Source organism: Scyliorhinus torazame, chromosome 17 (genome assembly GCF_047496885.1).
Source record: "Scyliorhinus torazame isolate Kashiwa2021f chromosome 17, sScyTor2.1, whole genome shotgun sequence".
Taxonomy (NCBI): Eukaryota; Metazoa; Chordata; class Chondrichthyes; order Carcharhiniformes; family Scyliorhinidae; genus Scyliorhinus; species Scyliorhinus torazame.
The window spans coordinates 62,539,620-62,827,977 of NC_092723.1; the positions used below are offsets into that span (position 1 = coordinate 62,539,620).

Consider the following 288,358-nt stretch of genomic DNA (forward strand, 5'->3'; position numbering starts at 1 on the left):
GCCCCCGCCCGGGTCCCTTTCCCCCTTGCCCGGCCCTAGGAATGCCCAGAAATTCCCTTTTAGCACACATACCCCGCATATCCACCTACACCCCAAAGAGCCCTCATTTCGAGTGAAAGTCACATCACTTCCCTTGTCCAAATATATATAACATTGGCTCCTTTAGCCCATACACCCGCACGCAGTGAAACAAAAAAGAAGAAAATATAGTCAGGAGGTTCCATCGGCACATGGCATTTCTCAATTTCTCAGTTCTGCCACAGTCCTTCTGCCTTTGCAAACTCCTCCGCTGCTTCCGCCGTTCCAAAATAAAAGTCCCTGAGCTTGTAAATCACCCTCAGCTTCGCTGGATATACAATGCCGCACTGCACCTTGCTAATGTACAGTGCCCTCTTCACCCGGTTGAAGGCAGCCCGCCTCCTCGCCAGCTCCACGGTAAAGTCCTGGTATACACTTATACCAGCTCCAGCCCACTGCACCACCCGCTTCTGCTTGGCCCAGCTCAGGACCTTCTCCTTCACACTGTACCTACGGAAGCACAGAGTCACTACCCTTGCTGGCTCACTCGCTTTTGGAACAGGCCTCCACGACCGATGAGTCCGATCCAGTTCATATTGGGAGGGATCCTCCCCCTCCCCCAATAGTTTCGCCAGCATCGCGGCAAAATACTCAGTCGGCCTCGGTCCTTCAACTCCTTCGGGCGGCCACACAATCCTCAAATTCTGTCGCCTGGATCTGTTTTCCAGGTCTTCCATTTTTCCTCGCAGATCCTTGTTAATGTCCATCACTTTCCGCATCTCCTTCCCCATCGAGGCAAGTTGATCACCGTGCTGCAATAACATCTCCTCCACTTCCTTCAGCGCCTCCCCTTGCTCTCGCACCTCCGCCACTTCGCTCGCCACCGCCTTCGTCACCGGGGAAATCGCCTCCTCCACCAGCACACTCAAAACCTCTCTCATCTCCTTCCTCATTGTCTCCATGTATTTTGTAAACTGCCTTTCGAATTCCGCAGCCATCACCTTGGTTATTTCTTCAGCCGTAAGCGATGCAGCCTCCCCTGGTTCTCCAGCCTCCATTTTCCTTGGTGACCCCGCGGTGACCTTTCCACTCCCCGGCGGACCTTCAGCTGTTTTCCTTATGGACGTTCCTTTGCTCACCCTCAACATTTTTCTTCACTGTGCCTTCACTCTGCCGCCTCTGTGCCTTCTACCTGGTTTTGGCGCCTCCGTGGACCCTGGGACCGGGCTAAGCCCCGAAAATGCCGTTCCCGAACGGGAGCCCTCCATTGTGCTGCCGCCTCCTGCCCGCCATCACCGGAAGTCCCCGTCAACTCAAGTGTTATCTCACTTTCTTATCATATGTGATCGCCTGTTCCTTCTAAGTATAAACCCAGGCAGTACATCAGAAGTGGAGGCGTCCTGCTGCATGTCTTGCATTCTGACCTGTGATGCCCTTGGCTGCTGCTCTCAGGAGGGCCTGGGCCTGGATGACTTTTGGGTTTCGCAGGTGATGATGTGTCTGCCTGTTCTTCCCAGAGATTATGGGAATTGCTTGCAATTCATGTGGCAGAGTGCCATCCATTTATGTGTCCTGAATCTCAGAACAAACAGCGTCCCCAAAGGGAACGCGTATGGCATTCGATTCAGTTCCAGTGGGATCACCTTTTTCCCACCCCGTTGAACCTGGCGCCAATCCAATTGTGTCGGGAGAGGCCCAGAACAGGCAAATATGGTGAATACAGGTCTGAATCTCACCCAAAAAGCCGGCGGGGAACACGCCCCCCAAATTTGTTTTTTTTATTAAGTTTAGAGTACCCAATTATTTTTTCAAATTATGGAGCAATTTAGCATGACCAATCCATCTAGCTGGCACATCTTTGTATTGTGGGGGCGAGACCCACGCAGATACGGGGAAAATGTGCAAACTCCACATGGACAGTGACTCGGGCCAGGCCCGAATTTGGATCCTTTGCGCCATGAGGCAGCAGTGCTAACCACTGCATCACCGTGATGCCCTCATCCTGCCCAAAAATGACACTAAGGCCGAGATTCAACGAATAGTTACAAAGTCCCTTAGCGAGCATGTTTAGCTGTGTGTGTCCTGACGTTTGCAGTGCCGAGAAACACACGGCTATTCAATACCACTCGTCTTAAATAATGGGGCCTCAACAGGGAATGCCACACTGAGAAGCTCAGCTCACCGGAACTACTCAGTGTATCGCGAGATAGGATGCCATTTTTACATGGCACAGGGCCCCCCCGGCTCCGAACAGCAGCACACAAAAAAGTCAGCTTGGCACCTTGGCAGTGCCAACATGGCAGTGCCCCTGCTTGCTAGCAATGCCATCTGGGCAATGCCAGGCTGACACCCAGGTGGCACTGCCAGGATGCCAATATGGCAGTGACAGGGTGGCACTAGCAGTGACAGGGTACCACCCTGCCCAAAGGGCATACACCTGGGAGCCTCCGAGCCCCTGGGAGACGCCCACATTTGGGAACCAGTGCTGAATGGTGCTTGCCCGAGGGATAGATCCCAACGCCCCGGGTATCTACACATTAAAGTGAGACTAGCTGTCTCGCTTTAATATGCAGATTTGCTAAAGGGTGATCCTGCCCACAATGGGCAGGATTTACATCGCAACGTCTCGTGATCGTATTAGATCTTACAAGGCGTTGCGAACTGGGTAGATCCGCGAGCGGGGTCTCCCGGCTTACTGCTTTTCGGGTGCAGCATGGCCAAATTCATTTTTTGGGTTGCGCCCTTAGTCTCCAAAACAGAGAATTCAGCCCATCATTCCTAAATGGGTTGTGTTGTGTTTTTGTGTATTCTTTATTGAATGTTTATGTGAATTGTTACTTCTGTGATGATACAAGCATACAAAGAAGGAGCTGGAGTAGGACATTGAGCCCCTCGAACCTGGTCCGCCATTCAATAAGATCATGGAGATCTGATCGTCCTGTGGAACATGGTTTAAAAGGCAGGCACAGCCCCCACTCTGTGCATTCTCGAGATATTGGCCCACTTTACTCTCAGCGGGTATAAATGAGGCAGGTGCAGTTGCAATCAAAGCACTTTAAAGATGGTGCTGGCACAGAATAATTGGGCAAGGCAGGCTGTTACTTGGATGTCCACGTACCCCAAGATGTCTTTTGCACTTGCATTCACGAGTGACTGTGTGTGACAAAGAGGAGGTGGTGGCATAGTGGTATGGCCACTGGACAAGTAATCCAGAGTAATGTCCTGGGGACCCAGGTTCTAATCCCACCATTGCAGATAATTAAATTAGAATTCAGTAAAAATCTGGAATTAGAAGTTTAATGATTACCATGAAACTATTGTCGACTGTTGTAAAAACTCTTCTGGTTCACTAATGCCCCTTCGGGAAGGAAATCTGCCATCCTTACCTGGTCTGGCTTACATGTAAGTCCCGATCCACAGTGATGTGGTTGACCGTTAACAGCCCTCTCGGGGCGGCACGGTGGCACAGTGGTTAGCACTGCTGCCTCATGGCCCTGGGTCACTGTCACATTCTCCCCGTGTCTGTGTGGGTCTCACACCCACAACCCAAAGATGTGCAGGGTAGGTGGATTGGCCACGCTAAATTGCCAATTAATTGGGAAAAAATAATTGGACACTCTAAATTTTAAAAAACCCTGCCTTCTCAAGGGCAATTAGGGATGGACAATAAATGCTGGCCCAACCAGTGATGCCCACAGCCTGTGAATAAATTTTAAAACTTCATGTTGACTTTTCACTGCTGTGACTGGCGCATTCCACTGAGCACGACCAGTGCTGCTGGCTGCCTGCACATTCTAAAGTGGGCCCAGCAGGGCTTCTAGGTGTTCCAGCTAGCCTGTCCCTCTTGAAGAGGAGCTGCACTGACACAAGGAAATTGCCGCTGACTATCTCTGTAGGTATTGGTTGCAAAATGTAGTACCTGAAATGGAGCAACAGGGAAGAAAGTTGATGTTGAGGTTTTCAAAGGCAGTGCCAAGCTGCTGACAAGAGTGGGGGCCATGTTTGCACACCTCAAACATCAATCTCAGAAGGGAACAAGAATAGGTGGCAGGGGTCTTTGAATGAATCCTCACATGCCATCTCCACTCTTTTCATGCTGCTCAATGCAGGAAAATACCACTGAGATGTTTGATGCATTGTCAGGCCTGCCAGGCAGCCTCTAATTACTCTCAAGCGGTATGCAGGAGTCTGGCTCTTCACCGCATTACACAGAATCCTAGAGTCCATCCTTTCCATCAATGAAGTGGTGCCCAATTTGTATTATAATTTGTAGACCCAGCCATGATGCAATGTCTGATGACCAGCATCTCAGCTCCCACTGCAGCACAGGCAAAAGCCATCCAATTTAGTGCAGTAGCACTGAAAGCTCAGATGGTGGCCAGATCTATACTTGCCGCCATGCAGGCTCAGGCTGCTGCCATCATGACTGCAATTCTCAGTACTCAATACTCTGGCAATTGGTTCTCCAAAGGATCACTGGATTGCTGAGGTGCTGTCCCAGAGGAGTGGCAGTGCCTTCCCGGAATGTGAACCTGCCATCCTTTATTAGGATGACAAAATGTTCACTCCAGTATCCCTGTTATTACCATTCAGAGAACCAGTCCAGACTTTGCCTCCCTGCCTTAAAGGCCTAGAATTGCTTAAGAGCATTCTGCAGGTCTTCTGCTGTCTGTCCCAGCTTTTTACCATCCACGCTACAATTTCTGTGATAGCACTGCATATAAACACTAGGCAAAGTCATCTGCAAGATAGGCAAGAAGCATGTGCACAAATGTGAATATGTGAATAGTTCATTTTTGTTTGTATTGTTGGATAAAGTTGTTAGAGAAAGGTTTGTTGTTGGTGGCTTTTATTGCATAGTTTTGACCACGAGGATGCTCTGATGATATGCTGCAGATGGACTGGAAACTGGCGAATTGTGGCGCAATGGTGGTCATGCGATTAATTCCCATGGGAACCTGAGTCTAAATAGCTACTCGTGGGAGGGGTCTGAGAATTCTCCTCTTCTTCCCCAAGGTGACTTGCATCTGCATGGGACGGCACGGTGGCACAGTGGTTAGCACTGCTGCCTCACAGCTCGAGGGACCCGGGTTCAATTCCGGCTTCGGATGACTGTGTGGAATTTGCACTTTCTCCCCAGGCCTGCGTGGATTTCCTCCAGGTGCTCACTCCCAAAGTCCAAAGATGCGCAGGTTAGGTGGATTGGCCATGCTAAATTGCCCCTCAGTGTCCAAACATTCAGGTGGTGTTACTGGGTTACGGGGTTAGGGTGGAGGCGCGGGCTTAAGTTGGATGCTCTTTCCAAGGGCCAGTACAGGATCGATGGGTCACATGGCCTCCTTCGGCACTGTAAATTCTATGGCTGAATGCTAATAAAAGCAAGGTTGTGGAGAACACAGCAGACCCTTTCCAATAAGTATAAGTCGGGCATCCCTTAAGTAGTCTAAGCAGTGGAACTGTTACTTGAGAAAACTGATGGTCTGCTCCATAATGGTCTTTGTGTCAGATTAACACTCATTGACCTGTTGTCCTTGTGCAATTGGATGGCAGGGGTCATGTCAGCAATGTCATAATATCCACTCATGTATATAATGAGATGCAGACAGGCAGTGATTGACACACAGGATAACCAATGAACACACACGACACAGAACAACCAATCACCAGACAGGACACTACCACTATAAAACACACAAGGCATTAGGACTCTCCCTCTTCTCACAGGATACAGCTACAGAGATAGTTAGAGTGCACAAGGACGTGAGCACTGTCCCCATGTGACAGAGAGCTAGGCTGGTCAAGCCAGTCGGAGGTTATCAGTTTAGATTAATAGAGTGTCAACCCACAGCAGATTATGTACAGCAACCAACAGGTTCAATAAAACAGTGTTGGACCATCTCCTGTGTCGGAATCCTGTTTCTAGTCTCACTGCATCCAGTTGCAATCAATTTTAAACCAACTCAGATAACACATCATGGTATCAGAGAACTATTAACTCTAACGAACCTACCTCGAGTGAATCTGCAACGACCAGCAAGCAACCATCCAGCGGCATGGAAAAGATCCAGCCTCCTCCGCAACTCCGGATCTCCGGCAACCTCGGCGTCAACTCAAAGGTCTTCAAACAGAAGTTCCTCCTGTATATCGAGGCCTCCGACCTCGAGACAGCATCGGATGCCAGGAAGATCGCGCTGTACCTGTCGACTGCGGGGGTTCACGCCATCCACATCTTTAACTCGCACACGTTTGCCGATGGCGAAGACAAGACGAAGTTCAAGACAGTTCTGCTGAAATTCGACAGCCACTGCGAAGTCGAGGTGAATGAGAGCTTTGAACGGTACATCTTCCAACAGAGGCTTCAGGGTAAGGATGAACCTTTTCAGTCCTTCTTGACACATCTCCACATCCTAGCGCAGTCATGTAATTATGACTCGATGGCTGATTCCATGATCCGGGATCAGATCGTTTTCGGGGTCCAGTCCAACTCCCTTTGGGAGCAGCTACTCAAAATCAAACAGTTGACCCTCTCCATCGCCATCGAAATGTGCGTTGTCCATGAGCATGCCAGAAATCGTTACTCCCGCATCAGGACGGCAGAAACTGCAAAACTGGCCTCCCACGAGGCAGAAAGGGTGCAGGTTATCGCAAAAATGCAAGACCTGAGCATCGAGAAGAGTGGCCGTTTCGCGCACTTTTCCCGGGTCACTACGTGTGGTAGTCTGTGTAGAGGTATTACGGTACCTGGTAATGCTGGAACACCATTGGTAGATATTGTATGCTTCCTATTGGTCAAGCTCTATGGTAGCTCCGCCCTGCTAGGTGGGGTATAAGAGCCCGTGCCGCCCCAGCAGCCTTCATTCTGTACCTGAGCTGCTGGGGGAAACATCTAGCTTATTAAGGCCTTCAGTTGGACTACAACCTCGCTTTAGTGGTCATTGATCATGCATCACTACGCATGTGCGCCACGACCGGGAGGACGATGAGGCCGAAGACCCTACTGCGCCTGTGCGAACATTGGCCAACCCCGCACTGCGCATGCACGACGGCGCACAGAATGCGTTGACGTCAGCGTCATGACGTGTCGAAATTGTGGCTCCGCCCATTTAAAGCGGCAATGTCCAGCCAAAGGCAGGCGATGTCTACAGTGTGGAAAGCCTGGCCACTATGCGGCCTTCTGCAGGTCCGCTCCACTGAGCAACAGCCAGCGATCCCAGCTGCAGCACAGACATGTCCGCTGCGTACAAGGCATGCAGGATTGTGGTCCCGAAATCCCGACGGACCCCGATGCTGACTGCCTCGAGTCTCCATATCGGGTGGGCATCATCACCACACACAAGCTGGTCTCTACCGCGCCAGCAAACGGCCTTTCAATCCTGAGTGTGGATCCTGACGACGAGTGGTGTGCTGTCATCACGGTCAACCAGTGTCGCATCCGATTCAAATTTGACACTGGCGCGTCTGCGAATCTCATATCCCAGTCAGACCTCAAGAGCATCCGAAACCAACCTAGCATTCTTCCAGCCTGCCAGCTCCTTGACTACAATGGCAATGCCATAGCTGCCAGTGGATCGTGTCAGCTAGGTGGATCTTACAAGGCAATCAAGGGGACGTTAAGATTCGAGATCGTCCGGCCTGACAAAACATCCCTGCTCGGTGCTCGCGCATGCAAACTCCTAAATCTGGTCCAGCGAGTCCATGCCATGTCCTCTATGCCTGTAACTGCCTCGCCCAATGCGAACTTACAGGCTGAGATAGATGACATTCTCACGCAATACCACAATGTGTTTGATGGAATGGGCATGCACCCATATCGCTACAAGGTACTACTCAAGCCAAATGCCACCCCAGTCATCCATGCACCACGCCGGGTGCCGGCTCCTCTCAAGGATCGTCTGAAAATGCAGCTACGAGAGCTTCAAGACCAGGGCATCATTTCAAAGGTCACGGAACCAACAGACTGGGTCGGCTCCATGCGCTGTGTTAAGAAACCCTCTGGTGAACTCCGCATTTGCATAGATCTCAAAGACCTGAATCACAACATCATGCGAGAGCACTACCCCATCCCGAAGCGAGAAGAATTAACCTGTAAATGGCTCATGCCAAATTCTTCACCAAGCTGGACGCCTCACGTGGTTTCTGGCAGATACAGCTGGACGAGTCCAGTTGGAAGCTGTGCACGTTTAACACTCCGTTCGGCAGGTATTGCTACAACCGCATGCCTTTCGGTATCATTTCAGCTTCCGAATTCTTTCATCGAATAATGGAGCAAATGATGGAGGGCATCGAGGGGTGCGAGTCTATGTGGATGACGTGATCATCTGGTCCACGACGCCCGAGGATCACATCGCTCGGCTTAGACAGGTTTTCCAGAGGATCCATGAAAATGGCCTCCAGCTCACCAGGGCCAAATGCTTATTTGGTCGGTCCGCTATCAAGTTTCTGGGTGACCACATTTCACAGCAGGGTGTGCAACCTGATGCTGACAAGGTACTGGCAATCAATGCCATGAAGACCCCAGAGGACAAAAAGGCGGTCCTATGTTTCCTTGGGATGGTAAATATTCTCAGAAAATTCATTCCTAACATGGCATCCCACACCACGGCCCTCCGACGTCTCGTAAAAAAGTCCACAGTGTTCCAGTGACTTCCCGCACATCAAGCGGAGTGGCTTGAGCTGAAGGCGAAGCTCACCACACCCCCAGTACTGGCGTTCTTTGACCTGACCAAGGATACCAAGATATCCACAGACGCAAGCCAAGACGGCATTGGTGCGGTGCTCCTCCAGAGAGATGACTCTTCGTCCTGGGCTCCAGTGGCATATGCATCCAGGGCCATGACTCCGACCGAACAACGGTGTGCCCAGATCGAAAAAGTGTGCTTGGGTCTCCTGACAGGAATAGTCAAGTTTCATGACTACTGTGGTAGTATGTATTAGGGGTCATGTGGGACTGTGAAGCCGTGATGCTATTGGCTGACAGATCCCGGGTCCTGGTTGGCTGTTGACTCCTGGCTCCGCCCTGAAGGCGGAGTATAAGAACCCGAGCTTCTCCCCGCCGCTCCATTCTGTTGCTGAACTGCTGGGGACAAGTCTCGCTTAATAAAGCCTCATCGACTTCATCTCTACTCGTCTCTCTCGTAAGTCATTGTGCGCTACAATTTATTAAGTGAGCTTAAAGGACTATGGAGCTCCGGATCGCCCCGGAATGCCTGCGGATCAGCCCCCACGCAGCGAACTCGGCAGCAGTTTTTAAACACTGGCAAGCTTGTTTTGAAGGCTACCTCCGAACGGCCCCCGGCCGGATCACAGAAGACCAGAAAATGCAGGTCCTGCATTCGAGGGTAAGCCCGGAAATTTACCCTCTCATAGAAGACGCAGAGGATTTCCCAACGGCGCTCGCAGCACTGAAGAGCATCTACGTTCGCCCCGTGAACCAGGTCTACGCACGCTACCAACTCGCAACGAGACGGCAAAGTCCCAGAGAATCGTTAGAGGAATTCTACGCCGCGTTGCTAATTTTGGGACGGGGCTGCAGCGGCCCGCTGGTGAACGCGATTGAACACACGGACATGCTAATTTGCGATGCGTTTGTGGCAGGTATGAACTCTCCCCAAATCCGCCAAAGACTTTTAGAAAAAGAGTCGCTAGGACTCTCAGAGGCACGGGCCATTGCAGCTTCCCTAGATGTGGCCTCGCAAAACGCCCGCGCCTACGGCCCCGACCGCGCGGCAGCCCCTTGGGCTCCGTGGACCCCCGTCGCGACAGACCCCCCCCCCCTCCCTCACAGGCTTGCGCGGTTAAAGCGCCAGATCATCCCGGGGGGGCCCGCTGCTATTTCTTCGGGCAAGCGAAACACCCCCGGCAGCGCTGCCCGGCCCGCGCAGCTATTTGCAAAAGCTGCGGCAAGAAGGGCCATTACGCGGCTGTGTGCCGGTCCCGGGGGGCCGCCGCAATCCCCGGAGAAGAACGAGCCCAGCGCATCACAAACGCTCCCCAACCCCCCCAGCGCCCCATGTGCGACCCGCTGGCGCCGCCATTTTGGGTCTCGGCCACCACGAGGGGAGGATGGGCGCCGCCATCTTGTGACTCCCCAGCCACGTGCGATTCATGGGGGCGGCCATTTTGTCCACCCCCGACCACGTGCGATCCATGGGGGCGGCCATTTTGTCCACCCCCGGCCGCGTGCGATTCATGGACGCCGCCATCTTGGATGACAACAAAGGACCCCAGCATCGACGGCTCCACAGGGTCCGAAGAAGACGCCGACACACTACGACCACGACTGGCTTTGGTGACGCTGGATCAATCACGGCCCCGGACGCTCCAGACGACGACAACAACGGTGCTGATCAACGGACACGAGACATCATGCCTGATCGACTCCGGGAGCACCGAAAGTTTCATTCACCCCGACACGGTGAGACGCTGTTTTCTGACCATCCATCCAAGTACGCAAAAGATTTCCCTAGCTGCAGGATCCCACTCCGTAGAGATCAAAGGGTTTTGCATCGCGAACCTAACGGTGCAAGGGAGGGAGTTTAAAAACTACAGGCTCTACGTCCTTCCCCAACTCTGCGCGCCCACATTACTGGGATTAGATTTCCAGTGTAACCTGCAGAGCCTAACATTTCAATTCGGCGGCCCAATACCCCCACTCACTATCTGCGGCCTCGCAACTCTCAAGGTTGAACCGCCGTCCTTGTTTGCAAACCTCACCCCGGATTGCAAACCCCCGGATGGACCGAATGGTTGACCAGCACGGGTTGCAGGCCACGTTCCCGTATCTCGACAACGTAACCATCTGCGGCCACAATCAGCAGGACCACGACGCCAACCTCCAAAAATTCCTCCAGACCGCTAACGCCTTGAACCTCACATACAACGAGGAAAAGTGCGTTTTTAGCACAAACCGGCTGGCCATCCTGGGCTACGTAGTGCGCAATGGGATAATAGGCCCCGACCCCGAACGCATGCGCCCCGTTATGGAATTTCCCCTCCCCCACTGCTCCAAAGCCCTGAAACGTTGCCCGTGGTTCTTTTCATATTACGCCCAGTGGGTCCCCCAGTATGCAGACAAGGCCCGCCCGCTTATACAGACCACTACCTTCCCCCTGTCGACAGAGGCTCGCCAGGCCTTCAGCCGCATCAAAGCGGATATCGCAAAGGCCACGATGCGCGCCATCGACGAATCCCTCCCCTTCCAGGTCGAGAGCGACGCCTCAGACGTAGCTCTGGCGGCCACCCTTAACCAAGTGGGCAGACCCGTGGCCTTTTTCTCCCGAACCCTCCACGCCTCAGAAATCCGCCACTCCTCAGTGGAAAAGGAAGCCCAAGCCATAGTGGAAGCTGTGCGACATTGGAGGCATTACCTGGCCGGCAGGAGATTCACTCTCCTCACCGACCAACGGTCGGTAGCCTTCATGTTCGTTAATGCACAGCGGGGCAAAATTAAAAATGACAAGATCTTAAAGTGGAGGATCGAGCTCTCCACCTTCAACTACGAGATCTTGTACCGTCCCGGAAAGCTGAACGAGCCGTCCGATGCCCTATCCCGCGGCACATGGGCCAACGCACAAATAGACCGTCTCCAAGCCCTCCACGAGGACCTCTGCCACCCGGGGGTCACTCGGTTCTACCATTTTATAAAGTCCCGCAACCTCCCCTACTCTGTGGAGGAGGTCCGTACAGTCACCAGGAACTGCCACATCTGCGCGGAGTGCAAACCGCACTTTTTCAGGCCGGATAGAGCGCACCTGATCAAGGCTTCCCGCCCCTTTGAACGCCTCAGTCTGGATTTCAAAGGGCCCCTCCCCTCCACCGACCGCAACACATACTTCCTGAACGTGGTGGACGACTACTTCCGTTTCCCCTTCGCCATCCCCTGCCCCGACATGACAGCGGCCACAGTCATTAAAGCCCTTGGCACCATATTCACACTGTTCGGTTGCCCCGCATATATCCATAGCGACAGGGGATCCTCCTTCATGAGTGACGAGCTGCGCCAGTTCCTGCTCAGCAAGGGCATAGCCTCGAGCAGGACGACCAGCTACAACCCCCGGGGGAACGGGCAAGTAGAGAGGGAGAACGGCACGGTGTGGAAGACCGTCCTACTGGCCCTACGGTCCAGGGATCTCCCAGTTTCCCGGTGGCAGGAGGTCCTCCCGGACGCTCTCCACTCCATCCGGTCGCTGCTGTGTACCACCACTAACCAAACGCCTCATGAGTGCCTCCTTGTCTTCCCCAGGAAGTCCTCCTCTGGAACGTCACTGCCAACCTGGCTGGCGGCCCCAGGACCCATCTTGCTCCGGAAACATGTGTGGGCGCACAAGTCGGACCCATTGGTCGAGAGGGTTTACAACCTCCACGCGAACCCGCAGTATGGCGTACCCCGACGGCCGACAGGACACGGTCTCCCTGCGAGACCTGGCGCCCGCCGGCAACACACACACCCCCCCGACACCGATCATCCCCTCCCTGCCACCGGCGCACCCCGCGACCGCCCCCTTCCCGGGAGGATCGGTCCTCCTCCCGTGTCCGCCCAGGAGTGAAACAGGAACAAACACCGAAATGCTCCCGGAGACGACAACGCCGGAACAAGCACCTGCACCACCACCGGGGCTGAGGCGATCGACGTGGAAGACCAGACCGCCCGCTCGACTCGTGGCATCGGCGTGACACCAAGAATGTTGTTGGACTGTAACAAAAAAATTTTCTCTTACTAATATTGTAAATAGTTTCACAAACCTTGTACATAGCCCAGTGTAGGGCTAAAACTGTAATGACATGCCCGAAATTTTCCTCCCAGGACCAGCCTTGTAAACCCCTACCACCATGCGAACCACCACCCCGCCGGGTTCATTTTTTAACAAGGGGTGAATGTGGTAGTATGTATTAGGGGTCATGTGGGACTGTGAAGCCGTGATGCTATTGGCTGACAGATCCCGGGTCCTGGTTGGCTGTTGACTCCTGGCTCCGCCCTGAAGGCGGAGTATAAGAACCCGAGCTTCTCCCCGCCGCTCCATTCTGTTGCTGAACTGCTGGGGACAAGGCTCGCTTAATAAAGCCTCATCGACTTCATCTCTACTCGTCTCTCTCGTAAGTCATTGTGCGCTACAACTACGTATACGGTCTGCCAAAGTTCACGGTGGAAACAGACCACAGGCCTTTAGTCCACATAATTCAGAAGGATTTAAATTATATGACACCTCGGCTGCAGCGAATTCTCATTCGTCTCTGCCAATATGACTTTGAACTCGTCTACACATCGGGTAAGGAGCTGCTCATCGCGGATGCCCTGTCCCGATCCATCGCCATGCCGTGTGAACAGGGCGACTTCATTCACCACATTGAGGCACAGGTACAGTTGTGTGCCAGCAACCTCCCAGCCACTGATGAACGAGTTGTCCAAATACGCAAAAAAACTGCCAAAGATCCTCTACTGCAGCGTGTGATGCAACACCTCGACCATGGCTGGCAAAAGGTGCAGTGCCCCCAGTTCTTCAACATTAAGGACGAGTTAACGGTTGTTGAGGGGATCCTTCTTAAAATCGTCATTCCCCAAAGCATGCAAACCATGGTGCTCAGACAGATCCATGAGGGTCACCTTGGTGTCGAGAAATGTTGACGCAGAGCTTGGCAAGCAGTTTACTGGCCTGGCATTAGGCAGAACATTGCCAACACGGTCCTCAACTGCACAACATGCCAGAAATTACAACCATCCCAGCCCAAGGAAACACTGCAACGGCATAAGATCATGACCTTTCCGTGGTCCAAGGTGGGGATAGACCTCTTTCACGTAAATGGGCGCGATTACGTGCTTTAAGTTGACTACTTCTCAAGCTACCCGGAAGTGGTGAAACTGTCAGACCTCACGTCCAAGTCAGTCATCAAAGCCTGCAAAGAGACGTTTGCCAGGCACGGGATACCACTCACAGTAATGAGTGGCAATGGTGTCCGACTTTGCACGAGCCTACCACTTCAGGCATATCACATCCAGTCCCCATTACCCGCAATCAAACGGGAAGGCCGAGAAGGGGGTCCATATTGTCAAGCGGCTGCTGATTTTAACCTGGCGCTGTTGGCATACAGGGCAATCCCTCTGTCGACTGGTTTGTCTCCGGCGCAGCTGCTCATCAACCGCAACCTGCGGACGACTGTTCCAGCCATCCATGTTCCAGACCTTGACCACCTCACGGTGCTGCAGAAAGTGTAGCGATCCAGGGACCAGCAGAAGATCACGTATGATGCTCATGCCATTGAACTGCCTGCGCTGGCTCCAGAAGATGTTGTTCGCGTCCAGTTGCCTGAGGGAGGCTGGTCAGCCCCAGCTGTTGTCATCAGACAGGCCGCCCCCGGGTCTTTCGTTGTTCAAATGGCTGATTCTACGGCGCAACAGAAGAGCGCTGCACCAAATTGCCTGCCCACCACCTGACCGCACTTCTCCGCATGTCATCATGCCGCCTCAGGACAACTCGGACCACGTGGCCACCGATCTGGCAACAATCCCGCCTGTCCACCGATCTGGCAGCAATCCCGCCTGTCCAGGTGCGGGCGTCCCCCCCTCCACCTCTGAGGCGATCGACAATAATTTGTCGCCCACCATAAAGACTGAATCTATAGACTTGAATCCTGTAAATTTTGTTCAGTTCGCTCTGTATCTGCACGATAGACACCTTCCCATGTACATATATTCATTCACTCACCACTTGTACATAGTCATTAATGTATATACAGCCACATTCCAAAATTTATTTCAAAAAGGGGAGATGTCATAATATCCACTCATGTATATAATGAGATGCAGACAGGCAGGGATTGACACACAGGATAACCAATGAACACACACGACACAGAACAACCAATCACCAGACAGGACACTACCACTATAAAACACACAAGGCATTAAGACTCTCCCTCTTCTCACAGGATACAGCTACAGAGATAGTTAGAGTGCACAAGGTCGTGAGCAGCATCTCCATGTGGTAGAGAGCTAGTCTGGTCAAGCCAGTAGGAGGTTATCAGTTATATTAATAGAGTGTTAACCCACAGCAGATTATGTACAGCAACCAGCAGGTTCAATAAAACAGTGTTGGACCATCTCCTGTGTCGGAAGCCTGTTTCTAGTCTCACTGCATCCAGTTGCAGTCAGTGTTAAACCAACTCAGATAACACATCAAGCAATAGGTACAGGGGATATCCCTCATTTCCAAGCACCCAGTCTCCAGTTCCTCATGGTGGGCCCAGGACAGTAAGAACAATAGATTGCCTTCGCATAAAAATATTGTGGCTGTTGCCAGAATCGTATTATGATATGGACAATGTAGCAATTTGCACATTTGGAACCGCTTGTGGTTTTTGTACATTTCTCTGTTGACATATGGGGCCCGCAGATGACTCCCTGCACCATCGGGAATCCAGCTCCGAAAAAGCCCTGTTTCCGCTCATCCCGCTTCTCTGCAGTTAGAGAGAAAACAATAAACTCTCAGGTCCTCACATACAGGATTTCCATCATCTCAGTGCAGTGATGGATGACAAACCCCAACATGTTCACCATGCCGTTTACTCCCGTCTGGAAGGATCAGTCATGTTGGCAATGCCATCCTCATCCTGCTGTGAGGTTACTTTGAAGGATGTGGCAGTTTTTGAAGGATGTTGCACAGTTCAGGGAATAAGACCACAATATGGAGCATGCTGTTTGTGGAAGGAGTAAGAAAGTGGTTCAATATAATTTTTAAAAACTTTTCTGTTTGTATTTTTAAATTTTTATCTTGGAAGATTTTATTTTACTGTATATTCTGTGGTGATCGATGAACGGTCATAGTGGTTTTATGTCTCAGAAATCATTTTGGTGGAATGCGATTAGTTCAGTCACAAAACAAACAATTACAAATAAGACCAGATCGATTAATTTCTGAACTGATCCATTCTGTTAGTCATGGTTCTGAAATGTGATTGAGTTAATAAAGTGCTTTGTGGAATGTGCTTGAATAAATTTGTATTGCGGTACAACACAACATTTTTAAATAAACAGGAGGCATAATTCAAACAATGGCTCTGGAAATAAGATCTTGGTTTATAATTAAATATCTATGGATCTTTACAACATAATTTCTCTTCTATCCAATCTGGGCGTAGTAAACTCTGCTCTGATACTGTCAAAAATATGCAAAGAGGTTCCCAATGTAGTTGTATCCAAAACAGCTCATGCTGTTTTTGTAGAAACACAGAGATTAAGAACTCTAAGAAAATGAGGGCTTCCAACAAAATGAAGATGTTGCTGCAGCTTTAAATAAAAGATAGTAAAAGTCAAAGAATGTGCTGCTTTATATCATCTTCCCCGTAGGAGCCACCTCCTTTTTAAGCAGAAATGGTGTGATAGGAGACAGCTGTCCTGTCCTCTGTGAAAGGCGTTTGAAGGGCAGGACTGCAGATGAAAGATGAACACAGCAACACAGACCTGCAGGTGAAAAAGCAAGCTTTACGTCATTTCAAAATATTCTCCTTGCTTTCTGGATTGTAAAGCTCTGCTTTCTAAATAGTCTACAGCAAGTTAATAGATGTACTTGAAATTGTGCAGCAGTCAAGCACTCACGTACACAGTCCTACTGTCAGTGATCTTTAATAGGATACAGAATGACACATTTTTAAAAATATTGCATTAAATCGATCCATTCTAAATATAATGATCAAATAACTCATGTCATTCGCATACTCAGAACATTGACACTTGCTTTTTTGTGCAAACAGGCGACTATTTCAAAATATATTTAAAATATATGCATGGCTTTATGCTTTACACCTTTGGCTTTGAATTTTTGACTATTTTTGCAGTAGAAAATTCCTGGTGTCATTAATATCAAAATGTTATCAAGGTGAATGTTGCACTCAAGGGGTGGTGGTGATTGGAGGGCGGGGGGGGAAAGCAAAAAACTGCTAACTTTCTGTCCAGGACAGGGACACGAGGAAGAGGATACATAGTCCAGGTTGTACAGTCCAGTGAGAGAAGGGAACTGGTCTACTGAGAAAAAGCACACTTGTATTTAAGCTCCTAAGCCAGCCGAATCATACAAAGGCTGACGAGAAGAAGTTACAATTTCTCCTCCTCGGTCTACAAAAAAACACTGGCTAACTGCCAGGCCATTCAAAGAATTTCTCCTCAACACAGTAAGTAACAGGTTCACATCAATAACAGGCTCAAATCAAGTTCCCAATGATTCAGAGAGGAAGGTCTGGGATCCGCTCACTTATCTGCCCTTCAAACAGGATGTAGGAAAACAGGGAGAAAGGGAAGCCCATCACTATGATTAGACCAAGAGTAAGCACTGAATATATTTGCATTGCCATCAGATCATCAGGTTGTGCGTAGCTCTATTTCTAAATTTGTGGCTCTCCATGCTACGTCGGTGGCTAATCAGAAATGGTATTATAAATCAATGTCAGTGAGATGTTTGAGAGCAATCCAATGAAAGCATTGCAATGACACCATATCCTGCACACTGAAGCTTCAGCACATTATTATTGTCAACAATATTCTTATGGTGGAGTAAATAAATTGATTAGGTAAACAGCATTGGTAGCAGTCAGTTGGTGTGATCATGCATGTGTCTTTATAAAAGATGTGCTAGAAAACAGAATGTCACAGGATATTAGACTATTATACTGGTGAACGATACAAACTTTGTTATCAGTAGTGTCACCAGGTTATGGTGAATGCATAAGACAATTTTTATTTTCACCACATGGGATTCTGGGGTTTTGCCCATTGCTTTGGGGATCACATGAACAACAACTGCATTTATCCAGCACCAGTTAACAAGAAAAAAGTTCCAAGATGCTTCACAGTGCCATGAGGAAAACTTGACATTTTTCTCTCTAACCAATGGCTTTGGTTATCAGGTTATGTGGGTGAAATGTAGAATCATTGTTCTATTAATACAGCACTGCGTGCAAATTAATTTGAACTCTACAACTGTTAACTACAAAGAACTTAAAACAATTTGTTCAGAAATATTAAATCTATATCTGTTGCTTTTAATTTTTCACTGCCTTTAGTAGTTATCAGGGCCTAGCAATTCAATCATGCAAGAATACAAATATAAAGGGACAAGATGCTCAGGGTAGGGCATGTGTCACATGTCATGATCTGCAAACATGCAACCAATGAACACTCAGAATAGGACACAACCACTGGGCAGTCAGGACACTCAGAGGTGGCATCACCACAAGGGGGCATGACATAAACACTATAAAAGGGATGAGGCACTCACACATCTATGATGATGGATGAGACAGACATCTAGAGAGTTAGGGTTGATCAGCAGCATCACACCCCAGCACGGCTTAGAGCAAGCTGTACAGTTAGACTGAGTTACTACAGTTAGATTAGCAGAGAGTCAAACTCATTTAGGAACTGTGTTAATTGTCCAATAAACACGTTGAACTCATTTCAGAGTCTGGAGCATCCTTTAGTTAAGACGGCATCAAGTAGCAGCCTGTGTTAACCGAAGCAGCATAACACAACATGATACCAGGAGTAACTGTTCAATCTATTTAGTTCAACTCAGCAACATACGGGACAACCAGCTACTGAATACAGGCACAATGGACAAGATTCAGGCTCCTCATCAGCTCAGGACCACCGGCAATCTTAGTGCCAACGGGCGATCATTCAAGCAGAAATTTCAACTATACGTGGAAGCATCCGACCTCAATGGCGCGACCGATGCTTGGAAGATAGCTCTTCTACTCACCACTGCGGGTGACCATGCGATAGAGATCTTAAGATCCTTTCACTTTTCCGAAGGACAGGACAAAACGAAGTACCAATCCATCCTGGACAAATTCGACAGCCACTTCGAGGTGGACACCAACAAAATCTTCGAGCGCTACATCTTCAAGCAGAGGATGCAAGGTAAAGACAAATCCTTCAACTTATATCTAACTAACCTTAGACTGCTAGCGCAATCCTGCAATTTCGGTGATATCACTGACTCCATGATCAGAGACCAAATTGTTTTTGGAGTCCACTCTGATCCTCTGCGAGAGCAATTGTTGAAAATCAAGCACATGACCCTGCCAGTCGCGATTGAAACGTGTACTGTGCATGAGCACTCTAAAAATCGCTATTCACAGTATAAAACGGCAGAAAGTGAAAAACAAGCCTCCCACGAGGTGGAAAATGTTCAGGCCATCTCCCGGATGCAGCGCCTCCACATTGACGAAAGCGGCCATTTTGCACGCTCTTCCCGGGGCCCGACGCATGTGCAATGCGATCGGGACCACGAAGCGGCCGAAAACCGCACTGCGCAGGTGCAGACGTCCGAGAACCACACCGCGCATGTGCAATGATGCACTGAGCGTCATGACGCTGACGTCATGACGTGTGCGAACTGCGGCACTGCCCATTTTTAAAAAAACTGCCCTGCGACTTCCGGTTGCGGCAGGGATGAGCTAGCCGCACGTTTCGGCGGCTCCAGCTCCGACGGAACTTCGGGCTCTTTTAAGACGACCGTAAAACCCGGTGCGAGGCGCGAGGGAAGGGAGCCCCCCCCGAAAGACGGAGAGAAAAATCGGCGCCGGCGGCTGCAGCCCGAAGAATCTGCAGCCAGAAGATCAGAGAGAGAGAGAGAGGGAGTGAAACAAAATGGCGGCGGAGAAACCACAGGTGACATGGGGGCCTGAGCAGGACGAGGTGGTGAGACGGTGCGTGGACCTGCTGAAGAAGGAGGTAATGACCCTGTTGTTACAGGCAATTGAGGGGCTTAAGGAGACTTTAAAGACCCAGGAGACGGAACTTTGCGTGGTGGAGCAGAAGGTGTCAGGTATTGAGGACGAGGTCCTGGGCCTGGCGGTCAAGACTCAGACGCACGAGGCACTTCATAAAAAGTGTGCTGACAGGATTGAGGCATTTGAAAATGGAGCGTGAAGGAAGAACCTTAGGGTACTAGGTCTCCCGGAGGGTGTGGAAGGAGTGGACTGTGGAGCGTACGCAAGTAAGATGCTGAGCTCATTGATGGGTGCTGAGGCCCCTGCGGGCTCCATGGAGGTGGAGTGGGCAAATCGGATCCCGGCGAGAAGACCAAAAGCGGGAGAACCACCGAGGGCGATAATCGTGCGATTCTACCGCCTTAAGGACAGAGAAGAGGTCCTGAGATGGGCCAAAAAGGTGCGGAGTAGCAGATGGGAGAATGCGGTGGTAAGGATCTACCAGGATTGGAGTGCGGAGGTGGCGAGAAGGAGGGCGAGCTTCAACCGAGCCAAAGAGGTTTTGCACAAAAGGAAGGTGAAGTTTGGGATGCTGCAGCCGGCAAGACTATGGGTCACGCATCAGGAGAGACATTATTATTTCGAGACGGCGGAGGAAGCATGGTCCTTCATCAATGAAGAGAAACTGGACCGGAACTGAGGGACTGATGCTGCAGGGAACTGTTATTGTTGTTATTATTGTTTTTGTTAATGGGATGGTGAAAGTTAAGCGAGAAGTAAACAGGGAAGGGGGGGACACTGGGGAAATGTGGGCGCCGGTGAGGGGGGAGAGGCGGGACATAGTCAGAGAATGGGGAAGGAGAGGGGGAGGGGAAAGGGAGCTGCGCCATAAGAGGCGGGACAGGTAAAGGGATGTTCCCATGCCAGAAAGAATAAGGCGGGAAAACAGGCGCAAGGCGGATGAGAGTTCCCTCACACCGGGGGGGCCGAGGAGCGAGCAGGAGTAGCCGGGGTCAGTTGAAGTCAGCTGACTTACGGAAGTGATATGGGGGGAGCAATCAAGCTAGATAGGGATCTAGCGGGGGGGGGGGGGGGGGGGGGGGGAGGGGACAACTGGGTTGCTGCTGCGGAAATCCAAAAGGAAATGGCTAAAGAGGTGGTCGGGGGCGGAATGCGACGCTGGGAAAACGAGCGGGAGCGCGGAGGCGGGATATGAGACTGGCCTAGAGAAGGTCATGGCTAGTCGACACGGGAGGGGGGCAGGTAGCCCCCCAGTGAGGCTGATCACGTGGAACGTGAGAGGCCTGAATGGGCCGATAAAAAGGGCCCGAGCGCTCGCGCACTTGAAAGGACTAAGGGCAGACGTGGTTATGCTCCAAGAGACGCACCTAAAGGTGGCGGACCAAGTTAGGCTAAGGAAAGGATGGGTGGGACAGGTGTTCCACTCAGGACTGGACGCAAAGAACAGAGGGGTGGCCATTTTGGTGGGGAAACGGGTAGCATTTGAAGCAAAGAACATCGTAGCAGATAGTGGAGGTAGATATGTAATGGTGAGTGGTAGGCTGGAGGGAATGGAGGTCGTGTTGGTTAATGTGTATGCCCCAAATTGGGACGATGCGGGGTTCATGAGACGGATGCTGGGGCGTATTCCGGACCTGGAGGCAGGAAATTTGATTTTAGGAGGGGACTTCAATACGGTGCTGGACCCGGGGCTAGATAGATCCAGCTCAAGGACTGGAAGAAGGCCGGCAGCGGCCAAGGTACTTAAGGGGTTTATGGACCAAATGGGGGGAGTGGATCCATGGCGATTTCTTAGACCCAGGACTAGGGAGTATTCCTTCTTCTCCCACGTCCATAAAGTGTACTCCCGGATAGATTTTTTTGTTCTAGGAAGGTCGTTGATCTCTAGGGTGGAAGAAGTGGGTGGACCTGGAAGTAGGAGAGGACAGGGAGCAGAGAACACTCTGGCGATTAGATGTGGGACTGATGGCGGATGAGGGAGTGTGTGCAAGAGTGAGGGGGTGTATCGAGAGATACCTGGAGGTCAATGACGACGGCGAGGTCCCTGTGGGAGTGGTCTGGGAAGCACTAAAAGCGGTGGTCAGAGGAGAGCTGATTTCTATTGGGGCCCACAAAAGGAAAACAGAGGCCAAGGAAAGGGATAGATTACTGGGGGAGATTTTAAGGGTGGACAGGGAATTTGCAGAGACCCCTGAGGAGGAGCTGTACAGGGAGAGGAGACGACTCCAGACCGAGTTTGACCTTCTGACCACCAGAAAGGCGGAGGTACTGTGGAGGAAGGCACAGGGGAGGAGGTATGAATATGGGGAAAAGGCTAGTCGCCTGTTGGCGCACCAACTGCGAAAGAGGGCAGCAGCGAGGGAGATAGGAGGAATTAGGGATGAAAGGGGAGACACCGTGCGAAGGGCAGGAAAGATAAATGAGGTGTTTAAGACCTTTTATGAAGAACTGTATAGGTCTCAGCCCCCAGAGGGAGAGGAGGGGATGCGGCGGTTCCTGGACCAGTTGAGGTTCCCGAAAGTGGAGGAGCAGGCGGTGGCAGGCCTGGGGGCGCCGATTGAGGTGGACGAGGTTATTAAGGGACTGGGAAGCATGCAAGCAGGGAAGGCCCCGGGGCCAGACGGGTTCCCGGTGGAATTCTACAGAAAATATGTGGACTTGTTGGCCCCGTTGTTGGCGAGGACGTTCAATGAGGCCAGGGAAGGGGGGACACTACCCCCGACAATGTCGGAGGCGACGATATCGCTAATTTTGAAGAGGGACAAAGATCCGATGCAGTGTGGGTCCTATAGACCTATTTCACTATTGAACGTGGACGCCAAACTGCTAGCAAAGGTGCTGGCATCGAGGATAGAGGACTGTGTCCCAGGGGTGGTGCACGAAGACCAGACAGGATTCGTAAAAGGGAGACAATTGAATGTTAACGTGCGACGGCTATTAGGGGTGATAATGATGCCCTCAGTGGAGGGGGAGGCAGAGATAGTGGCGGCAATGGACGCAGAAAAGGCATTTGATAGGGTGGAGTGGGAGTATTTATGGGAAGTGTTAAGGAGGTTTGGGTTTGGGAACGGATTTATTCGCTGGGTTAGACTACTTTATGGGGCACCAACGGCAAGCGTAGTTACAGGTCGACATAGATCGGAGTATTTCCGATTATATAGGAGAACAAGACAGGGATGCCCGCTGTCTCCATTGTTGTTTGCGCTGGCAATTGAACCTCTGGCCATGGCGCTGAGAGACTCCAGGAAATGGAGAGGGGTGACTAGAGGGGGAGAAGAACACCGAGTCTCGTTATACGCGGATGACCTATTGCTATACGTGTCGGACCCAGCGGGGGGGGATGATAGAGGTTATGCGAATCTTGAGGAGGTTCGGCGAATTTTCGGGGTATAGGTTAAACATGGGGAAGAGTGAATTATATGTGATACATCCAGGGGACCAGAGTAGAGAGATAGCAGGCTTACCGCTAAGGAAAGTGGAAAGAAACTTCCGATACTTGGGGATTCAGATCGCTAGGAGCTGGGGAACCTTGCACAGACTTAATCTGACACGGCTGGTAGAACAAATGGAGGAGGACTTTAGGAGGTGGGACATGCAGCCTTTATCGCTGGCGGGCAGGGTGCAGGCAATTAAGATGATGGTCCTCCCGAGGTTCTTATTTGTATTTCAATGTCTCCCTATTTTAATCACCAGGACCTTTTTTAATAAAATAGATAGGAGCATTACGAGCTTTGTGTGGGCAGGGAAAGTTCCGAGAGTAAGGAGGGGGTTCCTGCAGCGCAGTAGGGACAGAGGAGGACTGGCACTACCGAACTTGGGAGATTATTATTGGGCCGCCAATGTGGCAATGATACGTAGATGGATGATGGAGGGTGAGGGAGCGGCGTGGAAAAGGCTGGAGAGAAGGTCCTGTAAAGGGACGAGTCTAGAGGCGCTGGTGACGGCGCCGCTACCGTTCTCACCGAAAAAGTACACCACGAACCCGGTGGTGGCGGCAACACTGAACATATGGGGACAGTGGAGGCGACAGAGAGGGGTGCGGGGAGCCCTGGTGGGGTCCCCTATCAGGAACAACCATAGGTTCGCCCCAGGAAGAATGGATGGAGGATTTCAGAGCTGGTACCAGTTGGGAATTAGGAAGGTGGGAGATTTATTCATAGATGGGACTTTCGCGAGCTTGGGAGCACTGGAGGAAAAGTATAAGATACCCCGGGGGAATTTCTTGAGATATATGCAGGTGAGGGCGTTTACTAGACAACAGGTGAGGGAATTTCCGCGGCTCCCGACACAGGGGATACAGGACAGGGTGCTTTCAGGGGTGTGGGTCGGAGAGGGTAAGGTGTCAGAGATTTATAGAGAGATGAGGGAAGAGGAGGAGGAGTCGGTGGGCGAACTAAAAGGAAAGTGGGAAGAAGAACTAGGGGAGGAGATAGAGGAGGGTATGTGGGCTGATGCCCTAAGCAGGGTAAATTCCTCTTCCTCATGCGCCAGGCTTAGCCTGATTCAATTTAAGGTGCTACATAGAGCACACATAACGGGGGCAAGATTGAGCAGGTTCTTTGGAGTGGAGGACAAATGTGGGATGTGTGGCGGGAGCCCGGCAAACCATGCACGTATGGTTTGGGCGTCCCTGGCACTGGAAGGGTATTGGAAGGGAGTGACGGGAGTGATTTCGCAGGTGGTGAAGGCCCGGGTCAAACCAGGCTGGGGGTTAGCTCTATTTGGAGTTGCGGAAGAGCCGGGAGTGCAGGAGGCGAAAGAGGCCGATGTCATGGCCTTTGCGTCCCTCGTAGCCCGGCGCAGGATCCTACTCATGTGGAAGGAGGCGAAACCCCCCGGACTGGAGGCCTGGGTAAACGATATGGCGGGGTTTATTAAACTGGAGCAGATAAAGTTTGCCCTGAGAGGATCGGCTCAAGGGTTCACCAGGCGGTGGCAGCCATTTCTCGACTATCTAGAGGAATGTTAGAGGGAAGACGGATGACCAGCAGCAGCAACCCAGGGGGGAGGGGGGGGGGGGGGGGGGGGGAGGAGAGGCAGTTGAGTATAGGGCAATAGAGTACGAGGTTTTGTTACTTGTATATTATTACTACTATTATTACTATTGTTAAAAAGTTTAAAAATTTCTGTTTTGTTACTGTTACCGTTTCGCTTGTTTTGTAAGCGGGAAAAATGTTGCTCAGGGAAAAAAATTTCAATAAAATATATATTTTTTTAAAAACTGCCCTGCAAGAGGCAAATGCAGTTGAAACAGTGGGAAACCAAACCACAGTGCAGTCCTGTGCAGATCTGCACCACCAGTCAGGAGCCAGCGCTCCCAATTCCGACAGCGGAGCATCAGAAGTGTGCAACACCGAATGCATGACTCTGATCCAGGCAGTGCGACGGATCTAGATGATGAATACCTGGACAACACTTACCAAGTGGGCATTATTATGAAGTGCAAATACGCCACACCGGACACATCGCGAGTCCAATCAATCCTGGCCGTGGATTCCGAGGACGAATGGCATGCAGTGATGAAGGTCAACCACTGCCCCATCAAACTGGACACAGGAACCTCCGCCAACCTGATTTTGCAGATGGACTTCAAGAGAATCAAGAAGCCCCCCACAATCCTTCCAGCTGCCTGCAAACTCCTGGACTACAATGGAAATACAATCAAGGCACTGGGGTCCTGCCATCTGCAGGTGTCCAGCCGACACACACAAGCAAGCTTACGCTTCAAGATTGTTAAACCAGACAGGGTGTCCCTGCTGGGTGCGCACGCCTTCAAGCAACTGAACCTCATTCAAAGGGTCTACACCATGATGCCGTCCCATTCGGATCTTCAAGCCAGCATCGACGACATCCTAACCCAGTACCCAGATGTATTTAGCGGGACGGGCACGCTGCCGTACGAGTACAAGATTCTACTGCGGCCTGATGCCAAGCCAATGGTCCACGCACCATGACGTGTCCCTGCTCCACTAAGAGAGCGCCTGAAGGCAGAGCTCACGAGTCTACAACAAAAAGGCATCATCTCCAAGGTCACTGAACCAATCGACTGGGTCAGCTCGATGGTGTGCGTAAAGAAGCTTCCGGGAGACCTAAGCATTTGCATTGACCCCAAGGATCTAAACAAAAACATTATGTGGGAATATTACCCCATCCCGAAGAGGGAGGAAATCACAAGTGAGATGGCACACGCGTGCTTCTTCACAAAATTGGGCGCATCCCAAGGATTTTGGCAAATCCAACTTGGAGAATCCAGCAGAAGGCTCTGCACCTCCAACACGCCTTTTGGAAGATTCTGCTACAACCGAATGCCATTTGGCATCATCTTGGCATCAGAGATTTTCCACGGCATCATGGAACAGATGATGGAGGGAATAGAAGAGGTTCGTGTCTGCGTTGACGATATCATAATCTGGTCCACAACGCCAGAGGAACATGACGTCTCCCCGTGTGTGCGTGGGTTTCCTCCGGGTGCTCCGGTTTCCTCCCACAGTCCAAAGACGTGCAGGTTAGGTGGATTGGCCATGCTGAATTGCCCTTAGTGTCCAAAAAGGTTGGGTGGGGCTACTGGGTTACAGGGATAGGGTGGAGGTGTGGGCTTCGGTCGGGTGCTCTTTCCAAGAGCCGATGCAGACTCGATGGGCCGAATGGCCTCCTTCTGCACTGTAAATTCTATGTGTCGCGACTCAAGAAAGTATTCCGACACATCCATGAACATGGCCTCCAAGTGCTGTTTTGGGACATCCACGCTGATGTTCCTGGGCGATCAGATTTCGCAACACGGTGTGCACCCGGACACAGACAAAATTAAAGCCATCGAGGCAATGAAAGTCCCTGAGGACAAGAAGGCAGTACTGCGCTTCCTGGGAATGGTTAATTTCCTTGGCAAGTTCATCCCGAATTTGGCCACACACACAGCCCTACGCAACCTGGTGAAAAAAATCAACCGCCTTTGAGTGGAAGGCGGAACACCGAACAGAGTGGCTGGAGCTGAAGGCCAAGCTCACCACTGCACCCGTCCTTGCATTCTTTGACCCAGACCGAGAGACCAAGATATCCACAGATGCAAAACCTGTCAGAGGTTCCAACCAGCGCAGAGCAAGGAGACGCTCCAACCACATGACCTAGAGACCTCTCCGTGGTCCAAGGTTGGCATTGACCTATTCCACGTGAATGGTTGCGACTATATCTTAATCATCGATTACTTTTCGAACTGTCCTGAGGTGCTGAAGCTGCCAGACCTCACCTCACGGATCGTCATCAAAGTGTGTAAAGAGACATTCTCACGGCATGGCATCCCGAACACCGTCATGAGCGACAATGGCCCGTGTTTCCACAGTGGAGAATGGTCCACGTTTGCCAAGAGCTACAATTTCAGGCATGTCACCTCCAGTCCGCACTATCCGCAGTCCAATGGCAAAGTCGAAAAAGGGGTGCACATCGTTAAGCAGCTCATCCGCAAGGCCTCGGACTCCGCTTCCGACATACACCTGCACTACTTGCGTTGCGGGCGACTCCCTTGTCCACTGGCATGTCGCCAGCTCAACTGCTGATGAACAGGGACCTGCGGATGACGCTTCCAGTCATACACCTGCCCAACCTTGATCACCTCCCGGTGCTGCAGAAGATGCAGCAGCTTCATGACAGCCAGAAGCAGGGCTATGACGCACATGCCACCGATCTGGACGTGCTATCCCCGGCAGACATGGTCAGGATCAAGATACCGGATGGTGGGTGGTCTGTTCTGGCTGTCGTTGTTCGACAGGCCGCGCCCAGATCCTATGTCATACGTATGGCTGATGGCTCCATTGTGCGAAGGAATCGAAGGGCACTGCGAAAGGTTGCTTGCCCACAACCACTTTCCCCTCCATTTCCACATGTCGAATTGCCACCTCCAGACACCGCGAACCACTAGGCGACCAGTCGAGCCTCCCACTCGCCTGCCAAGACAGTCATCCCCTCCATCACCTCTCCGGCGGTCGACGAGGATCAGACGCAAGCCTCCGAGACTGGATTTATAAGCATTTGTTTTGTTTGTTCTGTTCTGTATTCCTCAGTCAGTCACATTAGTCAGACACATTCACATGTATATACATCGAAAAAAAACACACAAAAAAGGGGGGAGATATCATGATATGCAAACATGCAACCAATGAACACTCAGAATAGGACACAACCAATGGGCACTCAGGACACTCAGAGGTGGCATCACCACAAGGGGGCATGACATAAACATTATAAAAGGGATGAGGGACTCACACCCTGCCTCTTTCAACAGACAGACATCTAGAGAGTTAGACAGGATTGATCAGCAGCATCACACCCCAGCATGTGGCTTAGAGCAAGCTGGTACAGTTAGACTGAGTTACTCCAGTTAGATTAGCAGAGAGTCGAACTAATTTGAGAACTGTGATGTACCGTCAATTACCACGAGACGAGAATGGTGAAACAATCGAGGCTTTATTGCACAAGATGTTGTGCGTCCTGCAGCTGGAACTAGAATGGGAGCAGCGCAGGAGAGCATACACATTTATACGCCGCCTGCTGGGAGGAGCCAGCAGGCTGGGATTTACTGTGGTACCTGTAATACAGTGGCAGTACCGTAATACATGCAATGTGTTACTAGTGGTGTTTACCACATTCACCCCGTTTAAAAAAAGAGTCCGGCGGGGGTGAAGAAAACATTACAGATTGAGTCTGTCGGAGGCTTTGAACCTCTGCTGCGAAAGCCTCAGTCCTGGTGGTAATGTGGGTGCCGACGTGGTCACCTGCGACTCTGGGAGCGTGTTGTTATCTACTTCATCACCCCCTTAGTGGATCCAGTGAGGAGACGGATCCTGCTGGGGTGGGGGCTGCGGTGAGGTTCGCTAGTGGGAGGGTGGGTCGCGCAGGGGTGAATGAAGCAACCGGGGGGGGCGTGGGGGGGGGGGGGGGAGGAGTGGTATCAGGTCGGCGGTTGTGGGTGGGGACCCAGCGGGTGCCAGGTCCCGAAGGGAGACTGTGACTGTGTCCTGTTGCCCGTCGGGGTGTGCCGTGTAGACGTACTGCGGGTTTGCATGGAGGAGGTGGACTTTCTCAATCAAGGGATCCAGGGCATGGGATGGCGAAAGGGAACCGGGAGTGCTCATCAATTACGTTGAGGAAGTACACGTTGCGGTCGGTGGAGAGGAGGGGCCCTTTGAAGTCCATGCTGAGGCGCTCAATGGGGTGGGAGGCCTTCACCAGGTGCGCTCTAACTGGCTGGTAGAAGTGCGGCTTGCACTCTGCGCAGACTTGGCAGTCTCTGGTTACGGTCCTGACCTCCTCAATGGAGTAGGGCATGTTGCGGGCCTTGACAAAATGGAAGAACCGGGTGACCCCCCGGGTGGCAGAGGTCATAGTGGAGAGCCCGGAGTCGGTCACTTGTGCGCTGGCACATGCACCGCGGGATAGGGCATCAGGGGGCTCATTGAGCTTCCCCTCGCGATACAAGATCTCATAGTTATAGGTGGAGAGCTCGATCCCCCACCTCAAGATCTTGTCATTTTTGATCTTGCCCCGCTGCGTATTGTTAAACATGAAGGCAACCGACCGTTGGTCAGTGAGGAGAGTGAATCTCCTGCCGGCCAGGTAATGCCGCCAATGTCGCACAGCTTCCACAATGGCTTGGGCCTCCTTTTCGACAGAGGAGTGCCGACTTTCGGAGGCATGAAGGGTGCGGGAAAAGAAAGCCACAGGTCTGCCCGCCTGGTTGAGGGTGGCGGCCAGAGCTACGTCTGATGCATCGCTCTCCACCTGAAAGGGGAGAGTCTCGTCAACTGCGTGCATCGTGGCCTTGGCGATGTCCGCCTTGATGTGGTTGAAGGCCTGGCGGGCCTCAGCCGTCAGGGGAAAAACTGTGGACTTGATGAGTGGGCGGGCCTTGTCCGCATAATTAGGGGCCCACTGGGCGTAATACGAGAAAAATCCCAGGCATTGTATCAGGGCCTAGGGGCAATGGGGGAGAGGGAGTTCCAGGAGGGGACGCATGCGGTTGGGGTCGGGCCCTAGGACTCCATTTTCCACTACGTAGCCAAGGATGGCTAAGCGGTTTGTGCGGAACACGCATTTCTCCTTATTGTAGGTGAGGTTAAGGAGTTTGGCGGTATGGATGAATTTTTGGAGGTTTGCGTCGTGGTCCTGCTGATCGTGGCCGCAAGTATGGGAAGGTGGCCCGCAGCCCCTACTGGTCAACCATTTGGTCCATCTCTCGCTGGAAGACCGAGACCCCCATTGGTGACGCCGAAGGGGACTCTTAAGGAAATGATAGAGGCGGCCACCTGCTTCGAAGGCAGTGTATTGGCTGTCCTCCGGGCGGATGGGGAGATGGTGGTAGGCGGACCTCAAGTCTACTGTGGAGAAGACTCGATACTGCGCAATCTGATTGACCATGTCAGATATGCGTGGGAGGGGGTATGCGTCGAGCTGCGTGTACCGGTTGATGGTCTGACTGTAGTCAATGACCATCCTGTGCTTCTCCTCAGTCTTTACTACCACCACTTGAGCTCTCCAGGGGCTGTTACTGGCCTCAATGATCCCCTCCCGCAGAAGCAGTTGGACCTCCGACTTGATAAAGGCCCTGTCCTGCGCACTGTACTGTCTGCTCCTAGTGGCGACGGGTTTGCAGTCTGGGGTGATGTTTGCAAACAGTGAAGGTGGTTCGACCTTAAGGGTCGTAAGGCCGCAGACGGTGAGGGGGGGCAGGTGTCTGCCGAATTTCAAAGTAAGGCTTTGGAGGTGGCATTGAAAATCAAGACCTAGTAACAGGGCAGCGCAGAGATGGGGGAGGACGTAGAGCTTGAAGTTGCTGATCTCTACGCCCTGAACGGTGAGGGCCATGACACAGTACCCCCGGAATGAGATCCGGAGGCCAGAGAGATTTTCTGGGTGACTGGGAGTACCGGGAGGGAGCAGCACCTTACCGTAGCAGGGTGGATGAAACTCTCTGTGCTCCCGGAGTCAAAGAGGCAGGTCGTCTCGTGCCCGATGATCTTTACCGTCGTCGTAGCGGTCGCGAGGTTGCGGGGCCGAGACTGATCCAGGGTGATGGAGGCGAGCTGCGGAAAATGTTGGAAGGTCCCAGGCTGATCAGCGGTGGCGGAGGTATCAGCGGGCAGCGAACGGCCGGACGAGCAGGGGTCCTGAGGTGTGGTCCAAGATGGCGGCGCCCACGAACCGCACGTGACTTGTGGTGGAGAAGATGGCGGTGCCCACGTGCCACACGTGGCTTGTGGTGAAGAAGATGGCGGCGCCCCTGGATCACACGTGGGGGGTGTAGCAATGCCGGGCCTAGAAACAGTGGCAACCGACCGGGCCTGGCAAACGGAAACAAAGTGGCCCTTCTTCCCGCACCCGTTGCAGGTCGTGCTCCGCGCCGGGCAGCGCTGCCTGGGATGTTTACTCTGGCCGCAAAAATAACATTTAGGCCCTCCAGAGTTGGCTGGCTGCCGCACGGCGCAGGCTTGTGGTGTACTCGAGTCGGCAGCTGGTGGAGCCCACAATGCCCATGATTGTGCCGCCCGGTCGGAGGTGTAGGCCTCCAAATTACGGGAGGCCACTTCCAGGGAATTGGCAAGCTGCACAGTCTCTGCAAGATCGAGCGTACCCCTTTCCAATAGCCGCTGGCAAACTTTCGTAGGCTTCATGCCCGTGACATAAGCGTCTCTGATTAGTAGTTTGGTGTGTTGGACTGCCGAAACTGCCTGGCAGTCACAGTTCCTACCGACAATCTGTAGAGCCCACAAGAAATCGTCCAGAGTTTCTCCCGGGAGTTGCCGTCTCGTGGTCAGGAGGTGCCTGGTGTACACTTGATTCACCGACTTAATATACTGTCCCTTTAGTAGCATAATCGCTTCTGTGTAGGTGGCTGCATCCCAGATGAAGGGAAAAATTTGATGGCTCACACGTGAGTAGAGAACTTGGAGCTTCTGTGGGTCCGAGAGTTATCATAGAATCATAGAATTTACAGTGCCGAAGGAGGCCATTCGGCCCATCAAGTCTGCACCGGCTCTTTGAAAGAGCACCCTACCCAAGCCCACACCTCCACCCTATCCCCGTAACCCCACCCAACACTAAGGGCAATTTTGGCAGTTCTTCAGTGGCTGCTCTGAGGTAGCCTTCAAAGCAGGCTAGCTAGTGCTCAAAGGCGCACTTGGCATTGGCTGCATAAGGGCTCAGCTCCAGGCGATCAGGCTTGATTTGGAAGTCCATCTTTAAAATCTTGTGCAATAAATTGATGTACCGTCAATTACCATGAGACGAGAATGGTGAAACAATCGAGGCTTTATTGCACAAGATGTTGTGCCTCCTGCAGCTGGAACCAGAATGGGAGCAGTGCAGGAGAGCATACACCTTTATACGCCACCTGCTGGGAGGAGCCAGCAGGCTGGGATTTACTGTGGTACCTGTAATACATGGGCAGTATCGTAATACATGCAATATGTTACTAGTGGTGTTTACCACACTGTGTTAATAGTTCAATAAACACGTCGAACTAATTTCAGAGTCTGGAGCATCCTTTAGTTAAGACTGCATCAAGTAGCAGCCTGTGTTATCCGAAGCAGCATAACTCATCATCACAGGCAGTGCATGATAGTCATTCAACAGCAAATGCTTTCACTGTGCTGACCTCTCGATCTGCTCTCCCTACACACTAAAAAATACTTTCCTTTACTTTCATCTCAGGTGCTGATGATACAGACACCAGCTGAGAACGAGTAGCCAAATATTCCTGAAGATACTGTCACTTGATTTAATCTTTCCAAGCACTGGCTCAGACATCGATACCAAACATATTTTATATTTTAGACAAGAGGAAGGTCTTCACATGTTGAATCACTGGCCAGTGTGCAGAATGCCAAGGGAGCAAGCTTGCCAGAGGGAGAGATTGCATATTAGCTCAGCAATAGCGGACTCGGAGTGAAGCCCCAGCCAACAAAGAATGCCGGTGGGTTTATTCCAGGAAATTCTAGATGTGCTGTAAAATCTGCCAGTGAGCTGACATGTCACAGAGCATGGAGGAGTCAAGCTCCGTATGCAGAATGATGATCATTCTATCCAACATGGACCAAGTTTATCAGTACAACAGTGAGTGGTGCCTGCCATCATGGATCTGCTCCTGTCAGCTCTTACATCTGTAATGAAAGCTCACTTATTGTTATGGAGTATGCAGCAGGCAACCCACTTGGGATTGTACTACACAGCTCCTTCTGAATGGTCCAGGTAGTGGAAGCTTTACCTGAACATGTTTGATTGCTTGTTTGATAGCACATTGAGGGAGTAGAATCACTTAGGATTGATACAGCTGCTAAGCTGGTACAGGGGTGCCACAATGCTAGCAAAACCTAGTGCTCCTTCTGCTGATCAGAAAGGAAATGTGAGTGACCCCCCCGGTGTGGAGGTCTCGGTTACCTCCTTCATACAACATGTGGACTGAAAACGTCGGGTACGCCGCTTACATAATCTACTGTAATCTGAAAGGAGTCCATTATATAAAAAGGACCACAGTAACCTTGGTAGTCATAGGCAATGTTACATATTTAAGGACAGCAGTTCCTCTTCAGTGATTTTTCATTGAGACTTTATTGAACTGCCCGTATCATGGCTGCTCCTAGACACTCCCTCATGGTATAAATCACATGACTTAGTAATACACTTAGCAATGATTGCATTTTGAAACCTAAAACGGCAATGCTGGTCATGCTCGGTCTCAAGTTGTGACTGCAGCAAATGTCAACATTTTATGATAACCTCTTCTGTTAAGGAACAGCACCTCACACAATTATTGCTGTTCAAGTTGAGGAAGAAGTGTTCCCTGAATACCCACAGTGCACAGTCCCTCCTCTCTCTTGTGGCATCTGCTCCTGGCCACCAGTCAGCCAAATTAATTGTAAGGTAACAAATGTTGCAATGCTAGCAAATGCTTCTCCTGTGCAAACAAGTGGAACATTCTGGAGTAATAAAATGGACCATAAAACACCCAAAATTTAACCAGCTGCCTGAAATGATCAACCAACAGCTAACCCGATACTGCATGTTCTCTTTTAATATAGCTGGTGCAAAGTCCTTCCTGCCAGTTAGTCCACTTTTTGCTGAAGCATTTCTGCGGAGTGAGTCAGGCACTAGGCCAGTTCAAAATTGTACAGTGTCTTGAAATAAACACAAGACCCTATATTAAACAACTTATTTGGTGTTTTCCATAGTCTCGTGTGCACCTGATGTTAGAGAAACTAAGGCCGTACGGCCAGTTGAAAATGTGTGCACACTTTTTACCCATCAGGTTGGAGGTTTAGGGATCCAAAAAATGTGCACAGCAGCATTGAATTTTGAGACCAAAGAATTGATTCTGAGCACTCCAGCACATTAGCTTAAGTAACGCTAAGTCAAAGCGACCAAAATGCCATGGCTTTGACTGTCTTCCTTGAGTTAGCTAATCTCAGCCAGGCCAGTAATATGAGCTTTACAATTTGCCTCATCACCTTTGGGCTTTAGTGCCGTCCTCACTGCTACACACTGACACGAGCACAAATGTATGCCTCAGGTACAAACAGGATTGGGTAAAGCTCTCCCTGGTCAAACAGCCTACCCACATTCACTTTCTAAGCACTCACATGATGATTTAAAAAAAATAAATTTAGAGTACCCAATTATTTCTTTTTCCAATTAAGGGACAATTTTTAGCATGGCTAATCCACCTACCTTGCACATGTTTGGGTTGTGGAGGCGAAACGCACGCAGACACGGGGAGAATGTGCAAACTCCATACGGACAGTGACCGAGGGCCGGGATTCGAACCCGGGTCCTCAGCGTCATAGGCAGCAATGCTAACTACTGTGCCACCGTGCTGCCCACTCACATGATGATTTGTCACTCACAGAACAATTGAAGCCCCAAAAAGCCAGAAAGAAATGCGGCAAAATAACTTTAAAAATTTGGTTTTAAAAATCTTGTTAAAACCTACTGATATTGGTAAACACTGGTCCAGAGTCCCTCAAAAACAGAATTCATACATTTATGCAGGAAGCCTTCCTCTGACCCTCGGATGGTGTACTTAATCTTCTCCAGGTGGAGAAATTCCGAGAGGTCAGCGAGCCAGTCTGCAGCTTTGGGTGGTGCTGCCGATCGCCAGCCGAGCAGGATTCTCCTGCCTGCGATTATGGAAGCGAAAGCAAGGGCGATGGCGCCCTTCCCCATGTGTAGCTCTCGCTGCTCCGATACCCCGAAGATTGCCACTATTGGGCATGGTTTCACCTTCACCCCCACAACCTTGGACATTGCCTCGGAGAAGGCTGTCCAGAACCCAGCAAAATTGAGGCAAGCACAAAATATGTGGGTGTGGTTGGCCTGGCCCCTCTGGCACCGCTCGCATTTGTCCTCCACCCCGGGAAGAACCTGCTCATTTGGGCTCTGGTCAGGTGCGCTCTGAGCTGCATTAGGCTTAGCCTTGCGCAGGAGGAGGTGGAGTTCGCCCTACTCAGTGCTTCGCTCCAGAGTCCCGATCCCACCTCTGTCCCCAGTTCGTCCTCCCATTTTTGGCTGGTCTCGTCCAGTGGTGTTCGAGCTCTGTCGAGTAGCTGTCCGTATATTTTCCCACATAGCCCCCCGCTTCTCGTTGCTTGTGCCTATCAGGTCCTCTAGTAGTGTGCTTTCTGGGGCCCCGGGGTACCCTACTGTCTCTTAGAACATAGAACATTACAGCGCAGTACAGGCCCTTCGGCCCTCGATGTTGCGCCAACCTGTGAAACCACTCTAAAGCCCATCTGCACTATTCCCTTATCGTCCATATGTCTATCCAATGACCATTTGAATGCCCTTAGTGTTGGCGAGTCCACTACTGTTGCAGGCAGGGCATTCCACGCCCTTACTACTCTCTGAGTAAAGAACCTACCTCTGACATCTGTCTTCTATCTATCTCCCCTCAATTTAAAACTATGTCCCCTCGTGCTAGACATCACCATCCGAGGAAAAAGGCTCTCACTTAGCGGAGGAAGTGTTTTATTTGGAGGTGTCTCAATTCCTGTCCTTTGCTAGTTTCCACTTCCTTGTCAGTTCATCCAGTGTCGCCAGACTGCGCCCTACATAGAAGTCCCCGACCGTCAATGAGCCCCCGTCCCGCCTCCATCTTTTGAAGGTGGTATCCAACATGGCTGGGGGGAATCTGTGATTGCCGGAGATGGGGGCCATGGGTGACATTTTGGTTATCCCGAAGTGCGGTGTCAACTGGGTCCACGTTTTCAGTGTGGCCGCTACCACTAGGCTTGTTGTGTATCTTGTTGAGGAGGACGGGAGTGCTGCCATAGCCAGGGCCCGGAGGGTCGTTCCTTTACAGGATGCCTCCTCCATTTATACCCAATCTGTGTCAGGTTCTTATACCCACCCCTCACTCTTTCTGCCGTTGCTGCCCCGTATTGGCTGCTTAATGTAAGGCATAGGACATAATAAATCCCAGATTGCCCATGGAGGTTTCTATTCATGTTCAAACACTAAACAATGATAACATCTGATAAACAAATGCCAATATGAATGTCACTACACTGTTTCTGAAGCTGCAGACTTATAAAAAAAAAAAATGAATATATAGTTGGCAGGTTCCACTAGACCATATAATGATGTAAAAATGTTCAAAACAACTTGAGAAATGTCTGGTGTACCATTTTCTAAACAAGATTAGCAACAGGCAAATGCCAGCATACTGAGCGAAGGATGATGGTTTAAACCACAAATGCTCAGCTGAGAAATCTGCTACCAGCATGATGAGTAGCTGAGGGGTGATAATGGATTTTCTGCCAAAACAATTCTCAGGATATTAAAAAAAATATATGCAAAGAGACTCGATAGGGTAGGCATACAGGCCACAACAGCAAAGTACTGTCGATGCTGGAAATCTGATAGAAAAACAGAAAATGCTGGAAATACTCAGCAGGTCTGGCAACATCTGTGAAGGCAAACAGAGTTAATGTTACCGGTCAGTGACCCTTCAGCAGAACATTTCTTCTGGTGGGCAAATCCATAATGAAGAAACATTTTCCATATAAAGGACTATGAAAAGCTAAAATTCTCTCCTCCAAAAGGTTGAGGAACCAGATCAATCAAAGCTTTTTAGGGTGAGGTTCAGACATTTTATTAGAAAAGAGAATGAAGGGATTTGGAACAAAGTTGCATAAATAGAGTTGAGGTACAGATAAACTATGATCTGACTGAATGGCAGTAGGGGTTCATGGGACTGAATTGCCTACTCTTGTTCCTTATGTATGTGAAAAATACCCACACAAGTGTGCTAACAGGCAGGAAGCAGACCCTTCACCAGACCCACTAAGAAACATTATGGCCGGGATTCTCCAATCCTGCGGCCAAGTTCTGACGGCGGCGTGAAAAGTGGCGCGAGCCACACCGGCGACAACGGGCTTCAACTGACAGCTATCCACCCCTTCCTAGGGGGCTAGTACGGCAGTGGAGTGGTGTCCACAGCTCTGGTACCCGAAAGCCGGCGCGAGTCCGTGCATGCGCACCACGGGTGGCACGAGTTCACGCATAAGCGTGGGTTCTCTTCTCTGCGGAGCCCTACACGGGCCCGGCGCGGAGGAACATAGGCCCCTACAGAACTAGCCCGCCCGCCGATCGGTAGGCCCCGATCGCAGGCCAAGCCACCGTGGAGGCCTCCCCCGGGGTGGGATCCCCTGCCCCCCCACCAGGACGGCCTCCGCAGACAGAACTCTTGAGGTCCCGCCGGCGGGACTCGGCCGAACTTGGCGGACACTCGGCCCGTCGAATCGCCAGTGGGCCGCTTTCAACGGCTCCCGACCGGCACGGTGGCGATCCCGCGGGCGCCCGAAAATCGGCGCCGGAGAATCGGCGAGCCGGCGTCGGGGCGCGTGTGTGCAATTCTCGCGCCCACCCGCCGATTCTCTGACCCATATATGTCACCTGGTGGACAATTAAAGAACAGCATGGGCAGGAACCCATAGCATGGTATCCATCATAGCACTGCTCCCTGGAGGTGGAAGGGTGGGGTGTATTTATATGGAGGAAGTAATTTACAATAGCAAGTGATATTCCATTGCACTGTTCACAAAGAAAATGACCTGTGTAGTATTGTGGGCTGAAACATATTCATCAATACTTACCCTGTGAACCTCTTCCTCTACCAGGTAACATTGTATCTTTGACGTGTTAACCAGACTGACCTCTCTATTTCCTACTTGACATTATTGTTGAAGTCTCTGCCCAGACCTACAAAATGAAGGAGAGAATCATAATTTTTTAAAAATAAATTTAGAATACTCAATTTTTCAATTAAGGGGCAATTCAGCGTGGCCAGTCCACCTAGCCTGCACATCTTTGGGTTGTGGGGGTGAAACGCACGCAGATCCTGGGAGAATGTGTAAACTCCCAGTGACCTGGGGCCTGGATTGAACCCGGGTCCTCAGCGGCGTAGGCCGCAGTGCTAACCACTGCACCACTGTGCTGCCCGGAGAATCATCATGATCCCAATAGCCAGTGTACAGGAAGTATGGCACAGTTAAACTACAGATTAATCAATTCAGGAGAATAGGAATTCCAAAATTGTCCTCTCTCTTCCCCTAAAAGTGGTATTTCTCCCTCTCTCTCAGCCCTTTTAAAAAGGATCTCGCTCTCTCTCTACCCTTCCTTTCTCCCTAGCCAAAGTAGCTTTCAGTTGGCATTTTCCAACATAATCAAGCTCTCCGCCCTCTCAAAAGATTCTCTCAATTCCTAACCAGAAAGTATTTCTGTCTCTCTTTTCCCCACGACCGCATACATGAATATTATCAGATGGCTTCAATATCCAAGTGTAAAAGAGGCAACATGATCAGAGGACATAGGAACTGGTATAGGTCATTCAACTTTTCAAGCCTGTTTTGCCATTCAGTGAGATAATAGCTAATATGCATCTCACCTCCATTTATACATTTGACCAAAGTCCTTTGATTTCCTTACTGAGCAATAATGTATTGACCTTAATCTTGAAAATTTCAATTGACCCAGCATCTATACCCTTTTGAAATCTTTTATTTACACTGTAGAAGGGCCAATACATCCTTCCTGATGTGTGATGTCCAAATTGAACAAAGAACTCCAAGTGGAGTCTAACCAAGGCTTTGAAACTGAAATAAAAGTTATTCCCCTTTTTATTGCAGTCCCGGTGAAATAAATGGCAACAATTCCGGAGTCTTGTTGATTATTTGTTTGGACAGGGAAATCCAACTCCTCGACTGTTCCTAGTCTCTCACCATTTGGAAACTATTTTGATTTGACTTTCTTGGATTCAAAGTGGACAACTTCACATTCCCCCAGATCGAGATTTTCATCCCAGAGGCTGGGAGCGCTAGTGTGGACAATTCTTGGCTAGGCCCACCCACCTTGGGTACAGTACACATTTCAAAAGGATGTAATTCAAATTTCAATTGAAATTTTCCAAATTTTTGTTCAGTAAGGGAATCAAGGGACATGGATCAAATGTGTAAATGGAGGCGAGGTACATATTAAATAATCCACAAATGCAAGACCTTTATTGAGGGATGAGTGCAAACTGGAGAAGATCGGAGGCAGCCACTGGGGCTGCCAGGCAGGCTGTTTCAAAGGCCCACCCCCTCAGTGTTTTGGTACTTCATCCCAGTTAAAATAAAAACACAAAGACCATCCCTCAAACTCTCCATATACCTTCCATGCCACCTAATGCCTCCACGTCAGGCTATGCCCCCCACCCATCTCCACATGGCTCCTCTGTCCGCTACACCAAGGTAACAATGCCCCCCCCCCCCCACTCCTTATGGTCCCTTATGCCTCCGTTGTATGGAACCAAGAAGTATAGAAATGCCATTGTTTTGCAGAGTTAGTGAGTCAATGAGCCTGATAATGACATTAGGATGCATGAAAAAACACTTTAGAAAAAGTCATTCATTCATTACTTTCCACTATGTTTAAACAAAGTCAGGGTCACATGACGTGAGCATGGGAGCAGTTGCATTTTTGCACGCTCTGACTTCTCGGCCAGGATTCTCTGAGCCCGCTCTGGCTCGGAGATGACGCGTGACAGCCCGCGATACCGGTCCAACGCCGGGACGCGATTCTCCGGCGACCGGAGAATCAGTGCCAGCCGCGCGCAGTCGACGTGACGCCGGTCGGGAGCCGATGAAAGAGGCCCCCGCAGCAATTCTCCGTGGTCGACCGGCCGAGTTCCCGCCGGCGTGGTTCGAACATGGTTCCACCCGGCGGGAGCTTGGACCCGCGGTCGCGATGGCCGTCCTGATGAGGGGGGGGGGGCGGGCGGGGGAATCAGACTCCGGGGGGGGGGGGCTACGACAGCCAGGCCCGCAATCGGGGGCCACTGATCGGCGGGCGGGCGCGATCTGGCGGGGGCTACCTTCTTCCGCGCCGGCCTGCTGTGTGGCTCCGCCATGTTGCACGGGCCTGGCATTGAAGCGGCCGTTGCGCACATGCATGGACCCACGGCCAGCAGTGCAGGGCTGCGGCCGGCAGTGCAGGGCCGTGTATCAGCGCTGGCGCTGCGTGCAGCACTCCGATGCCATGCTAGCCCCTTGTGGGCCACGGAATCGCTGGGCCAGGAGGCCCATTACCGGCGTGAACACTTAGCTGCGAATTTAGAGAATCCCAGCCCTCATCTTTCAAAAAGAAAATGCTGGAAAATCTCAGCAGGTCTGGCAGCATCTGTAGGGAGAGAAAAGAGCTAATGTTTCGAGTCCAGGTGACCTTTGTCAAAGCTTTGAAATTTTCCAGCATTCTCTTTTTGGTTTCAGATTCCAGCATCCGCAGTAATTTGCTTTTCTCATCTTTCAATCTTTGTATTTATCCTTGTGCACATCTCTAAGTCTTTTTGCAGTTTACATGGCTTTTACTATGTGTCGAGATTTGTTGGTCAATGATTCAGCACTTTTGAGTCGAGACAATATGTTATAATCCTCGTTGATCTGTTGCAACTGGAGGGGGTTGGGTTCGGGCCTAGCCTTTGGTAGCACAGCTGCCTTTGAGAGGTTTCCTATCCTGGCGATATGGTACACACCGACAGATGATGGCTATTTGCGATGAAGGAGATCCGGCTGATAGGCTTGGCTTTGCGGTGCAGGACGTCAAGACCCAATTTCAAGAGCTGCAAGGCACGAGAAGGTTCTGGTTGCAGAGAGAGCACAGTCTCTGGTGGCAGCCTGCTTCCACGTGGTTGAGTTCCTGATGCATGGCCTATCGTCCATCCTGAGGAATTTGGGTGAGGACAAAGGGGAGCCGGTGAGGAGCCCGGTTGTGTCCACTGTCTCCAGTAGATGGTGATATTCCCAGCCAAGTTTGGAAACTCGCTGCCACATCTTGGCAGTCCCAATCTGGAGAATGGGCAGCTTGGATTTAATAGAGCTCATTTCATCCCGTCTCCGAAGCCTGGGGTTGGATTGGCCTTCCAGCCCTGGTTCTGTGTGGTACTGTTCCTGTAGTCGGTGGAGCTGCTTGAGCCGGCCAGGCCCTCCCTCCACTGCTTTAGACGAGGTAGTTAATTCTTGTTCTCGATTGAGTTGGCATGTTGGAACTAATAAGATTTGTAATCCGTTTGTTGGGATCATTGCAAGATCCTGAAGAATGCTCTCCGGTTCAGATCCTCCTTTATCCTGGATACCTACTTTCTATGTGTGCCAGTGGAGTGTTCTTTATCCTGACAACTGCTTCATTTCTCAGTTGTCATCCTGGACTTTACTGCCTGATAATTGTGTGGTTGTCGGTCAAAGTTATCAATTTATTAATTTGCAGGGAAGTAAATGTTTCGTGTGTGATGTCCTGTACTGTTTTATTTTCATGGTTTGGATGTCCCTTGAACACTCGACTGTCTTCAAGCTTTAATTTCTCACTTAACAATGCACTGTGACAAAGTTCCTGTACTATCCAAGGTTTCTCTTTGTCTCAACTGCATAACCGTTTCCAAATCTCTCAGGTTCTTGGACTTCATTCCATTCAGAGCATTCTCATTTTCTTCCCTCCAAGTTCTATCTCATGCTTGATTTAATAAGGTTTTATGTTCGGCTGAATATTGAGTTTGGGATTTGTGCACAGCTGCTTTATCCTAACATATCCTTGGTGGGAGGATGAGCAGAGCTGAAATGGGTGGAGATGTGGAAGGTATGGGTGGTAAGGTTACATTTGTTCTTGCTATGTTAGAGGAAGGTCCTCCATAGTTAGGGTTTAATTTTATTTTGGGCTGCACTTTTTCTTCTTCAGGCCCAGGTGCACCTGTTGAGCACTGGGGTATTGTCTTGTTGAGGACTGTGTTTTTTTTGGACTCCCCTTTAGGGGGGAGTCAGTCATTTCTCTTGACCTAGGTTTCCCTGTTTACTGCTGTCAGAGCTCTTGTGAATGAGGCAGTCTGAATATCCTTTATCTGATAGTAGGTGGTGTGTTTTGTGCGGTAGTCTCTCCAAAGAGGGTTTCTTTTATCTCTTCTCTTTTCTTATAATCTTTATTATTATTGTCACAAATAGGCTTACATTAACACTGCAATGAAGTTACTGTGAAAATCCCCTAGTCGCCACACTCCAGCGCCTGTTCGGGTACACCGAGGGAGAATTCAGAATGTCCAATTCACCTAACAGCACAGCTTTCGGGACTTTCCTGTTGGGAGTGTTGGTATGTGTGTTTGATGGTTTGAGGGGGAGGAGAGATGCCTTGTTTCGTATGGGACTGAATTGGCTTGGCTTCGGAGGGCTGTAAGGATTGGGGTGTCAAGGGAGTCCTTGGAACCCAGTACTCCGATTATTTGGTGGGGGCATGTGGCGCAGTGTTTAGCACTGGGACTGCGGCGTTGAGGGCCCGGGTTCAAATCTCGGCCCTGGGTCACTGTCCGTGTGGACTTTGCACATTCTCCCCATGTCTGCATGGGTTTCACCCCCACAACCCAAAGATGTGCAGGTTAGGTGGATTGGCCACGCTAAATTGCCCCTTAATTGGAAAAGAAATTGTGCACTCGAAAAAAAAAAATTTAATTCTCCGATTCTTCTTTTTTCCTTGTGGCGGTGTTGACCAGGCCACGCTCAGCATCGCGGTTAGTGTCCTGTTGTCCCTTGGACAGAGGTTCCTCCCTTGGGGGGTGTAGTGGGCGAGTCTTATGTGGGTAGGTCCACATCCGGAGAGGTGAAGGTTGGGCAGGGTTCAAAGGCTGTGTCCAGTAATTATCCTTATTCATCTGGGGAATTGTATAGAATCCACTAGGCAGTTAATTGGCCAGTTCTTGTCTAATAATAACATCCCAAGAGGTGGTTTGTGGATCCGAGTTTACAGTATTATTTTTCCTTCAGTTTTCCTCTGACTTTGAGAGCTTTTGGGGACGTTGCTTCTACCTCTCCCTTTGTACGGGTGCCTATGATGGCTGATCATGGTGGTGTTGGTTATTGAGCTTTGCTGACTTGGACACTCACCTACGGATCTATGTTTGCCTTGGGGTGGCCTAGTCTTTTCCCCTTTTGACCCGTTCCGGCAAGCAAGAGGGTGGGGGGGGGGATTTTGCGATTCTGGTCAGCACTCCCTTCAAGGTCGCTCCCCAGTTTGGGGGTCGCTCTGACAGCCCTCCGGCCTTTCCTGCTCTCTGGCATTAATCGGGAACACCTCACTCTTTCCCATGTTCAATTTATATCCCGAAAACCGTCCGTATTCCCTCAAAATCTCCATAATACCTCCAATACTGACCACCGGGTCCAAAATATACAATAACAGGCTGTTCGGTTACACAGTGAGACCCCATGCGTGGCAACCCCCCCCCCCCCCCCCCCCCCCCACACACACCGCTCAATCCCTCTCCAATCCCTCAATGCCCTAAGCGCCATTGTCAATGGCTCTATTGCCAAGATGAAAAGCAACGGCAAGAGTAGGCACCCCTGCCTCGTTCCCCAGTGTAGCCCAAAGTACCCTGAACTCACTCGGTTCATCCGCATGCACCTTATATAGCAAATAAACAACAAAAGAATACAAACAAAAAACAAATACAATACCAATCCCCCAAACACCACCACATTCAGGAGACAAATCAAAACATGAAGATAAAGATCCTTTGCTGTCACAAGTAGGCTTACATTAACACTGCAATGAAGTTACTGTGAAAAGCCCCTAGTCGCCATATTCCGGCACCTGTTCGGATACACAGAGAGAATTCAGAATTCTCAGCTGGTAGGGGAACTGAACCCGCGCTGCTGGCCTTGTTCTGCATCAAAAGCCAGCTGTCTAGCCCACTGTGTTAAACCAGTCCAGAGCTAAACATCACCCGTACATTCCAAGTAAAAAGGAAAATTAACAATCAATCAGTGAACAGTATAATCAAGAACAATAATAATCCCCTCTCCCCCTACAATGTTCGATGGCAAACAATTCTCAAAAGTGCATAATAAACAGGATCTCTTTAATTTGTCTGTAGGCTGCCCTCCTTCTGGCCACCTCCTGGCTCAGATCCCGATAGATGCGCAAGACACTGTTGTTCCATAAGCAGCTCTTTGTGTTCTTGGCCCACTGTAGGACCCGCTCTTTGTCCACGAACCTATGGAACCTGCCCACCATCGCCCCGGCCCCTCCCCCCCTCGCGGCTGCCTCGCCTGAACTCTGTGCGCCCTGTCCAGCTCCAACGGACGCGGGAAGAAATCCTCCCCCACCAGCTTCTGCAGCATGTCTGCCACATACGCCGTGGCATCCACTCCCTCGGCCCCCTCCGGGAGCCCAATGATTCTCAGATTCTGCCGGCGAGACCTATTTTCCAGGTCCTCCAGCCTGTCCATCAGCCTTGATTGTTGCTCCTTCAACTTTCTAATTTCCACGTCCGCTATCGTTTGGAAATCCGCCTGCTCCTCCACTGTCTCCTCCAATTCCTGGACCTTCTTATCCTGGGCGTCCAGCCTTTGGTCCAGTCACTCCACCGCTTTCTGAAGCGGTTCCAAATTATCCCGCTTCAGTGCTGCAAAGCTCTCCTTCATGACCTTCAGCATGTTGTCCAGTGCTGTCTGGACCGTCCGTTCCGTGGTCCGTTCGTCGGCCATCTTTCCTCCCACTTGAACTTCCACACCACCTTTGTTCAGGCCCTTCCTTGCCCGTTTTCACTCCCTTCTACTCCTTAAGTCCATACAACTCTATATGGATCCAGATCTACAGTGCTGTTGTTTTCCCCTCCAGTGCTCAAAAGTTCGAAAAAGTCGGGGGAAAAGGTCTAAAAGTCTGACCGGAGCGAGAGCCACCAAATGCGCGACTTACTCCCTCATAGCCGCTACCGGACATCCCACTCAAAAGTGCATTATAAACAGTTCCCATGAATTGTAGAACCCTTCCTTCATCCCCCTCAGCTCAAACATCAATTCAAACTTCATCTTCTCGAGAGTCAAAAATTCCAGAACATCCCCCGCCAAGCCATGGCACAGGGTTGAGATGCTCACCTCCACCCCAACAGGACCCGCCTCCAGGCAATCAGCAAGGCAAAGGCTAAAACAGCTGCCCCCGCACCCGCCTGCAGCCCTGGCCAGTCTGACACCCTAAAAATGGCTTCTAGGGTCCCTGGTTCCAGGTTCACATGCACTATCCCCGAGATAACACTGAAAACCTCCGTCCAATATTTCTCCAGCTTGGGACAGGACCAAAATATATGTACATGGTTTGCGGGGTTCCTCCCACAATGCTCACATACGTCCTCCACTCCCTCAAAGAAGGAGCTCATCCACGCCCTCGTGAGGTGCGCCCTATACACAACCTTCAGCTGTGTCAGCCCCAACCTCGTGCATGAGGTTGAGGTGTTTACCCTCCGGAGCACCTCACACCACAAACCGTCTTCCATAAACTCCCCCAACTTCACCTCCCACTTGGCTTTGATCTCCTCCATGGACTCCCCGTCCTCCCGGAGATCACTGACACCAACACCCTCCCCATGTCATCAACACCTCTTCCAACAATGAGGGGGCCGGCGCTATGGGAAGCTCTGAACCTCCTTCCTAGCAAAGTCTCTGAGCTGCAGGTACCTAAACCTTTCCCTTGCCCCAGTCCATATTTCTTCCCCAACTCTTCCAACCTCGCAAAACAGCCCCCAGGAACAGGTCTTTTAATACCCTGACCCCCCTCTCCTCCCATCTCCGAAACTTCCTGTCCAGCTTCCCTGGTTCAAACCTATGGTTCCACCTAATTGGCATCTCCCCAGACCCAGCCCCCAGCTTAAATTGCTGCCTCAACTGCCTCCAAATCTTCAGCCCTGCCACCACCTTCGGACTCCCAGACTATCTACCCGGGGCCATCGGGTGCATCGCTGTTACCAATGCCCTCAAACCCAACCCCCCTGCACAGATCCATTCTAACCCACTCCCCCCCCCCCCCCCCCCCCCCCCCCCCCCCGCCCAACCTCCTCACCTTTTTGGCATTCGCTGCCCAATAGTAAAATAATAAATTCGGGAGGCCCAACCCCCCTGCCTGCCGCCCTCTCTGCAGGCCCACCTTCCTAACTGTGGTGAATGTATTCACCAGAATAAGTTGTCTGTAGGGTACTGTAATATGATCCCTTTCCCATGTAGTGTACTGGAACCCTGGTGGGCTCCGCCTCTGGCCCCCCCCCCAGGTATATAGACCGGCCGCCTGGGGGCGGCGCTCAGTTGTTACAGAGATCTCAGGCAGGCAAGTTCTTGTGTAATAAAGCTTATGTTCTCTTGCTCTCATCGTCTAGCAGTGGATTAATGGTACATCAATTTATTACACAAAGACATCACTATGGAAGCCGCTCTGAAGCCAAATAAATAGGAACTCGACGCACGAGCAGCAGAAGCTAAGGAAATCTTCTCCCACTGGCTCTGCTGATTTGAGGCCTATCTCGACTACTCTGCAACGCCTCCCTCCGATGCCCTCAAGCTGCGCTTCCTCCACGCCTGGGTGAGCCACCGAATCTCGGGTACGATTCAGGACGCAGCCATGTATGACGCGGCAGTTGCAATTCTAAAGAGACAGTTCGTGAAGCCCGTGAACGAAGTGTTCGCGCGGCACCACCTCACTACCCGCTGACAACGTGCCGGGGAATCGCTGGACGAGTATCTGGAGAGCCTGACCCTACTCGCCGGCAATTGCAACTACAGGGATTGAAGGCCGACGAGCATATGAAGCTGATGATCCGGGACACCTACGTGGCTGGGGTCCGGTCTAACTATGTCTGGCAGCGACTGCTTGAAAACGGGGCCACTGACCTACAGGACACGGTAAAGCTAGCCTCCTTGTTAGAGGTGGCCTACCAGAGCCTCAGCGCGTTCCCGGCAGACCCAGCAAACCCCTCGTGGGCACAACAGATGCGGCCTTCACCAGACCCGACTGCGTCCCAGGCCTGTGCCGCGCGGCTGCCCATTTAGCCTGGGGGACCGCCTTGCTACTTCTGCGGTCAGGGCCAACACCCCCGGCAGCGTTGCCCAGCCCGCACCGCGACATGCAGCGACTGCGGCAAAAAGGGACATTTCGCCAGAGTCTGTCTGGCCCGATCCAAAGCCCCGAAGTCGAAAGCGTACCAGGCACGACCCACGGACTCACAGGCCTGCAGACCCCACAATGTGGCTGCGTTCCTGCCAGTACCTCCCCCTTCAGACGCAACATCTGCCTCGTGCAGCTCGTGAGGGCCGCCGTCTTTAACCCAGCCCGACACGTGCGACTCGTGGGGGCGGCCATATTGGCCGCCATCTTCAGCACCAACCGACACGTGCGATCGATGGGGGCGGCCATCTTGGTCGCCATCGCCGACCCAGTCTGACACGTGCGACCCATGGGGACCACCATCTTACGACCCCGATACCTCCGACCACGCAGACTACCCGCAGCTCGGTGCAGTCACCGTCGACCAGTCGCAGCCAAAATACCTGAAGAACTCGATGATGACCGTCCGGGTCAATGGGCATGCGACCCCCTGTCTTTTTGACTCCGGGAGCACAGAAAGCTTCATCCACCCCGACACTGTAAGGCGCTGCTCCCGCCACATCTACCCCGCGTCCCAGACAATCTCCCTTGCTTCCGGATCACATTCAGTGCATATCCGGGGGTAGTGTGGCGAACCTCGCGATACAGGGCGCTCAGTACGCCCGTTTTAAACTGTCTGTCCTCCCTCACCTGTACGCCCCCCTACTGCTTGGACTCGACTTCCAATGCAGTCACCGAAGCCTGACCCTAAAATTCGGCGGACCCCTACCCCCCCTCACTGTATGTAGCCTCGCAACCCTTAAGGTCACCCCCTCTTTGCTCTTCGCAAACCTCAACTTGATGCGTACCCCCTCCCCTGCATAGCGGAAATGGTCAACCAGACCGCACAGTTCCGGGTGTTCTCCATGTCTCGATATGACCTCGGCCACTGTTATAAAGGCACTGCACAGCATTTTCACCCTGTTCGGTTTCCCTGCATACGTCCACAGTGACCGAGGCACTTCCTTCATGAGCGATGATCTGCGTCAGTACCTGCTCAGCAAGGGCATCGCCTCGAGCAGGACTACGAGCTACAACCCGCAGGGAAACGGGCAGGTGGAGAGGGAGAACGCGACGGTACGGAAGGTCGTCCTTCTTGCCCTTCGGTCTAGAAGTCTCCCGATTCCCCGCTGGCAGGAGGTCCTCCCCGACGCGCTCCACTCCATTAGATCGCTCCTCTGCACAGCCACGAACGAGACCCCTCACGACCGTTTGTTTGTCTTCCCTAGGAAGTCCATCTCCGGGGTCTCGCTTCCATCCTGGCTGACAACTCCGGGACCTGTCCTTTTCCAGAAGCATACGAGCCAGCTCAGGTTGGCTAGTGAATGGAGGTGTGGTGGGGGGAGGGGCTGCGGCCATTGGAGCCTTGTCGAAGAGGTTTCAATGGGCCTAGGAGGTGTGAAAGGTAGGGGAGGGGACCGATACTGGGTGAGGTGTTTTCGCGAGGACGTGGATGGGGGGATACCGGGAGTAGGGGTTTGATGGCAACAATGGGACGTGGCGGGCCCAGAGGGCAGGGCCCAGAGTTATGATGATGGCGAATAGGAGGGGGGAGGGGAGGTGAGAGATCCCCGTTCAGGATAGTTACGTGGAACGTGAAATGTTTGGGGAGGCTAGTGAAGAAGTTGAGGGTGTTTGCGCACCTTAAAGGCGATGTGGTTATGCTACAGGAGACTAATCTAAGGGTGAATGTTCAGGTGAGGCTCGGGATTGGCTGGGTGCCCCGACAAGAGGCCTCCTCCACCGCCTCCCACACCGACTCCTCCCCCACTACCTGACCATTGCTATATTCGCCGTCCAATAGTAGTTTATAAAATTTGGTAGGGCCAGCCGCCCCCCCCCCGCCCAACCCCGCTCCAGCAGCACCTTTCAATTCCCCCTTTTAACGGTTCCACCGCCTTGGCTAGGTCCTCCTGGGCTTCCCTCCTCTGTCGGCCAAACTTTTCATTTAAAAAGTCCACCAGTTGCTCCGTCGACCATTGGGCAGGCAAGGCAGACCCTTTACCCTCCGCCATCTTGAACTGTGGTGCACAAGGATTTTCCTGCTCCAACTGCTCGCTTCTTCTCGACCCACTTCTGGTCCGTGGATCCATCCACCAGCCCCACCAGTGGACTCAAACCTTTCTCCAGGCCGCACTACATCTTTATTCTGCAAAACATCCACCCCACAAATGGGGAAAAGGTCCAAAAAACAGCCTTGAGCGGGAGCTGCCAATTGTGCGACCACTCACACCATGGCCGCCACCGGAAGTCAATGATTAATTATTGTTTTGTGCTGTACCTGCTTTACATTGATACCTAAAGCTATCTTTCTGCTTTGTTTGTAAGTTTGTTACGAGTTCCTTGTAAAAAGTGAAAACCTTAATAAACAGACTTAAAATAAGTAATTTCACTATGAGGCAATAAAAGAGTCAATCACCCAGACCATTTAAGGTATCAATAACAGAAACCACAATGCCTTGAAACCATTTAACCTTATGTAAATAAACATTGTGAAATTGACCGCAGATAAGAGAGCCAAAGCTGTCAATCAGGCAATATTTTCTCAGGGTATAGCTGTTTCAACCAAAATAATGTGTACCTGGGCTCTCATAATGCGGTTTGGCAAGTGAATAGGCATAGTCGTGTTATAGTTTGGCATAAGGGCAATGGTGGGTGGGTGGAATGCCATAGATTGGCATAGGGGCATAAAGGCCAATGAGATGTGGGGGAAAGTGCCATAGCTTGACATAGGGAACATGAGGGGCCATAATAATCCCGTCACATCCAGCTGTGAATGGTGGTGGACAATTAAACAACTCACTGGAGGAGGAGGCTGCACAAATATCCCCATCCTCAATGATGGAGGGGCCCAGCACACCTGTGCAAAAGACAGCTGAGGCATTCGCAAAATCTTCAGCCAAAAGTGCCGAGTGGAACTTCTGGTGACGGTGATGTGCTGAGCGGACGCACATCAGGTGGCTCTCCTCCTAACCAGAACCAAATAGGCACATTTAGGTGAATTTTGTCCAAAAATTTGAAGGCCAATTAACCTCAGCGGAGAAAAGAAAACAACCACAAAAGAAATGCCAGCAAATGGGAGGTCGAGGGGTCAAAGGGATGACAGAAGTGGTGGAAAAGGCCACGGGCAGCAGGTGGACGAGCCGGCGGACCCACGAGGCGAGGGGGCCCCAGCCGCCCAGGAGAGACAGAGACCATCGACCTGAGCATCAGCCGCCCCACCACCATCTGAAGACGGATGGAAGACCTTCCTCATGAAGGAGCTGACTGCCATGAAAGAAGCGATCAAGACCGAAATCCAGGTGGTGGTCAGGGTGGTGGAGGCGATGGTCATCATGCAAAAGACAATTGACGGGTTGGGGAAGAAGGTGGAGTTGCAGGCGAGGATAATCCACGACCTGGACAGAGCTTCGACGGACTGGAGCGACGGGATCATCGCTCTGGAAGCTGAAGTTAAAAGGTTAGTGGCGGCCCAAGGGAGCTGAAAGGGGAAAGTCGATGACCAGAACAGGTCCCGATGACAAAATATTCATCTGCCAGAAGACATCGAGTGTAGAGACCCGATGGGCTACGTCACCCAAATGCGGGGGAGCAGCTGAAAGCGATCATCGCGAAGCTGCACCGATATCAGGACAGACTAGAGCGAGCACATGGGGAGGGCATAAAATCCATGTTTTCCAAGACATTGGGGCAGATCTGGCAAAACTCAGGGCTGAGTTTAACTAGGCAAAGTTTGCCCTATGCAAAAATGGGATGCGATTTGGCATGCTGTTCCCAGCCAGGCTCTGGGTCACGTACCAGAACAAAGAGCACTACTTCAATACTCGGGCGGAGGCAAACAAATCTGTGCAGACCAACGGCCTGGATAAGGGACAGGCAAGGCAGCGATGACGGCTGATCAGTGGAGGATTGCTAAAGAAATAGAGACTCATTGGACAGTTATCATGTTTGTCTCGTACTGATCAAAAGAAACAGGTCACAGGGGAGTGCGAGTACAGGGAAATGCAGATGAGGGTTGTGGTAAACGACTGTTGCACCTATATTAGGTGATGTATGGTAGGACCTGTACTACAGGTACGACGGTAGTCCCAGCCTGCTGGCTCCGCCCAGTAGGCGGAGTATAAATATGTGTGTCCTCCGTGCAGCAGCCATTTCGCCAGCTGCTGTGGGAGGCCACACATCTTAGAGCATTAAAGCCTCAGTTATATTCAACTCTCGTCTTTGTGCAATTAATCGTGCATCAATTTATTGCTCTATGATTTTCAGAAGATGGACCTCCGTATCAAGCCGGATCGCCTGCAGCTGGATCCGCAATCAAGCGACGCCAAAAATTCAGCACTGGCTAGCTTGTTTCGAGGTGTACATCAACTCGGCGCCAAGCCCTGTTAGAAGATCTAGATACTGTAGTTGAGGTTGAGCTCCAATGTCTTTCCGCTGATCCAGGACGCGGCAACCTACGCCGAAGTCATGATGCTACTCAAAGAAAATTACGCCTAGAAGACGAATATGCTCTTCGCCAGGCACGTACTCGCCACTCGCTCTCAACTCCCTGGTGAGTCCATAGAAGACTTCTGGCGGGCCCTAATCCCACTAATCCAGGACTGTGACTATCAGGCCGTTACGGCCACGGAACATTCAAACCTCCTTATGCGGGACGCTTTTGTTACGGGGATTGGGTCGGACCTCACACGCCAGCGACTTCTACAGGGTGCCACGCTCGATCTCACAGAGACAAAGAAGCTAGCGCTCTCTATGACAGTCGCCTCGCGCAATATCCAGGCCTACACCCCCAGCTGCGCGGCCCACCCCTCCGACGAATCATGGACCCCACAGACGGCCGCTCCAGTGGGGGCCTTACCCAACCAATACGCCTGCACCACGCGCCAGCCAGTGAGGCCCCGGGGGTCCCCGATGTTACTTTTGCGGCCAGCAGAAACACCCCCGCCAACGCTGCCTGGACCGCACTGCCCTTTGTAAGGCTTGCGGTAAGAGGGGGCACTTTGCCACGGTGTGCCAGGCCCGCGCAGTCGCCGCTATCGCACCCACCCCCCTCGTTTGCGGTCAATGGGCAACGCCATCTTCACCTCCCCGGACCACGTGCGGCCAGTGGGCACCGCCATCTTCTCTCCCTCAGACCATGCGCGGCCAGAGGGCCGGGGAGGTGACGATGGCGGCGTCAACGCTGCCCGGCCCGCGCTGCCCTTTGTAAGGCTTGCGGTTAGAAGGGGCACTTCGCCACGGTGTGCCAAGCCCGCACAGTCGCCGCTATCGCCCCCACCCCCCTCGTTTACGGACAATGGGCGGCGCCATCTGCACCTCCCCGGACCACGCGCGGCCAGTGGGATCTTCCGCTCCGCGCAACACGTGTGGCCCATGGGTGCCGCCCTCTTTTTCAACCCCCGCCACGTGCGGCCCATGGGCGCCGCCATTTTGTCCTCCCCAAGATCTTCAGGCGCCGCCATCTTGTCTCCCCCACGGCACATGGGCACCGCCAGCGTTCCAGGACCCATGCCCCCCGGGCACCCCATCATCCGACACCAACGACGACCAACCACGACTCGCCTCAGTGACATCGACCAGTCTCGTCCGCACAACCTGGCTACCGCATCGACCAGCGTTAAAATCGATGGACACTTGAACTCTTGCCTGCTGGACTCTGGGAGCCCCGAAAGCTTCATCCACCCAGATACGGTAAGGTGCTGCTCCCTCGCGGTACACCCTGCCAATCAAAGAATCTCCCTGGCCTCTGGATCCCATTGGTGGCGATCCGGGGGTACTGTACGGTCACACTCACGGTCCAGGGCGTAGAATTCAGCGGCTTCTGCCTCTACGTCCTCCCTAACCTCTGCGCTGCCCTACTGCACGGCCTGGACTTCCAGTGTAACCTCCAGAGCCTAACCCTGAAATTCGGTGGGCCCCTACCACTCCTTACTGTGCGCGGCCTCGCGACCCTAAAGGTCAATCCACCTTCCCTCCTCTCAAATCTAACCCCGGATTGCAAACCCGTCGCACCAGGAGCAGACGGTACAGCACCTTCATCAGCTCTAAGGTCCAGCGGCCTCTTTGGGAAGGCATCATTGAGGCCAAGTGGTAGTAGTTAAAACTGGGGAGAAACACAGAATGGACGGTACAGCCAGACCATCAATCGGTACAAGCAGCTCGACGCGTACCCCTTCCCACGCATATCTGATTTGGTCAATCAGATTACACAGTACCGGGTCTTCTCAACGGTAGACCTCAAATCCGCCTACCACCAGCTCCCCCTCCGTAAAGCGGACCGTCCATACACTGCCTTCGAGGCAGACGGTCGCCTCTATCACCTCCTCAGGTTTCCCTTTGGCATCACCAACGGGATCTCGGTCTTCCAAAGGGAGATGACCGAATGGTCGACCGGTACGGTTTGCGGGCCACTTTTCCGTACCTAGACAACGTCACCATCTGCGGCCATGATCAGCAAGACCACGATGCCAACCTTGCCAAATTTCTCCACACCGCCACTCTCCTAAACCTCACCTACAACAAGGAGAAGTGCGTGTTCAGCACAAACCGCTTAGCCATCCTCGGCTATGTGGTCCAGAACGGAGTTCTGGGGCCCGATCCCGCCCGCATGCGCCCCCTCATGGAGCTCCCCCTCCCCCACTGCCCCAAGGCCCTCAAACGCTGCCTGGGGTTCTTTTCGTACTACACTCAGTGGGTCCCAAACTATGCGGACAAGGCCCGCCCATTCATACAGTCAACCCATTTTCCCCTGACGGCTGAGGCTCAACAGGCCTACACCCGTATCAGAGCCGAAAACGCCAAGGCCGGGATGCACGCAGTAGACGAGACACTGCCCTTTCAAGTGGAGAGCGACGCATCAGACGTCGCCCTAGCCGCCACCCTCAATCAGGCAGGCAGACCCGTGGCATTCTTTTCCCATACCCTTTGTGCCTCAGAAATTCGGCACTCAACCGTCGAAAAAGAGACCCAAGCTATCGTTGAAGCTGTGCGGCATTGGAGGGATTACCTGGCCGACAGGAGATTCACTCTCCTCACTGACCAACGGTCGGTAGCCTTCATGTTCAATAACACACAGTGGGGCAAGATCAAGAATGATAAGATCTTGAGGTGGAGGATCAAGCTCTCCACCTACAATTACGCGATTTTGTATCGCCCCGGCAAGCTCAACGAGCCCCCAGACACCCTATCCCGAGGTACATGTGCCAGCGCACAAGTCGACCGACTCTGGGCCCTGCACGACAGCCTTTGTCACCCGGGAGTCACACGGTTGTACCATTTTATAAAGGCCCGCAATCTGCCCTACTCCATCGAGGAAGTGCAGACAATCACCAGGGACTGCCAGGTCTGTGCGGAGTGCAAACCGCACTTCTACCAGCCGGACTGCGCACGCCTGGTGAAGGCCTCCCGTCCCTTTGAGCGCCTCAGCATGGATTTCAAAGGGCCCCTCCCCTCCAACGACCGTAACACGTATTTTCTCAGTGTGGTCGATGAGTACTCCAGATTCCCCTTCGCCATCCCATGCCCCGACATGACGTCTGCCACCGTCATCAAAGCCCTCAACACAATCTTTGCTCTGTTCAGTTTCCCTGCCTACATCCAGTGACAGGGGATCCTCATTCATGAGTGATGAGCTGCGTCAGTTCCTGCTCAGCAGGGGTATTGCCTCCAGCAGGACGACATGCTATAACCCCCGGGGAGACTGACAGGTAGAGAGGGACAACGGGACGGTACGGAGGGCCATCGAACTGGTCCTACGGTCCAGGAACCACCCAGCCTCCCGCTGGCAGGAGGTCCTCCCTGATGCACTACACTCCATTCGGTCACTACTGTGCACCGCCACTAACCACACCCCATGAACGTCTCTTTGCTTTCCCCAGGAAGTCCACATCCGGGGTGTCGCTCCCGACTTGACTCGCAGCTCCAGGACGCGTCCTTCTCCGTAGGCACGTCCGACTCCACAAGGCGGACCCGTTGGTGGAGAGGGTGCAGTTGCTCCATGCGAACCCCCAGTATGCCTACGTGGCGTACCCCGATGGCCGCCAGGATACTGTCTCCCTCAGGGACCTGGCACCAGCAGGTTCCCCACGCACACACCCCTCCGGCCCGGAGCCACCCTCCCCTCCCCCGGCGCTCCCAGCAGCAACCCCCACAGGACCATCCGTCCTCCCACTGCCCACGCCCGAGGATGAAGAGGATTTTGGCACGCTCCCGGAGTCACCGAAGACCAGACCAGCATCGGCATCGCCGCCACCAATGCGCCGCTCCCAGCGGCACATCAAGGCCCCAACCAGTTGAATCTCTAACTGGTCCAATGGACTTCAGAAGACATTTTTTTTCTCACAAAAATTGTACATGTAAAATTCAGTTGTTGTATCTAATTCTCCATCACCCCCACCGGACTCAATTTTAACAGGGGGTGAATGTGGTAAACCTCTATTAGGTGATGTATGGTAGGACCTGTACTGCAGGTACGATGGTAGCCCCTGCCTGCTGGCTCCGCCCAGTAAGCGGAGTATAAATATGTGTGTCCTCCGTGCAGCAGCTATTTTGCCAGCTGCTGTGGGAGGCCACATATCTTAGAGCAATAAAGCCTCAGTTGTATTCAACTCTCGTCTTTGTGCAATTGATCGTGCATCAAGGGTACAGACAGGGAAAGTGGACAGTCAGCGGGCATAAGTTAGGGGCTAGATCAGCCCTGGGAGGGGAGCCACCACACCAGCAGGGATAGCTAGCACGGGAAGACAGACTGCAAGGGGGGCGGCGGTGCACCTCTCGGCAGGGAGGGAGCGACTGGCCAGAGGGGGAGGAGGGGGAGCGGGTGCGACGACGCAGTGAGGGGGGGGTGGGGGGGGGGGCGGGCAGGGGGTAAAAGGAACACGTAGGGAACAGGACGGGAAACAAGAGTTGGTTTTCGGATTGGCTTCTGCAGGTAGGGAGCAGGCTGAGGAAACAAGATGGTGCCGCAGACAGCCACTTTGGAGGGTTCCTAGCAAATGAAGACCCCGGAGTGCAGGGGTGCACCCACATGGTTTACACATAATTGGTGGCCATATTGGGTGCCCCCTGGACAAAGTGGACACCCGGAGTGCAGGGGCCCGACCTCATGGTGAGAATGGTGACCGTGTCATTTTGGACGGTCCCCTAACAAAGGGAAACCCCGGAGTGCAGGGGCGCATTCATCAGGTTGATCCTGCAGGAATTGGGGGAAAGAAACCCCCCATCAGGATTATCACCTGGAATGTCAGGGAACTTAATGGCCCAGTGAAAAGATCCGGAGTCTTCGCCCACTTAAGAAGTCTGAAAGCTGACATAATCTTCCTGCAGGAGAGACACCTGAGGGAGAAGAACCGACTGCGGGTAAGAAAGAACTGGGTGGGACAGATGTACCATTCATGCTACGTGACGATGGCTAGGGAAGTAGCCATACTGATTAGTAAGAGGATGAGGTTTACAGCGACAAAGACGGTTACGGTACATCATGGTCAGCAGTGTCCTGGACGGGGCACCGGTAGTTCTGATAAATGTACGCGCCCAACTGGGACGACACAGACTTTATAAAGAAGGCCATGGCGGAAGTCCCTGACATTGACACACATATCAACTGATCATGGTGGACGACTTTAACGGTGTACAGCAGCCTCTGACAGACCGATCAAACCCCAGAACGGGGAAAAAGACAGGCATGGCTCGGGAACTGGGAGCATTCATGGAGCAGATGGGGGTGGTGGACACATGGCGGTTTGTACAGCCCGGTGAGAGGGAATTCTCGCTCTTTTCGCCGGTGCACAAAGCATATTCAAGGATAGACTTCTTGCAGTGAGGAAATCGGTGCTTCTAGGAATAGCAAGGGCGGAATATTCCGCGACAGTCATGTGCGACCCTGCTTCACATTACATGGCTGTGACGTTGGAGAACGGGCCGTGCCCAGCGCCCCATGGAAGCTGGACACGGACCTCTTGACCAACAAGGCCTTCTGCCAGAAAACATCACAGGCCATAGGTGAGTACGTTGCTAATAACCAGAATAGGGAAGTCTTACCTTCCATGTTCTGGGAGGCACTGAAGGCTGTGATTAGGGGAACAAATTATAGCCTACAAGGCATGTAGAGACAGGAAAGAGAGGGAAGCCAGGCAACAACTGATCGACTCCATTCTGGAGGTCAATAGAAAGTACTTCGAGGCCCCAGCCGTAGCGCTTCTGGCGGAGCGGAAAAAGCTACAAATGGATTTTAACCTGCTATCCACCAGAAAAGCAGTGCACCAACTCCGCCAGACACGGGGACTTTCTATGAGCACAGAGTAAAGGCTGGCCTCCTACTGGCTCACCAGCTGAGAACGCAGGCAGCCACGAGGGAAATAGCCCAGGTAACAAATAGCAGAGGCAGACTGGTAAGGAAGCAAAAAGAGGTCAACCGAGCGTTCAAGACCTTCTACCAAGGACTGTACACCTCCAATTCCTCCGACGGGGCGTGGGATTAAATGGTTCCTCGATGAACTGGACATGCCAGTCATGGGGAACGATAGGCGGGGAGAACTGGAAGCACCAATAGGTCTTGGAAAGATCATGGAGAGCATCAGCTCTACGCAGACAGGGAAGGTACCGGGACCCAAGGGTTCCCGACGGACCTCTATAATGAATTTGCACCAGCCCTGGCCCCACACCCAAGGGATATGTTCGCAGACTCGCTAACGAGGGGCACCCTGTCTCCTACGCTAACACAGGCCACAATATTGTTGATACCTAAAAAAGACGAAGACCCGACAGAGTGCGTATCATACAGACCCATTTCGCTGCTCAACGTAGACGCAAAAATACTCGCGATAGTTCTGGCCAAGAGACTGGAGAACAACGTAGAGGAGGTGATCGCAGAGGACCAGATAGGCTGTGTCAAGGGTAGGCAGCTAACTGCGAACATCAGGTGGCTGTTGAATGTAAAAATGACCCCATCTGGCGAGAAAACACCAGAGGTGATCGTCTCCCTGGACGCAGAAAAGGCCTGCGACAGTCGAGTGGAAGTACCTCTTTGAGGTACTGGAGCGGTTTGGGCTAGGAGCGGGGTTCACCACGTGGGTGAAACTCCTGTACACCACCACTAAGGTGATCATTCAGACCAACACTAGCTCTGAATACTTCCAGCTGTGCAGAGGCACAAGGCAGGGATGCCCACTGTCCCCGCTCCTGTTCGCCCTGGCAATTGAACCCCTGGCGATGGCTCTGCGAGGCGCAAAAAGCTGGAAGGAGGAGGCACAGAGTACAGAGTTTCACTCTGTGCGGATGATCTACATCTCGGACCCACAGAACGGCCTGAAAGTAATCATGCAGCTCCTGTAAGAGTTTGGAGCCCTCTCTGCTGCAAATTTAGCCTCGGCAAAAGCGAGGCATTTCCGGTGTTACAGAGCTGGAGGGACTACGATTCAAACTAGCCCAAAACATATTCCGCTACCTGAGGATCTAGATAGCCCATGACGTCGCTCTAGCCGCCACCCCCACCCAGGCAGGCAGGCCCGTAGCATTCTTTTCCCAAACCCTTGATGCCTCCGAAATTCGACACTCCTCCGTCGAAAAAGAGGCCCAGGCCATCGTTGAAGCTGTGCGGCATTGGAGGCATTACCTGGCCGGCAGGAGATTCACTCTCCTCACTGACCAACGGTCGGTAGCTTTCATGTTTAACAACACACAGCGGGGCAAGATCAAAAACGATAAAATCTTGCGGTGGAGGATCGAGTTCTCCACCTACAACTACGAGATTTTGTATCGCCCCGGTAAGCTCAACGAGCCCCCCGATGCCCTATCCCGAGGTACATGTGCCAGCGCACAGGTGGACCGTCTCCGGACTCTGCACGACAACATTTGTCACCCGGGAGTCACACGGTTGTACCACTTCATCAAGGCCCACAATCTGCCCTACTCTGTCGAGGAAGTACGGGCAATCATCAGAGACTGCCAGGTCTGTGCGGAGTACAAACCGCACTTCTACCAGCCGGACCGCGCGCGCCGGGTGAAGGCCTCCCGCCCTTTTGAACGCCTCAGCGTGGATTTCAAAGGGCCCCTCCCCTCCACCGACCATAACACGTATTTCCTCAGTGTGGTCGATGAGTACTCCAGATTCCCCTTCGCCATCCCATGCCCCGACATGACGTCTGCCACCGTCATCAAAGCCCTCAACACCATCTTCGCTCTGTTCAGCTTCCCCGCCTACATCCACAGCGACAGGGGATCCTCATTCATGAGTGATGAGCTGCGTCAGTTCCTGCTCAGCAGGGGTATCACCTCCAGCAGGACGACCAGCTATAACCCCCGGGGAAACGGGCAGGTGGAGAGGGAGAACGGGACGGTCTGGAGGGCCGTCCAGCTGGCCCTATGGTCCAGAAATCCTTTAAAACAGAGATGAGGAGGAACATTTTCAGCCAGAGGGTGGTGAATCTGTAGAACTCTTTGCCAAAGGCTGGGGAAGCCAATTCACTGAGTGTCTTTAAGACAGAGACAGATAGGTTCTTGATTAATAAGGGGATCAGGGGTTATGGGGAGAAGGCAGGAGAATGGGGATGAGAAAATATCAGCCATGATTGAATGGCGGAGCAGACTCGATGGGCCAAGTGGCCTAATTCTGCTCCTATGTCTTATGGTCTTATACCCTGGGAGGGTGAAAAATGGGAGTAGGGTGATGGACCAGGCTACGTCCTAAGTGAATCGTGTGAGTACAAGGGCCTCCCTAGCACTCCGGGCTTTCCGGACCATTGCCACTGCCGCTTGTTATGCCGTCTCTGGCTAGTCCTCTGGTTCCTCCCTGGCCTCGTCCTCCAGCCGCTGCTGGTCCAGCGCTACCTCATCATCCTCGTCGTCCTCCTCCTCTTGCAGGTGGCCAGATGTTGCCCCTCACCAACCTACAGCTTCCGTCCCACTGCTGTGCAAGGTTGTAAAGTCTTGGAGGGGATTATAAGAGACAAGATTTATAATCATCTAGATAGGAATAATATGATCAGGGATAGTCAGCATGGCTTTGTGAAGGGTAGGTCATGCCTCACAAACCTTATCGAGTTCTTTGAGAAGGTGACTGAACAGGTAGACGAGGTTAGAGCAGTTGATGTGGTGTATATGGATTTCAGTAAAGCGTTTGATAAGGTTCCCCACGGTAGGCTATTGCAGAAAATACGGAAGCTGGGGATTGAGGGTGATTTAGAGATGTGGATCAGAAATTGGCTAGCTGAAAGAAGACAGAGGGTGGTGGTTGATGGGAAATGTTCAGAATGGAGTTCAGTTACAAGTGGCGTACCACAAGGATCTGTTCTGGGGCCGTTGCTGTTTGTCATTTTTATCAATGACCTAGAGGAGGGCGCAGAAGGGTGGGTGAGTAAATTTGCAGACGACACTAAAGTCGGTGGTGTTGTCGACAGTGCGGAAGGATGCAGCAGGTTACAGAGGGACATAGATAAGCTGCAGAGCTGGGCTGAGAGGTGGCAAATGGAGTTTAATGTAGAAAGTGTGAGGGGATTCACTTTGGAAGGAATAACAGGAATGCGGAATATTTGGCTAATGGTAAAGTTCTTGGAAGTGTGGATGAGCAGAGGGATCTAGGTGTCCATGTACATAGATCCCTGAAAGTTGCCACCCAGGTTGATAGGGTTGTGAAGAAGGCCTATGGAGTGTTGGCCTTTATTGGTAGAGGGATTGAGTTCCGGAGTCATGAGGTCATGTTGCAGCTGTACAAAACTCTGGTACGGCCGCATTTGGAGTATTGAGTACAGTTCTGGTCACCGCATTATAGGAAGGACGTGGAAGCTTTGGAGCGGGTGCAGAGGAGATTTACCAGGATGTTGCCTGGTATGGAGGGAAAATCTTATGAGGAAAGGCTGATGGACTTGAGGTTGTTTTCGTTAGAGAGAAGAAGGTTAAGAGGAGACTTAATAGAGGCATACAAAATGATCAGGGGGTTAGATAGGGTGGACAGTGAGAGCCTTCTCCCGTGGATGGAAATGGCTAGCACGAGGGGACATAGCTTTAAACTGAGGGGTAATAGATATAGGACAGAGGTCAGAGGTAGGTTCTTTAAGCAAAGAGTGGTGAGGCCGTGGAATGCCCTACCTGCAACAGTAGTGAACTCGCCAACATTGAGGGCATTTAAAAGTTTATTGGATAAGCATATGGATGATAATGGCATAGTGTAGGTTAGATGGCTTTTGTTTCGGTGCAACATCGTGGGCCGAAGGGCCTGTACTGCGCTGTATCGTTCTATGTTCTATGTACAGCAGACCACCACAATGTGGGCAACCCTATGGGAGGTGTACTGCAGGGCACAACTGGAGCGATCGAGGCCTTGGAACCGCATCTTGAGGAGTCTGATGCGCCGCTCAATCATAGCCCGGGTGGCCACATGGGCCTTGCTCTACCCGGTCTCCACTTTGGTCTCCGGCCTCCATACTGGCGTAATTAGCCAGGTCCTCAGTGGATACCCCTTTCCTCACAAAATAATTCTCCTCATCCAAGGAATTAGTCATGTGAACTTTCACTGAACTGTTTCAAATGTAAATATGTCCTTTCTTAAATAAGCAGACCAAAACTGTACACAGTACTCCACATGTAGTCTCACAAATGCGCTGTACAACTGTAGCAAAATATCCCTTTTATAATCCATTCCCTTGCAATAAATAACAATATCCCACTTGCCCCCCTAATCATTTGCTGTACCTGTATACTAACGTTTCATGATTCATGTACCAAGACACCCTGATTCCTCTGTCAAGTTAGATAATATGCTGCTCTTTTACCCTTCTTGCTAAAGAGGACAAGTTCACATTTTCCCACATTATATTCGATCTGTCTTTCATTGTAGCCATTTAAAAAAATATACTCATTGACGGGAAGTGGTTTTCACTGGCTAGGCTAACATTTATTGCCTATTCCCAATTTCCCTCGAGGTGGTGTTGATCACCTTTTGAACCGTTGCAGTCCATGTATGTAGGTATGCCCATAGTCTGTTAGGGAGTTACAGAATTTTGACCCAGTCACAGTGAACGAAACTTGCAGATCGTGGTGATCCCATGCATCTGCTGCCCTTGTCCTTCTGGGTGGCAGAGACCATTGGTTTGGAATGTGCTGTCTAAGGAGCCTTGGTGAGGTACTGCTCTTACTGTGGTGGAGGGAGTAACTGTTTAAGGTGGTGGATGGGGTGCCAATCAAGCAGGCTGGTTTGTCCTGATGGTGTTGAGTTGCTTGAGTGCTGTTGAAGTTGCACTCATCCAGGGAAGTGGACAATAATCCATCACACTTCTGCCTTGTAAAAGGTGGATAGGATTTGGGGAGTCAGGAAGTGAGTTACTTGCCACAAAATTCCCAGGCTCTAACCATTTTGTGGTGAAAAGTAGAGTGAAAATCTGTGGAGAGCATGTTTTCTTCTCCTGTGTCCTACCTCCATAAATTCCAAAGTGTCAGAACTGTAGCAAATATATGACAGTCAAAGTTATTTGGGGTTAAACCCCAACTTGTCTTTGGGGATAAATCTTGTGTTGCTAGCTGTCAGATTTCCACTCTGTCAGTTGCCAATCCAACAATGTTGCACAATGCACTCCTGCAATAAAGGAGATAGAATGTTTAGCACACTTGTAACTGAAATCATGACAAGTCTGTGTCCCATTCCATTTCAATTAACCACTTTTTTTGGTTTCTCTGCTTTCCTAATATTTTTGGTTGTTTTTTTTGCCATTTGTTGGGTTTGCATATATGCTACAAGCCAATGTTGATTACAATTGAATCGAGACAGCCCAAACTCATTACATCTAAAATTACTTATAGCCTGCTGAAAGTCTCAACCTATAAGCCATGGCTAGATTTGAACCAAAATAAATGGCCAGATTTTCTCCTTAAGAGTCAGGAGCCATGAGTTGAAACATTTCCTGACATCATGTTACTGTTGGGGAACGCAACGAGATTTTGGTCTCTGGGAGTCAGGGTCGGGCAGGAGTTGCGAGCATCACTCCCAGAAGCAAACCTGAGGCTTCAATGGGAGCAAGCAAAGGATGAGGCAGGCTGGTTAGAATGTGTGTCCTGGTTCATGAGACAGTGTCCCAGTCCTGTACATAGCTGTTACACCTTTTATCCTTCATCCTTCAACCCCTCACCAACCTCCATGTCCTCTCCATTCTCCCATGCCCCTTCCATAACTCCTCATATTCTCTCCATACCTCTTCCATCACCATGCCCTTTCCATTTCTCTTCTACAAGTCCCATGCATTCTCTCTATCCACTCTCCCAGTATCCACTGTGTACAGAACTAATGAACCGTTGGAAAGTCTTTGAAATGCTCCTGAAATCAACACAATAAGCAGAGGCTTTAAAAATCTCTGTTGGAAAAAAATGCTCATCTTACAACCTCAAAGTGTTATTAAACCACAGCTGTTCAAGGAATAGAGTAATGGAAGGGGCATAGGAGGTGGAGAAGGCATGGGAGGGTATGGAGGTGGTATCGAGATGAGGGACAATAAGGAATATGTGGGAGCAAGGAACATGCGAGGGGGTATTGGCAAGACCTTTTACACTTACCTGTCAAAAGGTTTCCGACTCCGCAGCAGGTTTCCACAGGCTTCCAAATCCCTTGTCACAATTAACATTGCATGGGGAGTGATTTTCACATTTCTCCCAGGTCTTTATAATAGTAACTCCGAAGTCACAGGATGTGTGTGCAGGGCTGTGACCTGATACATTTCCAAACTAGGGAATGATAATATGGGTCATGAACAGGGGATGATAATATGGCTCATGAATGGAGGGGTGAGTTTGAAGTTCCAGCCTTGTGGGCCTTATTTTTCCCATTCCTGACTCAATTCTGGGCCTGACGTGGAGAGGAAAATCACCGACCCAGAATGTAAACCACACAATCCTTTACACCATTACCTTCACTCATTGAAGTCATCAAACTGCAGGACTTACTTCAACTGGGATCTCAAACTATTAAGAAATAAACTTCCAGGAAAGCTAACATTATATGAAAGCCTTTAACTGAATGCACTAAACCAGTGGAATAACACGGGCATCACGGGCAGCCCGGGGCAGCACGGTAGCGTTGTGGATAGCACAATTGCTTCACAGCTCCAGGGTCCCAGATTCGATTCCAGCTTGGGTCACTGTCTGTGCGGAGTCTGCACATCCTCCCCGTGTCTGCGTGGGTTTCCTCCGGGTGCTCCGGTTTCCTCCCACAGTCCAAAGATGTGCAGGTTAGGTGGATTGGCCATGATAAATTGCCCTTAGTGTCCAAAATTGCCCTTAGTGTTGGGTGGGGTTACTGGGTTATGGGGATAGGGTGGAGGTGTTGACCTTGGGTAGGGTGCTCTTTCCAAGAGCTGGTGCAGACTCGATGGGCTGAATGGCCTCCTTCTGCACTGTAAATTCTATGAAATCTATGAAATCTATGAAACACGTAATGCATTTCCTGCGTTCTGTTTTTACTTTAGATTTCCAGTGGTTCACAATTTTGTTTTTAGTCCAATTATGTTCATTTTTGTGCTCCCAGCTCGCCTAAACAGGCAATAGTACAAATCGCTGCAAGATCAACCTATGATAGAAAAAGGCTGATTAACACCACATTGCTCAACAGTGCTTTCCAGTGGCTACACCAGGGAATAGCGCTAGCAGCAGCCTTGGAAACTCTGAATAATTGTATTACACTCCAAATTTAGCATAATATGGGCATAAAAGATTTGCTTGAATCAGAGTGGGAGGATAATAAACTAAATTACAAATAGAGCATTTTCAGATTTTTTAATATTTTCATTTTTTTAAAATGTAATCCTGCCTCCAATTTCATTAATTAAATTTAATGTTTTGCTACAATATTGTCCAATCGCAAAATTAAACCATTCTTAAAGATGGAACTCCTGTTTGTAGATCCATCCAGAACCTTTCTTCGCAAATTCATTTTGAATAATATTTTTCTACCTGTACTTATTATTTTTATTTATTCCTATTTAGTTATTCCATGCAAATTTGCAATGTTTATGATTATGATTTTAAAAACTTAATCACAATATACTAACTATTGTTGTTGCTATTGTTCTTCGACCATTGAATGGACATTCAGGTGATTGGTACCAAGACAGTGAGTAGGTCAGCTAAAACTACAGAACCACAGGCTTAGAATTTTAATAGAAGGCATTCTTCAGGGAAAAATCAGGAATTAGCAAAATATTCCTACACACTGGGTATCACAGACCTAAGGCTGGAGAACACAATCGTACTGTTTTAACATAAGGTTTTCATTCGTATCTTTCATCCAAGCTCCAAGTCAAATTACTGAGAAATCCACACAGGTAGAGTTTCAGTTGTTGCAAACCTCATTACAGTCTTGGTACAAACATAGACACAAGAACTGAATTTCATTGCTGAGGGGAGAGTGACTGTTCTTGACATGAAGGTAACATTTGATCGAATGTGACACCAATGAGTCCGAATAAAATTTATGTCAATGGTGATTGGGATAAAATGTACAGTGGTTGGAACATAGGAAGATAGTTATGATTGTTGGAGGTCAACACCTCAGCTTAAGGCACTGCTGCAAGGGTTTCTCAGGGGTTTTTCAGGGCAGCATCCTAAGTCCAATTATCTTCAGTTGCTTTATCAATGACCACCCCCACATCGTCAAATAAATATGGTTGTGCACCAATGATTGCATGGTATTCACTGCTCTTCACAGATAATGCAGCCCATCCAAGCATATCTGCAATAAGACAAGCTAAATATTGGTTATCTTCCTGTGTGCCAGATGTTACACTGTACTTTTTCTCCTGATCCCCATCCTCCTGGGTACCGCAAGGACACATAGACTACCTATAAAATGACAGTCCTTAGCCACATTGGAGCTGCAGAACGTTGGAAACAGCTTTGGAACCCAATTGTAGAAGGCACCAATGCCCCATATAAAAGCATATCCTATTTCCAGCTAATGCACTTCAGCAGCTGCTGTCCCAAATTTCAAAGTTTCCTTATCAGTTATCTGACAGGCTTTGTTTTCTATGTGGCACATCCCTTAGGTCAGCTTGCACTGTATTAGACATCTTGATTTTCTAGACAACCAAGTCTATGAACACTGCACAAACCTATCACTAAATGCTACAGAAAGAGAAGAAAACATATATATATATATATAATGCTTATTTGTTACAAGAGGAAGTACTTAAAAATCCCAACAGGTGGAAAGGGCAATTAGAATTTCACATTCTTCATTCTGATTTTTATGAGGTCACGATCTGTAAAGGTCCAAGTTCAACAACAATTTGTAGTTTTACAGCACTTTTAGTATAATACAATGTCCCAAGGAGCTTCAGGGGAGCATTACAAAGAAAATTTGGACACCAAGTCATAGACCAGTAACACAATATTAGGGTACATGCCCAAAATTCTTGGTCAAATTGGTAACTTTCCTTCACAGTTGCTGGGTCAAATATCCAAAGCTCCCTTCCTAAAAGTTCCATGGCTGTACCTACACCACATGAACTGCAGTACAAGGGGGCAGCTAATCTTCTCAAGGACAATTAGGGATGGGCAACAGATGCTGGCTTAGTGAGCAACATCCCCTTTTAGCAGTGCCTTAAGGAAGAAAAAGAGGTGGAGACATGAAGGACTTTAAGGAAAAAGAGGTTAGAGACAGGCAGAAGTTCACAAGCCCACATCAATGATTGTCTTTTTGAGTAGGGTGATGACATCCTGATGTAAAGGAGAGGGACAGCACCTGAAGAAAGAAAAACATAAACAGTGTTAGCTGACATGGCGACCAGGTTGGGTGGTCAACAGTTCAGTGGGAATATATGGTCAAAGGAGCAGGAGGTAGGTCTCATGGACATGGTGAGCTCAAAGAGTGCATGAGGGGAAATACAAGAGAAAGATGAGAGTCCTGGGCTCAGGCAGGGAGAACTTTAAAGGGAGTATGGTCCGGCGGACATGTGAAGGGAGCAAAGCTTATCTGATGCTCTCGATCTTGGTAACAAAGAAGTTCTTGTAATTATTATTGGAGGTAGGGGTGAAGAAGGCAGGGGAAAGGGATTTAAGAAAGTTTTTTGAGAAGTTGGGGGTTATCTTTGCATTCCAGCATGATCCTGGAATAGTGAGCAGTTTTAGCAGGTCCCAATAGTGCTTCATGACTCCACCCAGATCTGGCTATGAATGATTAACAGTTGTCCATCAGATCCTGTCAAGCCTGCACCTCCTAACAAAGCAAATTGAGGGCTTTACCAGGGGAATGGCCAGGTAAGAGACAATAGTTTTACTGGGAACTGAGTATGGGTACAGTTGAGGGAAATAGTTGCTGCAGAAAAGAGCACCAAAGGCTAGACAGTTGGGATTTTGAAAGTGCAGTTGTAAGTGAATTGAGGGATAATTATTTTTCCAGGAGCAAATAGAGGCGGCATGGGGGTGTAGGGTGGAACGTGGAAGGGGAATGTGAGTGGAGAGTGAACCAAAGAAGCAATCAAAGATGGCTGTATCTGTGATGGATAAAACGAGAGCAGCTCCGTGGGTTACTATTAGGTCATTTGGAAATTCTGAATTCCCTTTGTGTACCCGAACAGGCGTCGGAATGTGGCGACTAGGGGCTTTTCACAGTAACTTCATTGCAGTGTTAATGTATGCCTACTTGTGACAATATTATTATTATAATGGGAATAGATGCAGTGTCACTTTTGACTCACCAGTCCAAAGGTCTGCAGGTTCGGTAATAATAATAATCTTTATTATTGTTACGAGTAGGCTTACATTAACACTGCAATACTGCAATGACGTTACTGTGAAAAAACCCTAGTTGCCACATTCCAGCGCCTGTTCGGGTACACAGAGGGAGATTCAGAATGTCCAATTCACATATAACAGCAGGTCTTTCGGGACTTGTGGGAGGAAACCGGAGCACCCGGAGGAAACCCACGCAGACACGGGGAGAGCGTGCAGACTCCGCACAGACAGTGACCCAAGCAGGGAATCGAACCTGGGACCCTGGCGCTGTGAAGCAACAGTGCTAACCACTGTGTTATCGTGCCGCCCACAGGTGGATTGGCCATGTTAAAATTGCCCCTTGGTGTCCAAAGATGTGCAGGATCGGTGGTGTTACGGGGATAGGGCGGGGGAGTGGGCCTAGGTTGGGTGCTTCCAGGGGGTTGTGCAGACTCCATGAGCTGAATGGCCTCCTTTTGCACCGTAGGGATTCTATGAATCAGTTGTTATTCATGTGGTTTGGTATTAGGCTCTAGCGTTTGTGGCTGGGGTGGAGGCACCAATTTGCTAGATGGAACTGGGCACGGGGGAGGTGGAGGTGAGGATGTTGAGGTTTTGGCACCAGCTGCCTATAACTTTCCAAATTTTGTGAATCACTGTCGGGGGAAAACACACGCAGCTCCCAGTTTGCACTTTTCAGTTTCGACACTTGCAACCTGAAAGGTGAGTGTGTCCTTTATCTATCTGATTTGTGTGTTTCCAGGATTTTGCGCTTTCTATTGTAGATTCCCATCCTGCTGGGCGGATTGACGATGTAATGTGGGTCAGCCTGAGTTGCTGTTAGATGTCACCCACCATCCCGGGGATCCAGATGCTCCAGTAAGCATCCACAAGGAAACTACAACTCCCGGCAGGCACGGAGGTCGGTCGGTAGGTGTGTCTGTCTCTCTAACCACATCCCACAAATTAAACTAATGGCAAATAAACTCACTCCCCATCAGCGCCATGACGCTGCGCCTCAGCCCGACAATCGAGCTCTCGGCAGCCGTCTCCCCGCGCAGGCGCAGCCGCCCCGCGAGACCCAGTTGGCTGACGTGCGTATTTTTACTCCCGAAAACAAAAATAACTGATCTTTCAGATCTATTAAATCAGTCTATTCATTGCCCGGCTCAAAAGCTGTTTTATTTTAAATTATTCGGGAATTGGAAGCTTTTTTAAAAATCAGGCGCTCGGCGCAGGCTCCAATACTCAGGTCCTCACCAAAGGAGGAAGAGGCTGCAAGTGCGCATGATCTGTCTTTTCCTGCTTTAGCCCCATTATAAGAGCTCAAGGTATGTCGATCATTGGTGTCCAAATCCTTAACTATCTTGAACATCCTGCTAGTGTTAACCTTCAGGGGCTCAATAATGGTTCAGACACGTCATGTGCATTTATTCACCCAGTTATTTCTATAACTGCACGGGTATTAATTGGGATAGATTATGCGTTGCCTCCCAGTTGTGATACAGAGAGGTTAGGCCTCGGGCACTATCGCTTGACTAAATAAAAGTTACAAGAACATATTGCCCGAAAACGTGCTGTAATCGCAACGGTGCTTAATTTGTATAGTTGCTGTTGGTGTTGAGTTAATATTTTATGTCAGTTTCCTGGCATCACCAGCGTGAAGTGTCCCTCTTGTCAAAGATAAGTTCCTGTAATAGTGGATGTGGGGGGGGGGGGGGGCAATATTAATGTGGACCATGAACAATGAGGAAAAAAGCATTTAAGCAGCTAAAAAGAAACTCTATTCTAAAGACCCTAACTTGTTTGGAGTTGTATTCTCAAGTTTACTCTTCCGCCCCTCTACGGAGTATATATTTCAAGCTGCAAGGCGATCATATTTTATCTGCAAATGTAACTAAATCTAAAATCAGAACCTATTGTGATTCATTTACTTTGTTTTAGCTCAATTGTGAATTTGGTGCTTTGAGTGCAAATTCACTGTTTAGTAATAGTAATAAGCTTTTGGAATATATTTGACAGACATAATAGGAAAGTTATGATGCATGTATTTATATGGTTATGCTTAATAGAGGAAGAGATTAACCAATAATTAGGTGCAAGCAAACCAAATTGTGCAGAATTCAAGTATTGAAGGACCTCATTCTGTCTTCTATCAGATGCTGATGCCCAAGAAGAACCGTATTGCTATCTATGAGCTCCTCTTCAAGGAGGGGGTAATGGTGGCCAAGAAGGATGTGCATATGCCAAAACATCCAGAGTTGGCAGACAAGAATGTCCCTAACCTGCACGTAATGAAGGCCATGCAGGTATTGTGTTTCAACAAATACTTACAGAATTATACAGCACCTTTAATATAATGAGACACCCTGAGACATTTTAAAACAAAATTTGACACTTGGCTAACGTAGGGCAGGTGGCCGAAAGCTTGGTCAAAGGGGTTGGTTTAAAGTTGTGCTTTAAAGAAGGAAAGTGGGATGTAGGAGGGACTTCCAGAGCTACCAGCTTCGGCAGCTCATAGAACATTATAGCGCAGTACAGGCCCTTCGGCCCTCGATGTTGCGCCGACCTGTGAAACCACTCTAAAGCCCATCTACACTATTCCTTTATTGTCCATATGTCTATCCAATGACCATTTGAATGTCCTTAGTGTTGGCGAGTCCACTACTGTTGCAGGCAGGGCATTCCACGCCCTTACTACTCTCTGAGTAAAGAACCTACCTCTGACATCTGTCTTATATCTATCTCCCCTCAATTTAAAGCTATGTCCCCTCGTGCTAGACATCACCATCCGAGGAAAAAGGCTCTCACTGTCCACCCTATCCAATCCTCTGATCATCTTGTATGCCTCAATTAAGTCACCTCTTAACCTTCTTCTCTCTAACGAAAACAGCCTCAAGTCCCTCAGCCTTTCCTCATAAGATCTTCCCTCCATACCAGGCAACATTCTGGTAAATCTCCTCTGCACCCTTTCCAATGCTTCCACATCCTTCCTATAATGCGGCGACCAGAATTGCACGCAATACTCAAATGCGGCCGCACCAGAGTGTTGTATAGCTGCAACATGACCTCATGGCTCCTAAACTCAATCCCTCTACCAATAAAAGCTAACACACCGTACGCCTTCTTAACAACCCTCTCAACCTGGGTGGTAACTTTCAGGGATCTATGTACATGGACACCGAGATCTCTGCTCATCCACACTGCCAAGAATCTTACCATTAGCCCAGTACTCAGTCTTCCTGTTATTCCTTCCAAAATGAATCACCTCACACTTTTCTGCATTAAACTCCATTTGCCACCTCTCAGCCTAGCGCTGCAGCTTATCTATGTCCCTCTGTAACTTGTAACATCCTTCCGCACTGTCCACAACCCCACCGACTTTAATGTCATCTGCAAATTTACTCACCCATCCTTCAACGCCCTCCTCCAGGTCATTTATAAAAATGACAAACAGCAGTGGCCCCAAAACAGATCCTTGTGGTACACCACTAGTAACTGGACTCCAGTCTGAACATTTCCCATCAACCACCACCCTTTGTCTTCTTCCAGCTAGCCAATTTCTGATCCAAGCTGCTAAATCACCCTGAAACCCATGCCTCCGTATTTTCTGCAGTAGCCTACTATGGGGAACCTTATCAAACGCTTTACTGAAATCCATATACACCTCATCAACTGCTTTACCCTCATCCACCTGTTTGGTCACCGTCTCAAAGAACTCTATAAGGTTTGTGAGGCACGACCTACCCTTCACAAAACCGTGTTGACTATCTCTAATCAAATTATTCCTTTCCAGATGATTATACATCCTATCTCTTATAAACCTTTCCAAGATTTTGCCCACAACAGAAGTAAAGCTCACTGGTCTATAGTTAGCGGGGTTTTCTCTACTCCCCTTCTTGAACAAGGGGACAACATTTGCTATCCTCCAGTCTTCTGGCACTATTCCTGTAGACAAAGATGACTTAAAGATCAAGGCCAAAGGCTCATCAATCTCCTCCCTAGCTTCCCAGAGAATCCTAGGATAAATCCCATCCGGCCCAGGTGACTTATCTATTTTCACACTTTCCAGAATTGCTAACACCTCCTCCTTATGAACCTCAAGCTCTTCTAGTCTAGTAGCCTGAATCTCAGTATTCTCCTCGACAACATTGTCTTTTTCCTATGTGAATACTGACGAAAAATATTCATTTAGCACCTCTCCCATCTCCTCTGACTCCAAGCACAACTTCCCACTACTGCCCTTGACTGGCCCTACTCTTACCCTAATGGTAGAGGGATTAAAATTACGAATGCTCACAAGGCCAGAATTAGAGGTGCAAATATGACCAAGGGTTATAGAGCTGGAAGAGATTCCAAAGATAGGGGGCGCGATTCTCCACTCCCACGCCGGTTGGGTGAATCGCCTGGGCTGCCAAAATTTCCGGGGACGCCAGTCCGACGCGCTCCCGCGATTCTCCCAAGCGGCGGGAACGGCCCAGTCGAGTTTCGCAGGCCGGAGAATCGCCGGAGACACCGAAAATGGCGATTCTCCGGCACCCCCGCTATTCTATTCTGAGGCCCGGATGGGCCGAGCGGCCAGGCCAAAACGGCGGGTTCCCCCCGGCGCCATCCACACTTGGTCGCTGCAGTCGTGGGCGGTGCGTGAACGCTGGGGGGGCGAGGGGGGATCCTGCACCGGGCTTCACCTGGAATGTGGGGTGGCCCGCGATCGGTCCCCACCGATCGTCGGGCCGTCCTCTCTGAAGGAGGACCTCCTTCCTTTCCGCGGCCCCGCAAGATCCGTCCCCCATCTTCTTGCGGGGCGGACTTAGAGAGGACGGCAACCACGCGCCAACCCGCGCATGCGCGGATGACGTCCGTTATGCGGCGCCGGCCGCGTCATCTATGCGGCGCCGCTTTTACGCTGGCGACAAAGCCTGGCGCGGGTAGATGACGCGGCCCCGATACTGGCCCATTGTCAGGGCCTGAATCGGTCGGGACCGGGGCCGTTCCGCACCGTCGTGAATCTCGATGGTGTTCACGACGGCGCGGCCACTTCGGCGTGGGAGTGGAGAATCCCGCCCAGGGAGAGGGAAAGGCCATGGAGGGAAACTGAATGCAAAAATAAGGATTGTAAAATCAAGAAGTTGCTTAACAAGGAGCTATTTCAAGTCAGTGAGCACAGAGGTGATGAGTGAATAGGATTTGATGTGCATAAAGACATGGGTAGCAGGTTTTTGGATGACCTCAAATTTATTTGGAGTCAAACACGGGTGGCCAGCCAGAACTGTGTTGGAGTACGGTTTTCGTGACACGTTCATTATATGTAGGAGCAGAATTAGGCCATTTGGCCCATCGTGGCTGATTTCATCCTGGCCTTAACTCCACCATCCTGCCTGTTCTTCATAACTCTTCAACCCATTACCATTTAAAAATCTGTCTAACTCCTCAAATTTACTCCCTGTCCCAGCATCCACCACACTCTGAGGTAGCGAATTCCACAGATTCACAGCACTTTGGGGAAAGTAGTTTCTTCTGAACTCTGTTTTAAATTTGCTACCTCTTATCCTCAGACTATGACCTCTCGGTCTAGAATGCCCACAAGAGGAAGCATCCTCTCCAAGTCTACTTTCTCCATAACATTTATCATCTTGTGTACCTTAATTTGATCCCCTCTCTTCTAAACTCTCGAGAGTAAGGCCTAAATTGTTCAATCTCTCTTAATATGACACACCCCATATTTCTGGAATCAACCTGATGAACCTCCTCTGAACTGCCTCCAATGCCACTACATCTTTCCTCAAAAAAAGGGACCAAAACTGCATAATATTCCAGATGTGGTCTCATCAATGCCTTGTATAGTTGCAACAACTTACTATTATACTCTTATTCTCTATTCCTTTAGCTACAAATGGCAACATTCCATTTTCTTTATTTTCTGTACCTCATGATAGTTTTCTGTGATTCATGACTGAGGATCCCAGATCCCTCTGCAATGGATGTCTCTCCCCATTTAGATAATAGGTTGCCTTCCCATTTTTCCAACCAAAATGCATGACCTCTCACTTATCCACGTTAAACTCCATCTGCCACATTTTGGTCCACTCTCTAACCTATCTAGAGGATCCTTAACTGTGGGGTCCTTATTTCCTCATTGCAACTTACTAACCCACCTATTTTTGTGTCATCCCCAAATTTGGCGAGAGAACCTTTTATCCCTGTATCCACGTTGTTTATATATAATAAATAGTTGTAAATAACTGGGACCCAAGGACCGAACCCTGTGGTACCTCACTCGTTGCATCTTGCCATCCAGAAAAATACCCTGACTCTCTGTCTTCTGTCCGTCAGCCAGTATTCTATCCAAGCTAAGTGAAAACTGAAGCAATGTATTAATTTAGCATCTTTGCCATTTTTGTGTTCCCCACTATAAAACTCTGGTTTCATCTTCCAAGGGATCAACATTCACTTTAGTGACTCCCTTCACTTTTATGTACTTATAGAAGCTTTTGCTATCCTTTTTGATATTTTGTGCTAATGTTCTTTTGTAATTTACCTCGGCTCTTTTTATTACTTTTTTAGTATTCCTTTGTTTATCATAGATTATCATAGAATTTACAATGCAGAAGGAGGCCTTTCGGCCCATCACGTCTGCACCGGCTCTTGGAAAGAGCACCCTATCCAAGGTCAACATCTCCACCCTATTCCCATAACCCAGTAACCCCACCCAACACTAAGGGCAATTTATCATGGCCAATCCACCTAACCTGCACATCTTTGGACTGTGGGAGGAAACCGGAGCACCCGGAGGAAACCCACACACAGGGAGGATGTGCAGACTCCGCACAGACAGTGACCCAAGCCGGAATCGAACCTGGGACCCTGGAGCTGTGAAGCAATTGTGCTATCCACAATGCTACCGTGCTGCCCACGGTATGTTTTATGTTTGAAAGTTTCCTAATCTTCCAGCCTGCCACTGACCTTTGCAATATGTTATACCTTAGTTATTGTCCTTGATCTCCTTGTTTAACCATGGATGTTTGTTTTTACCCCTCTTACCATCTTTATCCTCACGAGGATATATTTTAGTTATGAGAAATTGAGTATCTCCTTAAACAACTGCCACAGCTGTCCTACCTTTTAGCCTTCCTGCCCACCCTACACGGACCAAAGTTCTCATGCCTCTTTAATTTCCTTTGTTTAATTCAGAACGCAAGTGTGGGACTCTACTTTCTCGCCCCAAACTGAATTTTGAATTCTACCATATTATGGTCACTACACCCTAGAGGATCCTTAACTATGAGGTCATTAATTAATCCCTCATTACACAAAATACCAAATCCAGAATGGCCTGCTCCCTGTTCCATGAAACAATCTCTAATACATTCAATGAACTCTGCCTCCAGGCAATCCTTGCCAGTTTGATTCTGCCAGTCTATGTGCATATTAAAATCACCATGATTATTGCCATACCTTTCTTACATGCCCCATGTATTTCCTGGTTTATACTGTGCCCGACAGCAAAACTACTGTTTGAGGACTTGGAGATTACTCCTACCAAGGACTTTTGTCCCTTTGCTATTTCTTATTTCCACCCAGACTGATTCCACATCTTGATCTCCAGCGCTGATCCTTTTCCTCACCAACCGGGCCACACCACCTCCTTTTCCTTTCAGTCTTTCGTAACGAAATACAGTGTGCACTTAAATATTCAACTCCCAGACCTGGTCTCCCTGTAACCATGTTTCAGTAATCGCCACCAAATCGTACCCTTTTGTTTCTGATTGTGCCGTTAACTCATTAAATTTGTTCCGAATGCTTCATGCATTTGAATACAAAGCTTTTACATTTGTTCCACTGTTAAATTTTCCTACTCTTCTATAATTCCTTGCTGCATAAAGACATTCACCCGTTCTGTCCCTCTGCCTTTAAATTGGGTTTTCTAATTTCCCCTACAACTGAACCTACCCCCCCACCCCAAATTCAGTTTAAAGCCCTGTCCACAGCCCCAGTTACATAATTCGCCAGGACTCTGGTCCCACATGATTACCTTTTTGGCTCTGCTTTTTAGTTTGGCTCCTAGCTGTTCATACTCTCTTAGCAGAACCTCTTGTCCTTATTCTACCTATGTCACTGGTACCTACATGGACCTCAACAACTAGATTTTTATCCTCCCACTCTTAAGTTCCACTGTAGCCCAGATGAGATATCCTGAACCCGAGCACCAGGTAGGCAACACAACCTTAGGGATTCTTGATCCTCGTCACTGAGAACAGTGTCAATGCCCCTAACTAGACCATCCCCAATTACAACTACATTTCTTGCCCCCACCCCACACCCCGAATGGCTCCCTGTACCACAGTGCTACGGTCAGTTTGCTCATCCTCCCTGCAGTCTGTGTTCCTGTCCACATTCTTGCACAGGCAGCAAGAATCTCAAACCTGTTGGACAGGGACAAGGCCTGAGACTCCTGCAACCCTACTTCCTGGAGCCCTCTACCTGCCTCACTCACAGCCACACCCTCCTGTCCCTGAACACTGGCCAAATTTAAGTTGGCTAGTTAGTCTAAGGGGTGTGACTGTCTCCTGGAACGTAGTGTGAGGTGAATTTGGTGTCATCAGTGCACATGTGATAATTGATTTTTTTTTTGCCAAAAGCGTAGGCAAATTCTTGCATGCTATTTTCCAATCTGGTATGATTACATGCAGTAATCCGTTATTCCATTCCTTTTTACTAAAGTAATCATAAGATGGCACATATGCCCCCTTGCCAGTTATTCAGGCTCTGTGAAGATCTAGTTGAAATGCTTTTGGGGATATTCTGGACCCATGGGTAGAAAGTTCCATTGTCCAAAATCCAGAGTGCAGGATGTATAGCTGAAAGTTATACAAGGGATAGTATTGAACACCATTGTTTGTAGCCCAAATTGCAGTAGAGAAAGAAACTTTAAGAAGAGGAAGAATCTACTTGCAGCAGCCCTCTTCCATCACAGCATTTGCTGAAATACAGAAACTACCAAAAGAAAATGCAGCAATTGTTACAGATTATTTTGGTTGTTGCATCCTAACTTAAAAACAAAATTGTGTTAATAAGTTTAAAGTGGCGGGTCACAAAAAAGTAGACTGATGACCTTGAGGTGTCAACCTAGTGAAACTGTAGAACAAGAATTCTTGCATGGTAAACAGCAGATAAGAGAACTGAACGATCCCAGAACCAACGGGTCAGATGTAAGCATTGCAGTCCTGCCACATCAATTGTGAATGGTGGTGGACAAACAACTAACTGGAGGAGGAGACTCCATAAATATCTCCATTCTCCACAATGGGGGAATCCAGCACATCAGTGTAAAAGTCAATGCTGAAACATTTGCAACCATATTCAGCTGGAAATGCCGATTGGATGATCCACTTCTGCCTCCTCCAGAGGCACCAGTGTCGCAGAAGTTTTGTTTCAGCCAATTTGATTCACTCAGTGTGATGTCAGAAATGACTGGAGGTACTGGATACTGCAAAAGCTTTCAGCCCTGACAATATACCATCAATAGTACTGGAGTTATTCTCCAGAACTAGCCATGCCCCGAGCCAAACTGTTCCATACAGCTGCAACACTGGCATATTTACCTGACAGGGTGGAGGCAGTGGTGTAATGATGTGGTGGCGGTGACATTGAGGATCTGGGGGCAGTGGAGATGGCACAGGGGGGTGGCATGGGCTTCAGTCTGGGCCCCAATACGGAACAATCACAGGTTCGTTCCGGGTAGAATAGACTGGGGGTTCCTAAGTTGGCACAGGGCAGGTATCAAAAGGATGGGGGACTTGTTCATTGATGGGACTTTTGCTAGTCTGAGGGCGCTGGAGGAGAAATTTGGGCTACCCCTGGGGAATACCTTTCGGTACATGCAGGTTCGGGCGTTCGTGAAAAAGCAGGTGGGGGAATTCCCGCTGCTACCTTCCCGGAGGATACAGGACAGGGTGGTCTCGGGCATGTGGGTAGGGGGTGGCAAGATATTGGAAATATATCAGGAGCTGCAGGAGGCGGAGGAGGCCTCGGTGGAGGAGCTGAAGGGCAAGTGGGAGGAGGTGCTGGGTGAAGGCCTGTGGGATGACGCCCTGGGCAGGGTCAATTCTGCCTCATCTTGCGCCAGGCTTAGCCTGATTCCGTTTAAGGTGGTGCACCGGGTGCATATGATGGTGGCAAGAATGAGTAAGTTCTTTAGGGTGGAGGACAGGTGTGTGAGGTGCTCAGGGGGCCCAGCAAATCATGTCCATATGTTCTGGGCATGCCCGGCACTTACACGATTTTGGAAAGGCTTCGCAAAGGCTATGTCCAAGGTCTTGGATACTCGGGTAAAACCCAGCTGGGGGGTAGCAATATTTGGGGTGTCAGACGATCCGGGAGTGCAGGAGTCCAAAGAGGCCAGTGGGGGTGGGGGGGGAGGGGGTGGGGGGGGAGGGGGGTGGCGGTGGGGGGGGAGGGGGTGGGGGGGGAGGGGGTGGCAGTGGGGAGGAGGGGGTGGGGGAGATGGGGTGGCGGTGGGGAGGAGGGAAGGGGGTGGCAGGAGAGGGGAGGGGGGGTGGGGGGAGAGGGAGGGGGGGTTGGGGGGAGGTGGGGTGGGGGAGAGGGGAGGGGTTGGGGGGGAGAGAGGAGGGGAGGTGGGGGGAGGGTGGAGTGGAGGGGGTGGGGGGAGAGGGGAAGGGGGTTGAGGTGGAGTGGAGGGGGTGGGGCGAGAGGAGGGGGGTTGAGTGAGGGAGGGGGTGGGGGGAGAGGGGAAGGGGGGGTAGGGAGGGGGAGGTGGTTTGGGCGGTGGATGGATTTTGTTTGTAAAGGGCAGATACCCCACCTTGTATTGTTAAATGGTTACGTTTTCTGTTTTATTGCTATGTTTTCTTTTCGTTGTTTTTCTTTTTGTAGTGGTTTGCAAAAATTATTGAAAATTTTTGAATAAAAGCAAATGTAAAAAAAAAGTCTAAAAGTGACCATGAAACCATGTCGATTGTCAGAAAAACCCACGTGGATCGCTAATGTCCTTTCGGGAAAGAATTCTGTCGTCCTTACCTGGTCTGGTCTACATGTAATTCCAGATCCACAAAAATGTGGTTGACTCACCCCTCGGGGATGGGCAATGAATGCCGGCCCAGTCAGCGCCGCCCACATCCCATGAACAAATAAAAACCATTTTTAAATCACCCAGGTTTGGCCTGGCCCCCAAAAGCAGTACGAATCCAATCTGGTCAATCACTGCCCCATCAGCCTCCTCTTGATCATCAGCAAAGTGATCGAAAAGGTCATCAAAAGCTATCAAGTGATGCTTACACAGCAGTAACCTGCTCGCTGGTGCTCAACTTGGTTTCTACTAGGACCACTCAGCTCCTGACCTCATTACATCCTTCGTCCAAACATGGACAAAAAAGCTGAACTTGAGAGCTGAGGTGAGAGTGACTGACCTTGATCTTTGAGGGAGAGGGAGATCAAGGAGCACTTCCAAAATTCAAGTCATTGGGAATCAAGGGGAATTTTCTGCTGGTTGGAATCGTATCTTGCACAAATGAATTTGGTTGTCTTTGTTGGGAGGCCACACATCTCAGTCCCCAGGACATTGCTGCAGGAGTTCCTCTCAGGATTGTCATAGGCCCACCCATATTCAGCTGATATTTGCTGATCATTCAGCACCATTCGCTGCTCTTCAAAATGTTGTACCAGTCCGTCTCAGTATGCCGCAAGACCTGGACAGCATTCAGGCTTTGGTCCATAAGTGGTAAGTAACGTTAGTGCCATACAAGGACGAGACAGTGACCATCTCAAAAAGGGAGAATATAACCATTACTATCACTGAATCTCCCACTTTCAACACCCTGGGGGTGCCCATTTTTCAGAGACCTAAGAACTCCAAGACCAGAATCTCACCTGACTCCCAAAGCCTGTCCACCCTCTACATGTCAGAAGTGTAATGGAATACTTTCCACTTGCCTGGATGAGTGCAGCTTCACCAACACTCAAGAACAATACCACAGGAAACAGGCCCTTCGGCCCTCCAAGCCTGTACTGGTCATGATACCACCATTGGCCAAAACCCTCAGCACTTCCTAGTGCCATATCCCTCTATACCCATCATGTATTTGTAGAGATGCCTTTTGAACGCCATTAATGTATCTGCTACCACAACCTCTCCTGGTAGTTCCAGGCACTCTTCACCCTCTTTTTGGGGAAAAAAACCTGCCTCGCACATCTCCTCTAAACTTTGCCCCACAGACGTTAAACCTATGGCCCCTAGTAACTGACGCCTCCACCCTGGGAAAGAGTGCCTGCCCATCCACACTATCCATGCCCCTCAAAATCTTGTAGACCTTCAACCTCTTTCTTTCTAATGAAAACAGTCCGAGTCTATTCAGCCTCTCCGCATAGCTAGCACCCTCCAAGACCAGGCAACATCCTGGTTAACATCCGCTGCACCCTCTCCAAAGCCTCCACATCCTTCTGGTAGTGAGATGACCAGAACTGTGTGCAATATTCCAAGTGCGACCGCACCAAGGTTCTATACAACTATCGCATGTCTTGCCAGTTTTTATACACGATGGCCAGTCCAATGAAGGCAAGCATTCCATATACTTTCTTAATTACCTTGTCCACTTGTGTTGCCACTTTCAAAGATCTGTGGACCTGTACACCTAGATCTCTGTGACTTTCTTTATTCCTAAGAGTTTTGCCATTTACTGTATATTTCCCCTCTATGTTAGACCGAGCAAAATGCATTACCTCTCGTTTGTGCGGATTAAACTCTTATTTGCCATTTCTGTGCCCAGGTCTCCACCCTATCTTTGTCCTGCTGTATCCTCTGACAACCCTCAACACTATCTGCCACTCCACCAACCTTGGTGTCGTCCGCGAACTAACTAATAAGACCAGCTACATTTTCCTCCAAATTGTTTATATATACTACCAACAACCGAGGTCCCAGCACCGATCCCTGTGGAACGCCACTAGCCACAACCTTCCATTCAGAAAAACACCCTTCTACTGCTGCCCTCTGCCTTCTGTGACTGAGCCAGTTCTGTATCCATCTTGCCACCTCGCCTCTGATCCTGTGTAACTTCGCCTTTTCTACCAGTCTGCCTTGAGGCACCTTGTCAAAGCTTTACTGAAGTCCATGTAAACAACATCCACCACCCTCCCCATATCAATTATCTTTGTCGCCTCCTCAAAAAGCTCAAACAAGTTAGTGAAGCACGACCTCTCCTTCACAAAACCATGCTGTCTATCGCTGATCAGTCCTTTTTTTTCCAAATGGGTAGAAATTCTGTCCCTGAGAATTCTTTGCGATAATTTACCTACTATCGACATGAGGCTCACCGGCCTATAGTTTCCTGGATTATCCTTGCTACCTTTCTTAGAGCGATACCACATTAGCTATTCTCCAATACTCTGGGATCTCACCTGTAGCCAGATCCCAATGAGGATACAGAGATGTCAATCAAGGCCCCAGCAATTTCCTCCCTTGCTTCCCTCAGTATTTTGGGGTAAATTCCACCTGGCCCAGGAGACGTATCTACCTTAATGTCTTTTAAAAATCCCAATATGACCTCCTTTTTGATGTCAACATGACCCAGACTACTTGCCAAGGACTTTTCATGACCCGTCCTAGCCTCCTAGTTTCCCACGTACGTACCTTGCTACTTTATTTCTACTCCTCAAGGGTTTCGACTGCGCCCACCCTTCTAGACCGTACAGAAGCATCCTTTTTCTTTTTGACGAGGTTCACAATATCCCTCGTTATCCAAGGCTCCCTAAACCTCCCATACTTATCCTTTGTTCTCTCGGGAACATGATTTTCCTGAATCCTGATCAACTCGCTTGAAAGACTCCCACATGTCTGATGTTGATTTATCCTCCAACCGCCGCATCCACTCCAAAATCTTCAATTCCGGTCTAATGTTATCGTAATTTGCCTTTCCCCAGTTTAGCATCTTTACCCTCATCCCTATCCAAAAGTACCTTAAAACTTAACGGAATTGTGGTCACTACTCCCAAAATGTTCCCCTACTGACACCTCGGCCACCTGTCCAGGCTCATTCCCCAATTCCAGGTCCAGTACTGCCCCTTCTCTAGTTGGACTATCTACATATTGCATCAGGAAGCCTTCCTGGATACACCTTACAAACGCTACCCCATCCAAGCCCCTAGCACTGAGTCCTGTCAATATAGGGGAAGTTAAAATCTCCTACCAAAACCCTTTTGCACCTATCCAAAATCTCTGCTCCTCTCTCTCTGGCAGTTGAGGACACAATCCAGGACAAAACAGCCGGAGCACATGGATGAAACCCACGCAGGCATAGGGAGAACATGCAGACCTCCGCACAGACAGTGGCCCAGGTGGGAATCGGACCTGGGACCCTGGTGCTGTGAAGCAACAGTGCTATCCACTATGCTACCATGCTGCCCAACCTACACCACATAGTTCAAGAAGGCAGTTCATCATCATCACCACTTGGTCCAGGGCAATTGGCGACGGGTAATAAATGCTGATTGAGCCATCGACGCCCGTGTGAAAGAGTTTTTTTAAACTCATCAATCTCCTCGGGTTTAGGGAAGTCTCTTTGCAAAATCCATTAAAGTAGATGAACCAGTTGAACTGCTTTAGCCGGAAAGTGGCAGGCCAGTCCCTTTAGTTTGCTTTGCTCATGTTCGTGATTCAGAATTCTGGAGATTGTATTTTAAATATGAAGAAATCAATTTGAAAGATAAAGTGTATACCAGATAGAGAGAAAAATGTTGAAAAAACCTGACACTAAATTGTTCTTTCTTGATCTGCAGTCTTTGAAATCCCGTGGTTACGTAAAGGAGCAGTTTGCTTGGCGACACTTCTACTGGTACTTGACCAATGAGGGCATCCAGTACCTACGTGACTACCTTCACCTTCCTCCAGAAATTGTTCCTGCTACCCTACGTCGCCAGACCCGTCCTGAGACAGCCAGGCCAAGACCTAAAGGTTAAACTTTTCTGCTGTTTAATCATGCCTTTATCAACAGTATACAAACTCAACAATCTCACTCGCATATATATTTAAACACAGAACTGTTTAATTTAACAATGTTGCTTTCCTTTATTTATGTGCCTAACAGCGTATTACCATTGGGAAGTAGCTCTGGAATAATCGCTGTAGGTTTCTCATTGGGGCATGTCATTCTCGACATTCTGTCTCCTCAGGCCTTTTTAATTGAGGTTGAATAGGGGCTAGTGAATGCATTCACCTCGGCTCAATGTTATGAAAAATAAACTCTGGGGGGGGGAAAGGAAAATGAAGAAATTAGGGACGTGTTAAAATTAAAGCGAGGTCGTTCAGGGTTAATGCCAGCAACACACTCACATAGAGCAGGGAGATCTGGATTTCTGTCCCCAAGAGACTTAAATTGAGTTGATGGAGTTGAGCTGTGGGTTGGCTGTGAATGATGGAACCAGCTCATGGGCTGAACAGCCTAGTCACCAAATGCATCAGTATCCTGAGTAAATGGGAATCTTTATTAGACCTGTGCTGATGCTGTTGGGTGATCAACTGCTCTGGTGGTTGGCATAACCTTCCTCTCAAGTGAACATGCCTAGTGACTGGACAGGACCATTCATGAGAGCAAAAATTGGGAACTCAGTGAGCATTGGAGGGAATGCATTATATTCAGGCTGTCTACCATGATGGTATAGAAATATAAATGCCAGTACAGCTCTGATTCACTGATGCCTGTGAGTTCCAGTCTCCACAAGCAGCTGAATTGGACCCAAGTGCCTCAGCACATCAAAGCAGCCAATGCAGAGGGTTGATGAAGGCCAGTTAACAACTCTGCAGTCTGTTTTGATCATAGATCATATACAGTGCAGGAAATAAGTCAATAAATAGCTTGAACTTGCTGTGACCAGTAGTCTTCAGCAGTTGATATTTGTTTTCTCCAAATATTGAAATTCTTTGATCACTCAGGTTAAGTTGTGGTTGGCAGTACTTGGTGTTCCATTTAGTTGTGTCCCAATTTGGAATTGATAGCATGTTTGCAGCTCTGTCTGATTCACAGGCCAGTCTGCTTATTAACAAATATTTATCTGAGGTTGCTGTATTTCAAAATAATTCACAGCACATTAAGCTCTTTCAGACATTTCTTGAAATGTGGCGAGGCACTATATTAAATATTTAAATGTAGCATAAATGGTAACTTTGTCTTCTATAATCCCAGAACCCACTTTATATCAAGATTCTGTTCATCTAAATTAGAGCTGTTTAATCTTTGTCACCGTGAGCAACTTAGAACCCGGGGACACAAAATACCTAGTTGAAGCAGTACATCTATGATATTGCACAATACGTCTGCATTCGCCTCATGTTGTGGACTTTTCAAATTAGATTGTATTTCTTAAAATTATTAAATTGCATTATTTAAATTTGGGATTCCAAAGCATTCTCACTCTAAGCCAAGTTGAAAGATAGCTTCATATTTGCTGCTATTTGAATTCTCCAATCTTTCAGAAAGATACCGTATGACATTCTGGGGCAGTCAAGTAGGCTCTACAGGCTGCAATAGAAATTACCAGACACTTGGATTGCACCTCTGGCCTAATTGTACAATCAACTCTTGTTGTTAAGTTGGGTGCTTTGTGTTGCAGTGCAATGTACAACTTGCTTCGTATTAGTTTGCATCCTGTACGATTTGAGAATGTAATCTTGAGGGAGTGCTGCACTGGTCTTTTGGATGAAGATTTAACTATCGTGGCACCTCACTTATGAGATGGGTGTACAATTTGGAGAATGGTAGGAGGATTACCAACGCTACTAAAATAGATTACCTTGTCATTTATTTCATTGCTGTTTTGGGCCTTGTTGGGTATACACACCTACATTTAGCTCAGTTGCCTGGGCGGCTGGTTCGTGATGCGGAGCGACGCCAACAGCAAGGGCTCCCATACCGGCTGAGGTTATTCATGAACGCCCTGCATTCTCAACCTTTCCTACTGCCTGAGGTATGGGGTGACTCCGTTTAAATCACCATCAGTCTGCTGTCTCTCCAGGGGAGAGCAGCTTGTGGTCCTCTGGGTCTGTGGTGACATTTACAATTTTCTATATTACAAACGTTTATAAGTTGACTTCACTCTTTCAAATCGCTTTTTGAATGTGCTGATGACATGAGTAGTGCTATATAAATTCAAGTTGGCTCATAATCCTTTGTCTTTAAAGAAAATTGATGTTATATTTGCAATTACCAGATCACTGGTGTTGTAGAATCCAGTATCTGGCCTGTAATGATAACATTATGAAACTTTTGTAGGTCTTGGTGAGGACCGTCCAGCTCGTCTTCGAGGTGAAGCTGACAGGGACACTTACAGGCGGACTGCTCCCCGTAAGTATTGATTGTTAGCAATAGTATTGTGTGGATGAAGTGGGTGAATCTAGCTGGGTGAAGTGGCTGAATCTAGCTTGTAAAAAAAAAAATCATCGCTAATGAAACTAATTGGACATCTTTCAAAATACTCCATTTATTTAATTTGTTTCCTTTCCCCTTCCAGATGTCAAAAACTTCCTCCTTTGAGTAAATCAGAACTTGAAATATCTGTACATTCAAAGATCAGCAGCTAGCGACAGCAAAAGTTTTTAAAAATAAATTTAAAGTATCCAGTTTTTTTCCCAATTATGGGGCAATTTAGCATGGCCAATCCACCTACACTGCACATCTTTTGGGTTTGTGGGGGTGAGACCCATGCAGACACGGGGAGAATGTGCAAACTCCACATGGGCAGTAGCCGAAGGCCGGAATCGAACTGGGACCTCGGTGCCTTGATGCAGCAGTGCTAACCACTGCGCCACCATGCCACCCAGCGACAGCAAAAGTTGACTGCTCTTTTTAAATTGTTTGTCTACAGTTAACTGATCAATTTGAGAAATAATAGACTGTGCCCAGTTAATATGTTCACTTTGTTCTGTCCGTTTAAAGAATACTTGAATTTCACTTGCTCTCGGACTTTTGTTATATGGACCCAAATTCAAACCTTGGATTCTCTCAATCTTTAATTTTTTTGTTTTTGTATGTTCCTTGAAATTTATATGGGGAAATGAGGGCCAGTGTGTGTAATTTGTCCTCTGTTCGTGCAAAGAGAAAGTCATGCATAGTTAACTTGGCTTTACCAATGAATCCTGTTAATATTTAGGTTGCATTTGCATGTGCGGTTCTAATGTTTCTCTGCCGTGCTTTTTAAGCGCAGATCTGGATTTGAGAGAAAAAACATCAGAGGAGACGGTGAAATATTACTTTTTGTGTTACGTTTCACTTTTTCAAATTTCAGTTCAAATCAGTCCCAATTACTGAATACTAATCGTACTATGGTCTACCACCCTGTTTGCCTGGGACATGTGGCAGAATTTATGTGTACTCAAGGCATTAACTGCTTTCCAACTGAGCAGAGTGACGTCTGTGCAGAGCATTGTGCAGGCGGCCATTTTCTATTGGCAGGAGATTCAGTCGTTTTTTAAATGTAGCTCCATGTGCACCAATTTCTAACTGGTGGGCTATACCTTCTGATGGTTTTTCTCACTGTCACAGAAGAATGTACCTGCCCTCTTACTGCCTGTAATCAGTATGTTTTGTATGGAAAGAAGTGTGTCTTTTCTTACCTTTGGCGTATGTATTCCAATCAAATAATTCAGCAGCATGCTTTGTGAGATTAAAAGAAGTAAGATCATTTATTCTTATCCTTTATTCTCATATACCATACATACCCCAATTGTGCCATGGCACATACTCCGTCTCATGCACACAAAGATTGGACATAGTACAAGATAGTGCACTTTTACAGATTACAGTTACGTAGTCTCTGATTTACGAATTCTTGTAACCCACGTGGCAGGCCTGGGGTTTCTTTTTTTAAAAATATTTTTTATTCTCCTTTTTCACATTTTCTCCCAAATTTACACCCAACAATAAACAATAATCGGTAACGAATGTAATGTCAATCCCCATATCAATAACCACATTCCCTCCTCGAACCAAACCCCAGACATTAGCCCGCATGTTCACACAAACAAATGACAAAAAGTATTTAGGGATCACCCATAGTCGCCATTAACACACACAGCCCCAACTAGTGTTCGATGTTATCCAGTTCTTGAAAGTGCATAATGAATAATGACCATGAATTGTAGAACTCCTCCGTCCTTCCCCTCAGTTCAAACTTAAACTTCTCAAGAGTCAAGAATTCCAACAGGTTCACCCGCCACACCAGGGCATAGGGTGGAGAGGTTGCTCTCCAGCCTATCAGGATCCGCCTTCGGGCGATCAACGAGGCGAAGGCTACAACATCTGCCTCTGCACCCGTTTCCAACCCTGGCTGGTCCGACACCCCAAATATGGCCTCCCGGGGCCCCGGGTCCAGTTTCACGTGCACCATTTTAGAAATTACCCTAAAAACCTCCTTCCAGTAATCCTCTAGCTTTGGACAGGAACAAAACATATGAACAGCAACGTTCACACACATCCTCTACCTCCTTCAAAGAATCAGCTCATCCTCGCTCTCGTGAGGTGTGCTCTGTAAACCACCTTCAGCTGTATCAGCCCCAACCTCACGCACGGAGGCATTCACTCTCCGGAGCACCTCACGCCAGAACCCATCCTCCATATCCTCTCCCAACTCTTCCTCCTACTTTGCTTTGATCCCTTCCAGTGGTGCCTTCTCCTCTTCCAATATAGCTCTGTAAACCGCTGACATTACCCCCTTCTCCAGTCCCCCTGTCATCAGCACATCCTTCAGCAATGTGGAGGCCGGCTCCACCGGGAAGCTCTGTATCTCCCTTCTGGCAAAATCTCGAACCTGCATGTATCTAAACATTTCCCCCGGCTCCAGCCCATACTTCGCTTCCAGTTCCTTCAATCCTGCAAAACGGCCCCTAAGAAACTATTCTTTTAGTGTCTTAATCCCCTTCTCCTCCCATTTCCGAAAATTTCCATCCCACCTCCCTGGCTCAAATCTGTGGTTCCCCCGAATCGGCATTCCCCTTGACCCTGCCCCCAACCCGGTGTTGGCGAAACTGCCTCCAAATTCTCAATGAAGCTATTATTACCGGAGTCCCTGAGTATTTTCCCGGGGCTATCGGTAGCGGCACTGTTGCTAGTGCTTTCAATCCCGACCCCCTGCACAAACGTTCCTCCATTCTGACCCACTGGGAATCAACCCCTCTGACATAGCTCCGCACCATCTCCACATTCGCTGCCCGGTAATAATACATCAGGTTGGGAAGACCCAAACCCCCTGCCTGCCTTCCTCTCTAGCAGCACCTTTCTAATTCTGAGCACCTTCCCTCCCCATATGAACAAATTAATCCTTCCCACAATCTCTCTGAAAAAAGACTTTGGCAGGAAAATCGGCAGGCATTAAAATATAAACAGAAATTGCGGCAACACGTTCATTTTAACCTACTGTACCCGACCCGCCAGTGACAGAGGGAGACCATCCCACCTTGCCATATCAGCTTTCACTCTCCCCACCAAACTAGAAATGTTGTACCTGCAGAGCCCCCCCCCCCCCCCCCCCACTCCCGGGCAACCTGCACCCCCAGGTACCTAAAGTGAGTCCCTGCCCTACAGAATGGAACCCCACCCCCCACCCCTGCCCCCACCAGGCCTGGGGTTTCTTGAATGGATTTGATGAGTTAAAGTTGAAGTGAGAACCTTGTGAAGCGATGAATTCACGGCAGGTTGGAAAGTTTATTGTAGTTGAATTTCTGAGGTTGGTTCTTTTGTGAACATTGAAACTTGAACAGATTAAGTACTTTGGCAGCTAGTTTCAGAGTCTGATTCTCAGACTGGCTGACGACTGATGTTTCTTAAAAGACAAAAATGATGCTCCCTTTTCTGCACTTGCTGCCTTTTTGGTGTTTTTCTGCAGACTGCCCTGGTCTGGTTTCGATAATTGACTGGCATAGTCCAAGCAGAGTAGTTTGGAAGTCTGAAGTCATCACTACAAACTAGGAGATAGATGGTAGCCTTTCACACTAAGCTTGTGAATGATTGGTCTTGTCAGCTTTCTTTGTTAAATTGTAAAGTTGGAGACATAGGGCGCGATTCTCCACTCCATGCCGGTTGGGAGAATCGCCTGGGCTGCCAAAATTTCCGGGGACGCCGGTCCGACGCCCTCTCGCGATTCTCCCAAGCGGCGGGAACGGCCCGGTCGAGTTTCGCAGGCCGGAGCGTCGCCGGAGACACCCAAAATGGCGATTCTCCGGCACCCCCGCTATTCTGAGGCCCGGATGGGCCGAGCGGCCAGGCCAAAACGGCGGGTTCTCCCCGGCGCCGTCCACACCTGGTCGCTGCAGTCGTGGGCGGTGCGTGAACGCTGGGGGGGGGGGGGGGGGGGGGGGGGCGGCCTGTGGGGGGGCGAGGGGGGATCCTGCACCGGGCTTTACCTGGAATGTGGGGTGGCCTGCGATCGGTGCCCACCGATCGTCGGGCCGTCCTCTCTGAAGGAGGACCTCCTTCCTTCCGCGGCCCCGCAAGATCCGTCCCCCATCATCTTGCGGGGCGGACTTAGAGAGGACGGTAACCACGCATGCGCGGATGACGCTCGTTATGCGGCGCCGGCCGCGTCATCTATGCGGCGCCGCTTTTACGCATTGATCAGAACATGATTGAATTTTGCATTCAATTTGAGGGAGAGAAGGGTGGGTCTTGTTTTGAATTTAAATCGGGCCAATTATGTGGGTATGAAGCCAGCTAAAGTGAACTGGGAAATTTGGTTACGGTATAGGTCCATAGAGATTCAGTGGCATGTATTTCAGGAGATGTTTTGTAGTACTTAGCAAAGATGCATTCTCGTGAGAAAGAATAACTAGAGGAAGGATGCAGCAACCTTGGCTAACTAAGGAAGTTAAAGGTAGTATAAAATTGAAAGAAAAAACGGACAATTCTGCAAAAATTCGTTGCCAGTTAGAAGATTGGGTAGAATATAAAGAACAGCATAGAGGAAGAAATTGAAGAATGAGAGAAAGCTAGCTAGAAATATAAAAACATAATATAACATTAAAAAGTAAGAATTTCTACAGGTATTTGCAAAGGAAAAGAGTAGAAGAGTCTGGGTGATTAATAATGGAAAATAAGGAAATGGCAGATGAATTGAACAGATATTTTGCATGTCTTAACAGTAATGATACAAATAACATCCCAGAAATAAATGCGCATCAAGAGGTGACAGGGAGACAGGGAGGGAGGAACTTAAAGCAATTACAATCACCAAGGAAAAGAGTACTGAGAAAATTAATAGAACATTAAAAGTTGACAAGTCATGGACTCCTCCCTAAAATCATAAAACTAAGCGACTGCTGAGATACATTGGTTTTAATTTTCCAAAATTCCTTAGATTCTGGTATGGTGCCATCAAATTGGAAAATAGAGAATGTAACTTCTGTATTCATGAGAGGAGAGAGTCAGAAAGCAAGAAAATACAGGCCCAGTTAGTTTAACATCTGTCATAGGGAAAATTCTGGAATCCATTATTCAGGAGGTTATAGCGGGACACTTAGAAAATCTCGATGCATTTGGGGCGGAGTCAGGGTCAATGTGGTTTTGTGAAAGGGGAATCACGTTTGACTATTTTACTGGGTTCGTGAGGAAATAACCAGCAGTGTGGATAAAGGGGAACCCCTGTGGATGTGGTGTCATTAGATTTCAGGATGCAGGAAGATCTTAAAGCATTCCAAGTCAAGAACTGCAGGAAATTAAGTTAGTTATCAAGGTACCACATCAAAGGTTAAGCAAAATAAAGGCTCATGGTGTAGAGGGTAACATATTAGCATGGATAGAGGATTGATAAGCAACAAGAAATAGACACTTGGCATGACTTTCACCGTGCCTCAGGTGGTGGCAACTTTAACTGAACCATGTTCCCTAGGCTATATTCGAATGGATCTTAATGACAATATTTGAATGTGACAGTTTCTTTCCCTAGCTTGAAATCTGTCTCTACTGCTGGAATGAATCTTAAAACCTTGTGGTTCTTTGTTTGTAGTGGATTGTGCCTTTATTTGTCAAAACAATGTCTTAACAGCCTTATACAGCTAACTGAACTGTTACAACCAAGCCATAGCCCCCCCCCCCCTCTCTCTGTTATTCAGGCTTTCTGAGCAGCCTAGCGTCAGCAATGTCATCCACACTAATTTGGAGACGATGCAATGGAACCTTGCAGTGTGCAGTTTTTATTCATACTGGTGTTCAAGTACTTTAATTTAAAATAGTTTTCCACATCAATGTTTTACATTCCTGTAAACGCATTTTATAGTTCCAAAATCAACAATCCGCTGCCTCCTTTTATCAAACTGGGGCTTCTTGCTATTAGGCTCAGCATCACGTGCCTTCACTCCACTGCTTTTACAGCTTGAGCACCTTCTTTGTTGCTTAGCAACTGGAATTAGTGCTAAGTGTGATCTGACCACAGTACTGTACATAAGATCCTCTGACATCTACTGTTTTGGCAATGTGCTATACTATTCTGTTGTCTTTGTTTTTTGAAATATATTTTTATTCAAAAAACGTTGCTGAACAAATATTCACCATACAGCTCGTGAACATCAATAAAGCGGATGTAGTGCAAACTGTTGGTTATTTCGACGTTTAAGTAGCGTTCCCCCCCCTCCCCTCCCCAAGTTGCTGGTCGGTGAACTGCCGCCACCTGAAGTGGAACCCATTTTGTGACCCCCCCCCCCCCCCCCCCCCCCCAATGGCAAATTTGACCTTTTCTAGTCAGGAATCCCCCCAGGTCTGCCAGCCACTCGGAGGCCCGAAGTGGCGTTGCCGATGTCCCGCCAAGTAGGAGTCGTCACCGAGCTATTAGGGGGTGAAGGACATAATGTCAGCCTCCCCTCCCCTCAAAGAGCCCCAGCCGGTCCTACACCCCGAAGATTACTACCAGTGGGCATGGTTCCACCTTGATCCCCGTGACCTCGGGCATGCTTCGAAGAACTTGGTACAGAATCTGACCAATTTTGGGCAGGACCAGAACATGTGGGCGTGGCTGGCTGGGCCCCTTGGGCATCACTGACAACATCCCTGAGGAGAACCTGCTCGTGCACGTCCTAGTCAGGTGTGCCCTGTGTACTACCTTCTGTTGCATCAAGCCCAGCCTTGCGTATGAGATGGTGGAGATCACTCTCCATAAGATCTCGCTCTAGAGCCCTTCCCCCTATCTCAATGCCTAGCTCCTCTTCTCACCTCCCTCTTGTTCCATCCAGTCGGACCCTTGCTCCCTCCAATTGTCGTCCGTATACGTCTGGAAATTTTCCCTCCCCAAGTCGTCCTGTGATATTAGTCTGTCCAGCAGACTGTGCCTGGGTAACTGGTGGAATGTTGGGGCCTCCTTATGGAGGAAGTCCTATATCTGGAGGTAACAGAGCTTGCTGCCTTTTGGAAGTTGGAACTTTCAATTAGTTCTTCCAAAGTTGCCACTCTGCCGTCGATGTACATGTCCCTAAACCTCAACCCCTTCCTCCCTTCTCCAAGTCTTGGATATGACGTCCATTCTGGCTGGGATGAATCGGTGATTGTTACAAATGGGGGCTGAGACAGACATGCTTCCCAGCTTAAACTGTTGCCGTAGTTGGTCCCAGGTTTTCAGTGATGCTACCACCACCGGACATGTCGGGTATTTAACCGGAGATAATGGGAGTGGGGTGGCGCCCAGTGCCCGTAGGGATGTTCCTACACAGGGAGCCTCTGTCTGTACCCACTCCTCCCCCATACATCCCCGCACCTTTCAATGTTTGATGCCCAGTGGTTGTATTGGAAGTCTGGCAGTGCTTGCCTGGCACCCCCTCTGCAGGACAGTTCTATAGATCCTGGGGCTCTTTGCCACCCACACAAAGGTCAAGATAAGTCTGTCTACCCTGGCAAAAAAGGGTTTGGGACAGAGGTCGGGAGTGATCTAAACACTAATAGGAACTCAACAGGACATTTATCTTTATCATCTGCACTCTCCCCAGGAGAACGGGAGTGAGTCCCACCCCCACAGGTTCCCCCTTCACCTCCTCTACCAGGGTCCACTTGTGGAGCTGTGCCCAGTTGTGGGCTTTCTGGATCCCCAGGTATTTAAACTTGGTCTGGGCCAGTTTGTAAAGCTGCGCTCCCAGCTCTGCTCCTCCTTGGGGGCTACCGGGAAGATTTCGCTCTTGCTCGGGTTTCGTTTGAATCTCGAAGGTTCTGAACTCCCTCATGGGTTCCTTTATCTTTCCCATGCTGGTTGGGGATTCAAGGCATAGAGCAGCAGATCATCTGCATAGAGAGAGACTCTGTGCACCCTGTCTCTCCTGGGTGCCTTTTCACCCCTCTGCTGATCTGAGCACGATAGCCAGTGGCTCAATTGACAGAAGGAAAAGCAGTGGGGACAGCAGGCATCCCTACCTCGTGTCTCTGCAGCCGGGGGTACTTTGAGCTTGTGCCGTTTGCCCGGATACTCACCATGGGAGTGCTGTACAGCAGCTTCACCCACGAGGCGAACACTGGCCCGAACCCAAACTGTTCCAGTATGTCGAAGAGGTTCTTCGGCTCCACCCACTTGAAGGCCTTCTCTGCGTCCAGGGAGATGATCACTTCTGATGTCTCCTCCCTGGTGGGGACGTGACCACATTCAGCGGGGGTCTGATATTCGCCGTCAGCTTTCTGCTCTTGACAAAGCGGGTTTGATCATCCGCGATCCTTTCTGACGAGCAACTCTCCAGTCATCTTGCCAGGCCTTTCACTAGAACTTGTGATTCTGTGTTCAGGAGTGAGGTATGTCTGTATGACCCACACTACCACCAGATCTTTGTCCTGTTTCAGGATCAGTGAGGTTGAGGCCTGTGCTAGCATGGGCGGCTGGGCTCCCTCGACAGCGAGTCGTTGAACATCCCCAGCAGGTGCAGGGCCAGCACTGCCGTGAACGTTTTATAGAAATCCACCGGGAATCCATCAAGTCCCAGTGCCTTCCCGGATTGCTTGTAGTTGATGCACTCCATGATCTCTAGGCCCAATGGTGCTTCCAGTCCCTGCCCATTTTCCTCCCCCACAGCTGGGAAGATCAGCCCATCCAGGAACTGCTTCAACTTCGAGTCCCCCTACCGGGGTTCGGATATGTACAGTCCCCAGTAGAAGTTTCCAAAGGCGTCATCGTTCTCCTCCACCACCACCACCACCCTCGTCTCTGATCTGTGGGATATCTCGTGCGGCCGTCTGCTTCCTGAACAAGTGGGCCAGCAGGCAGCTGGCCCTGTCCCCATATTTGTAGACGGTCTGGCGGATCTGGCTCACTGACTTTCTGGTTGCCATCTGTTCAAACTCTCATTTGTAATCTTTTCCTCTCTGCTAATAACTCCGCTGTTGAGACCGTGGAGTACTGCCGATCAACCTCCAGTATGGAGTCCACCAACCACTGTCTCTCCCCCACCCCCCCCCCCATCTCTATCGCTATGTGCCCTGCATGCTTTTATCTGATTTCTGTGACTAATATATTAATAGTGCTCTATAATTCCAAGTTACTGTTTTCCATCTTGAGCCAGCTTCTTTTCCATTTGCCGGTCGGATCGGTTGAAGTTTGGCAGACTAAGGCAAAAGTGCGGAACAGCATGGAACCAGCCATTCATATGCAGTTGCGATCCCTGAATTGCCTGCAGCAATACGGAATCACCAAAGGTGCAGCTCATGAAATTCCATGATTGTTGGAGAAGATCTGCCCTCAGTTAGGTAGCAGCTTAGGGGGGCAACAAAGGTTTTGGACGGTGAGTGACCAGAAGGGCTGAGCGATACATGTTACAAAATCCCAAGATTTATGGCGATCAAGGACCAGTCCTCAGGCAAGAAACAGCTTGGGTGAAATACAGAGATTTTGGGTCCCTTTTTTAATTTGAAGGTAATTGAGTCTAATTTCCTTTCTACTTGCTTGGGTCAGCATATTTGAGTTAGATTGCCTTGAATCAGCTGGCCCTATGGGTGAGATTTATTTCAGAAATGTACTTCTGGTCTTGGGTTGCTACTTAATGTTGCTAGTTGGGCAATCAAGCCAAGAGGATACCTTAGAAGCCCTACAGTGCAGAAGGAGGCCATCCGGCCCATCGAGTCTGCAACAACCCTCTGAAAGAGCACCCTACCTAGGCCCAGTCCCCCACCCTATCCCCGTAACCCCACCTAACCTGTACATTTTTGGACTGGGAGGAAACCGGACCACCTGGAGGAAACTCACACAGACATGGAGAGAACATGCAAACTCCGCAGTCTACCAAGGCAGGAATTGAACCCGGGTCTTTGGTGCAGTGAGGCAGCAGTGATTGCTATCGATTTAAGAATTGGGTTTAATAAATGTATTCATTTAAAAAATATTTTCCAGCAGGAATAGAGTAATAAATACATTTGTCGTTTTTACAGTTGGGTCAGACAAGAAGGCTGAAGCTGGTGCTGGTGCAGCGACAGAATTCCAGTTTGTAAGTATTGTTTTTTCCCAAGATTTTGGGAGAGGGGGCAGGAGAGCATAGCATTTGAAAGTTTTTGATCCAGTGGCTTAAGGAAGTGAAACGATTTCTTCAATTTTCACAAAATATGCAAAGTAGAAGAATCTGTCATTTTTGCTGTTAGTTGTAGGTGTATTGCATTATTTAAAAAAAAAGACATTTACCTGGGTACAGTAGTTGCCACTTTTAATAGTCCAAAACATTTGAACTGATGTAATGTGCTAAACTTAATTATCCAAATACAGACAACTACATTGTGTGTTTGCCCTACAATAGCTAGGGGTTGCTAAACTATGGAGTAACAGAAGATTATTGAGTGAACTATGAGTTAATGTTTTTCTTAAGCTCTATTGGTAATGTCATTAAGAAGTTTGCACATTGCTGACTGTGCCATTTGTTTTACAGAGAGGCGGATTCGGCCGTGGTCGTGGGCAACCTCAATAATGTGTACAAATTGTTGTGTAAAATAAAGCCAATTGAAAAACATTAACTTGCTTCCATGCTCATTAGTCAAATATTTTTATTTGACTTGTCATATTTATCCTGAGATTTATTAATTATTTTGGAAAAAAACATTCCATCCAATAGTGCTCTTCCACCTAGGACAAGGACAGCAGGTGCATGGGAATACTACCACCTGCATATCATTCTGACTTGGAAAGATTCTCCTGGACATTTGTCATAATCCTGGAATTCCCTACCTAATAGTCCGCATGATGTAGATACTCCCAAAATGCTATCAGTTTCAGTGCGTAATTAGGGGTGAATAATAAATGTTGGCTCTGGCAGAAAAACTGCCATTTGAGGGAGACAAATTAAAAATTAGAACTGATGCCTGGCTTCAAAAGAGGCAAATTAGTCTTGTACCATCAGATTGCTTGGTGCAATCCCAATTACTGGTTGTGAATGAAAACAATAAAGCACAGATGAGAATTAAAGGCATATAAAATTAATGGGAATATGGTTGTGTGGATAAAGTGACAAATGGGGCAGAAAGCAAATGTCAGGTGATAAAGGGGAACTAATTCAGCTTGGAAATATATAGTGAAGTATATTCCACTGGGTTTTCTATTGGGGCTGACTTTACCTTTGTTAACACGATCTTATCTGATATTCTTGACCAACACGATCTTATCTGATATTCTTGACCAAGATTTTTAAACTTGTACTCCATGTAAGATTTTGTTAATACTACTAGTTTTTAGGTTGTTGGTCTGAAATCACATCAATGGATTTTATTTTAACCATTTTTAAAATAATTTTTCAAATTTCTGCTAGTGGAATATTTTACAGGATCTCAGTTGTTGCTTTTGAGAAAGTACATTTCCTGGAATAATGATTTAAACTTGCCTGAGAGTCTAGGTTTGAGCAGTTGTATGTTGTCTTTAATTGTTTTATGGGTAATTAAGGGACTTTTAACAAGCTTTGAAGAAATGGCTAAAAAATAGCTTGAATCTTATTTTTAAACAAAACCTATGCATTCATTTAATTGATTAGCCATATCAATACGGCTGAACATATGTATTAGAGGGAAACAATTCTGTTTTGACATTATGGTAGAAAGTGTTGACCGTTCTTAATGCCTTTAGTGCCTGGGACTTGTGTTTAAAATATGTTGAAGGGGACGTGACATCGTTTGTAGCTGCTGTTAATTGTTCACAATGGAATGTGAACTCGGCCCAAGGACAAGGGGTGGGCATTGTCTTCAGTCTCCAGGACTGTAGTTGCAGAGGTGTGAATTTGGACTATTTCAAATAAGAAATAATGAGAAGTGGGGATAAAAGTTGGAAAATTTGAGTTATTTGTTGGCACAATTTTACCATGGTTTCAGAGACCAGAGGAGGAAGACATCATCTGCTGGAAACAGTCGAGGAATCGTAGGAATTTGAGGGATGAGTGGTGTTCATGTTGTCTTTGCTGTTAAATATTTGTAAAATATTTCTTAATACATTGTACTTGATTCATAAATAACTAATTATTTGTACTGTTAGGTCAGACACAACTGAGGACCCTAGTGTTAGAAATTAAAAGTTCAGGTGTTAACTCTCGCAATCCTCTAATCTTAATCTGCTACCATAAATGACCTGTATACCTGAACAGCAAGATTAAAATGAAGGGAACATTTCACCTTTTAACTGATAAATTGAGGGACCAATTGCAAAGGACTTATGTTGGCAGATACAGTTTAATGTGGGAATGAAATTATGGCTGGAATTCTGTTTGGGCGTGTAGGTGAAAATATTCACAAATAGATCTTTGAGTGAGTAAAGAAGCAATTTATTAATTTTCAGAGCTCTGGGAGAAAAGGCTTTTGACCCCCACGATCTGTGCAGCACCTTTTCTCACCTGAGCTGAGGTTAATATACACAAGGAAAGCGGAATTAGTTTGCATTTGCATTTACATACACCCAATCAATTCTGTTCGCGTCACAATTCATAACATGTATCTTCAATGCCATAAATGGCTACAAGTTAGCTCCTATAGCCTTTAATTGGCAGTTTGCCGTACCCAATCAATTCATTACATGGATAACGGTTACATAAAGTCATGGGGTCAATAGTCCAGCCACGTTGAACATGTCCTTCCTCATTCCTTGCTCGTTCCTCAATTTGGGGCCCCTTTGTCAGTTACAATAGCTAAGAATACAGACATTGGGCAAAGGTTGCCAACAGCTCATTGTCTCTCTGGGTGCATCTGGTTGTGGATCACTTGTTTTGCACAAAGCTTTACCACTTCAGCAGCAGACACTGATAATAACATAGGGTCAAGAACATTGACAGAATCCTTTTTATATCAGGCAGCATCCACTTTGTATCTTCTGTAGTCCGTTCGGAATTCTACCTCTTCAGTCCCGTCCTATTGGTCCTTGGACATCCCGATGTCCCAAGCTGACCACATCTCCAGTTGGGCACTTCACACCCATCTCGATATTTCCCCGTCCGGGACGTCATGGTCATTGATACGGGGGACAGGCATGTCGGAGGGGTCTCTTTGCGGTAGTAATTCATCTTAGACGTCCTTGTTCTGCATGGCCGTGACTGGTAGGACCTGTCCCATTATCTTAGCACAACATAGCTTTACTATGCTTATAAGACAGCAAAAAAGCAAACACATAGCAGCAACTATTATCAGTGAATGCATGATCCATGTTCCCCATCCAAAAGGCCAATGGATCCAGCCATCCCTCCCCCTGGGGCCTTGAACTGGCCCCAATGTACTCGACAATGTTGGTGAGCACACTGTTTCTGTATACATGTGAAATTTGGGGGGACAAGGGTCTAGACACATCCCCATCCCTGCCCCGTAAAACATATGGGATACTCTTAACATCTTGTCCCTCCAGTCCTCTGTATTCCCCGGCAAGTGGGATGCGTGAGTTTATTAGTTCCATTCATCTTCCTTGTATGCCCCTACTATAGCTGCCCGTCTGTCCCACACAGGGTCTATCTGATGTGTCAGCAGTGTATAGTTGGAGGGGGGTCCAACTCGGGGTTGCCGCAAACAAGGCCTGCACAGACTTGGCCATCGGGTAACAGACTGTTTTCCATACAATCGTATATGAGTTTTATAAAAAAGATTGTCTTCCAATCCCATCACCCTTACACCCGTGACAATACAGATTAACGCGACTACATTCCTTAGAAGACTGGGGAAGCACATCATCTTGCTTCCCATCCTTATCTCTATTCACTCCCTTAACTTATCCCTAAGCCAAGCAATGAGCACAATACAAGGATCCCGATAGATACAAATTACATAATCATAAATTGAACGATCTGGAAGATAAATACAAAAGCAAGCATCAGTTCATCATCCATTACTTCGTAGCTTGGTTATCTGATTTAGACTTAAGCAACCGTGTCCAACCTTTCAACTGCGCATAGCCAGTATGAATGAGAGAAGCCCTATAGGTCGTCTTCCTCATATAATTTTAATTGTGTCCAATGTTTCCACACTCCTTTTCCCCTTATGTCCAGGTAGGCACAGGTGTCTCCACTAATTATCTCTTAAAGCCCGCTCCATTTTGGGGCGAACCCTGGTTTACTGGGCAGGGTTTTTACCATGACCTTACTATCCGCCGGGGGAACATAGGCTGCCACCGCGAGCTCTTGTACCCGGTCCTTATTTTCCTGATTGCCACGAACGTTCTGTCGCATCGTATTGAGCTGTGTACTCATTTCCAGAACGTACCGTTTTAATCTGTCTTTTAGGGGACCCACATCGGCCCCGCCTGTTATGATGCCTTCTGGTAATTACATCGCGCTTCCTGTCATTAGTTCATAAGGGGTTAAGCCTGTAGTTCGATTTCCCGTGGCCAGTAGTTTCATTAAGATAATAGGCAATACTTTGGTCCAGGTTTTTCCTGGCGCCTGTATTGCCTTTTCTAGCGAAATTTTAAGAGTTCGATTCATCCGCTCCACCATTCCCGAGCTTTGGGGATGGTAGGGAATGTGGAATTTCTGCTATATTCCCATTAATCGGCACAACGTTTTTATAACACTTCCAGTAAAATGGGTGCCCCGGTCTGAGTCTATTTGAATCGGGGAATTACTTCTTCAGCTAAGACTCTGGCAACTGTCAAGGCGGTACAATTCCGCGTAGGAAAGCCTCCACCCATCGGGTGAATTGATCGATAATCACTGGGCAGTATGTTTTGCCATGTGATGGTGGCAGGGACTTGTAAAATCTATCTGCAAGTGTTCCCATGGTCCCCGTGCTCTGGGTTGGTGTCCCATTCTGATTTTTATGGGTCTCCCCGGATTATACTGGGCACAGGTGACGCACCGATGACAGTAATGTGCAGCATCTCGCCCCATTCCTTTCCACCACCACTCCCTTCCCAGGCTCCCTATCATGGTTTCCCTGCCTGAGTGTCCAAGCCTGTGGTGGAGCTCCAGTAATGTATGTTGAATACATTTGGGGGCCATTACCCGATTATCCTTTTGCCAAATTCCATCACTACCCTTCTCCGCGCCTTGCCTTTCCCACGTACCTCATTCTCCGTCGAGGGTGTCCTCATGGAGTTCTTTAATACTCATCTCTTTCTCCGTGTGGTCCACAAGGGCGATCGGTGCTTCCTCAACCTCATTCTGTTCTAACGACTTTTGCACCACTAGGTCTGCGGCTTGATTCCCCTGGTGATTTATCCAGTGCAAGCTGTTCCGGTCCGGTTCCCTCTGATGTGCCTTAATTTTAATCACTGCTACCTGTTGGAGTTTGTTACTAAGCATCTAAGAGGGCTTCTATTCTCAACTGATGTTTTATAGGATTACATCCTGATGTAATAAATCCCCCCCCACCCCAAGCAGTCATGTAGTCATGTATGACTCCAAAAGCGTATCTACTGTCTGTATAAATGTTCACTGTCTTGTTTTCTGATAACTCTAGCACTTTGGTGAGCGCCAACAGGCCTCCATCAATTCGTCCTGATTCCACTGTCTCCAATCTCCATTCACTACCGCCCACCCCGTTCGGGGGCCGCCCATCAACATGCTTACGTGACCCATCTACATATAATGTTTCTTCCGCTGTTGCCAGAGGAGTATCCTTAATCCTGTCTTACTCTAAATTCATGTCTACATCCCCACAATTGTGGGGTTCCCCTGTTCCTAATATTCCCTTGGCTGGGTTCTCCCCCGTGTCCCTAACCATGGTTACTGACTTACTTGGAGGGAGGAGGAGCGCCTCCCACTTGACTCGCCTCATATTCGAGACGGATCTTAGCTGTCCGGTGTTCAACATTTCTACCAGGGTATGTTTCATGTATAGTATGATGTTTCCTGTCATAACTATTGGTTCACTAACTTTCACAGCCCAGACCGCGCAATCCAGTGCAGCAATGCACCGGGAGAGTCCAGTGACTATCGGTCCCTCTGCCATAGAGTAATAGGCGATGGGTCTTCTCCTAGCTCCATAGTCCTGTGCGACCACTGCTATATAGAACCTGTCCTCATTGTTGCAGTGCATGTGGAAGTCTTTACTCATGGCTGGTAAACCCAATCCTGGGGCCGACATTAACTCTGACTTTAATTGGGTATACGCTTCCTCGTGTTCTGGGCTCCACTCCACTGTTCTAGCGCGGCCTTACCTCCTTTTACTAATCTTTGTATTGGTTATTGGCTATTTTAGCAAACTACGGGATAAAGTTCCGACTGTAGTTAAAGGGTCCCAACACCTTTCTGACTCCACGTACAGTAATGGGTTTTGGCATACCCTGGACTGCATGTTTTCTGTCCTGAGGCATCTCCTTAAGTCCTTGGGAGATTAAGTGTCCCAAGTACAGGACTTGTGTTTTTCCTGAGCCTTTTTACGGCTCACCTTGAGGCCAGCCGTCTCCAGGGTTCGCAATACTAAGTACAGGGTAGCCAGATGGTCTGCCTTTGTTTCCGAGGCTATTAATATGTCATCGACATACTGCAAGATTGCGCACCTCTTGGGCACTTTTATCTGTTTTAAAATGTCACTCATTACGCGGTAGAAAATAGCTGGGCTATTATGGAAGCCCTGTGGTAATCGAGTCCACATTTATTGTTTATCCCCTACTGTAAACGCAAATTTCTCTTGGGACTCCGAATCCAATGGGAGTGCCCAAAAGCCATTGGATATGTCTAGGACAGTGAAGATTTTCTGTTCGGGAGATAGTACATTTAGGATGGTTGAGGGACTGGCTACGATTGGATGCAATTTGGGTGTCACCTTGTTAAGGGCTGTATAGTCTATGGCGGTAACTCCCGTCAGGCTTCTTTACCGGCCACGTGGGAGAATTAATAGTGCTGGTGGTTTCCCTCAGGATACCCCTTTCTACTAATCCTTCTAGTATATCCACAACCGCCTTTTTAGCTTCTGTCTTGATCGGGTATTGGCGGTGTGGTTTATGTTCTGTCCCGGGAATCTTAATAGGGTCGATGCTGGCTTTTCCGGTGTCTAAGTTGTTTTTTGCCCAAACATTGCTTACTGACCCGCAAACGGCCCCGTATCCGCTGAGTTCTTCGCTCCATTCCCTGTTGCTTATGGTGGCCAGTGTTATTGGCCATCTGTCCATACCTTCCCTTACTACCATCCGGCTTTGGCCAGGTCAATTTTCCGTTCTTACAATCAATTATAGTTTCATACTCCCTCATAGCGTTGCCCAAAATCGTGCCTTCATTTTTACACACAAAATTTCATAGGTATGTATATGTTGTCAATCTCTACCACCTGCGTGGTACTCAAGTAAGCAGTCATTCTGGTGCACTCAATTCCCTGTAAAAATATTGATTTATTGGTGATAGGGAGGGGGAGGTTTGTAATGGAGACGGATGCTCCTGTGTCCACCAGCATTTCACATTGTCGGCCTCCCACTATGCAGACACATAAATTCTCCCTTCCCTTTTGTTTTTAATGGGAGCCACAGTGTATCAGCTCTGGCTTTCTTTCCATTCCTTATACTCTGCAGCAGATAGGGTATTTTGGCCTCTAGGCAACTTGCCATGTTTGTTGAAACAGGCAGCTTCCAGATTGCCCCGTTTATTACAATGGTTACATTGTTTCTCAACTTTCTTGCCCTTGCATTCCTTCGCGAAGTGGCCCATTTTCCCACAATTGTGGCATGGCCCTTTCTTGGGCTTCGCTCCGGACTCCCACTTGGCCATGGTCGCCACCTTTTTCTGTTTTACCTTAACTCTGTCAGTGTCTTCACCAGTGCACCCATCTACCCCGCACGCCCATTCCACTAAGTCATCGCTCCCAGTTTAATGATGGCCTGTTTACTCGACAAGCCGCCCTTGAAGGCTTGTATGATCGCCGGGTCTGTCCTAACAGCGTTGGCTTGGCCCGAACTTTCTTGATAAACCGTAAATAGCCCCTCCCCATATTCTGACGCTCCCTCATCTTTTGTTTGGTGGTAGTGATCTTACTCCAGTTTGTGGGTGAATCGCCTAAGACTCGTTGGACTTCCGCCTTAAAAAGGGCGAAAGCTGGCTGTTGGACGTCTATCTCATCTGTGAGAGGCACTGCGTGGGTCCAGCGTCCCCCGCTAAAATCCTGGGCTGCAGCAACCGCAGGCCACAAGTCGCCACTTGTCCGCCGGAAATACTGCCCTTACTAGTTGGTGACCCACCCAGACGGCATTGAGTTCAGTCTAAAAATTTACATTCTGGCTTTGGGGCTGAAGTTTTCCCAGGACGGTCATAATCTGCTGTCTTTCTCCTGGGGTGAATGGTTTGTAACTGGCAGTCGGGTTTCCAAGGTACCCCCTCAGCTCACGGGTGCCTCAACGACCGTCTCCTCACTAAGAGGGGCAGTTGGTTCTAGACTATCATATGGGGGCAGAGAGGTTGTGTCTGGACACGGCTCCGTTCATTCCCCCTTAAGCAATTTATACTCTAATTCTTTTATGATTTTTGTTTTGACATTTCACTCTCGTCTCTAGTTCTGTCTTATCCTGTTTTACCACATTTACTTGTTCTATTAGTCCCGCCAATTGATGTACCAAAAGTACCCCTGTTTTCTTGATCGTCTTTAGTTTGTTTTGTCAACAAATCTCTCTGGAGTTCCAAAGTATTTGATATGTCCCAGCCGTCCTTCTGCATCTTTTTAATTAACGACTGTCGGTCTGTCATATAAGAGTTTATCAGGGAGCCCGGGGACCCCCTTTTAACTTCTTTCGCCGCCATTATTAATTTACCTACCGTCCCTGTGTGATTGGAGAATGTTTATACCTAGACAGTCCCCCTATTCTTTCCTACCGAGAATACACGGACTTTTTATAGTACTCAAGGCAAGGTTCCCAGAGGTCCGGCAGTGTCCTCCTGCTGCAGCTGAATCGCACCCAGAGTGTGTGCAAATCTGGAAGCGAGCCACAATCCTTAAACTACTGATACTCAATCACACTTTGTGAAAATGTGTACATGGAAGTTGTATGATGGAGGGCAAGGGAAGAGGAAAGAATGATTATTTTTTTTCAGGCATTGTGTAATGAATTTGTGCAGAAAACAAACATAGCAGTGATACACGGAACAGAGTAATTGACAATTGAATAACAGAAATAAAGCAAACCCAGAAACGCAATTTAATACAATAACTCAATGAACTCTCTTTATTGGAAGTTACAGATGAGTATGCAAAACATTATTGACCAACTTCAATGTAATGAGGTACCTTGTGGCTTAAAATAAATACCTAAATAAATATGTAAAAAATAAATAATAAACAGTGCACATTTTGTTTGTAAACCATATTTCTGATCAACTTAAAGGATGGTGCAATAGATATTATCCACAGCTTAAGGGTCGAATGCCAAAACATTAAACTATAATGTAACATTTGTACCTCGATCTTTGGAATCTTTGAAATGCTAGTAAAATAATACCATTAAGATACTTCTATAAGTACCAACAAGCACTGCCTGCCAGTACATTAAGCAGTTACAAACATAATACAGGAAGTACAGTCCCAGCTGTCGCTGCACATTAGACTTGGAACTCTGACCCCAGTAATGCAGTAGGAACAGCATACAATACAAAGCTCAGTATCCCAACTTCAATTGGTCTTTGGCTAAATGATGGCACGTTACATTCAAATTAAGGTATTCTACCTCATTAGTTCGTTGACACTTCCATGGTTTCCCAATGTTCCCAATAACCACTCAGCACTACAGTTAAATGACATGCAGCTTCATAAAGATCTCCCTCCCCGTTGGCATTTATTTCAGTGGTCATACACATGCTTTTAACAATTGACTGCGTGAAGATTCTGAGCTATTTCATTTAGTAAATCCACAACTGAAATCTTTTTGCCAAACAATATCTTGGTAGTTTTTGCATAGTATCTGCTAGGTTGATAAAACTGTTGGTCCCTTGAATTCTGTGAAAATAGTTTGTAAATGTAATGTAAATCCAGGATTATCAGTTGTACCAATTTGTATTAAATGCATATTAATTTAGTCTAGAAATATCCTTCAAAAATTATGCAAGTTGAATACTGTAATTGGAATGGCTTGTGCTATGCGGATGTGGGAGAATTAACACTGGTGTATTCTACTTAAACCATGCTTCCAATGCTGGGCACTTGTTCTGAGGTTTGATATCAGACAATTTTATTTCCAAGTTGAAAAAGGCTTTCTGGTATCCTTCAACCTATTGCCCTTGTTGAGAGCAGGCCCCAGACGAGGCTTCCCCTCACATTCCACACCTTCATTTTGTGCCAGATCTTCATCATATCTGAGGAAAGAGTCAAAGTACTTTAAGGGCAAGAACCAATTGAAGCTGGCTTGTAAAATTTAAAATAAAACTTGGCATTAATTACAATCTAGTCAAGCTTTATTGCAGGCAAATTAAGTTAGCTCGAATAGCAGGAACTTAAACCGGCGATTACAGCATTTTCCTCGGACGTAATGAAGCCTCGGGTAATGTCACAAACAATGATGGAATTGTTGGGCAGTGTGAAATTAACTTAGACCAGGAAGTTTAAGAATTCAGGAGAAATATATTCGGGAAGTTTAAATGATTAATGTCACAAGAGGGCAAAGATTCTGGCAACCTGGTAGCACAGTGGTTAGCACAGTTTTTTCACAGCTCGAGGGTCCCGGGTTCGATTCCCAGCTTGGGTCACTGTCTGTGTGGAGTCTGCACCTCCCCATGCTTGCGTGGGTTTCCTCCGGGTGCTCCGGTTTCCTCCCACAGTCCAAAGATGTGCAGGTTAGGTGGATTGGCCATGCTAAATTGCCCTTAGTGTCCAAAAAGGTGGTGTGGGGTATGGGGATAGAGTGTAGGTGTGGGCTTGGGTAGGGTGCTCTTTCCAAGGGCTGGTGCAGACTCGATGGGCCGAATAGCCTCCTTCTGCACTATAAATTCTATGACCCACTCAGTGGATGGGAATAGGGCATAGATTTAATTGAAGTCAGAGAATTGGGAGGCAATAGCCAATCGAACCTTTGAAAAAAAGACCTGTAGGAGAGAGTCAGGTACTCCGGAGAAAAATTGTGCAAGAGAATCAGAGAGATAATTAAGTTGGGGACATGCAGCTGAAAGTAAAACTATTAACATGATGGAATATGTCACTGGCAAGAACAACCTGCACCATGGCTTTTAATCAGACCTAGAACGTCAATGGACTAATTCAGGATAATGTGCATGTGGAGAGCTTTATTTGCAAGAAAATTAAACCAAATGCCTAATGCTCTGAATCCTCGTGTCCTTCCTCTAGTTGTGTCGAAGGACATCATATTTGTTAAACATTCTTTAAAATATTAAGTTAAGCTTTCTCAATAATACTAATGGATATATACATTTAACAAAATAATAGTTTTGAAAAATTAAAAAACGGGTAAAGTATGGGGGCATGGATGGCTTTGCGGCTTTGCATTTATCAATAAACAAATGATGCTTTCACAAAAGAGAAAATGCTGGAAAATCTCAACAGGTTTGACAGCATCTGTAGGGAGAGAAAAGAGCTCACGTTTCGAGTCCGATGACTTTGTCGTTTCAGATTCCAGCATCCGCAGTAATTTGCTTTTATTTTAATGATGCATTCACCACCTGATGAAAAGATTCTGATCTTTGCTAGTTAATGGCTCTTTGTTAAAAGAACAGTAGGTGCTATAGTTAAAAATCAGTGGCTGATACAGATTAATTCTAAGTGTAAATTGTGGATACCAAGTGTGGTCAGGACTGGATAACATACTAAACCATATTAATCCTCATAAATTATCTAGCCAAACATTTCTCTCCTTTTCCCCCCCCCCCCCCCCCCCAAGGTGCATTATTAAATTTGGACACAAATCCATGTATGAGGTTATATAACTATGGGGCGAGAGAGGGGTAGCTCAGTATTTCAGATGTACGTGGATCATGACCATCTGGCTGAAATACTATCAGAAGCAAAAGTTCTAAAATGATGGAAAGATAAAGCAAAAGAACTAGGAGGATGAAACACATTACTAAAGGTTAAAACCTTACAAGAGCTCATAGTGTCCAAGTGCTTCCTTTGGTGGGCATCTGCTCCATTTGCAGTCAGGCATCTCACCATTTGGTACAACAATGTTTAAGGTGTCATTGATGAGGTTGTATTTCAGAATGCGGTCATTGGCAGTGGTGGAAGAAAGGGAAGGGGATGCGTTCACCTAGATTACAAATCCAACACAAGAAGACATAAGTAGAAAATTGAGGTGCAAAATTGTTTTAAGAAGAATTGTCAGATATCATATCCGGTCATTACCTCAATGAGCCATGGCTTGAGCTTGTCATCAATGATGATGTCGTAGCCATAGCATTCGAAGCAATGTCGGTCATTAATCATTACTGGCTGTGAAAATTTCAAAAGCATTTTGCACAAATGAGAACATTTTTTGTCAGGAACAGAATCACATAGAAGTGTTGCCACCTTGTGATAGACACATGGTTTAGAATTCAAAAAATTTGTTAAAAGCAAATTTAAGCCAATTATTCAAACTCAGAGGGTGTGATTGCCTTGGACTAATGATGCATTGTTTTCTTTATCATTAAAGCTTTTTTTAGGAAAGTGACCTGAGCCTGTACTTCCTCTATTATGGCCAGATGAGCTTTTATTTTTTTGTTCAGCACTGCATCAGCTGACAGAAAGAGGGGGCTGTAAGTCGCCATAAAACAGAATTATGATATTATGATTGGCTCACAGAAGCAAAAATATAGTTGTGTAGAATTAGAGCACACATATTATGAAGAAGTATGTTTTCAATAGAACAGGGCAGCTTATAACTGAATATTCTGGATATAATATGCAAAAGAAAGAAAACAAAAAAATGATTTGCATTTACATAAGGCCTTTCACAACCACTGAATGTTGAATTATTTTGGAAGTCTAGTCATTGCTGTAATGTAGTAAACAACAGCTAATTTGCACACAGCAAACTCACACACTAAAAAGGAACAAGCAATTTGCACACTCAACCTGAAGCTCTAGGGCTGCATGTGACCAGAGCCCTGACAAATCTGCCTTTAAAGGCTAGAAAATGGGGTACTCTTTGCATTGAAGACTGTATTCCTGAACTCCTGTACCACCCACCCCCCCGGCCCAGTTTTTTTGCACAAAATGTGTCCAGATGCAAAGGAAAAACATGAGGCATATATACCTGAATACAAAGACAAGTGATAAGAAATAGCACATCCTTTGAGGGAAAATTTGCTTGATGTACTTACTGCCACAGCTTTCAGTGAGTGAACGACTATCCAGTGAATATCATCAAAGAGTTTATCAGTCACATCCTTCCCCTGTGTGCTTTCCAGATACAGTCGTAGATTACTTACTGACCATTTCCCACCATGTATTGGATTATAGTCACCCTGAAAACAGAACAATAATTATATAGTTGTGTCCCCATTTAAAAGGAATACAGAGCCTGTTGTGGTACTGAAATACACTGGCCAGGAAGGCCATTCTTCAGTCCGTGGTCATCTACCAGGTCAGCGGATATCAACTGAGACTGCAGTAGGAGCAGTACAAGTAGTCTCACGGTCACTGGACTGGGGAGGAGGCATGGATGAAGCATTCCCACTCCTGATAGTTAACTAATATCCCACTTGTATCTGGTGAGCACAGCATTAGGGTAGGCTGTGATCCCCTCCACAGCAAATTAACCTACTAACATGGACAATGGGTCAAGGTGTTAGGGAAATGCCACTAAAGCTGTTCCGCTATCCGAGACAGCAGGAGCAAAAACTGCAGGGAAAAACTGATACATTTTCCAATAGAGAAGAACAATAACGTTTACAAATCTCAGCTTTGTAAATTCTGATTATATTGAAACTTGATTCACTTGCAAGCTATTTGTTCCCATTATCCTGAAAAGAAATGCCTATGAGAATCAAGGCAAAGTGGGAGGAAGAGTTGGGAGAGGGTATGGAAAAGGGGTTCTGGTGTGAGGTGCTCCGGAGGGTGAACGCCTCCATCTCTTGCGTGAGGATGGGTCTGATACAGCTGAAGGTGCTATATGGAGCACACCTTACGAGGGCGAGGTTAAGCCGACTCCTTGAGGAGGTAGAAGATGTGTGTGAACGTTGCAGGGAGGTGGGGGTCTGCAAACCACGTTCATATGTTTTGGTCCTGTCCAAAGCTGGAGGATTACTGGAAGGAGGTTTTTAGGGTAATCTCTAAAATGCTGCACATGAAACTGGACCCGGGCCCTCGGGAGACCATATCTGGGGTGTCGGACCAGCCTGGGTTGGAAACAGATACGGAGACAGATGTTGTAGCCTTCCCCTCGTTGATCGCCCAAAGGCGGATCCTGTCGGGATGGAGATCAACCTCTCCACCCTGTGCCCTGGCGTGGCGGGCAGTGACCTGCTGGAATTCTTGACTCTTGAGAAGGTCAAATTTGAACTGAGGAGAAGGATGGAGGGGTTCTACAATTCATGGGCGTTATTCATTATGCACTTTGGAGAATTGGATTACATCGAACATTTAGGGGGGGGGGGGGGGGGTTGGGGGACTGTATGTGTTAATGGTGACTATGGGTGATTCCTGATTCCTTTTTGTTGTTTGTTTATGGGGGCTAAGTGGGAGGATGGGATTGTTGTTATTGATATGGGTATTGACAGTGCATTCGTAACTGATTATTCTTTATTGTTGGTGGGTGTAAATTTGGGAGAAAATGTGAAAAAGGAGAATAAAAATATTTATTTTTTTAAAAATGCCTATGAGAAAAATAACTAAGCATTTTACAATTAAGGCAGTTTAATGATGGTTTTGTTTCATCTATTTTTTTAAAATATGTTTATTAAAGATTATTTCATAATTGTCAATACAAATCAAAACAATCAAAAAGAGGGTGAAAAAAGGCAAAACATCATAATCAAATATAAAAGGACAAAAAAAGAGAAAAACACACCTAATTAACTTAAATACCAAAACTAACCAAAGCTCCCTAACAACTGATGGTGACTAACTCCTTAAAAAAGGAAATAAATGGTTGCCATCTAAAATAGAACGTCTTCACTGACCCCCTGATGGTGAATTGACCTTTTCCTAATGTAGAAATTATATTCAGTCACCCAGCCAAGCAGAGGCACTAGGCAGAGTTGGAGATCTCCACCCTAGCAATATTCGCAAAGGACATCCGCCCTTACCCCAGACTGCATCACCGGTGAATCTGACACCCCAAATATGGCCACCAGCGGACACGGAACCAAATCTATGTGAAGTATCTCTGAAATGAATTCCAGTTTAAAAAATATATATTTTTTATTCTCCTTTTTCACATTTTCCCCCAAATTTACACCCACCAACAATAAACAATAATCAGTAACAAATATGTCAATCCCCATATCAATAACAACGATCCCATCCTCCCACCAAACCCCAAACATTAGACCGCATGTTCACACAAATGACAAAAAGGAATTAGGGATCACCGATAGTCGCCATTAACACACACAGCAAAATGGAGTTCCCCGCCCCACAGCGGAAATTATAATCATTCCCACCCTGTAAGTCCCGTGTGGGATATTACAAGTTTTGGGCAAGACTAGACATATGCGTATGGTTAGCCAGCACAAGAGAACAGCGCACACACCCATCCTCAACCCCAGGGAAGAACCGGCTCATCCTTGCCCTAGTCAGGTGTGTCCCGTGAAATACTTTAAACTGGATCAAGCTCAGCTGAGCACATGAAGTTGACCCTACGAAGGGTCTCACTCTACACCTCATCATTAAGATTGAGACCCACGTCACCCTCCCATTTTGTCCTCACACCAGTCAACGGAGCCAAATCCATTGAAAGGATATGACCATATATGTCCGAAATAGACCCCTCCCATCAGGCAAAACCAGAGACAGAATCTTGTTCATCAGGGAAAAGGGTGGCACCAAAGGAAAGGAAGGAAAAGCTTTGCGTGAGAAATCGCTGACTTGGAAATACCCAAAAAGACTGGATTGGACAGCTGAAATTTCTCAGCTAACTCCCGAAAACTGGCAAACCTCCCCTCCACGAACAGGTCCCCAAACCGCTCCCCACCCTTCACCTCACAAGATTTAAAAGTTGAGTCCTACTGGCAGGTAGGAATATGTGATTATTGAAAATAGGGACTAGGACTAGTGAAGACAGGGAAAGGAGTTTGAAATGCTGTCTAAACTGTTTATAATTCCTAAGTGAGGAGACCACCACTGGGTTTGAGGAAAATCTAACAGGATAAAAAGGCAACGGAGCAGTAATTTTTGCAAGAAGAGTAGATGAAATGAAATGAAAATCGCTTATTGTCACAAGTAGGCTTCAAATGAAGTTACTGTGAAAAGCCCCTAGTCTCCACATTCCGGCGCCTGTTCGGGGAGGCTGGTACGGGAATTGAACCGTGCTGCTGGCTTGCCTTGGTCTGCTTTCAAAGCCAGCGATTTAGCCCTGTGCAGTGAGGAAACAAGCTTCCATTTGTCCCCAAATGAATCTGGGATCACTTAACCGCTGCAATATGTTTTGAATGTTAGCTGTCCAGCAATAAAACAATTATTGTGGAAGGCCAACCCTCCCCACCCCTGTCTGTGAGCTGAACATTCAGATTCTAGGAGTCTTATCCTGACCTTGATAAAAAAGATTTGGGGTGAAAAATGGGGAGACACAAACAAAAAGGCAAACCTCGGGAGCAGATTTATCTTAATAGATTTGAACCCGACCCGCCAAGGAGAGGGTGAGGCCGTTCCACCTCTGCATGTCTGCTTTGATAGTGTTAACCAAACTGGTGGAATTTAATTTATGAAGTGAGGTCCAGTTATGGGCCACCAAGACTGGAAAAGCTTGTCTTACCAAGGCAAAATTCACTTTTGCCTAAGTTCAATATATACCCAGAGAAGGAGCCAAAGGTGTTAAGCAACTATCCATAGAAGGAGCTGGATCCGTAATATAAAGACGTAGGTTGTCCTTGTAAAGGGATACCCGATGCTCCCCTCCTCACCGGCTAATCCCCTCCACTTACTAGAGGACTTCAACACTATAGAGAGTGGCTCTATTGCCAGAGCAAACAGGAGTGGAGACAGACAGTGGACAGCCCTGCCTCATGCCCCTTTTCAAAGGAAACAATCAGAGGGAAGGCATTCATATGAACACTGGCAGTGGGGGTCTTATACAACAGACGAATCAAGAAATAAGTTTGTGGACAAATCAAACCTCCCAAAACTCTCAAATAAATACTCCCATTCCATTCTATCAAATGCCTTTTCAGCATCCAGAGATACTATCACCTCAAGTTTGGGTACTGAAGAGGGGGAATGGACTCCATTTAACAGGTGATGTATATTGGCTGACAATTGCTGGCCCGTCACGAAGCTCATTTGAGAGGCAAGGCTCCAGCCGAAGTGCCAACACCTTAGCGTGGAGCTTGTCCTCCGTGTTCAGAAGCGAAATAGGATGGCATGAATCACACTCTGTTGGACCTTTGTCCCTCTTAAGAAGCAGTAAAATAGAGGCTTGAGTGAGGATTGTGGGCAATGACCCCAAGGGATGGGGGAAATCATTGAATATGTCCAAAATTAAAGGCACAAGCTGTTCCGAGAACTTCTTCGAGAACTTCTTGTAGAATTCAATCAGAAAGCCACCCGGACCGGGAGATTAGCCAGTTTGCTTCAACCAAATACATTTTAAAACTTCATCAGGGTTAACGGGGATTCCAACTCACCGCTCCTCTCCACCATTGGGATGGTTAGGCTATCCAGAAAGTCAGATATGACCGACCTATCCGCAGGAGGCTCAAATCTGTAAAGTTTGCGGTAAAAAGTTTTAAAAGCTGCATTAACCTGAGGAGGGGAGGAAGTAAGGTTGCCACTCAAATTACGTATCTATGTGATCTCATGGGAGGCCACCTGCTGTTTAAGCTGGGGAGCCAAAAGGCGACTGGCCTCCCGGTAATCGTGAAAAGTGCCCCTTGAACGTTGAAATTAACTTACTGACCTGCTAGTCGACAATAGTTCAAATCTGGTTTGCAGTTTTTTCCTACTTGCCAGTACTCCGGAGTAGGATCAAGCAAGTACTGGTGATCCACCTCAAGAATGGAGTCCACCAGCCTCTGAGGTCCTCAATACATGCGCTCTGTAGGAGCTAATTTCCCCCTGAGGACTGACTTAAGACCCTCCCATAGCGTGGAAGGGGAGACTGAATTGGATTTGTTAGATTTTATATTGTTCTCTATGGCAGTGGACATACACTCACAACATGTTTTTATCTGTTAATAATGTTGTGTCTAACCTCCACGATGGATGTTGGGTGGGACCAAACTCTAGCGGCAAATCAATAAGGTGTGGGGCATGATCTGAAATAGCAATTGCTAAAGGAGGAGAGCCCTATTCAAAACAAATCAATATGCCATATATTTGGTGGACATATGAAAAAAAGGAAAAGTCTTTATCGCTTGGGTGCAAGAAGTGCCAAGGATCTACCCCCCCCCACCCCCACCCATCTGTGTCATGAAAGACAACAAAGCCCTGGCCAGCCCCAATGGAACAAGAGATTTAGGTTTAGAATTACCCAATCTAAGGTCCAAGAAAATAATCGTCCCCTTCTCCAGCGCCTCGCTAAACACCTCCAGTAAATGTGGTGGCAACTCCGCTGCAAACTCCTTGTAAAACTCCGCCGGATAACCGACGAGTCCTGGGGCCTTACCCGACTTCATCCCTCTTATGCTTTCCATCACCTCTCTGAACCCCAGTGGCTCCTCTAGCACGTGCTTCTCTCCTCATCTAACAGTGGGAATTCCAACCCATCCAAAAAACGCCTCATATCCCCTTCCTCACCCCGCCGGATCGATCCAGTACAATTTCTCATAATACTCCCTAAACCCCTCATTTACCCTCCCCAGCTCCGACACGTCCCTGTCCGTACTCTCAGGATTTCAATGGACCTGGCCTGCCTCTGTAGCTGATGGACTAGCAAGCGGCTCGCCGTCTCTCCATATTCATACTGCAACCCCCTCGCTCTCCATAGCTGCCCAACAGCCCTTCCCGTTGCCAGCCTATCAAACTGACCCTTTCTCTTCACCAATCCCTCCATGCTGGGGGCCCTCGAATATTCCCTGTTCACTTCGACTATCTCTCCGCTTCCCATCTCTGTGCGCCTTGAATGAGATAATTTCCCCCAAAACACCGCCTTCAATGCCTCCCAAAATGTGGCCGCAGATACCTCCCCATTTAGGTTCAACAAAAGCCTCGGGTCTAGCCTCCAGCCAGTGCGGCCCGTGCTTCAAAATTACGATTCCTGCATACTCATCCCCACCAATACCTCATACCTCACCACAAAAAAAAAAAATTGATTCTGGGGTATACTTTGTACACGTGCGAGAAGAAGGAGTACTCCCTCTCCCCTGGGTTCTTAAACCTCCACAGATCCACCATACCTATCCTTTCCATAACCGCCCCCCCCAGCTCCTTTACCATCCGCAGCCTTCCCAATGACCTGGGGCTCGACTTGTCCACCCACAGCTCCAGCACACAATTAAAGTCCCCTCCCATAATCATCTGATGTGTGGCCAAAACCGGAATCGCTCCCAGCAATCCCCTAATGAACCCCATGTCGTCCCAATTCGGTGCATGTACATTCACTAGTACCACTGGCATCCCCTCCAACACGCCGCTATCACGTATTTCGCAACCGGGTCCCGTAGTTCAACAAAAGAACAAAGAACAAAGAAATGTACAGCACAGGGACAGGCCCTTCGGCCCTCCAAGCCTGCGCCGACCATGCTGCCTGTCTAAACTAAAATCTTCTACACTGCCGGGCTCCGTATCCCTCTATTCCCATCCTATTCATGTATTTGTCAAGATGCCCCTTAAATGTCACTATCGTCCCTGCTTCCACCACCTCCTCCGGTAGCGAGTTCCAGGCTCCCACTACCCTCTGTGTAAAAAACTTGCCTCGTACATCTTCTCTAAATCTTGCCCCTCGCACCTTAAACCTATGTCCCCTCTACCCTGGGAAAAAGCCTCTGGCTATCAACTCTGTCTATGCCCCTCATAATTTTGTAGACCTCTATCAGGTCGCCCCTCAACCTCCTTCGTTCCAGTGAGAACAAACCAAGTTTATTCAACCTCTCCTCATAGCTAATGTCCTCCATAGCAGGCAACATCCTGGTAAATCTCTTCTGCACCCTCTCTAAAGCCTCCACATCCTTCTGGTAATGTGGCGACCAGAATTGAACATTATACTCCAAGTGTGGCCTAACTAAGGTTCTATACAGCTGCAACATGACTTGCCAATTTTTATATTCAATGCCTCGGCCAATGAAGGCAAGCATGCCGTATGCCTTCTTGACTACCTTCTCCACCTGGGTTGTCCCTTTCAGTGACCTGTGGACCTGTACACCAAGATCTCTCTGACTGTCAATACTCGAGAGTTCTACCATTCACTATATATTCCCTACCTGTATTAGACCTTCCAAAATGCATTACCTCACATTTGTCCAAATTAAACTCCATCTGTCATCTCGCCGCCCAAGTCTCCAAACGATCTAAATCCTGCTGTATCCTCTGACAGTCCTCATTGTTATCCGCAATTCCACCAACCTTTGTGTCGTCCTCAAATTTACTAATCAGACCAGTTACATTTTCCTCCAAATCATTTATATATACTATGAACAGCAAAGGTCCCAGCACTGATCCCTGCGGAACACCACGAAACACAGCCCCCCAATCAGAAAAGCACCCTTCCATTGCTACCCTCTGCCTTCTATGACCTAGCCAGTTCTGTATCCATCTTGCCAGCTCACCTCTGATCCCGTGTGACTTCACCTTTTGTATCAGTCTGCCAAGAGGGACCTTGTCAAAGGCCTTACTGAAGTCCGTGCTGCCTCTCACTAATACGTCCTTTTGCTTCCAAATGGGAGTAGATCCTGTCTCGAAGAATTCTCTCCAGTAATTTTCCTACCACTGACGTAAGGCTCAATGGCCTGTAGTGCCCTGGATTATCCTCGCTACCCTTCTTAAACAAAGGAACAACATTGGCTATTCTCCAGTCCTCCGGGACACCACCTGAAGACAGTGAGAATCCAAAGATTTCTGTCAAGGCCTCAGCAATTTCCTCTCTTGCCTCCTTCAGTATTCTGGGGTAGATCCCATCAGGCCCTGGGGACTTATCCACCAATATTTTTCAAGACGCCCAACACCTCGTCTTTTTGGATCTCAATGTGACCAAGGCTATCTACACACCCTTCGCCAGACTCAACATCCACCAATTCCTTCTCTTTGGTGAACACTGATGCAAAGTATTCATTTAGTACCTCGCCCATTTCCTCTGGCTCCACACATAGATTCCCTCCCCTGTCCTTCAGTGGGCCAACCCTTTCCCTGGCTACCCACTTGCTTTTTATGTACGTGGAGAAAGCCTTGGGATTTTCATTAACCCTATTTGCCAATGACTTTTTGTGACCCCTTTTAGCCCTCCTGACCCCTTGCTTAAGTTCCTTCCTACTTTCCTTATATTCCACACAGGCTTTGTCTGTTCCCAGCCTTCTAGCCCTGACAAATGTCTCCTTTTTCTTTTTGACGAGGCCTACAATATCCCTCATTATCCAAGGATCGCAAAATTTGCCATATTTATCCTTCTTCCTCACAGGAACATGCCGGTCCTGAATTCCTTTCAACTGACATTTGAAAACCTCCCACATGACAGATGTTGATTTACTCTCAAACATCCGCCCCCAATCTATGTTCTTCAGTTCCCACCTAATATTGTTATAATTAGCCTTCCCCCAATTTAGCACATTCACCCTAGGACCACTCTTATCCTTGTCCACCTGCACTTTAAAACTTACTGAATTGTGGTCACTGTTCCCGAAGTGCTCCCCGACTGAAACTTCTATCACCTGGCCGGGCTCATTCTCCAATACCAGATCCCTTCCCTAGTTGGGCTATCTACCTATTGTTTTAAGAAGCCCTCCTGGATGCTCCTTACAAACTCTGCCCGTCCAAGCCCCTAGCACTAATTGAGTCCCAGTCAATATTGGGGAAGTTAAAGTCTCCCATCACAACAACCCTGTTGCTTTTACTCTTTTCCAAAATCTGTCTACCTATCTGCTCCTCTATCTCCCGCTGGCTGTTGGGAGGCCTGTAGTAAACCCCCAACATTGTGACTGCACCCTTCTTATTCCTGATCTCTACCCATATAGCCTTGCTGCCCTCTGAGGTGTCCTCCCGCAGTACAGCTGTGATATTCTCCCTAACCAGTGGCACAACTCCTCCACCCCTTTTACCTTCCCCTCTATTCCGCCTGAAACATCTAAATCCTGGAATGTTTAGCTGCCAATCCTGTCCTTCCCTCAACCAGGTCTCTGTAATGGCAACAACATCATAGAGCTTGGATTAGTACTTGGAACTAAGTTCATCTGCCTTACCTGTTATACTTCTTGCATTAAAACATATGCACTTCAGGCCACCAGTCCCACTGTTTTTAGCAACATCTACCTGTCTGCTCTTCCTCAGAGCCATAGTGGCCCTATTTCGTAGTTCTCCCTCAATTTTTTCACCTTCTGACCTATTGCTCCGGTACCCACCCCCCCTGCCATACTCGTTTAAACCCTCCCATGTGACACTCGCAAACCTCGCGCCCAGGATATTTATGTCTCTCCAGTTTAGATAAACCCGATCATCTTATACAGGTCACACCTGCACCGGAAGAGCTCCCAGTGATCCAGATAACTGAAACCCTCCCTCCTACACCAGCTGTTTAGCCACGTGTTTAGCTGCTCTATCTTCCTATTTCTAGCCTCACTGGCACGTGGCACAGGACGTAATCCCGAGATTACAACCCTTGAGGTGCTGACTTTTAACTTTCTGCCTAGCTCCCTGAACTCCTGCTGCAGGACCTCATCCCCCTTCCTGCCTATGTCGTTAGTACCACTATGTACCACGACCTCGGCCTGTTTGCCCTCACCCGTTCTGAGACATCCTGGACCCCGGCACCAGGGAGGCAACATACCATCCTGGAATCTCTTTCACGTCCACAGAAGTGCCTATCTGTGCCCTGACTATAGAGTTCCCTATGACTATTGCTCTTCTGCGCTTTGAACCTCCCTGCTGAACATCAGAGCCAGCCGTGGTGCCATTGCTCTGGCTGCTGCTGTTTTCCCGATAGGCTATTCCCCCCGACAGTATCCAAAGGGGTATACCTATTCAAGAGGGGGACTGCCTGCCCCTTCTGGTGGTCACCCATTTCTCTGCCTGCACCTTGAGTGTGACCACATTTATACAACTGCTATCTATGAAGCTTTCTGCCACCTGCATGCTCCTAAGTGCATCCAACTGTTGCTCCAACCGAACCATGCGGTCTGTGTGGAGCTCCAATTGGGTGCACTTTCTGCAGATGTAGCCACTTGGGACGCTGAAAGCCTCCCGGACCTGCCACATCTCACAGTCAGAGCACTGCACCCCTCTAATTGACACTGTGTTAGTTAATTAGTAAATTAAATTTAAAAACATTTTTTTTTTTAAAAAGCTACTGATAGCTATATGCTTCCTAGTGCTAGATTTCTACTACAAATGTAAATGCGAAATACAGTACTCTCTGATCTATGGCTTAGGTACCCCTCTAAATTATGATTAAGCAGTTAATTAATTATGTTTAATTAGTTTAACAATGTTTGATTTAGTGCAGATTCCCGATCAGCCAATCAGGTCACAGCTTTCCGGTGATGTCACTTTTCAGTTTTCAGTTTTCACCCCCCCCCCCCCCCCCCAAGTCGGATCACTCAGAATAGCAGAATATCTATCACTTACCCGTTCCCAAGCTGCTCTCTGGCTCTCTCTCTCGCTCCTGAAAATGAAGGCTGCTGGAACCTGGGGGTAAGATTTTATATCACCTACCTTCCCAGGATGCTCCCTGGTTTTCTCCCTGCTTCCCGGAATGCACTCTGGACCTCTCCCTGATGATTACCAGTTACAAAGCCAAACGAAGGAAACAGAACAAACAGGGAAACAGCACCTCCTCCCACTTCGTGCCAAATTATCACACTGCCCAAGTTTCAATTTCCACTCTGACTGTGTCTCACTCACTCAAGATGTGTCACCTTCACCTGCGCAAAGCTTACTGAGTGCGCTTACTGTCTGTCTTTTGTACAGAACTCAGCTAAACAAGATGAGTCACACTATTTAAGGTTCAAACAGAAGAATACAATGTACACCCTTGTGCCACTAAACAGGCCTCAGGTGACTGACAGATAACTGCCTCTCAGCAATTAGGGTGGGGGCAGCTTCAGCCAATCAGACACTGAGCTAGACAGTGACCATTTAACTGAAAAACAGTTTTGAAGATTTTAATTCACCACTTACTGCTTACCTCTTTAATTACCGCACTGCCCAAATTACCAAGTTTCAATTCCCACTCTGGCTGTGTCTCACTCACTCAGGATGTGTCTCCTTCACCTGCGCAATGTACCAAAGTTCCTTGGTACTTACAAACCCCGTCTTTTTACTCAACATAATGGCCACCCCCCCGTGACATTGAGTCAAACCCTGAGTGAAACACCTGACTAACCCATCCCTTCCTAAACCTAACCTGATCCCTCACCCGGAGGTGCGTCTCCTGTAGAAAGACCACCTCTGCCTTCAGGCTTCTCAACTGCACAAAGACCCGAGATCTCTTCACAGGCCCATTCCGCCCCCGCACGTCCCATGTTAAGAGCCATACCGGAGGCTTGTGCCTCCATTCCCCTCTACTATCCGTCATCTTCCCCTACCGATTCTGTCCCCTTTAATTTCACCCTAAAACAGGCTCATCTTAAATGCCCCCCTTCTCTGCCCATGACCACGATTCTCCTCCAACACTGCCACGTTGCGTCGCATCTCCCTCTCTCCCAACCCCCAGCCCTCCTCGGCCACCTCACCTCCATTCACCAGCATTACCTGCAAGCGTGGCAGCTCCTGCCCAAAGACTACTCCTATCTACCCCTCCACCCCACCCTTTCCTCCTTGATCTGTGCAGATGGCACCCTGCGGACCTCCTCCTCCCCCACCCAAACAAACACGTTAAAAACCACAGGTCATTTCCTCCAAAGAATAAACACCGCAGGAGGAGGGGGGTAGCTGCCGCCTCATGAACGTACTACCCCTTAACAAATAATCACCCAATGAAATCCCCCCCCACCCGAGAAGAAAGAAAAAAAAAAACACCCTCCAGCCGCTCACTGCCTGCATCCTCCAAACTCTGTTATGCCAACTCCTCGGTCTCCCATCAAAGTTCAGTTCTCCCCCAGTTTATGCTGTTTAATAAAATCATTGGCGTCCTCTGGGGTTTCAAAATAGAACTCCCGGCCTTCAAATGTCACCCACGCTGGGTACAGCATCTTGAACCTAATCTGCCGTCGATAAGAGAGCCGGCCTGGCCGTTTTAAGTCCAGCACGCGTTTTCACCAGCTCCGCTCAATGTCCTGATATATTCAGAACTGCCTTAGGGACCTGTGCACTCTATCCACCTCTGGGGCCTTGTCCAGTACCCCCTCTGCCACCAGCATCCTCGAGACGTATCACACAGCACTCGTGCCTTCCACACCTTCAGGCAGGCCAACAGCACACAAGTTCTGCCTTCTGGATCGGTTCTCCTGCTCCTCTTCCTTTGCTCTTAACAACTTGCAAAGGTCCTCCAGGAGCCCCACCTCCACCTCCAATGCCACCACCCGAACACTATGGTCAGATACCATCCACTCCATCTCACGGATCTGCGACCCCTGTGCCTCAAAGCACTTCTCGGCTCTCCAATCGAGACTTTCAGGGGTGCATCCTCTCCTTCGATTGGTTTTGCTGCATCTCCTTTCTTTTTTGACGGAACTCCACTTTGATAAATGCCATCAGCTGCTCCATCTGGGGTTTCCAATCTGTGCTGACTCTTCCCCCTCCACCTTCTTTCCAATTGTTGCTGCGCCACAGGTCTCTTCCAATTACTTGGCCAGGTTTTTAACCTTCTTGTGCCGGGTCTTATAACCAGCAGACATGCCACTCCCGAGGGGAACTTCTCCTCCACACCTTCAGCTACACTTACCCGTCAAAATTCTCCTGTTTTCGGGGATAAAGAGCTCAAATCCGTACCTTCGAGCTGGAGCTGCCCTGTGTGCAACCATTCACTCCATGACCGCCACTAGAAGTCCGGTGTCAGACATTTCCACCAAGAAATATTAGCCAAGGAGCGAGGCAAACAAAAATGTAGACTAAAGTCTACATTTAACAAATCCAAACAAAACAAGAACTCCAAGCTCATTATCTAACAAAAACCCTCCTATAATGAGCTGCAGCGAACCCTCCAAACTGCTCCCGTTAAGTAATTCCTTAGTTCCTTAGCAGGGAGGCTAACAGAACCCCATATAGTGTAAAACCCCAATTCCAATCAAGCACCATAGGAACTCAACCGCAACATGAACAAGAAAAAAACGAGAACAAACATGACACCCCAACAATTTAACAATACAACTTGGCCGCTGAATTACAACTTGTGTCTTTCAACAGGAGTCCACCTCTCTGGCATGTCGAGGAAATAGTCTTCTCCCTCAAAAGTTTACCCTGAGGCGAGCTGGGTAGATCAACCCGAACTAGACTCCACTCTTACACAGGACAGCCTAGACTCCATTGAATGCAACTCTTTTCTTTGCTAACTCCGCACCCATGTCCTGATGAGAGTGGCCTTCCCACTTAAAATCTCGGTGTACCCTTGCCTATTGCGAAACCTTCTCCTTTCCATTGAAGCTGTGGAATTTCCACACGTGTGGAGCATCAGGATAAGGCTTTGGCCAAAGATTGCGATGGACGCGGTCCAATTCAGGCGAGGACGTGAATCCACCCTCACCCACCATTTTGCAGAACATGCCCGAAAAGTATTTCATGGGTGTAGGATCCTCAATCCCATCCGGCAACCTCACAATCTGGATATTTTGCCTCCTGGACCTGTTTTCTAGGTCATTAATCTTGGCTCTCAATGATCTATTTGTTTAAGACAGTTCGGATTCCAGCGCGGCAATCCAATCGCTATGGTCCGATAAGGCGACCTCCATATTCTTCATTGTGGCTCCCTGGACCTCTTTGGTCTGATTAGTGTTTCCCAGAGCTACTCGAATGGGGACCAAGGCTTCCCCAATTGATCTTCTTGAGGTCCGCCAACAAAATTTGTCGGTGTTTTTCAAAATCTTTTGCTGAGGTATCGGTAAGAACCTCAGCTGTTAGCGGAGTGGACAGAGAACCAGAAACTGACTCCACTATTTTACTAGCTGCTGAGCTCCGAGAGGCCTCAGACTTCGTCAACGGGTTCGTGCTGCCAGCTTTCTTTTCCCCGATTTCTTTTTGAGCATTTCTGTCATAAAAGACTCTAATCCAATAACTATATGGGTTTCCGAAGAATAAATAATCCATGGTACCAAGAAAGGGGGTCAAAGGTACAGTACTCCAGCAGGAGCCACCTTGTGCGTGTCGTCCCCCTACATTACACCACCGGGGGTCCCCTTGCTCCATCTATTTCAGTTTATGTCTTTCACTTCTCCCCTGATCCCTTCAGTTTAGTGTAGATTCTTCTGTGTATTCCAGTGACCACACCAAGCACTTAGTGGCTGATAGAGTATGGTCAGTTGGAGGAGAAAGTCCATCTACCCCTTAACTTTCATTGCAAAACATCTTAAAAAGTGTGAACATTTACACTTTGGATCTGCTCTCTTCAGGCCTCTCTGAAAAAGATTGTCAATTTGGTGCTGAATGAAAAACATTTTTTTTTGCAACAGGAAAAGGACATTAGGACCAACATGTTTTGTTTTGTGCTCTGCACCCGAGGGTTAAATCTGCCTTTAGTCAGCTCACAAACAATGTTCTTAACATCTAACAGGGAGGCCCCTTGTCCAATCACTTGAACACTGGTTCCGGATGTAAAAGAGCAGCATGCAAACCCAATACACAGTAGTTCCATCAGCTTTCATTTGCAATCTGCTGACCACAAAGTGTCATCATCACGACTGGTGGACTGGGTGTATTCAGGAAAGGGTAGGTTCAAAAGTAGTAAGAGAAATGAGAATGTTGTAGAGTAGAGCAGCAATTTGGGTAAAAATTGTGGGTCAGGATGGGTCAGAGAACTTTACAAAGGTAAAATGGCATTAGTGACACAGGAAAAAGCTAAAGGCACTATATCTGAATGTGTAAAGCATTTGCGACAAGGTAGATGAATTAATTACCCAAAAATAAATGAATGAGGAGATATCAACAAAATAAATTCTAAATTGGTCGAGTTTGGCAGGGTGTTTCTCGCCATTTCTTGGGGGTGAGATCCATACCACTTAGTCAATTTTTTGGGCCTTGGGCAGTTTCTCCCCAGTCAAGCCCACTCTTCAAAATTTTTAATCACCAGAGATCTGAACTCGCCAGCTAGACCGGCTCTTCAGAGATCGGCCGCCTTTTTGAGAAGGTGGTCCAATCTTTAAGTGAGCTTGAGGGTCCCCACACCTACTACCCACGGGCATTGTTACCTCCCACACACATGGGCATTACTCCACACCCCCCAAGTGAGGACACCCCGCTATGGGGTCACTGGGGGGTCCCCCTTTTCAGTCCTCCCCATTTTCCCCTTTCAGGACCCCCACCCTTAACACCCTCCCCCCAACCTTTCTGAGGTCCCTTCATACCCGCCCTTCACTCCCCCCACCTTTCATAGCCCCATCCTCTCATTCATGGGCATGAGCCCGCTAAGGCCCTGACCCTTGACAGTACCAACCTGGTACCCAGCACTGCCATCCTACCACCCTGGCAGTGCCCCTGCAAGTGCCACCTCAGCACCCTGGCAGTGCCAGGCTGGCAATGCCAAGGTGCCAGGCAGGCCCACTGCTGGAGAGCCTCCACAACGAGCACCCGGTAGTTTCCAAGATGAAGGTGTTGGCCCGCAGTTACGTCTGATGGCCCAGTACAGATGATGACATTGAGAAGTTGGCCCAGCGATGTGTACAATGTCAGGAACACTAGAAGCTGCCACCATTGGCACCCCTCCACCCATGGGAATTGCCAGGTCGATCCTGGTCCCACCTCCATGTTGACTTTGTGGGACCAGGCTCTATGTTCCTCATCATAGTTGATGCCCAACCCAAATAGAACATAGAACATTACAGCGCAGTACAGGCCCTTCGGCCCTCGATGTTGCGCCGACCTGTGAAACCACTCTAAAGCCCATCTACACTATTCCCTTATTGTCCATATGTCTATCCAATGACCATTTGAATGTCCTTAGTGTTGGCGAGTCCACTACTGTTGCAGGCAGGGCATTCCACGCCCTTACTACTCTCGGAGTAAATAACCTACCTCTGACATCTGTCTTATATCTATCTCCCCTCAATTTAAAGCTATGTCCCCTCGTGCTAGACATCACCATCCGAGGAAAAAGGCTCTCACTGTCCACCCTATCCAATCCTCTGATCATCTTGTATGCCTCAATTAAGTCACCTCTTAACCTTCTTCTCTCTAATGAAAACAGCCTCAAGACCCTCAGCCTTTCCTCATAAGATCTTCCCTCCATACCAGGCAACATTCTGGTAAATCTCCTCTGCACCCTTTCCAATGCTTCCACATCCTTCCTATAATGCGGCAACCAGAATTGCACGCAATACTCCAAATGCGGCCGCACCAGAGTGTTGTATAGCTGCAACATGACCTCATGGCTCCTAAACTCAATCCCTCTACCAATAAAAGCGAACACACCGTACGCCTTCTTAACAACCCTCTCAACCTGGGTGGCAACTTTCAGGGATCTATGTACATGGACACCGAGATCTCTCTGCTCATCCACACTGCCAAGAATCTTACCATTAGCCCAGTACTCAGTCTTCCTGTTATTCCTTCCAAAATGAATCACCTCACAGTTTTCTGCATTAAACTCCATTCGCCACCTCTCAGCCCAGCGCTTGTACAATGTCAGGACAATCTATGTCCCTCTGTAACTTGTAACATCCTTCCGCACTGTCCACAACTCCACCGACTTTAATGTCATCTGCAAATTTACTCACCCATCCTTCAACGCCCTCCTCCAGGTCATTTATAAAAATGACAAACAGCAGTGGCCCCAAAACAGATCCTTGTGGTACACCACTAGTAACTGGACTCCAGTCTGAACATTTCCCATCAACCACCACCCTTTGTCTTCTTCCAGCTAGCCAATTTCTGATCCAAACTGCTAAATCACCCTGAATCCCATGCCTCCGTATTTTCTGCAGTAGCCTACCATGGGGAACCTTATCAAATGCTTTACTGAAATCCATACACACATCAACTGCTTTACCCTCATCCACCTGTTTGGTCACCTTCTCAAAGAACTCTATAAGGTTTGTGAGGCACGACCTACCCTTCACAAAACCGTGTTGACTATCTCTAATCAAATTATTCCTTTCCAGATCTCTTATAAACCTTTCCAAGATTTTGCCCACAACAGAAGTAAGGCTCACTGGTCTATAGTTACCGGGGTTATCTCTACTCCCCCTCTTGAAAAAGGGGACAACATTTGCTATCCTCCAGTCTTCTGGCACTATTCCTGTAGACAAAGATTACTTAAAGATCAAGGCCAAAGGCTTAGCAATCTCCTCCCTAGCTTCCCAGAGAATCCTAGGATAAATCCCATCCAGGCCAGGGGACTTACCTATTTTCACACTTTCCAGAATTGCTAACACCTCCTCCTTATGAACCTCAAGCCCTTCTGGTCTAGTAGCCTGAATCTCAGTATTCTCCTCGACAACATTGTCTTTTTCCTGTGTGAATACTGATGAAAAATATTCATTTAGCACCTCTCCTATCTCCTCGGACTCCAAGCACAACTTCCCACTACTGTCCTTGACTGGCCCTACTCTTACCCTAGTCATTCTTTTATTCCTGACATATCTATAGAAAGCTTTAGGGTTATCCTTGATCCTACCTGCCAAAGACTTCTCATGTCCCCTCCTGGCTCTTCTTAGCTCTCTCATTAAGTCCTTCCTAGCTAACTTGTAATTCTCGAGCGTCCTAACTGAACCTTCATGTCTCATCTTTACATAAGTCTCCTTCTTCCTCTTGACAAGTGTTTTGACTGCTTTAGTAAACCACGGTTCCCTCACTCGACCACTTCCTGCCTGCCTGACAGGTACATACTTATCAAGGACACGCAGTAGCTGTTCCTTGAACAAGCTCCACATTTCCATTGTGCCCATCCCCTGCAGTTTTCCTCGCCGTCCGATGTATCCTAAGTCTTGCCTCATCGCATCATAATTGCCTTTCCCCCAGATATAACTCTTGCCCTGCGGTATATACCTCTACCTTTCCATCACTAAAGTAAACGTAATCGAATTGTGGTCACTATCACCAAAATGCTCACCTACCTCCAAATCTAACACCTGTCCTGGTTCATTACCCAGTACCAAATCCAATATGGCTTCGCCTCTCATTGGCCTATCTACATACTGTGTCAGGAAACCCTCCTGCACACATTGGACAAAAACTGACCCATCTAAAGTACTCGAACTATAGCGTTTCCAGTCAATATTTGGAAAGTTAAAGTCCCCCATAACAATTACCCTGTTGCTTTCGCTCCTATCCAGAATCATCTTTGCAATCCTCTCCTCTACATCTCTGGAACTTTTCGGAGGCCTATAGAAAACCCCTAACAGGATGACCTCTCCTTTCCTGTTTCTAACCTCAGCCCATACTACCTCAGTAGACAAGTCCTCATCAAATGTCCTTTCTGCCACCGTAATACTGTCCTTGACTAACAATGCTACTCCTCCCCCTCTTTTACCACCTTCCCTGAGCTTACTGAAATATCTAAATCCTGGCACCTGCAACAATCATTCCTGTCCCTGCTCTATCCATGTCTCCGAAATGGCCACAACATCGAAGTCCCAGGTACCAACCCATGCCGCAAGTTCACCCACCTTATTCCGGATGCTCCTGGCACGGTACACTCCTGCAACTTTGAAACCCTACTCATGACCTCACTACTCTCAACCTCCTGTATACTGGAGCTACAATTCAGGTTCCCAAGCCCCTGCTGAACTAGTTTAAACCCTCCCGAAGAGCATTAGCAAATTTCCTCCCCAGAATATTGGTACCCCTCTGGTCCAGGTGCAGACCATCCCGTTTGTAGAGGTCCCACCGACCCCAGAATGAGCCCCAATTATCCAGAAATCTGAAACCCTCCCTCCTGCACCATCCCTGTAGCCACGTGTTCAACTCCTCTCTCTCCCTATTCCTCGTCTCGCTATAACTTTGTTTGTCCTCGATCTAAGTTTCCACCCTAGCTCCCTGAATTCCTGACTTACATCCCCATCCCTTTTCCTACCTATGTCGTTGGTACCTATGTGGACCACGACTTGGGGCTGCTCCCCCTCCCACTAAAGGATCCCGAAAACACGATCCGAGACATCACGCACGCTGGCACCTGGGAGGCAACACACCAACCGTGAGTCTCTCTCGTTCCCACAGAATCTCCTATCTATCCCCCTAACAACGGAGTCTCCAATGACTAATGCTCTACTCCTCTCCCCCCTTCCCTTCTGAGCAACAGGGACAGACTCTGTGCCAGAGACCTGTACCCCATGGCTTAACCCTGGTAAGTCCCCCCCCGCCCAACAGTATCCAAAGCGGTATACTTGTTACTAAGGGGAACGGCCACAGGGGATCCCTGTACTGACTGCTTCCTCCCAGCCCCTCTCACCGTCACCCATCTATCTTTATTCTTCGGAGTAACTACATCCCTGAAGCTTCTATCTATGACCAACTCTGCCTCCCGAATGATCCGAAGTCATCCAACTCCAGCTCCAGTTCCCTAACGCGGTTTCTGAGGAGCTGGAGATGGGTGCACTTCCCACAGATGAAATCAGCAGGGACACTGACGGCATACCTCACCTCAAACATTCTGCAGGAGGAACATTGCACTACCTTCCCTGTCATCCCCTCTAGATAAAAAAAAAAGAAAGAGCTTACCTGTTATTCACTCCCCTTCTCAGCAAGCACTCACTCAGCCACCTCTGCGCCCTGCACGATAACACCTGAGGGAATATAAATAAAAACTACTTACCAGTCACCAGACAATCCCTTACCTGCAGGCTGTGACATCACGGTTCAACTTTCCACTTCTACCTGCCCTCGAGCCTTCCTCTTGATCCTTACAGCGGTTTTTTTTTTTGGTTAGAGGAGGGGGTAGGGAGGGAAACACTGAAGAAGTGTTTTGGGTTTAAGTGTCACTTGACAAGAGCTCCTCCACAAACCACCTCCAAGTTTTGGTGAGCACACGGACGTATGCAAATTTCCCCTGCAACGGCCAATCAGCAGCTCCGCTCTACTGCCCTCTGATTGATAGAAGTGCACCGGATGTAGGCGACAACCACAATAGCCACTGTCGGGCGGCTTTGCCAGACATTCAGCACACCCAGCATCCAAGAAGTATTAGCTTCAGATAATGGCATGGCCTTTATCAACGCAGAGTTCGGCTCGTTCATGCACTCGAACGGAATTTGCCACATGCGTACCGCTCCGTACCACGCAGCCTTGAACGGATTGGCCAAGTGAGGGTCCCAACTTTTTGAAGAAGCTTACCTCGGGATCCCTAGAGATGCATTTGGCCAGGTTCCCTTTTTGCCATCTGGCCACACTACATACAACGACAAGGGTCGCACCATCCGAGATGCTCATGGAACACTGCCTATGCACTCAGTTGAGTCTAGTGCTCCTGGACATCAGCGGGAAGGTTTGTTGCAGCCAGGTCAGATCTGGGATAGCCACAGCCAAGTGCATGCCCCAACGCAACCTTTCACCGGCAACACGGTGCACGTTCAGAACTTTAGTGATGGGGCCACTATGATCCTGGGCATGCTATTGTCCCAGATCAAGCCACTGTTGTATAAGATGCGATCGCAGGGTCGCGAGTCAAACAGGCATGTGGATCACCTCCGCAGTTGTGTCCCTGAGCTACCGGATCCGCTCCCGGATGCCCCGGCCCCATTGCCACGGAACACCAGGACACCGAGATGACGTATGCGGACCTTTCGGACTCTTACTCAGAGATGGAGACTCAGCCACCAGCAGAGTAGAACTGTAGCAGTGGTTAACACAGTTGCTTCACAGCTCCAGGGTCTCGGGTTCGATTACTGACCTGGTTCACTGTCTGAGCGGAGACTGCACGTTCTCTCCGTGTCTGCGTGGGTTTCCTCCGGGTGCTCCGGTTTCCTCCCACAGTCCAAAGATGGCAGGTTAGGTGGATTGGCCATGATAAATTGCCCATAGTGTCCAAAAAAAAGTGCGGTGCGGTTACTGGGATAGGATGGAGGCCTAGGCTTAAGTGAGGTGCTTTTTCCAAGAGCCGGTGCAGACTCGATGGGCTGAATGGCCTCCTTCTGCACTGTAAATTCTATGTTAAGAGACCGATGACCCAGTTCTGCCACTGAACTGGCTGCACCGGACCCACCCCGGTGCTCCGTGCAAAAATGCCGACCACCTTACCAAATATGTGACACCGGACCCCGCACGAACAACGCCCGAGCACCAACCCTGGGCGAAGATGACAAGGGGGCCTTTGTGCCAGTCCGCAGACGCTACTCAGGACTGGAGGGGTGTGGGGGAGTGTTACAACCCCCATGCAGGTCACAGTGTGTAGACCATCCGATTCCCTGTGACCTCTACTGAGTACGAACTTCCCTGGTGGCGGGGCTTCCCCTTTAACGAGATGAATCTGTGCAGTATACAAACTCTGACCTGGGTGAAGGTCGCGGCAGAAGAACCCTTCGGGGAGTGGAATGGTTTAATGTATGTGATAGTAAACCTTTATTTTTGCATCCTACCCGTCGTTCCTTGTGATCACTCTGTGCGGATTCTACACCCACCTAACCTACACATTCTTGAACACGAAGGGCCAATTTAGCGTGGCCAATCCATCTAACCTGTATATCTTTGGACTGTGGGAAGAAACACAGTCTGGAGGAAACACACGCAGATATGGGGAGAAAGTGCGAACTCCACACAGTTACCCAAGGTCGGAGTTGAACACGGGTCCTTGACATTGTGAGGCAGCAGTGCTAATCACTGTGCCGCCCCAAGAAGTTTGGAACAAACACTGGAGTAAATATGACTCACAAAACCCTGGGACTGGAAGGCCTACATCCTAAAGTTTTAAAAGAGGTGGCTACAGAGATATTGGATATTGGGCAGCATGGTAGCACAGTGGTTAGCACAGTTGCTTCACAGCTCCAGGGCCCCAGGTTCGATTTTCGGCTGGATCACTGTCTGTGCGGAGTCTGCATGTTCTCCCCATGTCTGCATGGGTTTCCTCCGGGTGCTCCGGTTTCCTCCCACAGTCCAAAGATGTGCAGGTTAGGTGGATTGGCCGTGCTGAATTGCCCTTTAGTGTCCAAAAAGGTTAGGTGGGGTTACTGGGATAGGGTGGAGGTGTGGGCTTAGGTAGGGTGCTCTTTCCAAGGGCCGGTGCAGAGTCGATGAGCTGAGTGCCCTCCTTCTGCACCCTAAATTCTATGATCTATGATCATTCCTGCAGAATTCCCGAGAATAAAGAATGGTCACCATGGATGAAATGCAAATATATCCCCATTAACAAGAAAGGAGAGAGAAGAAACAGGGAGCTAGATTTTCCCTGGCATCAGTGGAAGGGAAAATGCTAGAATCTTTAATTAAGGATGTGATAACAGGTCAGTCAATGAGGATTATGAAAGGAAAATAACATTTGGCAAATCTGTTAAAAGTTCTTTGCTGTAACTCGCACGTTGGATGAAGAGGAGCCAGTGGATGTGGTATATCTGGATTTTCAAAAAATATTTGATAGAGTGCCACATGAGATGTTATTATACAAAATTAGGGTTCATCGTATTGGGGATAATTTATTAGCGCCAATTGAGGATTGGTTAATGACAGAAAACAGAAATAAACCAGTCATTTTCAGGGTGGCAGACTGTAACTATTGGTAAGAATTGGTCTTGGGTCGCAGCTAATTACAATCTATAATCAATGACTTAGATGAGGGATCAAACCAACCCTGTTGGTGCAATGTTTCAAGTTTGCTGATGATATGAAGTCAGATGGAAAATAGGTTGTGAGGAGACAAAGAGGCTGCAAATAGATTTAAGATGGTTAAATGATTAGGCAAGGACATGGCAGATTGTATATAATGCGGAAAAGTGTGAAATGATCCAATTTGGAGGGATAAATAGAAAAACATACTTTTTTTCAAGTGATGAGAGACTACAAAATGTTGATATTCAGAGCTACCTGGGTATATTTGCACACAAATCACAAAGTTACCATGCATACAATTAGATAACCAAATCTTATGTTAGCTTTTATTATAAAGGGACAAAGGGATTGGAATAAAGAAGCGTCACTACAATTATATAGGGCTGTGGTGAGACTGCACATAGAGCACTGTAAACTAAGTTCTCCTTATAAATTGTGGTTGCGTCCCTGAAAATCATAACTTTTAAGTCAAACTGTAGATGAAAAATGGCTTTCCATAGGAATCATTGAAACAGTTAGGTTCCTTCAGACATTTTTTGAAAAAAACAAAATAAACAAGGTGAATTACTACACCGTACTCATGCATCATTGTGCATTCATGGCCAGAATAATTTTCAAGATAAAATAAATCATTAAATATAACAGAAATACTATGTACATTAAAATTAGATACCTTTAATTCGCCAAAGAAGTCCTGAGAAGCACAACTTCTAGTCTCACCCACAGCACCTCTGTAACTAGGCTCAACATTTTGCATGTAGCCGTTTTCCACTCTCTACCCTTTCACTCTCTCGCTCTCTCTCCCCTTCCACTCTCTCGCTCTCTCCCCTACCCCATCTCTCGCTCTCTCTCCTTCCCCGTCCTACTCTCTCGCTCTCTCTCCTTTCCCGCTCTCTCCCCTTCCTGCACTCGCTCTCCCCTTCCCGCTCTCTTGCTCTTTCTACCATCTCGCTCTCTCCATTCCCACTTTCTCCATCTCCCCTTTCCCACACTCTCTCTCCTTTCCCACCCTCTCTCCTTTCCCAATCGCTCTCTCCTTTCCCACTCGCTCTCTCCTTTCCCACTCTCTCTCTCCTTTCCCACTCTCTCTCTCCCCTTATCCACACTCTCTCTCTCTCTCCTTCCCCGTCCCACTCTCTTGCTCTCTCTCCTTTCCCGCTCTCTCCCCTTCCTGCACTCGCTCTCCCCTTCCTGCTCTCTTGCTCTTTCTACCCTTCTCGCTCTCTCCATTCCCACTTTCTCCATCTCCCCTTTCCCACACGCTCTCTCCTTTCCCATTCTCTCCATTCCCACTCTCTCTCTCCATTCCCACTCTCTCTCTCCTTTCCCACTCTCTCTCCGCTCCCAGTCTCTCTTCTCTCGCTCTCCTTTCCCACTCTCTCTCCTCTCACTCTCCTTTCTAACCCTCACTCTCCTTCCCCACTCTCTCTCCCTCCTTTCCCACTTTCTCTCCCTCCTTTCCCACTCTCTCTCCCTCCTTTCCCACTCTCTCTCCCTCCTTTCCCACTCTCTCTCCCTCCTTTCCCACTCTCTCTCCCTCCTTTCCCACTCTCTCTCCCTCCTTTCCCACTCTCGCTCTCCTTTCCCACCCTCTCTCTCCTTTCCCACCCTCTCTCTCCTTTCCCACCCTCTCTCTCCTTTCCCACCCTCTCTCTCCTTTCCCACACTCTCTCTCTCTCTCTCTCCTTACCCTCTCTCTCCTTTCCCACTCTCTCTCTCTCCTTTCCCACCCTCTCTCTCCCTCCCTTCCCACTCTCTCTCCTTTCCCACTCTCTCTCTCCTTTCCCAGTCTCTCTCTCTCCTTTCTCACTCTCCCATCTTCCTGTCCCACTCTCTCTCCCTCCTTTCCCACTCTCTCTCCCTCCTTTCCCACTCTCTCTCCCTCCTTTCCCACTCTCTCTCCCTCCTTTCCCACTCTCTCTCCCTCCTTTCCCACTCTCTCTCCCTCCTTTCCCACTCTCGCTCTCCTTTCCCACCCTCTCTCTCCTTTCCCACCCTCTCTCTCCTTTCCCACCCTCTCTCTCCTTTCCCACACTCTCTCTCTCTCTCTCTCCTTACCCTCTCTCTCTCCTTTCCCACTCTCTCTCTCTCCTTTCCCACCCTCTCTCTCCCTCCCTTCCCACTCTCTCTCCTTTCCCACTCTCGCTCTCCTTTCCCACTCTCGCTCTCCTTTCCCACCCTCTCTCCTTTCCCACCCTCTCTCCTTTCCCACCCTCTCTCCTTTCCCACCCTCTCTCCTTTCCCACCCTCTCTCCTTTCCCACTCGCTCTCTCCTTTCCCACACTCTCTCTCTCTCTCTCTCCTTACCCACACTCTCTCCTTTCCCTCTCTCTCTCTCTCTTTCTCTCTCTCCTTTCCCACTCTCTCTCTCTCTCCTTTCCCACTCTCTCTCTCCCTCCCTTCCCACTCTCTCCTTTCCCACTCTCTCGCTCCTTTCCCACTCTCTCTCTCCTTTCCCAGTCTCTCTCTCTCCTTTCCCACTCTCCCATCTTCCTGTCCCACTCTCTCTCCCTCCTTTCCCACTCTCTCTCCCTCCTTTTCCACTCTCTCTCCCTCCTTTCCCACTCTCGCTCTCCTTTCCCACCCTCTCTCCTTTCCCTCCCTCTCTCCTTTCCCACTCCCTCTCTCCTTTCCCACTCCCTCTCTCCTTACCCACACTCTCTCTCCTTACCCACACTCTCTCTCCGTTCCCACTCTCTCTCCCTCCTTTCCCACTCTCTCTCCCTCCTTTCCCACTCTCTCTCCCTCCTTTCCCACCCTCTCCTTTCCCAATCGCTCTCTCCTTTCCCACTCGCTATCTCCTTTCCCACATTCTCTCTCTCCCCTTACCCACTCTCTCTCTCTCCTTCCCTGTCCCACTTTCTCGCTCTCTCTCCTTTCCCACACTCTCTCCTTTCCCACTCTCCTTCCTTTCCCACTCTCCTTTCCCACTCTCTCTCTCTCCTTTCCCACCCTCTCTCTCTCTCCTTTCCCACCCTCTCTCTCTCTCCTTTCCCACCCTCTCTCTCTCTCCTTTCCCACCCTCTCTCTCTCTCTCCTTTCCCACCCTCTCTCTCTCTCCTTTCCCACCCTCTCTCTCTCTCCTTTCCCACCCTCTCTCTCTCTCCTTTCCCACCCTCTCTCTCTCTCCTTTCCCACCCTCTCTCTCTCTCCTTTCCCACCCTCTCTCTCTCTCCTTTCCCACCCTCTCTCTCTCTCCTTTCCCACCCTCTCTCTCTCTCCTTTCCCACCCTCTCTCTCTCTCCTTTCCCACCCTCTCTCTCTCCTTTCCCACCCTCTCTCTCTCTTTCCCACCCTCTCTCTCTCTTTCTCACCCTCTCTCTCTCTTTCCCACCCTCTCGCTCTCTTTCCCACCCTCTCGCTCTCCTTCCCCCCACTCGCTCTCCTTCCCCCCACTCGCTCTCCTTTCCCACTCGCTCTCCTTTCCCACTCGCTCTCCTTTCCCAGTCGCTCTCCTTTCCCAGTCGCTCTCCTTTCCCAGTCGCTCTCCTTTCCCACTCGCTCTCCTTTCCCACTCGCTCTCCTTTCCCACACTCTCTCCACTTTCCCACTCTCTCTCCTTTCCCACTCTCTCTCTCCTTTCCCACTCTATCTCTCTCTCTCCCCTTACCCACTCTCACTCTCTCTCCTTTCCCACTCTCTCCTTTCCCACTCTCTCTCCTATTACCCACTCTCTCAACCCTTACCCACTCTCTCTCTCTCTCTCTCCTTTCCCACTCTCTCGTTCCTTTCCCACTCTCTCTCTCTCTCCTTTCCCACTTTCTCTCTCCTTACTTTCCCACTCTCTCTCTCTCTCCCCTTGCCCACTCTCTCGCTCTCCTTTCCCACTCTCTCTTTCCCTCCTTTCCCACTCTCTCTCTCCTTAACACTATCACTCCCTCTATCTCCTTTCCCACTCTCTCTCTCCCCTTACCCATGGTCTCTCTCTCCTTTCCCATTCTCCCTCTCCTTTCCCACTCCGGTTTAAGAACATATCGACTAAGAGTTCAGTTTGGGCTTTGGCGGGGGCCATGTCACAGATGATTTGAAATCAAAAATGGGACAAAAATCGGAAAAAACTCCTGAAGAGTAAACAATATTAAGCAAAATGTCTTTTGGATGACTTATATTGAGGACATACTTTATAGTTTTGATCTACTTATCTAGGAAGGATATACTTGACTTAGAGAGTGCGATGTAGGTTTACTAGACTTATTTCTGGGAAGGGAAGAATTGCCCAATAATGGGGAGATTGAGTAGGCTTAGGACAAAATCTTTGGAGTTTATAATAATGAGGAATTGAAACATTTGAAATTTCTATAGGGCTTGACAGGATGGATGGTGAGAGGATATTTCCTCTAGTTAAGGAATCTAGAACTAGGAAAGCAGTATCAGAATAACGAGTTGGCCATTTATGTCTGAAATGAGGAGAAATATTCAAAGAGCTGTGAATTCTCAGTTGTTGTGCGGATTCAAGACAGAGATTAATATATTTTTGGATACAATGGGAATAATGTGTGATGGTGAAATGGCAATAGAAGTTGGGCCATGATCTCATTGAATGGTGCAAAAGGCTCGAAAGACAATATTGCCTACTCCTGCTCCTATTTTTCATGTTTTTATTTTGACATTGGTCAATTTGCCACTCAGCATGCAAGACGTAAGCAACTTACCCCATGTTTCTGCACGGACACATTTGTAAGATGCACAAACATGTTATCTAATTCACTGGTGCTTGGAGTGTACTTCATTGTACAAAAACGACAGAATCCCAGTCGATACCTACAATGGAAAGGAAAGAAGCAATGCAATATTGTATTTGCCCTGCAAGGAAATGCATTGTCAACTAAATTTCCATTGTCATATTTCAATAGCACGTGGTAATAACCTTTGTCAAAATTATTAGTAAATTTAACAGATTATCCTTATAGTAAGTTCACCCAGTCTCACTGAATGCAGTCTATCTTCTGCATTTGCTACTGGGCAAGTTACTTTTACACACCTGGTAGACGTAATCAATTCTCAATTAAACTTTACAGATCACAGACCCTTTGACTAATATCTCAGTCTTGTCAATGAACATCAATTTTCCATTTGTTCGAACCAATCAGTACTCTTTGTAGCACTGATGTGGAGATGCCGGCGTTGGCCTGGGGTGAGCACAGTAACAAGTCTTACAACACCAGGTTAAAGTCCAACAGGTTTGTTTCAATGTCACTAGCTTTCGGAGCACTGCTCCTTCCTCAGGTGAATGAAGAGGTATGTTCTTTGCTTCGTGTTATTCACCCTGGGGTAACACGGACTGCAACACAATGCAGATAAACTATAAAGCATACACCAAACGTAGGCGTTGGTTCAATACGATTTATTAAACTTCTATAACAATGCACACAGCTGGCTGTGGGTTCACTCTCTACTACGCATACACATCATGAGGTAAAAGCAGGCATTCTCTTTGTAGCACAGCAGACTCTGTAATATTCTGCGATTCAGTCTGAATTCTGCCCTGTTTCATACTTGAACAATCCTATGTGAATACATAGTAATCTTTACAATACGTAATTGATTTTGTGTAGTGTTACAATCAAGTAAGGAGGTTTCTTTTGTACAAACACACACAATTGTCCAAATAATTAGGTTCAAGGATGCTGGAGATCTGAAATAAATACAGAAAGTGCTGGAAAAACTCAGCTGGTTTGGCAGCATCTGTGGAGGGAGATAAAGTTAACGTTTCGCAACCAATATGAGGCTTGTTCAGAACTGAAGAAGGGTAGAAACGTGTAGGGATTTAGGCTATTGAAAAAGAGTGGAGGGGCAAATGGAGCAAATGAGAAGGTCGGGAATAGGTTAGAGGGAGGGGAAGATTGAATGACAAAGATGTCATGGAAGACAAGATGAAGGGCGTGGTAATGATAATATGATAGGCACAAACCATTGGTTCAGGTGTTAATAGCAGGATAAAGGTGAGCAGTTCCTGAAAGCAAAATATGAGAATAAGAGACAGGCAAGCACTTGCCGGGGGGGGGGGGGGGGGGGGGTAGTAAATTCAAAATGGAGAGCAGGGTTTATATTCTGAAGTTGTTGAACCCAATATTGAGCTCAGAAGGCTGTAAAATGCCTAGTCAGAAGATGAGGTGGTATTCCTCAAACTTGCGTTGAGCTTCACTGGAACATGGTTGTAGGCGGAGGACAGAAATGGGAGCATGAGAAAAAGATGATGAATTGAAATGGCAAGCGACCAGAAGGTCAGGTTCATGTTTGCAGACTGACCGAAGGTGTTCTGCAAAACAGTCACCAGCCAGTTAGGTTTAGTGGTTCGTCTCGACCCGTTAAACACCTCAGGTGTTCACCTTGGTGCCTTGCTAATAGGAACAAGATATGTTGTCCATTCATATTCCCCTGGTCATTTGTCCTTGATGGGTCTTTGCAAATATGGCATTTCCATCTCAATGGATTGAAATGTGGAAGGTACAGTGATGAAAATTGGATAGCCATCCTGGCTGTAGCTGAAGTCACCGTTTGTTTTTTTTAAAAAGAAGTTCAATTCAGGTTTCCAGCCAGTTGGTTAAAAATCATTTTTTGAAATAAAGCACATTTTTCTGACATTAGGAAATATTATTTGTTTGTTTATCCAACCCACCTACACACAATCTATTTTGCTAATCAGAAAACTGCACAAGACATTGCTTACATTGATATTGAAAATGTGACAATTCTGATTTTTCAGTGTTCTACCTTCCTAAGAACTTATAAGCTGGAGTCTAAAAACAATGTGATAATTCTTTCTAAAAATGTGATGAAAGATATTGGAGATACAGAGGGTGCATTTAAGCAAAGATTTAAACAGGAGGGGGCTGGATTTAAAAAAAAATAGAAGCAGGAATAGGCATTTCTGCCCATTGAGCCTGCTCCACCATTCAATAAGATCATGGCTGGTCTGATTGTAGCCTTAACTCCACTTTCCTCCCACAACCCCTGTCAATCAAAATTCAGTCTAATTCAGCCATGAATATATTCAATGACCCAACTTCTACTGCTGTCTGTGAAAGAGAATTCAAGACATGCATCTCCGCGCAGAGAAGAAATCCTCCTCACGTGTGTTGAATGGGATATGTAGACTAACCTCTCAGAGGTGTGTTCACAGATTTTCTATGTTTGGTATTTAAATTCTCTACAATATTAGTTTATTTCTCAGGCAGATTTTGCATTAACACAACAATCAGTGACTTTTTTCTCTTAAACGTTAGAGTAAACTTGTTATTAAATAGCCAGTTCATTGCAAATAAAACCTGTTCTGACCAAGCGTTGTACTTAAAAGAAAGCCCCATAGATTCTCGTAGAATTTAGTGCAGAAGGAGGCCATTCGGCCCATCGAGTCTGCACCGGCTCTTGAAAAGAGCACCCTACCCAGGGTCAACACCTCCACCCTATCCCCATAACCCAGTAACCCCGCCCACCTGGATGTTGATTCTGTTATAATATATCATGTTGTGTTATTCACCCTGGGGTAACACGGACTGCAACACGATGCAGATAAACTATAAAGCATACACCAAACGTAGGCGTTGGTTCAATACGATTTATTAAACTTCTATAACAATGCACACAGCTGGCTGTGGGTTCACTCTCTACTACTCATGCACATCATGAGGTAAAAGTAGGCAGTGACAGACACCCAGGTGAGCCAATCAACATACAGGACAGAACACAACCAATCACCAGACAGAACACCAAAGGGGGCTTCAAAATATAAAACACACGAGGCATCAGCACTCCATCTCTTTCCACTGGTGACAACTGTAGTGACAGTCAGGGAGTACATATCAGTCAGCACCTTCTAAACGTGGATCAGAGCTAGCCAGGTCTAGATAGTTCAAGTTAGTATACTTAGAGTAGTAGAGAGTGAACCCACAGCCAGCTGTGTGCATTGTTATAGAAGTTCAATAAAGCGTAATGACCCAACGCCTACGTTTGGTGTCTGCTTTATAGTTTATCTGCAACCTGTTGCAGTCTGTGTTACCCCAGGGTGAATAACACAACATGATATCAGGAGTCTACTTCATCTAAGTAATTTACCTTCAAGAATTCAGTGACGATCAGCAAGTGCCTTCCAACGGCATGGAGAAGATCCAGGCACCTCCACAGCCCCGGAAACCTTTGTGCCAACTGGCGGGTCTTCAAGCAGAAATTCAGTCTATACATTGAGGCCTCGGGCCTCGAAAATGCGTCCGATGCCAGAAAAATTGCGCTGCTCCTATTGGAGCAGGAGGACCAGGCCATCCAAATCTTCAATTCGCTCACTTTTGCCGACGGTGAGGACAAGACCAAGTTCCAGACCGTCTTAGCCAAATTCGACAGTCACTGTGAAGTCGAAACGAACGAGAGCTTTGAGCGCTATGTCTTCCAGCAACGCCTTCAGGGTAAGGATGAGCCTTTCCAATCTTTTCTCACTCATCTCCGCATTCTAGCGCAATCCTGCACCTACGGTGACACCGCTGATTCCCTCATCAGGGATCAGATCGTAAAAAATATGACTCTGAAAGTAGCCATATGACTCTGAAAGCAAAGTCCATGAACAGGCGAAAAGTTCGAAGTGTGCAGCAAGGGCTGCTGGATTCGGAACCTGACACCGCCACGGATCCAGTGGACGACTGCCTGGAGTCCCCATATCGAGTGGGCATCATTACCATGTATGACAAGGCCTCCTCACATTCAGCAACATGCCTGCCCATCCTCAACGTGGATTCTGCAGACTCAGCTTTGGACTTTAACCTTGCTCTCCTGGCGTACAGGGCAACTCCTCTGTCCAACGGTATGTCTCCGGCACAGCTCCTTATGAATCGTGACCTGCGGCCGACTGTTCCGGCCATTCATTTACATGACCTGGATCACCTTCCAGTGCTGCAAAAGATGTAGCAACTCAGAAACCGGCAAAAGCTGACATATGATGCTCATGCTACTGATTTGCCTGTGCTCTCTCCGAAGGATGCTGTTCGCATCAAGTTGCCTGCTGGAGGCTGTTCAGCTCCAGCTGTTGTTGTTCGACAGGCTGCTCCCAGGTCATTTGTGGTTCCCATGGCTGATGTATCCATTGTCAGGCGCAACAGAAGGGCACTACGCAAACCTGCCTACCCACCACCAGATCTCACGTTCCCAGATGTTGTTATGCCTTCCCCGGACACCTTGCTCCACGAGGCCACCAATCTGGTTGCATTCCCGCCTGTCAAGGCGCCGTCTTCCCCACCTCAACCTCTCAGGCAATCAACAAGAATCCAACGCCAGCCCCAGCGATTGGACTTATAAATATTTTCTTTGTATATATTGTTCTGTATATGCACGTTAGACACCTTGGGCGGGATTCTCCACTCCCGCGCCGAAGTGGCCGCGCCGTCATGAACGGCGTCGAGGTTCACGATGGCGCGAAACGGCCCCGATCCCAACCGATTCAGGGCCTGACAATGGGCCAGGATCGGGGCCGCGTCATCTACACGCGCCAGGCCTTGTCGCCCGCATAAAGGCGGCGCCGCATAGATGACGCGGCCAGCGCCGCATAACTGGCGTCATCCGCGCATGCGTGGTTGCCGTCCTCTCTAAGTCCGCCCCGCGAGAAGATGGCGGACGGGTCTTGCGGGGCCGCGGAAGGAAGGAGGTCCTCCTTCAGAGAGGACTGCCCGACAATCGGTGGGCACAGATCGTGGGCCATGCCACATTTAAGGTACCCCCTGGTGCAGGATCCCCCCTCCCCCGCAGGCCGCCCCCCCAGTGTTCACGCACCATTCACGACGGTAGCGACCAGGTGTGGACGGCACCGGGGGGGAACCCGCCGTTTTGGCCTGGCCGCTCGGCCCATCCGGGCCTGAGAATAGCGGGGGTGCCGGAGAATCGCCATTTTGGGTGTCTCCGGCGATTCTCCAGCCTGCGGCCCGCGGAACCCAACGGGGTCGTTCCCGCCGCTTGGGAAAATCGCGGGAGGTCGTCGGACCGGCGTCCCGGGAAAATTTGGCGGCCCAGGCGATTCTCCCAACCGGCACGGGAGTGGAGAATCTCGCCCCTTACATGTACATATGCATTCACTCACCAATTGCTCTAAATCGTTATCTCTGTAAATATGTCGTAAATGCTCTAAGCAACCAACAAATTTTTTTTTTTTTTTTTTTTTTAAAAAGGTGGATGTCATAACATGCACCCATCCACATCATAAGGTAAAAGCAGGCAGTGACAGACACCCAGGTGAGCCAATCAACATACAGGACAGAACACAACCAATCACCAGACAGAACACCAGAGGGGGGCTTCCAACTATAAAACACACGAGGCATCAGCACTCAGTCTCTTTCCACTGGTGACAACTGTAGTGACAGTCAGGGTGTACATATCAGTCAGCACCTTCTACACGTGGATCAGAGCTAGGCTGGTCTAGATAGTTCGAGTTAGTATACTTAGAGTAGTAGAGAGTGAACCCACAGCCAGCTGTGTGCATTGTTATAGAAGTTCAATAAATCGTATTGACACAATGCCTACCTTTGGTGTATGCTTTATAGTTTATCTGCATCGTGTTGCAGTCCGTGTTACCCCAGGGTGAACAACAGGACAGAGTCATGGTGTCCTTTCTTCAAAGACAAAGTACTATTCCCCACAGTGAACAGAGGTCCTTCGAGACAGAGCAGCCATCCTATGCAGACTATTCCTGATTTATCCCTAATACTAAAAGTTGAATGTTCCAAAAAAATTAGGGACTCACTCTCTCGCTATCCTTGTGGTTAAGCAGAAAGTTTAACTGAGGCATTATTTTAGCAGTCATTTGAAAAATCCACTGCAGCTCAGCTGTCAGATGATTTATCAGGTGATGGCTTTGTTGATGAAGCTGGAGTTGTAGTATTCTTTTTAATTGCAATTAAAATTGTTTTCAGAAAACCATGAATAGGAAGCAATAAAATAATTCTGGCAAACAGAGAAAATCCTCCAGTATGCTGATCTCCATGCCTTACCTCTCTGCCAATATAAGCTCCTCGTAGGTGGAGCTATGCATCATAAGTCTGAATTTGTAAAAGTTGTTTTCTGCTGCTGGTATTTTTGTACCACACTGCAAAACTAATAGCAATTTTCTCAATATCATGTCAAAATAAATTTCTATAATGTAATATGCTGTCATACAATTTTAGAGCAAGTATGAAACCCAATGTAAGGATTTGCACGATAACAAATCATTTGACCTGCCAAAGGCTAATATTACATTATCCGACAAACTCTTCAGACAGAGAATAACATGGGACTGGAGGGAAAAATTAGCAAGTGAAAAGTAAATGAGTTGGAATAAAAACTGAGAAAGAAGCATTCTTATTTGACTCCATCAATACACTGATTTCCCTGGATAGTCTACACTGAGCCATAACTTCCAAAGTTCTGAAACAAATATTTCCTTTGCTCTATTCAAATGTCTCAGATGTTTTTTCAGGAATGGATTAGCAGGCATATAATCTTTAAACAAATTGTTTGTTTGATTATAGTATATACTCAAGATTCTTATATTTAAAATCTCTACAACTGTGATAGGTCCAGAAGTAATAAACTGATTTTCACACTTACATATAACATTTTAATGGTCGATAGGAGGTCACCAACACGTACAACCGTAAATCAAACTTCTTTCCACCAATCAGCAGTGGGTTATCTATGTACAGTGAAATGACATATGCTTCCTTCCCAGCAGGAGATATAAACCTGCAAATTAATGAAGATTAGTTGGCTTGAACCTTTTTTTGTCCATCATTTTAAAAATACATTAAAGAGGGTTCACAAAGTACAAATAATGTCAGGGACATTACATGCTGAAGCAAAAACCTGCCCATGCAGCTTCTGTTGAGTCTATTTCTTTACCCTACCTCTTAATACCTCTAATAAGGTAGATTCCACAGTCTTAAAATACAAAACTATAAAAATACCTTGAGTGTGATAATACAGCAAATTGACACCATTACAGCAGTAGCATAAGGGTCTGGCACATTCATGGTTAATGTGGGACTGAGTACAATACTGTCCACACAGTGATGCAAGAAGGTACATGACCCAAACCTGAGGGTCAATGTGGTGTTCAGCAGAGACACGTGAAGACCTAAACATGGAGATGGCTCCCAACCTGTACCCTTCAGTGCATGTATAAATAGATCTAGTAGTTGGTAAAAAATTCATTTAACTTACTAGAGGCTACAGAAACTTCTTCAAGACATACCATTCGGTAACCAGCACGCTCCCCAACATGGTAGCAGCAGAGGATCAAAAATCCGCAACCTTGTTAAAATGCCGAATCAAAAATGCTGAAATGCTAAAAAGAAACTCAAACAAAAATTCTAATGTAAAAGAAGCTTCCAAAAGGCGGTGAACCACTGTAATAGGAGATGTAAGGTAGGACCTGCACTACAGGTTCGCCGGTAGCTCCTGCCGGCTGGCTCCGCCCACGGAGAACTGTATAAATATGCATGACCTCCAGTGTCTTGCCATTTCGCCAGCTGCAGCAGGAGGCCACGCATCTGACTGTAATAAAGCCACAGTTGTACCCAACTTTAGTCTTTGTGCAATTGATCGTGCATCAATTTATTACAGTCAGATTTTCCACAGAATGATATCCGAATTAAGCACGATCGCCTGCAGCTGGATCCGCACTCGCCCGACGCCAGAAAATACTTTACTCACTGGCTAGCATGTTTTGAGGCCTACGTCAAGGCTGCGGACCCCGAGCCAACAGAGGCTCAGAAGATAAACGTCCTGTACTCCAGACTGAGCTCCAGCGTGTTCCCGTTGATCCAAGACGCCACGAATTACACAAAAGCAATGGAACTCCTTAAGGATGCGCAGAAGGCGAACACGTTCTTCGCCAGGCATGTACTCGCCACCCGCTCGCAACTACCTGGTGAGTCCATCGAAGACTTCTGGCTGGCCCTAATTCCACTCGTCCGGGACTGTGATTGTCAGGCCGTTATGATCGCCGACCACGCGAATCTCCTCATGCGCGATGCCTTCGTGACGGGGATTGCATCGGACCGCATCCAAGAATGATTACTGGAAGGGGCCACGCTCGAACTGGCGGAGACGAAAACCTTGGCGCTCTCCATGACGGTCGCATCCCGTAACGTACAATCGTACCCCTCCCGCCGCGTTGCACACCCTTCAACTCCTTCCTACCCCTCCTGGACCCCGCCGACGACCTCCTCAGCCGGGGCCCTGCCTTCCCAATACGCCTGCGCCGATCCGCGCACCCCGGGGGTCCCCGCTTCTACTTCTGCGGTCAGCATAAGCACCCACACCAACACTGCCCGGCCCGCACTGCAGTTTGTAAATCCTGCAGTAAAAAGGGCCATTTCGCGGCGGTGTGCCAGGCCCGCGAAGTCGCTGCGATCGCGCCCGTTATCGCCCCCTACCCCACGCCAGATGCACAAATTGAGCCGCCATCATCTCCTCCCGGGTCCATGTGCAACCAATAGGCGCCGCCATCTTGTCCTCCTTCGGCCACGTGCGCCCCATGGGCGCCGCCATCTTGTCCCCCACAGGGTCTCCGGACATCCCGACATCGGAACCGCACACGTTCGCCACCCGAAGGCTACCCGCAGCTCGCGACGTTAGTAACCCAGACGACGACAATTGTTGCTTTACCCACCGCGTCGACGACGGTTAAAATCAATGGCCACGCGACCTCGTGCCTGCTGGACTCCGGGAGCACCGAAAGCTTCGTTCACCTAGATACGGTAAGGCGCTGCTCCCTCGCGGTATACCTTGCCAATCAAAGGATCTCCCTAGCCTCCGGATCCCACTCCGTCCCGATCAGAGGCTTTTGTACAGTCACCCTCACGGTCCAGGGTGTAGAATTTAGTAACTTCCGTCTCTATGTCCTTCCTAATCTCTGCGCTGCACTCCTGTTGGGCCTGGACCTCCAGTGCAACTTCCAGAGCCTCACACTCAAATTCGGCGGGCCCTTACAACCCCTGACAGTTTGCGGCCTCGCAATCCTAAAGGTCGATCCCCCCTCCCTTTTTGCCAATCTAACTGCGGATTGCAAGCCCGTTGCCACTAGGAGCAGACGGTACAGCACCCAGGACAAGACCTTCATCAGGTCCGAAGTCCAGCGGCTGCTTAAGGAGGGTAATATCGAGGCCAGCAACAGCCCCTGGAGAGCCCAAGTGGTAGTGGTTAAAACTGGGGGGAAACACAGGATGGTCATGGACTACAGCCAGACCATCAATCGGTACACGCAGCTCGACGCGTACCCCCTCCCACACATATCTGATATGGTCAATCAGATTGCGCAGTACAGTCTTCTCAACAATTGACCTAAAATCCGCCGACCACCAGCTCCCCACCTGGAAGTCGGACCGGCCATACACTGCCTTTGAGGTGGACGGTCGCCTCTACCACTTCCTTAGGGTCCCTTTCGATGTCACAAATGGGGTCTTGGTCTTCCAAAGAGAGATGGACCGAATGGTCGACCAGTACGGTCTGCGGGCCACCTTTCCGTACTTAGACAATGTCACCATCTGCGGCCATGACCAGCAGGACCACAATGCCAACCTCGATAAATTCCTCCGCACTGCCACTCTTCTCAACCTAACCTACAACAAAGAGAAGTGTGTGTTCAGCACGACCCGGTTCAGCCATTCTCGACTATATAGTCCACAACGGACTTCTCGGGCCCGACCCCGACCGCATGCGCCCCCTCATGGAACTTCCCCTCCTCCAATGCCCCAAGGCCCTCAAACGCTGCCTGGGGTTCTTTTCCTACTACACGTGTGGTCCTACCCGGCAGGACCTCGCCGTTCTGGCTGTGGGGGCCATCCTGGTTGGGGGGGCAGGAATCCAAATCCGGGGGGGGGGGGCCCTCCACGGTGGCCACGCCTGCAATCGGGGGCTACCAATCGGCGGGCGGAGTAATTCCGGGGGAGGGGCCGATGTTCCTCCGCGCCGGGCCCCTGTAGGTCTCCGCCATGTTGCGTGGGGGCCAGCGCGGAGACGGCAACCCATGCGCAGACCCGCGCCGGCCATGCTGGGGCCCGTCTCGGCAGCTGGAGCGTGAGGCGCTCCAGTGCTGTGCTGGCCCCCTGTGGGTTGGGGGAATCGCTGCTCCTAGCGGCCAGATGAAGCCGTTGTAAAATGCCGCCACGTTTCACGACGTAAAAAAATCAGAGAAAAATCCAGGTTGCTGCCTTTTTCTGCTGGTTTGGTGATCTAGCGAATCGCATAATGGCATGGCACTGATGAACCTTCAACAAGCCACGATGAACTATCAGCAGTCTTTGATGAATAATTTAGGGTGTGATTCTCCAGCCTCATTACGCTCTCTTTCGAGTGAAATGAGGCCGGTGAACAGCGGGAGAGGCAGAAACCCCGAACTGCGCCAGGCGCCAAACAGTTTGTGATGCAACCGGCCCGCTTCGTAGGCAAAATCAGGATTGTGCCATAGTTATGGAAAGAAACCAATTGTCACCACTTAAGCCATTTCTATACAATGAATGGGAGTGAACCCTTAGCCACCGGCCTCCCGGGCAGGTGATCACGCTGGCGCCAATTAGTACTTCTTAAAAACGTGAACCTGGGTGGAAGGGCTTCTGTGGGGAGCCGATAAGGTGAGTAGCCATCCTTGCTCACAGGCAAAGGCTGGGTGAGTGTCAGGGAGGGGACCAGCACCCGGTCCAGGTGACGTTGTGAGCAGATGTCCGTGGTACAGGGTCTGGAGTTTGGTGAGGGGGGCCGCTGCGGTTGAGTGTACATGGGCAGGGGTTCTGGGTTGGGGGGGGGCGGGGGGGGGGGAGATCAATCAATGGGGGATTGGAGGTTTTGGAAGGGCCACAAAGAATCCAGCACGAGTTTTAAGGATACAAAGTAATAACATTTATTTACTATAACATATATACATAACAGTAGCAGTAACTTCCCTTGCTACATACTCCTTCCTGCTGGTTCCTGAACTGGCGAGCTTTATTTATACTAGGAGTTTACTAGTGGTTTCTCCGCCCCCCTCATTGGGGAAGCTCATACTCACACAGGATTGTGGGATAGTCATTAGTCCCCAGCCAATGGTAAGTAGGCAGGTTATAACATCCCTCCCCCCCAAAGTCCAAGGAATCCACCGAAGACCCTGGCGAAGGAGGGCGTCGGACTCGTTTGGCCGCAGGCCGGCTGGATCAGGCGGCGTGTAACGAGACCGAGACCGGCGCTTCCGTGATGAACGGCGCAACGGTTGTACATCCACGGCCCGTGGACTGAGGATTCACCCTCTGATGCATCCTGTGTCTCCATCTCGGAGTCAGAGTCTGCTGCCTCTGTCATGTCAGCGTCTCTATCTCCATACGGTCCCGTAACGACCTGCGCAGGCTTCGAGTGAGGCACCAGTGGAAGATTGTGAGGACTACCTTCCCTTGTCTCTGGTCTCTGCGGCTGTAGAAATGAGCTCCGGGGGCGGGGAATCTTTTGAAGGGATAGTCTTCTGGACCGAACGTGGTCTACATGTTTTCGCTGGAGACGACCCTGGGCTTGCACTTGGTAAGATATAGGGCCCGTTTGACGAAGGATTACACCAGGAACCAATTGGGCACCACCAGCAAAATTCCGAACGAACACTGGGTCACCGGGCGCAATCTGCCGAATCGGCCGTGCCGAGAAAATCCCCGTCCCTGCCGTTCTTGTGTGCGGTGTACTTTTGCGCCAATGTCCGGGAAAACCATACTAAGGCGGGTGCGAAGTCTCCGGCCCATTAGGAGTTCTGCGGGAGCTACGCCAGTCACTGCATGGGGGGTGGTTCTGTACGTAAACAAAAAGCGAGCCAGTCTCGTGTCCATTGATCCGGAAGATTGCTTCTTTAGGCCTCTTTTGAATGTCTGCACTGCGCGCTCTGCCAACCCATTTGAAGCCGGGTGGTAAGGGACAGTGCGGATATGGCGGATGCCATTCATCTTCGTGAACCTCGCAAACTCCTCACTCGTGAATGGAGTGCCGTTATCCGTGACCAGCACCTCGGGGAGGCCATGCGTACTAAACGATAAATGCATCTTTTCAATTGTTGCGCCGGACGTTGTCCCTTGCATCTTATGCACCTCTAGCCATTTGGACTGGGCGTCAATTAGTAGAAGGAACATGGATCCTTGAAAAGGGCCTGCGAAATCTGCATGCAAGCGTGCCCAAGGCCGTCCTGGCCATTCCGAGTGATGTAGGGGCGCGGCCGGCGGAAGCTTCTGATGCTCCTGGCAAATGGAGCAGTTTTGGGCCACCTTCTCAATGTCCGTGTTGAGGCCTGGCCACCAGACATAACTCCGGGCCAACATTTTCATTTTGGTCACGCCTGGATGCCCATTGTGCAAGTCTGTTAGTATCAGCTCCTGGCCTTTTTCCGGGACAATCACACGCGTCCCCCACAAGAGGATGCCGTCTTCCACGGTGAATTCTGACAGCTTGGAGGAAAATGCCCGCAACTCGCCTGGGAGCTGTCTATGCTGCCCACCATACAGGACTATGTGCCGAACCTTTGACAGGACTGGCTCCGTCTGGGTCCACTCACGGATCTGTGATGCCGTGACAGGCAAGGTGTCCATAAAATTTAAGGTTGCAACCACCTCACCGGTCGTGGGGGTCGACATGGGGCCGGTCGATAAAGGCAATCGGCTCAGTGCGTCGGCATTTGCTATCTGCGTACCTGGTTTGTGCTCCAGAGAATACTCGTATGCAGCAAGCAACAAAGCCCAGCGCTGGATCCGTGCAGAAGCAATGGGCGGTATTGGCTTATCCTCTCTGAAAAGTCCCAGCAGGGGCTTATGATCAGTCACGATAGTGAAATGGCGGCTGTACACGTACTGGTGGAAGCGTTTCACCGCAAAAACCACTGCCAGGCCCTCCTTCTCGATCTGCGCGTACTTTTTCTCCACTGCAGTCAATGTGCGGGAGGCGAAAGCTATCGGTCGCTCGGCCCCATTCTCCATCTTGTGGGACAGGACGGCCCCAATACCATACGGGGATGCATCACATGTGACGAGCAAAGGCTTTCCAGGATCATAGTGGGTTAGTAACCCAGACGACGGCAATTGTTGCTTTACCCGCCGGAAAGCGGTTTCTTGCGGCTGACCCCAAACCCAGGTATGATTTTTCTTTAGCAGAAGGTGCAAAGGGGCCAGCGTAGTTGCCAGATTGGGGAGGAACTTCCCGTAATAGTTTACGAGATCGAGAAAAGAACGAAGATGCGAAGTGTCAGTCGGGGCGGGGGCATGTTGAATTGCACGCACCTTCTCTGCGACGGGGTGCAGACCTTCGCGGTCCACCCGATAACCCAGGTAGACTACTTCCTTTGCCTGAAATACGCACTTTGTGCGACGTAAACGGACTCCAGCCTCCGAAAGGCATCTAAGGACAGCCTCCAGATTTTCCAAATGTTCCTGCTCCGACGTCCCTGTAATCAAAACGTCATCTAGGTAGACAGCCACATGTGGTAAACCTCTCAAAATGCCCTCCATAACACGTTGAAAACTTGCGCAGGCAGAGGATATTCCAAAGGGCAACCGTGTATATTCATACAGGCCCCGGTGTGTATTAATCGTTACATATGGTCGGGAGGCAGGGTCCAGCTCCAACTGCAGGTAGGCGTGACTCATATCTAATTTTGTGAATGAGAGTCCACCTGCAAGTTTCGCGTAGAGATCCTCTATGCGAGGCATTGGATATCGGTCGAGTCGGGAAACCGTATTCACTGTAAGTTTATAGTCGCCACTCAAGCGAACTGTGGCATCTGGCTTCATTACAGGTACAATTGGTGCTGCCCAGTCAGCAAAACGGACGGGCCTGATAATACCCAAACTCTCCAAACGAGTGAGCTCCCCTTCTACCTTCTCGAGCAAGGCGTAAGGCACTGGACGCGCCCGGTAATAGCACGGCGTGGCTCCTGGTTCAACTTGGATACGGGCTACGGCCCCTTTTATTTTCCCCAAACCAGGCTGGAATACATCTGGGTATCGTCCTAGCACCTCAGTCAACCCTTCAGAAACTGTTTGGAGGATGTGCTGCCATTGCAACCGCAAATGGCGCAACCAGTCCCGACCCAACAGGCTGGGCCCATGGCCGCGCACCACGATAAGTGGGAAACGCCCCTCCTGCCGTCCATAGACAACAGGGGTCATTGTAGTTCCTGCAATGTCCAGTGGTTCCCCAGTGTAGGTGGCCAACCTGGCCTGTGAGTCGGTTAATGTAAGGGTCTGTATACCCTGCTTGATGCGGTCGAATGTCCTCTGGGCGATCACGGAGACCGCTGCGCCAGTATCCAACTCCATCTCAAGCGGGTGGCCATTGACCCGTACTGTCACCTTAATGGGGGCCACACGGGGAGCTGCCACACAATGCAGCTGCAGGCAGTCGTCCTCCGTCTCCACGTCCTCAGGAGTAGTCCACATGGAAGGTACGGCCTCTGGGCTGGTCCCAGTTACGGCTCCTGGGCTGGTCCCAGTTTTGTTCGGAACGACAGCGCCTCTGGCGCCCCCAGGACCGCCGTCCGCGACGGGGTCGGCGCCTACAAGTCTGACACGGACATGGCTCCTCATCCATTGGCTCTGGAGAAGGCTCCCTTCGGGGAAGAATGTCCGACGGCCACTGGCGTCGGTCCGGACGTTGCCTCGCCCAAGGTACCGCAGGAGTGCGGGGGGATGTTTTTGGACGGAAGGGGTTGCGCCCCAAGGCATGCACTTCCATTCCCTGTAGCTCCTGTACTCCTCGCTCTGCGCTCTCTCGGGACAATACTATTTGAATGGCCTGTTGAAAAGTCAATGTTGGCTCCACTAACAACTTTCTCTGGGTGGCCGCATTGTTAATACCGCAAACCAAACGGTCGCGTAACATTTCTGACACGGTCTCACCATAGTCACAGTACTCCGCAATCCTGCGTAGCCTGGATAGAAAATCGGCAAGGGATTCTCCAGGGGTCCTCTCAGTGGTATTAAACCGGTAACGCTGGACTATCGTGGACATGGTTGGGTTAAAATGTTGCCCCACTATATTCACAAGTTCATCAAACGTTTTGGTGTCCGGCGCAGCTGGGTACGTAAGGCTCCTAATCACCCCAAACGTATGCGGGCCGCAGGCGGTGAGCAATATGACCACCTGGCGCTCATTTTCGGTGATATCGTTTGCCTGGAAATAGTAACGCATCCGTTGTGTGTACTGGTTCCAGCTTTCCAGCGCAGCATCAAAAACATCCAAACGTCCGTAAAGAGGCATGGTATAATAGAAAACAACTTCCAACCTGTATCCAACAAAAAATCCAGGGAGGTGGCTTCAGCAGTGTAGACAGCTATTCACTTTAACCTTCGTTGCCAGTTTTGTAAGGGCCACGAAGAATCCAGCACGAGTTTTAAGTATACAAAGTAATAACATATATTTACTATAACATTTATACATAACAGTAGCAGGAACTTCCCTTGCTACATACTCCTTCCTGCTGGTTCCTGAACTAGCCAGCTTTATTTATACTATGAGTTTACTAGTGGTTTCTCCGTCCCCCTCATTGGGGAAGCTCATACTCCCACAGGATTGTGGGATAGTCATTCGTCCCCAGCCAATGGTAAGTAGGCAGGTTATAACAGGAGGGTCCCGGGATGGGAACCACCACTGTTTGTCAGTCTAACATCCTCTCCCAATGCCTTACAGATATTGAATGTTATGGCAGGTATTTTGGTCCCAGAACTTGCCCTAGTGGGGCTGCTGGGAGCCCGGGCGGCCAGTCACCGGAAATAGTGGCAGAAGCAGCGTCAGCATGACATGTGCCAGACACCGCCCACACCCTGAGGACCCAGCCGCCCGTAAGGTCAGGGAGGGACCCAGAGAGGGAATCCCACAAAGACCCAGGGTGTACAGACGTCGCTGTGTCATTCGAACAAATGACGGACAGCGTGCGCCGCAGTAAGCTCCACCTCAACAAGGAGATGGTGCGCCATCTGTGCAATGTCCTTGCAGACATGGCTCCACATGGAGGAGGACAACACCCTCCCCCCGGTGGCCGTCAAGGTCACCGCAGCCTTGAACTTTCAACCCTCAGGTGTGTGGACCTGTGGACTTACAGGCGACAGCCTACAGGTATATCCGACAATCAACGAATGCACGGTATGCCTGGGCGGTAAACTACATCAACTTTGATATGGGCCAAGCCCAACAAGATGCCCAGGCTGCAGGTTTTTCCGCCATCGCTGGGATGCCCCAGAACCAGGGGTTAATAGACGCCTTGCAAGTTGCCCTGCGCTCATCGGACGATCTGGGAGTATCCTATGTTAACAGAAAGGGATTCCACTCCCTCAACATACAGCTCGTGTGTGACCACCAGATGAAGATCATGCACATGTGTGCACGCTTCCCGGGGAGTGTCCACAACAGCTACATCCTGGGGCAGGCGGTCATCCTCGGGCCTCTTTGTGGAGCACCCCAGGATGGATGGCTGGCTCTTGGGGGATAAGGGTTCCCACTAATGACCTGGCTAATGCAAGTTTGGAGGTCGGAGACTGAAGCGGAGACCCGATACAATGAGGCCCATGTGGCCACCCGGGCTGTAATTGAGCGATGCATCGGACTGTTCAAAATGCGGATCTGCTGACTCGACAGCTTTGGTGGTGCCCTGCAGTACACTGCTGGAGGGTCACCCGCTCTCTGGTGGTTTGCTGTGCCCTTCACAACTTCGCACAGCAGCGTGGCAATGGGCTGGAGGTTGGTGATGGGGAACATGTGGCTACCTCAGAGGAGGAAGAGGACAAGGATGATGAGGTGGCACCGGACCAGCAGAGGCCAGGGAGGAACCGGAGGTCCAGCCAGAGGCTGCAGGACAGGTGGCAATGGCGTGGGTTCGGCAAGCCCGGAGGGCCAGGGAGACCCTCATACTCGCCCCATTCATTTAGGACGTGGCCTGATCCATCACCCCAACCCCCATTTCTCACCCTCGCAGGGTCTCTGTCACATCACTTTAGAGTATTGGGACTGTGTTGGCACCGTCAGCATCATTGTCGAGGGCAGGGAGGGTGATGATAACTTGCAGAGAGCTGAGCTTTTTCTGAGGAGACACAGAGAGGGCATCATTAGCCACACATATGGTTCACAATGGTGGGAGGTAGGGTGTGACGGAAGGATTAGAGGGGTTTTAAGGGAGAGGGGGGTGGAGGGAGAGCTGGGGGCCCATGGAGAGTTGGGCGGTGGATGCTCGCATTTGGGCGGAAAGGTCTCAGGCAGGTTGGGTGGTGTTGATATCTACACACTCGTGCTGCCACCCAGTGCATGTCGTTGACCTTTTTCCAGCACTGAAGGCCAGTCCTCCTGGTCACACTCCGGCGCTCACAACTGCCGCCACCTTGTCCCAGGCAGCACTGGCTGCCCCATGGCTGACCCTCTGGGATCCTCGAGGGAACAGGACATCCCTCCTGGCCTCCACTGCATCTAGGAGTCTTCCCAGATCTGCATCCCTGAATCTTGGAGCGCCGGGAAGCTCAAGGCAGTTCCCACTTGCTATCACACTTAGAAATCTTTCCGGAGAATTGCGGCCTTAATCTTCAAGTTGAAGATAGTGAAGAGCTCGAAAAGAAGCATAGAAATCTCCCAGCAAAGTAACAATGGAGAAAAGACAGTACCTGTGCAAACCACACAAGGGTGCCAAAGAGGCAGGGAACTTTCCAGAAGGCACAAAGGAATACTTTTTGAAGATCTCAACCTGTTTCCAGAACTGTACCAGCAGCTGGTAGTGAACAAGGAAAATGCCCTGCGGCAGACTGAGTGAGAAAAGGCAAAAGTAGAATCAGAAACCGTTTACATCAAAGCTGAACTGGAAAACTTGAAGCGCAAGATTCAAGCTGAGGCGAGACCTTTGAAAATGCATGATTAACTAAAGTCTTCAATGAACTAAACTGTTCGAGATCTGAACAAACAAATTTCAAAGACATCACAAATATACCAGGAGGAAATAATGACCCTCAATTCCACAGTTGACAAATTGATGCAGGAGTTGCGAAAACTCAACCAGCTGTACAGCCAGACACAACTGCAGGCAGAAAATATACTCTAAGAAGTTGTGACCTTGAAAGACTCTTTCAAGCCCAAACCTGGAAAAAAATGAGGGGTAAAGAAATAAATAATTTGAATGCTACTTAAAAAAAAAAAAAAAAAAAAATCGACATTGGAGCTATCAGCAGTGACAGAGCGATAAACTAAAATGCAGAGTGAGAAGACGAGAGCTGAATAAAGAATTAGGCAGTTGAAAGAACAGATAATTGTCCTTCAGGATCAAATTCAAGAATAATACACAGCCCTTCAGCAACATGGTGGAATAAAGACCGCCTTGGAGCTGCAGAATTGCAGAACAGCAAACATCATGAAAAATGCCTGAAATGGAGAAGTTGCTGAATAATCAGAGTAATTGCTTGAGTGCAGAATTAATGATCAAAACTGATCAAATTGTTTAATTCGGATCCAACCTGAATGACATGATAGACGAGATGTGTAGTTTCGAAGAGAAAATCCAGACTTTGAAAGCAGATACGGTGAATTCTAAGAAACACATTGAGGCTCTCAGGAATTAACTGAAAGAGTCGAAACCGCAGTCGGTGTTATGGCCAGAAACATTGTGAATAGAACTGAATGCACAGGTGACATCGTCAAATGCGCAGAAAACTCTGAGACCAAGACAACTCAAGTTACCAGAGTAGTTGATGAGCTGAATGAAAAGAAACAAACTTAAAAAGCAACTGATGTGAAGAATAAGTAATTGCTCAGTTTGTATTGATGACTTAGTAGTATTCAGTCAAATGTGGGATATGCATTTGCAACATTTAAAGGAATGATTTCTCACAGAAATTGAATATACATTCAACCATTGGAAAAGAGATGTTGGGGTGCATTTTCCAGTTCCACCCACCTCAGATACCATTGCTGGCAGGACAGAAAATTTAGCGGACCATTTAAATGTCCGTTGACCTTGGGCGGGAATTTCCCGTCTCTAGTCAGGCGTGACTGGAGAATCCCACCAGTTACGTTTGGTGTTAGCTTTGCAGTATTTTGAAATTAACGTTACAAGCAATTCTTCAGAGATAATTATTTATACTGATTAAAATCCTTCGTAATGACTTCCGGGTGCGGCGATGACCAGCTGAGTCGCACGTTTCGGCAGCTCCCGGTGAAACGGACATTTGGGCTCTTGATAGGAGCCCCAACGGCAATTTTGACGGCTAAAAACACTGTGCGGTAAACCAGAAGGGAATCCCCCCTGGATACGGATGAAAAAAGGAGGAGAAAGTGGCCGGATTGCAGTGGATCCTTTAAAACAGCGGCAAGGAAGGCAAGCAAAAACCAAGATGGCGTCGGAAGGTGGCAGTTTAACATGGGGCCCTGAACAACAAGAGTTCTTGAAATGCTGTGTGGAAGAGCTCAAAAAGGAAATGAAGAAAGAGCTGTTGGCCCCGATACTACAGGCGATCGAAGGGCTAAAGGAGGAGCAAAAGACCCAGGAGCGGGAGCTTCGGGTCGTGAAGGCAAAGGCAGCCGAGAATGAGGACGACATACAGGGCCTGGTGGTGAAGACGGAGACGCATGAGGCACATCAGAAACGATGTGTGGAAAGGTTGGAGGCACTGGAGAACAACGCAAGGAGGAACAACCTGAGGATTCTTGGTCTTCCTGAAGGTGCGGAGGGAGCGGACGTCGGGGCATATGTGAGCACGATGCTGCACTCGTTAATGGGAGCGGAGGCCCCGGCGGGTCCGCTGGAGGTGGAGGGAGCATACCGAGTGATGGCGCGAGGACCGAGAGCAGGAGAAATTCTCAGAGCCATAGTGGTGAGATTCCTCCGTTTTAAGGATAGAGAAATGGTCCTTAGATGGGCAAAGAAAACTCGGAGCAGTAAATGGGAGAACGCGGTGATCCGCGTTTATCAAGACTGGAGTGCGGAGGTGGCGAGAAGGAGGGCGAGCTTTAATCGGGCCAAGGCGGTGCTTCATAAAAAGAAGATAAAATTTGGAATGCTGCAACCGGCAAGACTGTGGGTCACATATCGAGGGAGGCACCGCTACTTTGAGATGGCGGATGAAGCGTGGACTTTTATTGTGGAAGAAAAACTGGAATGAGCGGGTTATTAAAAAGAACGTTTGAACAAAGTGGTGGGGCGAATGTGGGGGGCTAAAAAGGGGGGAAAGAGGAGTTTTATGTACTAATCCTGCGATGTGGTAACTTTTCTCTCTTCCACAGGTGGTGATGGGGGGAGGGGAGGTGGAGGAGATGGGGCGTTGGCCATTGGGGGTGGGGCCAAGGGAGAAGCGCGGGCTTGGTTCCCGCGCTATGATAATCATGGCGGGAATAGAGAAGCAGGAAGGAGGGGGCGTCGCACGGTGCGAGCCGAGGTCACGGGGGGAAGACGAGGTCGGCCAGAGTTTGCTGACTTCTGGGAGCAACATGGGGGGAGTAATTACGCTAGCGGGGGATCTAGCGGGGGGGGTGGGAGGGGGGAATAACTGGGCTGCTGCTGCTGGGGAGAGGGGGGAGCTGGTATGGGAGGGGATGGGCGGGGGGGCACCGCCTGGGGGAGATACAGCTGCGTGGGAACCGGGTGAGGAGCTGGAAAAAGGGGATGGCTAATCGACAAGGGGGGGGGGGGGGTAGGAAGCCCCCCAACCCGGCTGATCACGTGGAACGTGAGAGGGCTGAACGGGCCGATAAAGAGGGCACGGGTACTCGCACACCTTAACCACATCTGCCTTAAGTTTCTTATGTTACAGGAAACGCACCTGAAACTGATAGACCAGGTTAGGCTACGCAAAGGATGGGTGGGGCAGGTGTTCCATTCGGGGCTAGATGCGAAAAACAGGGGGGTGGCTATATTAGTGGGGAAGCGGGTAATGTTCGAGGCAAAGACTATAGTGGCGGATAACGGGGGCAGATACGTGATGGTGAGTGGCAAACTACAAGGGGAGACGGTGGTTTTGGTAAACGTATATGCCCCGAACTGGGATGATGCCAATTTTATGAGGCGGATGCTAGGACGCATTCCGGACCTAGAGATGGGAAAGCTGATAATGGGGGGAGATTTTAATACGGTGTTGGAACCAGGGCTGGATAGGTCGAAGTCCAGGACTGGAAGGAGGCCGGCAGCAGCCAAGGTACTTAAAGATTTTATGGAGCAGATGGGAGGTGTAGACCCGTGGAGATTTAGCAGACCTAGGAGTAAGGAGTTCTCGTTTTTCTCCTATGTCCATAAAGTCTACTCGCGAATAGACTTTTTTGTGCTGGGAAGGGCGTTGATCCCGAAGGTGAGGGGAACGGAGTATACGGCTATAGCCATTTCGGATCACGCTCCACACTGGGTAGACTTGGAGATAGGGGAGGAAACAGGAGGGCGCCCACCCTGGAGAATGGACATGGGACTAATGGCAGATGAGGGGGTGTGTCTAAGGGTGAGGGGGTGCATTGAAAAGTACTTGGAACTCAATGATAATGGGGAGGTCCAGGTGGGAGTGGTCTGGGAGGCGTTGAAGGCGGTGGTTAGAGGGGAGCTGATATCAATAAGGGCACATAAAGGGAAGCAGGAGAGTAAGGAACGGGAGCGGTTGCTGCAAGAACTTTTGAGGGTGGACAGACAATATGCGGAAGCACCGGAGGAGGGACTGTACAGGGAAAGGCAAAGGCTACATGTAGAATTTGACTTGCTGACTACGGGCACTGCAGAGGCACAATGGAGGAAGGCACAGGGTGTACAGTACGAATATGGGGAGAAGGCGAGCAGGTTGCTGGCACACCAATTGAGGAAAAGGGGAGCAGCGAGGGAAATAGGGGGAGTGAGGGATGAGGAAGGAGAGATGGAGCAGGGAGCGGAGAGAGTGAATAGAGTGTTCAAGACATTTTATAAAAAATTATATGAAGCGCAACCCCCGGATGGGAGGGAGAGAATGATGGGCTTTTTGGATCGGCTGGAATTTCCCAAGGTGGAAGAGCAGGAAAGGGTGGGACTGGGAGCACAGATCGAGGTAGAAGAAGTGGTGAAAGGAATTAGGAGCATGCAGGCGGGAAAGGCCCCGGGACCGGATGGATTCCCAGTCGAATTCTATAGAAAATATGTGGACTTGCTTGCCCCGGTATTGACGAGGACCTTTAATGAGGCAAAGGAAAGGGGACAACTGCCCCCGACTATGTCTGAAGCAACGATATCGCTTCTCTTAAAGAAGGAAAAGGACCCGCTACAATGCGGGTCCTATAGGCCTATTTCCCTCCTAATGTAGATGCCAAGATCCTGGCCAAGGTAATGGCAATGAGAATAGAGGAATGTGTCCCGGGGGTGGTCCACGAGGACCAAACTGGGTTTGTGAAGGGGAGACAGCTGAACACGAATATACGGAGGCTGTTAGGGGTAATGATGATGGCCCCACCAGAGGGGGAAACGGAGATAGTAGTGGCGATGGATGCCGAGAAAGCATTTGATAGAGTGGAGTGGGATTATTTGTGGGAGGTGTTGAGGAGATTTGGTTTTGGAGAGGGGTATGTTAGATGGGTGCAGCTGTTGTATAGGGCCCCGATGGCGAGCGTGGTCACGAATGGACGGGGATCTGCATATTTTCGGCTCCATAGAGGGACAAGGCAGGGATGCCCTCTGTCCCCATTATTGTCTGCACTGGCGATCGAGCCCCTGGCGATAGCGTTGAGGGGTTCCAAGAAGTGGAGGGGAGTACTTAGAGGAGGAGAAGAACACCGGGTATCTTTATATGCGGACGATTTGCTACTATACGTGGCAGACCCGGCGGAGGGGATGCCAGAAATAATGCGGATACTTGGGGAGTTTGGGGATTTTTCAGGGTATAAATTGAACATGGGGAAAAGTGAGTTGTTTGTGGTGCATCCAGGGGAGCAGAGTAGAGAAATAGAGGACCTACCGTTGAGGAAGGTAACAAGGGACTTTCGTTACCTGGGGATCCAGATAGCCAAGAATTGGGGCACATTGCATAGGTTAAATTTAACGCGGTTGGTGGAACAAATGGAGGAGGATTTCAAGAGATGGGATATGGTATCCCTGTCACTGGCAGGGAGGGTGCAGGCGGTTAAGATGGTGGTCCTCCCGAGATTCCTCTTTGTGTTTCAGTGCCTCCCGGTGGTGATCACGAAGGCTTTTTTTAAAAGGATTGAAAAGAGCATCATGGGTTTTGTGTGGGCCGGGAAGACCCCGAGAGTGAGGAAGGGATTCTTACAGCGTAGCAGGGATAGGGGGGGGCTGGCACTACCGAGCCTAAGTGAGTATTATTGGGCCGCTAATATTTCAATGGTGAGTAAGTGGATGGGAGAGGAGGAGGGAGCGGCGTGGAAGAGATTAGAGAGGGCGTCCTGTAGGGGGACTAGCCTACAGGCTATGGTGACAGCCCCATTGCCGTTCTCACCGAGGAACTACACCACAAGCCCGGTGGTGGTGGCTACACTGAAGATTTGGGGACAGTGGAGACGGCATAGGGGAAAGACTGGAGCCTTGGGGGGGCCCCGATAAGAAACAACCATATGTTTGCCCCGGGGGGAATGGATGAGGGATATGGAATGTGGCAAAGAGCAGGAATAACGCAACTGAAAGATCTGTTTGTGGATGGGAAGTTCGCGAGTCTGGGAGCGCTGACCGAGAAATATGGGTTGCCCCAAGGGAATGCATTCAGGTATATGCAACTGAGGGCTTTTGCGAGGCAACAGGTGAGGGAATTCCCGCAGCTCCCGACACAAGAGGTGCAGGACAGAGTGATCTCAAAGACATGGGTGGGGGATGGTAAGGTGTCAGATATATATAGGGAAATGAGGGACGAAGGGGAGACTATGGTAGAAGAACTAAAAGGGAAATGGGAAGAAGAGCTGGGGGAGGAAATCGAGGAGGGGCTGTGGGCAGATGCCCTAAGCAGGGTAAACTCGTCGTCCTCGTGTGCCAGGCTAAGCCTGATTCAGTTTAAGGTATTACACAGGGCGCATATGACTGGAGCACGGCTCAGTAAATTTTTTGGGGTGGAGGATAGGTGTGCGAGGTGCTCGAGAAGCCCAGCGAATCATACCCATATATTTTGGTCATGCCCGGCACTACAGGGGTTTTGGAAGGGGGTGACAAAGGTGCTTTCAAAAGTAGTGGGGGTCCGGGTCGAACCAAGCTGGGGGTTGGCTATATTTGGGGTTGCACAAGAGCCGGGAGTGCAGGAGGCGAGAGAGGCCGATGTTTTGGCCTTTGCGTCCCTAGTAGCCCGGCGCAGGATATTGTTAATGTGGAAAGAAGCCAAGCCCCCGGGGGTGGAGACCTGGATAAATGACATGGCAGGGTTTATAAAGCTAGAGTGGATTAAGTTCGTTCTAAGGGGGTCAGCTCAAGGGTTCACCAGGCGGTGGCAACCGTTCGTCGAATACCTCGCAGAAAGATAGATGGAATGGAAAAAAGAAGGCAGCAGCAGCAGCCCAGGATCGGGGGGGGGGGGGGGCGCGGGGGGGGGGGGGGGGGGGGAGGAACCAGAAGGACTCTCAGGGTTGTTAATATATACTGTATAATATGTATAGGTCGTTGCTACAGATAATTATATATTGGACTGTTAAATTATATTTTTGGAGAGTGTTACTTGTGATAAGGCAGTTGCCAATTAGGGTTAGTTTTCATTTTTGTTATTTATTATTTATTCATTTTTTTTTGTTTGTTTATAAAATAGGTCATTGTTATTTGTGGTGTTATAATATTGTGTAAAGGATGCACAATGTACTGTGTTGGTTGACCAAAAATTTTCAATAAAATATTTGTAAAAGAAAAAAAAATCCTTCGTAATTTCTGGAAAAGTTTCAGAATGCCATATTGTTTTTTTGGAGTTTATTACTGCAATCATTTAATTTACAAATTATATATAATGGCTGGATGAGAGCATTTAACTGCAGATGCGTTGGCAAGAGTTTAAAATTCAAAAGAACTTGTACATTTGGAAATGGAGAATGGACTGGAATGAACTCTATTTTTAGTAAAGCCTTGTGTACATTTTCATGAGGGTGTGTGTACCCTTCAGTGTAATAGTCTTATGCCTATAGATAAATATACTAAGTAATGCGAAATGGGTTGAGAAAATGAAACCGTCTTTTCTAACTATGACAATTAATTTTTCCATGAAGCCGGAGGTGTGAAGAAAGAGTTTTAAATCTCGTATTTTTGGGTTTATTGTGTTATTCTGCGTAGCAGACTTGTGGGGCATGTGTTTTTTAACATAAATTTAGAGTACCCAATTCATTTTTTCCAATTAAGGGGTAATTTAGAGTGGCAATCCACGTACTCTGCACATCTTTAGGTTGTGGGGGCGAAACCCACGCAAACATGGGGAGAATGTGCAAACTCCACATGGACAGTGATCGAACCTGGGACCTCGGCGCCGTGAGACAGCAGTGCTAACCACTGTAACACTTGTGGGGCATGTGTGTACATGTCTGTGTGTAAGCATAATTTATCAAGCTGGAATGCGAGTGTGCGTCTACGTTGTCGAGGACCTCAAAGAGTCTAGATGTGAAAGACAGGCACTTGAAGTAAATATGCTCAATTCACTACATGCAAATAAGACATGGATAGAAATTTGTATTCGGAGATAACGGAGAATTTGGCTTTCTAGATGTTAAATTTGAAGTAAAATTAAAAGGAGTTTGCAACTTGGAAAAAATAAATGAGGCAAGGTTATAACATTTTCTTTTACCAGAAGATGAGGGTAATAGGGGAAACATTCAAGATTTTATATTCAGGAAGGTAAATTTCAAGGAAGGGTAAAAGCTATGGAACAAAAATGAAAGAAAAAATGCTTAATGGGAGATTGGGAGCTGTATTTTGGAGGAAGGCGCCAGTTTGACATCCCCTCCAAATCGGCGTCATCGGGACGTGCGGCGTGCACAGTCGCAAGGCCACTGTCGCATCATCAGCAGGCCCACCCGTGATGCTCCGCCCCTGATGTGCTGAGTTTCCGACGGCGCGGGCCACGTGTGGTACCAGCGGTTGGGAACCTGGCGTGCCGGCTGCGGACAGTGTCCAGCGCGCCACACTTGTCCGGGGTCCGTGCCACTGGCCGGGGGACTGCTGCTAGGGGTAGTGGTGGGGTGTGGCCAGAGGGTGGGCTGTGAGAGCTGGGTGGGTGGGTTCGGGTTCCAGCACAGCCAGCGCCATGTTTTCCGGTGTGACCGGTGCAGCTCGTCAGCCCTGCGCAAGCGTGACCCGACGATTCTCCGGTCATTTTCCGCATGATCCGTGGGTGTTTCACGCAGCACCGGTGCTAGCCCCTCACCCATACCGGAATCGGTGAGGGGTTCACGTCTATTTTCCTGTCATGAATCACCCACAGATTCTCTGTTGCCGCCGGCACTTAGCTTCAGGAATGGAGAATTCCGCCCAATGTCTTTAGCATATGCCATTTCCAGTAATGATTGGTGCATTAGGATACAGAAACATGTAGAAACAAATCACCACTGTAAATGCAAACAATTTAGAATGAGAACTCATAAGTTCACGTTTTAGAATGTAATGTACAATTTTAAAATATAAGTATATGCAGACCCACATTTTGTATTCATTTATTTTAAATGAAATTCACTTACTTTTTACTTTAAACTTAGAATGTACCCAATTCAAATTCAACATAAGTGTGTGCCAATGGGGGGGAAATTCTGAATCAGGATTGAAAATCAAATTGAAGCATGCATACACTAAACAGTGCACCTTGAGTTTGTTTTATGCCACAAACTATTCTGGCTTCTAGTGGTTTAGAATATATTAAAACTTTTTTTTACAGCACTTGTAATTCACTGGCAGTCATCTGATCCTGATCTACATTTCTTTATTTTAGGCCAGGCAGGAGGTCAGCAGCAGCCAAGTAAAGCTTCCTTTGTGCTTCAAGCACTCGTCTAGTGAGATAACCTCACCACTGAGAAATCCTTTTTGTTTCATCAATCTCCAATTCACCTACTGGTCTGTTTACTGAAAAGCTAGAAAGACAATAACCTCTTAGGGACTGCTATAATATGCTGGTTGAAGCTGCTTTGAAACAATATTTTAACAGGCACCCTGGACAAAGTGGTGAAATCTCAGAAACCCTAATCTGTGGCACGCTTGAAAATTCTCATTGATACTTTTTCCACTTGTGTGCATGAGCCCAATAATCTTTAAAAGCCCAATAGGATAGTTTGTTTAAAAAATATATATATATCATAGGACTTGTATCTTATATCCACAATTACTCACATGGCAAGTTGCAGATGTCAGCCAGGTGGATGCAGAAAGGAACAAAGTACAGCCACAACGGCTATCATGCACTAAGATAAAGAACAAAAAAGGACAACCAGAGGCTGATGCACCCCAAGTCACTTTCATAGATCTAAGGGCTGGTTACAGGCTAACACTGGCAGAGACCTGGGAATGGATCGTGTGCCCATTTCAGGAGGAGTGGATAAGGAAGTGGGATCCTACTTGTAGGGACAGAAAAAAAACCTTAATAGTATGAAAACTTTGAAATTAATTTAAGATATTTTGGTTCTCCACATTTCCAACTTAGCAATCAAAATCTTGTGAAAGGCTTGAATGATTAAATCTTTGAGCACTGTACGTGTATTAACTCGTCCACTATCTATTCCGTTTTTCAATGCTGCTTAGTTCCTTCTGTTGACAATACCAGTGACAAATCAAAATCATTCTTACGTAGTAGTCCTGCTGTCACGTGACCACTTCTTAATCTGGGAAAGTTTATTGATGAGGAAAATTCCCTTTCCTTGAGCTTTTCCACATGGCTTCATTATCCATGTGCTAGTTGGGTTCTTCCGGAATTCCTCAACAAACAAATTGTAATCTCCTGGCAGCATGAATGTAACCGGAATAAAATCTGAAAGAAAAGGATATCACATTGTTGAAATCCTCTGCTCTCCCTTTTCTTCATTCAAGTCAGAGTGGATTTTGAATACAGGAATTTAAATCTCTCGAAAATGACTGAACGGTTTAAAATAAAAGCAACTTTAAAAAAAATGTTTTTAGAGTACCCAATTATTTATTTTTTCCAATTATGGAGCAATTTAGCATGGCCAATCCACCTAACCTACACATCTTTGGGTTGTGGGGGTGAAACCCACGCAGACATGGGGAGAATGTGCAAACTCCACATGGACAGTGACCCAGAGCCAGGATTCGAAACCAGGTCCTCAGCACCGTAGTCCCAGTGCTAACCACTGCACCACCATGCTGCCTTAAAATAAATGTAACTTGATAATGTATACAGAGTAAAAATTCCACCCTCTTGTGAGGTAGATTTGGTTACAAAAGGAGAACTGTAAATTCATGTATGGTTTCTCCAAAATTACAAATGTTGTATGTATATTACAATGTATGAACATAGAACATTACAGCGCAGTACTGGCCCTTCGGCCCTCGATGTTGCGCCGACCTGTGAAACCACTCTAAAGCCCATCGACACTATTCCCTTATCATCCATATGTATAGAACATTGTGTGGCTATACTTGTCCAACTATTGGAAATAGCAGGTCTGGCAGCTGAATTACCATTTCAAGTCATTTTAGTCAAAGTTCTAACAGGAGATCAACAACCTGAAATATTAATAGGTTCCGCCAGACCTGCTGACCAACATTTTCTGTTTTTATTTAAATTTTCCATGTGCCTGCATTATTTTGTTTTTTTAGATCTGACTGCAAGGTCTTTGCTGTCCATCTGCCCCCCACAGTGTTAAGTATCAGCAATATGAACCTGGTTTCCACTATGCAAGGTGAAATAAATAAAAGCCATGTAAAAAATCCTTTTGTCATATCCATCTGCTGAATAGATCCTTTGGCCACTTACCCTTAATTCCCAGTAACTCCAGCTTGGGCCTCCAAATGCGATGCACTTTGGGGAATTTAACTACATTAAAGAGGTCATATAAGTCTGTTATTGGTAAGAATTAGGAGAGTGAAAATTTTGGATAAGGACTTCACAGATTCACATTTCACTCACTGTAGTTTTGCTCTGAAACACTTGCCCAAAAAGATAAATGCTACCAGTACTGCAATCTCCGTGCAACATTTAACACAAGAGGTGGAATATGTTGCCCCAAGATGAGAATCATAGAATTTACAGTGCAGAAGGAGGACTGAAGAAAAAAGGGAGAGAACAATTTTTTTTGTTCTAAGTTCCACGATCAAGGCCTGACACAGGTTGATGCAAAAAAATAAAAGAATTTGGCTAAATTAACATGTTGTTCAGATAATTATTCAAACAATGTTTGAGATATTTAAAAAAACACAGGTACCTCCCATGTGGAAAAAGTTAATGTCACAGTTATTTGGTCCTTAGGATTTATTTAAGGACTACTATTGTGAGAAGTACAACGTATCTTAACCCTGCATCTAATGCAGAAGCTGCATGTCTTAGGTATGACAACAGTTGCATTCTTCAATGTGAGCATTGTTACCTTTGAGGCACAGCTACTATCACAGTAACAATTACCACACGATCGTAGAAAAGAAGATAGTTAGCTGGAAGCCACTCAGATTCTCCCCATAACTAATATCTCTGGTGCAGCCGAGCAGATGTAGATATAATGCTCAAAGGACTCCAAAACAACTATAAAATTGATTTTATATATATATATTTTAAATAAATGAATTCACTTGAAATTCATTGTTTTAATTAAAAAAGGCAAGCAAAAGGGAGCATCTTGAATACAATTGCCTGCGTATATTTTATTTGATGTGATGTGTATTTCTCCATGCAATATTGATGGCACTTAGTGGTTCCAATTCTTTAATTTGCTAACACTCACTTTTTACTAACTGTTCAACAACAAATTATATAGTAGTCAATGTTCCATGGCATTTCACAGAGGCAAAATGGATTGCAGCAAAGGTAGGGAATTGCAGCGAAGGTAGTTGTTCTAAAACGATAGCTAAAAAGGTAGGTTTCAAGTGGGATTTTGGAAGCAGGATGAGAAGTAGCAAGACAGTGTGATTTAGAAAGTCCCAGTGAGTAAAGGTTAGAAAGCCGATGGCTCTACCAACACTGAGTGAATTAGCAGAAATGGAAGTCACGAATAGGAGACAAGAGTTAATGAGCAAAGTGTAGAGCTGCAGGATGTTACAGATGTAGTAACAAAGCACATTTTACGTAGAAAACTATCCAAAGGAGTTTCACACAGGCATGAGGAAAAAAGGCGGCAGGTCAGTCAAGGAGAAACATTGGTGAGCATAAATTTCATAAAATAGTTGCCTTTTTTTTTTAAAAGGAGGGTCTTACAGAAACGAACGATGATTACAGAGGAGAGTTTCAGTAAGAAACTTAATGTGGGACCTAGGTCGCAGAAAGCACAGCTGCAACAGGATCGTGGGTTGAGGAAAAGGGAGAAAGGGATGCACAAGAGGCCAGAGACCAGAATTTTTGCAGGGGCTTATAAGGGCTGGAGGAGACTACAGAAAAAGGGAAAATGAAGAATATAAATGCAAAGATAACAATTTTAAATTTGATGCACCGTGGGATTGGGAGTCAAGGGAAGATGGAGGTAATGGGGAAGCGTGACTGGGTGTGCGTAGGATACCAGCTCATACAAATAAAGTGCTAATGGGAGACCAAAAAGGAAAGAACTGCAGTATGGAGGCGAGGAAAGCATGTAGGACGGGCAGCAGTGGCGCAGTGGTTAGTGCTGCTGCCTCACGGCGCCGAGGTCCCAGGTTCGATCCCGGCTCTGGGTCACTGTCCGTGTGGATTTTGCACATTCTCCCTGTGTTCGCTTGAGTTTCGCCCCCAGATCCCAAAGATGTGCAGGGTAGATGAATTGGTCACGCTAAATTGCCCCTGAATTGGAAAAAATGAATTGGGTACTCTAAATTTATTTTTAAAAAGGAAAGCACAAAGGATGGTTCTGCTCTTCCCAGCATTTAGCTGGAGAAAGTTATACCCCTTTTGAGACTGAATGGCAACGTTTTGAAGATTTATGCAACATTGAATAGGACACTAAGATTGCATACCACTTAATTCAAAAATAGGCAGAATTAGAACCATAGGTAAAGAGGCTCAGCATTGGCAGATGAACAATTTCAGTTGTGGGTGGATCTGGCTTAATCTTGACTTTGTTGGATAAACAGGTTGACAACATAAAAGGTGTTGCCCGAAATGAGGGTGGTAAAATGGTCAAGCTGTGTGGTAATAGCATTCATATGGAAATTGACCCCATGCGTGCAGATAATGTCACTGGCTAGACACATGTAAATGAAAATGGGAATGATATGGCAGTGAGAGGTTCCTCTGGAACCAACTATAGGGACAAGATAAGGAACTTTGCTTAAGATACACTGGTGGTTAGAAGGGGTAAAAATGGAACCAAGCAAAGAGATACAAGGATGAATAATTTTAGGGTGGTTAGGATGGGTGATCAATAGTACGTTCAGGTAAACAAATCAGCTTCTCACTTCATTATTTCCATTCGCCAATTACCAGTTTGGCAGTCAGGCATTTTTAGTACTCCCTACTTTTAAAGAAATGTATTCCGCATGCTACGTAATCAATCATAGTCTTAAGAATAATGCACCTACAATTGGCTAGTGAAAATGCCGAATCTTCAAACTGTCCCAAGCTTTTAGCTTCTTTTTTTAAAACTTGGAATGGATGGGCTGTATTATGAAAGGTTGGAGAGACTAGGCTTGTATCCGCTGGAGTTTAAAAGAGTAAGAGGCAACCTGACTGAAATAAAAGATTGAGGGGTCTTAACAGAGTAGATGTGGAGAGCATGCTCCCTCTTGTTGGAGAATCTAGAACTGGGGTCACTCAGAGGGTTGCCCATTTAAAAAAGTGATGAGGATTTTCTCTTCCATTCAGACGGTAATGAGTCTTTGGAACTCCCTTTTCCTGAAAAGGCACTGGAAGCAGAGTCTTTGAATATTTTTAAGGCAGAGGTGAATAGATTCTTGGTAAGTAAGGGCGTGATAGATTATCAGAAGTAGGCAGGATGCAGATTTGAGGTTACTCTCAGGTCAGCCATGATCTTATTGAATGGCGAGCGGGCTCAAGGGACTGAAACACCTACACCTGTTCCTTGTTCTTGCATAAATTAATTAGCCCAATGTTCACATGGAATCAAAAGTTGTATTACACGGTTCTATGGCACGGGTTGCACTTCCTCGTCTTTTGCAATTTAAAAAAAAAAATTTACATTATTTTTCCAATTAAGGGACAATTTAGCGTGGCCAGTCCACCTACCCTGCACATCTTTTGGGTTGTGAGGGTGAGACTCACGCAGTCCTTTGCAATGTTGAGTTGACCTTAATTGCCAACTGTAATATTACTGAAATATTGCTTGTATTTACACCTGTAAAACAATTTATTTTCCCAGTACAGCTTTTCTCTCGGAGTTCTTTCCCAATAAATGAGAGCATTATTCCCCTAAAGCCCCCAAAATTGAAGTTTATCCAATGCACAATAAAATTCATTATTTTCAGGCAGATCCACTGACTGAGGTTTCCTAGTGTTGAGAAAAGAATCCTGCTTTCAACTACCTTTCTGATCCATCCGCTGTTTTATGGAAAAGAATACCTACCTCCACAAAATGGATCCAATCCAGTCTAATACCCTACTTTTCAGCATGGCAATCTGAAGTTTCCCAAGGACATCAAGTCAGCTAACTAAGTATAGAATAGGTGTCAAAAATAGAATTTTAAAAATCAGTTTTAGTGCTACATCAGAGAGCTTATTTTGCAAGTTTCAACCTCTATAAAGTTTGATCCAACTTCTAAGCGAGGTTGAGCACATTTCCCGATACTGAATGTGTGATCCTGGTAAAATTTCTCATATTCAAGTGAGGTCAATGACAATCAGGGATATGTTATTTTAATCAATTGAGAGATCCAATTAGGAGATCGGAAAATGTGTCCAAGGTGCACAACATGCTAAGCCAAACAATTCCTCATTTGCATGTATTTTATCAACTTGTGTTTTGCCTCATAAATAGAACTCCAAAACACTTGGCACTTGCACAGTTTCATTGTTCGGCCAACTTGCGTAATTTTGTCTGAATATGCTGTGTCATTTTACGATGGCCACTGTGAAGCAATTGAAAACTATGTTGCACATGTTTGTCATTTAACCCGAGTTACCTGACTGTTGTAAGTTATTAACGAGTCTTTACTTCAAACACTTGAATAATTTTTGGAGGTCTTTTGGAGTAAACATTGAATCAAATGTATACAGTTAGAACTTTGCATGCTTTGGGCTTAGAACTGATTCAAGTTGTCTCGGACACCTGTCGCCACCATTACCTGGTACATCAACTATAGTGCTGCAATAAGTGATGTGGAATAATACAGTATAAACAATTAAACACTTAGTTTTAATTTGGTTTCGGGAACAGGAGCCATTTGGCAACAACAGGTGTTGTGGAATGCAACTGACAACAGAAGGCATAAAATGCAGGACGTGTTCCTAGAATAAAATCAGGACACCTCTGATGGGGCTTAAATACAGCGCTGTCCCTTTAAAAACAGGGCATAGTCGTTCTAAATCTACCTCACTAAAAGAAGACATACAGAAAATAAAGATTTTACATCAGTTGGATTTGCCGGAGGCAATGACATTCAAAATGCACGAATAGGCACATATTCAAGATACATTTTCACATGAGTCTGTATTGTTCAACTGTAGATAAAACTTTACAGACTCACAATGCCGGACATTAAGGGAAGTAAGAAATTGTTGTGAGAAATCAAAGCAGAACATGCTTCTAATATCTCAAATTTCTGCAGGCTGTGAATCGATCTTTCATTTTATCTACACCAGCTCTGTGACCAACTGATCAACTTAAATAATCACAGTGTTAATGAACTGATCAAATTAATCCATATTTGATTCAGCAATTTTTAAATAGATCATCGGCATTAGATTAATAATGAATAAAACTTGAGGTAGCTTTTTGGGGTTTTGTTTATTAACTGAACCACAGAGACCTGTGTTGGCCTAAAATTTCAATATGAACAGCATTAGTGCAATGGGTGGAATTCTCCCAAAAAATCTCAATTGTGGTCTCCAAGAGAAACGAGGTACAACTCCTGCTGGATAGATTGGTACGATCTGGATTGCAATCCACCCATACTTAGAAATTCTTTTGGAGCTGGGGTGATTCGGGCTGTGGAACCCAAAGAAGCTGGCAAGGCAGGAGCCTCAGGGCCGGGATTCTCCCCTACCCGGCGGGGCGGGGGGTCCCGGCGTGATGGAGTGGCGGGAGCCACTCCGGCGTCGGGCCGCCCCAAAGGTGCAGCCAAGCCCTCACCTTGAGGAGCTAGGCCCGCGCCGGAGTGGTTGGGGCGTCGCCAGCCGGCGGGAAAGGCCTTTGGCGGCACGCCAGCCGGGGCCCAAGGGATTCCGCCGGCCGGCAGAAGTCCGCACATGCGCGGGAGTGTCAGCGGCTGCTGACGTCATCCCCGCGCATGCGCGGGGGGGGTTCACTTCCGCATCAGCCATCAAAAGAGGAAACACTTCATAGTTAGTGGACCGTGAAGAGCTATAGATACAAACAAAGCAAACCCTCCTTTGATTCGCCAGAGACAATGACAAATAGCCTCCTTTGAATTGGCCTGGGCCTGTCAATCAAGATGCTTATAAAAGGTAATAGACTGTGAACTTGAATGTAAACGATGCAGTTCAAAGCGTTTAGGCTTCTCAGCACACTTAAGAGACTTGAAAAAGTTAAAGGGGAATGATAATGAGTATGAAGGACTTCCGGTTGCGGCTATGCGGAGCTAAGTCGCACGTTCGGCAGCTCGCACTAAAAACGTACTTTTGGGCTCTTTTTAGGGCCCATAACGGCGCTTGTTCGACGTTTCCTGGTGTGGGTACGGGACAGCAACATTCCCCCGATAGTGTATGGATTGGACCAGGAGTGGGGAGATTAAAAAAGTGGCATTGAAGCAAAGAAAGGTGCAAGGGAGGAGGACCAAGATGGCGGCAGGCGGAGACCAGGCAGTGGGCACAAGAGCAGCAGGAGCTTCTCCAGTACTGTTTTAAGGAACTGAAAGCAGAGCTGTTGGAGCCGATGAAGGCTTCAATCGATAAGCTGCTGGAGACCCAGACGGCCCAAGGGGCGGCGATCCAGGAGGTCCGGCAGAAGGTCTCGGAGAACGGTGAAGGTGGAGGCGCTCCACAAGAAAAGGCAGGTGAGGTTCGAGGAGATGGAGAACCGGTCGAGGCGGAAGAACCTGCAGATCCTGGGTCTCCCGGAGGGGCTGGAGGGATTGGACGCGGGGGCGTACGTGGTCACCATGCTGAATTCGCTGATGGGATCGGGGGCCTTTCAGGGGCCCTTGGAGCTGGAGGGGGCACACCGAGTACTGGCGAGGAAGCCCAAGCCCAGCGAGCCGCTGCGGGCGGTGCTGATGCGGTTCCACCGGTTTGCTGATCGAGAGTGTGTGTTAAGGTGGGCCAAGAATGAGCGGAGCATCAGGTGGGAGAACGCGGAGGTCCAGATCTACCAGGATTGGAGCGCGGAGGTGGCAAAGAAGAGGGCAGGTTACAACCGGGTGAAGGCAGTGCTGCACAGGAAGGGGAAGTTCGGTATGCTGCAGCCGGCGCGTCTGTGGGTCACCTATAAGGATCAACACCATTATTTTGAGTCCCCGGAGGCGGCGAGGGCCTTTGTTCAGGCCGTAAAACTGGACTCGGACTAAGGGTCGGGGACGAGGGGTCGCGGTGGAGGGATGGTTGGGGTTTGTTGTGTTTCGAGGGGGGGGTTCTTTGTTTTTCGGGGGTTGATTGGGCATTATTTTGATTAGGTCCGCCGTGTGGGCAGGTAAACTGCTTGGGGGGGTTGATGGTTGGTAGGGGAGATGGGGCCCTGCGGCCGGGGGGTGGCCTGAGTTGGGAGTAGTGGGACCGGGCCTGGAAAGGGAGCTGCGGCAGGGGAGGCGGGGCCGGGCGAGTGGAAAGTGCAGGCCTTTTCCCACGCTTAGGGTTGAAGGGGCGGGGCCAGAGATGGGAAGCGCAGGCTTTTTCTCTTGCACTGGGAGTGGAATGGATCAGATCCTGCTGGTGGACAGGAGGGTGGTGGGGTGGGGGGGGGGGGTCGATGGAGCGGCGGGAGTGGCTGGGATCAGATGACTTACGGGAGTGCAATGCAGCTAGGGGGGGTGGGACCGGGCTGCTGCTGGACTGGCCAACGGGGAGCTGGAGTTGATAGAGGAGGAAGGGGCGGGGGTCTGCCGCTGTGGAGAACTGGTCGTGCGGGCACGTGGCTGGCCTAGGAAGGGCTATGGCTAGTCGGCGGGGGAGGGGGGGGTTAGTACCCCCCTAATTCGGCTGATAACCTGGAATGTAAGGGGACTGAACGGGCCCGGGTGTTTGCGCACCTGAAGGGGCTGAACGCGGATGTGGCCATGCTTCAGGAGACGCACCTGAGAGTGGCAGATCATGTAAGTTTGAGAAAGGAGTGGGTAGGGCAGGTGTTTCATTTTGGTTTGGATGCAAAAAAGCGGGGGTGGCGTTCTTGGTGGGGAAGAGAGTGTAATTCGAGGCGTCGAGCATTGTGGCAGACAATGGCGGTAGGTATGTGATGGTAAGCGGCAAGCTGCAGGGGGAGCGGGTGGTGTTGGTCAATGTATATGCCCCGAATTGGGACGATGCGGGGTTCATGCGGCATATGCTGGGCCGGATTCCGGACCTGGACACAGGGGGCCTGATAATGGGGTGGGGGGGGGGGGGGGGGGGGGGGGGGGGGGGGATTTCAACACGGTGCTGGACCCGGCACTGGATCGCTCTAGGTCTAGGACGAGCAGGAGGCCGGCGGCGGCCAAGGTGCTGAGGGGGTTCATGGACCAGATGGGAGGGGTGGACCCATGGAGGTTTGCGAGGCCGGGGCCAGGGAATTTTTATTCTTCTCCCATGTCCACAAGGCCTACTCCCGGATTGACTTTTTTGTCATGAGCAGGGCGCTGATTCCGAGGGTGGAGGATACGGAGTACTCGGCGACAGCCATTTCTGATCATGCTCCGCAGTGGATGGACCTCGAGTTGGGGAGAAGAGGGACCAGCATAAGCTGTGGCGCCTCGAGGTGGGGTTGCTGGCGGACGAGGAGGTGTGCGGGTGGGTCCGGGGGTGTATAGAGAGGTACCTGGAGGCTAATGACAATGTGGAGGTGAAAGTAAGGGTGGTCTGGGAGGCGCTGAAGGCGGTGGTCAGAGGAAAGCTGATCTCCATTAGGGCATACAAGGAAAGGGGGGAGAGGAGAGAGAGGGAGAGGTTGGTGGGGGAGATGGTGAGGGTGGACAGGAGGTACGCGGAGGCCCCGGAGGAGGATTTGTTTAGGGTGCGGCGTAGCCTCCAGGCTGAGTTCGATTTGTTGACACCAGGAAGGCGGAGGCGCAGTGGAGGAAGGTGCAGCGGGCGGTATATGAATGTGGAGAAAAGGCGAGTCGGATGCTGGCGCACCAGCTTCGGAAGCGAGAGGCAGCTAGGGAGATCGGGGGAGTTAGGGATGGAGGAGGGAGCACGGTGCGAAGTACGGTGGGTATCAATGGTGTCTTCAGGGACATCTACAAGGAACTGTACCGGTCTGAGCCCCCACTGGAGGGAGGGAGGGATGGGTCGTTTCCTGGACCGGCTGAGGTTTCCGAGGGTGGAGGAGGGGCAGGTGGCGGGGTTGGGGGCGCCGGTTGGGTTGGAGGAGTTGGTCAAAGGGATAGGGAACATGCAGGCGGGGAAGGCACCGGGGCCGGATGGGTTCCCGGTTGAATTTTACAAGAAGTATTCGGACCTGCTGGGCCCGCTGTTGGTAAGGACCTTCAACGAGGCAAGGGAAGGGAGGGCTCTGCTCCAGACGATGTCTAGAGCGCTGATTTCCCTGATCCTGAAGCGGGACAAGGATCCCCTACAGTGTGGGTCATATAGGCCCGATTTCACTCTTAAATGTAAATGCAAAGTTGCTGGCAAAGATTTTGGCCATGAGGATAGAGGACTGTGTGCCGCAGGTCATACACGAGGATCAGACGGGGTTCGTGAAAGGGAGGCAGTTGAATACTAATGTACGGAGGCTCTTGAATATAATGATGCCGGCGATGGAAGGGGAGGCGGAGATAGTGGCGGTGATGGATGCGGGGAAGGCCTTTGATAGGGTGGAATGGGGGTACCTGTGGGAGGTGTTGAAAAGATTTGGGTTCGGGGAGGGGTTGGTCAGGTGGATGAGGCTGCTATATGAGGCCCCAGTGGCGAGTGTGGCCACAAACAGAAGGAGGTCAGAGTATTTCCAGCTACACCGGGGGACGAGGCAGGTGTCCCCCCTGTCCCCCCTGTTCTTTGCGCTGGCGATTGAACCCCTGGCCATGGCGTTGAGGGAGTCGAGGAACTGGAGGGGGCTGGTGTGGGGTGGGGAGGAGCATCGGGTGTCGCTCTATGCGGATGGTTTGCTGCTATATGTGGCGAACCCGGTGAGGGGAATGCCGGAGGTGATGAGGATCCTTAGGGAGTTTGGAGATTTCTCCGGGTACAAGCTTAATATGGGGAAGAGCGAGTTGTTCGTAGTGCATCCAGGGGACCAGGAGAGGGGGATTGGTGAGCTCCCGCTAAAAAGGGCGGAGAGGAGTTTCAGGTACCTGGGGGTCCAGGTGGCTAGGAGCTGGGGGGCCCTACATAAGCTTAACTTCACGATGCTGGTGGAGCAGATGGAGGAGGAGTTTAAGAGGTGAGCATGCTGCCCCTCTCCCTGGCGGGTAAGGTGCAGTCAGTTAAAATGACGGTGCTCCCGAGGTTTTTGCTCCTGTTCCAATGCCTCCCCATCCTGATCCCTAGGGCCTTCTTCAGGCGGGTTAACAGGAGCGTTATCAGGTTTGTGTGGGCGCAGAAGACCCCGAGGGTGAGAAGGGTGTTCCTGGAGCGGTGCAGGGATGGGGATGGGGAGGGGGGGGGGGGGGGGGGGCTGGCTAACCTCTGTAGGTATTATTGGGCCGCCAACGTGGCGATGGTGCGTAAGTGGGTGATGGAGGGGGATGAGGCGGCATGGAAGAAGCTGGAGATGGCGTCCTGTGTGGGCACGAGCCTGGAGGCGCTGGTGACGGCACCGCTGCCGCTTTCTCCAACTAGGTATACCACGGGCCCGGTGGTGGCGGCTACCCTCCAAATTGTGGGGCAATGGAGACGTCACAGGGGCTATGTGGGGGCCTCTGTGTGGTCCCCGATTCGGGGGAACCACCGATTTGTCCCGGGGAGGATGTACGGAGGGTTCCTGAGCTGGCACAGGGTAGGTATTAGAAGGATGGGGGACCTGTTTGTGGACGGGAAGTTTGCGAGCCTGGGTGAGCTGGAGGAGAAGTTCGGGCTCCCCCCGGGAAACACCTTCAGATATATGCAGGTAAGGGCGTTTGTTCGGCGGCAGGTGGTGGAGTTCCCACTGTTGCCGCCACGCAGGGTCCAGGACAGGGTGCTGTCGAGGGTGCGGGTTGGAGAGGGGAGGATCTCAGCAACGTATCAGGTGATGCAGGAGGAGGAGGGGGCCACGGTGGAGGAGCTAAAGGGTAAGTGGGAATAGGAGTTGGGTGAGGAAATTGACGAGGGGACGTGGGCGGATGCCCTGGGGAGGGTGAACTCTTCCTCCTCTTGCGCGAGGCTCAGCCTCATACAATTTAAGGTGCTACATAAGGCTCACATGACCGGGGCAAGGATAAGACGGTACTTTGTGTGCGAGGACAGATGTATTGGGTGCTCAGGGAGCCCAGCAAACCTCACCCACGTGTTCTGGGCTTTTGGAAGGGTGTTGCGAGGATGGTGTCGAGGGTGGTAAGTTCCAGGGTCAAGCCAGGCTGGGGGCTCGCAATATTTGGGGTGGCAGAGGAGCCGCGGGTGCAGGAGGTGAAAGAGGCCGGTATTCTGGCCTTTGCGTCCCTGGTAGCCCGGCGAAGGATTCTTCTTCAGTGGAAGGATGCGAGGCCCCCAAGCGTGGAATCCTGGATCAACGATATGGCGGGGTTTATTAAATTGGAGAGGGTGAAATTTGCCTTAAGGGGATCGGTGCAAGGGTTCTTCAGGCGGTGGCAACCGTTCCTAGACTTTCTGGCACAACGTTAGAAGATGGTCAGCAGCAGCAACCCGGGGGGGGGGGGGGGGGGGGGGGTGTCGTTTTTCTTGAGTGGGTGTGTATATTTGCCTTTGTGTTGACGAAGGCTGTTAATGGGGGGTGGGGGTGGGGGGGTTGTTCTTTTCTTTCTGTATTTTGTTGTTGATATTTTGTGAAAATTTGAATAAAAATTATTTTTAAAAAGTTAATGAGTATGAAAAAGCACCTCAAAGATTTTCAACATATCAGACAGGGGCAGCACGGTGGCACAGTGGTTAGCACTGCTGCCTCACAGAGCCAGGAACCCGGGTTCAATTCAGACTTTGGGTGACTGTCTGTGTGGAGTTTCCGCATTCGTCTGTGTGGGTTTCCTCCGGGTGCTCCGGTTTCCTCCCACAGTCCAAAGATGTGGTTAGGTGGATTGACCATGATAAACTGCCCCTTTGAGTCCAAAGCGTTAGGTAGAGTTACGGGGATAGGACAGGGGGCGGCTCTGGGTGGGATGCTCCTTTGGAGGGTTGGTGCAGACTCGATGAGTCAAATGTCGTCCTTCTGCACTGTCGGGATTCTGTGATTCTGATCTATGGCAGACATCAAAGGTTTGAAGACTTTTACCTTCAATTGATATTGACATGCTGGAAGACAGTTTAAAGATTTTTGATGCTACAGAGGGAAGACGTTCCACACGATCCCCATCCTGGAGACCATAAGACATAGGAGCAGAATTAGGCCACTCGGCCCATCGAGTCTGCTCCGCCATTCAATCATGGCTGATATTTTCTCATCCCCATTCTCCTGCCTTCTCCCCATAACACCTGATATCCTTATTAATCAAGAACCTATCTATCTCTGTCTTAAAGACACTCAGTGATTTTGCCTCCACAGCCTTCTGTGGCAGAGTACCACAGATTCACCACCCTCTGGCTGAAGAAATTCCTCCTCATCTCTGTTTTAAAGGATCGTCCCTTTAGTCTGAGATGGTGTCCTCTGGTTCTAGTTTTTCCTACAAGTGGAAACATCCTCTCCATGTCCACTTTATCCAGGTCTCGCAGTATCCTGTAAGTTTCAATAAGATCCCCCCTTATCCTTCTAAACTTCAATGAGTACAGACCCAGAGTCCTCAACCGTTCCACATACAAGAAGTTCCTCATTCCAGGGATCATTTTGTCAACGTCCTTTGGATCTTTTCCAAGGCAAGCACATCCTTCCTTCGGTACGGGGCCCAAAACTGCTCACAAAACTCCAAATGGGGTCTGACCAGAGCCTTATACAGCCTCAGAAGCACATACCTGGTCTTGTATTCTAGCCCTCTTGACATGAATGCTAACATTGCATTTGCCCTCTTAACAGCCGACTGAACCTGCATGTTAACCTTAACAGAATCGTGAACAAGGACTCCAAAGTTCCTTTGTGCTTCTGATTTCCTAAGCATTTCCCCATTTAGAAAATAGTCTATGCCTAAATTCCTCCTTCCAAAGTGCATAACCTCACACTTTTCCACATTGTATTTCATTTGCCACTTCATTGCCCACTCTCCTAGCTTGTCCAAATCCTTCTGCAGCCCCCTTGCTTCAATACTACCTGTCCCTCAACAGATCTTTGTATCACCTGCAAACTTAGCAACGTTGCCTTCAGTTCCTTCTTCCAGATCATTAATGTATAGTGTAAAAAGTTGTGGTCCAAGCACAGACCCCTGAGCCACAACTCTGGTCACCGGCTGCCATCCTGAAAAAGACCCCTTTATCCCCACTGTCTGCCTTCTGCCAGTCAGCCAATCCTCTATCCATGCCAGGATCTTACCCTTAACACCATAGGCTCTTAACTTATTTAACAGTCTCCTATGCGGCATCTTGTCAAAGGACTTCTGGAAATCTAAATAAATCATGTCCACTGGTTCTCTTTTGTCTAAGCTCCTTATAACAGATTTGTCAGACATGACCTCCCTTTGACAAAGCTGTGCTGACTCAGTCCTATTTTACTATGCACTTCCAAGTGCTTCGCAATCTCATCTTTAATAACAGACTCTAAAATCTTACCAACGGCCGAAGTCAGGCTAACCGGCCTATAATTTCCCGTCTTCTGCCTCATTCCCTTCTTAAACAGCGGTGTTACATTAGCCACTTTCCAGTCCTCTGGGGCCCTTCCTGCCTCCAGTGATTCCTGAAAGATCACCACCAATGCCTCCACAATTTCCTCAGCTATCCCCTTTAGGACCCTGGGGTGTATTCCATCCGGTCCAGATGACTTATCCACCTTCAGACCTTTCAGTTTCCCCAGAATCTTCTCCTTAGCGATGGCCACTGCACTTACCTCTGCCCCATGATTCTCCTGGAGCTCTGCCATCTCACTGGTGTCTTCCACCGTGAAGACTGATGCAAAGTAACTATTCAGTTCATCTGCCATTTCTTTGTTTCCTATTATTACTTCTCCAGCCACGTTTTCCAGTGGTCCAATGTCTATTTTTGCCTCTCTCTTACCTTTTATATTTTGAAAAATACTCTTCCTATCTTCTTTTACGTTACTAGCTAACTTGCACTCATATTTCATCTTCTCTCCCCTTATTGCTTTTTAGTTAGCCTCTGCTCACTTTTAAATGATTCCCAATCCTCTGGCTTCCTACTAATCTTGGCCACTTCGTATGCTTTTTCTTTTGCGTTTATGCTGTCCTTGACTTCCCTCGTCAGCCATGAATGCCTTGTCCTGCCCTTAGCATGTTTCCTCCTGCTTGGAATGAATTTCTGCTGTGCCTCCCAATAACCCCCAAAAACTCATGCGATTGCTGTTCCACTGTCTTCCCTGATAGGCTCCTTTTCCAATCAACTCTGGCCAGCTCCTGCCTCATGTCTTTGTGGTTACCCTTATTTAATTGTAATACCGTTACATCTGACTCCAGCTTCTCCCTCTCAAACCGCAGAGTAAATTCTATCATATTGTGGTCACTGCTCCCTAAGGGTTCCTTCACCTTAAGATTCCTAATCAAGTCTGCCTCATTACACATCACAAATCCAGAATTTCCTGTTCCCTAGTGGGCTCTACCACAAGCTGTTCCAAAAACCATCTCTTAAACATTCCACAAATTCCTTTTCTTGGGATCCACTACCAACCAGATTTTCCCAGTCCATGTGCATATTGAAGTTGCCCATTATTACTGTGACATTGCCTTTTGTACATGCTTTCTCTATCTCCTGATTTATTTTCTACCGTACATCCTGACTACTGCTAAGGAGGCCTGTACATAACTCCCATCAGGGTCTTTTTACCTTTGCGATTCCTCAACTCTACCCACAGAGATTCTATGCCTTCTGATCCTATATCGCTCCTTGCTATCGATTTAACTTCATTCCTTATTAACAATGCAACCCTGCCCCCATTGCCCATCTGCCGGTCCTTTCGATAGGGCACATATCCTTGTATATTTAGATCCCAGCCCTGATCCCCTTGCAGCCATGTCTCTGTGATGCCCACAACATCGTACCGGCCAATTTCAATTATTTTTGTTCTCTATTTCCCCTTCAGTTATGACAGCTTCTAAGCTAACGCTTTGGTTCCCACCCCCTGCCATATTAGTTTAAATCATCCCGAGTGACACTGGCAAACCTCCCAGCCAGGATATTGGTGCCCCTCGAGTTTAGATGCAAACCGTCCTTCTTGTGCAGGTCGCACCTGCCCCGGAAGAGATCCCAATGGTCCAGAAATCTGGAACCCTCCCTCCTACACCACTGGGATAGCCATGTCCTAGATGCACTATCCTCCTATTTCTAGCCTCACTGGCACGTGGCATAGGGAATAACCCTGAGATTTCAGCCCTAGAGGTCCTGCTTCTTAGCTTAGTGCCGAACTCCTTCTGCAGAACCTCATCACTCTTCCTGCCAATGTCATTAGTACCTATGTTCACCCTCCCCCTTCAGGATGTCCTGGGCGGAATTCTCTCAGCCCAGGGCAGCGAATCCCCGCTCTGCGCGGCCGGCCCGCCGATTCTCGGCCCAGGATTGGCCGAACGCCTGTCGTAAAAAAAGCTGAGTCCCGCCGGCGCCGTCCACACCTGCTCTCAGCCTGCGGGAACTCGGCGTGGAAGGGTCGGGGGGGCCTCCGATGTGGCCTGCCTGCGATCGGGGTCCACCAATCGGCAGGCCAGCCTCTCTGGCTGGGGGCCTCCTTTCCTCCGCGCCGGCCCCTGTAGTCCTGCGCCATGCTGCGTCGGGGCCGGCGCATTGATGGAAGCCACTGCGCATGCGCGGATCCCAAGGCACCCATTTGACGCCGGGATCAGCAGTTGTGGAGAGGCATGAACCTGTAGGGACCAAAATTGCTGATCCTGAGGCCGTGTTGATGCCGTCGAGAAACGCGACGGCATTTCAGACGGCGTCAACACTTAGCCTTAGGATCACAGAATCTCGCCACTGTGTTCACCCAACTGAGCTCATCCAGCCCAGCCCAAGACCCCACCTCCCTTAAACAACCCCCCTCGGCACCATGGTGGTAAGTTTAGAGAGGGTACTCACCCCCTTGCTCCCACTTCGGTGTCCCCGGCACCCTGTCCTTGCTTTTAGGGACAAGAAGTGATTCATGTCCAGTGACTTCCCGTCGGGGTCGGGTGAATACCAAAGGCCACATTAAAGTTTAATCGCACTTATGTGCTAAAAATGAATGTAAACAGGTTGCGATCAAGTTTTTGCCCTTTCTGGGTGAGAACCCGATCACACCAGCTAGAGTGGGCCTGGAAAATGGGAAACTGATTTGCGTCCAGCGCAAATCCCGTTGTGGACCTCTCCCGACACAGCGGGAGTATTTGCTGGGTGCAATGGAGCCAGAGAATCGCACCCAACATGTAGGGAAGTGTAGCAATAATAATGACTAGATTAAATTAATGTAATCAAATAACAGAGAATACCAAAATACATTGGATGACAGCCTTATTTACATCTTGGGTGGAAGTGTTCTCATTAATCTGAACAAATTCCCGTTATCACATTTAAGGTTTCTCCATTTACCTAAATGAACATATTTCCCATTTTCATCTTTCTCCACAAGTGGGCTTGCTTCTCTTTCCAGTTCTCGCCGATAGCGCTTGATATTCTTCACCATGAGATCCTTCCGTGTCAGCTCATAATGATTTGGAAAATGGTTCACAATTTGATCATCGTTCAGACGGTAGCCATTTTCAATGCTGAAAACATTTCGAATTGTCTGTACGCTCATCCTAAGAGAAAGGAAGTGCAACAGTAGCCATTATATTTGTTTTAAATATACAACTTTGAGGACATTTAAGTCAACATTCGCTTCTCAAGAATATAAAATGCTTCCTATTACTAATACATTCATAATACATTCCTCCCGATCCCATTCCTTTTGCTTGGATCTCTGTGCCACATACCAAATCCAGTTGAGAAGCCTATGTGTCTATACCAAAGCTGTTTAACAATGACCATCAGACCACTAAAATGTGTGTTTTACCAGTGCCGTAAAATCCTTCTCTATTGAGAAGGCAGAGTCCCAATTCTACAATATGAATTTGAGATTATGGATTTACTGAACACATTCTGACTTTTTTATTGCATCCACTCAATTTTAACAAAGCAAATTAACAGCTGCAATATTCCAAACATTGTGATAAATTCTTCTGTAACTACTATGTGAGCTTATTTTTTTAAAAAGTCATTTATGTCCAAGAATTTGAGGAAGATTTTTTTTCTCTTCAATAAATGCTGACTAGATAGTATTCCATTATACCTCCTTCTTACAACTACTTCCATCTATATAACATCTTCAACATTCCTTGGAAGATTTACTGTTATCAAACAAAATTAGTACTGAGCTACATCAGAAGATATTACGACCTTTAGCCAAAATCTTGACCAGAGGTAGGTTTTAAGAAGCATCTTAAAAGAGGAAAGCAGTAAAAATGGGAATTCCAGAGTTTAGAGCCAACTAAAGACACAGCCACCAACTGTACGACTATTAAAATTGAGGATGTGCAGGAAGCCAGAATTGGTAAAGTTCAGAGCTCTGAGGTTTGTAGAACTGGAAGAGGTCACAGAGATAACCACAGAGGGATCTGGTGATGAGGATGAGTATTTTTAAATTGAGCCATTACCGGACTGGCAGCCAAGCACAAGGATGGTGGGTAAACAGGACTGGTGAAAGTAAGGATACCGATTAGTGTTTTGCATCAATCCAAAAACAAAAATAATGGAGCATGGAAGATGAGAGGCCAACCAGGAGTGGAATATTCAAGTCTCGAAGTAACAAAGGCATGGCTGAGAGTTTCTGCAGCAATAAGCAGACACAGAATGAGGTAGGCACTTCCGGGTGCGGCGATGACCAGCTAGGTCACACGTTTCGGCACCTCCCGTTTGAACGGACCTTTGGGCTCTTATTGGGAGCCCCAACGGCAATTTTTGACGGCTAAACCCATTGTGCGGAGAAACAGAAGGGAATCCCCCCCGGATGTACATGGAGAAAGGAGATAATAGTGGCTGGATTGCAGAGGATCCTCTGGAGCAGCGGCAAGGAAGGGGAGCACGAAGCGAGATGGCGGCGGAGGGAGGCCGTTTGGTATGGGGCCCGGAACAGCAAGAGTTCCTTCGGAGATGTGTTGAGGAGCTAAAGAAGGAGGTGCTGGCCCCGATGCTGCAGGCGATTGAGGGGCTAAAGGAGGCGCAGAAGACCCAAGAATTGGAGCTTCGTGGCGTGAAGGCAAAGGCTGCCGAAAATGAGGACGAAATACAGGGCCTGGTGGTGAAGACAGAGACACACGAGGCACTGCATAAGAGGTGTATGGAGAGGCTGGAAGCCCTGGAAAATAGCTCGAGGAGGAAGAACCTAAGAGTTTTGGGTCTTCCCGAAGGTGCAGAGGGAGCGGACGTCGGGGCATATGTGAGCACGATGCTTCATTCCTGAATGGGACCGGAGGCCCCGACGGAAGTGGAGGGAGCATATCGAGTCCTTGCGAGAAGACCAAAGGCGGGAGAAATACCTCGAGCTATAGTGGTGAGGTTTCACCGCTATAAAGACAGGGAGATGGTCCTGAGATGGGCGAAAAAGACACGGAGCTGCAGGTGGGAGAACGCGGTGATCCGCGTGTACCAGGTTTGGAGTGCGGAGGTGGCGAGAAGGAGGGCGAGTTTCAATCGGGCCAAGGCGGTGCTCCATAGAAAGCAAGTTAAATTTGGTATGCTGCAGCCAGCGAGACTGTGGGTTACACATCAAGGGAAACACCACTACTTTGAGACGGCAGAAGAGGCGTGGACATTCATTGAAGAGGAGAAGCTGGACTAGACTGGAGAGAGAAAGAACTTTTGTAATAAAGCAGTGGTGTGATTGCACGGGACTGGGAATCGGAAGGGGGGGAAAGTTTTTCTCTTTCCCCTCGATGGGGGGGGGGTTATGGTGAACTGTGGGCGCCGGTGGGGAAGGAGAGGGGGAGCTGCGCCATTAGGGGCGGGGCCGAGTGGGAAGCGCGGGCTTTGCTCCCGCGCTATGGTAATTGTGGCGAAAAGGGGGCGCAGGAAGGAGGGGGCCTTACACAATGGGAGGCTGAGGTTAAACGGGGGAAGCCGAGGTCAGCCAGATTTTGCTGACTTCTGGAAGCAACATGGGGGGAGCAATCACGCTAGAGGGGGATCTAGGGGGGGGGGGGGGGGGCGGGGGGGTAACTGGGTTGCTGCTGTTAAGGGGAAGCTGCTACGGGATGGGATGATCGGGACGGGAGGACACCGTTGGGGGGACAAGTGGGTGCGTGGGAACCGGGTGAGGAGCTGGTCTAAAAAAGGGGATGGCTAGTCGACGAGGGTGGGGGGGGGGTAAAGAGCCCCCCAACCCGGTTGATCACGTGGAACGTGAGAGGGCTGAATGGGCCGATTAAGAGGGCAAGGGTACTTGCGCACCTAAAGAAATTAAAGGCAGATGTGGTCATGCTGCAGGAGACGCATCTGAAACTGGCGGATCAGGTCAGATTACGAAAAGGATGGGTGGGACAGGTAGTTCACTCGGGCTTGGATGCGAAAAATAGAGGGGTGGCAATATTAGTGGGGAAACGGGTATTGTTTGAGGCGTGGACCATAGTGGCGGACAGTGGGGGTAGATACGTGATGGTGAGTGGCAGATTGCAAGGTGAGGCGGTGGTTCTGGTGAACGTATATCCCCCGAACTGGGATGGTGCCAACTTCATGAAGCGTATGCTGGGGCGTATCCCGGACCTGGAGGCGGGAAAGTTGGTAATGGGGGGGGAGACTTCAACACGGTGCTGGATCCAGGGCTGGACCGGTCGAGGTCCAAGACCGGGAGGGGGCCGGCAGCGGCCAGGGTGCTCAAGGACTTCATGGAGCAGATGGGAGGAGTGGATCCCTGGAGATTTACTAGGCCTAGGAGTAAAGAGTTCTCCTTCTTCTCCCACGTCCGCAAGGTGTATTCTCGGATAGACTTCTTTGTCCTGGGAAGGGCGCTGATCCCGAAGGTGGCCGGGACTGAGTACTCGGCTATAGCCATTTCGGACCATGCCCCACATTGGGTAGATCTGGAAGTAGGAGAGGAAAAGGAACAGCACCCACTGTGGAGATTAGATATGGGATTGTTGGTGGACGAGGGTGTGTGTGTAAGGGTAAGGAGATGTATCGAAAGGTATCTGGAGATTAATGACGACGGAGAGGTTCAGGTGGGAGTGGTCTGGGAAGCACTGAAGGCGGTGGTCAGAGGGGAACTGATTTCCATAAGGGCCCATAAGGGGAAACAAGAGAGCAAAGAGAGGGAGAGATTGTTGAGAGAGATTTTGAGGGTGGATAGGCAGTATGCGGTGGCTCCGGATGAAGGACTATACAGGGAAAGACGAAGGTTGCACACGGAATTTGATTTGTTGACCACAGGCAAGGCGGAGGCACAATGGAGGAAGGCACAGGGAGTGCAGTATGAGTACGGAGAGAAGGCGAGCCGGTTACTGGCCCAACAACTGAGGAAGAGGGGGGCGGCGAGGGAGATTGGAGGGGTTAGGGACGAGGAGGGTGAGATGGAACGGGGAGCGGAGAGGGTGAACGGGGTGTTTAAGGCATTTTATGAGAGGCTGTATAAGGCTCAGCCCCCGGAAGGGAAGGAGGGAACGATGCACTTCCTAGACCAGTTGGAATTCCCGAAGGTTGAGGAGCAGGAGAGGACAGGACTGGGAGCACAGATTGAGGTGGAGGAGGTGGTAAAAGGGATTGGGAGCATGCAGGCAGGGAAGGCCCCGGGACCGGATGGGTTCCCGGTGGAATTTTATAGGAAATACGTGGACCTGCTGGCCCCGCTTCTGACGAGAACCTTTAATGAGGCCAGGGAAAGGGGGACGTTGCCCCCGGCGATGTCGGAAGCGACGATATCGCTGCTCTTGAAAAGGGACAAAGACCCGCTGCAGTGCGGGTCTTACAGGCCTATTTCCCTCCTGAATGTAGATGCCAAGCTTTTGGCCAAGGTGATGGCAACGAGGATGGAGGATTGTGTCCCGGGGGTGGTTCACGAGGATCAAACGGGGTTTGTTAAGGGGAGACAATTGAACACTAACATACGGAGGCTGCTGGGTGTGATGATGATGCCCCCGCTGGAGGGGGAGGCGGAGATAGTGGTGGTGATGGATGCAGAGAAAGCATTTGATAGAGTGGAGTGGGATTACCTGTGGGAAGTGTTGAGGAGATTTGGATTTGGAGAGGGGTTTATTGGATGGCTTCTATACAGGGCCCCGGTGGCAAGTGTGACTACAAATAGGCAGAGATCTGACCACTTCCGTCTATACAGAGGGACAAGACAGGGATGTCCTCTGTCCCCGTTACTGTTTGCGTTGGCAATTGAGCCACTGGCCATAGCGCTGAGGGGCTCTAGGAAGTGGAGGGGAGTACTTAGGGGAGGAGAAGAGCACCGGGTGTCACTATACGCGGATGATTTGTTGTTGTATGTCGCGGACCCAGTGGAGGGGATGCCCGAGATAATGCAGACACTCAGGGAGTTTGGGGAATTTTCAGGATATAAATTGAATATGGGGAAGAGTGAGCTGTTTGTGATGCACCCTGGGGAACAGGGCAGGGGAATAGATGATTTGCCGTTGAGGAGAGTAACAAGGGATTTTCGGTACCTAGGGATCCAGATGGCCAGGAACTGGGGAACCTTGCATAAGCTTAATTTAGTAAGATTGGTGGAGCAGATGGAAGAGGACTTTAGGAGATGGGACATGGTGCCCCTGTCACTGGCGGGTAGGGTGCAGGCGGTTAAAATGGTGGTCCTTCCGTGGTTTATTTTTGGGTTCCAGTGCCTCCCTGTGATGATTACAAAGGCCTTTTTCAAGAAAGTGGATAAGAGCATTATGAGTTGTGTGTGGGCTGGGAAGATCCTAAGAGTGAAGAGGGGGTTCCTGCAGCGTAGTAGGGATAGGGGGGGACTGGCACTGCCGAGTCTAAGTGACTATTATTGGGCCGCCAACATATCAATGGTATGCAAGTGGATGGGGGAAGGGAAGGGAACGGCGTGGAAAAGACTAGAGATGGCGTCCTGTAGGGGAACAGCGCCTTTACCGTCCTCCCCGAAGAAATACACCACAAGTCCAGTGGTGGTGGCAACGCTGAAAATTTGGGGGCAGTGGAGACGGCATAAGGGAGTGACGGGTGCCTCAGTGAGGTCCCCGATAAGGAACGACCACAGGTTCGTCCCGGGGAAGATAGATGGGGGATTTAAAGCTTGGCAGAGAGCAGAGATTGTGAAATTGAAAGATTTGTTCCTAGGCGGGACGTTTGCGAGTCTGGGAGCACTGACAGAAAAATATGGGTTGCCACCGGGGAATGCATTTCGATATATGCAACTGAGGGCTTTTGCGAGGCAACAGGCGAGGGAATTTCCGCGGCTCCCGGCGCAAGAGATTCAGGACAGAGTGATTTCGGGGGCATGGGTGGGGGATGGTAGGGTGTCAGATATATACAGAGAAATGAGAGACGAGGGGGAGACGATGGTGGAGGAGCTGAAGGGAAAATGGGAAGAGGAGCTAGGGGAAGAGATTGAGGAGGGGATGTGGGCAGATGCCTTAAGTAGGGTAAACTCTTCGTCCTCATGCGCCAGGCTCAGCCTGATACAATTCAAGGTTCTACATAGGGCGCACATGACTGGAGCACGGCGCACATGACTGGAGCACGGTTAAGTAGATTTTGTGGAGTGGAGGATAGGTGCGGGAGATGCGCGGGAAGCCCAGCGAACCACACCCACATGTTTTGGTCATGCTCGGTACTGCATGGGTTCTGGGTGGGGGTGGCGAATGTGCTTTCAAGGGTGGTGGGGGTCCGGGTCGAGCCAGGCTGGGGGTTGGCGATATTTGGGGTTGCGAACGAGCCGGGAGTGCAGGAGGCGAGAGAGGCTGATGTTTTAGCCTTTGCGTCCCTAGTAGCCCGGCGAAGGATATTACTTATGTGGAAAGAAGCTAAACCCCCAGGCGTGGAGGCCTGGATAAACGACATGGCGGGGTTTATAAAATTGGAGCGGATAAAATACGCACTAAGAGGTTCGGCTCAAAGGTTCTCCAGGCGGTGGCAACCGTTCCTCGACTATCTCGCAGAACGATAATGGAAATGGGAAAGGTAGCAGCAGCAACCCAGGGGGGAGGGGGGGGGGAGGGGAGGGCCCATCCGGGCCCTCAGGGGTTTTGTACAGGTGTTTGTATATGAGTTATTTATATTGGTTTTTGTGACTTTATTATTTTGGATATTGACTAGTTTTTATTTTTGTTGCTGGCAGTTGCCGTCTAGTTAATATATTATTTACTCTTTTAAAAAAAACGGTCATCATCATTATTTATATTGTTTTAAAGTTGCAAAAGGGGAACATTTAGTACTGTCTTTGTTTGACCGAAAAATTTGAATAAAATATATATTTTTTAAAAAAGAATGAGGTAGGCCAATGTTATGGAGTTGGAAGTAATGAGAGTTGATATGAGATTGGAAGTTCACCTCAAGTCAAATACAATATCAAGTTTGCAAACAGTCTAGGCTAGACTTAGATAAACCAGGGGGAATGGTGGAGTTGGTGGCTGAGTTTGCGGTGAGGTCCGAAGACATTGATTTTGGACAATAGATAATTAGAGGAAATTTTTGCTCATCCAATATTGGCTATTTGACAAGCCATGTGACAAATGTGAAACAATGTAGGTGCTAAGATACAGTTCCAGTGAACTGGCAACACTCTATTACTACTACTATACAAGCATTACACATTTAGGCAATAGGCATTGCCAAATTTTGAACAATAAACAGGTTCACTTTCCAAAACAAGTCACTGGATAGAATCAGGAGCCAAGATCGGGTAACTCAACACTGACAAGAAACTGACTGTACTTTATTGGTCCGACTCCAGCTCCTATTTTCTCTGTGTCACTATATACCACAGCAAGCAGTGTATTCAAATATTTTACTGTAGCATTTAACTTTTTTGCTCTCTCCTTCATTAAAATTACGTCCATTAGGGCAGCACAGTGGCGCAGTAAGTTAGCCCTGCTGCCTCACGGCGCCGAGGTTCCAGGTTCAATCCCGGCTCTGGGTCACTGTTGGTGTGGAATTTACACATTCTCCCCGTGTCTGTGTGGGTTTCGCCCCCACAACCCAAAGATGTGCAGAGTAGGTGGATTGGCCAAGCTAAATTGCCCCTTAATTGGAAAAATTAATTGGGTACTCTAAATTTAAAAAAAAAAAATTACGTCCATTCTCTCAAATTCCTCCATACTATGGTAACTAGCTGAGTTCTACTTGCAAAGTTCATTGAGGGGTGCACGTGGTGATTGGATCCCCCACCAGCATGGATGAAAAATAAAGCATTTCAAAATCCACCATTTCAAAAATCAGAAATGTTCTGTCCCATTTTAATTTCTGTAAGTTACTGAAAAGCAATCCGAGAAGCCAAACACCTGTGTTCTCACTATCCTTCGTGACCTTTAGGTCATCAAGAATAAACCCAATGCAGCTGCAAATACCTGTCCCTTCCCACCCAGTTTCCTGGACATCATATAAAATAGGAACAAGCATGTTATACAATGCCAATGATCCTCATGTCGGTGGAGGTGGTCACGAATGGGAAACATGTAAATGAGAAGAGTGTCAAGGATACACTCCAGTGAATAAAGATAAGCCACTGAAGATGTTGTGGCCACAATCACACAGATAAGTGTTGAATCAAGCAAGGGCAGTTCCACTGAGCTTCAGAATGGAACAGTGGTCTTTGGAGAGGCAGGATCACTTCAAAGGCTGAAGAAAGGTTAAAGAGGTTTGAGTAAATAATGCACCATCATTAAACTAAGTCATAGTGAACTTTTGTTTCAATGTTTAGTTGTTGTGCCAGGGTTGGAACCTAATTAGAGAGATTCAGAGAGTTGTGGGAAAGACTTCTGAGTAAAAGAGGACCTTGGATCGGTAGAGAATCTGGGGATGGAGCAAGAGTTTTCACAGTGAGATGGATCGAGGGTGTTTACTTTGAAACGTTTAGCATGGGAATCAGGAAGAGGAGTTGGGAAGACAGCAGTTAGACGGGAATGGAAGCAGGCGAATATCATGGACAAGTTGATTTTGAAAGGTGAAATTGAGAAATCAGAGGAAGAAAAACAAATGAGTAAGCAACAGCGCGAGAGAGAGGTTCAAGGTTAGGGACTATGGGAACCTGGAAGGAGGTTTGATTTGATGGGTGAGGAAAAGATAGAGAGATAGCAGAGACAGCTAAACATAGAGGTTCAATCTTAATAAGAAAGATATCCATAAGCTTATTGGAAGTGAGGGTAGATAGAAAAGGTTTATCAAGATGGATGGAATTAGGGGGTAAAAGCCAGGGTTTATATTTCTCTTGTCGGTGAGGGGCTTGACTGGTGAAGCAGAATGAGGTTCCCTGGAAGGGAAGGTCTTCTAAAGATAACTTCTATTTGCAAACATTCTTCTTTGTCCTTTCTGTTTTCAAAAATATTGATCAGCAAAGTGACAAACATCCAGAATGGTGGTTGTGGCAAGAGTAATGTTTAGTATTTTGTTTAATTATGTGAACTATCCTCCACACTAATTGCACTGCTTTATTTTGATTCATATCAGACCTCAAAATCTGATTTACAATTCAGATTCTGCATCAATGCAGAGCTGAAAAGACTTCACACCAATGTTAAACCTGTTGTGTGAATGCAACCTTAAAAGAAAATAACAGAAACTCATGGACGGTAGTCTGCAGGGAGCAAAAAAACCCAACAGAGACAAATAAAGCAAAGAGCTGCTGACAGCAAAGAGAAAGGTACAGATGATAGAAAGACAGATAACCTGAAGATCTGACATGCTGCTCCAGTATGAAGGTGGAATTCATCCTGAACGGTAACCATGTTAAGTACTCAGAGGCAAATGGTTAGCAGTAAATCTATTTTTATAAAATCTCACGGCAAAGTACTGGACAAATGACAACTTAATTAAAATCACAAAGCAGTACCTTGTGCTTCACTCACCAGTAGAAGTTCCAGTCTTCATCAGTGGATATCTGACTCCAGCCCCTCTTCTCAAAATTATTTACCAGCACCGATTTCTCGATGTCTGTCGCCCATTTTACTTTCCCGGCCATAGGTCCAAGGAAGTGAGGAAAATATGAAATCCAGTTAAATAACAAGGCACGAAATGTAGGACGGCGTAACCATGAAACAAGGCAATCTGACAACTCACCTCAGCCACACCGAGGAGAATGGGCGGCGAAGCCTCCAGGGCCGGCCCACTGCTCGGTCGGTGCGCACGCGCAACAAAGTGCGTCCCCTTGCCCGACAAGCGCATGCGCGCCTGCCTAGCCTCATGGGACCTGTAGTTTTTCTTTGATGGTTGGCGCCCACTTTGACATCCCGCTATGTCGCGTGAGAGAGCGCAAGGTGCCTCCCATAGCGACCAGCGATTCCTCCTGCCCAGGTGTAAACCGGTGCCCAGGTGTAAACCGGTGTTCAGGTGAAGCTCAGAGCTGTTAACAAGGGTTTATTGTGTAAGACTTATGAGTGACTATGCATGTTCAGTCTAGTTGTATGGTGTCATTGTCTATTTACAGGAGTGTGACACACAGGCGGGGACTGAGGACAACAGGACACTGAGAAATCCTGTGTAGAACGTTGGTGCTTTGTAATGAGGTGCGGTGATTGTGGTGATGTGCATCAATGTAAATACATGTAGACTAGCTAGACACTAGAGGGAGCACCAGTGACATCACACACACACACTCAACCAATAGATCAAGTAGATAGGATACGACCAACAGACATTCATGATACACAAGGAGGTGACACGGCCACATATATGGGCATTACACCAACCCATATATAAAGGACACCACACGCATGATCTGCCTCTTTCCAGTGGGAACAGACACAGGGTTAATTCAATATTACACCCACCACGTGGGTTGCAGCAGCTGGTTAGTCAGTCTGGGTAGCTATAGTAGGATTAGCAGTAGTGTCGAATCCGAGTAATAGAAGTGTAAATAGTTCAATAAACGTGTTGAAGTTATCTCCACGTCTGAACCTTCCTTTGTCAAGTGCACCACACGGAAGCCGCTTATGTTACACCTACAACATAACAAATCAATGATTGTTTCTGACAGATGTATTTTCACTAGTGATTCTTGCACCCCCCCTTTCACTTCTTACACTACAAATCTATGAACTGTGACATACAGTGCTGAAGGGGGCCGTTCGGCTCATCGAGTGTATACTAACCCTCCGAAAGAGCACTCTACCCAGGCCCACTGCTTACCCTATCCTGTAACCCCCACACATTGATCATGGTCAATCATCCGATCCTGCAGATCTTTGCACACCAAGGGGCAATTTAGCATTGCCAAACCACCTAGCCTGCTCATCTTTGGACTGATGTGGAGATGCCGGCATTGGACTGGGGTGAACACAGAAAGAAGTCTTAGAACACCAGGTTAAAGTCCAACAGGTTTGTTTCGAATAACTAGCTTTCGGAGCACAGCTCCTTCCTCAGGGGAATGAAGAGGTGGGTTCCAGAAACATATATATAGACAAAGTCAAAGATCCAAGACGATACTTTGAATGCGAGTCTTTACAGGTAATTAAGTCTTTACAGGTCCAGACAGAGCAATTGGAGAGAGGGATAATCATAGTTAAAGAGGTGTGAATTGTCTCAAGTCAGGACAGTTGGTAGGATTTTGCAAGCCTAGGCCAGATGGTGGGGGGGGTCAATGTAATGTGACATGAATCCAAGTTCCCGGTTGAGGCCGTACTCATGTGTGTGGAACTTGGCTATAAATTTCTGCTCGGCGATTCTGCGTTGTCGTGAGTCGTGAAGGCCGCCTTGGAGAACGCTTACCTGAAGATCAGTGGCTGAATGCCCTTGACTGCTGAAGTGTTCCCCGACTGGAAGGGAACATTCCTGCCTGGCAATTGTCATGCGATGTCCGTTCATCCATTGACGCAGCATCTGCATGGTCTCGCCAATGTACCACGCTTCGGGACATCCTTTCCTGCAGCGTATGCGGTAGACAACGTTGACCAAGTCGCACGAATATGTACCAAATACCTGGTGGGTGGTGTTCTCACATGTCCATTTGGACTTTGCTGCTCCCATCTACACAGCTCAACATGTCTCCTAACTTTGTGTGGTCTGCAAAGCTGTTTATGCAATACCTGCGCATCAGCAAAGTCATCAGTCAGTGCAGAAAAACTATGGCCCGGCACAGATCTCTGGGGAGCAACACTTGCCATATATCAAGCAGAACACATTCCCTCTATGCCTTCCCTTTCAGTTACTAACCCAGCTCACAAGTTTGCCTCCAAATCTGTGTGCTTTAATTTTTGCTGCATGGAACCTTACTAAATGCCTTCTGGAAGACATGTAGAAGAAATCCGTAGACACTCTCTGATTCATCATTAGTGACTTCAAAAAGTTCAACATGATTAATTAGACATGTGCTCATTCAAGTTGTCAATAAATTCCAATATCAATACAGAGAGTTCTGTAACTTCTTCACCCATCCCCTTCTTAAATAATGGGATGGCATTTGCAATTTTCCAATCCAAAGGCCTGTATCTAGATGGCTCTGGAAAATTATGAAGAATGTACTGCAATTTGCTCACTTAGTTATTTTGATATTCTGGAGGTGGAAACCATAGATCCTTGAAATTTGTTAACTTAATCCCTGTTATTTTTTCCACTGCCAATTTTGTGACTTGTTTTGAATCCACTAAAATTCTCCCACTGACCAATTTTTAAGGTTTACTTGTAGAGCTGGTACTTCCCCATGCATAGCTCTGGCTGCTCTAATACCCTGAAGATTGCCATATTTGGGCATGTCTTCACCCTCACCCCCACAGCTTTGGACATTGCCTCAGAGAAGGCTATCCAGATCCCAGCAAGTTGGGACATGCCCAGAACATGTGGGTGTAGTTGGCCGGGCCCCTCTGGCACCACTCACATTTGTCCTCCACCTCCAGGAAGAATCTGCTCATTCGGGTTCTGGTTAGGTACGCTCTGTGCACCACTTTGAATTGCATGAGGCTGAGCCTTGCGCAGGAGGAGGTGGAGTTGGCCCTGCTCATATCAAAGCTCCAAAACTTAGGACTTGGCTCCTCACTCTGCAACTGGATACTCAACCTTCTGACCCACGGACCACAATCAGTAAGAATAAACAACACCTCCATGATAGTCCTCAATACCGGGGCCCCGCAAGACTGGGTACTTAGCCCCCTACTATATTCCCTATACACACACGACTATGTTGAAAAATTTGGTTCCAACTCCATCTGCAAGTTTACCGACCACAAGACCATAATGGACCGGATCTCGAACAAAGATGAGTCAGAATACAGGAGAGAGATTGAGAACGTAGTGGAGTGGTGCAACAACAACAATCTATCCCGCAATGCCAGCAAAACTAAAGAGCTAGTCATTGACTTCAGGAAGCAAACCTGTCTGCATCAACGGGGCCGAGATGGAGATGGTTGACAGCTTCAAATCCCTAGGGGTGCACGTCACCAAAGACCTGTCCTGGTCCACCCACGTCGACGCTACCACCAAGAAAGCACAACAGCGCTTCTACTTCCTCAGGAAACTAAGGAAATTCGGCATGTCCACACTGACTCTTATCAATTTTTACAGATGCACCATAGAAAGCATCCTATCTGGCTGCATCGCAGCCTGGTATAGCAACTACTTGGCCCGAGACCGCAAGAAACTTCAGAGAGCCATGAACACAGTCCAGTCCATCACACAAATCTGCCTTCCATCCATCGACTCTATCTACACCTCCCGCTGCCTTGGGAAAGCGGGCAGCATAATTAACGATCCTCCCACCTGGCTTACTCACACTTCCAACTTCTTCCATCGGGCAGGCGATACAAAAGTCTGAGGACATGCACGAGCAGATTCCAAAACAGCTTCTTCCCCGCTGCTACTCGACTCCTAAACGACCCTCTTGTGGACTGACCTGATTAATACAACACTCCTGTATGCTTCACCCGATGCCAGTGTCTATGTATTTACATTGTATACCTTGTGTTGCCCTATTATGTATTTTCTTTTTCTTTTCCTGCACTAAATGATCTGTTTGAGCTGCTCGTGGAAAAATACTTTTCACTACCTCGGTACACGTGACAATAAACAAATCCAAATCCAAGGAGGTTAAGAATGAGGATGCCATTTTCGGGTGACAATGGCCCAGTTGAAAATGTGGGTGATGAGCAACCGAGCAGTATGGTGAAAGATAAAGAAAAGGTGTTAAAAAGGCTGTCAGCACTCCAGGTAGAAAAGTCGCCAAGACCGGACAGGATGCATCCTACATTGCTGAGAGAGAAAAGGGAGCATATTGCGGAGCTGTTGATAGAAACTTTCCAGGCCTCTCTGAACGCAGGATTAGTCCCGGGGGACTGGAGGATTTTGAATGTGACGCCATTGTTTAAGAAAGGGGCAAGGGATAACCCAGGAAACTACAGACCTGTCAGCTTGACATCATTAGTGGGAAAAGTGATGGAGGCCAGAAAACACATAATGAGATAAACATACACTAAGAGAAAATTAATTACCAGACAGTCAACATGGCTTTGTCAACGGCAGATCATGTCTGACAAATTTAATTGAGTTATTTGACGAGGTGACACAGGCAGTGGATGAAGGTAGTGCCATGGATGTTGCATATTTGGACTTTCAGAAAGCATTTGATACAGTGCCACATGGCAGGTTGGATAGCAAATTAAAAATGTTTGGGATTGAGGGTCCTTGGCAGCATGGATTAGAAGTTGGCTAAGATAGGAAACAGGGTAAGTACAGATGGGCATTTCTCAGACTGGAGATGAGTTGAAAGTGGTGTTCCCCAGGGCTCAGTATTTGGGACCCTTGCTTTTACTGATTTATATAAATGATTTAGAAGTGGTGATACGGCCAAAATCTCAAAATTTGCAGATGATACTAAGCGAGGGAGTGTGGTAAACCACTGTGTTCTGATAGTAGGGATTGTACGATAGAACCTGCACTACATGTTCACCTGTGGCCCCTGCATGCTAGCTCTGCCAAGGAGGCGGGTTATAAATATGCGTGGCCTCCAGCTCGCAGCCATTTCGCCAGCTACGGTTACGGGGCAGCACGGTAGCACAAGTGATTAGCACTGTGGCTTCACAACGCCAGGGTCCCAGGTTCGATTCCCCGCTGGGTCACTGTCTGTGCGGAGTTTGCACGTTCTCCCCGTGTCCGCGTGGGTTTCCTCCGGGTGCTCCGGTTTCCTCCCACAGTCCAAAGACGTGCAGGTTAGGTGGATTGGCCATGCTAAATTACCCGTAGTGTCCATAAGGGTTGAGAGGGGTTATTGGGTTGCGGGGATAAGGTGGAAGTGAGGGATTAATGTGGGTCGGTGCAGACTCGATGGGCCGAATGGCCTCCTTCTGCACTGTATGTTCTATGTAATCTACTGTGGGAGGCCACACATCTGATACTAATAAAGCCTCAATTTGGATTCAACTTCGTCTCCATTCAAATTGATTGTGCCTCAATTTATTAGTATCAGACTCAGAAGATGGACCTCCGGATTAAACCAGATCACCTGCCGCTGGATCCACACGCAAGCGACACCAGAAAGGACTTCCAGTACTGGCTAGCTTGTTTTGAAGCAAATATCAACGCGGCGCTGACCCCTGTTCCAGAGGCTCAGAAGATTCAAATACTGGACTCCAGACTCAGCTCCAAAGTCTTCCCGCTGATCCAGGATGTGCCCAATTACGCTGATGCCATGACTTGACTCAAACAAAATTATGAACAGAATACGAACACGCTCTTCGCCAGACACGCGCTCGCAACGCGTACTCAACTACCTGGTGAGTCAATCGAGGACTTCTGGACGGCCCTGATCCCACTAGTTTGGGACTGTGACTGCCAGGATGTTACAGCTAAGGAGCACTCAGATCACCTTATGCGGGACGCTTTTGTAACTGGGATTGGTTCTGATGTTATCAGGCAGCGGCTCCTAGAAGGGGCCACGTGCGACCTCGCAGAGGCTAAAACACTAGTGCTCTCCATGACAGTCGCCCTGCGCAATGTCCAGTCCTACGCCCCCAATCGCACGGCCCACTCCTCCTACGCTTAATGGGCCCCACAGGCAGCCGCCCCAGGGGGTGCGCTACCCACCCAATACGCCTGCGCTACGTGCCAGTGATCTCCGGGGGGCCCAATGCTATTCCTGCGGCTAGCAAAAACACCCCCGCCAACGCTGCCCGGCCAGCGCTGCCCTTTGTAAGGCCTGCGGGAAGAAGGACCACTCCGCTGCGGTGTGCCAGGCCTGTTCAGCGGCTGCGGTCGCCCCCACCCCCCCCCACCGGTCACCGACAATGGGCGCCGCCATCCTCCTCTCCTCCCCAGGCCATGTGCGACCAAGGGGCGGCACCATCTTCTCCCCCGCACAACACATGCGTTTCATGGGCGCTGCCATCTTGCTCCACCCCCACAACGTGCGTTCCATGGGCGCCGCCATTTTGTAATCCCCAGGATCTACAGGCGCCGCCATCTTGTCCACCCCGCAGCACATGGATACCAACGGCTTTCCATGACCTCAACTCAACGGCCGCCTCACTACCCAACGATCCACCACGGTTCGCCTCCATGGCAATTGACCAGTCCCGACCACATAATCTGACCAACGCATCCAGCAGCGTGAAAGTCAACGGCCATGTGACCTCCTGCCTACTGGACTCCGGGAGCACCGAGAGCTTTGTACACCCAAATACGGTAAGGCGCTGCTCCCTTAAGGTACACCCTATCAATCAAAGTATCTCCCTGGCCTCCGGATCCCATCGCGTAGTGATCCGGGGGTACTGCACGTTCACGCTCACAGTCCAAGGCGTAGATTTTCCACGGCTTTCGCCTCTACGTCCTTCCTAAGCTCTGCGCTGCACTTATCCTCGGCCTGGACTTCCAGTGCAACCTCCAGAGCCTGACCCTTAAATTTGGCGGACCCTTACCACCCCTCACTGTGTGCGGCCTCGTGACCCTAAAGGTCGATCCTCCTTCCCTCTTTGCCAATCTAACTCCAGATTGCAAACCCGTCGCCGCAAGGAGCAGACGATACAGCACCCAGGATAAGGCCTTCATCAGGTTCGAGGTCCAGTGGTTGCTTCGGGAGGGCGTCATCGAGGCCAGTAACAGCCCCTGGAGAGCTCAAGTGGTAGTGGTTAAGTCTGGGGAAAAAGACCGAATGGTCATGGACTACAGCCAGACCATCAACAGGTACACGCAGCTCGACACGTACCCCCTCCCACGCATATCTGACATGGTTAACCAGATTGCACAGTACCGGGTCTTCTCAACGGTGGACCTGAAATCCGCTTATCACCAGCTCCCCATCCGTAAATCGGACTGGCCATACACCGCCTTCGAGGCAGACGGCCAGCTATATCACTTCCTTAGGGTCCCCTTCGGCGTCACCAATGGGGTTTCGGTCATCCAAAGGGAGATGGACCGAATGGTTGACCAGTACGGCTTGCGGGCCACGTTTCCGTACCTAGACAATGCGACCATCTGCGGCCATGATCAGCAGGACCACGACCCCAACCTCACTAAATTTCTCCGCACCGCCATTCTCCTCAACCTCACGTTTAACAAGGAGAAGTGTGTGTTCCGCACAAACCGCTTAGCCATCCTCGGCTACGTGGTCCAGATCGGAGTTCTGGGGCCCGAACCCGACCGCATGCGCCCCCTCATGGAGCTCCCCCTCCCTCACTGCCCCAAGGCCCTCAAACGCTGCCTGGGGTTCTTCTCATATTACGCGCAGTGGGTCCCAAACTATGCGGACAAGGCCCGCCCACTCATACAGTCCACTCATTTCCCCCTGACGGCCGAGGCACAACAGGCTTTCGCCCGGATCAGAGCTGATATTGCCAAAGCTGGAATGCATGCTGTAGACAAAACACTTCCTTTCAAAGTAGAAAGCGACGCATCGGACGTCGCCCTTGCCGCCACCCTCAATCAGGTAGGCAGGCCCGTGGCATTCTTTTCCCGCACCCCCCATGCCTCCGAAATTCGGCACTCATCCATCAAAAAGGAGGCCCAGGCTATCGGTGAGGCTATCGGGAGTACATTGGAGGCATTACCTGGCCGGCAGGAGATTCACTCTCCTCACTGACAAACGGTCGGTAGCCTTCATGTTCAACAACACACAGCGGGGCAAGATCACAAATGATGAAAGCTTGCGGTGGAGAATCGAGCTCTCCAACTTTAATTACGAGATTAAATATCACCCTGGCAAACTCAACGAGCCCCCAGACACCCTATCCCAAGGTACAAGTGCCAGCGCACAAGTAGACCGACTCCGGACCCTGCACGACAGCCTTTGTCACCCAGGGGTCACTTGGTTGTACCATTTCATTAAGGCACGAAATTTGGCGTACTCCATCGAGGAAGTAAGGACAATCACCAGGGACTGCCAGGTCTGTGCGGAGTGCAAGCCACACTTCTACTGGCCGGACCGCACGCACCTGGTGAAGGCCTCCCGCCCCTTTGAACGCCTCAGCGTGGATTTCAAAGGCCCCCTCCCCTCCTCCGATCGACACACATATTTCCTCAGTGTGATCGATGAATACTCCCGGTTTCCCTTCACCATCCCATGCCCTGACATGACGTCTGCCACCGTCATTAAAGCCCTTAATTCTATCTTCACTCTGTTCGGCTTCCCCGCCTACGTCTACAGTGTCAGGGGATCCTCATTCATGAGTGATGAGCTACGTCAGTTCCTGCTCAGCAGGGGCATCACCCCCAGCAGAACGACGAGCTACAACCCCCGGGGAAACGGACAGGTAGAAAGGGAGACTGGGACGGTATGGAGGGCCGTCCAGCTGGCCCTGCGGTCCAGAAACCTCCTGGCCTCCCGCTGGCAACAGGTCCTCCCTGATGCATTACATTCCATTCGCTCATTACTCTGCACTGCTACCAACAGTACACCACATGAACGTCTTTTTGCCTTCCCCAGGAAGTCCACATCCGGGGTATCGCTCCCAACTTGGCTTACAGCTCCGGGAACCGTGCTTATCCGTAAACATGTGCAGCTCCACAAGGCGGATCCGTTGGTGGAAAGGGTGCATCTGCTCCACGCAAACCCACAGTACGCCTACGTGGCGTTCCCCGACGCCCACCAGGATACCGTCTCCCTCAGGGACCTGGCACCAGCAGGTTCCATCCCCACACCACCCCCGGCGCCACCTTCCCCTCCCCGTCGCCCCATCACCCCCCCGAGGACCGTCCATCCTCACCCTGACCACCCCCGTTGATGAAGAAGATTTTGCCACGCTCCCGGAGTCAACTTCGACCACGACAGCGCCAACATCACCGTCACCACTTCGTCGATCTCAAAGAACCGGACCGGCTGAACCTCTGGATGCCAAGAGACATTTTTTTTTACTGCTCTGTAAATATTTAAAATTGCTAATTGTATATAGTTATCCACCACCCCCACTGGACTGAATTTTAACAGATGGTGAATGTGGTAAACCACTGTGTTCTGAGATTAGAGGTTGTACGGTAGAACCTGCACTACAGGTTCACCTGGGCCCCTGCATGCTAGCTCCGCCCAGGAGGCGGGTTATAAATATGCGTGGCCTCCAGCTCGCAACCATTTCCCCAGCTGCTGTGGGAGGCCATCTGATACTAATAAAGCCTCAGTTTGGATTCAACTTCGTCTCCAGTCAAATTGATCGTGCCTCAGGGAGAATAATGAATTGTGAGGATGACGCTGAGCGACTTCAGAGGGACATTGACAAGTTGGCCAAATGGGCGGACACCTGGCAGATGAACTTCAGTGCAACGAAATGTAGGGCAAAGCCTTACATTTTGGTAGAAGAAATATGGGGAGACAATATGGGCTCAAATGTACAGCTTTTGAGGGGAGTACAAGAGCAGCGGGACCTCGGGGTTTAAGTGCATGATTCTTTGAAGGTAGTCAGGCAAGTTGAAACAGTTGTTAAGAAGGCCTATAGGATCTTGGGTTGATAAATAGAGGCATAGAGTGTAAAAGCAAGGAAGCTACACCTCTACAAATCATTGATCAGACCACATTTGTAGTATTGTGTTCAGTTAGGCACCTGATTTGAGGGAGGATGTTAAAGCCCTGGAAAGAGTGTAGATGAGATTTACTAGAATTATACCAGGAATGAGGAATTTTAGATACAAGGAAAGATTGGAGAAATTGGGCTTGTTCTCCTTGGAGCAGCGAAGATTAAGAGGTGACCTTATTGAGGTGTTCAAAATTATTATTTAAAAAAAATAAATTTAGAGTACGCAATTCATTTTTTACAATTAAGGGGCAATTTAGCCTGGCCAATCCACCTGCCCTGCACATCTTTGGGTTGTGGGGGTGAAACCCAATCAAACACGGGGAGAATGTGCAAACTCCACATGGGCAGTGACCCAGAGCCGGGATTGAACCTGGGACCTCGGCGCTGTGAGGTTGCAGGGCTAACCCACTGCGCCATCGTGCTGCCCTGAGGTGTTCAAAATCATGACCAATATTGACAAGATAAAGAAGGATATTCTGTTCCCATTGGTTGGTATGTCAGTGACTAAGGGGTCACAATTTCAAGATGGTCAGCAAGAGAGCTAGGAGTGAGATGAGGCACATATGAATACTGTGGCTACAAGAGCAGGTCAGAGACTAGGAATCATGTGGCGAGTAACTCATCTCCTGACTCCCTAAAGCTTGTCCACCATCTGCAAGGCTCAAGTTAGGAGTGTGATGGAATACTCTCCACTTGCCTGGATGAGTACAGCTCCAACAACACTCAAAAAGCTCAAAATGATCCTAAACAAAACAGTCCGTTTGATTGGCACCCCATCCACAAACATTCACTTCCTCCACAGAGACGTATAGTTGCAGCAGGAAGTACCATCTGCAGGAACTCACCAAGGCTCCTTAGGTAGCACCTTCCGAAACCACTACCATCGAGAAGAATAAGGGCAGCATCACCTGGATGTTTCTCTTCAAACCACTTGGCACCCTGACTTGTAAACATATCACCATTCCTTCATTGTCACTGGATCAAAATCCTGGAACTCTCTCCCTAATTGCTCTCTGGGTATACCTATACCACATGGACTGTAGCAATTCAAGATAGCAGCCCTCTACATCTTCTCAAGGACAATGAGGGATGGGCCATCCCAGCAGCCCCCCCCCCCCCCATATTCAATAAATTAATTTTTTTAATGACTATATAATGTATTAGCCTCAATAGGGCTAAGACCAGACTCTTCATGGGTAAGTTAACTACAGCTGTCAAGGAGGGTTTAAACAAATTCAACAGGTGGAAGCAAACTAGAGAAGCTCTGGATGAGATGAACATTAGAATAAAAAGTAGTTCCACAATAGGAGGGATCAGATAAAGGGGTAATACAAATCAGATCAATGTGCGTCTCGGGTGCATGTGTGTAAATGTATGCATTGTAGTGAATAAGGTTGGTGAACTGTTGGTACAAGTTACCTCATGGGATTATGAGCTGGTAGCAATAACAGAGACCTGACCCAAACAAGGGAGAAATTGAAACTAGTTGTCCTGACTCCAAAGTATTCAAGAAAGACAAGGAAGGCAAAAAAAGGAGGGATTCATCAAAGAAACTCTTATAGCCCAGAAAAGGGATTGATATGTTTTCAGGTTCAGGGACTGGATTCTCTGCCGGCAGGATGTTCTGTTTTGCTGGCAGCCCGGGGGTTTCCCAATGGCGTGGGGCAGCCCCACAGTGGGAAACCCCATTGACTAGCCGGCGTAATGGAGCATGCCGCTGGCGGGGTAAAACAGAAATGTGGCGGGGCAGAGAATCCAGCCCCAGCTTTTCAAGTCCGATTGGCAAGCTGTGACTGCCACTGGGATCTGTGCTGGGGCCTCAGCTACTTATAATCCATATCAATGACTTGGATAAAGGGGTGGTATCCATGTTTGCTAAATTTTCTGATGACACAAGATAGATAGAGTCAGTGTGAAGAGGGTGTAAAGAGTTGCAAAGGGATATAGACTGGTTAAGTGAGTGAACAAAAAATTGGCAGATGCAGTACCTTATGGGAAAATATGAACTTGTCAACTTTGGCAGGAAGAATAGAAAAGCAGCACTTAAAATAAAAATTCTTCATGGGATGTGGGTGCCGCTGGCTAGGCCAGCATTTATTGCTCATCCCTAATTGCCCTTGTGATGGTGAGCTGCCTTCTTGAGCCTTTGACACACATATGGTAGAGGTACACTTACAGTGCGGTTAGGAAGAGAGAGCCAGAATTTTAATCTAGTGACAGCAAAGGAACAATTAGGTATTTCCAAGTCAGGATGGTATGTTGCTTGGAGGGGAACTTGAGAGTGGTGGTAATCCCATGCATCCTCTACTCTTGTCCTTCTAGACAGCAGAGGTCGCAGGTTTGGAAGGTGTTTTTGAAGGAGTCATGGCTCGTGTGGAGTTTGCACATTCTCCCCGTGTTTGCATGAGTTTCGCCCCCACAAACCAAAGATGTGCAGGCTAGGTGGATTGGCCACGCTCAATTGCCCCTTAATTGGCAAAAAATGAACTGGGTACTCTAAATTTATTTTTAAAAACGAATTGAAATAAAAGAAGGAGCCATGGCAAGTTTCTGCAGTGCATCTTGCAGATGGTACACACTGCTGGCACTGCGTGTTGATGATGGAGGGAATGAATGTTTAATGTGGTGCATGGGGTGCCAATCAAGCAGGCAGCTTTGTCCTGGTTGGTGTGGAGTTTCTGGAGTGTTAAGTGGAGATGGGTTGCAGAACTAAGATGCTATGCTGGTACAACCAATGATGAGGGTGCCAAATGGAATGTTGGCATTTATTGCAATGGGAACAGAGTATAAAAGTCAGGACGTTTTGCTACAATTGTACAGGGCTTTGATGAGACTACACCTTAAGTACCGAGTACAGTTTTGGCATCCTGACATTAGAAAGGATATAATTGTACTAGAAGCAGTCAGAGAAAGTTCACTGGACTGATTACTGGGATACGGACAGGTTGGGCCTGTATCCATTAGACTTCAGGAGAATGAGAGGTGATCTTATTGAAACATATAAGATGTTGAGGGGATTTGGCAGGGTGAATGCCAAGAGAAAGTTTCCCCTTGTGGGAGATACCAGAATCAGGAGACGCAGTTTAAAAATAAAGGGCATCCCAATTATGACTGAGATGAGGAGATTCTAGTTCTCAGCGGATTGTATAGTCTATGGCATTCTCTTCCCGGGAGAGCAATGGAGGCAGGGCCATTGGATATTTTTGAGGTTGAGTTAGATAAATTCTTGATTGACAAAGGAGTCAAAGGGAGTTGACAGGAAAGTAGAGTAGGGCAGCACGGTGGTGCAGTGGGTTAGCCCTGCAGCCTCACGGCGCCAAGGTCCTGTCATGATATTCAAACACACACATCATGATAGACACACCAACAGACAAATCAGAACACACAACACCACAACCAATCACAGACAAAGACAGGGACAGTATAAAAAGGACAAACACGACACCTGGGGGGTAGTAGATCTGGGGACAAGGACAACGACAAGACCTGTTTTAACATCACAGACAGGGAGTCCCCACGTGCAGAGTATCAAGACAAAACTGTAGATAGTAAGTTTGAATAAAACAGCGTTGTACCAAATACAACTGTGTTGGCTCATCTGTGTGTCAGAACGCCCAACACCACATGGTACAGGAGTGGATCGATACCTGCCGACTAACCTGCCATTCTGGACATGGACCTCACCAATAAACCGCAGCCGTTGCAAGTCGCGGGGAACCTTGGTACCAATTGGAAGCTCTTCAAGCAGCGATTCGACCTGTACATCCGAGCCAACGAGAAACAGAGTGCCTCGGACGAATCAAAGATTGCGATGTTCCTCTCCTACGCAGGTCAGCACGCCATCGATGTCTTCAACTCACTGGTATTCGAAGAAGGCGAAAACCAATCCAAGTATGACACAGTCATCCTCAAGCTAGACCAGCACTTTAATGTTGAAGTGAATGAAAGTTTTGAAAGATATCTCTTTCAGCAACGCCTGCAAGGTAAGGAGGAGCTTTTTCAACCCTTTCTGACGCACCTCCGAATTCTAGCGCAGTCCTGTGGTTACGGCAACACTTCAGAGTCCATGATCAGGGACCAGATTGTTTTTGGCGTTGCCTCCAGTGGCCTACGCCAGCAGCTTCTTAAAATCAAAAGCCTCACCTTAGCACCTGCAGTGGAAGCCTGTGTCCTCCACGAGAATGCAACCAGCCGTTTTGCCCGATTTCAGGCGTCCGAATTGGCACGGAGGGGGTCCCCAGCCGTCGAATCGGCAAGTCAGGCCGCCCACGACGCTGAATGCATCCAGGCCATCGATTATCTCCCGACCCGCGGCCCCGACGAGAGCGGCCGCTTCCCGCGCTTTTCGCGGTCTCCCGCGCTTGTGCGCGCCAAAACCAATGGCAACATCGAGGGACGCACCGCGCAGGTGTGCCCAATGCAAGATCGCACTGCGCATGCGCAGTGCGCAACGAACGCCGTGACGTCATGACGTGCGGCAACTGTGGAGCTGTACACTTAAAAGGGCAATGTCCTGCTAAAAACCGACAGTGCCTCCGATGTGGCAAGATGGGCCACTATGCTGCCTGCTGTCGTGCGGCTCAACCCATGGATCCTACACGTCTCCGACAACCTCGCAGACACGTCAGGACCGTCCAGCCCACGCTTCAAGACTTCCAGCTAAATGATGCAGATGACCAGGATGCCTTCAGGGTTTCCGTCATCGATGTAAACAGGGTCAACGCCATCAATCCGGCCGATGAGTGGAGTGCCACCCTAACGGTCAACCGATCGCACGTCACCTTCCGTCTGGACACCGGTGCATCCGCCAACCTGATTGCATATTCTGAATTCCTGGCCATGAAGGTCAAACCACCCATCACGCCATCCCGGCTCAAGATGGTTGATTATAACGGGAACGTCATCCTGTCCATGGGTTCTTGCCAGCTACAGGTAACTCACAAAATGCACACGGCCACACTCCCCTTCGAAGTTGTTGGCTAATCAAAAGATTTGTTACTGGGCGCACAAGCGTGTAAGGTCCTTCACCTGGTACAGCGCATTATGTCTCTCTCTCCAGATGAGATATCCGACTTCCCGGATGCTGAGTTCCACGCAAATTTCCATTCCCTCCTTGCTCACAACCAGGAGGTATTTGAAGGCATGGGGACATTGCCATACACTTACAAGATTCGCCTCAAACCGGACGCCATCCCGGTCGTTCACGCACCTCGCAGGGTTCCTGCGCCACTCAAAGACCGCCTCAAGTTGCAGCTGCAGGCTCTTCAGGACCAAGGGGTCCTATCCAGTGTCATGGAGCCCACGCCATGGGTCAGCTCCATGGTCTGTGTAAAAAAGCCCTCTGGCGAGCTCCGCATATGCATAGTTCCTAAAGATCTAAATAACAACATTATGCGGGAACACTATCCCATCCCCAAACGAGAGGAAATCACCAGCGAGATGGCCCAAGCCAAAATATTTACCAAACTGGATGCGTCCAAAGAATTTTGGCAGATCCAATTGGACCCGGCCAGCCGAAGGCTATGCACGTTTAACACCCCTTTCGGCAGATTCTGCTACAACCGGATGCCATTTGGCATCATCTCGGCATCTGAGGTTTTCCACCGAATCATGGAGCAGATGATGGAAGGCATCGAAGGGGTACGTGTATATGTGGACGATATCATTATTTGGTCCACCACTCCACAGGAGCACATGCATCGTCTACGACGCGTCTTCGCCCGCATACGACAAAATGGCCTGCGTCTCAACCGCGCCAAGTGTGCCTTTGGCCAGACTGAGCTGAAGTTCCTCGGGGACCACATCTCACAATCAGGGGTCCGTCCCGATGCAGACAAAATTAGCGCCATCACAGCCATGCCACGGCCGGCTGACAAGAAGGCTGTCCTAAGATTCTTGGGCATGGTCAACTTCCTTGGGAAGTTCATTCCCAACCTTGCTTCTCATACAACGGCTATGCGCCATCTCGTGAAGAAATCAACAGAATTCCAATGGCAACAATCGCACCAGCTGGAATGGGAGGAGCTCAAGCACAAACTGGTCACGGCACCAGTGTTGGCGTTCTTCGACACGGCTCGCCCCACAAAAATCTCAACGGATGCCAGCCAATCTGGTATTGGAGCAGTGCTCTTGCAGAAAGATAGCACGTCGTCATGGGCCCCGGTTGCATATGCCTCACGAGCCATGACCCCTACGGAACAGCGCTACGCGCAAATAGAAGAAGAATGCCTGGGCTTGTTAACTGGCTTGGACAAGTTCCACGATTATGTGTATGGTCTTCCACGATTCACGGTCGAAACTGACCACCGCCCCCTGGTCAACATAATAAACAAGGACCTGAACGACATGACCCCTCGCCTCCAGCGCATCTTTCTTAAACCCAGGAGGTATGATTTCGAACTGATCTACACTCCGGGGAAGGATCTCATCGTGGCGGACACGCTCTCCCGAGCAGTGAGTACACCATCAGATGCGGAGGGGTTCGTATGTCAAATTGAGGCACACGTTACTCTGACAGCAGCAAATCTGCCGGCTGATGACCCAAGTCTGGCCCGCATACGCGCAGAGACAGCGACTGACCCCCTTCTACAGCGAGTGATGCGCCACATGGCGGAAGGGTGGCTCAAAGGGCAGTGCCCGCAGTTTTATAATGTGCGAGATGACCTTACCAACATTGACGGGGTCCTTATGAAGTTAGACAGGATTGTCATTCCGCACAGCATGCGCCAGATGATTCTTAATCAACTGCACGAAGGCCACTTGGGGGTCGAGAAATGTAGACGGAGGGCCCGAGAGGCGGTATATTGGCCGGGTATTAATGAAGACATAGCCAACATGGTGCTCAATTGCACAACCTGTCAGAGGTTTCAGCCGGCGCAACCTCCGGAGACGCTTCTACCACACGCGATGGTGACGTCCCCCTGGGCGAAGGTGGGTGTTGACCTATTTCACACGCTCGGCAGGGATTACATCATTATTATAGATTACTTTTCCAATTACCCAGAAGTCACACCTCTACACGATCTGACGTCGTCCGCAGTCATTGGGGCCTGCAAGGAAACATTTGCTCGCCATGGCATTCCAATGACTGTCATGTCGGACAATGGACCCTGTTTCGCCAGCCGTGAATGGTCGTCCTTTGCCGCAGCATATAGTTTCACTCATGTGACGTCCAGCCCTCTACAGCCACAGTCGAATGGGAAGGCAGAGAAGGACGTTCACATTGCCAAGCGGCTCCTCTGCAAGGCGGCTGCTGCCGGATCGGACTTTAACCTCGCCTTGCTGGCCTATCGATTGGCCCCGCTAGCCACGGGTCTCTCGCCAGCACAGCTCCTGATGGGTCGCTCCCTCAGGACGACGGTGCCATCCATCCTGGCACCAACAACGGACCATGATACGGTTCTTTGTAAGATGCAAATGCAGCGTGATCGCCAGAAGAGTCTGTACGACACACGGGCGACGGACCTTCCCCCCCTGTCCTCCGGAGACAAAGTACGCATCCATCTCCCGCATGGTGGCTGGTCAGCACCGGCCGAAGTTATCCGACGTGTGGCTCCCCGCTCGTTCCTGATACGCATGCCGGATGGTTCAGTGCGTCGCTGCAATCGGCGCGCCCTTCGCCGACTTCCACGCTCGCAGCCACACTGTACACACACGCCGGATCCTCAACAGGCTTCCGAGGATGACTTTGTGGAGCTGCCGCAGATCACGCCCCTTCCATCGCCACCCATGGCCATGCTTGCACATCAGCCGGTGGTTCTTGACCCACCCTTGAGGCGGTCAACCCGAATTCGTCGCACACCCATTAGACTGGACTTATAACACTGTTCATACGTTTAAAAAGTTAAACACTACTGTATTATAACCTGTTGTTGTTTATCGTTCCAGATATCGTTTGACCGGACCACTATTCAAAGTTTTTTTTCACATTCATGTTTTGTTTTGGTAAAACCTCGTTAGCATGACGCACCCGACATCGCCCCATGTAAATAGTTACGTCATATGCACATGCTGTACACAACACACACACACACTCTTAGATGCACTCACGACACGATTATATTTATAACCACGTAGGCACATATCTTTGTAAAAAGGGGGGATGTCATGATATTCAAACACACACATCATGATAGACACACCAACAGACAAATCAGAACACACAACATCACAACCAATCACAGACAAAGACAGGGACAGTATAAAAAGGACAAACACGACACCTGGGGGGTAGTAGATCTGGGGACAAGGACAACGACAAGACCTGTTTTAACATCACAGACAGGGAGTCCCCACGTGCAGAGTATCAAGACAAAACTGTAGATAGTAAGTTTGAATAAAACAGCGTTGTACCAAATACAACTGTGTTGGCTCATCTGTGTGTCAGAACGCCCAACACCACAGGTCCCAGGTTTGATCCCGGCTCTGGGTCATTGTCCGTGTGGAGTTTGCACATTCTCCTCGTGTTTGCGTGGGTTTCGCCCCCACAACCCAAAGATGTGAAGGTTAGGTGAATTGGCCATGCTAAATTGCCCCTTAATTGGAAGTAATGAATTGGGTACACTAAATTTATTTTTAAAAAAGGAAAGTAGAGTAGTGTGGTAGTCTGTGTAGAGGTATTACGCTACCTGGTAATGCTGGAACACCATTGGTAGATATTGTATGTTTCCTATTGGTCTAGCATCGCTCTCGACTTGGAAGGGGAGGGACTCGTCGATGGCGTGCATCGTGGCCTTTGCAATGTCTGCTTTGATGCGGCTGAAGGCCTGGCGGGCCTCTATCGACAGGGGAAATGCTGTGGTTTGGATCAGGGGACGTGCCTTGTCCGCATAGTTGGGGACCCACTGGGCGTAATAGCTGAAAAACCCTAGGCAACGCTTCAGGGCCTTGGAGCAGTGAGGGAGGGGGAACTCCATAAGGGGGCGCATGCGTTCAGGGTCGGGGCCTATAACTCCATTTCACACTACGTAGCCGAGGATGGCTAGGCGGTCGGTGCTAAACATGCATTTATCCTTGTTGTATGTAAGGTTAAGGATTTCTGCGGTCTGGAGGAATTTTCGGAGGTTGGTGTCGTGGTCCTGCTGGTCGTGGCCGCAGATGGTGACATTATCGAGATACTGGAATGTTGCCCGTAAACCGTACCGGTCAACCATTCGGTCCATCTCGCGCTGGAAGACCGAGACCCCATTGGTGACACCGAAGGGAACCCTTAAGAAGTGGTAGAGCCGCCCATCTGCCTCGAAAGCAGTGTATTTGCGGTCACTAGTGGATGGGGAGCTGGTGGTAGGCGGACTTGAGATCCACCGTGGAGAAGACCTTATAATGCGCGATCCTGTTTACCAGGTCGGATATGCGGGGGAGAGGGTATGCGTCCAGCTGCGTAAACCTGTTGATGGTCTGACTGTAGTCGATGATCATCCTATGCTTCTCCCCGGTCTTTACCACCACTACTTGAGCTCTCCAGGGGCTGTTACTGGCTTCAATGACCCCTTCCCTCAGTAGCCTTTGGACCTCTGACCTAATAAAGATCCAGTCCTGGGCACTGTAGCGTCTGCTCCTGTGGCGACGGGTTTGCAATCCGGGGTGAGGTTCGCAAACAGGGAAGGCGGGTCGACCTTAAGGGTCGCGAGGCCGCAGACAGTAAGGGGGGGTATAGGGCCGCCGAATTTGAAGGTTAGACTTTGGAGGTTACACTGGAAGTCTAAACCCAGGAGTGTAGCCGTGCAGAGGTGGGGAAGGATGTAGAGACGGAAATTTTTGAACTCCCTTCCCTGGACTGTGAGGTTTGCTACACAAAACCCCTTTATCTCCACTGAGTGTGAACCGGAGGCCAGGGAGATTTTTTGATTAACGGGGTGGATGAGGAGAGAACAGCGCCTTACTGTGTCGGGGTGTATGAAGCTCTCCGTGCTCCCAGAGTCAATTAGGCAGGACGTCTCGTGCCCGTTGATGAATACGGTCGTTGTAGCAGTTGAGAGTGTTCGAGGCCGAGACTGATCCAGGGTCACCGAGGCTAATCGCAGCAGTTGAGAGTTCTCTTCGGGCAGTGCGTGGTCAGCTGAGCTGGGGTCCTGGGGGTTCATCCAAGATGGCGGCTCCAATTGGTCGCACATGGCTGGGGGTGCACAAAATGGCGGCGCCCATCCCTCCAACATGGCGTCCGCGGAACAAGATGGCGGCGCCCGGGGTCTGCACGTGGCCCTAGAATAGGAAGATGGCGGCGACCGCTGGCCGCACGGGGACCGTGGAGAAGTTTGTGGTTGCGGTCCGCATTCGTCGTCAGAGACCGCGGCAACCTCACAAACTTGACATGCCCCCACAAAATGGCCCTTGCAGGTGGATGCGTGGGCCGGGCAGCGCTGGCGGGGTGCGTGGCCTGCCCGCAAAAGTAGCAGCGGGGCCCCACGGGGTTGCCAGGCCGCCTTGCAGCGCAGGCCTGTGGGGGGATGGGGGAAGTCTCAGTGTCGGCTGCGGAGGGGTTCCACGCTGTCCAGGGGGCTGCCGCGCGGTTGGGAAGTAAGCGCGGGCGTTCCTGGAGGCCACGTCCAGGGAGCCTGCAAGGGCCCATGCCTCCCTGAGACCAAGAGTGTCCTTTTCTAACAGTCGCTGGCGGATTTGTGAGGATAGGATACCTGCCACAAAAGCGTCCTGGACTAAGAGTTCAGTGTGTTCGCTCGCCGAAACTTGCGGGCAGCTGCAGCTTCTCCCCAACACCAGGAATGCACGGTAGAATTGTTCCAGCGATTCCCCAGGGGTTTGTCGCCTTGTTGCAAGCAGGTGCCGGGCGTAGACCTGGTTTACCGGGTGAATATAGTGTCCTTTTAGCAGCTCTATTGCTGCATCGAAGTCTTCCACTTCCTCGATGAGGGTGTAAATCTCCGGGCTCACCCTTGAGTGCAGGACTTGCAGTTTCTGTTCTTCCGTGGGTGTGTTTTCGGCCGTCCCGAGATACCCTTTAAAGCACGCCAGCCAGTGCTTGAAGATTGCCGCTGAGTTCGCCGCGTGGGGGCTGAGTTGCAGACACTCCGGCTTGATTCAGAGCTCCATCCTTTCTTCTTTAAAAAACTAGCTTATTAAATTGATGCACGATCAATGACCACTAAAGCGAGATTGTAGTCCAACTGAAGGCTTTAATAAGCTAGATGTTTCCCCTAGCAGCTCAGGTACAGAATGAAGGCTGCTGGGGCGGCACGGGTTCTTATATCCTGCCTAGCAGGGCGATGCTACCATACATCCTAACCAATAGAAAGCATACAGTTTCCACCAATGGTGCTCCAGCATATCAGGTACCGTAATACATATAATACCACACCCACCAGCGCGTCTAGGGGTGTCGAAGCTGTCACAGAGATCGAGGCCACGCTCCCGGAGTCACAGATGCCCAAGCCTCCACCGGCATCACCACTGAAGCTTCGACGATCACCAGGGTTCCCGATCGACTGATTGCTTCATTTTAAAGTATATATAGTTACTTCTGAATCTGTAAATAGTTACAACAATAAGACAAAAACGCTGTACGGAGGTATTACGGTACCTCCATAACTATAATTTCTACCACGTTACCATTTTGTAATCTCAAGCCACCACCCCCGCCGGACTCTTTTTTAACAGGGGGTGAATGTGGTAGTCTGTGTAGAGGTATTACGGTACCTGGTAATGCTGGAACGCCATTGGTAGATATTGTATGTTTCCTATTGGTCAAGCTGTATGGTAGCTCCGCCCTGCAAGGCGGGGTATAAGAGCCCGTGCCGCCCCAGCAGCCTTCCTTCTGTACCTGAGCTGCTAGGGGAAACACCTAGCTTATTAAAGCCTTCAGTTGGACTACAACCTCGCTTTAGTGGTCATTGATCGTGCATCAAGTAGATCAGCCATAATCTTATCAAGTGACTCAGCACGCTCAAGGAGTCAAATGGCTTTCTCCTGCTCCCAATTTGTATGTTCCTATGAAGTTCAAGTACAGAATTTCTTTGGGAAGAGTCAAGGAATAGAAAAGAGCTGGATATGTACCAAAGCGTCAGGCCATCAAGCAGTGAGGAGATTTCGGAGCAAATTTAAGAAAGTTGCAAGAGCAATAGAACAGTGATAATAAGGGACTTCAAGTATCTTAATAATGGCTGGGAAAGGGTTCCTAAAAGAGGAAACGGTTCCTGAAATTTGCATATGTAAACATTCTTCAGCGGTATTTTTCCAAGACAACAAGGAAATGGTATAGAAATTAAAGAAAAAGAAGTAGGAAACTTGTGATGAATGTCCAGTTTGTAATATAGTGGAGAATCAAACTGAATAGAGTGCAGAACATAGGGCAGGAATAAGGTCATTCAGTCCTTCACGGCGACTCCACCTTTCAATTAACTCATGGCTGATTTGGTTGTGACCTCCAGTGCACTTTCCTGTCTGCCTGCCATAACCCTTGACTCCCTTATTGATCAAATATTTGTCCAACTCTGCCTTGGATCAATTCAATGACCAAACCTCCACTACTTTCTGAGGAAAAGAATTCCACAGACTAACAACCCTCTGAGAGAAAGACCTCTGATTCTTAAAACAGCGTCCCTAGTTCTGGTCTCCCCATGAGTAGAAACTCTCCCGCTATCTACCTTATCAAGTCCCGTCAGGATCTTGTATGTTTCAGTAAACATGCCTCTCATTTTTCTAAACTCCAATGGGTATAGGCCCAACCTGTTCAACCTTTCTTTATAAAATAAGCCCCCCATCTCTGGAATAAATTGCGAATGACAACAGGGACAAAGAGTATGTAAGAGAATAGTAGGTAACGCAAAGGAAAACAGTAGAGGATTTTTTAAACGTATAAATTGTAAAAGGAGGATCAAAGGAATTCTGAGGCCAATTAGGAATGAAAAAGGAGATCATCTTGTGGAACCCAGAGGGCATGGCTGAGGTACCGAGTACTTTGTATTTATCTTCCCAAAAACAAAAGAAGACTCTGCCAATATTGAAATATAAAGGAGGTAGTAGAGAAATTAAATTGGATAAGAATGGGTAACAGGAGGTAATTAAAAGGTTAGCAGCCCTCAAAGGAGAAAGTCACCCGGTGTGGTTGGAATGAATCCTAGGTGACATGATGGGCCAAATGTCCTTCTTCTGTGTTGCAAGATTCTATGAACTGTCCTCATACTGCCCATATGCCCTGGGATTTTGTTGTCACACTTTGATGGCTGACACTTGGTAATGATCCTCTGCATGTTGCTATACAGATAATTTAGTTTGTTTATATTGTTCATCACACTTTTTATTTGAAATAGGTTTTATTATGACTACTTCCTGGAACTTTTTCTGTTCCCGTGTATTTGTTATCTTTATCACTTGTTTTTAATGCTGCCTTTTGCTCTTCCATTTTTCTTATCTTTAGGTTGCTATTTTTTCCACTTGGACCATACTCTGAACCGGAATTTGATGATTTAGTCCACCTCAATGGGGAGTAACAATTGGGGTAATACATTCTGTATCTGTGCCTCAGGTGAAGGAGTGAAAAATCCTGCTCCTAATTCAGTGAATATTGACAAAAATTGAGGGAATGTTTTACTCAGTTGTGATGGTCCACATATTTTAATAGTTTCGGTTTATAGAAAGCCCTTTCAATTATATGGTGCATTACCACATCCTTAGGATGTCTGAAAGAGCAGGGCAACTTAAGTGGAGCCACTAGTGCTTTGTTGGCAGGTGTGGCAGTGAGATACGAGAAACTGAGAAGAACTGTGCAGCATGGGAACAAGATCTTCAGACATCCAAGCCTGCACCAATCATGATGCCTACCTAAACTAAAACCTTCTGCACTTCCGGGGTCTGTATCCCAAGGCCTGTAGCGTGGGTTCAATTCCCTTACCAGCTGAGAATTCTGAATTCTCCCTCTGTGTGCCCGAACAGGCGTCGGAATGTGGCGACTAGGGGCTTTTCACAATAACTTCATTGCAGTGTTAATGTAAGCCTACTTGTGACAATAAAGATGATATAATTTTATTTTAATTTATTAATTTATTCGTCAAGATGCCTCTTAAATGTCGCTATCGTATCTGCTTCCACCACCTCCCCCGGCAGTGCATTCCAGGCACTCACCATCCTGTACAAAACCTGCCTCGTACATATCTCTAAATTTTTCCCCTTGCACCTTACACCTATGTCTCCTCGTAATTGACGTTTCCATCCTGGGAAAAAGCATTTGACTATCCGCCTGTCCATGTCACTCAATTATGTAAACCTCTATCAGGTCGTCAACCTCCGTTGTTCCAGTGAAAACAATCCGAGTTTATCTAACCTCTCCTCATAGCTAATACGTTCCAGACCAGGCCACATCCTGGTAAACCACTTCTGTACCCTCTCCAAATCATCCACATCCTTCTGGTATTGTGGCGACTAGAATTGTACGCAATTTTCTAAATGTGGCCTAATTAAGTTTCTGTACACCTGCAGCATGACTTGTCAATTTTTATACTCAATGCCCCAACCTATGAAGTCAAGCATGCCGTATGCCTTCTTTACTACCTTATCCACCTGCGTTGCCATTTTCAGTGATATGTGGACCTGTACGCCCAGATCTCTCTGCCTGTTAATACTCAAGGGTTCTGCCATTTACTGTATACTTCTCACTTGTATTAAACCTTCCAAAATGCATTACCTCACATTTGTCCAGATGAAACTCCATTGGCCATTTCTCAAATGAACAAATGACCAGATTGATGCACGATCAATTGCACAAAGACTAAAGTTGGGTACAACTGTGGCTTTATTACAGTCAGATGTGTGGCCTCCTGCTGCAGCTGGCGAAATGGCAGGGTCATGCATATTTATACAGTTCTCCGTGGGCGGAGCCAGCTGGCAGGAGCTACCGGCGAACCTGTAGTGCAGGTCCCACCTTACATCTCCTATTACAGTGGTTCACCACACAGATAATGTGTTTTGGTGGAAGCTAAATGACTAACATTGCAAGTACACCAGAATAACGACCTATTCTTTGAACAGTCCTGTTCAACTGTTTTACATTTCTTTCCGTCAATAAATAAAATCTTAGTTTAGTATTCCTCTGACAATGCAGCAGTCTCTCACTACTTCACCGAGAGATTCTGGTTATGTGCTCAAATCCATATCTCACAACCTAGTCGCTCAAAGGTGAGTGTTGTTAACTGAGCAACACTGACACCTGTTTAGTCTTCAATATGAAAAATGGCCAGCAGGCAGGATGCCTTTTAGGCGATTCACGCTTTGGAACCATATCAGGCAAGAGTTACTGCTGACAGCAAAAGGAATGAAAATTAATGTTATATAATAATAATATAAAGGTATTAGTGATTCTTATGCACACATATAAGAGAATTCAATGTATGGAGGAGTATGATAGTTCCTCGTGGTTACGTTATGGTTCATGAAACCGATTTACTGTGCGTTAACAGCAGAATCAGTGCAAAATTAGGTTCCGAAGATTCATGACCTTGTAATATATTTGTGAAAATATTAAATGCTACTCTAATTTAGATTATGTGGTACTGAAATAAATGCCTTGCTTTTAAAATCAGAAATTTGCAGAGTGTCTTTTTAATCAGCCTTTTTTTGTAATAATGGTTCAAAAGTGAGAATCTGCATTAAGTCTCTTTCAGATAATGTAGTCTAATTGTAATTTCAAAATTTTCTGCTGGACAACCATCAGGCGATACAATTACCGTACATGTGAAAATTGCTCCAAGCTATGCTATAGTAAAATATTATGGATTATGCCGCTGATGTCATTTGGCAGCAGGCTCTCTTGTTTTTAATGTTACTGTCTTGTGACTTAAATGAGCTAAGGGTTTGTAACATGTACCTTTGCCTTTGCGCTATCTGTATCTTAACTGCACGAAACTATCACTGGTGCAGTGCCAAATCAGCAGTTGTGCTGTCAAAATGTGCAGCCTAGAGTTGGCAGGGTGATTCAAGTTGAGTCTGCCCTGTATCTCCTGGTGTACCTGGACTTAATAGCACCTTCTGACATCTTGGAGTTGTACCGCAAGTTCATTTTTAAAACTTAGTGAAAGCATTATAATCTGCAAGAGTTAATGAGAAATGACCACAGTGGCATTTCCAGTAACAAGTGTAACTGATGCAGAAATAGAAATGAAAAATGTTTTGCAAAAATATCATTATCATAATTTTTTTTATTGTAAAGAAAGTATTATGAACTAGCTGATGTTGGAAAATTGAAGCAGGAGTAGGCCATTCAACCCTCAAACTCTTTCAATCATTCTATTGTATCATGACAGATGTGTACCTTAACTCCATTTACCCATCTATTCTCCATATCCAGTGCAGACACAATGGACCGAATAGCCCCCTTCTGTATATTTCTACAACTCTATGGTCTCTTAATTTTTTAAAATAAATATAAAGTACCCAATTCATTTTTTCCAATTAAGGATCAATTTAGCATGGCCAATCCACCTGGCCTGCACAGCTTTGGGTTGTGGGGGCGAAACCCACGCAAACACGGGGAGAATGTGCAAACTCCACATGGACAGTGACCCAGAGCCAGGATCGAACCTGGGACCTCGGTGCCGTGAGGCAGCAGGGCTAACCCATTGCGCCACCGTGCTGCCCTCTATCCTCTTATAGAAAACAAAAGCTATCAATCTCAGCCACAACAATATCAATTGCCCCAGTAAATTCAGCCTTTTGAGGGGAAGAATTCCTGATTTTCTTTGTCCTTTTTGAGAAAGTGCTTCCTGACTTCATTCCTGATTGTGTCCTCTTGCTTCCCCACCAGAGGAAGGAGAGAGGAAGTAAGTTTCCTGTACCTACCCCACTGAGTCATTTTATCATTTTAAAAACATTGATTAGATCTATGTCAAATTTGTGAGCTTCATGGAATACAAGCCATGTTTATTTAAACTGACTTTGTAATTTAACCCTTTGATCCTCTTGAAAATGAGACTTACTCCGTCATTAATAGTTTAATTGTCTGGACTTGTAGGCCAGAATCATTCTCGAGCCTAATTACAAAGAATTAAGGGGCATTGCGTTTGCTATTTTCCAGTCTGCAGGAACCTCTCCAGAATCTATTGAATGATAACCACCAGTGCATCCATTACCTTTATAGCCACCTCCTTGAACACTTTGGGATGCAGCTCATCAGGTCCAAGGGTTTTATCAACCTTTAATGCAATTAATTTTTCGAGCACTACTCCTTTGTTAATACTAATTTCTTTCAGTTCCTTATTTTCACAAGCACCTTGGTTCCCTAGTATTTTGGGCAGATATTCGGTATCTTCCTCTGAAGACAGACGAAAAGTAACTGTTTTGTATTTCCACCGTTTCCCTATTTCCACTATAAATTCTCCTCTGCCTGTAGTGGATCCACATTTGTCCTTGCTAATCTTTTTCTTTTTTTACATACTTAAAGAAGCTTTTACAGTCTGGCTTTGTTTCTCACTAGCTTGCATTCATATTCTCTTTTCCCTTCCTTTACTAGTTCCTTGGTGGCCCTTTGCTGGATTCTAAATTGCTCCCAATCCTCAGGATTGCCACTTTATCCGACAACGTTTTCAGTCACTTTCTTTGATCTAATGCAACCTTTAACCGCTTTTGTTAGCCATAATAATATTATGGTCATTGTTTCTTGAAGGTTTCTTTACAGCGAGGTTATTAATTAACTTTTTCTCATTACATACCGCTCAATCTAAAATAACCTAATCCCTTGTTGGTTCTACTACAAGCTACCCCAGAACCAATCTCGTACCCAGTCTAAGAATGCATCCTGCACAACATTCATGCTAATTAGGTTTACCCAGTCCATAAGTGAATTTAACTCGTCTATTATTGCTGTATTTCCCATATAATGAAGAAGAGTCATACAGACTCAAAACATTAATTCTGTTTCTCTCACCACAGATGCTGCCAGACCCATTGCGTTTTCCCAGCATTTTCTATTTTTATTTCCGATTTCCAGCATTCGCTTTCATGTTACTGTCTCTCCCATAATAATAATCTTTATTAGTGTCACAAGTAGGCTTACATTAACACTGCAATGAAGTTACTTTGAAAATACCTTAGCCGCCACACTGCAGCACCTGTTCAGGTACACTGAGGGAGAATTCAGAATGTCCAATTCACCTAACAAGCACATCTTTTGGGACTTGTGGGAGGAAACCGGAGCACCCGAGGAAACCCACAGAGACACTGGGAGAACGTTCAGACTCCGCAAAGACAGTGAACCAAACCGGAAATCGAACCCGGGTCCCTGGCACTATGGAGCAACAGTGCTAATCACTATGCTACCGTGCCGCCCATATGGGCGCCGGATGTTACACGTAATTCTAATTACTGGATGTTACATGCAACTCTAATTTCCTAATTTCTACTGTGTCCAACATCTGTTTCATTTTCTTACAATGTTTTATATTTGGTGAGTTTGTCAGATGTGGCAGCAAACAAATGCAACAATACTAGGGGCTTAATGACAGGAGCTTCGACGAGGTGCGAAGAGCTCCTGAACTGTCAATGTGCTATATGGTTTACCTTTGTAATTGCCTATGGTAATAGAGAAGCTTTGTCATTTGTTCAGTGTAGTGAATGAGGTTACAGGTGTTGATTGGATTGGGGACCAGTTCAGCTCAGTTGGCTGGACAGCTGGTTTATGTAGCAGAGTGAAGCCAGCAGTATGGATTCACTTCTTGTACTGGCTGAGGTTATTCATGACGGCCCGCCTTCTAAATCTTGCCCCTCACCTGAAGTGTGGTGATCCTCAGGTCAAATCATCATCAGTCAGCTCTCCTCCTCAAAGGGAAAACAGCCTGTGGTCATCTGGACTTACTTTACTATTGACTCTGACGAGTATAATGGGGAGGCAGTGGCGTAGTGGTATTGTTGCTGGACTAGTTAACCAGGTAATTACTTTGTTTGTTTGGCCTTTGTTCCGCGCTGTATCCAATCAATATTTGTCGATGTACTATTTGGCAATGTAATGTCATGATGCGCAATCAATTACTCTCAAGACGAAGTGATTCATAACTGAAGGCTTTAATCTGCTAGAACTCTTCCCCAGCAGCTTCGATACAGAAAGTGAAGGCTGCTGGGATGGCATCGGTTTTTATACTCCGCCTCTCTGGGCGGAGCTACGTACATCAGCCAATGGTAGACTCCTGGGTCTAACCAATGGTCATCCACCTCTCAGGTACCGCAATACCTGGTATGACCACATTCACCCCCTGTTGAAAAAGAGCCCGGCGGGGTGATGGCCAGCGTTAATAGTCGCCTTTCGCATGGTATGACCAGGTATGGAGGTACCGTGATGTCGAGGGTAATAACAAAGTGTTCATAGTGCAGCAATCAGTCAATCGGGTGGCCTGGTCGTCCTTCTGGAGCGTCTGGGCTTCGGCGGTGATTCTGATGGGGGTCCCGGCGGTTGCGACTCCGGGAGCATGATGTCGTCCTCCCAGGCAGCTTCATCACCCCTAGGCGCCGCTGTTGGGGCAAAAGGTGGACAGGGGGGGAAAGCGCCTGTCGGGGGCGTCGGTGTGTGTCCGGGCCTAGGCAGGGGCGGCGAGAGTACTGACCCTCCAGTTAGGTGCTGTGGGGATGGTGGGGGCAATGGTTCGGGTGTGCGTGGGGTTCCGGCAGGCGCCAGGTCCCGAAGGGAGACCGTGTGTTGGCGGCCATCCGGGAACGCTACGTAGGCGTACTGGGGATTGGCGTGCAGCAGGTGGACCCTTTCGACCAACGGGTCCGACTTGTGCGCCCTCACATGTTTCCGAAGCAGATTAAATTGATGCGCAATCAATTAACCTCAAGACGAAGTGATTCAGAACTGAAGGCTTTAATCGGCTAGAACTCTTCCCCAGCAGCTTCAATACAGAAAATTAAGGCTGTTGGGACGGCATCGGTTCTTATACTCCGCCTCTCAGGGCGGAGCTACGTACATCAGCCAATGGTAGACTCCTGGGTCTAACCAATGGTCATCCACCTCTCAGGTACCGCAATACCTGGTATTACCACATGTCAATTATTCTTTTGGTCCACTGTGTACGGTCCCTTGGTTGCAGAAAAACTCAGGCAGAGTAGATAGGTTCTTGATTAATAAGGGAATCAGGAGTTATGGGGAGAAGGTAGGAGAATGGGGATATTAGCCATGATTGTATAGTGGACACTCGATAGTCCAAATGGCCTAATTCTGCTCCTATGTCTTATGGTTCAATGTTTATGTTGGCTGAACACTTGAGTAGTAAGCACAAATATGCGATAAACCAGGGATCATTGTTTGCATCAGCATTTGGGGTATTTTATCACTCAATTGAACACGTTGGAGGTGATTCAAACCGAGATTGCATGTTATCAAAATGTTCCTGCAGCCTTTGGTTTGGTAACGTGATGAGTGCGTTGCATCATGAGGTGCGTTATTGATCCCAGGCTTTAACCAGCCAAGAGAAGGAGCCCCGTCCGTCCCCAATGCACAGTCTGAGCTTTGTTTTGTTCTGCTTTCTCCTCGGAGCCAATGGGAATTGGGTTGAGGGCGGAGCTCTCAGCCCGACCAATCCCAGACGCCGATGCTCAGCTGGTGCCGGTCTGGCCGCTGGCCAATGGGCACCTTTGATAGTGTTGGCGGCTGCCGAGCCGAACCTGGTTGCCGGAACGGAAAAGCGGGAGCCACCCTGGGTTCGTGCCGCCTCGGCTCCGGGTTTGGCCGGGGGAAGAAGAAGTCGGTGGAGAAGTTGCTTTGGTTCTTCCGATTGCAGACAGCTGGGCGAAAGAGGCGGCTGAAGCTGAGCGGCATCCGGGGTGACCGGCCGGCCGGCTGATTGGGGCAGGTACAACTTCTCCAGTAAACTTATTTCAGGGGGAACCAGTGATTGAACCGTCTTTCCGGCATTGGCTTGATAAAATTGTGCATGTAGGGCTGTGAGTAGTAAGTAGTCTCTTGACTAGCTGGTGCTTGCACCATGGAATATATTTTATCAGCAACATTCTTATCCAGGAAGGTTGATGAAACTTTGCAGCTCAAGGAACTGGGAGATTTTCTTTTCGCCCGCAGTGATTGTATTTCTATTTGTATAGTTAGACTTTTCAGTTGATTTGTATTGGTACTTGATATGGGTTTCCTCCGCAGTCTCCCCCCCCCCCCCCCCCCCCCCAGGGATTTTCACAGGAGGTGCCTGATGAGTCACGTTAATTTAAAGAAAAATTGAATAGGTTTTAATAAAATGAATCCTTACGGGATTATAGGGCATGGGGGGAATTAGGATTTGTGGAAGATTATTAATTGTTAATATGTTTGTTACTTGTGAGGGGTGGGCAGTGCAATGCTTGGATGTCGAGCCGGATTTGCACTGAATACCATTTTCAACACAACCCAAATTTCCTATCTCATTAAATTTGAGGATGTGCCCTGGACCAGTGTATACCTAATGTTGCATGTAGGCCTGACCAGACAGTAGTGGATTCACTTCCTTGAAAGGCATTGGTGAACCAGTGAGTTTTTCCTAGAATACCACAGCTTTTGTGGTAACTTTTGTGATGCCAGCCTGATGTTGCGGCCAACATTTCCTCTGACCAAAACCTCTGCAAACCTCAGGCTGGACATCACATGGTCTATCAGAGCAAATAGCGCATGATTCCAGCAGGCTGGGGGCATTTAAAACCTGCAGAACATATCCAATCTGGAAGAAGAGTTGGAATCACTGGTTGGTATTATCATGTCCCTTTATGCTTTCTGTAAATAGTTTTTGCCTCTAAATAAACTGTTGCTGTTATCCGCTGATGGTTGTCTGGAGTTCCTGTTATCACATTGGCGATGAGGTAGAAGGAACCGATTGCGGAACAGGCTTTCTAGTCCCAGTTCCGAGTTGTTTTCAGTGCCAGGTGGAAGGAGCATCTGCATGACACTTTTTCGTAAACTTGAACTTATCAATGCAGATGAGGAGGATCGGGTGCAATATGTGGGGCGTATGCGTAGCTTTTTCAGAGAAAACTGCATTGAGAGGGATGAAAGGCAAATAATTATTTTGCTCACGGTCTGTGGCACTCAGACCTACAATGTAATAAGAAACCTAACATACCCTGAGGCCCCTGATTCCAAATAATTTAATGATCTTGTGGAATTAGTTCAAAGTCACTATCAGCCAAAACCCTCTAACATCCTGTAGGGGTATAAGTTCAATTTAATCGGGAGGGCCACGAGTGAATCCGTTGCGATATTTATGGCTGGCTTGAGAAAGTTGGCAGAATATTGTGATTTCAGGACATCCCTGAATATGTTACATTACAGGCTAGTGTGTGGGGTGAATAACATGGCTATTAAGAAGGAGTTGCTGGCGGAACCAGAGTTGAACCTAAGGGCGATAGAGATAGTTTTATCCATGAAGGTGGCTGAGAAAGGTGGCATGAATTGCAAAACGTGCCTGGGAGTGAAGTCCACCAGTTGGAGCAAGGGCCACAAATAGCAGCACCAGGAACCAAGCTCACTGCGCAGATAGGGGAAGATTCGCCCACGCGGAGAGAACTGGGGCAGGAACCGCTGCCTTGATTGAGTGGCAAGTTTGAACAAGTATTTTTGTTGCGGGGTAAGTGCCCCCAGACAGCTGCAGGTTCTGAGATGCTGAGTGTTTTCAATGCGGTGAACGAGGTCACTTGAGGCATGGATGCAGAGACGAGCAGAGCCATCCCGGCCCAGGAATAGAGAAAAAAAACTGGCAACTGTTCACAATAGGGAGGAATACCAGTCAACTGAGTGGAACGTGTTAAAATTGAATTGCATTGACGTGGACAGAGTGACTCCCAAATCTGTAGTACTACTTATCAATGGACGCCTTTCACAGATGGAAGTAGACCGTTGGGGGGAACAAGTTTATCATTACTTGAAAGACTGGGTCCAACCGTTGAGGTTGAAGAACACTGGCCTTGTTAGCCACTTATACAGGGGAGGTGCTAAAAATCAAGGGGACCATGGTTCCAGTAACATATGGGCAGCAGTCAGCCTGCATCCCACTTATTGTCAAAAGTGAACAGTGCTCGAGCTTAATGGGGCATGACTGGTTCCAACATAAAATTGAATTAGGTGGAAATATTCAAATTGGGCGAGGGGGACCTGTATGAAGTTATCCAAAAGTATTCTTGGGTCTTCTGGGATAAACTGGGGAAGATAAAGTGGTTCCAAGCGAAAATATATGCAGACCCTGAGGCCACACCAAGATTTTATACGGCCAAACTAGTCCCTTTATTGGGTGAGGGTGCACATCGACCTTGTGGGGCCTTTCATGGGGTCCATGTTCCTTTTGTTGAAAGACGCTCACTCGAACTGGATGGATTTGTACCAGACGAAGTCCACTACATCTTTCGCGACCCTCAAGCGGTTAAGTCAGTGGTCATGGCGTACCCGAGGTCTTCATTTCGGACAATGTTACCACGTTTACTAGTACGGAATTCCAGCAGTTTGTCTTTCAGTGGGATCCGGCATATGAAATCGGCAAATTGGTTGAAAGCTAGGAAGGGATTTCATCATTCAGTTTTCATGTTGCAGTTGATGTTTGCAGTCAACCAGGAAGTGCCATTGAGAAGTGGGCTGTCATCGATTTGTACGGTGTGGAGTGTGTTCTAGTAGAGGCTATGGGATTTAAGGCGAGTGCATGGGTTTTGTTTTGAGGTCCTGTGCCACTGGGAATACTTCACTAGCTGTCAGCTGGTAGTGTTCTTTGAGGAAGATTTTTTTTCACTCTGGACATCTAGAGGTTCAATGAGCCCAAGCACAGGAGGCCGCTTAAACTTGTAGGTCTCTATTCCCGAAATAATCCTCATGAGTTCCCAGAGGTGGATAAGTTCCTGAGCCAGGTTGTGCAGCAGTACTCTGCTGGATAGATCAAGGTGGGTGCAGCAGTGCAATATGTTGGTTGTACTGCCCAGTTGGTACCTGCTAATTTCCGTATGAAATTCATCTTGACCTCGTCTTAGTGCTATGGAGGTGTTGCTGGAATGTTCGTGTGCAGTAGAGTGATGCCCAAATATTTTGGCACGAGGTTGTTGGTGTGGGCTCGGCCATAGAACTGGGCATGAGGTCTTTCCTTAGTCTTCATGTTGTTCAGGTGGAAGGCTGAAGTGGCAGTCTTGGCAGCATTTAGTCAGTTTTTCATATTCTGAATTAAGCTTCCAATGAACATAGATCTTTATTGAATGTTTTCTTAATGTCCTGAACTAATTTAGCTTGGAAAACCAGGGCCAAGTAATCAACACGCGTGAAGAGCCTATAATGACTTTGAGAGATAGAGGTTACTGGTATTGTTGAAGAGGTTTGGTGTCAGGACTGATCCAGTCTGTGGGCAGCTGATTTGACCTCCCAAGGTGAGTGTCGAACTGAGGATTGCCGATCAGGGAGTTGATTTGTTGTAGTATTTTCATACAGGTGATTTTCAAGAGTTTCAGCAGCATGCCTATGTGTCACATTGTGTTATAGGCACATGATAAGGCTTTCTAGAGACTGGCCTTCAAATATGAGAGGTCAGTGTCACAACCTGTTTGGAACAGTTGCAGTTGGTTTGGAAATCTGCCTCTTGGTGGTGGCCTCGCTGCTTCTGAAGTGGGACTCTATTTCCTTGTGTAAATTTCAAAATGGTGTTTGGGATATTTTCATAATCCTAGTAATTATAGGAGTTAGTCAACCATGGAAATATCACAGCTGATGATGAACTGCTACATAGACAACAGGAGCAGAAAACCTGGAAGATTGTTTCCCATCCCATGACACTCCGATTGGTTGTGGTAAGAAAGAGTCACAGAACTTGCATTTATACTGTCTCTTTCAAGGCCTCCAGACATTTGAAAACTTATTTAAATTCTAAAGTGGTTGTGCAGCCTGTTGTTCGGAAATGCTACAGTTGATTTGTACACAGCAAGCTTCTGCAAACAGCAGTGTGATAGTGAGCAGATAATGTATGTGTTTTTTTAAAAGCGATTTTGGTTGACATGTCAACATGGACACTGGGGAGAACTCTCATCAGCTTCTTCAAAATTCAGCCATGGGATCTTTGACATCCACCTGAGAGGTTTGGTAATTTAATATTTTGTCCAAAATGTTCCTCTGACCGTTGGAGCATCAGCACGGATTTTGTGCTCCAGTTTCTGGCGTGGAAAGAACTGACTTTAAACTGACCCCAAACTTGAGCCCTGTTCCTATGCAGATTTTTGATAGACAGTGGAGTTGAGGGTTACGGGAGGTAGACTGCAAAGTCGAGTCAAGACGTAACCAGATCCGACATGATCATATTGAATGGCGGAGCAGGCTTGAAGGACCGAATGGTCTACTCCTATGTTTCAATAAAGATGCAAGTAGCAACTTCTGAAGATTCCAAGTAAACCATTCGTCTCTCTTTTTGACTGCAGTTCATAGAATCTCTATAGTGCAGAAGGAGGCCGTTTGGCCCATTGAGTCTGCACCAATCCTCTGAAAGAGCATCCTAACTAGGAATGGGCCCAATCCCCACCCTATCACTGTAATCCCACCTAACTGTTGGACACATTATGAGCAATTTAGCATGACCAATTCGCCTAACCTGCACATCTTTGGGCGGTGGGAGGAAACCGGATCACCTGTAGGAAACGCACGCAGACACGGGAAGAACGTGCAAACTCTATACAGATAGTCTCCTAAGGTCAGAATTTAACCCAAGTCCCGTCTCTGTGAAGCAGCACTGTGCTACCGTGCTGCCCCAATTGTTGGCGGAAGAGGGTAAAAAGATCCCCATTATTTTCAAGACTTGCACAAAAGGAGTGTGAGGAAGTATTGGTTGATGCTTCAAATAACTTGCAAGCCATCATTTTGAGGCAGTTACAAGCTGCTGATGACCGCCAAACCAAAAGAATCTCGCTGAGCACCATCTGAATTCAGAAGCTGTTGCAATTCCTAATTCCCTTCAACCACATTGTTTCCATGGCTGTTTTATTCTGAATGATGATGTTGCTATGTTTGTTGTTGTGATGAGGTTTAATGAGTTGAATAACCTATCTTGGCTCTTGCTTGTTCTTATTACCAGTTACTAAGTTTGAGAGACACAGCATTAGTTAAGACGAGCCTTGCCTGACCTGGCAAGGGAAACCAGTGATGCAGAATAATGGTAAACAATAGAGTTACTATATATTTGTGTAGGATTCAAATGGATGCAAAACCAGTTTGCTGTTGAGACTAAAGAAATAGCATACCGCTATTAATTATGCATGTGTTATTAAATTACTGTTGTGCTTTTTTGTGTTACCCATAATTTTAGCTCATTTTTGAAAGGTCATGGAATATCAATGCCTGATAAATGCACGATGCGATACTTTGTTCACATAATTGCCCCTTGTGCAAGTTCAGTGAATATGTGGGAGCAGTGAAAAACGGTTGACATAAGCTGATGGGTTTTTATTTTTTAAATTTGTCAATCTTTTAAATATCACCGCCTCCCTGATGCTGCTCACGTGCCTGTAAACACATTTCTTTCAGTATTATGGACATTGCTATTAGGTGGAATATCCCGTGTTAAGGTTATTTTAAATTGTATTTTTGCTTTATAATTTTGCTTGCAACTCGTTTTTATAGATTGACTGCAGTCATTTGGGCCAACTGGGCTGCACCATGGCTTCAGGTGGTGGTGATGAAAACCCTTTTAGGACAAATCCAGCTAAAGCGCATAAGAATCATTGTAGGCGGCCATCAACACCAGTCACAGGTGAGTGCTAACCTTTTCATAACTAAAAAGATAGTGAATCATTTGATTTACCTGATTAATTTGTTAGGGGAGGAGTCTGAAAAACCCAATTGCCTGTTGACTTCCTTGTGAAAATAGAGGAACACAAACTGGTGACATGCTTCATAAAAGTTCACATGGTAAGCAAAATACATTGTGTAATTTGGATTTTAGTTGGACCCCAAAGCTCCAAATTATGTCTACTTAAGTCTCTGGTCTCTTTATTTTTCCAATGCCCTAAAATATACTTCATAATTTTTCTAATGTATCATGTGTGCTTTGGTGCTGAAGATCTATGGTGGGTTTGTATTCTGTTCATATGTCATCGCACAGATCATTTTTGATTTGCAATCCTTGCAGTAAGCATAAGTGAGCATTTAGTTGCAAGGTGATCACAACAGAATCTGCTCTTTTTCTCACCAGATAGCTTACCATTTGTTGTCTGGTGCAATGCATGAAGGATGGTCACTTCAAAGTACCAATTGGTATGAAACCTTGCAACAAAACAAGTTGAAATGTTCATAGGAGGGAGAACAGAAGAAAACTTGTATCCTCAAAAGAGGAATAATATTTGGTGGGGCAGGGACTACCTTTATTTTACATAATAATAGATATAATTGTTAAAAGATCCAAACTGTTACTAGTTCTGTAAGTGCACAGTTTGTAATGGCTTTAATTACCTAGGGTCTCACAATTGAGATGGGCTTGCTCTGAAATTCCTAGTATTCGAGAACAAACCCTATTTAATGTGCCAACTTAAAAAATAAAAATGCCAGTTAATTAAAACTCCAGACAAATTGGTTTTTAATTCCAACTGATACGTGAGCATGCTTGCAGTTGTGGTTTTTGTCACACTTTCACAGGCTAGGGGTGTGCTTAGTGACTCCTTCAATACTTTTAACTGAGTTAATTCAGTTAACGTTGGTCAGCTGGATTTGCAATAGGTCCCTTTTGAGATCCATAATTATCTTTCGTCCAATTTGATAGTTCAGCATGCTTCCAATCAGGAAGCTTGCTTTTGTAAGCTTTTTACAAATCACCTCCCACAAACATACACCTGTTAATAGTACGAAGTCTTACAACACCAGGTTAAAGTCCAACAGGTTTGTTTCGATGTCACTAACTTTCGGAGCACTGCTCCTTCCTCGGGTGAATGAAGAGGTCTGTTCCAGAAACACATCTATCGACAAATTCAAAGATGCCAAACAATGCTAGGAATGCGAGCATTAGCAGGTGATTAAATCTTTACAGATCCAGAGATTGGGTAACCCCAGGTTAAAGAGGTGTGAATTGTCTCAAGCCAGGACAGTTGGTAGGATTTCGCAGGCCAGATGGTGGGGGATGAATGTAATGTGACATGAATCCCAGGTCCCGGTTGAGGCCGCACTCATGTGTGCGGAACTTGGCGGATCTTCAGCACCTGTTAATAATGTACAAGAACCATGATGTATTCTGCGATTGTTTACAGGAGGTCAATACCTGGTCAATTAAATGTTCTGTTGCCTTTTAAGCATTGAAAGTATGCAGCAGATCCAGGGTAACGTGCTCTATACTGCAATGGTCTTTCTTTGTTCACTCCTTATGATTTATCTCTGCTTTTTGTCTGGTTCGGCAAAATAGGGAATCAATATGGTTAAAGATTTTCATCCTGGGTCTTCTATATAGTTCTAATGCATTTAATTCTTTTGTTTGCCATGTTGGAGCAGTGGAGTTTAGGAAAAAACTCAACCAACTTCACATTAACTTCCTGTTTATGCCTACTTGGAACATGACTCATCAGTAATGTACCTATGCCACGTAATTTAAATGTCTGTGTTGTGCTAGAATGCTCTGTCATGTGAATGTGATATAGTGCATAGGAATTTTTTTGCCAACTTTTGTCCCATTTCCGTGTATGCTGCACATGTTTCTGTACTCGCTTAACTGGCTGGCATTACGGATAAGCTTCAACAGTGAATACTTATGAGCTATTCAACTTCAAGGTTCACAACGGATAAGCCTAGTTCTAATTTTCACCTGATATCAGAAAGAATAGGATAAATCTGGAAATTTAAATGAGTTAGTTTTACTTCATTTGTAGAGTCCATAATGCAGTTGGAAAGCCATGAGTTAATCGCAGACATTCAGCATTGAGTTGTAAAAGTCATTGCTTGACTAATTGATTTGTTCTTTGGAAAATTAGTGTGTAGATGTTGTTTATTTAGATTTTCAAGAGGTGTTTGCTAAGTTGCCATAATGAAACCTAAGGTTTGGTATTAAAGGAATATAATGATGTAGATGGTTAGGGAGCAGGAAGCAAAGAATGGAGGTGTTCTGGACAGGCAGTATGTTGGTATTGATGTGCTTCAGAAGTCGATAATGGGCCTGTATTTTACAAATGATTTGCACATTAACATTCTTAATAAGTTTGGTGAGATTGCCAAAAATGTACAACTGTAGTTCAGAAAGCAGGTCAGCAAAGTGAACCAATAGAAAGAGAGATGAAATAGTGAATTTGAAAAAGAATAATGGAAGGATGTTTACTCAGAAGGATAGATCAGTATTCTTCAAACTTTTTTTCCGGGGACCCATTTTTACCAATGTTGCTCTGTTTATCTGGTTTATAAATATGGCGTTTAATATCATAGATTATCATAGAATTTACAGTGCACAAGGAGGTCATTTCAGCCCATCGAGTCTGCACCCAGCTCTTGGAAAGAGCACCCTACCCAACGTCAACACCTCCACCCTATCCCCCATAACCCAGTAACCCACCCCAACCCTATCCCCATAACCCAGTAACCCCACCCAACACTAAGGGCAATTTTGGACACTAAGGGCAATTTTAGCAAGGCCAATCCACCTAACCTGCACATCTTTGGACTGTGGGAGGAAACCGGAGCACCCGGAGGAAACCCACGCACACACTGGGAGGATGTGCAGACTCCGCACAGACAGTGACCCAAGCCGGAATCGAACCTGGGACCCTGGAGCTGTGAAGCAATTGTGCTATCCACAATGCTACCGTGCTGCCCTTGTATGGTTGCCTTCCTTAATCCTAATTATGTGTATACGTTTCTACTTTCAGAGTCACCAGGTATCTCTCGATACCGGCACAAGGTTTAACCCGAATACCGATCAAAGAGCCAATACACCAGTTAGTCAGTTCAAAGTCAATACTATTTATTTACACACACCGTAAGATCTACTCATGCACAACAGTACTACAAACTAAACTCTCTAACGCTAACACCTGTACTTAACTTCGGGTGCCCACTTAATCAGAGGAACAATGGCCGTTGTTCGGATCTGAGGCTGTTGGGTTCGAAGAGAAACAGGGGGACAGCTAAGGTCATCCATCTGGTAGCAAGCGTTGACCTTTAACTTACTTGCTACTGGTGATGCTGGTGGATGGGTCTCTCCGCCTGAGAGCCAAATCCAAGAGAGCGAATCTCTCGTGGGGGTTCCTTCTTATATTTGGGAGAGGCTTCGCGCATTTTAGGCGGGCCTTAAACTTGGTCCCAATTAATTGGGCCGCTTCTCAATCATTGTTATCGATCTTAACCAATAAAGGAGTGGGTGCCCTGATGGCTAGGCGTGTCCTAGGTGGCCGTTGGCCTTGCTTTGTTTGTGTCTTTCGGTTGGGACACTGGCGCGGGATGTCTGCGACAGTATCAACTACCTGAGCGTTAGTCCTTTGTTCCTCAGAGATGGGCCATCAATATGCTAATCGACCCAGAGTTTCGATTCCATCTGGTAACTGCTTCCCAAATATACATTCAGGCACTGTGCCTGCTTGTTGTCTAGTATTGTCCACAGTTCCCTACATTCTTTGTGAGTGTCCATTTTGTATTCCTCCTTGTGATCCTCAACGCAAAGCGTGAAGGATCATATTCCTGCATCTTCTTCGTTCTCTGCCTAAGTCGAGCTCCCGCAATCAAGGACAGGCTCTACTCTACTCTGTCCTATGGATTGGAACTTTACCTAAATTGTTTCATATACACATATTATTATAAAATTCTACGGGGCGCTATGACATTCAGGCATGCATTACAATTAAAACACAGGAACCTCGAACTATTCTTATCTAAACTATCCTTAGTCAATTACAAGAATTTACAACAGTATAAACTATACAACAGATGCAATACATGTCTCTGTAGCTTGGCAGTCAAGCACAAGAGTTTTACATCTTTTTATTAGAACAAACAAACAAAAAAATTTGATGCACTTTAATTCACTTAAAGAGAGTGGGGGGTTTGCTGAAGTCTGAAAATAGGGGGTCTGAATGTATATACCGGAGTGCTGGAGGCTTTCCTTCGCCATTTCCTAAGTCTGTGTCTGGATGACACTGCAGAGTATTGCAATCACTAACAGTGCTTCTACAATGTAGGACGGGGAATACCAGGTGATAAACTTGTCACACCACGTTGGTGTATCAGTTGCTGTCTCTGGGTGTGGGGTATGGCAGGGATGGGAAACATTCACGGCCAGTGGGGTCGGGGTAAGGGGAGTCGTGTCTGCGCGCAACTGTAGGGATCCCGCGAAGATCCAAATGTAGACCATGATGTCTGCCTTCATGTTCTTTTCTTCCTTCCGTGGTTCTGGATTTTTGTGGACACAAGCATAATATGCTATATTGCTTAAGATCTTGTATGTCTGTCTGCCTGTCCTTTATTATCAATTACCCATTATAATTGGTCACCACCTGTGACTCGCTAATTTTTTTTAAAACCAAATATTTTGGGACAAGACATCCGAGAAGAAAATGCTGTCACAGTGCGAGCAGTCTCGCAGCCTGTGCGATCGATGCGGTGAGCGTACCATCCAAGTGTTTGAGGATGTAAATAGCATATGGGAGGGCAACCTAAGGGTCGCCGGAAAACAAACAAAATAGTTTTGAACCAAAAGTTCCGAATGGGGTGCGTATGGGCCGCGGCGGGGCAAGAATGGGTGGAGCCCCCGGGTAGGACGGTGACCAGTGCTGTATGTGCACTACCTGAGCACAGCTGACCAGATGGGGGTCCTCAGACAAGGCGGGGACCAGTGCCGTTACTCCATTGCCTGAGCAACCGGACAAGAACGGAAAGAATTTGTGTTCATCGTGGATACTGCCTCTTATGATTACCTTCGAATCAGAAGAGTAGTTATGATTGGGTGTCTGCCGACAAACTTGTTCCTTTAACTGCCAGTGGGCGTTAAGAGTGGTGGCGTGGGGCCATGAAAAATTTTGGTGAACAAACAGCATTCAACATTTACAGTAGCAAACATTTAACGTAACACAATCGTGTAGGTTCCATCAGAAAGGACACCGTAAATCTCCATCGGTTCCTTTTTACCATCACCTGGACACCTCATTGCTCTATAGCGAATAGAGTCGCAAAGGGGTTGTTCTGGTGGTTGAATGCAGGGAGAGGCGGAGTCGTGCCTCTGGGGGTGGAGTCGAAGTAGTGTCTGAGGATGGGCTGGACTGGTTGGGGGAGGGTAGGAATAGATCGTTCGTGGGCAGGGCGTGTTCATCTGCTGCTGCAAGCGAGATGTGGTGTGACCGGTTTAAAAAAAACAACAATTTTTTATTAAAGGTTTTCATAAAATATCAATAATAAAATGAAAAAAAAAACCCAACAAGGTTAAGTACAAAACACAATCTAGAAAAGCAACCCCCCCATACCCCCCCGTACCTAAATAATAAATTAACATTAACATCCCGACTTAACACAACAGGTATATACACCCACTCAGACCCTTCAGTGTAAATAACAAAAACAAAAATAAAGTAACCCCCCCCCCCCCGAGCTGCTGCTGCCATTGACCAATGTCTATCGTTCTGCCAGGAAGTCTAAGAACGGTTGCCACCGCCTAAAGAACCCGAATTTCACCCTCTGCAATTTAATGAACCCCGCCATATCACTGATCCAGGATTCCACGCTTGGGGGCCTCGCATCTTTCCACTGAAGAAGAATCCTTCGCCGGGCTACCACGGACGCAAAGGCCAGAATTCCGGCCTCTTTCGCCTCCTGCACTCCCGGCTCCTCTGCCACCCCAAATATTGCGAGCCCCCAGCCCGGTTTGACCCTGGATACTACCACCCTCGACACCGTCCTCGCTACGCCCTTCCAAAATTCCTCCAGTGCTGGGCATGCCCAGAACATATGGGTGTGGTTTGCTGGGCTCCCTGAGCACCGAACACACCTGTCCTCTTCCCCCAAAGAACCGGCTCATCCTTGGCCCGGTCATGTGTGCCCTGTGCAGCACCTTAAACTGTATGAGGCTGAGCCTCGTGTATGATGAGGAAGAGTTCACCCTCCCCAGGGCATCTGCCCAAGTCCCTTCCTCAATTTCCTCTCCCAACTCCTCCTCCCACTTACATTTTACCTCCACCACTGAGGCCTCCTCCTCCTCCTGCATCACCTGGTAGGTTTCCGAGATATTCCCCCCCCCCCCCCCCCCCCCGAGAGCACCCTGTCCTGTACTGTGTGTGGCAGTAGCCGTGGGAATTCCACCACCTGCCGTCTGGAAAACGCCCTTACCTGTAAGTACCTGAAGGGGAGGGGTGGGGGGAGAGAGCCCGTACTTCTCTTCCAACTCACCCAGGCTCGCGAACTTCCCGTCCACAAACAGGTCCCCCAACTTTCGTATTCCTGCCCTGTGCCACCCCGCAAACCCTCCACCTGTTCTTCCTGGGGCAAACCGGTGGTTCCCCCGTAATGGGGTCCACACTGAGGCCCCCCCCCCCCCCGTGCCGCCTCCACTGCCCCCAAATTTTGAGGGCAGCCACCACCACCGGGCTGTGCTATTCCTCCTTGGAGGGAGCGGCAGCGGCGCCGTTGCCAGCGCCCCCAGACTTGTACCCACACAAGACGCCGTCTCCAGCCTCCTCCATGCAGCCCCCCCTCCCACTCCATCATCCACTTGCGCATCATCGTCGCATTGGCAGCCCAGTAGTACCCACAGAGGTTGGGCAGCGCAAGTCCGTCCCCCCCCCTATCACTACTCTGCTCCAGGAACGCCTCGGGAGTCCCTCGCGCCCACACAAACCCCATTTTACTGCTGTTAACCCGCCTGAAAAAAGCCTTCGGGATAAACACTGGGAGGCAGTGGAACAGAAACAAAAACCTTTGAAGCACCGTCATTTTGATTGACTGCACCCTACCCGCCAAGGACAGCGGCAACGCGTCCCACCTCTTGAACTCCTCCATTTGTTCCACAAGCCTTGTAAAATTTTAAGCCTATGCAGGGCCCCCCAGCTTCTGGCCACCTGGACCCCCAAATACCTGAATCTCCTCTCCGCCCTTTTTAGTGGGAGCTCGCCAATCCCCCTCTCCTCATCCCCTAGCTGAACTACGAACAGCTCACTCCTCCCCATGTTGAGTTTGTACCCCGAAAAGTCCCTGAATTCCCTAAGAATCCTCATTACCTCCGGCATTCCTCCCACCGGGTCCGCCACATACAGCAGCAGGTCGTCTGCATAAAGTGACACCCTATGCTTATCCCCACCCCGCACCAACCCCCTCCAGTTCTTTGACTCCCTCAATGCCATAGCCAGGGGTTCAATCGCCAGTGCGAAGAGCAGGGGAGACAAGGGACACCCCTGTCTCGTCCCTCGGTGCAACCAAAAGTACTCGGACCTCCTCCTGTTTGTGGCCACACTCGCCATCGGGATCTCCTACAACAGCCTAACCCACCTGACAAACCCCTTCCCAAACCCGAACCTCTTCAGCACCTCCCACAGGTACCCTCACTCTACCCTATCGAAGGCTTTCTCAGCGTCCATCGCCACCACTATCTCTGCCACCCCCTCCCTCGCCGGCATCATGATAACATTCAAAAAGCTCCGCACATTCGCGTTCAACTGTCACCCCTTCACAAACCCCGTCTGGTCTTCATGGATGATCTGCAGCACACAATCCTCCATCCTCGTGACTAAGACCTTCGCCAACACCTTGGCATCTACATTTAGCAAGGAAATCGGTCTGTAAGACCCACATTGCAGGGGATCCTTGTTCCGCTTCAGGATCAAGGAGATCAGTGCCCGGGACATCATCGGGGGCAAAGCCCCCCCCCTCCCATGCCTCATTAAAGGTCCTGACTAACAGCGGGCCCAACAGGTCCATATATTTTTTATAGAATTCGACTGGGAAACCATCCGGCCCCGGTGCCTTCCCCGCCTGCATGCTTCCTATCCCTTTGATCAGCTCCTCCAACCCAATCGGGGCCCCCAATCCCACTACCAGTCCCTCTTCCACCTTTGGAAACCTCAATTGGTCCAGGAAGTGGCCCATCCCTCCCTCCGCCCGTGGGGGCTCGGATCGGTACAATTCCTCGTAAAAGTCCCTGAAGACCCCATTGATGCCAACCCCACTCCGCGCCACATTTCTTCCTCTGTCCTTAACTCCCCCAATCTCCCTAACTGCGTCCCGCTTCCGAAGCTGATGCGGCAGCATCCGGCTTGCCTTTTTCTCATACTCTTAAATCTCCCCCTGGGCCTTCCTCCACTGCACCTCCGCCTTTGCCTCCCTGGTGGTCACCAGTTCTAATTCGGCCTGGAGGCTACGCCTCTTCCTCAATAATCCTTCCTCGGGCTCCTCCGCATACCTCCTGTCTACCCTCACCATCTCCCCCCACCAGCCGCTCCCTCTACCCCCGCTCCCTCCGCTCCTTGTGGGCCCTAATGGAAATCAGCTCTCCCCTCCACCGCCTTCAGTGCCTCTCATACCATCACCACTCTGACCTCCCCGTTGTCGTTGGACCCCAAGTACCTCTCTATACTTCCTTGGACCCGCTCGCTCACCTCCTCGTCCGCCAACAGCCCCACCTCCAAGCGCCACAGCGGGCACTGGTCCCTCTCCTCCCACATCTCCAAGTCCACCCAATGCGGGCCGTGGTCCGAAATGGCTATTGCCGAATACTCCGTATCCTCTACTCTTGCTATCAGCGCCCTACTCAAATATGAAAAAGTCGATTCGGGAATAAGCCTTATGGACATGTGAGAAGAATTAAAATTTCCTAGCCCCCGGCCTTGCAAATCGCCAAGGGTCCACCCCTCTCATCTGGTCCATAAACCCCCTCAGCACTCTAGCCGCCGCCGGCTTCCTACCTGTCCTAAACCTGGAGTGATCCAGTGCCGGATCCAGCACCGTGTTAAAGTCTCTCTTTCCCCCCCCCCCCCAAAGCCGGAGCAGGGGGCTACCCTCCCCCGCCGACTAGCCATGACCCCATCTCGGCCAGCCCACACCCCACACCCGGCCCGTTCCGTGACCCCGGCCACTCCCTCCTCTCCTTCGACTCCTCCCATTGTGTGGCACACCCTCCTCTCCCGCTCCCCATCCATAGGCTCTCCCTACTCCTCCTTCCGTTCTCAGCGCAGGTAACAACCCTCGCTTCACTGCCCAGGCCCCGCCCCCTCCAGTCTTCAGCGCAGGAAAAAGCCCGCGCTTTCCACCTACCCAGCCCCGCCACCTCTGACGCCGCTCCTTTTACAGGCCCAGTCCCCTCACCCCTGACTCGGGCCTCCCCCTCTTCCGCGGGGCCCCATCTCACCGCCGGCCACCACTCCTGTTCCGTTTAGCTACCCCCCTCCAAGAGCCCCCCCCCGACCAACCCAACCAAAACAGTGCTCAACCCGCCCCAGCCACCCTCACCAACCCGAAAGAGAAAAACACAGAGAAAAAAACCCCGGAGCAATACAAAGGCCCCCCTCCCTCGAGAGAAAAAAATTAAACATATCAACCGCAGTCCCCAATTGTCCATCCCGCCCCTCCATCTGTGTCCAACTTCTCGGCCTGAACAAAGGCCCACGCCTCCTCCGGAGACTCAAAATAATGGTGCCGGTCTTTGTATGTAACCCACAGTCGCGCCGGCTGCAACATGCCAAACATCACCCCCTTCCTGTGCAGCGCCGCCTTCGCTCGATTGTACCCGGCCCCCCTCTTCGCCACCTCTGCACTCCAGTCCTGGTATATTCGAACCTCCGCGTCTCCCACCTGCTGCTCCTCTCCTTCTCGGCCCACCTGAGCACACATTCCCGATCGACGAACCGATGGAACCTCACCAGCACCGCCCGTGGAGGCTCGTTAGCCTTGGGCCTCTTCGCCAGCACTCCATGGGCCCCTTCCAGCTCCAGGGGCCCCTGGATGGACCCCGCTCTCATCAGCGAGTTCAACATTGTGACCACATAGGCCCCCACGCCCAGCCCCTCCGGGAGGCCCAGAATCCGCAGATTCTTCCGCCTCGACCTATTCTCCATCTCCTCGAACCGCTCCTGCCATTTCTTGTGGAGCGTCCCGTGCGCCTCCACCTTTACCGCCAGGCCTAAGATCTCGTCCTCATTATCAGAGATCTTTTGTCGAGCCTCGTGGATCGCCACCCCCTGGGCCGACTGTGTCTCCAGCAGCTTATCAATAGAAACCTTCATTGGCTCTAACAAATCCATTTTAATCTCTCTGAAGCAGTGCTGGATACCCTCCTGCTGCTCCTCCGCCCACTGCATCCACGCTGCCTGGTCTCCGCCCGCCGCTATTTTGTCCTTCTTCCCTCGCACTTTCTTCGGATCCACCACCACCTTTTCTGTCGCCCCGCTCCTGGTTGAAGCCATATACTGACATGGAGCTGTTGTAGACTCCTTCCCACACTGGGAAACATCGAAAAAGTGCCATTGGGGGCCCTGAAAAGAGCCCAAAAGGCCGTTCCAAGCGGGGGCTGCCGAACGTGCGGCTTACTGCGCATAGCCGCAACCGGAAGTCGTGAATGGTTGTTGTATGTCCCATAAGCCTTAAACTGGTTTATGTGAAACCATGCAGACTTGCCATTGGGATAAGTGATTTTATATACGGAGGGGCTGACTTTATCAGAAATGGAGTACGGTCCAGCAAATTAGCGGGAGATGAATGTGCTGGGGTTGTATTGGGATAGCATGACCTGCTGCCCTACTACAAATTCTGTGGCGTGTACTGTCTTCTCAAAGCAAACTTTACTTTGTTTCTTTCGTGTCCCAAGCCTAACCGCTGCGGCGAGCTGGGCTGCTTTTACATTCTCGACAATCTGCCGAACTGCTTTCTTGTGGGTGAGAGCGTGGACTGTGGGGCTGGCCAAATAGAGTCCTAACAAATATTCTGTCCCCTTCATGGGTTGTCCGGTCATTAGGGTGTGAGGGGTGTATCCTGCCGACGTGGATACAGTGTTCCTTATGAACATTAGTGCAAAGGGGAGAACTGTGTCCCAGGTGCTATTGTGCTGTTGCACCATTTTCCTTGGGGTTGCTTTGAGAGTCCTATTCATTCTCTCTACTATTCTGCTTGATTGGGGGTGGTATGCAATGTGGAATTTTTGTCTCATTCCGAAAATTGTGAGCACGTTTTTCACCACTCGTCCTGTAAAATGTGAGCCTTGGTCGGACTGTATGCTGCGGGGAAGAGCCCATCTTGTAAAGATGTGCTGAGTGAGGATCTTGGCTGTAGCTTTAGCTGTGTTCGTTCTGGATGAAATGCTTCCACCCATTTTGTGAAGGTGTCGATGACCACCAACACATACTTAAAACCATTCTTGCAGAGGGGTAGGGGTCCTATACAATCAATCTGCAAATTCATCCAGGGGCCATTAACGGGGCGGGTGTGACTAAGCTGACCTTTCCTTGCATATCTGTCCGGATTGTTCTGGCGCAGATTAAACCGTTTTCAATGTAGTGTGTTACATTGGATTTTAAATCAGGCCACCAGCAGAGAGGTCTGAGGTGGGCGAGGGTTGCTTCTATGCCTTGATGTCCATGATTGTCATTGAATTGACAATTAATTTGGTTTCTGTCCTGAGTGGGGACCACATAAATACATTCTTTTAAAATTATACCGTCATGTGTCGTCAACGTGTTCTTGCATTTATCGTAGGGGGCTGGGAAGTTGCCTTTTAAAGTTTCCCTGAGCTTCTCGTCTTTTTGGGCCTGTGCTAAATCCTGAATGTTGGTCTGTGAGACCTGAACCGTGTGTACTGGGGCACTCCGGGGGGGGGGGGGGGGGTGGATGGAGGGGGGGGGTGGAGAAAGAGAGGACACCGTGTCTGGAACCTGCCTTTGCTAGGGCGGCTGCCTTACCATTACCAGGGGGGTAAGAACGATGGTGGCTACGAACTTTAATAATACCATATTTCCGATCTTTAGCTGTCCTTAGAATATGTTGGAGTAATGGGGCTGAGGGTAGGGGTTTTCCATCTGCGGAAACAAAACCTCTAGATTCCCACAGGGGTAGGAATTCCATTAAACTATTGCAGACATATAAGCTGTTGGAGTATATGTCGGCTGGGGTCGGGAACGAGTCTAGGTGCTCTACAATATATGCTAGTTCTGCTGCCCGTGAGCCTAAATGTCCGGGCAATTTCAAAGATATCTCTAACGCGCGTCCCTGCGCGTCCTCTACATACGGCAACCGGTAATCTTTACCGTTCAAAACTGTGGAGGAGCCATCCACATAAATCTTTCAGGGTGCGCCTATGTCTGTGGGCTGGGGTCTCTGGAGTTTAGTACCTGGTTTCGAGGGAGCTGACTTTGGTTCAAAGGGTCCTGTGTTGTGATTGGTGGGGACGATTTCACATTCATGTGGGGTGCCGGCATAGTGTAAATTGTCTGCGAGGAAAGTGTGTGTTTATGTCCTCTTTACTGTAATGTCGTGTCCCTGTAAGAGAAGGGTCCATCGGGCAGCGCGAATGTGGCTGACTGTGCCGTCCTTTAGTCTACCATCCAGGAGAAGTTGTTGGGGTGTGCTCAGTTAAAATCGTGATGGGGTTGAGTCCTGTTATGTAGGCAAAGTATTGCCGTAAAACTGCGATCAGGTGCCTTTTGCAGGCAGAAAATCCTTGCTCGACTGGATCAAGTACTTGTGAGGCGTATGCTACGGGACCTAAACGATCATATCTTTCTTGGAGGAGTACGGCCGAAAGGGGTCAGTCGGTGGTTGCAACCTCAATTGCGTATGGGGAGAGTGGATCTGGGACCTGTAATGCGGGAGCTGTGCTGAGGGCTAGTTTCAATGCATCCACGGCATCCGTGTGCCGTGGAAGCCATTCTCATGGTGCTTGCTTCTTTAGGAGTTCAGAGAGGGGCGCTGCCTTTGTGGCAAAACCGTCGATGTGATTCCTGCAGTAGCCACCCAGTCCGAGAAATGACCGGAGGGCTGTGACATTATAGGGCAGGGGTAATTTGACAATGGAGTCGATGCGTTTCTGCTCAATCTCGCGTTTGTCATGGGTGATCACTGTTCCTAAATAAAGTACTTTTCCTTGTAGAATCTGGGCCTTTCTGGGGTTCACTTTGTTGAAGGAGTCGTAATAGTTTGGCGAGAAGCGAAATGTGCTCTCCCTTGGTGTCCGTCTGCAGTAGCAAGTCGTCTACATACTGGACAAGGCAATCGGGTCGAAAATTTGGCTAAACCATTCGGCAGCTGTCGGTGGAAAATGGAGGGGGCCTTGTGGAAGGCACGTCCACGTGTATTGCTGTCCCTGGAAGGTGAACGCAAATTTATATTGGCATGCTTTATCCAATGGAATGGACCAAAAGCCATTGCTAATGTCCAAAACCGAATTTTATTTTGACTGGGAGTCCCTGTTTTAGCATTGTCTCGGGACTCGTGGCTACAGTGGGGGCTGCTACTGGGGTTATTTTGTTTAGTACCCGGTAATTGATGGTCAGTCGCCATGATCCATCGGGTTTCCTGACGGGCCAAATTGGGGCATTGTTTGTTGAGGCTACTGAACGGAGTACGCCTTGGTCAAGCAAACTCTGGATAACTTTTGAGATTTCTCCCTCTGCATCTTGGGGAAAACCGTACTGCTTTTGGGGTTTGGGACCTGTAATGTTTACTAAGCCAGCGATCTTGCCACAGTTGTGCTTGTGCTTGGCAAAAGCTGCTTTGTGTCGCTGCAAAACGTCTCTAACCTTTGGATCGAGGGTCGAACCAGAAGTCTCCAACAGCACTAATTCTGTTTTCATAGTCTCCAACTGTGAGCGTGGCGGGGGCTCGTGCTGCCTTTGCCATTCTCCACGCACATTTGTTTACGGGGTCGAACGATAGATTGTGGCTCATAAAATCTGTACCTAACCCGGCTGTCTGGGGTAGATCGACTAGAACTACGGGGTGTTTGGTTTTAATGTTCCCTATCTGAATCGCTACAGGGGCTGTGATGTGTCCCTGCTGCAAGTGCTCTGTAAAACCGCTGAGAGTAATGGTGTCTGGTGGGCCAGGTCACTGTCCATGTGAAGTTTGCACATTCTCCTCGTGTCTGCGTGGCTCTCACCCCACAATCCAAAAAGATGTGCAGGGTAGATGAACTAGCCACGCTAAATTGCCCCTTAACTGGGGGGAAAAAAGAATTGGGTGCTCTAAATTTATTTAAAACTTTTTAAAAGAAAGATGTCATGTAAGAGTACCTTTAAGAAATGGGTGTTTATAAATGGGTGTGTACATAAATATCTGGAGTGAGTACCTTAAAAAAAAATGGGTGTTTATTACTGCAGTGATGTCAGAGAGTGGGTGGAGCTGGGCTGTCTGTCAGCTTTTTACTTTCGTTTTAGGCTGTTTGCTGCAGGGTGTGTTTTAGTTTCATTTTCAGTGTTGGAGCTGAAGCCACACAAAACAGGTGTACTGTTGATCTCTCTGCCATGAACAGACTGTCTCTGGATTATTTGGTGAATTCAGAATTATAAATGTTCTGAGTAGTGACTTTAACCTAATGTGCTTCTGTTAAAGGTTGTGTTTTTTGTAAGTCTTCTGGATGTTAAAGGACAGCTTAAGGATTACTTAGTGTTGTAGTCTTTGGGGGTTGTTTTTGAATTAATGGTTGATAAGATGTTCACTACGTTTCAAAAAGGTTAACTTGAGTTCATAGAATAAACGTCGTTTTGTTTTTAAAAATTACTTTTCCATTTCTGCTGTACCACACCTGTAGAGTGGGCTGTGTGCTCCCCATACCACAATCTATTAAAAGTTGTGGGTCAGGTGAACTCCATGATGATACACTTTGGGGTTCTCTAAACCCTGGCCCATAACAAATTGGGGGCTCGAGGGGAATAAAAGTCTATCTATTGGATTGGCTTAATGCACTTAAAGACCGTGAGGAGTGAGCATATTGTGGTTGCTTTTCAGATGTGGTATTTTTGTTTAAGTAGGGGGTGTAAATTTGAGAGAAAATGTGCAAAAGGAGGAGAATAAAAAATATATATTATAAAAAAAAGGTCTCTGGTCTTCTTCTAGGGCAGTCCCTCAGTGACTTGCTTCCACTCCCGAGAGGTGGGTTCTGCGGTGGCTGAATAGGCCGATCCTGGATCCGCAGACTCTGCTGCAGGTTTGGCAGATGGTGCTTGGAGGTGGGTGGGTGGGACACTGTGGATTCTGCACGCTCCTTCCGCTGTTTACGCCTGGCCTCTGCGTACTCAATCCTACAACACTCGGGGTGATTGGCGTCTTCGCGAATACTTTTTCTCCAGTTTGTGAGTTCTAAGGCAAGCGATTCCCACGTGTCGGTGGAGATGTTGCATTTATTTAGAGAGGTTTTCGGAGTGTCCTTTCAGCGTTTCCTCTGCCCTTCTAATGATCGTTTGCCATTGCAGAGCTTGGATTAGAGCATTTGTTTTGGGAGTCTTGTCGGGCATGCGGACCATGTGGCCCACGCATTGCAGCTGGTCGAGCGCGACCAGTGCCTTGATACTGGGGACATTGGCCTGGGAGAGGACACTCACTGGTACGTCTATCTTGTCAGTGGATTTGCTGGATTTTGCAGAGGCAACGTTGTTGAGATATCTCCAAGGATTTGCGGTGTCTGCTGTACATTGTCCATGTTCCTGATGCATACAGGAGGGTGGGGACCACGGCTACTCGGTAAACCATGAACTTGGTGCTGGGTTTGAGGTCTCTGTCTTCGAATACTCTGTTCCTCAGGGTTCTGAAGACTGCACTGTGCATTGGAGTCATGTTGGATTTCGTGGTCAATGTCTGTTCGCGCCGAGAGGAGATTCCGGAGGTATAGATAATGATCCACGTTGTCCAAGGGCGCACCTTGAATATTGATGGTTGGGGGCGGTCTTGTGTGGCAGCCCCCGGGGTAAGGGACCACAGACATCTATACCACCTGTGCCATGACTGGAAGCGACGACTGCTGGACTGACCACCAACTAATCCGCTCTACTATCTCCAGTACCCTGGTCTCAAACCGACACAGGCAGAAGAAACTCTGCCACAGGAGACTCGTGTCGTCGGACTCAAAAGACCCAGAGAATAGCTACTCAGTTGGCACCTCCCAGCTGACCTAGCGACAACCAATGAGCCAGAACCGCAGAACGGCCACAGCACTTGGTTTGCCGTAAAATACATCACCTGCGATTGTTAGGAGACGGTCAGGCTCTCAACCAGGAAACACCAAGGCAGGTTCGATGAGAACGATCAGGAGATCCAGGATCTCCACAACTGCAAGCGCAAGGCATTCCTGAACTCCTCCAAACCCCAAGTGAGAGGAAACAAGCCTACCAGAAACAAAGGCCAAGGTGCAACAAAGAACTCACAAACTAAAGAACAGATGGTGGGTGGAAAGAGCGCAGAAGACTCAGCAACTCGCCAACAACCACTATGTGCACGGCTTCTTCAGCACAGTCAGAACCATCTACGGTTGAGTACCTGGGGATCCACCCCAAAGAGCCAAAAACTGAGAGGCGTTCAAAGACCGAGGCAGTCAACGCCCTCTGGAAAGAGCACTTCGAGGACCTCGACCAAGTCACAGCCTTTGACACAAGCGTCCTCAACACCACCCTGCAACATGCTACCTGCCACCATCTCAGCGCAATTCCAGCTTGTCAATGTTGTGGCATCGGAGCTCCTGAGCTATGATAGTAGTGCAACATTCAGGTCTGTTGCTGTGTGGGTTGTCCATGAGGGTCCCGACATTCCAGGTCCCGAAATTCACTTGCGCGAGTGGGGTGGGGTTGAGGTGAAAGATGCCTGTGTGTGGATTTTTTAAATGCGGGGTGGTCATTGCACACCAGCCACCACATGGTCCCAGCAGAGTGAGGTCTTGGCTGTGTGGCATGGAAATCCGAGATGACTGGAGACCAGGCTTTGCCATAGGATGGAGACTAACACACAATTATCCTCCTCTCATCTGCCATGTCATAAGTCTCTGCAGTGCAAGTTGTGTATAATAGCAGACAGCATGATCAAATTTACATTATCATATTGGTTGGGCTATCTTACAGCATTTTGCCAAAGCACTCTCGGGCCAATGGGGCAATATTTCTAAAGCCATAACCCTGCTAATTAATCTCTATCCACCTAACCCATCACTTTCAAGAGGGGTTTCAAGAGGGGATGGCAGAAATTATTTGAGGGTGAAGGAATATGCCCCTTTGACCAAATCTAATTTTGACCACGCATACCTTGCAGCCAATGTCCCAGACTTCTTCTTCACCATCCCTGGGTTTGTCTTGTGGCAGGACAGGCCAACCAGAGGGGACAATGCAATAATATACAGTCAAGAGGGGGTGACTCTTAAGAGTTCTCAACATTGATTGCAGACCCCATGAGGTCTAATGGCATCAAGTCAAACATGGGCAAGGAAACCTTGTGCTGAGTACCATCTACTACCGTCCCATGTTGAACATCACTTAGAAGATGCATTGAGAACAGTGATGGGGGATTACAAATGCCCGTCAACAAGAATTACTGGCCAGCTGGCCCAAATTCTGAAGAAAATCTGCTAGTGCACCTGGACCTGAGATAAGCAGTGAAAGAACCAGAAAAAGAAAAACCTACTTGGACTCATCCTTGCCAACCAATCTACCTGTTGTAGATGCATCTGTCCATAGATACATCAGTCCATGTCAGTATTGGTAGGAGCGACCACCATCATATCATCATTGTCGGGGCAATTCCTATCTTCGCACTGAGTACCCATGCTACATGGGATGACAGATCAAAACAGGGCATCCATGCCAAAACACCCAACATCAACATCCTGGGATTACCATTGACCAGAAAATTAACTGGGCCACCCATATCAATAATGTGGCTGGAAGAGCAGGTCAGAGGATGGGAATTCTGCAGAGAATAACTCCTCTCTGACTTCCCCGAACCTGTCTGTCATCTAATACTAATCAGAAACCTCCCCTTCCCTGGATGGGTGCAATTTCAAAACGCTCAAAAAGCTTAACACTATCCATGACAAAGTCAACTTGCTTGATTGGTACTTTGTCCCCTTTCACCTAAATATTCACTCCCTCCACAACTGTGTGCAGTGGCAGCAGTGTACCAACTACAAGATGCAGTGCAGCTACTGGCCAAGGCTCCTTTGACAGCACCACCCAAACACATGACCTCTACCACCCAAGAGACCAGGACAGCATGCTACTGGGAAGCCATACATACATCCTGACTTGAAACGGTGATCATTGTTGCCTCATTGTCCTCCGGAATAAAATTCTAAAGCTCCTGTTGGGTGTTATTGCACTATGTGGACGTAGCAATTCAATAAGGCACCAAGCACATTCTCAAAGACCATTATGGGATCAGCTATAAATGTTGACCATGACAGCGATATGCACATCAATTAAATACTTTTTAAAAGCACCACTTTCTTTGCGTAATCTCAAGCACCATTGTGCTGGTCTTGTATCTCTCTGTCTATGTATGTTTGATGTTTCTGTATGTGTCTAATAGATAATTTATAATTGGTTGTCAGCCCCTTGAATGAGAATGCCTGCTATTCATCATGATTGTTATGCAAGAAAAAAGTTAGCTAAACACTATTTTCCCTTAAAATCTGTGCCGTCTTTCTTAACCTGTATTTGTCCAAGGACTATTAATTTTGACCTGAATTATTGTTTCTAGAGGTTTCCCCACCGCTGAAGTTAAACTGACTGGCTTGTAGTTGCTCGTCTTTGCACCTTTATTTTGAAAAAGTTTATGACTTGTGCAATTCTCAAGTTCTCTGGCACTAACTTCGAGTCTGAGGAACATTGGCCATAATTTTTCAATGTTCTGCAATTTCCACTCCGTAACCTTGGATGCATCTCGTCTGGTCCTGGGTTCCTTATCAACTTGAGCATAAATAACCTATCCGTATCAATTTTAAAAACTTTGGTGTATGGAGGGACCATCTCTTTCACCATGGCCTGGTGACATTTCCCTGATTTAAAAGTAGCTGCAAAATATTCATTTTAATACCTCCGCCATGATCCATACATACATTTTTCTGGTCCCTAATCGGCCCCTATACTTGGATACATCTGCCGTGTACAGTTGATTGATTTTGCTCTTGTAGTTGAAAAGAGTGACCACAAATATCACTGGCATTTATGCAACAATGCCTACTGTTTTTGCTTCATAGAGGAAGGTGTTGTGCAAGAGACTGAGGATGTCTTCAGGAGTTATGTCTTCTTCCGATACCAATCGGAGAGGAACGAAGGCGAGAATGTCCCAGAGAATCCAGAGATAACTGAAATGCACCAGTCTCCTGAGAGGTAGGATATTTGTACAGTATAAAATCGCAGACACACAACTTCTAACTGCAATTTAACGTATCAGAACTTTTAATGTCCGTTACAAAGAATAATACAGCACAGGAACAGGCCCTTCGGCCCTCCAAGCCTGTACTGGTCATGATATCACCCTTGGCCAAAACCCTCAGCACTTCCTTGTGCTGTCGAATGAATGGGTCTAGACATCATAGATCAATGTTTTATTTTCACTTGTGAAGTATTTTGCATAAGTCATATGTTTGTTTTCTGGGGATTTTGCTCTGATAGCTTGAGCAATATGCAGAACAGCTTAATAAAAAAATAGTAGAATTGTAAAATATTGCAGCACCAAACAGGCCACTTGTCGCACAAAAGTTACATTAGTGTTTCCTTTACATTAGCCACGTCATTTCAGCAATCCAATTTGTTGTGAGTTTCTAAGTAGTTGTGCCACTTTTTTTTTTTCCCCTCCCTCAAGTACTCCAACTCTGGTGGGCCGACAACTTGCTCTTATTGGCGATGACATCAATCAGAGATACGATCTAGAGTTCCACAATCTGCTGTCAACTCTGCCACTCAATGCAGAAAATGCCTACGACTACTTCCGGAAAATAGCTGATGGGTAAGGGCCTAGCTGTTGCAAATTGTGAAGACAAACTGTTTGCATAGGTTTCTGGGCTGCATGGAAGGCAGAGCATGGAGAATATTTTGAATGTTGGTGTATTTATTTTGAAGAGAACTTACTCTGTTTAATTTGATAAATCTAGAATAATGTTACTGTTACTGCGTTTAGTCTGGGCAACTGGAAGTTAGGTGGCGGTGCAACTCCAAATACAAAACGAAACTATATTTGGATCTAGATTTGGAAAACAAAATTTGTGGATATGTTGAGTTGTAACTTCCCAATTGTGGCAAAACCAAATAGTACAATCATGATTTGTCAATAATGGTGTACTAAGCCAATTCTTAGTAAACTCTAGAATCATTTTTATGTATGTTCACTAATGCTTTAATGCTCTTGTATACAATGTGATTTTTGTTTCCATCTCCCCTAGGAAAAGGTTCTGCCTGTTTATATAACCCCCCACCCCGTTCTACAGTATGTTCAAATTACCTTCCACAAGTATCAAAGGACCCCCAACCCGTGTGTTCGTTTGTTTTTGATTTTAAAGCTATCTTTCCTTTGTATTCCCAAAGGAAACTTTTTGACTATCATCGAGTTGCACATTTGGGTTCCACATACAAGTATGTTCCAGAAGTGATTCCCTAGGCTGAACTAATAAATTAAACTCCATAATTCAAAATATAAAAGTCTTAAAATGTAATAATTTACGTTATTTAATTCCACACTAACTGATTCCCATTTTTAACTCTGCATAACTCCATAAATCAGTATACATATATATATATATTCCTATTTATAGTTTTTATTAGATTGTCATTATTCCCTTGGTATTTGTGTATTTTCTTATGGTATATATTGAATCTTTACATTAAATATCATAAGCATGTATATTTAGTTGTGCACAACTTGGTGTTGGGCAAAAAAAGAGATTTGCTATCGAAATGTTTTATCTTGCACTCGTCAAGACAGCTTGCAAGATAAACTAACAATAAAGCAAACAACAATTTGCACCACATGAGAAGAGAGTGCTGATTGGCTGACAATCAACATCCTGCGGGGGCGGGGGGTTACCATTGATCAGAAACTGAACTGGACTAGCCATATTAATACTGTGGCAACTAGGGCAGATCAAAGGCTAAGAATCCTACTGCGCGTAACTTACCCCTGACACCCCAAACCCTGTCCACCATCTACAAGGCAAGTCAGGAGTGTAGTGGAACACTCTCCACTTGCCTGGACGAGTGCAGTTCCAACAACAATCAAGAAGCTTGACACCATCCAGGACAAAGCAGCCCGCTTGATTGCTTCCCTTTCCACAAACATTCAAACCTTCCAACACTGACAAACCGTGCAGCCGTGTGCACCATCTACAAATGCACAGCATAACTCACTAAGGTTCCTTAGACAGCAACTTCCAAGCCCACGACCACTACTACCTGGAAGAAAATGAGCAACAGATACCTGGGAACCCCACCACCTGGAGGTTCACCTCCAAGTCACTCACCATCTTGACTTGGAACTAAGGACAGCACGGTAGCACAGTGGTTAGCACAGTTGCTTCACTGCTCCAGGGTCCCAGGTTCGATTCCCAGCTTGGGTCACTGTCTGTGGAGCCTGCATGTTCTCCCCGTGTCTGCGTAGGTTTCCTCAGGGTGCTCTGGTTTCCTCCCATAGTCCAAAGATGTGCAGGTTAGGTGGATTGGACATGGTAAATTGCCTTTGGTGTCCAAAAATGTTAGGTGTGGTTACTAGGTTACGGTGATAGGGTGGAGCATAAATAGGGTGCTCTTTCCAATGACCGGTGCAGACTCGCTGGACCGAATGGCCTCCTGCACTGTAAATTCTATGATCGTCGTTCCTTCGCTGTCATTGGGGCAAAATCCTGGAATTCCTTCTCTAACTACACTGTGCATGTACGTATACCTCAGAGACTGCAGCGTTCAAGAAGGCAACTTACCACCGCCTTCTGAAGGGCAACTAAGCATGGGCAATAAATGCTGTCCTAACCAGCAACGCCCACATCCCGTAAATGAATTTTTAAAAATGGACGCTTGTCAAGACAATACAGTGCAGAATGAAGCAGAAAACAGTTAATTGCTACCTTTTGTTTAATTTCAAGCCAGGCAAATTGACTATGGTAAAGGCATTGACATGAGGAATGAACAGGGAGTCTCTGTCTCCCAAACCTTGTTTTGGAAAAGATGTGATACATGGACATGCTCCTTGTGTTTGCAAAGAAACGGGCCACGTGTGAATATATGTGGCTTCTGGCATGTATGTGAGCCACACAGCGAGCCCAACTCATGATTTTAAACTGGTCTTCATTACATTAAATGTGATTCTGCAATTGGACAATACTTGTTAAACAATTCCAAAAAATGCTAAGAATTATACTGACAACAATTGAAAACCAACTCTGAATGAGTACAAGGTGAAAAGCTTTGCTAGTATGTTTTTTTTTCCAGCAATAGTCAAGAACTTATTTCTTTATCTTCTCGTTATATAATATTTTGGGGTGGGAAAGAGAAGATATTTAAACAAATGCAACAGTCTAAAGTAACTTGACTGAAAATGAGAATTGCCAATGATTACTACTTAAGTTAAATATTCTAATCCAAATGATTTGAATTGGTCATTAAGTTTCAAACAATTTTTAAGTAGCAGACATTCTGAGTTTTATAATCCCTCTTGTTAAAAACTGGCACTGCTCAAGGCAAACGTCTGCCGATTCGTGAAAATGTAGAAATTGCTCAAGGTAGAGGATGACTGCCTAATGTAGAAATTTGTGCTGCTTATGATTTCATATTGTACATCATGTGGAAGCTTTAACAAATTTGAAATTCGGACATGTTCATTCCCTACCAGTTTAACCTATCCATTTCTAACTAAGCTTAATTGCTTTATTCTCCAAAATTGTCAAAATGGTTGCAAACTTTTTAGGGTTCTCTCCATGCATGAAATAGTTTAAAAACGGTGCAAGCCATGTGCATTTGTTCCTTTTTTGGGTTCGCTAATAGCAATAAGATTGGTGAAAAGGTGTTGCAAATTGATGACTCACACATCATAATGGTGAGTGAGGTGTGGTATTAAAGATTTTTGTTAACCATGTAGTTACTGAGCTATATAGAACACAGATGGATATGTGGATTAGGCCCGAGATCAGACAATATCTAATTGAAATGTGGACAGAGGGGCTAAATGGGTTCATAAAATAAAGTATAGCAAAATTAAAGTTCAACTTGTCAATACTGATGCTCAGTGTTCACATCTTGCCTAATTGTCATTCCTATCCTTTGTTCCTGCTTTCCTTTGGATTCTGGACTATAGACTCTTACTATTGCTTGACTATTACAACTTTACAGCAGCAAAAGGGCAGGTAAACACATTCACATTTTGCTTTGTAATCCTTTTCCAACCTATTTATTATCATCATAACTTGCAACAAAGAAATCCCTGACTGTAGTTAATTTAGTTATTGGTGTGCAACTTTTAACAACAAAAAGAAAAACTAGGAATAATCCAAACAAATCTGTTCTGTTCACTAAAATCATGAAATGGCAAGAAATTCAGCAATGCATATAGTAACCCACTTACTTCCCCAGCTATTGGATTCGGTAGTCTCTGTTTGGTCGTAAGTGTTTGATGTTGGCCTGACTGCAGTAGATGATTACCATTATTTTGTCTAAAATACTGGTAGCATATGCAATCATAAAATTACTTGCTATGTTCATTTTCCAGTTGAGATTGTGTAAAAGCTTTTGAGAGCTCTCAAAACGGGTGGTGACGGCGGTCTATTACAGTTTGCTCGGAGTCTGAGTTGGTGTGGAAACGTTCACCGTTACATCTTGTAATCTGGGATCTATGGATCGTGCTGGTAGAGCCGCCAACCTTCTTTCTATTACATGGCTAATCAGGAATCTCTCTTCCTCTTCCTGCCTGTCATTGATATGTGTGATACTGTTTGGCAGCATTATGAACACCTTCCTTAATCATCTAGTCTTGTGGTGGGACTCAAAACTGGAGCTCCTGGATCAGGGGTGGGGATGCTATCCACTGTAGCATAAGACAATCTTAAGGGGATACAACAGCTGAAAAACAACTTGGCACAAGATGGGTTAAAAAGTTGCCAAGCTCTGGAAATGAATTTTGGTGAGAATATCAGGAAAAACTGCTGCAACGACAATGATTGATTTATTTGGAATCACGCAGTATTAGTATTAAACTCTTATTTTAAAAAATTGCTTATTCAAATGCAACTTGGATTTAAAAGTTGAAGATTTTTAATGACAATTGATCGATTCGGAACAGGGAGCTTTGATGTAAAACACACAATTTACAGCAGGGAGCAATTCAACCCATTAGGTCTCTTCCAGCCAAATAACAACTATCCGGTTTAATCCTGCTTTCCAATACTTAAGCAGAAGCCTTGTAGATTACTGCATTTCCAGTTCATATTCAAAAAGTTTTAAAATGCATTGAGGGTTTATACCTTTATCACCCTTTTAGGCAGTGAATTCCAGGCCTCCCGACTCTCTGGATAATGAACATTTATTCTCAAATCCTGTTTGCGACTTCGCCATCAGTTTAATTCTATGCTCCCTGGTTACTGACCCCTCTGCGAAGCGAAATTGATCCTCCTTATCGACTCTATCTAGCCTATTCATAATTTTACACACCTCCGTTAAATCTCCCCTCGCTCTCTTTCCTTGAAAAAAACAACCCCACTCGGTGCAATCTTACTTCCTAGCTAAAATTTTCCATTCCTGGCAGCATTTCCCTAAATCTCCTCTGTACTCTGCTTAATGGGATCACATTCTTCATGGAATGTGATGATCAGGATACTCTTATCAACTCACATAAAGCCTTCCTGCTCTTGTATTCGGTGCCTTAACAAATAAAGGAAAGTACCTCACATGGCTTCTTTTTTTTTTTAAATAAGTTTTATTGAAAATTTTTTCCCAAACAACAATTTTTCCCCTCTTACAAAGCAAACGCAACAATAACAATACAGAAATTTTTAACAATACACAAGTAACAAAACCCCTTTATCTTTGACCTAAACTAAACTAAACCCCCCCTTCCCCCTGGGTTGCTGCTGCTGGTCATCTGTCTTCCCTCTAACGTTCCCCTAGGTAGTCGAGAAATGGCTGCCACCGCCTGGTGAACCCTTGAGCCGATCCTCTCAGGGCAAACTTTATCTGCTCCAGTTTAATGAACCCCGCCATATCATTTACCCAGGCCTCCAGTCCGGGGGGTTTCGCCTCCTTCCACATGAGTAGGATCCTGCGCCAGGCTACTAGGGACGCAAAGGCCACAACGTCGGCCTCTTTCGCCTCCTGCACTCCCGGCTCTTCCGCAACTCCAAATAGAGCTAACCCCCAGCATGGTTTGACCCGGGCCTTCACCACCCGTGAAATCACTCCCGTCAATCCCTTCCAATACCCTTCCAGTGCCGGGCACGCCCAAAACATATGTGCGTGGTTTGCCGGGCTCCCGCCACACCTCCCACATTTGTCCTCCACTCCAAAGAACCTGCTCAATCTTGCTCCCGTTATGTGTGCTCTATGTAGCACCTTAAATTGAATCAGGCTAAGCCTGGCGCATGAGGAAGAGGAATTTACCCTGCTGAGGGCATCAGCCCACATACCCTCCTCTATCTCCTCCCCTAGTTCTTCTTCCCACTTTCCTTTTAGTTCGCCCACCGACTCCTCCCCCTCTTCCCTCATCTCTCGGTAAATCTCTGACACCTTACCCTCTCCGACCCACACCCCTGAAAGCACCCTGTCCTGTATCCCCTGTGTCGGGAGCAACGGAAATTCCCTCACCTGTTGTCTAGTAAATGCCCTCACCTGCATATATCTCAAGAAATTTCCCCGGGGCAACTTATACTTTTCCTCCAATGCTCCCAAGCTCGCAAAAGTCCCATCTATAAATAAATCTCCCACCCTCCTAATTCCCAACTGGTACCAGCTCTGAAATCCTCCATCCATTCTTCCTGGGGCGAACCTATGGTTGTTCCTGATTGGGGACCCCACCACGGCTCCCCGCACCCCTCTCTGTCGCCTCCACTGTCCCCAGATATTCAATGTTGTCGCCACCACCGGGTTCGTGGTAAACTTTTTAGGTGAGATCGGTAGCGGCGCCGTCACCAGCGCCTCTAAACTCGTCCCTTTACAGGACTTTCTCTCCAGTCTTTCCCACGCCGCTCCCTCACCCTCCATCATCCATTTACGTATCATTGCCACATTGGCGGCCCAATTATAATCTCCCAAGTTCGGTAGTGCCAGTCCTCCTCTGTCCCTACTGCGCTGAAGGAACCCCCTCCTTACTCTGAGAACTTTCCCTGCCCACACAAAGCTCGTGATGCTCCTGTCTATTTTATTAAAAAAGGTCTTGGTGATTAGTATAGGGAGACATTGAAATACAAATAAGAACCTCGGGAGGACCATCATCTTAATTGCTTGCACCCTGCCCGCCAGGGAGAGAGGCTGCATGTCCCACCTCTTGAAGTCCTTCTCCATTTGTTCTACCAACTGTGTCAGATTAAGTCTGTGCAAGGTTCCCCAGCTCCTAGCGATCTGAATCCCCAGGTATCGGAAGTTTCTTTCCACTTTCCTTAGAGGTAAGCCTTCTATCTCTCTACTCTGGTCCCCTGGATGTATCACAAATAATTCACTCTTCCCATGTTTAGCCTATACCCCGAGAAATCCCCGAACCCCCTCAAAATTCGCATAACCTCTATCATCCCCCCCCGCTGGGTCCGACACGTATAACAATAGGTCATCTGCATATAACGAGACTCGGTGTTCTTCTCCCCCTCTAATCACCCCTCTCCATTTCCTGGAGCCTCTCAACGCCATGGCCAGAGGTTCAATTGCCAACGCGAACAACAATGGAGACAGCGGGCATCCCTGTCTTGTTCCCCTATATAGTCGGAAATACTCCGATCTATGTCGACCTGTAACTACGCTTGCCGTTGGAGCCCCATAAAGAAGTCTAACCCAGCTAATAAACCCGTTCCCAAACCTCCTTAACACTTCCCATAAATACTCCCACTCCACCCTATCAAATGCCTTCTCTGCGTCCATTGCCGCCACTATCTCTGCCGCCCCCTCCACTGGGGGCATCATTATCACCCCTAATAGTCGTCGCACGTTAACATTCAGTTGTCTCCCTTTTACGAACCCTGTCTGGTCTTCGTGCACCACCCCTGGGACACAGTCCTCTATCCTCGATGCCAGTACCTTTGCCAACAATTTGGCGTCCACGTTCAATAATGAAATGGGTCTAGAGGACCCGCACTGCAACGGATCTTTATCCCTCTTCAAAATTAACGATATCGTCGCCTCCGACATCGTCGGGGGTAGAGTCCCCCCTTTCCTGGCCTCATTGAACGTCCTCACCATCAACGGGGCCAACAAGTCCACATATTTTCTGTAATACTCCACCGGGAACCCGTCTGGTCCTGGGGCCTTCCCTGCTTGCATGCTTCCCAGTCCCTTAATAACCTCGTCCACCCCAATCGGTGCCCCCAGGCCTACCACCCCCCGCTCCTCCACTTACGGGAACCTCAATTGGTCCAGGAACTGCCGCATCCCCTCCTCTCCCTCTGGGGGTTGAGACCTATACAGTTCCTCATAGAAGGTCTTGAACACCTCATTTATCTTTCCTGCCCTTCGCACCGTGTCTCCCCTTTCGTCTCGAATTCCACCTATCTCCCTCGCTGCTGCCCTCTTTCGCAATTGATGAGCCAACAGGCGACTCGCCTTTTCCCCATATTCATACCTCCTCCCCTGTGCCTTCCTCCACAGTACCTCCGCCTTTCTGGTGGTCAGAAGGTCAAATTCCGTCTGGAGTCGTCTCCTCTCCCTGTACAATTCCTCCTCCGGGGTCTCTGCAAATTCCCTATCCACCCTTAAAATCTCCCCCAGTAATCTTTCCCTTTCCTTGGCCTCTGTTTTCCTTTTGTGGGCCCCAATGGAGATCAGCTCTCCTCTGACCACCGTTTTTAGTGCTTCCCATACCACTCCCACAGGGACCGCGCCGTCGTCATTGACCTCCAGATATCTCTCAATACACCCCCGCACTCTTGCACACACTCCCTCATCCGCCATCAGTCCCACATCTAATCGCCAGAGTGTTCTCTGCTCCCTTTCCTCTCCTAAATCCAGGTCCACCCAATGTGGGGCATGATCCGAAACCGCTATGGCTGAGTACTCCGCTTCTTCCACCCTAGAGATCAACGACCTTCCCAAAACAAAAAAATCTATCCGGGAGTACACTTTATGGACATGGGAGAAGAAGGAAAACTCCCTAGCCCAAGGTCTAAGAAATCGCCATGGATCCACTCCCCCCATTTGGTCCATAAACCCCTTAAGTACCTTGGCCGCTGCCGGCCTTCTTCCGGTCCTTGAGCTGGATCTATCTAGCCCCGGGTCCAGCACCGTATTAAAGTCCCCTCCTAAAATCAAGTTTCCTACCTCCAGGTCCGGTATACGCCCCAGCATCCATCTCATAAATCCCGCATCATCCCAGTTTGGGGCATACACGTTAACCAACACGACCTCCATTCCCTCCAGCCTGCCACTCACCATTACATATCTACCTCCGCTATCTGCTACGATGTTCTTTGCTTCAAATGCTACCCGTTTCCCCACCAAAATGGCCACCCCTCTATTCTTTGCGTCCAGTCCTGAGTGGAACACCTGTCCCACCCATCCTTTCCTTAGCCTAACTTGGTCCGCCACCTTTAGGTGCGTCTCTTGGAGCATAACCACGTCTGCCCTTAGTCCTTTCAAATGCGCGAGCACTCTGGCCCTTTTTATCGGACCGTTCAGGCCTCTCACGTTCCACGTGATCAGCCTCACTAGGGGGCTACCTGCCCCCCCTCCCGTGTCGACTAGCCATTACCTTCTCTAGGCCAGTCCCATATCCCGCCTCTGCGCTCCCGCTCGCTCCCCCAGCGTCGCACACCATCCCCGCCCACCCACTCTTTAGCCATTTCCTTTTGGATTTCCGCAGCAGCAACCCAGTTGTCCCCCCCCCTCCCCCCTCCCTCCCCCCCCCCCTCCCCGCTAGATCTCTTTCTAGCATGATTGCTCCCCCCATATTACTTCCGTAAGTCAGCTGACTTCAACTGACCCCGGCTACTCCTGCTCACTCCTCGACCCCCCCCCCGTGTGGGGAACGCCCATCCGCCTTGCGCCTGTCTTCCCGCCTTATTCTTTCTGGTGCGGGAACATCCCTTTACCTGACCCGCCTCTTATGGCGCAGCTCCCTTTCCCCTCCCCCTCCCCTTCCCCATTCTCCAACTATGTCCCGTCTTTCCCCCCTCACCGGCGCCCACATTTCCCCAATGTCTCCCCCCTTCCCTGTTTACTTCTCAATTAACTTCCACCGTAACATTAACAATAACATTTCCTGCAGCATCAGTCCCTCAGTTCCGATCCAATTTCTCTTCTTTGATGAAGGTCCATGCTTCCTCCGCCGTCTCGAAATAATGGTGTCTCTCCTGATACGTGACCCATAGTCTTGCTGGCTGCAGCATCCCGAACTTCACCTTCCTTTTATGCAACACCTCTTTGGCTCGGTTGAAGCTCGCCCTCCTTCTCGCCACCTCCGCACTCCAATCCTGGTATACCCGTACCACTGCATTCTCCCATCTGCTACTCCGCACCTTTTTAGCCCATCTCAGGACCTCTTCTCTATCCTTAAGGCGGTAAAATCGCACGATTATCGCCCTGGGTGGTTCTCCCGCTTTTGGTCTTCTCGCCGGAATCCGATTTGCCCACTCCACCTCCAAGGGGCCCGTAGGGGCCTCAGCACCCATCAGTGAGCTCAGCATCGTACTTGCGTACGCTCCACAGTCCACTCCTTCCACACCCTCCGGGAGACCCAGTATCCGAAGGTTCTTCCTTCGCGCTCCATTTTCTAGGGCTTTGATCCTTTCAGTACACTTTTTATGAAGTGCCTTGTGCGTCTGTGTCTTAACCGCCAGGCCCAGGATCTCGTCCTCAATATCTGTCACCGTCTGCTCCACCACACGGAGCTCTGTCTCCTGGGTCTTTAATGTCTCCTTGAGCCCCTCAATTGCCTGTAGCAACGGGGTCAGCACCTCCCTCTTCAGCAGCTCCACGCACCGTCTCACAATTTCATCCTGCTCAGGCCCCCATGTCGCCTGCGCTTTCTCCGCCGCCATCTTGTACTTCTCTCTTTCTGACCCTTTGGTCGACGATTCCTCGCGCTGCAGCCGCCGCCGCCGGTTTTTTCCTCCTTCGTTTGGGAGGGGACTCCCTTCTCACACACCCCACACCGGGTTGCGTCGTCGAAAAATTCCCCGTTGGGGCTCTTAAAAGAGCCTGAAGGTCCGTCGGAGCTGGAGCCGCCGAAGCGTGCGGCTAGCTAGGCATCACCGCAACCGGAAGTCCCTTCAGTGGCCTTGATGAGGTCTTTTCACAGTTGTTCCCTCTGCTGCTAGAATTCACTTTTGATACAGGCCCTCAGGTCAGCTTGCAGCTTTAAGCTTGCCCTTCCCCCACCTGCATGCTAGAAGAAGCCCTGTTTATCCTGCAGTTGCAGCCAAATCTTTTACTGTTTCTGCGTGTGTCTCTCAACCAAGAGACATACCCTTCCTGGGGGACACTGTCGGGGGAATATTGCAGCCTTCTTCCCACACCGGGAAATGTCAAACAAATGCCGTGGGGGCCCTGTAACAAGCCCAAAAGTCCGTTCCAAGCAGGAGCTGCCGAATATGCGACCTAGCTCTGCATAGCCGCACCCGGACGTCCCTCACATGGCTTCTTAACCTCTTATCGACCCATCCTACCTTCAGGGATCTATGGGCATGCACTCCAAGGTCCCTCTCTCGGCGTCCTATTAGGTGGATTGGCCATGCTAAAATTGCTCCTTAGCTTCTAAAGATGTGCGTTTACAGGGATAGTGTGGGGTGTGGGCCTAGGTCGGGTACTCTTTCAGAGGGTCGGTGCAGACTCAATGCGCCGAATGGGCACCTCCTACACTGTAGGGATTATGATCCCACCATTTATTGTGTATTCCATTGCCTTGTTTACCTCCAAAAGATATTACCTTTTCCTTCTCTGGATTGAATTCTATTTGACACCTTTCTGCCCACCTGATGCCCTTCTGACAAGTCCACTCATATATTCATACATTCTACAGCTTTCTTCCTCACTAACAAACACCAGGCTAAGTTTTGAATCATCTGTAAAGTTCTAATTGTGCTCTCTTGTGTTTTAAGACTGAATCCTTGATCTATACTAGGAGCAAGGAAACATCTAGCCCTAAACCAAGTGTAACATCACTGAAAATCACTTTCCAGTCACAAACACACGTCGACCAAACTTGCCCTTGGAAACTATGGACTCTTCCTTTTCTGTGACCTTGTCAAAAGTTTAATGACAGCATTTTAAACATTTTCCTTTCACAAATCCATATTATTGGTTAATTTCTGTGCCATTCCTGAATGATGCATAATTTCCTTCAGAACTTTTTCCAACCATTTTCCCACAAATGTCTATCCCTTTCTCACTTATTAAACACGGGTGCATCTCACTTATTAAACACAGGTTCAGTGTTTTTTTTAAGAAATATTTTATTCAAAGTTTAACACATTTTCAACAAACTCCCCCCCCCTTACAGAAAAAAGGAAAACAAAGAACACCTAAATAAACATCTTACAACTACATCACAAATTCCCCCAATATACAAACTCCCTATTAAGCAATAATAAACACAGTAGAAAACACAAAGTACACCCCTCCCCCCTCTGGGTTGCTGCTGCTGACCACCTCCTAATGCTCTGCTAGAAAGTCTAGGAACGGTTGCCATTGCCTGAAGAACCCTTGCACAGACCCTCTCAAGGCAAATTTTACCCTCTCCAATTTAATGAACCCTGCCATGTCGCTAATCCAGGCTTCCACGCTTGGGGGCCTCATCTTCCACTGTAGCAGAATCCTCCGCCGGGCTACCAGGGACGCAAAGACCAGAATACCGGCCTCTTTCGCCTCCTGCACTCCCGGCTCGTCCGATACCCCAAATAGTGCTAACCCCCAGCTCGGCTTAGCCCGGGTGTTCACCACCTTGGACACCGCCCTCTCAATACCCCTCCAGAACTCATCCAGTGCCGGGCACGCCCAGAACATGTGGGTGTGATTTGCTGGGCTCCCCAAGCACCTCCCACACCTATCTTCCACCCCAAAGAACCTGCTCAGCCTCGCCCCTCATATGCGCTCTGAAGAATCTTAAATTTCTATCAGGCTAAGCCTGGCACAAGAGGAGGAAGAATTAACCCTACCCAGGGTGTCTGCCCACGCACCCCCGTCGATCTCCTCCCCAAGCTCCTCCTCCCATTTACCCTTTAGCTCCTCCACCAAGGTCTCCTCCTCCTGCATCTCCTGGTAGATTGCCGAGACCCTGCCCTCTCCAACCCACACCGCCGAGAGCACCCAATCCTGGATCCTGAGTGCTGGAAGCAGCGGGAACTCCCTCACCTGCCGTCTTACAAACGCCCTTCCCTGCATGTACCTGAAGGCATTTCGGGGGGGGGGGGAGCCCGAATTTTTCCTCCAGCGCCCCAAGGCTCGCAAACGTCCCATCTAAAAACAGGTCCCCATCCTTCTAATTCATGCCCTGTGCCAGCTCAGGAACCCTCCATCCATTCTCCCCGGGATGAACCGATGGTTCTCCCGGATTGGGGACCAAACCGAAGCCTCTACCTCACCCCTGTGGCGCCTCCACTGCCCCCAAATTTTCAAAGTCGCCGCCACCACTGGACCCGTGGTGTACCTAGTCGGCGGGAGCGGCAGCGGTGCTGTCACCAGCGCTCCCAGACACGTGCCCTCACAGGACGCCATCTCCAGCCTGTTTCGCGTCCCCCCCTACCCTCCATTACCCACTTGTGGGACCACTCCTCACATCTGGTCCATAAACCCCCTCAGCACCTTGGCCGTCGCCGGCCTCTTACCCGTCCTGGACCTGGAGCGGTCCAATGCTGGATCCAGTACCGTGTTAAAGCTCCCTGCCTCCAGGTCCGGAATCCGGCCCAACATGCGCCGCATAAATCTGGCATCGTCCCAATTCGGGGCATATACATTCACTAATACCTGCCGCACCCCCTGCAGCTTACCACTCACCATCACATATCTATCTCCATTGTCTGCCACAATGTTCAGCGCCTCAACCGACACCCGCTTCCCCACCAAAATCGCCACCCCTCGATTCTTTGCGTTCAACCCAGAGTGGAAAACCTGCCCTACCCACCCCTTTCTCAGCCTAACCTGATCTGCCACCCTCAAATGCATCTCCTGGAGTATAACCACATCTGCCTTCAGGTGCGCGAACACACGGGCCCTCTTGACCGGCCCGTTCAGGCCTCTCACATTCCAAGTCATCAGGGGGGTTCCCCTTTTCTTGGCCAGCCACGTGCCCGCGCATCCAGCATTCTCCATTCCCCCCCAGCAGCAGACCCCTGCCCCGACTCTCTCTCCGAGCTCCAGCTCCCCTTTGGCCAATGCAGCAGCAACCCAGTCCCCTCCCCCAGCTAGGTCCCCATCAAACCGGCCCCGCCCTCTGGCGCAGCTCCCTTTTGCGGCCTAATCCCAGCTCCCCACCTCGGGCCTCCCATCACCCCTCCCCACAACGGGGCCCCGTCCTCCCAACCACCAACGCCCACACTCTCTCAAAACACCCACTTCGAACCATTTCACCTTACCGCACCCAAGGAAACAATACAGAACAGAACATCCCCCAAAGCACAGTAACCACAGTAGCCCCCCGCGACCTCCCCTCACACCGACCCTCAGTCAAGTGTCCAACTTTTCAGCCTGAATAAAGGTCCACGCCTCCTCCGTCTCAAAATAATGGTGCCGGTCCTTAAATGTGACCCACAGTCGCGCCGGCTGCAGCATCTTGAATTTTACCCCCTTCCAATGCAGAACCGCCTTAGCCCGATTGTACCCGGCCCTCTTCTTGGCCACCTCCCCACTCCAGTCCTGGTATATACGGACCTCTGCATTCTCCCACCTGCTGCTCCGCTCCTTTTTTGCCCATCTTAGGACACACTCCCTGTCCACCAAGCGGTGGAACTGCACCAATACCGCCCGCGGCGGCTCGTTAGACTTGGGCCTCCTTGCCAGGACTCGGTGGGCCCCATCCAGCTCCAGGGGCCTTGGGAAGGCACCCGCGCCCATCAACGTGGTCAGCATCGTAACCACATATGCTCCAGCATCCGACCCCTCCACTCCCTCCGGGAGACCCAGAATCCGCAGGTTCTTCCTCCTCACCCGATTCTCCATGTCCTCTAACTTCTCCTGCCATTTCTTATGCTGCGCCTCCACCTTCACCGCCAGGCCCAATATCTCGTCCTCATTCTCCGAGGAACTTCTGTTGCACCCCGGATTGCCGCCCCTTGGGCCTTCTGGGTCTCGACCAGCTTGTCGATCGAAGCCTTCATAGGCTCCAGCAGCTCTGCTTTCAATTCCGTGAAGCAGCGCTTGAGAAACCCCTGCTGCTCTTGCGACCACTGCGCCCACGCTGCCTGGTCTCCACACGCCGCCATCTTGGCTTTCCTCCCTCACACTTTTCGCTGCACCAGAATTACCTTTTTCACTGCTCCACTCTTGGTCCAATCCATACAGTGCCGGGGAAATCCTACTATCACCTTCCCACACTGGGAACCGTCGAACAAATGCCGCTGGGGCCCCTAAAAAGAGCCCAAAAGTCCGTTTCTGGCGGGAGCTGCCGAACGTGTGACTTAGCTCAGCATAACTGCAACCGGAAGTCCCACAGGTTCAATGTTAGCAGTTCACCAAAACATACCTGTAGCAAGAAAGGATTGAGAAATTATTGTTCGAGCTTCTGCTATTTATTTCTTTATTTTAGCCTGGGATATATTTAATCTGTGAATTGTGATGCTGCTACTGTCATAGATGCAAAACTCCTTCATCTTTCCTCTCTGTGTTTATACCATACAATATTTCACACTTGGTAACGACAATGTCTGCATGATCCTCTTCCATTTTGAAAACCAACCATTGTAGTCACAAAGAACTCTGCCCATGTCTTCTGCCTCCACACAATATACCTTTTGATCTCTAAATTCCCCAACTCTGAATTTTTTCCCCCTTTATTTATCTACTTGTTCTTTATCTATATATAAAACATATTTTGGGGGCAGCTTGGTGGCTCAATGGTTAGCACTGCTGCCTCACTGCACTGAGGACCTGGGTTCGCTCCCGGCCCTGGGTCACTGTCCGTGTGGAATTTGCACATTCTCCCCGTGTCAGCATGGATCTCACCCCCACAACCTAAAGATGTGCAGGGTAGGTGGATTGGCCATGCTAAATTGCCCCTTAATTGGAAAAAAATGAATTGGGTACTTTAAATTTATAAAGAAATATATTTTGAGTTTTCCTTAATTTTATTTGCCAGTATTTTTATGCCATTTTGCTTTTCTAATTTCATTTTTTTCAATTTCACCCCAGGCTTTGTACTCCTAGGCTTTCTGTGATGAGCTGTCATCTGACATAAGCTTTCCTTTGTTTGCTTTATCTAATCATGTATTCACTTTGACATTCAGGGGTTTAAATTCATGAGTCCCATCTTTTTTCTTGAACCCTCTCTTTTCAAATACCTACCGCTGCTGCTGCTCTGACATTGCGGTTTCCATCCGTTTTTTGCCAAATATCATATTGGCTTAATAAAATTGGCCGTTCCCCGATTTATAACGTCTGCTCTTGGTCTGTTTTGTTCTTTTCCATCGCTACATTAAATCTATTGGAGTTAAAATCAGTACCACCAAGATGCTCTTTCACGGTTGCTCCTTCCACCTGACAACCTTTTTCTAAACCTAACTTGGTATATCTCATTTAAAAGCACCAGTTTGATCGGGCGGTACAGTGCCACAGTGCTTGGCACTACTGCCTCACGGCGCTGAGGATCCGGGTTCAATCCGGGTCACTGTCTGTGTGGAGTTTGCACATTCTCCCCGTGTCGAGTGGGTCTCTCCCTCTCTCTTTCTCCCCCCCTCTTTCTCTCTCTCTTTTTCTCTCTCTCTCTCTCTCTCTCTCTCTCTCTCTCTCTCTCTCTCTCTCTCTCTCTCTCTCTCTCTCTCTCTCTCTCTCTCTCTCTCTCTCTCTCTCTCTCTCTCTCTCTCTCCTCCCCCCCCCCCCCCCCCCCGCCGCACATAACACAAAGATGTGCAGAGTAGGTGGATTGGCCATGCTAAATCGCCCCTTAATTGAAAAGAAAATGTCTACCAGTTTGATGTGAGTTTGACCATATCAAATAGCTACTGGAGTAAATATTCAAGTGTTTACTTGCATTGTTAGCATAATAAAATAACAGCTACCCCAATAATATGAACATATGAGCATTGTCCGATTTTCAAACAATTGCAACACTATTTTGTATTCAGTATTATAATGTTGGTAACTATATTTTTTCTGGTAAACCAGGATTTGAAGATAATGCTTTGTATATTCCTCTTGCAGACTTTTTGAAAGTGGCATAAACTGGGGCCGTGTGATAGCTCTGTTGGGATTTGGCTATCGAATGGCAATTTACGTCTTCCAGAAGGGCATGAAGGGATTCCTGAGCCAAATCGCAAAATTTGTTGCTGAGTTTGTATTGAGAAATAGAATTGCACAGTGGATTGCAGCTCAAGGAGGCTGGGTGAGTGCTAGGAAGTTGCTGGTTTTCAAGTTAAATGCTTTGAATATTTTTTTCCTGTTTTTCTTCTACAGTTCAATCTTGCATATTCTGGGTGGACTGCAGTCAGTACCTGTCCCACACAGCAGTTCTTTGTGCATGAAACTTGAATGTGAGTGTCAGAAAGTTGCTTCTGACACATCCCTCAAACTAGGATTGTTAAGAATAGCAGAAGATGTTTACTGAGTCACTGCACCCTCTCCAGCCTTGACCCAGGAACTTTGAGGCCAATTTTAGCACAACTTTGCGAGTTAAGATCAGCTCACAGAAGAGAAATTGGTTCCAGTTTTCCTCACCTGTATGTCAACTGTTCTCCAAATCAGAACACAATTATGAGCAGGAGTAGGCCAATCGGCCCATTGAGCTTGCTACACCATTCAATGGATCATGACTGATCTGATTGTGGCCTCACTCCACTTTCTCATTTGTCCTCGTTTACCTTTGATTCCATTGTTGATCAGAAATCTGTTTCAACTCTTGAATGTGTTCAATAACCTAGCCTCCACAGTTCTCTGGGGAAGAGAATTCCACAAACGGCCCTCTGAAAGAAGAAATTCCTCCATTTCCATCTTAAATGGGTGACCTCTAATTTTTAAACTGAGTCCCTCTGGCTCTAGACTTCCCCACAAGGGAAAACATCCTCTCAGCATCAACCCTGTCAATGCCCTCAGGATCTTGTATGTTTCAATAAGATCATCTTTAATTCTTCTAACCTGCAATAGACATGTGACCTTTCCCCATAAGACAACCTCTTCAGCTCAAGAATCAGACTAGTGAACCTTCTCTGAACTGCTAATGCAATTATACCCTGAAATAAGGAGACCAAAACTGTGCACAGTAACCCAAATGTGGCCTCATTAAGGCCCTGTGCAGACGCAGCAATACTTTCTACTTTATATACTTGATTTCCCCAGCTGTTGAGAACGCAACAACAAATTTTTAAAAATAATTAATACATAGAAGTTTTTGTTTTTTGTTTTTGAGCATCTAAACACTTTATGATTTTCTAACTTGCTGGAAAAATAATCTTCTGCCATGTTTGAGATCAGATTAAAAGGCAAAGGATTTAATTTTTTTTAAAATGAGTGATTTGCCCAAATTCATTCATTTTCAGATTGAATGTTAAGTATGCTTACATATATATTTCCGTCTTCCTTAATGCTGAAGGACTATTGCTGAGACCACGAGAAACTGCATTACTACATTAAACCCACTATGTAAATATAAATTGTAAATTATTAACCTGCCTACTGTGCCTGGAGGCTAATTGTGACGAAATGGATTAAAAACCTGCATTTACTGGACTTCTGGAGACGGGGTTGTGCTGAGCAGATGCAGGAATGGTGGCTCTCCTCCTGGAAGTTTTGAATTTGGCACTTTTAGCCCAAAAATAGGCAACTAAGTTTGTGGACCCCCATCCTCCCTCAAGACCCGCCGCAGTTACTGAAAAATGTCCGCAAACAATTCTAGGGGCTGTAGACTGCGGGATCATTAAGAGCTTGGAAATGAAGGACAGGCCGACGATTGGCACGTGGAGCGACATTTGGCCCAACAGGCTGTACCCAATCGGGCTGAGTCGACGAGGCACATGCCGCACTGCCCCCCAATAAGTGAGCGGATGGACTTCCTAACGCAGGAGCTCCTAAAGCACAGACGTCATCAAGCTGGATGAAGGCGGCGGTTGTGGACGCCCTGGCACCCTTCAAGGTGACGCTGGAAAAGACTGAGCAACAACTGGAGATGCAGGACGCAACTGTCAGGGAGTTGGAGAAAGCAGCAACTGGATCACTTCGTTAAAAATGGAAGTGGCAAGGTTTGTGGCATACCAGGGGACACTGAAAAGGGAAGGTCGAGGACCAAGAGAACCAGTCACAACGCCAGAATCTCCACATTGTGGGCCTACTGGAGGGTATAGAGGGCAGGAGCGCCATGGAGTACGTGGCCCAGATTCTGGGGAAACTGGCCGGGGGAGATCTTCCACAAACCCCTTTGTAGACAGAGTCCACAGGTCACTCTGACCGAGGCCCAAAATGGGAGAGCAGCCCTGGGCCATCATTGCAAAGCTGCACCGGTACGAAGGCAAGGAGAAGGACTGAACTGGACTAGGCACACTGTCCTGTAAGTAGGAGACCCACTAAATTTGTGTGTACCAGGATATTGGGGCAGACCTAGCTAAGTGCCGGGCTGAATTCGACACAGCCAAGGCATCCCTATACAAGAGCTAGATGCGGTTTGGGATGCTGTACCCAGCCAAGTTCTGGGTAGCCTTCCAAGGGAAGGAGCAATACACAGGCCGAAACAGAAGAATTTGTGGAAAGGGGGTGAAAGTGGTGAGTTTACAGAAATGGTCAGGGAAGGGGGGGGGGGGGGGGGGCACACACCCCACACCCTCAACGGGCTAGATAGTGCAGAGGCCGCACGGGCCGAAGCGGAAGAATTTGTGGAAAGAGGGGGTGAAAGTGGTGTGCAGAAATGGTCGGGGAAGGGGTGCTTCCCTCCCAATGAGCAAGCTAGCTGGAAGTATGGGAGCAGGGGAGACCATTACCATCTCCTGGGGGAGAGATGGTGCCTGGCAGAAGGAAGGGGGCTGCGGAGAGAACTCTAGTGGGGGGGGGGGGGGCGCAAGAGGTTAGTCTAGCCCGTTGGGGGCATGGTGGCACAGTAGAATATTGGCTACGGCAGGACACGCATGGCAGCAACAGAAACAAGTACAGAAAGAACAGCCATCTTGGATGGCCCCCGGACAAAAGGAAACCCCAGAGTGCAGGGGCGCATCCACAAGGCAAGTATTCAGGAAAAGAACGTCCGAGGACTTTTGATCCAGAGTCTTCACCCATTTGAAAGTCTGAGGGCTGATGTTGTCTTCCTCCAAGAGGTGAAGGGAGGCGGCGGTGTTGTGGTATTGTCACTGGACTACTAAACCAGAGACTCTTGAGTAATGCTCTAGGGATCCAGGTTCAAATCCCACCACTGCAGATGGTGAAATTTGAATTCAATTTAAAAAAAATCTGGAATTAAAGGTCTAATGATGACCATGAATCGATTGTCGTAAAAACCCAGCTGGTTCACCAATGTCCTTTTAGGGAAGGAAATCTGCTGTCCTTACCCAGTCTGACCTACATGTCACTCCATACCCACAGCAATGTGGTTGACTCTTAACTGTCCCCTCAAGGGCAATTAGGGATGGGCAATAAATGCTGGCACATGTTTTTAAGAAACAAAATGCACCCGAGGGAGAAGGGCCGACTGCGGGTGGGACAGACTGGCCAATTGTGCTACAGGACGAGGGCTAGGAGAGTGACCATACTGCTCAACAAGAGAACAGCCTTCACAGCAACCGAGATGGTCACGGACCCAGGGAGATTGTATGTCATGGTTAATGGTGTACTACAATCGCTTCTCGGCCTTTTGGCTAAGATCAAGTGTCTGTAGATTGAGCCTTTGGTTCAGATCTGGTATGTCTCTCTTGTGGGGACCATGAATTCGATTCAATTTGAATTAGTTTTTTGGAGCAGGCAAGGAGCTGGATTAGGGGTTCACCCCTGACCCACACTCTGAGCCCTGGCTTGGTAACTCAGAAAAGGAAAAGATTTTAACAATTTTTTAAAAAATGGTTAATGGTGTACTGGATGGGGCATCAATAGTCCTCGTAAACGTGTACACTCCCAACTGGGACGACGTGGAATTCATAAAGAAAACCAGGGCAGACATAGACTCACACCAACTCACTATGGGGGAAAGACATTAACTGTGTACAAGACCCACGGACGGACAGATCCAGCCCCCCCCATTTGAGGCTGGACACAACCCTTCTTGCCGACAAAGCATTCTGTGAACCGATATCGCAAGCCATGGATGGGTACATCACCAACACCCAGAATGGAGAGCTCTCGCCCTCCATGTTCAGGGAGGCACTGAAAGCGGTGATAAGGGGATAAATTATTTCACACAAGGCCTCACAGATCGGAAGGAAAGGGCTCCTTCCCTATTTCATTAAGTATTATACATCGGTTACTGTAGCTGTGCAGTGTCTTTGTTAGTAATTGATGATAAATTCTTGCCTGTGTTTTTATATATGTATATTTATGTATATATATATCACACCTGAGGTGAAGACTTCTGTGCTCATCCTAGCCAAATTCAACATCAAGGTTGTAGGTCAGGTGAACTCCATAATACATTTTGGAGTTTCTAAGTCCTGGCCCATAACGGGGATAGCTTTGAAGGTGTATTTCGTTTTCAGAAGAGTACACACTATCAATGAGGAAAGACTAGTGTTTAAATTCATTTATGGGATGTGAGCACCGCTGACCAGGCCAGCATTTATTGCCTATCCCCAATATCCCTTCAGCAGGAGCTGCATTTGAACCACTGCAGTCCCTGTGGTGTAGGTACACCCACAGTGCTGACTGGAAGAGCTTTCCAGGATTTTGACCCAGCAATAGTGAAGGAACGGTGATATATTTCCAAAGTCAGGATGATGAGTGACTTGGAGGGGAACCTACAGGTGGTGGGGTTCCAAGATATCTGCTGCCCTTGTCCTTCTCGATGGTAGTGGTCGTGGTTTTGGAAGATGCTGCCTGAAGAACCTTGGTGAGTTCCTCCAGTGCACCTTATAGATAGTGGCAGCCGTGTGCACTTTTTGGTGGAGGGATTGAATGTTTGTGGAAGGGGTAGCAATCAAATGGGCTGCTTTGTCCTGGGTGGTGTCTAGCTTCTTGATGGTTTTGGACCTGCACTCAACCAGGCAAGTGGAGAGTATCACATTACACTCTTGACTTTTGCCTTGTAGGTGGTGAACTGCTGTCCTCAATGCATATGAGTTGGTACCAGTTAAGAATTGATTCATAAGTTTATCAGTAATAGGCTCCTGTTTACAAGCGCATGGAGAACATTGGAGAGGTAAAAGGTTTGATAGTTTACTGGTTCTATGGGAAAGGGGACAAGGGTGAAGACACATTCTCCTTAGAGTAGCAAAAGAGAATGACTGGAGGATAAGTTTAGTTCAAGGGCACAAACATGCAATTCTTCTCAAAGGATATGTGAAGGCTGAATATTGAAATTGGGAAAATAAGTCTTTTGTTTTTAGAACATACTGTGCAGAAGGAGGCCATTTGGCCCATCGAGACTGCATTGACCCACTTAAGCCCTCACTTCCACCCTATCCCCGTAACCACCAAGGACAATGGTCACTAAGGACAATTTGTCATGGCCAATCCACCTAACCTGCACGTCTTTGGACTGTGGGAAGAAACCAGAGCACCAGGAGGAAACCCACGCAGACACTGGGAGAACGTGCAGACAGTGACCCAGCGGGGAATCGAACCTGGGACCTTGGCGCTGTGAAGCCACAGTGCTATCCACTTGTGCTACCATGCTGCCCATAATAAATAACCTTTATTGTCACAAGTAGGCTCACATTAACACTGCAATGAAGTTACTGTGAAAAGCCCCTCGTCGCCACATTCCAGCGTCTGTTCGGGTACACGGAGGGGGAATTAGGAATTCTCAGCTGGTACGGGAATTGAACACTCGCTGCTGGCCTTGTTCTGCATCACAAACCAGCTGAGCCCACTGAGCTGAACATTGTTAAATGTCTGTAGCATTGTACAGTTGCACAGTACCCCCAGAAAATATTGTCCCAGTGGATAAAGCTTATGACAAGCAGGTAGTTTATTCTGTGTTTACTGAAAGTGAATCTGGGTGCAGATATTATAGAAGTTTTCTCCTTGATGGTGAAGTGTCCCCATTTTTGTCTGGTGAGGCAGCCAAGATGCACAAGATTGCACCAGAGCGTGGCGCCTCTCTGCAAGCTCTCCTTAACAGATCCTCTTTTCACTTATCTTACGTTCGCCCTAATCTTCTAAAATTTAATTCTAAGACTAACATTATTCTTCACCCGGTGCCAGTGTTTATGTAGTTACATTGTGTACCTTGTGTTGTCCTATTATGTATTTTATTCCTTTTCTTCTCATGTGCTTAAATGATTTGTTGAGCTGCTCGCAGAAAAATACTTTTCACTGTATCTCGGTACACGTGACAATAAACAAAATCCAAGCCAATTGTTAGCGGTGTTATGGGCGAGGCGTTTTCAGAACCCCAAAATGTATCATGGAGTTCAACCAACCTCGCCCTTTAATGGATTTGTTGCTTTTCCTAGCACACGGCTTTTTCCCTAGGTGCGGGATTACAATTATGGACACGTGGGTTTTTAAACACAAAACACTGTTTATTCCATGAACTCAAATTAACATCTTAAATACACATTGGATTTCTTAACACCCCTTACTTCAAAGAGAACTCAGAAAATATTGCAACAGTAAATAATTCCTTAAAATGTTCCTTCAAACTTCCAAGAGACTTAACACCTTTAAACAGAATCACATCAGGTTAAAGGATATATATTTTCTGTAGAATGGCAGAGATATATTAGCTTGGTTGATTTCAGCTCCAGCACCTTGCTTTCTTCCTTCAAGCAACTCACAGCAAACCAGAACTTCTCAAGCTGCTGTCTCAAACTGGCTTTCTACTTTTAAACTGCTCTCCGCAAAACCAGCCAGGCACTTTTCAAACTGAAAAACCAAACTGCAAAATGGCTGACCTGACCTCCGCTCCACCCACTGTCTGACATCATTGTTTTCTTAACGGTACATTGCTTAAACATCCATGTCTTGAGGTTCTGTCATGACAGCGGCAAGTGGCATTCGAAATTTAAATGATGATTAGTTAAGTTGCTCATCTACAAATAGTTGCCCCCCATAGCTCTGTCCCCACAATACTTGAAACAAGCAGAGGGAACCTCCATTGATAAAGAAATGAAGTGAATGTAGTACTCTTTATCAGACCGAATCCACATGACGCATGAGAAGTTAACATTTGTTTTCAGGTGGGCCTTTTTGTTTTTTGTATTAGATTTCCAGTAGGAGCAGTTGTTCTTTTGTTGCGTGTTTTACTGTATTTGGTTTCATAGTGTGCATTAAATGTATATTCCTGTGCTTTGCATAGTTGTTCAAATATCCTAGTGATCCTGAAGTGGAGGTTGTCTTCTATGGGACGTTCGGATAATTCATTTTTTGCTGCTTCTGTTTAAAGAGAATCAACACGGGCGGCATGGTGACACAGTGGTTTGCACTGCTGTCTCATGGCACAGAGGACCTGGGTTCAATCCCGGCACCGGATCACTGTCCGTGTGGAGTTTGCACATTCTCCCCGTGTCTGCTTGAGTCTCACCCCCACAACCCAAAGATGTGCAGGGTAGATGGATTGGCCACGCTAAATTGCCCTTTAATTGGAAAAACTAAAAAAAAAAAGAATTATTGCTGTTCTGTAAAGAAGCAATTATTTCATGCATGTTTTCTTTCTCCCAACAGGTAGCAGCCCTTGAATTGGATAATATTTATATCAAGTGGATGCTTGGGATTCTGGCTGTAGTTCTGGTTGGTGTATTCGTGGTCCATAAGTTTTACAAATCTTAGTACAAGGATCTCTGCTGGAGCAGGCCTCTAGCCTTGGACTATAAAAATGGAGATTCTTTTAGCAACAGTTTACATCTATATAATTGTAAAGACTTGCTACTGATAATGAATAGGAGATATTTAACCAGAAATTCCAACTGCTGTCTGTCAAATTGCCAAATGCAACAATAATCATTTTGATATGAAAGGATATGGAGTCTTGGCTGGCCCATTTTGTGCACGTCAGTTTTAAGCCCAGCTACAGATCTCCGTTGTATCCAAATATCTCCTTCAAGGCTGCGCTGGCAAAATTGAAGACTCTTTGGTTCTCATCTCATCTGAATCTTGTTCCTGTAGGAACAGCAATTTTGTGCTCAGTCATGGAGCTGTGGTCAGCGAATTGAATATCTTGTATGTTTATAAAATTGCAGAATGAATGGAAATTGTAGCCAGTGTCTATTTAGTAACTATAAGGCAAATTAATTCATTAATCTTTGTATGTAGCAGAACAGATTGTTCCTTGCTTAACACTTGAAGATCATCTTTGCGGCTGTCACCAAGAGCACTTGCCCTGTTCACTCCAAAATACACTCCTCACTGTAATGCACTTTCTATATGACTCCCGTTCGATTGAGCCGCATATTATACATGAACAGTAACACTGGAGGAAACTTTCCCATTGCAGAGATAGCCCAAACTAAATTCAAATTTCAAAAATGATTAGGAATGCAGCCGTGTCAAAACTAGGAGTCTGTGTTTGGAATTGTTTATAGATGGCTGTGACATCACAGAACTGCATGTTTCCAGTGATATTTGTAATCCAAAATTGTTTGTAATCTGGTTTGAAATTGCATAGTATTTTCAGATCAGTAATACTCTGAATATGATGAATTGTGCTGCTGAAATAAGTGTCCCTGAAGGTTTTGTATGTAAAATTGGGAGACTCCAGTTAAATCCAAAGTAAATATAAGTCTGTTTTATGCACGTTTGAGATGAACTGATTTCCGATATTGGTATAATGTAAAGGGAGAAGTTCAGCCTTTGGGCTCCAAACAGTTGATAATGTAATAATTTTCATTGCTTATATTTGATTTGCCCTTGTTCTCCTGGTACTTCAACATCAGGGGCTTATTAAATCAAAAGCACTAGTGCATGGTGGTGGGGGGAATAGTGCATCGCAGTACACCAGTCACAATGGTCATGGTTTGCTCAAGTACTCGGTGCAGGTGAAACTGATGTGTCAATCTAAGTACAGCTTCATCTGCACTGAAGGGCAAAAGCTATCATTATTGTGGGAGTTCGAGGAAAAACCAAGTAGAAATGGAGAAATTCCAAGGAATAAAAATGAGCTGGAGCTATAAGTATTGTTTGCGGGGGGTGGGGGGAAGCAGAATAATAATTTTATATAAATAAAGTTTAAATTGACTCCTATTGCAATTGGCTTTAAAAAATAAAGAGTGTAAATGATACCCATGGAAATCTACCTGATAATTAACCTGAAGGACACTGAAATTGTTATTGAGCAAGTTGCGGAACTCCCATTGTCCTTGGCTGATTAATGAGGAATTGGTTTGCTTACCGAGTTTAGATTTCACATTGGATTATCTATAACTTAACTCACTAAGCTGTGCTAAAAAATATATAAAATTAGCTATTCTAAGAGGCTGTTTGGGTGCTGTGGTCAAAACATTATACTATCCAACCCCACAGACATGAGGATGAATTTTAGGCGATGGCATCAGGACTGATGCTGACGCACGCATATGTAACCACCGGTCTGTCATAATATGGAAGCCGGTCTGATGCCAAAATTGGTATCCCACCTGCCTTTTTTTTAAAAAAAACTAATTAGCAAGTGTTAAGCTTGTTAACAATGCACTTGACCCTCTTGATTTGATGCTAAAGCCGTAATTGTGGTGGGTGCACAGGAAACCCAGTCGGTTGGAGTTAGGTTTTTAAGCAGGATGTGTTGTAAAATGTGGGTCTGAAGGCTTCAGGTGAGATTATGGCTGACTTTTCCAGAACAGGGATGACATACCTTGCAAGTGCTGGTAATTTGTTTTTTCATTTAATTTAAAACTACATTAGGCTTTTACTGAAGGAAGGGGACAAGCAGTAAGTGCTGCAAAGAAAATAGTGCAGTGAAACATTTGTGCTGAACATCGCTGTCCACCCTGTGGTGCAGCAAGGTGGGCACCCTTCTGCAGAGCGAGGGTCTGTAGAGGGAGGTGGGAGGCAGATGGAGGAAAAGGCAGTATTCTGCCAGTAGAGTCTACTAGACAAGGCTGACATACAAATGACAGGATGCCCGTGCCTGAGAAGGCTGTCCAGGGATGCAATCACATAATTCTGTGACATGCTGGCTGGGGAGATCGTGTCCAATTATGTACATTGACACCCAATGCCTGTAGTCTTGAAGGTGGCCTTGAATTTGTTTATCACAGCGTCGTTCAGATGTCATCTGGAGACCTATATTGGATAACGCAGCCAACTGTGCATCACTGCATTAAAGTGGTTACAGATGCCATATTCAAATAGACATAACTTTATTTAATTTAGTGTGGATCTCACCAGTCAGGCAGAAAGAGCCCGAGAATTCAGTAGCATTGTCAGATTTCCAAAGATGCAAGACATGATAGACTGCCCACATGTGGTTGGATTTAGCAAGCAACCCGCTGCGTGTTTCTAGGTGGTAGGGGGTGCCTGCCATTCAGATTTCCCGTTGAATGCACCCATTTCTGCCGAGAAACCTGCGGTGGGGGTGCACTGTCGGCGGGACAGAAAAATCTTTCCATGGTCATCAAAGCGCCTTCTGGATAGCTAAGAGTATTCATTAGCAGGAAATTATACCATTCCATAAACATTCAGCTCGTATGTGACCACAGGCAATGCACAATGCAGGTCTATGCACACCTATCCTAGCAGCAGTCACGATCCCTGCATGCTGAGGTGGCCCCGGATATTTTCAACAGGCTGGATGGAACCTTTGGATGGCTGACTTCTGGGCAACCAAGGATGCCTTCTAAAGAGACGGCTTGTGACACCATTGAGGAATCCACCATTGGAGCATGAGAGAGGGAATGTACTTAAAGCTTCACACCCACAAGGACCCCTACTGTGTGCTCAAAATGTATGTCAGATGCTTGGACAGACCAGGTGGCACTGTGCAATATGCACCTCGCACGTGAATCGCTTATGGTTATTGTCTGCTATGTGTTGCACATCTGAACCCTTCAGGGAGGGGGCACCCTGGTAGAGGAATAAGTCGGCCCAGTCGTCTGATCACAAGGGGGCTGAGTTATGCCAGTCAGCTGTGCATGGTGGACCACAGGAGACTCTGGATGTCAAGGATGCACCAGAGTCACAAATATTTTGAATATTGAAAATATTTATGTCTCCCCAGCTCGCTGACACCTTTTTGCTCCTCACCATTTCTTGTCATCTCCTTCTCGTGAACACCAGCTCAGTGTCTACAAAAGGCAATGTAGAGTCTCCAAACAGATGAACCCGCATGAACACAAACGTGTGTTATATTCTTTTTCCTGGGTTGATGGAGTAATTTGTGTTCTAAAATGTATTCCCTTATCAACAAATTGATAAGTGGACCAAATTGTGAGTGAATCTTTACTATTCTGTATTTCTAAAGTAGAAATGTGATTTGGCCCACCTGGATAAGTCTGAAGAATAATTTTATTGGGCTGGTTAGAAGAATTGTCTTTAATAACTTTTTTCCCGTACAGGTTGATCTAAAGAATGGTGGGTAATTGAAAGTTCATATTGAGGGACTAGGTGAATTGTCAAGATGATGATTGATGTTTCTGTTGGAAGTGTTTTGCGACATTGCATGTTTCTGAGGTGTTATTTTGTGAATAAAATGGCTTGAGCCCTCATGTTGTATTTGTGGTGGCATAAACTGAAAGGTTTGTTAATTTGGGTATGTTTATTTGATTGTGTGGATTTGATTGACGATGGTTTCATTTTCAGGAAGTTTGCGTTGTGTTCTTTTTCCTGGGTTGATGTAGTAATTCGTAACTTCTGCTCCAAAATGTGTTCCTTTATCTACAGTGTAGGAAGTACAAAATTATGAATGAATTGTTAGTGAATCTTTACGACTCTGTATTTCTAAGTAGAAAAACGATTTGGACCACCAGGATGAGTCTGAAGAATAATTTTATTGGGCAGGTTAAAAGAATTGTCTTTAATAACTTTTTTTGGTACATGTTGGTTTAAAGAATGTTGAGTAATTGAAAGTTCATGTTGGGGGACCGTAGGTGAATCTGCAAGATGTTTTTTTTTCTGTTGGAAGTGTTGCTTTTTTCTGTTGTAAGTGTATTGTTGATGTATTGAAGCAATATTTGTTCTTGGCTCCTGAGAACATGGTGGGTCTCTTTGAAGTTAAATTGCAAACATATTCTTTAGTTTTATCAATCGTTTTAAATTTGAATTTTTGTTTAAGGTCCTTTTTGTACCATTGTAATGCTTTTGATAAATCTTCATTAATGTTACCGATTTCTTTTGTAAATTGTCAAATAATTTTAAATTTGTTTGATAGAGTTCAATTAGTATAAATTTGGTGTTGTTGGCCCAGTTATCTGCATTTATTAATTTTCTGGATATTTCTTGAGTCATACCTGTGGGCTTTATTGAACTGGTTAATGTCTGATAATTTACCAATTCCCATAAGAATATTCCTGTCCTCTAGAATTATCAAATGATGCATCGTTTGCATCATTTTATAACTTGTTCTGACCGGTAGGAAGAAAACATCTCTCTCTGAGTAGAAGGGGAATGGATTATATTGTAATTAATTTTCAGGGTTAGAGTTGGAGCTGAAATTGAGGGTCAACATTTATCATTGCTCCTTTGTCTCCTCCAGACTGCCTTTTCACAAACACTTGCTATTTGTAGGGGGGGGAATAGGCCAGCTGTGTTCAAAATGTTCTTTCCTCTGTGGCAAGAGTCCTGAATGTCTGTCTTCTAGCAAAATGGCCATCCACATTTAAATCCAAGCTCCTACCTTCAGGTGCTGCAATGGGTTTTAACAGTCTTGTGACAATTTCAGCCTCCAGATAATGATTATCTGGTATAGACCTGTGCCAGAGGTGCCTTTTTGAATGGGTGTCGTAATCGACTTCTGGTTCACTACCTGCGCCCACTAGCCCCAAATGTCCCACTTTTCCATTCCTGATTTGACGGGCTGCCTACCCTGCTGTTGGTTAGCTTTCCACCGGGTGGCCATTAATTGGATGCTTGTCAAAGGTGGCGATAGGAGTTGACAACCCACACACTTGCGAATTGGACTCATAGTTCACTGCCAAACAGTGTAACATTCAGCCTTTGAAGTACTGCCAAGCAGACTGGAATCAATTAAATCTGTCTCGTTGAGTTAACTGGACTTCCTTTATCTGTCAAGGAGCCTTTTCAAGTGATTGAAAATATGATTTCTACAAAAATAGTCAGTTCTAATAATCATTAACATTTCATCCAGTTTTCCCATGTGCTGCAAGTAGATAATGTGACCTCTGACATAAATTTAATGGTTTGGACATCAGACCTTTGACCCCTTGCTCCAGGAACAAAGTTCTGCTGTTCTCCGGGGGGCAAAATTTATTAAATCCTGTTTTGATAACATTAAGCAGTGATGGCTCTGTTTTAATAGCTACACTGCCTACTGTTGAACAGATAGCTGATAATCATAGAATCATAATGCTGAGTTTCTCATTTTAAAATTCCTAACTGTCAGCTTCCCTCAGTCCTGTCTCCACCTTCTGAAGATGGTGTCCATTGTTGCGGGTGTGAAAAGGTGGTTATTGCAGATGGGGGGCCTTAATGAACATTTTGGTTAGTCCGAAGTGCTGCCGCAGTTGGTTCCACGACCGGAGTGCTGCTACCACTACTGGGCTTGTTGAGTATTTGCTCGGTGGGGATGGGAGTGCCGCCATGGCCAGAGGGACGTCGGCCTGCAGGAGTCTTCCACATACGCACCCACTCAGCTTCTGGCTCTTTTATCTATCCATTCCTTTACCCTCTCCGCAGTGCTGCCCAGTGGTAATATTGCAGGTTTGAGAGTGCGAGTCCTCCCATGGCTCTCGTTCATACGCGCGCGCACACAAATGCATGATCAGTTTTTCTAATAAGTTGAAGAAGTCTTTGGGGGATGTAGATCAGTATGGATCAGAACAGGAAGAGGAACCTGGGCAATAGGTTCATCTTGATCGTCTGCACTCTCCCTACCAGGGAGAGTGGGAGTGTGTCCCATCTCTGCAGGCCCTTTTTTATTTCCTCCACCAGACTAGTCCGGTTCCATTTGTGGATCCCTGTCCAGTCATGGGCGATTTGGATCCCCAGCTAGTGGAATTTGTGCTGGGCCTGCTTAAATGGCAGTCCCTCCAGCTCTGCCCCTTCCCCTTGCGGGTTCACCGGAAAGAACTCACTTTTGTCCAGGTTGAGTTTGTAGCCTGAGAAGGCTCCAAATTCCTTCAAGAGCGCAATGATTCCTTCCATGCTGCTTTGTGGATCTAAGATGTAGAGGAGCAGGTCATCCACATGGAGCATGACTGTACTCCCTGTCTCCTCTCCAGATCCCCTTCCAATTCTTTGCCACTCTGTGCGTGATTGCCAGTGGCTTGATTGCTAGACTGAACAGCAGTGGGGACATCGAGCATCCCTCCCTTGTGCCTCTTTGCAGCTGAAAGTACTTAGAGCTGGTGACATTTGTATGTACGCTTGCTGTGGGACCTGGTACAGGAGTGCCACCCAGATGGTGAACCCCGCTCCGGTACCCCTCTGAGGTTCTTCCGCTCGACTCTGTCAAAGGCCTTTTCTGCGTCTAGGGAGATGATCACCTCCCGTATTCTCCCTGATGTCATGATCATGTTCAGCAGGCACCTGTTGTTTGACATTAGCTGTCTACCCTTGAAAAAGCCCATTTGGCCATCTACCACCTCTGATATGCAGTTCTCCAGTCTCTTGGCTAGGGTCTTTGCCAGTATTTCCGCATCCACGTTTAGCAGCTAAATGGGTCTGCATTCTGTTGGGTCTTTGTCTTTCTTCGGTATCAGCGAGATTGAGGCTTTGCTAGCTTTGGCGGCAGGGTGCCACCAGTGAGTCTCGCAGGTGTGGAGCCAGTGCTGCCGCGGATCTTTTGTAGAGGTCCGCTGGGAATCCGTCTGGTACCGGCGCCTTTCCCGCCTGCATGAATTGATACAGTCCATGACTTCTCCCAGTTCTAGCGGTGCTTCCAGCCCTCGTTTCTTGTCCTTTCCCATGACTGGTATGTCCAGTCCATCGAGGAACTGCTCCATCCTCAAGTCCCCTGCTGGGGGCTTGGAGGTGTACAGTCCCCAGTAGAAGGTCTCGAATGCCTCGTTGACCTTTTCCAGCTCCGCTACAAGTTTGCCTTTGCTATCTCTAATCTGAGCTATTATCTCGTGGCTGCCTGCTTTCTCAAAAATGAAAATCGCTTATTGTCACAAGTGGGCTTCAAATGAAGTTACTGTGAAAAGCCCCTAGTCGCCTCATTCCGGCGCCTGTTCGGGGAGGCTGGTACGGGAGCCAGCAGGCGGTTGGCTTTGCCTCCGTGCTCGTATACTCCATGCCTGGCGGAGTTAGTGCACTACTTTCTCGTGGAGAGCGGGTCAAAGCCCCTTTGTAGCTTTTTCCTCGCTGCTAGGAGCTCTGCGGTCGGGGCCGTTGAGTATCATTGATCTACTTCCAGTATGGAGTCGACTAACTGACAGGTTTTTAAAAATGGATTAGACTGTATATTTGTATTTTCTTTCCCCACTAGTAATCGGAACTTGAATCTTAGTTTACAACATAAAAACCAACTTCAAATACAGTGCAAAGACCAACTTCAAATACAGTGCCATGTTCGTCTATCAATACCTTTACAAGTCGTAATAACTATAATTGATCTTTACATACAGACAGACTTGGTTTTTATGAAGTTGAGTATAAATTTAAAAATCTAGGTTTTATCAAGAGAAAAGGATTATGGAATTTAGTTTGCTGCTAAATTATATTAATCAGTTTTTCAGGAGACTTTCTCAAATTATTTCATCAGGTTCAATGGACCAAAGGATTCTCTTGTAGATTGACAAAGGTAATGACATCAAATTTTCTGGGATCTTTTACATCATTACCCTTGTCATTTCCATCCCCCCCCCCCCCTGTTCCCCTCTCTTTTCTAGACGTCTCTGAGCACATGTAAATTATTGATTTACATTTTGTTATTTTCTTTGGTAAATCCAATTTTTCCTTCTAAGACTGCATAAGCACTTATCTCTGGCAATGAAAATATGCTGGAAACTTGCTTCAATGGTGTACAAAAACATCATTTTGAAGACATAATGGGAAAGGTTCAAATAAGTTATTTTTATCTTTTCATGCAGTGTTTCTAACAGTGCAGCATTATTTATATCTGATTTATTTTTCAAAGTTCTCAGACATTTGTTGAAATTATGCTTGTGCACCAAGCTTTACTTGCAGTGCACGTAGTTCGGTAGGGGAAATCCTGTGCTTTGTCACTGTACAAAATCAATCTCACTTAAAAAAAAAAAAAAAAAAATCATATTTCAGCTGTGTTCTTTGTGGACAGGACCAAGATTCAGACAGAAATTATCATCCAAGACTTCCGGTGGCGGCTATGAAAGGAGTAAGTCGCGCATTTGGTGGCTCCCGCTCGGGTCGGACTTTTGGACCTTTCCCCGATTTTCTACCGGACTTGGAACTGTAAAACTGAAGACCGAGGCAATTGTGTACTGAATTCCCACATCGGTGCATGGAGAGAAGGATGAGAAGTGCTCGTAAAGGCAAAAACAGAAAGACAGAGAAGGCTTGGGCTGAAGCTGCAGCGGGAGACAGCATGGCGGAGGACCGGACCTCTGATTTGTTGACCCAGTGGTCAACGGAGCAGCTGATGCAAGTTACTCAGGAAGGCTTTGCTAAGCAGAAACGAGACTGCTTGGACCCGATAAAAGAGACGATTGAGCGGCTGGAGCTTAGATTGGACGCCCAAGATCGGGCGATCCAGAAGGTGCTGGCTGAGCAGGTGGAACATCAAACTGCAGTGGAGTTTGAGGTGGGAATGCTGAGAGACCAGCAGAAGAAGCTCCTGGAGAAGGTGGGGGACCTAGAGAATAGGTGCTGCCGGCAGAACTTGAGAATCATTGGGCTCCCGGATGGGTCCGAAGGAGCGGACGCTGGGGCATACATCGCAGATATGTTTGAGAAGCTGCTGGGGGATGGGGCATTCTCCCGACCCTTGGAGGTGGACAGAGCTCTCTGAGCACTCACGAGGAAGCCGCGAACGGGAGACCCCCCGAGCGCAATGGTGGTGAGATTCCACAGGTACTTGGATTAGGAGCGCATTCTACAGTGGGCCAAGCAGACACTGAGCTGTAAATGGGACAATAGTATCCTGCGGGTCTACCAAGACCTGAGTGTGGAGGTGGCCAGGAGAAGAGCAGGCTTCAACCAGATTAGGTTGATCCTTTTTAAGATAAAGGTGAAGTTCGGACTGTTGTATCCGGCCCTCCTCTGGGTCACGTACGAGGAACAGCACTTTTATTTTGAGTCGCCTGAGGATGCGCTGGACTTCGTGAAAAGGAAAGGACTGGTGGTGGACTGAGAACTTTTGAACTTTGCTGCAGCGTTCATGTTTTTTTTTTCTTCTTTTTGTTTCCCTGTTCTTTTCCCCCCCCAAAAAAAAGTTTCTTGTTTTTCGTTTTGTGGAAAATGTTTGTAATGCCTTCTGTATTGGCAGTGTTTTGGCAGAGCTGAGTGAGTTAAGGGCTTCATTTGCACTGTTGGGGGATGGAGGTGTGCTTGTTTAGATTATGGTGTTTTTCTGTCGGGCAACTATGTGGGGGTTGTTTGATGTTGGAGTATGTTTGTATGAGCGGTGCGGAGGGAACAATAGGTGGGAGATGCCAGGGATGGGGGCCACCAAGCTAGCTGGGCGGGCTAGCTCATGGAAGTGCAGTGGGGGTGTGTGCATATGTTCGGTTTATCAAAGGGGTTGGGTTACAGAGTGTTGTTACTAGGGAGAGGAGGGGGGGGGGGAGGAGAATGTTCTGCTGACGAGGGAGGGACTTGGGCCAAGGGACAGAGAAGAGGTTGGGGGTGGAGGCTGTCTGGGGGTGGGCCGGTGGAGGCGCGGAGCATGGGCTGGAGGCGGCCCAAAAAAGGGGATGGCTGATCGGCGAAGGGGGGGTCAATGTGCCCCCCAACTAGGCTGATCACCTGGAATGTTCGAGGGTTAAATGGGCCGGTCAAGAGGGCACGTGTGTTCGTGCATTTTAGGGGACTGAAGGCGGGCGTGGTAATGTTGCAGGAGATGCACCTTAGAGTAACTGACCAGATTAAATTGAGGAAAGGCTGGGTCAGTCAGGTCTTTCACTCGCGACTGGATTCAAAGACTAGAGGGGTCGCGATCCTGATCAATAAGTGGGTGGTGCTTGAGGCGGGTAGAATAGTTTCGGATGTGGGAGGTCGGTACATTGTGGTCAGTGAGGGGGTGCAGGTGGTATTAGTAAATGTGTCTGCGCCAAATTGGGATGATGTGGAGTTTATAAAGAGGATGCTGGGGAAGATACCGGACCTGGACACGCACAGGTTGGTCATGGGAGGGGACTTCCAACACAGTTATTGACCCTGGCTTGGACCGGTCAAGCTCGAAAATGGGTAGGGTGCCAGCTATGGCAAAGGAACTAAAAGGGTTCATAGAGCAGATGGGGGGGGGGGAAGATCCATGGAGATTTGGCCAGCCGAGGGTGAAGGTGTTCTCCTTCTACTCACACGTGCATAAAGTGTACTCACGGTTCAATTTCTTCATTTTGAGCGAGGCCTTACTGGCAGGGGTGGTGGACACTGGGTACTTGGCGATCACAACCTCAGACCATGCTCCGTACTGGGTTGACCTGCAGGTTAGTAAAGACAGCAACCAACGCCCGCACTAGAGGTTAGATGTGGGACTTTTGGCTGACGAAGGGGTGTGCGAGCGGCTGAGAATGTATTCAGAACTACCTGCAGGTCAACGACACCGGGGAAACTTACAGCAGCGATGGTCTGGGAAGCACTGAAGGCAGTGGTCAGAGAGGAGCTGATCTCGATACGGGCCCATAGGGAGAAGGTGGACAGGGCAGAGACGGACTGACTGATTAAGGAGATACTACAGATCGATAGGAGGTATGCGGAGACCCCAGAGGCAGGGCTTTTAAGGGAACGGCGGAGGCTGCAGGCAGAGTTCAGCTTGTTAACCACAGGGAGGGCGGTGGAGCAGCTGAGGAGGGTGATCTATGAGCATGGAGAGAAGGCCAGTAGAATGCTTGCACAGCAGCTTAGAAAGAGGGAGGCAGCCAGGGAGATAGGGAAAGTAAATGACGGAGATGGGAACCTGGTTGGAGATTCAGCAGGGGTGAATAAGGGGTTTGGGGATTTCTACAGTAGGCTGTACAAGTCTGAACCCCCTACGGGGCCGGAGGGGATGAGGCACTTCTGGGAGGGGGGGGGGGGGGGGGGGGGGCTGAATTTCCCAAAGGTGGACGGGGAGCTGTTAGAATGGCTGGGGGCCCCGATCAGGTTGGAAGAGATAGTGGAGGGTCTGAAGGCCATGCAAGCGGGTAAAGCCCCGGGGCCGGATGGGGACCCAGTGGAGTTTAATAAAAACGTTCTCTGGGATATTGGGGCCGGTGTTGATGAGGATGTTCAATGAGGCAAGGGAAAGAGGGACGCTGCCGATGTCACAGGCCACGATTTCACTGATTCTGAAGCGGGACAAGAACTCGGAGCTGTGTGGGTCCTGCAGGCCGATATCCCTGTTGAATGTGGACGCCAAACTGCTGGCCAAAATTTTGTCCTCCAGGATTGAGGATTGTGTTCCGGATGTTATTGGGAGGATCAGACGGCGTTTGTTAAATGTCGGCAGAGGACCAGGCGGGCTTTAAGGGTCGGCAGTTGGTGGCCAATGTAAGAAGGCTGTTAAATATGATCATAATGCCCCCGGAAGGTAGGGAGGTAGTGGTCGCAATGGATGCAGAAAAGGCTTTTGATCGGGTAGAATGGGATTATCTGTGGGATGGTTCGGATTTGGGCGGGGCTTTATTGACTGGGTCAGGTTGCTGCATCAGGCTCCGTGGCAAGTGTACGGACGAATAGGACAACATCGCACTATTTTAGACTGCACCGGTAGACGAGGCCCCCTCCTCACTGTTGTTCGCGCTAGCTGTAGAGCCGTTGGCAATTGCTCTGAGATTCTCAAGGGGCTGGAGAGGACTGGTCCGGGGGTGGGGGGGGAGCACAGTCTCGCTCTATGCAGCCGACCTGCTTCTGTATATATCTGACCTATTAGACAGGATGAAAGAAATGAGGATTCTAGGGGAATTTGGCCGGTTTTCAGGGTATAAGTTAAATATGGGGAAAAGTGAGATGTTTGCGGTTCAGGCGAGGGGATAGGAGAAGCGATTGGGGGAGCTGCTGTTTAGATTAGTAAGGGGAAGCTTTAGGTACCTAGGCATTCAAGTGGCGTGGGAATGGGACTGGCTGCATAAATTAAATCTGGCCCTGCTAGTAGACCAAATAAAGGACGATTTTTGGAGTTGCGGTGCTCTCCCGTTGTCATTAGCTGGGAGGGTGCAGATGGTGAAGATGGCGGTCCTCCAGAGATTCCTGTTTGTGTTTCAATGTCTCACCATCTTTCCACGGTCCTTTTTTAAACGAGTCAACAAAGTGATCACTGGCTTTGTTTGGGCGGGCGAGTAAGGAAGGTAATGCTTGAATGGAGTCGGGGAGAGGGCGGGCTGGCGTTGCCAAATTTTAGTAACTATTACTGGGCGGCGAATATAGCCATGATCAGGAAGTGGGTGGTGGGGTAGGGGTCGGCATGGGAGCGTATGGAGGTGATTTCATGCAAGGGTACCAGTTTGGGGGCGTTGGTAATTGCGCCTCTGCCGTTCCCGCCGGCGCGGTACTCCACCAGCCCCGTGGTGGCGGCGGCCCTGAGAGTCTGGGGGCAATGGAGGAGACATGGGAGCAGAGGGAGCGTCGGTTTGATCCCCAATCTGTAATAATTACCAGTTTGCCCTGGGAATTATGGATAGGGGGTTCCAGATATGGCAGAGAGCAGGGATTGAGAGGATGGGGGATATGTTTATAGATGGGAGCTTTCTGAGTACGAGGGCGCTGGAGGAGAAGTTTGGGTTGGTGAGGGGAAACAAATTCAGGTATCTGCAGGTGCGGGACTTCCTACGTAAACAGGTGTCAACATCCCTGCTCCTACTGCGAAGGAAGGTTCAGGACGGTAGTTTCCAGAGGGTTGGTAGGAGAAGGGAGCGTCTTGGATATTTACAAGGAACTTATGGGTCCGAGGAGACGCAGACCGAGGAGCTCAAGTGCAAGTGGGAGGAGGAGCTGGGAGGAGAGATAGTGGATGGTCTCTGGGCGGACGCGTTGAGTAGAGTCGACGCATCCGCAACATGTGCCAGGCTCAGCCTGATACAATTTAAGGTCGTTCACCGGGCTCACATGACAGTGGCCCGGATGAGCAGATTCTTTGGGGTGGAAGGCAGGTGTGCAAATTGTGCAGGAGGGCCAGTGAATCATGTCCACATGTTCTGGGTATGTCTGAAGATTAGGGGATTTTGGCAGGGGTTTGCAGATGTCATGCCCCATAGTGTTAAAAACATGGGTGGCGCTGAGTCCAGAGGTGGAAATTTTCGGGGTGTCAGAAGACCCGGGAATCCAGGAGGAGAAAGAGGCAGGCGTTCTGGTCTTTGCTTCCCTTGTAGCCCGGAGACAGATACTATTAGCTTGGAGGGACTCAAAGCCCCCGAAGTCGGAGACCTGGCTATCGGACATGGCTAGCTTTCTCTGTTCAGAGAAAATTAAGATCGCCTTGAGAGGGTCACTGTTAGGGTTCTCCCGGAGGTGGCAACCGTTCGTCGACTTCTTCGTGGAAAATTAATCGTCAGCAGAAGGGGGGGGGGGGGTTAGTTTAGCTTAGTGTAGGGGGTTAATAAAGGTGGGACCTGTAAGGGAGGGAGACGGCTTTTGCACTGTTTATAGTTTCATGTACATTGTTTATTGTGTTGTTGTTATACCAAAAAATACCTCAATAAAATGTCTATTTAAAAAAAAAAAAAGAAGAAATTATTATCCAAGGGAACATGAAGCTGCTGGATTTTGGCTTAAAGCATTTTGTCAGGATTTACTAATAGTGATCAGTTTATCCCCAGTGTTGTTTGACTAAAGTTATGGAGAGAAACAACTTTACTCGGTTGTTGTACTTATGCATATAACTGAAATCTGTTACAGTATATTGTGTTAGTAGCATTGTGTACAATATTGACCAAAGTGACCATCATTGGTGGCCCTCCTTGTGTGTTAAAGAATTGCTTGGTGATCTAACTCTCCATTAGTTGCAGGAAAAGTTTATTATTTCAGATTCACTGAAAACATCTATCTTTATGTTGCACAAGTACAATTTGCATCATGGCATGAAACATTACAATATATTTGTTATTGGAACTGCTAAATATTGTATGGTTGTGAAAACCTCCAGCTTTACCTTTTGCAGTTTGCTATTCGGGTTTGAGCGTCATTTTTACTCTTGAGGTTACTTTCAACCTTTGGATAACTAATCTTTGGATAACTAACAACTAAAATATATAAACTTAAGAGACTACATGTAATACTACACACTCCACAAAATAGGATGTTCCCTCTGTCTAATGTGAAATAAAACTTGGATTAACTGTGATGCCTTGTAGCTACTTGTTGCTCTGTGTTATGTTGGAGGGAGAAGAGGTGCAAGTGTTTTTACAGGGAAATAAAGCCATGTATCGACCAAGCTGGTGCGTTTTTATTTGGTCCTGGAAAGTAACCTTCCATCTATATTGTCTTTTGACTGACCCTCCACTCCAGCCACCACAGACCATCTGTGCCATCAGCCATTTTTGTAGAACCAAATAAAGTACAGATCTGTTAAAATTTACTCCCGTTGTCTCGCCATTTGTAAATTTTCTGGTTCCAGCAGAAACTAATGAAGCAATTACACTGAAAAATTACATTTGACATTAATTGACTTACATAGGAGCAGAAGTAGGCCCATCGAGTCTGACACCAGATCAAGACAACTGGTGTGATAATCCTCCACTCCACTTTCTCGCCTTATCCCCATAACCCTTGATTATCTTACTGATTAAAAATTTGTCTGTCTCACCTTTAAACATACTCAATGATCCAGCCTCTACAGCTCTCTGCGGTAAAGAATTCTACAGATCCACTACCCTCTTTGAGAAGAACTTTCTCCTCTGTTTTAAATGGGTGATCCCTGACTCTGAGATTATGCTCTCTGGTCCCCAACTTTCCCACAAGGGTAAACAACCTCTACCCTGTCAAACCCCCTGAGAATCCTATATGTCTCAATAATGTGTTGCATTCTTCAAAACACCCAAAGAGTAAAGGCCCAACCTACTCAACCTCTCCTCATAAAATCCCTCCATTCCCAGGATCAACTTGGTGAACCTTCTCTGGACTGCATCCAATGCCAGTATATCTTTCCTTAGATAAGGGGACCAAAACTGTTCACAGTTTTCCAGGTGTGATATAGTTTTAGCAATACTCCCCTATTTCTACACTCCATTCCCTTTGAAATAAACATTCTAATTGCCTTCCCTATTACCTGCTGAACTTGCAAGCTAGTGATTCATGCATTGATGACCCCCAATCCCTCTGTTCTACAGCTTTCTGCAACCTTTCTCTATTTAAATAATATTCAGCTCTGTGCTCTAACTGGATTTGATCGGACCATCCTCTGACTTGTGTTCCACTCTTTCAGCTATGCAGTTTAACATTCTATAGACCTATTATTAATTGAAATGCAGCATTGACCGGACACGTTCCGTGTTCAGTCTACGAAGACAGAATTCTCTTTCAATACTATTTGTGAATCTCTGGCAATCATTTTGCAGCCACTGTACAAATCTTTTTAATCATGTCTGCATTAAATTTCCTTTGCTCCCAATTAAGGTCAGGCAAGATTGATGTGATTCAAGTTACAAATGAACATGCAAGTGAATGAAATGTTGACATATTGTGTTGCTTTGTGGCTGTTACTACAATGCAAAAATATTGTGCTCGAGGATGTAAAATTAAAAGTTGCATCTTTAGGATATTTTGTTACACTCCTCCCTTTGTAATTCCCAGCAGTTGACGCTGATTCTGGCATTCCACCATTACACTCTGCAATTGATTGCTAAGATGAAAATACTATGTTGTGACATGCCTTTCCCTTCTTCAAGGCGAGAAGTTGTTTTAGCATCTTTTGCTCTCTCTCCTCACACCAGATCATAATGTGAGTCACATTTATGTTTGATTTTTAAAAATAATTTCAAAATAGCAGTTACTGCTATTTTAAATTGAAATGGCAATATTAACTTCTATTTATTTTTGGATCATTCCTTATTTCTAAGCTTAAGCTAAAAATGCATGCTGTGGTCAGAATAATTTCTTGTATTATCACATCAGTGCTTGTGTTGGTGCACAAACATGCTACAGACCTGATGGAATGGAAATC

General features: G+C 48.2%; 3 protein-coding genes and 1 non-coding gene across 8 annotated transcripts; 3 read left to right on the top strand and 1 right to left on the bottom strand.

The window, feature by feature from the left end:
• The first annotated feature begins 68,966 nt into the window (after positions 1-68,966).
• Positions 68,967-95,842, top strand: rps10 (ribosomal protein S10). Of its 2 annotated transcripts, XM_072480520.1 has the most exons (6): positions 68,967-69,224; positions 70,053-70,202; positions 82,684-82,858; positions 85,173-85,244; positions 94,412-95,329; positions 95,762-95,842. In XM_072480520.1, the coding sequence occupies exons 2-5, from the start codon at positions 70,053-70,055 to the stop codon at positions 94,441-94,443; spliced, it is 429 nt and encodes a 142-aa protein (XP_072336621.1). In that variant the 5' UTR covers positions 68,967-69,224; the 3' UTR covers positions 94,444-95,329; positions 95,762-95,842. The 2 variants fall into 2 exon arrangements, with proteins under 2 accessions (XP_072336621.1, XP_072336622.1); XM_072480521.1 differs by lacking the exons at positions 85,173-85,244; positions 94,412-95,329; positions 95,762-95,842 and adding an exon at positions 84,514-84,584 and having other exon boundaries at positions 68,971-69,224.
• An 8,563-nt stretch (positions 95,843-104,405) lies between these two features.
• On the bottom strand, positions 104,406-191,036 carry LOC140393905 (polyglutamylase complex subunit TTLL1-like). 4 transcript variants are annotated; one of them, XM_072480523.1, is made up of 10 exons: positions 190,967-191,029; positions 190,756-190,855; positions 181,283-181,491; positions 163,930-164,110; positions 142,833-142,967; positions 135,920-136,028; positions 108,512-108,655; positions 107,553-107,639; positions 107,294-107,457; positions 104,406-105,556 (listed from the first exon to the last, which is right to left on the bottom strand). In XM_072480523.1, exons 3-10 carry the CDS (start codon positions 181,488-181,490, stop codon positions 105,433-105,435), a joined length of 1,152 nt encoding a protein of 383 aa, XP_072336624.1. In that variant the 5' UTR covers position 181,491; positions 190,756-190,855; positions 190,967-191,029; the 3' UTR covers positions 104,406-105,432. The 4 variants fall into 4 exon arrangements, with proteins under 4 accessions (XP_072336624.1, XP_072336623.1, XP_072336625.1 ...); XM_072480522.1 differs by having other exon boundaries at positions 190,756-191,036; XM_072480524.1 differs by lacking the exon at positions 142,833-142,967 and having other exon boundaries at positions 190,756-191,036.
• Positions 191,037-221,384: 30,348 nt separating this feature from the next.
• Positions 221,385-272,762, top strand: LOC140393907 (bcl-2 homologous antagonist/killer-like). Its single transcript, XM_072480526.1, has 6 exons — positions 221,385-221,612; positions 227,369-227,498; positions 246,849-246,981; positions 247,457-247,600; positions 264,112-264,292; positions 271,699-272,762. The coding sequence occupies exons 2-6, from the start codon at positions 227,405-227,407 to the stop codon at positions 271,801-271,803; spliced, it is 657 nt and encodes a 218-aa protein (XP_072336627.1). The 5' UTR covers positions 221,385-221,612; positions 227,369-227,404; the 3' UTR covers positions 271,804-272,762.
• LOC140394639 (U2 spliceosomal RNA) lies at positions 267,721-267,914 on the top strand. The gene has a single exon (XR_011935940.1). It is a non-coding gene; the product is annotated as a U2 spliceosomal RNA (small nuclear RNA).
• Positions 272,763-288,358: the final 15,596 nt, after the last annotated feature.

Coding starts and splice junctions, on each gene's coding strand:
- rps10 (XM_072480520.1), top strand. CDS start 70,053: ATGCTGATGCCCAAGAAGAACCGTATTGCTATCTATGAGCTCCTCTTC. Junction 70,203..82,683: donor ACGTAATGAAGGCCATGCAG/GTATTGTGTTTC, acceptor CTTGATCTGCAG/TCTTTGAAATCCCGTGGTTA. Junction 85,245..94,411: donor TTACAGGCGGACTGCTCCCC/GTAAGTATTGAT, acceptor ATCTTGAGCCAG/CTTCTTTTCCATTTGCCGGT.
- LOC140393905 (XM_072480522.1), bottom strand. CDS start 190,868: ATGGCCGGGAAAGTAAAATGGGCGACAGACATCGAGAAATCGGTGCTG. Junction 181,492..190,755: donor GAAGACTGGAACTTCTACTG/GTGAGTGAAGCA, acceptor CCTTTCTCTTAG/GATGAGCGTACAGACAATTC. Junction 136,029..142,832: donor CGACCATTAAAATGTTATAT/GTAAGTGTGAAA, acceptor TTTCCATTGTAG/GTATCGACTGGGATTCTGTC.
- LOC140393907 (XM_072480526.1), top strand. CDS start 227,405: ATGGCTTCAGGTGGTGGTGATGAAAACCCTTTTAGGACAAATCCAGCT. Junction 227,499..246,848: donor GCCATCAACACCAGTCACAG/GTGAGTGCTAAC, acceptor TTTGCTTCATAG/AGGAAGGTGTTGTGCAAGAG. Junction 246,982..247,456: donor ATGCACCAGTCTCCTGAGAG/GTAGGATATTTG, acceptor CCCTCCCTCAAG/TACTCCAACTCTGGTGGGCC.